A 264,171-nucleotide genomic window follows, 5' to 3' on the forward strand; every position below is an offset into this window, starting at 1 on the left:
GTCTGGCTGCAGTGAAGCTTCTAATCCTTTTCACTGCAGGAGTTTTCTCTGCTGTGTTCTCAAATAATCCCTGTTAACAATCAGAGTGACAGGAACGAGTACCACAGCTCTAAATGCTGAAATGTCTCCCTCTCCTCTGGCTCCACTTACCTCCCACCGTGTATCTCGGCTCAGCCAGCCTGCAACGGCTTTAATCAGGTATTGGCACTTGGTCCTTAGTGATTTGGCCTCAGAGGAACTTTCCGTGCGATGCTGGAGAGAGAATTTAACCATGAGCCCAGTTTATCATATCGTCTTGTTGGTAGCTTAGTTTATTCCTACGGAGAGTCGTCACCATCTAAAATGCCTGTGCGGTGACACTAGCCTCCTCTGCTGCACCTCACCAAGCTTCTGGACTCAAAAAACACTGTACGATCCGCCCTCATATTTGCTCATAGCGATATCTGCCAACAAAAGTAGGCTCTCTTCATGACATAGATTATTAATACCAATCATTTTGGTACACATGTCATTTCCATATGTAGATATATTTTTGTTGCCGGAAAAATATTCCTTTGTAAGATTCTTGCTTTCAAAAAAAAAAAAAAAAGGAAGAAAAGAAAAATATGTTTCAAACGCCTAGTCTAAGATAAAAAGTGATATTTCTGATTTAAAATGTTTAGTTTCTTTTGTCTTTATTTTTTTCAGAAAACTAGTTAAAGGAGCATGCTTAAGGCATGTATTAACAATTTAATCCTAATTCGTATACTTAGTTTGGAAACTCTTAGTTTCCATCAAAGAGTTAACAGTTATCCTGACTTTCAGTAAACTTTCTCAAGACTATAAAGTCCATTTGACAAGTTTGAAGGATGCTTAAAATACGATGGCTGGAGAAACCTCTTATAGTTCAAAATGAAATAAACTAGTACTGAAAGGTATATCAAAATGAGCTACAACTGATTGTAATGTATCCATGTCAGATAACTAATTTTAGAATAGGAATTAGGTTTCATTTTCATTTTACTTATTTTAGGACTTCACATGATTCTTTAAAAAGTTTATTTTAATAAAGCAATAAAACAATGAATAAATGATTCTGTCCAAAAAATAGAGAATGCTAAAAATGTTTAACAAATCAAACTAGAAATTATTACTGATAACTTAAAATGACTGATTATTTCAAAATGTTTTGCTCTCTTTTTAAGATTTTAAAAATTAAGTACATAAAACATTATCAGCTTAACTCACCAATAATTTTAGACAATCTTATGTTTTTACTTGATCCAAAAGCAGAATTCAGGACAAAGCCATTTCCATATGTAAGGAGTTTAGTCTGAAAAGAATTTTTAACTAGGACTCCTGGTGGCTTCGTTAGTTAAGCATCCAATTCTTGGTTTTGGCTCAGGTCATGATCTCATGGTCCTGGGATCAAGCCCTGCATCAGGCTCAGCTCTCAGTGTGGAGTCTACTTGTCCCTTTCTCTGCTCCTTCCCCAACCCTCTCTCTCTTATAAATAAATAAAATCTTTAAAAAAATTAAAAAAAAAATAAAAGAATTTTTAATCAACACTTAAGGAAAACGACAAAAAAATAATTAAAATATATTACAGCTTTTGCTACAATGACCCAAAAAGACAAATTCAGATCTCTAAAACTTACTTAAAAGAAAAATATCTTGCAGTACCTGGGTGGTTCAGTGGATGAACGTCTTGTCTTTGACTTAGGTCATGATCCCGGGGTCCTCGGATCAAGTCCTGCATCAGGCTTCCTGTAGGGAAACTGCTTCTCCCTCTGCCTATGTCTCTGTCTCTCTCTGTGTCTCTCATGAATAAATAAATAAAATCTCTTAAAAAAAAAAAGAAAGAAAGAAAAATTCTGAGTTACTTCCTTAATGCTTTGCAGTATATTATGAAAAAAGTAATTATTTTACAAAATTATAAAATAGCAAAAATACTCCTGATCGATTATATTTTCCTACTTTTGAAAGGCACATACACACTGTGTAGTGATTACTGTTCACGTAACCTGGAGAGCTCAAGTACATGATTAGTATGCTTTAAGAGCAGTATTTTTTTTTTTTTTTTTTTGAAAGCTAAAAAAGAATGAGAGTACATGAAAAGCAGAGGCAGGGGATCCCTGGGTGGCGCAGTGGTTTAGCTCCTGCCTTTGGCCCAGGGCGCGATCCTGGAGACCCGGGATCAAATCCCACGTCGGGCTCCCGGTGCAAGGAGCCTGCTTCTCCCTCTGCCTGTGTCTCTGCCTCTCTCTCTCTCTCTGTGTGACTATCATAAATAAAAGATAAAAATTAAAAAAAAAAAAAAAAAAAAAAGCAGAGGCAGAGGGGCACCTGGGTGGCTCAATTCGTTAAGCATCTGCCTTTGGCTCAGGTCCTGATCTCAGGATCCTGAGATGAAGCCCTGCATCAGGCTTCCTGTTCAGCGGGGAGTCTACTTCTTCCTCCTTCCCCCACCCCCCGCTCATGCTCTCCTCTCTCTCTTTCCCAAAGAAATAAATCTAAAAAAAAAAAAAAAAAAAAGAAAGAAAGAAAGAAAGAAAGAAAAGAAAAAAGAGAAGTAGAGGTTCTCTTTGAAAAAGTTCTTTTTGGGGATCCCTGGGTGGCGCAGTGGTTTAGCGCCTGACTTTGGCCCAGGGCGTGATCCTGGAGACCCGGGATCGAATCCCACGTCGGGCTCCCTGCATGGAGCCTGCTTCTCCCTCTGCCTGTGTCTCTGCGTCTCTCTCTCTCTCTCTCTCTCTCTCTCTCTCTGTGTGACTATCATAAATAAAAAAAATTAAAAATAGGGGGATCCCTGGGTGGCACAGCGGTTTGGCGCCTGCCTTTGGCCCGGGGCGTGATCCTGGAGACCTGGGATCGGGACCCACGTCGGGCTCCTGGTGCATAGAGCCTGCTTGTGTCTCTGCCTCTCTCTCTCTCTCTCTCTGTGACTATCATAAATAAATAAAAATTAAAAAAAAATACTTAAAAAAAATAAAAATAAAAGGTTCTCTTTGAAGAGGTTCTTTTAGTAAAGCTAATTCTCTAAAAGTAAAGAAAATAAAAGGGTGTATTTGTGGTTAACTTATACATTAAACATGAGGGTTCATGTTAAAGCTTTATTTTTTCTAGAAACTTAGAGACTATATTTATTTCCAAGAGAGTGTAATAGATTTTTGGAGTCCACCAGGCTTAGTTAGGAGCATTTCTCTACTGTTCCTAACCATAACTACTTGTGGGTAAACAATGTATCAGATAAGGGGAGTGAGGGATGTAGGGGGGGATAAATAATTAGCTCACAAGAAATCCTCAACCTGACAAAAAATGAGGGGAAGTATATGATGCCATCTGAATTATAGACATTTCCATAGCAAAAGAAGAGCCTCTCCAGCCCTCCTATTTCTTACCAGTATCAGGAAAAAAAGAGAATTTTACTTGGAAAATATTGCAGTTGTGGCAAGTAAGAGAGCATGGAAAGCCTAGGAGAAAAGTTGGGGAGAGTATCTTGAGGAAATTAAGTCTCTCAAAAGCATTTGAACATACCAGGGAACTAAGAAAGCTGCATGCATGCTGAAGGTCAGACACATTATCAGAAAAGACCAGAAAGATGCCAAGTTTTCACCAATGGCTGATCTCTGGACTCAGTGGAAGCAATAATTGAGAGCTGAGCCAGATTTGTAAATGGACTCGCTAAGTCTTAAAGGAGTGGCCAAGCACATAGTTTCTTTTTATCTATCTCTCTATCTAATCTACTTTATCTATATACTTAACGATCATCTATCATTTATATATCTGTATTTATCTTTTTTTTTTTTTTTTGGCTCCTGACATTGACAAAAATCTTTGTCAAAACCCTTGCTGAACACAAGTTAAGAAATAGGCAATTAAGAGACAACATGGGGATCCCTGGGTGGCCCGGCGGTTTGGCGCCTGCCTTTGGCCCAGGGCGCGATCCTGGAGACCCGGGATCGAATCCCACATCGGGCTCCCGGTGCATGGAGCCTGCTTCTCCCTCTGCCTGTGTCTCTGCCTCTCTCTCTCTCTCTGTGACTATCATAAATAAATTAAAAAAAAAAATTAAGAGACAACATGTGCCAAAGAATATAGAGTTTACAAAAGCAGTTTAGAAAAAAACAGCCATAGAAGAAAGCAAGATACAAAACAAACTTTAGGAGGTGAAGTATTGTGATTTCCAGAGTTGCTATAATATTCAAAAGGTCAAATTTTCAATCAAATATAGGAAATATGCAAAGAAACAAAAAATATGTCCTATCAAAGGAGAAAAATATCAAAAACAAATATGTCCCTGAGAAAATAAACATTAGACTTAAATTAACTATCTTAAAATTTCTCAAAGAACATCACAAAGAGGTAAAGGAAACCAGAAAAATGATATGTGAGCAGATAGGGAATTTCAATAAAGAGATAAAAAATATAAAAAGAAACTAAATACAACTTTGCCAAAAAGTGTAATAATTGAAACGAAAAAGGATTTTTTTTTTTTTTAAGATTTTATGTATTTGTTCATGAGAGACACAGAGAGAGGGAGAGACACAGGCAGAGGGAGAAGCAGGCTCCATGCAGGGACCCTGATATGGGACTCGATCCTGAGACACCAGAATCATGCCCTGAGCAGAAGGCAGGCACTTAACCTCTGAGCCACCCAGGCGTCCTGAAAAGGGGGTTTCAATAGATTTGCACAGGTAGGAAAAAAGAAGCTATGAATTTAAAGATAGGTCAGTTAAAATTATATACTCTAAGAAGCAGAAAGGAAAATGAAAGGAGAAAAATGAACAGAGCCAAGGAGACCTCTGAGACACCCACAAGTATACTAACACACATACAACAGTTATCTCAGGAGGAGAACTAGGTATTTTCCCAAGGTATATAAAAGTACTGATTAGAAGGGGCACCGCCCCCCCCCCCCAATGTTTAGGCAGCACTATCAATAATAGCTAAATTGTGGACAGAGCCCAAATGTCCATTGTCCATCAACAGATGAATGGGTAAATTAGAAATGTCTATATACAATGGAATGTTAGCCATCACAAGAACGAAATCTTGCCATTTACAATGATGTGGATAGAGCTAGAGTATTATGCTAAGTGAAACAAGTCAGGCAAATGATAGGCAAACACCATAAGATTTTTTCCTCTATTAAAAACCACCCTGTCAAAATGAGGCAACCATCAAAGTTAATTGGTTGTGCGGTTCTAGTAAATGCTGTTCACACATAATGGATCTAGTTGATTTATTTTCTATTACACTAAATAACCAAAAAAAAAAAAAATCTCATTTTGTATATGTATTTTTTGTTAGATTTCAATTTACCCATGAGAGTCATCCTTAAGGATATATTTCATTAAAGCAGTATGAAATAGCTTCTGTTTAACAGGCCTGCATTCATGGAAATTATTTGAAAGGCCAAGGCATGCATGGTACGATTTGGCTGATTAGCACTCATTTTACTTTCACCAGACAAAGCAATTATGTTCACATAGGAAAAACTAATACTGTGAATATTAGTTTTTCATTGATTTATTCTCTTAACAGTAGCAGACTCACTAACTTACCATAAATTACTGATCAAGAACTATTTTAACACAGAGACATAGGCAGAGGGGGAAGCAGGCTCCCCACGGGGGAGCCCAATGCAGGACTTGATCCCAGGACCCCAGGATCACATTCTGAGTTTAAAGGCAAATACTCAACTACTGAGCCACCCAGGTGGCCCTTAACCTTTATTATTTAAAAATAATAACAATGATATGAAAAACAAAGAAAGGCAGAGAATTAGTTCACTGTTGAGACTATAGACAGGATAAATGCAATCTATTTCCATGCATTGAATTTTAATTTTTTAAAAAGAGAATCATTGTACAAAACATTATTGAAACAATTGGAAAAATTTGAATCTGGGCTTTCTATTAGATAATAGTATTATTAGTCATTGTATAATTTCCTAATTTTGGTAATTTTACTTTGGTTACATAACGAGAGTTTTCCTGACATGCTGACAGAAAATATTTAACTCTGTACTATAATTAAAACATAAAGCTTAGAGGGGTGCCTGGGCGGCTCAGTCCATTATACTCAGTCCATGACTTAGTCCATTGGATCATGACTTAGGCTCAAGTCATGATCTCAGGATCCTGGGATGGAGCCTGGCATTGGGCTCCTCCCTCAACAGGGAGTCTGTTTCTCCCTCTCCCTTTGCCCTCGCTCATGTCCTGTCTCTCACAAATATATAAATAAAATCTTAACAAAAACTAAAGTTTAGAGAATGTATCATTCACCCACACTATTTGTCTTTATCTAGAAAACAGTAGTTTATTAGCTCAATCTTCAAAATGATATTTTTGTGCCATATTATAATAAATAAGAAAATAAAGAATAATATTGGCAGAGCATATGACATCTCAGTTAATCCTCAAATTTATATGGCAAAGAAAATGTTGCAACCATTTTCTCAATAAAAGTCCTGCATAAATAAATAAATACATGCATACATACATACATAAATACATAAATAAAAATTTAAATTCCTAAATGGAGCTCACAGAAGTTTACTAATTTGTGTAAGGCTCTACATCTAGCCATGGTGAGGTGGAGATTTAGTCACAGTGAGTATAATTCCAAAGTTTACAATATAATTACCAAAACTTCCTAGCTGAATGAGCCAGGCTACCAATTTGGGTGAAATTAAAGAGGGGGAAAAAAAAAGTCTTCCTCCCTCAGATGTCAGTAAATTAGATGATAAACAAGCAAGCATTTTATTGCATTCTCAGTAATGTGGCCATTGTCTTATAGACTCAAAACTTTAAGAGTTTATAGTCTAGCTAGAAAATAAAACAAATATATAAGAAGCAAAAGAAGTAATTTGGACAAATTGTAGAAAATAATTTAGAAATTTGTCCTGTTCTCCTTTACTTAATATTTAAGGATTCACCTTAAAGTTCTCCTAGTCTAGGATGCCAGGATTCTGATATACATGCTTTCTCTTTACATTTTGCAAACACCCCATGGTAATCCTAACAGGGCAGTTAGCACATAACTTTTATGATTTTCTTCCATGAATGAGGTGGCTTGAGAAGAGTTGATTAAGTGTCTTCAGCCAGCTTCCGAAAAACAAAACAAAACAAAGAAGCAGGGATCCCTGGGTGGTGCAGCGGTTTAGCGCCTGCCTTTGGCCCAGGGCGCGATCCTGGAGACCCGGGATCAAGTCCCACGCTGGGCTCCCTGCATGGAGCCTGCTTCTCCATCAGCCTATGTCTGTCTTTCTCTGTCTCTCTGTCTCTGTCTCTGTCTGTCTCTCTGTGACTATCATAAATAAATAAAAATTTAAAAAAAAAAGAAAAAGAAAAAACAATGAAGCAGTCTCGACTTTCTGGAACAAAGTACTGAGAATTGTAACAACAGTCCTTATCACTGCACTGTGATCAGGCTATTTCAATAGTATAAATGCAGTAAGTAATTCAGATGTTGCTTCCTCTAATGACCTCTTATGTGGCTTGAAGGGAGATCTTCATCATTAGAATGTGAAGTTAATGAGATCCATAGTAGATTAATATAAGAAAGCCCATTATATGTTCTTACCACCAACATATTGGTGATTGCCTTGATGAAGAACTAACAGATACTAATAACCAAACTAAAAGGCAATCTTCCAAACCAGAAATATAAAAATTCACAGACGTGCCTGTATTCAGAGGGTGGAGGGGAAAGACTATTTTCGTAAAACCCAACAAATACATCTCTTTGGATAACACCTATTTTCCTGCAAACCAAATGTACTATTATTTTCAAAGAGTTCTTGAATGATATTTCATTTTTTTTGGAAAATTATTTCAATGGACTTCTTTTAAAACAAAATAAGGGGGATCCCTGGGTGGCTCAGTGGTTTCGCGCCTGCCTTTGGCCCAGGGAGTGATCCTGGAGTCCTGGGATCGGGTCCTGCTTCGGGCTCCCGGCATGGAGCCTGCTTCTCCCTCTGCCTGTGTCTCTGCCTCTCTCTCTCTCCCTCTCTCTCTCTCTATCATAAATAAATAAAAATAAATCTTAAAAAAAAAAACAAAATAAGTTGTAATTAATTAGAATCTTAAAATTATGGGCAGCCCAGTTGGCGCCCCGGTTTAGTGCCGCCTTCATCCGGGCCTGATCCTGGAGACCTGGGATCGAGTCCCACGTCGGGCTCCCTATGTGGAGCCTGCTTCTCCCTCTGCCTGTGTCTCTGCCTCTCTCTCTCTCGATCTCTGTGTCTTTCGTGAATAAATAAATAAAATCTTTTTTTAAAAAAATCTTAAAATTAACTTTCAGCTTGTAGGAATTATTATTTCACATTAGTTTTGTCAATGGTGCACTTAATTTTACCTAGATAGTTCATGGTGGAGATTTGCTATTCTTCGTAAATACTGGGCATCTGAATTGATATTTTCTGTTTCAAGAAGTTCTCACTGTATAAAGGAGGGCCTGTCGGGGATCCCTGGGTGACTCAGCGGTTTAACGCCTGCCTTTGGCCCAGGGCGCGATCCTGGAGTCCCGGGATCGAGTCCCAGGTCGGGCTGCCGGTATGGAGCTGCTTCTCCCTCCTCCTGTTTCTCTGCCTCTCTCTATGTCTATCATAAATAAATATATATTTAACAAAAAATAAAGGAGGGCCTGTCTTCCACTGTAAACATTGAAAAAGCCAAATACTTTCCCAGCTTTCTGGCTGATCACACATCCATACCATGTGACTTAAACTTAGTCTATCATGTGTTCTTACTTTGAAATTTGATTTTCTACAATGCAACAGCTACTTTTTGATGTCCTGCATAGTGTCTGCAGCTACTTCAGATTCTTATGGGTAGAAGTGACAGAAATGCTGGCAGCACCACCCTTTGTTATGTGAGCTGTGCTTTCTGTAGCGTCTCTACTTAAAGATGATGTAAGTGGTATTTCCCCAGGATGAATCCTACAGAATAATAAATAGAGCTTATTCACTTATTCATTTTTGGATACGTGTCTAGGAAGTGCTGTTCTCAGTTTTCCTGGATATGATGGAGCAATCAATAAGAAACTAAGAACCTTGACTAAATATGAGAACTTCCAAGCATCTTGCCTCTAATAGAGTAATTATAAACGGACAGTCAAGCATTAGCTAGAGATGTCTCTGCTTACAAAAACTAAACTGCAGTAGAAACTAAAATAAATCACACAACTCCTCTTCTTCCCCTCATTGCTAAAGTAAAAACTTCTTTTCTAATCTAAAAGACATTAAATAATTATTCTGTTATCTTTTCTCTTTATTGCTGTTCATCATATTAATTTTCACTCTATTACTCATTAACAAAAATACTGAAAGAGATTTTCGCAGGAGATTCCACAACCTGAAACTCTAAGATTGATTAGTGTTTTCATATTATAAAGTGTTTTACATTACAGAAGGCATTGCTTTCTGAATTTTATATTGAATAGTATATAGGAGGACCTCTCGGAATATATATGTTACTAATCAATAGTATGTGTTTATATGGTTAAAGGGAGCATCACTGCAAATATTCGGTTATTTAATTAATATTAAGAAATTATGATATAAGATGAAAGAGCTAAGTGATTACCCAAATTGAGATAAAAATGTTAAGATATTCAAGAATATTGTGTGATATATTCTTTGAATTACCAATTACTTCTGCATCAGTAGAGCTGTGTGTAAAATCAGCATGTTGTTTATAAAATTAAAAGGGGAAAGTAAATGTTTTTTATCTCTGAGCAGCATGTTATGGAAGATGATTTTCAATGATTAAAAAAACGCAGCAATTTTCTTTTATCTAGATGGATTGCCCACTCACCATCTTCTAGAGGCTGCCATTTATAATGATCTTACAGACCTACTTTGCATCACAAATCACTTATCCTTCAGCAAAACAAATACTGATGAAGAGGAAGATTATTTATAATTAAGTAAACAGCAAATGTTTGATATTTTAAGCAACTGATAAATTTCTTGTACTATGGTGTATATTTATATTCTCAAGATCTAGGACCAAATGTTTACTATTTACTATTTTTAGGTATCAAAATATAATTTAAAATAGTATTTACCATTGATATAACAGATTTACATAATTGAAATTGTGTCAGTCATTAAATTATGTTTAAAATGAGAGTAATTTAATCATATTAGATTATTCTAGAAAGGACAATATGCTTTGAAAAAGAGATAAAGTTCTATTTCTGCAGTGGTAAAATCTCTTAGTTCAGAAACAGTTATAAACTGTTTGGGGGCAAATCTGAGGAAAAACCCCACCTTTTGATGACACCCAAGAGTAAGGGAAAAAAGGCAAGAATTGAACCCCTGAAAGAAGAGAAACACTCTAGGTAAAGCCTTAATTTCATGACTGGTTCACTGTACACATTCTCAGATTTGGGGCTATGGAGAGATGGTGCTCATGTAAACTCAGCCATCTTACTTCCCTGAGGAGGTAGTTTGTAGCTGCCTTGGAGATAGATACTAAAAGGGAAGATCCTGGAAAGGAGGAAGTCACAGTGTAGTAAACCAAAATCAGATTAAAAATTTCACCATGTTTTTAAATGACTTGAAAATGTGTATGAGCAAGCCCACACTCCAGAGCACTGAAGGCAAACGAAGACCTAGAGAAAGTTTAGAATACTCTGTTCTCTCTGCTATGTTTTCTAGTTCACCCACTGAAGCCTTCACCATCTGAGACAGCAGGTTTTTATACAGCAATCTCAGAACTGAACTCCCAACTACTCATCACCAGGTTTTGTCTTCTGTATCTTAAGCTAGTATTTGAATCATGGTTTCTATTCCACCTTAGCTGGTAACCTCCAGGTGTAATGGGCTCTATGATTATTTCTCTCTTTGAATTCACAGTTTTTCTTTCCTAGCTTCTACTCTCCTTCTCTTTCTCCTTTCCTCCCCCCTACTTTTTCTCCCTTCCATCTTTCCTTCCTTCCTTTTTCTTTCTTTTTCCTATAAGAATACCTTCTGATTTTCTCTGTCACATCAACCCTTTGGAAAGGTAAAACGCTTTTATCTAGAGTTATAGTTGATCATTTTGAGAATGGCTTCTTTGAATAGTTGACCTGCTGTATTTCTTGAAAGAGAAGCTCATGGCACAGTTTTAGCAAAATAGTAAACAATACATCTTTTTGCCTGGAGATCAAATTCATTCTGCTATGTAATTGAGTCAAAGGTTCCATGACTCAATAGCTGTTTTTTTTTTTTTCTATCTCAGTATAATACTCATAAAAGGAATTTCACTGTGAGGAAAAATTACTGAGGATGTACTTATTTTATAACTAAAGTTTAACTTTCATCATAAGTAAAGAAGCTCAAGCAATCAACTATCTTTATCTACCTATAGAACTCCAATTTTATTTCTGTGATGTTGTCAGGTGCAACTAGATGGTGAATTTGCAAGACTGTGATGAAAGGTATGCTAACTTTTATATTAGAGTAAATCATCACAGTTTGACATTCCTTAATAAAAAGATCCACAAAGATCAATGACTTAGTCACTGATTTTCACAAACTTTATCCCTTTTACAACAACATAGCTATTTTCTACATTGTGAGAACCTGAAGTAAATGCCTAGAGGTAAACTAGTGACACAAAAATATAGAGGTGATGTGTACATCTGGTCTGCAAATGCTGTTGAAATGTATTGTATAACTCATATTATTATCGATCTGCAGACATTCCACATATTATTATTTTTTAATATTTTTATTTGTTTACTCATGAGAGACACAGAGAAAGGAAGAGACATAGGCAGAGGGAGAAGCAGACTCCCTGCAGGGAGCCCAATGTGGGACTCGATCCCCACACCCATAATCACAACCTGAACCGAAGACAAACTCTCAACCACTGAGCCACCCAGGCTTCCCCACATATTATTTTAAAAGTGATTTAAAATTGATATCATTTGGGGGGCCCCTGGGTGACTCAGTTAGTTAAGCTATCCAATTCCTGATTTTGGTTCAAGTCATGATCTCAGTCAGTATCATGAGATCGAGTCCTGCCGGAGCTCCATGCTATGCGCAGAGTCTTTTTGAGATTCTCTCCTTCTCCCTCTGCCCCTTGCCGCCACCTCTCTCTCTCTCTCTCTCTCTCTCTCTCTCTCAAATAAATAAATAAAATATTTTAAAAAATTGATATCATTTGAAAATGTGTTCATTATTGATTTCACAATCAAGCACTTTATATAAAAAATATCTTTTTTAAAGAAGTACAAAAGGTTTTTATCACACAAAAGGTTCTTATCACAAAAGTTTCATAAACTTTAATATGAAAAATTTATTCTGTATTTAAGAAGCTATTTTTTAGATAGGAGTACATTAAAAAGTATTTGATAGCATTAAAAAGGATTTGGTAATCTATTTTTTATTTATATTTAATGTAACTATATTTATTTATTTAAGATTTTATTTACTAATTTGAAAGGGAGAGAAAGAGAGAAAGCTCATACTCAAGTATGGGGAGTAATAGAGGGGAAAGGAGAGGGACAAGCATACTCTATGCTGAGCAGGTTGCCTTATGCAATCCAGGACCCTGAGATCATGACCTGAGCTGAAGACAGATGCTCCATAGACTGAGCCATCCAGGCTCCCTTCGAAGTAACTATATTTACAAACCAAGGTTTGACCAGCTATTCTTTTGCTACATTCACATTATCGGTCAAGATGCTTTTATAGCTCATTTTGAAGGAAATAAAACATAGACACGTCTTTCTTTAATGCTTGTTGTATCATTGGTGAGTCTCTTTTTAGCTATAAAAATTTGGATGCAAAACCAAGTTGTCATGCTTCATGAAAAGAATTTAATGTTGAGTAACACTTTCAAGTGGCTAAAAAATGATTAAGCAGAATCGAGGGTATACAATTAAAAATAAAAATGTCTGGTCTATATTTTCCTAACTTATGTCCTCCTAAAAGAAACCACTTCTAAAAGTTGTTGTAATCTTCTTGATAAAATTTACATATAATGCATATATGTCTGTTCCTTAGCTTGAACTATTTGATAAACTGCTAACAAAAAATTTAACTTATGAAACTATATCTGCCTTTTCATTGACTACTCTTAAATTTTTAGTTTTGTGGTTATTTTTATTTATATGATATATTTAAGGAAGGAGGGGCAAGACGGCGGAAGAGTAGGGTCCCCAAGTCACCTGTCCCCACCAAATTACCTAGATAACCTTCAAATCACTCTGAAAATCTACGAATTCGGCCTGAGATTTAAAGAGAGAACACCTGGAACGCTACAGTGAGAAGAGTTCGCGCTTCTATCCAGGTAGGAAGACGGGGAAAAAGAAATAAAGGAACAAAGGCCTCCAAGGGGGAGGGGCCCGCGAGGAGCCGGGCTGAGGCCGGGGCGAGTGTCCCCAGGACAGGAGAGCCCCGTCCCGGAGGAGCAGGAGCTGCACCGACCTTCCCGGGGGAAAGGGGCTCGCGGGGAGGTGGAGCAGGACCCAGGAGGGCGGGGATGCCCTCGGGCTCCCGGGGACACTAGCAGACACCTGCGCCCGGGGAGAGTGCGCCGAGCTCCCTAAGGGCTGCAGCGCGCACGGGGGGACCCGGAGCAGCTCGGGGGGGCTCGGGGGCGGCTCCGCGGAGGGGGCTGCTGGGCGGGAGCGCGAATCCACCAGCGCAGGCCTCAGAGCACAGGGCGCCGGGACACAGCCCAGGATCCGGCCTCCCCCGGGACAGGCAGAGGCCGGGAGGGCCCAGGACAGCGAGGACGCTCCTGCCCGAGCTGAGCAGATCAGCGGCCCGACCTGGAGCCTCCAGGCCCTGCAGAGGGAGAGCTCCGGAGCTACTGCGGGAGCTGACTCCAGGGCTGCAGAGCTGGCCCCGCCACTGGGGTTGTTCCTCCTGGGGCCTCACGGGGTAAACAACCCCACTGAGCCCTGCACCAGGCAGGGGGCAGAGCAGCTCCCGCAAGTGCTAACACCTGAGAATCAGCACAACAGGCCCCTCCCCCAGAAGACCAGCTGGACGGACAATTTCCAGGGGAAGTCAAGGGACTTAAACTGTACAGAGTCAAAAGATACACCCCCAACCTCCGTTTTATTTTTTTCTTTTTTTGCTTTTTGATTTCTGTTTGCTTCCCCCACCCCTTTTTTCTTTCTCTTTTTCTTCTCTCTTTTTTATTTTTTCTTCCTTTTTTGTTTTCTTTTTCTCTTTTCTTTCCATCTTTCTCTCCTCTCTTTTTCTCCTTTTCCCAATACAACTTGTTTTTGGCCACTCTGCACTGAGCTAAATAACTAGAAGGAAAACCTCACCTCAAAAGAAAGAATCAGAAACAGTCCTCTCTCCCACAGAGTTACAAAATCTGGATTACAATTCAATGTCAGAAAGCCAATTCAGAAGCACTATCATACAGCTACTGGTGGCTCTAGAAAAAAGCATAAAGGACTCAAGAGACTTCGTGACTGAAGAATTTAGATCCAATCAAGCAGAAATTAAAAATCAATTGAATGAGATGGAATCCAAACTAGAAGTCATAATGATGAGGGTTAACAAGGTGGAAGAAGGAGTGAGTGACATAGAAGACAAGTTGATGGCAAAGAGGGAAACTGAGGAAAAAAGACACAGACAATTAAAAGACCATGAAGACAGATTAAGGGAAATAAACGACAGCCTGAGGAAGAAAAATCTACATTTAATTGGGGTTCCTGAGGGTGCCGAAAGGGACAGAGGGCCAGAATATGTATTTGAACAAATCCTAGCTGAAATCTTTCCTAATCTGGGAAGTGAAAAAGGCATTCAGATCCAGGAAATAGAGAGATCCCCCCCTAAAATCAATAAAAACCGTTCAACACCTCGACATTTAATAGTTATGCTTCCAAATTCCAAACATAAAGAGAAGATCCTTAAAGCAGCAAGAGACAAGAAATCCCTGACCTTTATGGGGAGGGGCATTAGGGTAACAGCAGACCTCTCCACAGAGACCTGGCAGGCCAGAAAGGGCTGGCAGGATATATTCAGGGTCCTAAATGAGAAGAACATGCAACCAAGAATACTTTATCCAGCAAGGCTCTCATTCAGAATGGAAGGAGAGATAAAGAGCTTCCAAGACAGGCAGGAACTGAAAGAATATGTGACTATCAAACCAGCTCTGCAAGAAATTTAAGGGGGACTCTTAAAATTCCCCTTTAAGAAGAACTTCAGAGGAACAATCCACAAAAACAGGGACCAAATAGGTATCAGGATGACACTAAACTCATACCTTTCAATAGTAACTCTGAACATGACGGGCTTAATGAGCCCATCAAAAGGCACAGGGTTTCAGACTGGATAAAAAAGCAGGAGCCATCTATTTGCTGTCTACAAGAGACTCATTTTAGACAGAAGGACACCAACAGCCTGAAAATAAAAGGTTGGAGAACCATTTACCATTCAAATGGTCCTCAAAAGAAAGCAGGGGTAGCCATCCTTATATCAGATAAACTAAAATTTACCCCGAAGACTGTAGTGAGAGATGAAGAGGGACACTATATCATACTTAAAGGATCTATCCAACAAGAGGACTTAACAATTCTCAATATATATGCCCCGAATGTGGGAGCTGCCAAATATTTAAACCAATTAATAACCAAAGTGAGGAAATACTTGGATAATAATACACTTATACTTGGTGACTTCAATCTAGCTCTTTCTATACTCGATAGGTCTTCTAAGCACAACATCTCCAAAGAAACAAGAGCTTTAAATGATACACTGGACCAGATGGATTTCACAGATATCTACAGAACTTTACATCCAATCTCAACTGAATACACATTCTTCTCAAGTGCACATGGAACTTTCTCCAGAATAGACCACATACTGGGTCACAAATCGGGTCTGAACCGATACCAAAAGATTGGGATCGTCCCCTGCATATTCTCAGACCATAATGCATTGAAATTAGAACTAAATCACCACAAGAAGTTTGGAAGGACCTCAAACACGTGGAGGTTAAGGACCACCCAGCTAAAAGATGAAAGGGTCAACCAGGAAATTAAGGAAGAATTCAAAATATTCATGGAAACTAATGAGAATGAAGATACAACAGTTCAAATTCTTTGGGATACAGCAAAAGCAGCCCTGAGAGGGAAATACATCACAATATAAGCATCCATTCAAAAACTGGAATTAACTCAAATACAAAAGCTAACTTTACACCTAAAGGAGCTAGATAAAAAACAGCAGATGGAGCCTACACCCAGCAGAAGAAGAGAGTTAATAAAGATACGAGCAGAACTCAACGAAATCGAGACCAAGAGAACTGTGGAGCAGATCAACAGAACCAGGAGTTGGTTCTTTGAAAGAATTAATAAGATAGATAAACCATTAGCCAGCCTTATTAAAAAGAAGAGAGAGAAGACTCAAGTTAATAAAATCATGAAAGAGAAAGGAGAGATCACTTCCAACACCAAGGAAATACAAACGATTTTAAAAACATATTATGAGCAGCTATACGCCAATAAATTAGGCAATCTGGAAGAAATGGACGCATTCCTGGAAAGCCACAAACTACCAAAAGTGGAACAGGAAGAAATACAAAACTAAAACAGGCCAATAACCAGGAGGAAGTTGAAGCAGTCATCAAAAACCTCCCAAGATACAAGAGTCCAGGGCCAGATGGCTTCCCAGGGGAATTCTATCAAACGTTTAAAGAAGAAACCATACCCATTCTACTAAAGCTGTTTGGAAACATAGAAAGAGATGGAGTACTTCCAAATTCGTTCTATGAGGCCAGCATCACGTTAATTCCATAACCAGACAAAGACCCCACCAAAAAGGAGAATTACAGACCAATATCCCTGATGAACATGGATGCAAAAATTCTCAACAAGATACTAGCCAATAGGATCCAACAGTACATTAAGAAAATTATTCACCATGACCAAGTAGTATTTTTCCCCAGGACACAGGCTGGTTCAACACCCGTAAAACAATCAGTGTGATTCATCATATCAGCAAGAGAAAAACCAAGAACCATATGATCCTCTCATTAGATGCAGAGAAAGCATTTGACAAAATACAGCATCCATTCCTGATCAAAACTCTTCAGAGTGTAGAGATGGAACATTCCTCATGTTCCATGAGGAACATCTTAAAAGCCATCTATGAAAAGCCCACAGCAAATATCATTCTCAATGGGGAAGCACTGGGAGCCTTTCCCCTAAGATCAGGAACATGACAGGGATGTCCCCTCTCACCACTGCTATTCAACATAGTACTGGAAGTCCTAGCCTCAGCAATCAGACAACAAAAAGACATTAAAGGCATTCAAATTGGCAAAGAAGAAGTCAAACTCTCCCTCTTCGCCGATGACAAGATACTATATGCAGAAAACCCAAAAGCCTCCACCCCAAGATTGCTGGAACTCATACAGCAATTTGGTAGCATGGCAGGATACAAAATCAATGCCCAGAAATCAATGGCATTTCTGTACACTAACAATGAGACTGAAGAAAGAGAAATTAAGGAGTCAATCCCATTTACAATTGCACCCAAAAGCATAAGATACCTAGGAATAAACCTAACCAAAGAGGTAAAGGATCTATACCCCAAAAACTATAGAACACTTCTGTAAGAAATTGAGGAAGACACAAAGAGATGGAAAAATATTCCTTGCTCATGGATTGGCAGAATTAATATTGTGAAAATGTCAATGTTACCCAGGGCAATTTACACGTTTAATGCAATCCCTATCAAAATACCATGGACTTTCTTCAGAGAGTGGAACAAATTATTTTAAGATTTGTGTGGAATCAGAAAAGACCCCGAATAGCCAGGCGAATTTTAAAAAAGAAAACCATATCTGTGGGCATCACAATGCCAGATTTCAGGTTGTACTACAAAGCTGTGGTCATCAGGACAGTGTGGTACTGGCACAAAAACAGACACATAGATCAATGGAACAGAATAGAGAACCCAGACGTGGACCCTCAACTTTATGGTCAACTAATATTCGATAAAGGAGGAAAGACTATCCATTGGAAGAAAGACAGTCTCTTCAATAAATGGTGCTGGGAAAATTGGACATCCACATGCAGAAGAATGAAACTAGACCAGTCTCTTGCACCAGACACAAAGATAAACTCAAAATGGATGAAAGATCTAAATGTGAGACAAGATTCCATCAAATCCTAGAGGAGAACACAGGCAACACCCTTTTTGAACTCAGCCACAGTAACTTCTTGCAAGATACAACCACGAAGGCAAAAGAAACAAAAGCAAAAATGAACTATTAGGACTTCATGAAGATAAGAAGCTTTTGCACAGCAAAGGATACAGTCAACAAAACTAAAGACAACCTACAGAATGGGAGAAGATATTTGCAAATGATGTATCAGATAAAAGGATAATTTCCAAGATCTATAAAGAACTTATTAAACTCAACAGCACAGAAACAAACAATCCAATCATGAAATGGGCAAATACATGAAGAGAAATCTCACAGAGGAAGACATAGACATGGCCAACACGCACATGAGAAAATGCTCTGCATCACTTGCCATCAGGGAAATACAAATCAAAACCACAATGAGATAGCACCTCACACCAGTGAGAATGGGGAAAATTAACAAGGCAGGAAACCACAAATGTTGGAGAGGATGCGGAGAAAAGGGAACCCTCTTGCACTGTTGGTGGGAATGTGAACTGGTGCAGCCACTCTGGAAAACTGTGTGGAGGTTCCTCAAAGAGTTAAAAATAGACCTGCCCTACGACCCAGCAATTGCCCTGCTGGGGATTTACCCCAAAGATACAGATGCAGTGAAACGCCGGGACACCTGCACCCCGATGTTTCTAGCAGCAATGGCCACAATAGCCAAACTGTGGAAGGAGCCTCGGTGTCCATCGAAAGATGAATGGATAAAGAAGCTGTGGTCTATGTATACAATGGAATATTCCTCAGCCATTAGAAACGACAAATACCCACCATTTGCTTCAACGTGGATGGAACTGGAGGGTATTATGCTGAGTGAAGTAAGTCAATCGGAGAAGGACAAACAGTGTATGTTCTCATTCATTTGGGGAATATAAATAATAGTGAAAGGGAATATAAAGGAAGGGAGAAAAAATGTGTGGGAAATATCAGAAAGGGAGACAGAACATGAAGACTCCTAACTGTTCGAAACGAACCAGGGGTGGTGGAAGGGGAGGAGGGCGGGGGGGTGGGGGGGAATGGGTGATGGGCACTGAGGGGGGCCCTTGACGGGATGAGCACTGGGTGTTATTCTGTATGTTGGTAAATTGAACACCAATAAAAAATAATTTAAAACAATAATAAAAACAAAACAAAAAAAATTATGTTTTATTCTGTCAGTATTAGAAAATATATTTTAGTGTTTTAGTAAGCCTACAATTTTGTCAATGTCTGTAATCTCCTTTTCACTTACCAGCTGCTATTACAATATTATTTCAGGAATTGACTAGGTTATTTATAACATTTATATTCTGGTCATTCGGTAACTATAATTCAATCTTTTGCATTTTTTCTGTAGGTTTATTCTAAAGGGAAAACTAGTGGACAGCATTTACACTATTAAGATTATTAAAAATATTAATGTATACATAAAATAGGATATTAAAGCAGCAGAAAAGGGAATTTAGCCTAAATCCACTAACTGTGCTTCTCTAGGTAAATGATTCAGGGGTAAAAAAAAATTTTAAGTTATTTTTATTAAAAAAAAAATTTTTTTAAGATTTTATTTATTTATTTATTTATTTATTTATTTATGAGAGACACCGAAAGATAGAGAGGCAGAGACACAGGCACGAGGGAGAAGCAGGCTCCATGCAGGAAGGCCAACGTAGTACTCGAGCCCGGGACTGCAGGATCATGTCCTGAGCCGAAGGCAGATGCCCAACTGCTTAGCCACCCAGGCGTCCCTTTTTAAATTCCAGTTAGCTATCACACAGTCTAATAGTATCAAGTGTCTCACTACAAGTAAAGCGCTATTACAAAACCACTGACTATATTCCCTAGGCTGTAGCTTTTGTCCCCATGACGTACTCATTACATAGCAGGAAGCTGATATCTCCCACTTTCTGTAACCCATGATTCCCATCCCCCCTTCCACTGTCCTCTCTGCCAACTACCAGGTCATTCTCTGTATTTATGAGCCCGTTTCTGATTTTTGTTTATTCATTTACTTTGTCTTTCAGATTCCACATATAAGTGAAATCATATGGTATTTGTCTTTTTCTGTCTGATTTAATTTACCTAGCATAATACCTTCTAGGTCTTCCCATGTTGTTACAAATGGTGAGATCTTATCCTTTTTATGGCTAATACTCCTCTGTATATATATCATCTTTTCTTGGGTGGCTTCTGTATCTTGGTTATTGTAAATAAGGCTGTAATAAACAGAGGGGTACATATATCTTTTCTAATTAGTTTTCATTTTCTTTGGGTAAGTACCTAGTAGTGGTAATTACCTAGAATGGTAATTTTATTTTTGATTAGGAACCTCCTTACTATTTTCCACAGTGCTTGCACCAATTTAGATTCCCACCAATAGTGCATGAGGGTTCCTTTTATTCCACATCCTTGCCAACATTTGTTATTTCTTGTGTTTTTATTCTAGCCATTGTGACACGTGTGAAATGATATCTCATTGTGGTTTAGATTTGTGTTTCCCTGATGATGAGTGATGTCCTGAGCCTTTTTTTAAAGGAACATTTATAAAGGTGGCTAACTTCTAAAAATCATTATATATGGTAATATCTCTCTTGCCTGTTTTGATTTGATTTGCAATCGTGTTTATAACCATAAGCTTTCAAAATTCTGGAGGTATTGATCTCTTTGCAGTCAATATTATTACTATAATGTCTGATTCTAATATGATTCTTGTTAGTGTCCTGTTCTTTACCTTTTAAAGCAATTAATATCCTCTTGTCCTTACCTTGCACATTTGTTTCAAGCTATAGTGATCCAGACAGTATGGTACTGGCACAAAAACAGGCACATAGATCAATGGAACAGAACAGAAAACCTAGAATTAGACCCACAACTATATGGGTCACAACTCTATGGTCAATTAATCTTCAACAAAACAAGAAAGAATACCCAATGGAGAAAAGACAGTATCTTCTGGGCAGCCCCGGTGGCTCAGCGGTTTAGCGTTGCCTGCAGCCCGGGGTGTGATCTTGGAGACCCGGGATCGAGTCCCACGTCGGGCTCCCTGCACGGGCTCCCTGCTTCTCCCTCTGCCTGTGGCTCTGCCCACCCCTCCTCTCTGAATAAATAAATAAATATTTAAAAGTTTAAACAAAAAAGAAAAAAGACAGTATATTCAACAAATGGTGTTGGGAACTGGACAACAACAGGTGAAAGAATGAAACTGGACAATTTTCTTACAAATTACATGAAAATAAATTTAAAATGGATGAAAGAACTAAATGTGAAACAGAAAACCATCAAAATTATAGAGAAGAACACAGGCAGTAGCCTCTTTGACATAGGTCATAGCAGCTTCTTACTAGATGCTTCCCTTGAGGCAGGGGAAGCAAAAGCAAAAATTAACTATTGGGACTTCATCAAGATTTAAAGCTTCTACACAGTGAAGGAAATTCAGTAATCTTTCACATGAATTCATAATATTCACCACTTTGTTTTGTAGTGGTTAAATGAAATTTCAGGCTCAAAATAGCATATGGTAAAATTACAATTTTGTAAGTCTTTAATGATACAATGAATAAAACAAGAAGTACTAAATAGATATGAAGAGTTGCATAAAGGTCATGTATTCAGGTGGTCACACTTCAGGGTTTTTAGTATGAAAGGAATCAGAGTTCATTTTTATTTCAATATGTATTTTTATAAGCATTTGAGTATGCTTTCTGCCAAATTTCTTGGTATCATTCATAATGTTTTCACATTTCCTGTCAAAATCCTTGAGGGTTACATCAAAAATGATTCCATATCTGTCATAGTCTTAATTATTTCATATCTTCTCTATATTCTAAATTTTTCACACATTTTTAGTGGCTGTAAACTTATGGCCAAATTTACGCTTTTAAGATGTTTGTGAAACAAAGTAAATGAAAAACTAAAAATATTGAATTATCAAAATGCAGACTGAATTTTGATGAATTTATTTATGCCCATGTGTGACAAAGTGTTTTGAGAGCCCCAAAATACAAATTTTCTCTACATATTTGAATGAAACTAATTTCCCAGAGAAAATATCCATACTCAATATACATTCTCTAGTTTTCATTACATGGATCTATTTCCAGGTACCCTTATTTTGAGAAGTAGGGAAGCAAATAAATCAGAGGGGTCCATGAAACAAAAGCAATTCAATTAACACGCATGCCTTTTTCTGATACTGAGATCAGAGAGATACTTCCCTAGGGATTTGCCATAGGAAGAGCAGTATGTAGTATAAAAGCAACAAATACCTCAGGGATGTTTCTTATACTATCTCTCATTGCATGATGATGGCATCTTGCCAAAAAGCAATTCTGTAAATGCTCTTGTAGTAGGAGGTGGTAAAATTATGTGGTCTGGACTGCTAGTACACTTACACTATGGGTTAATTTATGGATAGCTATTAGAGCATTTAGAGATATGAGTGCAGTGCTTACCACTCAGAAATTTTCCCATAAATATTATGTCTCTCAACTTGCTTTTCATAAATATTGAGTTGTAGCAGATTTGAGGTTATACATCCTGACAAGCAATTGGATTGTGACCATTCCATATTAATGATGAAGTGCAGACTGACAGTGGGTAGCAGTCAGCTGATCTGGGGAAAAGAATAAACGTGACTTGTGAAAGCTCAGGTAGCTAAGAAGGAAATATATCATGATAAGGAAACAACAACAACCAAAAAAACTTAACACTGCACAGAAATGGCCTAAGCACATACAAAAGGGCAGGTATACATTTCTCCTCCCAAAAGTTACAAAATAAAGAAATATATTCTCAAGATCTTTTAAAATTTTGTTTTATTTTATTTTTGCTGTTGTTGTCCAAGGTTTATTGAAGATATTACAGCACAGCAGAAAGATTCAAACAGCTCCGGTGTTGTTTTGAAATTCATCCCAACTGCAGGCTGACTGACCTGCAAGTTGGACTGGCTTCCAGAGTCCAAGAGTTTCAACATCTCCTTAGTGTCGGGATCTACCTCGATGATTTCCTGATCCAGGGCTGAAACCTCGGGCATGTAAGTCTCCCTCCTTTCTCTCTCCTCCTCTTGCAACTTGATGGAGATGCCTCTCATCGGGCCGTTGAATCCGCTTCATCAGATGTGTGACATAGCCTGGATCTCGTTGCGGAGCTTCTTGCTGGGGATGATGGCAGTCTCCTCGCACACGTGCTTATTGGTGTGGAGGTCCTTCCCCAGGCGCAGGTAGTACTTCTCGATGACTGGGACTGCCTTCTTCACGGCTTTGGTGTGAACGCGGCCCACGCTGGCGGGTATAGTACTAAAATTTTGTTTTAATTCCACTGGAGTTAACATACAGTGCTGCATTAGTTTCAGGTGTACAGTGTAGCTATCTAACAATCCCGACTTCACCTGGTGCTCATCAAGTTAAGTGTACTATTCATCTCCTTCCCCTACTACCCCCATCCCCTACCCATCCTCCCTCTGGTGACCATCTGTTTGTTTTCTACAGTTAAGAGGTTTGTCTCTTTTTCTTCCTTTGTTCACTTGTGTTCTTTAATTCCAACCATGAGTGAAATCACATGGTATTCGCTTTTTCTCTGATTGACTTATTTCACTTAGCATTATACCTTCTAGCTCCATCCATGTCATGACTAATGGCAAGATTTCATTTTTCTTGTGTGTGTATATATATACACACGCACAATATTCCACTGTGTGGTGTGTGTGTGTGTGTGTGTGTGTGTGTGTGTATACTACATCTTCATCCATTCATCAATGGATGGATGCTTGGGCTGCTTCCATAATTTTGCTCTTGTAGATTATGCTGCAATAAACATGGGATGCATACATCCTTTTAAATTAGTGTTTTTGTATTTTTTTGGTAAATAGCTGATCATAATGATCTCGATACCAAGATCTTAATGAGCACCAAACATTGGCCCCTGGACCTAACACATTCTACATTTTTTATGCTGGGATACTGTTTTAGGGAATAAAGAAGACATTTAAAATTAGAAAATTTCACAAAAACATCTAGCTTCCATAATGTATTAGAACATACAGTTTAGAAAAATATTTCTAGTTTCTTTAATATATTAGAAAATATGGCCACAGTCAATTCACAATATTTTATGATAGAATTTTGCTGCAGTTATGCATAGTTTGTCTCATTTAGATGGTACATGTTGTATCATGAGCCCTTGTAGAGATTTGCTTTCATGGCTCCTACCAAAAACATAGCTCAATAAATGCAAACTTGGAATATTTTTTAATATTTTATTTGATATATACTATCTATACAATAAATCGCACATAGAATGTGTTTGTCCATTTCACTGTTAATACATATTTTAATTGATTCAAGGTTGTGTCTCTAAATAATTAAGACACTTTAAACGTTAATCTACATGTCTGTTGATGGCATATGGACTCATTTCCATTAGGTAGATTCCTAGAAGTTACACTGGTGTCTTAGGATATGTTTAGTAGACATGGCCATTTTTCCTAAAAAAAAAAAAAAAAAAAAAAAAAAACCCAGATTGCTAGGAGTGTTTGAGAGTTTGTTTCTCATCTGTTATTGACAATTTGTTTACATATTAATTCTTAGTCTATTTCTGTAGGTATATAAGGGTATCTCACTTTGATTTTTCACTTAAAAATCACTGATAACAAAAAACACAAAGTCCTTTGTCATATCATTATGAGAATGAGGCATTATCTTCATTGAATTCCTGTTCAAAAACTATTACATATTTTTTAGTGAGACTGCCCTCTTTTTCTTACGGATTTGAAGGTGGTTTTTTTTTTTATTATTATTTATGATAGTCACAGAGAGAGAGAGAGAGGCAGAGACACAGGCAGAGGGAGAAGCAGGCTCCATGCACCGGGAGCCCAACGTGGGACTCGATCCCCGGTCTCCAGGATCGCGCCCTGGGCCAAAGGCAGGTGCTAAACCGCTGCGCCACCCAGGGATCCCCAAGGTCTTCTTTCTATATATCAGATGCAAGCCATTGTATGATATATGAAAATTATTTGGGGAACAAAAGTCATTAATTTTAATGATGTCAAATTTATTCAATAAAATGTTCATGTAAGTTTAATGTGATTTCATGGCTTTGATAAATTTGTGCTTATTTCAGGATTATGAAAATATTCTGTAATATTATCATCAATAAGTTTTATGGTTCTACTTTTCACATTCAGGACAGCAATCCATCTGGAATTGATATTTGTTTATGCTGTAAGGTATTTTTCAAGATCTTTTTTCTTCTATGTATCAGTTAAATCCAGCACCATTTATTAAAAGATGATTCTTTCTCCAAACACATCTCAGTGACAGCTTTTTAAACCCAGTGGCCATATTTGTATTGAAATGTGTCAGAAATCTATTTTTTCCCATTAGGTGGTTTGTCTATTCTGTCACCTTACCAATTTGTTTTACTTCTTGTGGCATTATAATGAGTCTTGATGTCTGATGGTATGTGCTCTCCAATTTTTATCTTCTTTAAGATTATATGGGTTTTTCTTGACACTTTTCATTTTCCTACAATTTGAAGAATCAGCTTTCAATTTTGACAAAGATGTCTATTAATACTACTGGTAAATTTGGCCAGTTATGAGATGTTTAGCAATATTGAGTCATTCAAATCCTGAACATATATTTCTATCTAATTAGATCATCTTTAATTTATCTAATAAATGTTAGATACCTTTGGACTAACAGAATTTTAGATGTATTCCTAGGTACTTGATATTTTCTATTATTTTTATAAGTGACTGCTTTTCAAATTTTATCCTTTAATTATTTGGCACACAACTTTGTTTTATTCAAGAAGTTTGTTGGCAAAATTCATTTGTTATGTTTAATATTTTATCTTCAGATTCTTTGGATTTTTCTACATAAAAAGAAAGTAAATAAAAAGATTTCCATTTTATTCTTCAGATAATTTCAATTGTGTTTCTTTTTCTTTTCTTACTAAAGTTCTAGAGCTTTGGATGAAGTGGTAATGAGGAATATTTTTATATCATCTCTCATTTCAAAGGTAAAGCCTTAACTATTTCACCATTAAGCATAAAATTCACTGGTGCTAGTTTTAAGAAATATTTATGAGTTATATTTTTATGAGTTTTTTTCCTGAATGTGTCTTGTATTTTACCAGATGACTTTGTGTTTCTATTTGAGATGGTCATGCAATTTTTCTTTTTCACCACATTAAATGAAGAAATAATTGAGTTTTGAAAGTAATCTCTTTTTTTAAGATTTTATTTATTCATGAGAGACACACACACACAGAGAGAGAGAGAGAGAGAGAGAGAGAGAGAGACATAGGCAGAGGGAGAAGCAGGCTCCCTGCAGGGAGCCCTATGTGGGACTCCACCCTGAGAACCTGAAGTCATGATCTGAGCTAAAGGCAGACCACTCAACCACTGAGCCACCCAGGCATCAGTTATAAGATTATAACACCAGTTTGAGTTTATACCAACTTAATTTTAATAACATGCAAAGACTGCTCCTTTAACTTTTCTATCCCTACTCCTTTCAGTTGTTGATGTCACAAAATCACATATTCATAACTTGTTTCTTAAAAGACTAATAATGTTAATGCATTCATCTCTAATTATGTAGAAAACTATGAGTTATAAACTAAATTTATAATAATACTACCTTTTAGACTAGTACTTATTTTATTTTTTTAATGTTTTGGTCTGTTAAATCATGTAGAAAACAAAAAGTTAAGTTACATACCCTCATTACAACATACTAGCTTTTGAAATTGCCCATTTATTTACTTTTACTGAAAACTTTATTTCTCTATATGGCTTAAATTTACTGGCTAGTGTCCTTTCAACCTGAAGGATCTCCTTCTAGCATTTTTGCAGGGCAGAGCTAATTTGTTTATGTGAGAATATCTTTATTTTTTCTCATTTTTTAAAATTTTTTCTCATTTTGGATGACCATTTTGCTGGATATAGGATTCTCAGTTAATATTTTTCTTTCAGCATTTTGTATCTATCAACTCACTGCCTTTTGGTCTCCCAAGTTTTTGATGAGAAATATGTTGACAATCTTACTGAGGATCCTTTGTATGAGATGATTCATTTCTTGGCTGTCCTTCTAAAATTTAAAATTCTCTCTGTCATAGTCTTTTAACGGTTTGATTACCATGTGTCTTATTGTGGGTCTCTTTGGCTCAATCTACTTGCAGTTCAATGAGCTTCTTGGATGTCAATATTCACATATCTTTCAAATTTGGGAGGCTTTCAGATATTTCAAATACTGTGTTTCTCATCTGTTTTCAAATATTGTGTTTCTTCCTCACATATCTTTGTGGGACTCCCATGATGCATATATTGGTCTACTTGATGGTATCCCACATGTTTCTTGGGCTCTATTCACTTTTCTTTAGTTTTTTTTCTTTCTATTCCTCAGACTTGATACTTTTCATTGTCCTATCTTCACATTCACTGTTTCTTCTCTTACATGCTCAAATAAATCTGCCTTTGAATCTCTTCAGCAAATTTTTCATATCAGTCACTACACTTCTTAGCTCTAGAATTTCTTCTTGGTTTATTTTATGTTTTCTATTACTTCAGTGTTATCTCCATCTTGTTCATACATTATTTCTTGACTTTCTCCATGGCTTCCTTTAGTTCTTTGAGTATCTTTAAGAAAATTGTTTTAAAGTTTTTGTCTAGTAGATTCACTAACAGGTCTTTTTGAGGGACAGTTTATGTTGGTTTGTTTTTTCCTTTGAGTGGATCATAATTTGCTAGTTCTTTGTATGCCTTGAGATTTTAGGTTTAAAACTAGACATTTGAATCTAATAATGTGGTAACTCTGGAAATCAGATCCTCTCATCCCTACCTTCCCTAGGGTTTGCTGTGGGTTTTGTTTGTTTCATTGTTGTAGACTCTCTCTGTGCTGAGGATCAGGATCAAGTGTAAAGGTAATGTCTTCTCATCTTTTCTGAGCCTGTGTTTTCCCATTGTCATGCACAAAGTCTTTCTAATTTCCCCTGCATATGCAGTGTCTTTTGAATGTGCTAGTCTTCAATGTCTGGCTCCCAAAGGAGAAAAAGAAAAATGAAGATGGAGGGAATATGCTGACCCTTTAAGTCCTATGAAAGTCACTTTAAATACTCTGGAAGGGAGAAGGGCTTGCAACAATGGGAGGAGGTTCAACAACAGTGGTTGCCCCCTGTGTCAGTCTGCATGTCTGATAACAATCAGTTATCGGATTTCCAATATTTGGAGGGCAGTGCCCTTTTTTCCCATCCTGGCTCCCACATGCTCTGTGCAGCTGACCCTGAAACATGTATGTAATTGCCTGTGGTAGGAGACAGGTAGCTACTATTGTGCTGAAAACTGAACAATCCATTTAACTGCAACTTGCCACCTACGCTTTCCACTGGAAGAAGTAAGCCAGAGTTCCAAAATAGTTACAGCAGACAGGTTCTACCAGTGCAATTGTTGTCTAGGTAGGGAGACAGATTTCTGCTGCTTTCCACTGCATGGCCCTAGAGTTACTTCAAACAATTTTCTTAAAGTTCTTTTTTGTTTTCTTCTTTCTCAGATACTGAAAATAATATGTTCCAATGTCCTATTTTGTTTTCACATCTATTGACTTTACTTTTTGTTTTTGTCAGTTTTTACTTTCTTAGGCATGTTCAGTGATTGATTTAACATGTACTGACTCAGCTGTGGGAAAGGTTGCATTTCTGTTAGGGCTCCGTTTACCTCTAAATAATTTCCACTACTAGAGCTTCATCACCTGAAACTGTTATGCATATTAGAGATTGAGACTATAACCAGGGCATTACCTGCTGCAGAAATCTTAACTCTAAGCTTTCAACTCTGCTTTTCAGAGACTTTTTGCTTTGTCCCTTAGCCTCAGGTCCCAAATAACTTCTGAAATTACCATTTTGAGGGAAAAACTGGCAGACTTAAACCTCAATTCACCATTCAGAATTCTGGCTCCTTAATGCTTAATGTGTCATTGTTACTGCTATTGTATTCTCTCCAGCCTTTGATGATTATTGAAAGCTATGCTGATTTAGTCACTTTTTATTTTAATGCCTTTGCCCAAATTGTGGGAATATTAGTCTCTTGCCTTGTGCATAGAAATAGCCAATGTTCTTAAGGAAAAGTGACAGCAGAGTTGTTTACTTTCTCCATGGAAATGCCTTCTGCAACATTTTGTGCTTTTAATTTTTGATGTCCCAGCATGGCTATAACAACATTTGAACTGAGAGAGAGAGAGAGAGAGAGAGAGAGAGAGACCAGCCTCAAGTAATCCTACTGCCATTTATGACCTGTCCTTAAAAGCTACGCTGTGTCATTTCTTTTGGAGTTTATTGATCGAGGCAGTTACACAGATTCATCCAGTTTACAGGGGAGAAAACATAGATTTACCTCTCAATGAAAAAGTGGGAGTTAGAATAAATATTGGTACAGCTATCTTTGAAAACTACATTCTGCAGTATCTAGATTATTATGATTATTTTTTTTAATTTTTATTTATTTATGATAGTCACAGAGAGAGAGAGAGGCAGAGACACAGGCAGAGGGAGAAGTAGGCTCCATGCACCGGGAGCCCAACGCGGGAATCGATCCAGGGTCTCCCGGATCGGGCCCTGGGCCAAAGGCAGGGGCCAAACCGCTGCGCCACCCAGGGATCCCGATTATTGTGATTATTAACTTTATATTTCTTCTTGACTGGGTAAAGATACCCAGATAGCTGGTAAACATTATTTCTGGGTGTTTCTTTGAGTGCACCTCTAAAAAAGATTAGTTTTTGAATCAGTAGACTTAGTAAAGAAAATTGCCTTTACTAATGTGGGTGAGCATCTTACAATCCCCTTAGTGCTTAAACAGAACAAAAAGGTGGAATAAGGGTAAATTTTCTTTGTCTGCTAGAGCTGAGACATCTGTATTCCCCTACTGTCATAAATGGGTGCTCCTGAATCTATCTTGTACCCTCTTCCATGGATATTTCTAGTTCTTGAGGTTTTAGACTCAGACCAGGACTTATGATCAGCTCCCCTGTTCTCAGGCTATCAGACTTGGACTGAACTTGACTGCCCTTCCTGTTTCTTCAGTTTGCAGGTGGCAGATCATAGGACTTCTCAGCCTTCACATGTGCAGGTCAATTCCTATAGTAAAAAAAATTACCTCCATACTAATTTACAAGACGTTACTTCTCTAGCGATCACTTTCAAACCCAAAGTTCAATCATATCCAATAATTAAAGAACTGATGTTGCCTTACATCTGGCAGTTTCCTTCAGCAGGATAAATATCTAGCTCTAACATTATGAAATCTGAACACAGTACAAAGATTAAGGCAAACAATGCAGCAAAACAAAACCAATGGTATTAAAATTAACTTGAGGTCAGTCTATGCCGCCAGTGTCTGTACCAGAAATGCTTTAGAGTAGCTGAATTCAGGGTGAGTCAAGAGGTTTACATGTACTCCAAATAGAAAGTTTAAGGTAGATGATTTCAATCTGTAAAATGTTTATGGGTAACAAAGCAATGTCAAGATTAGATTTCATGACTGTAAAATAGGCGCTATCATGAGGTAGAGAGAGGCAGTATAAAAATCTCTTGCTTGTCTGCATGCAAATAAACTCCACCTCTCTGTTCTTCTATAAAAAAAAAAAAGTCATGCACTTAGAAAGCAAACCTTCATATGCTATGCTAAAATGGCAACTTCTGGATGCTGGGTGCTAAGCACCAAGTGTTGTACTCATCCCCCTGGATTATATTTTTGGTTTAAGTTAAGCCTGAGGTTGGTGAACAGTAGCTACACACCTACATTGTGTGTTCTATGAATGCTAGCTCTCTTGAATTTGGATACTGGTTATTTTTTATAGAGTGTAAACCAAGTTTTATATTCTATAATGCAAACAGGTACCTATCTGTTTCTAAATAAAACTGTTTACATTAAAAAAAAGTTATCTTTTTTAGATATCTATATATCCATACCTACTGGTTACCCAGAATATGATCTTTCTACTTAGATCAAGTAAAAATTGACTTACCATTTGAAAATATATCACTTTAAAATAAATAAAAACCCAGGTTTCCAATCTTAAATTTTAAAGCTCATGTGAAGTTAAAGCAACAGGAAGGTATGTGACAACAAAATTCCCTTTGGCTTTACGGAAACTAATTTGACCTTCCTACCCCTCATCTAATCTTTTCTTCTTTCTTTTTTGGAATCCTGGTGGTATTTATCTTCTGTCAAAATCAGCCATCATGTGATTTAGGCTAATGTTAAATTAAAAACTCCCAACTGGTAAGTGTACTTGTAGCAGGATTTGAGGGCAAACTAGTTTCTTGTTATGTATTATTCCATTTAATTAAACTGTTTTAAAGCATAGATTCTGTTATCCAAATGGTAAAGATAAAAACTTCCAAATGATACTTTTTATGCTGTTGGTATAAAAATGGTTTTCCAAATAGTAAAGATTAAAAAGCTTAACTTTAGCCTGAAACCCAAGAGGTGACAATGCCTGGATCTAAATTAGGACCTGGAATAGTGCTTGCTCCCAGGAGCCAGACTGGAAAACCTCATGATCCACAAGACACTGGGCAGAGTTATATAGATGGGTGCCTCTACGATCAAGAATAATTTTTTCTAGATTGACACTGATTTAGTTTTGCCTAACAAATCATGAAACCAATATCTGAAAGAATCAAACTACTAAGTAACTTAAATGCATCCCAGAACAAAGCTCAATATTTTTAGGCATATAAAATATCTAAGACTCCAGCCAGGTAAAATTTATAATGTCTGGCATCCAGAAAAAGATTACCAGGCATATCAGGAAAATAAGATCAATAAGGAGCAGACAAATTAATCTCTTAAGCTCAGTGCAGATGTTGGAATTAACAGTGAAATACATTATATCAGTTATTAAAAATGTTTTCCATATTTAGTTTCAGGTCCAACATGTAAAGGCCTTGAAAGTTGCCTTTCATAGCTTTAGAACATGTATAAACTGAAAAAAACTGGTTATTAATGATTTGTATTGAAGTTTACAGGAAATTGAAGCAGCAGACTGCCCAAGTTCTGGAAAGTTGGGCAAATACAGAAAATCATAACCAATATCATCTTACCTTGAGCAGAAGCCGCTGGAGCAATGGAAGGTAGAAAGCCATAAATAATTTTGACAAATTCCTGATAAGCTCGCATAAGCCTGAGAAACTCTAAGGGCTTAGTCTTAGGAAGCCACCATACTTCCAGTGGTTTTCACCTCCAAGTGAAACAATTTCTCATTGGGAAGAGCCATAAAAAAATCCTCTACTTGATCCAGCAGGAAGAGGGAAAAGTAACCAACTTGAATTATGCCTGGAGTGTTGTCCCAAACAAAAGCCTACAACTAAGAAAAACTTTACCTGCTTCCAGCCCCACTGGCCTTCCTGACTCACACTTGTGGAGGATAGTGGGACATAGGACCTCTAAAGACTGGCACCTCTCCCACATCTTAGCACAGATTTTCAGACTTGCAGTACAATAACAGTGAATTATAGGCAGAAGAAAAATTATGCCAGATGGGAATATTCATCTATGCAAAGGAATAAAAAGTACCAGAAATGGTAACTACATATGACATTTTTTTCTTATTTTTTAAAATGACTTTTTAAAAATAACCATGGAATATGGAATGTAAAACATATGTAAAAAATAAACAATGCAATAATAGGATGGAAGTCTGCATGAGAGAAATAAAAGTATACTATCTTAAGACACTTACAATGTAAGCATGAAGTATGCTGTCACTTGAGAGTAGATTGGTAATTTAAATGTGTATTCTATAAAACATAAAACAAGAACCAAAGTCATAAAGAGCTAATTCACTAGTAAAGTAGATAAAATGGAAAAAAATAATATTCAATTAACCCAAAAGAAAGCAAAAACAGAAGGAAGGGAGACAAAAAAAGAGATGGAGCAAACAGAAAATAAATTACAGGTTGATCCATCTGAGCCTAACTGTAATGATAAACACATTAACTATAAGTTGCTAAATAAAAAATCAAGACAGTTGATTTGATTAAAGTGTAAAGCCAAACTGTACTGCGTATAATGAAAAAACAAAACAAAACAAAACAAGAACCACTTTAAAAAAAAGGTACAGCTAAAAAATAAGAAAAATATAGACCACAATAAAGCTAATCAAAAGAAAACTTGTCTATATTAATATCAGGTAAAGTAGTTATCAGAACAGAGAATATGCCCAAGGGCAAAGAAAGTCATTTTAGAACAGTAAGAATTTGATTATTGAAGACGATTTTTTTAATCTAAGTATTTACATACCTCATATTGAGCCTCAAAACATAAAGATGCAAAATAATAGAAATGCAAGAGAAATACACAAATCAGTATTTATAGCTGAAGATTTCAGTAACCCTCACTCAACAATAAAACAAATATTCAAAAAAAAAAAAAACAAATATTCAGAATGTCAATAAGGATATAGAATACTTCAATAGTACTGTAAAGCACTTTGACCTAATCGACATTTATGCATGTCAGAATACTCATTTGCTTCAAGTACACATGGAATATTTATCAAGATAACATATATTTTAGATTATTAATCAAATATCAATAAATTTAAAAAGATCCAAATCTTACAAAATATGTTCACCACCAATATGGGACTAAATTATAAACCAATGAGAAAACAACTAGAAAATCCTAAATATTAAAAAAAAATCCTAAATATTCAGAAGCTCAATAATAGACATTTAAATAACAAATAGATGAATGAAGAAATCCAAAGGAAAATTAAAAGGCACTTTGATGGAATGAAAATGAAACAAAGTATTTGCCGGATGCCACTTTAATATTATTTACAAAATATTTATAGCAATAAAGGCTCATATTAGGCAAAAAAAAAAGATCTCAAGTCTCAAATCAATGACTTCACTTTTCATCTTACAACACTGGGAAAGAGGTCACCTGGGTGGCTCAGCTCAGTTGGCTAAGTGTCTGCCTGCTTCTCCCTCTCTGCCTGCCATTTCCCCCTGGTTATGCATGCTCTATCTGTCAAATACATAAATAAAATCTTATAAAAAAACAAAACAAAATACTGGGAAAGAGAGCAAATTAAACCCAGAAAAAGTGGAGAAAAGGAAGTAATAGAGATTATAGTATAAATTAGTGATATCAAAAGCTAGAAAAAAAAAAGGTAAAAAAAAAAAAAAGAAAGAAAGAAACCAAACTGGCCCTTTGAGGAAACAAAATTGACAAACTTTTAGCCAAAATGATCAGGGAAAAGAGAATGACAGAAAGAGCCAACATCAGGAATGAGGGGGGTCACATCATGATATCTACTACAGATTTTTAACAAATAGTAAGAAAGTATTATGAATAATTTCATGCCATTAAATTTGAAACTATGACTGAAATGGCCAAATTTCTTAAAATACACAAACTACCAAAGTTCATTTAAAGAATAAACAGGTATTATGAGTAGCATTCTATTAAAGAAGTTGAATTTATAGGTAAAAAATCTTCCCACAAAAAAAACTTAAGGCCCAGTTGTCTTCATCTGCTAATTCTACCAAACATCTCAGGAAGAAATAGGAAAAGTCCTACACAAACTCATCTGGATCATTTTAAGAGAAAGAAAATAATTTCTAACTCATTATATGATACTACTATTACTTTGATACTAAGTCTAGACAAGAATATTAAAAGAAGGGAAACAACAGCTGATAACCTTCATGAACACAGATACTAATATTCCAAACAAGAGTTGGCCAAGTGAATTCCAATCATACACAAATACAAGAATGCATCATGATGAAATAGGGTTTATCCCAGAAACTCATGGTTCTTTGAAAATCCAAAAATTAATCACTGTGATATTGCAACACAACAACACTCATTCAATTAGGTATTATCTCTATCTGCTTTCACAATACATTGGTGGAAAAGAGCAGCCAGGAAGAAATATTATGGCCTACAACATCCAATATTTCTTACATGGTCCTATTGAGAAGATTGCTAATTCCTAGTCTATGTGGAAAAATCTGAAAATCCTCAAAAAAGCTACAAAAACTAACACATGAATTTAGCAAGGCAACAGGATACAAGATTAACATACAAAAATTTTCATATATCCACAACAAAAATTGGGAATCGCAATCTTAAATGCATAATAACATGAAAGTATGAAGGCCTTAGGAATAAATCTGAGAAAAAGATATGAAAAACCTGTAGACTGAAAGTAACAAAAAGCTCTTGTGCCATATGAGCAAGGCCTATATAAATGGAGAAATGTACTATATTTGTGGTTGGAAATAATGAGGGTTATTAACTAAGATAGCTACTCTCTCTAAATTGATTCTTAGCTTCAATGCAAATCTCATCAAAATTGTAAGAGGCATCTTTCAAAAAAAATTGGCAAATCATACATGAAATTTAAATGGATGTACAAAGGACTTTGAAATGCCAAACAACTCTGAAGGAGAATAAAGTTGGTTTTTTGGGAAAATTAAGATTTTAGCATCTATAGAGAGCTTCAGCTCATGCTTTGCTTATTGTTATCATTACTGGCCTCTGCACCACAGCCTTGGGTAATATAAATAAAACCAAAGCCAACATGACAAGAGCCTTGAAACTGCACCAGTCAGAAAGGACAAAGCAGTCAGGTATGTTTTAGGGTGTACTTAATCTAACTGGCCCAAGAGGAAAAGCAGGGCTAAAAACACGCATATGTGATATATTTATGTGTATATGGATTTTTCTTGTTTTAATGAAAAAGAAAATAAAATGTATGGGTCACCTAAGTTTTATGTGCACATTACCTTGGTGTCTTTATAACCAACATTTCTGACCAGGGGAGAGGCCAGAAGTACTCAACAAATGTGCATATAGCTAAATGTAAGAATAACAATCCTTCAGAAAAAAAGAATAACTAATATTATCTAAAGTCTGCCAGTTCAGGAAGAAGATGAAACCTTAAACAAATATTTAGAATTTTAAGCAAATCGAATATAAAAGAGGAGAAGATTGGATAAAATACAGAAAGAACACCCCAACGCTATAAACTCAGGTTGTTCACAGGATACAACCTTGACAGATATGTGTATAAAGAGGAGTGAGAAAAAGCATTTTTTTCTTTTTTTTTTTAATTTATTTATGATAGTCACACACAGACAGAGAGAGAGAGAGAGAGAGAGAGTTAGAGACACAGACAGAGGGAGAAGCAGGCTCCATGCACCGGGAGCCCGACGTGGGATTCGATCCCGGGTCTCCAGGATTGCGCCCTGGGCCAAAGGCAGGCGCCAAACCGCTGCGCCACCCAGGGATCCCAGCATTTTTTTTTCTGAGATGTTATTTACTGAGAGTGACTGCTAAATTTATCAAAAAGATTGGTGGCATGCTATTAATACTAATGCCAAAAGACTAACATAATTATTCTGCATTCCTCCTTACATAGAAAAATGAACTGATTTTTGTCCCCATTTTGGTGCATAAAACAGACTTCACAGACTAAAGAAGATGCAAAATACTCAAGTCCTTGTTTGGGGAATGTGTTACTGTTCTGGAACAATGTTTTTTTGTCGTTTGTTTATTTGTTTTAAAGATTTTATTTATTCATTCATGAGAGACAGAGAGAGAGAGAGAAAGAGAGAGAGAGAGAGGCAGAGACACAGGCAGAGGGAGAAGCAGGCTCCATGCAGGGAGCCTGATGTGGGACTCGATCCCGGGACTCCAGGATCAGGCCCTGGACCGAAGGCAGGTGCTAAACTGCTGAGCCACCCAGGGATCCCCTGGAACAATGTTTATTTAAGTTGTGAACTTTACCCTGGAAATGCTTGCTGCCAGAAAGTTCGCCTCTGGAGACCAAACCCTACATTTCCTTGCTTGTTGGCAATGACAGCAATAAAACTAACAATCACAAAAGTGGGTCATTTTTATGAGAGTTGTGTCTAGATAGTGAGTAGAGAAAACATGAAGGAGGTTATAGAATATTGATGTAAGGAACAGCCTCAACTCTATGTTTGAAAGGGCAACTCTGTAAAATTAGAGGTGTCAGAGTAAATGAATTGCCCAACAAACAAAAAATAGTTGCACATAAAATATGTACTAGCACGTAAATTCCACCAATCTCTTTGACATTTTTAATAGAGCCATTGATTTACATTTGTGACATAGTGCTATACAAAGTAAGTAAAACAGACATGACTGTGTATATGATGCATGAGAGAGAAAATTCTCCTGAAAATGTAATTCATTTTTCTGAATACAAGATTTATCTTGTCATATTTGTCTAATGGCATCATCAGAATATATAAGATATTTTATACATCTATGGCTTCATATCTGTTACCAATACATTTTTATTTGTGGGTAGATATTGATGGCTAGCATTCTTTTTTACCAAGTCTCATTCATCCTTGCTTTGCAAAATATGTGGTTCTCCTTTGAAAGTGTTCCCAAGCACATGTTCCCTCCTGGGGTGGCAGAATGATAAAACTGAATCAAAACTGATGTATTAGCAGTGTGACCTAAAACACTTAATTTACAAAATTAAATTAAAATTCCTAATTTGGTTTGTCCCAACCTTAAGAAAATTTTTATATGTGGGGATCCCTGGGTGGCTCAGCAGTTTAGCATCTGCCTTCAGCCCAAGGTGTGATCCTGGAGTCCCGGGATCAAGTCCCGCATCGGGCTCCCTGCATGGAGCCTGCTTCTCCCTCTGCCTGTGTCTCTGCCTCTCTCTCTCCCTCTCTCTCTGTGTGTGTCTCTCATGAATAAATAAATAAAATCTTAAAAAAAAAGAAAATTTTTATATGTAACCCCGGTTTTGCCTCTCATCATATATTTTGTTTCTCTCTAAGTGCTTCTTCTCTTTCTGAACAACTTAAACTATGAATAGCCACATCATCAAATCCTGCTCTTAAAAATTATCTAATATCAACTGATCACTAAATGCATATTTAATTATTATATTCTCCTACTGTTTATTGTAATTGTATATTGAAAAAGTTCTCTTTCTCTGTGATGTTTACAGTTTTGCTCTTATGAGAAATCTCAAAACCTATAATAAATCACCCTGGGGAGCTAATGAAGACACAGGGCAATGATAGTGGCTTTATTGTTTGTTTGTTTGTTTGTTTATTCTTTATAGGTTGGGGAAGGGCAGATGGAAAAAGAGAAAGAGAATCCCCAGCAGGCTCCATGCTCAGCATGAGCCCATCCAGTGCTGGATCTCAGGACACTGAGCTCATAACCTGAGCTGAAATCAAGAGTCAGATGCTTCACTGACTGAGCCACCTATCCCCCTCAGGGCATTATTATTCTGTAAAGACAGATTGGAATGTTAGAACTTTCTTGTTTCCTTACAATTTCTCTCCACTAGTTTTTGTCTCCATTGTTGGAGCTATGTGTAATCAAAACAATTTCAAGTTATTCTCTAAATGATATTAAAGGAAAAAAAATCCGTTATTAAAATAAATAAGCTGACTTTCATCGTACAGACTATTGGCTATAGACCCCAAATAATGAAGAAATACAGAAACAAAATTCAAGGTAAGGTAAAGGATAACTATCAGTGCTTTTAATTTAATATCAAGAGCCTAATCTATCACTTTCCTTCCATAGAGCTACATTTTCCCTTTGCCCATGACATAGGACAAACAATAGAAGGGAATCATTTGCTTTTCTGGCATTGGCACATTTGTAAACAGACCTTTTAATCCTGATGTTTTAAGTAATGCTGGTTAGCAATAAATTCCCAGATCCCATCCTTTACACACACACACACACACACACACACACACACACACAGAGTCATGCAAAGAAACTATGGAGTTGCCAGGTTGGGATATTGTTCTGTTTTGGCACCTCATTAATTGAGTCCTGCTGGGATTCGCTTAGGAAATGATGTATCTAATTTCGGCAAAAGAGAAAGAAAAGGGAACCGAAACAACGTAAGTTTTTAACCTGGAACCGTCTGTTGGTTTGAATCCTGGTAATACAGACTTTCAGTTCTTTCTAACGGTAAATGAATAAATAAATAAATAATCCAATAAAAGGAATTTGGGCTTTTTTACTCTTTATCTCCCTGACAGAATGTGAGCCATCCCACACAACCTAAATCAGAGTAGGAATAAATCAGTCACCAGAGCACAAACTTAATCTTTTGGCAGCTAAACAGGAGCTAAGGGAATGCAGTGCTTCCTTGCATAAAAATTTTTTCATATGTGCAACGGACCAAAGCAGTTCACACAGAATGAATATAAATTTTCTTTTCCATTAGCATGTGAAGCTGTTTTCCCACCACCTATACAAACCACAAATCTCAATTGATTTTTCATTTGCCCATATGACATATTGTCCAGTTTTCTTACCATTAGGCAATTTGTCTAAGGACTTTCATAATAGTCCACATAAATTTTAGAACTCACTGAGGATATAAATTTCAGTTTTGATATAATCTGCATAAAGTTAGAAGAGCAACCTTCCTCATTACTCTGAATACTGGATTTCTACTGATTAAATTTCATATGTTAACTTGGTGTCAAGCTAAGTCAGCTTTGTTTGACTCATCCATTTACTTGACTAAATCATAAGTGTCCTTTATATCTGGAAGGTGAATCCATTCCATGATTCAATAGTTCATTTGTTGAGCTTAAGTACAAATGTATTTGTGTGCTCCCCAGATCTTAGGGAGATCTTTAGTCTTTTTCTCTAGATTAATGGGATAATTTTTTTTAATAAAGTAAGCTAAGGGATCCCTGGGTGGCGCAGCGGTTTAACGCCTGCCTTTGGCCCAGGGCGCAATCCTGGAGACCCGGCATCGAATCCCACGTTGGGCTCCCGGTGCATGGAGCCTGCTTCTCCCTCTGCCTGTGTCTCTGCCTCTCTCTCCCTCTCTCTGTGTGACTACCATAAATAATAAATAAAAATTAAAAACATAAAGTAAGCTAAATAAATAGAAAGTAAAAACAATAAAACACCAAATATAAAAGAGATAGGGGAGGAGGCACAAGACGGCAGAAGAGTAGGGTCCCCGAGTCACCTTCCCCACCAAATTACCTAGATAACCTTCAAATCATCCTGAAAATCTACGAATTCGGGCTGAGATTTAAAGAGAGACCACCTGGAATGCTACAGTGAGAAGAGTTCGCGCTTCTGTCAAGGTAGGAAGACGGGGAAAAAGAAATAAAGAAACAAAAGGCCTCCAAGGGGGAGGGGCCCCACGAGGAGCCGGGCTGAGGCCGGGGCGAGTGTCCCCAGGACAGGAGAGCCCCGTCCCGGAGGAGCAGGAGCTGCACCGACCTTCCCGGGGGAAAGGGGCTCGCGGGGAGTTAGAGCAGGACCCAGGAGGGCGGGGATGCCCTCGGGCTCCCGGGGACACTAACAGGCACCTGCGCCCCGGGAGAGTGCGCCGAGCTCCCTAAGGGCTGCAGTGCGCACGGCGGACCCGGAGAAGCTCGGGGGGCTCGGGGGCGGCTCCGCGGAGGGGGCTACCGGGCGGGAGCGAATCCACCAGCGCAGGCTCCGGAGCACAGGGCGCCGGGACACAGCCCAGGATCCGGCCTCCCCCGGGACAGGCAGAGGCCGGGAGGGCCCAGGACAGCGAGGACGCTCCTGCCCCGAGCTGAGCAGATCAGCGGCCCCGCCCCGGAGCCTCCAGGCCCTGCAGAGGGAGAGCTCCGGAGCTACTGCGGGAGCTGACTCCAGGGCTGCAGAGCTGGCCCCGCCACTGGGGTTGTTCCTCCTGGGGCCTCACGGGGTAAACAACCCCCACTGAGCCCTGCACCAGGCAGGGGGCAGAGCAGCTCCCCCAAGTGCTAATACCGGAAAATCAGCACAACAGGCCCCTCCCCCAGAAGACCAGCTGGACGGACAATTTCCAGGGGAAGTCAAGGGACTTAAAGTATGCAGAAGCAGAAGATACTCCCCCATGTTTGTTTGTTTGTTTGTTTTTGCTTTTTGATTTCTGTTTGCTTCCCCCACCCCCTTTTTCCCCTTTCTTTTTCTTTCTCTTTTTCTTCTCTTTTTTTCTTCCTTTTTTCTTTTTTCTTTTTCTCTTTTCTTTCCTTCCCTCTCTCCTCTCTTTTTCTCCTTTTCCCAGTACAACTTGTTTTTGGCCACTCTGCACTGAGCAAAATGACTAGAAGGAAAACCTCACCTCAAAAGAAAGAATCAGAAACAGTCCTCTCTCCCACAGAGTTACAAAATCTGGATTACAATTCAATGTCAGAAAGCCAGTTCACAAGCACTATTATACAGCTACTAGTGGCTCTAAAAAAAAGCATAAAGGACTCAAAAGACTTCATGACTGCAGAATTTAGATCCAATCAGGCAGAAATTAAAAATCAATTGAATGAGATGCAAACCAAACTAGAAGTCCTAATGACGAGGGTTAACGAGGTAGAAGAACGAGTGAGTGACATAGAAGACAAGTTGATGGCAAAGAGGGAAAATGAGGAAAAAAGAGACAAACAATTAAAAGACCATGAAGATAGATTAAGGGAAATAAACAACAGCCTGAGAAAGAAAAACCTACATTTAATTGCAGTTCCCTAGGGCGCCGAAAGGGCCAGAGGGCGAGAATATGTATTTGAACAAATCATAGCTGAAAACTTTCCTAATCTGGGAGGGAAACAGACATTCAGATCCAGGAAATAGAGAGATCCCCCCCTAAAATCAATAAAAACCGTTCAACACCTCGACATTTAATAGTGAAGCTTGCAAATTCCAAAGATAAAGAGAAGATCCTTAAAGCAGCAAGAGACAAGAAATCCCTGACTTTTATGGGGAGGATTATTAGGGTAACAGCAGACCTCTCCACAGAGACCTGGCAGGCCAGAAAGGGCTGGCAGGATATATTCAGGGTCCTAAATGAGAAGAACATGCAACCAAGAATACTTTATCCAGCAAGGCTCTCATTCAAAATGGAAAGAGAGATAAAGAGATTCCAAGACAGGCAGGAACTGAAAGAATATGTGACTATCAAACCAGCTCTGAAAGATATTTTAAGGGGGACTCTTAAACTTCCCCTTTAAGAAGAACTTCAGAGGAACAATCCACAAAAACAGGGACTGAATGGATATCATGATGACACTAAACTCATATCTTTCAATAGTAACTCTGAACATGAACGTCTTAATGGCCCCATCAAAAGGCGCAGGGTTTCAGACTGGATAAAAAAGCAGGAGCCGTCTATTTGCTGTCTACAAGAGACTCATTTTAGACAGAAGGACACCTACAGCCTGAAAATAAAAGGTTGGAGAACCATTTACCATTCGAATGGTCCTCAAAAGAAAGCAGGGGTAGCCATCCTTATATCAGATAAACTAAAATTTACCCCGAAGACTGTAGTGAGAGATGAAGAAAGACACTACATCATACTTAGAGGATCTATCCAACAATAGGACTTAACAATCCTCTATATATATATGCCCCGAATGTGGGAGCTGCCAAATATTTAAATCAATTAATAACCAAAGTGAAGAAACACTTAGATAATAATACACTTATACTTGGTGACTTCAATCTAGCTCTTTCTATACTCAATAGGTCTTCTAAGCACAACATCTCCAAAGAAACAAGAGCTTTAAATGATACACTGGACCAGATGGATTTCACAGATATCTACAGAACTTTACATCCAATCTCAACTGAATACACATTCTTCTCAAGTGCACATGGAACTTTCTCCAGAATAGACCACATACTGGGTCACAAATCGGGTCTGAACCGATACCAAAAGATTGGGATCGTCCCCTGCATATTCTCAGACCATAATGCCTTGAAATTAGAACTAAATCACCACAAGAAGTTTGGAAGGACCTCAAACACGTGGAGGTTAAGGACCATCCTCTAAAAGATGAAACGGTCAACCAGGAAATTAAGGAAGAATTCAAAAGATTCATAGAAACTAATGAGAATGAAGATACAACCGTTCAAAATCCTTGGTATGCAGCAAAAGCAGTCCTGAGGGGGAAATACATCACAATACAAACAGCCATCCAAACACTGGAAAGAACTCAAATACAAAGCTAACCTTACACCTAAAGGAGCTAGAGAAAAAACAGCAACTAGATCCTACACCCAGCAGAAGAAGAGAGTTAATAAAGATTCGAGCAGAACTCAATGAAATCGAGACCAGAAGAACTGTGGAACAGATCAACAGAACAAGGAGTTGGTTCTTTGAAAGAATTAATAAGATAGATAAACCATTAGCCAGCCTTATTAAAAAGAAGAGAGAGAAGACTCAAGTTAATAAAATCATGAATGAGAAAGGAGAGATCACTACCAACACCAAGGAAATACAAACGATTTTAAAAACATATTATGAACAGCTATACGCCAATAAATTAGGCAATCTAGAAGAAATGGACGCATTCCTGAAAAGCCACAAACTACCAAAACTGGAACAGGAAGAAATACAAAACCTGAACAGGCCAATAACCAGGGAGGAAATTGAAACAGTCATCAAAAACCTCCCAGGACTCAAGAGTCCAGGGCCAGATGGCTTCCCAGGGGAATTCTATCAAACGTTTCAATAAGAAACCATACCTATTCTACTAAAGCTGTTTGGAAAGATAGAAAGAGATGGAGTACTTCCAAATTCGTTCTATGAGGCCGGCACCACCTTAATTCCAAAACCATACAAAGACCCCACCAAAAAGGAGAATTACAGACCAATATCCCTGATGAACATGGATGCAAAAATTCTCAACAAGATACTAGCCAATAGGATCCAACAGTACATTAAGAAAATTATTCACCATGACCAAGTAGGATTTATCCCCGGGACACAAGGCTGGTTCAACACTCGTAAAACAATCAATGTGATTCATCATATCAGCAAGAGAAAAACCAAGAACCATATGATCCTTTCATTAGATGCAGAGAAAGCATTTGACAAAATACAGCATCCATTCCTGATCAAAACTCTTCAGAGTGTAGGGATAGAGGGAACATTCCTCAACATCTGAAAAGCCATCTATGAAAAGCCCACAGCAAATATCATTCTCAATGGGGAAGCACTGGGAGCCTTTCCCCTAAGATCAGGAACAAGACAGGGATGTCCCCTCTCACCACTGCTATTCAACATAGTACTGGGAGTCCTAGCCTCAGCAATCAGACAACAAAAAGACATTAAAGGCATTCAAATTGGCAAAGAAGAAGTCAAACTCTCCCTCTTTGCCGATGACATGATACTCTACATAGAAAACCCAAAAGCCTCCACCCCAAGATTGCTAGAACTCATACAGCAATTTGGTAGCGTGGCAGGATACAAAATCAATGCCCAGAAATCAGTGGCATTTCTATACACTAACAATGAGACTGAAGAAGGAGAAATTAAGGAGTCAATCCCATTTACAATTGCACCCAAAAGCATAAGATACCTAGGAATAAACCTCACCAAAGAGGTAAAGGTGAGGTAAAAAAATAAATAAGGTAAAAAAATACCCTAAAAATTATAGAACACTTCCGAAAGAAATTGAGGAAAACACAGAGAGATGGAAAAATATTCCATTCTCATGGATTGGCAGAATTAATATTGTGAAAAAGTTAATGTTGCCCAGGGCAATATACACGTTTAATGCAATCCCTATCAAAATACCATGGACTTTCTTCAGAGAGTTAGAACAAATTATTTTGAGATTTGTGTGGAATCAGAAAAGACCCCAAATAGCCAGGGGAATTTTAAAAAAGAAAACCATATCTGGAGGCATCACAATGCCAGATTCCAGGTTGTACTACAAAGCTGTGGTCAGCAAGACAGTGTGGTACTGGCACAAAAACAGACACATAGATCAATGGAACAGAATAGAGAATCCAGACGTGGACCCTCAACTTTATGGTCAACTAATATTCGATAAAGGAGGAAAGACTATCCATTGGAAGAAAGACAGTCTCTTCAATAAATGGTGCTGGGAAAATTGGACATCCACATGCAGAAGACTGAAACTAGACCACTCTCTTGCACCATACACAAAGATAAACTCAAAATGGATGAAAGATCTAAATGTGAGACAAGATTCCATCAAAATCCTAGAGGAGAACACAGGCAACACGCTTTTTCAACTCAGCCACATTAACTTCTTGCAAGATACATCCACGAAGGCAAAAGAAACAAAAGCAAAATGAACTATTGGGACTTCATCAAGATAAGAAGCTTTTGCACAGCAAAGGATACAGTCGACAAAACTAAAAGACAACCTACAGAATGGCAGAAGATATTTGCAAATGACGTATCAGATAAAGGGCTAGTTTCCAAGATCTCTAAAGAACTTATTAAACTCATCACCAAAGAAACAAACAATCTAATCATGAAATGGGCAAAAGACATGAAGAGAAATCTCACAGAGGAAGACATAGACATGGCCAACATGCTATGCTATGGCCAACATGAGAAAATGCTCTGCATCACTTGCCATCAGGGAAATACAAATCCAAACCACAATGAGATACCACCTCACACCAGTGAAAATGTGGAAAATTAACAAGGCAGGAAACCACAAATGTTGGAGAGGATGCAGAGAAAAGGGAACCCTCTTGCACTGTTGGTGGGAATGTGAACTGGTGCAGCCACTCTGGAAAACTGTGTGGAGGTTCCTCAAAGAGTTAAAAATAGACCTGCCCTACGACCCAGCAATTGTACTGTTGGGGATTCACCCCAAAGATACAGATGCAATGAAACGCCGGGACACCTGTACCCTGATGTTTATATTAGGAATGTCCACAATAGCCAAACTGTGGAAGGAGCCTCAGTGTCCATCGAAAGATGAATGGTTAAAGAAGATGTGGTTTATGTATACAATGGAATATTCCTCATCCATTAGAAACGACAAATACCCACCATTTGCTTCGACGTGGATGGAACTGGAGGGTATTATGCTGTGAAGTAAGTCAATCAGAGAAGGACAAAAAGTGTATGTTCTCATTCATTTGGGGAATATAAATAATAGTGAAAGGGAATATAAGGGAAGGGAGAAGAAATGTGTGGGAAATATCAGAAAGGGAGACAGAACATAAAGACTCCTACCTCTGGGAAACCATCTAGGGGTGGTGGAAGGGGAGGAGGGAGGGGGGTGTGGGTGAATGGGTGACGGGCACTGAGGGGGGCCCTTGACGGGATGAGCACTGGGTGTTATTCTGTATGTTCGTAAATTGAACACCAATAAAAAATAAATTTATTAAAAAAATAAATTATAGAGGTAGAAACTCAAAACATAACAGAGCCATCGATACAGGTAGTAACAGAGATATTTTTTAGCAATAAGAGAAAGATATATTTCCATTAAATGAATGAAATAGTTGAGTATTCATTAGGAAAAAAATAAAGCAATAGTCCTAGCTCAAAATACACAATGTGCATTTCAGATAGATTAAATATATAAACACTAAGAAAATTTAAAAGCATTCTTTTATGATATTATAATAAAGAATGCCTTGTATGCATAAAAGGCCTTCTACCAAGAGCTGCAGCTATGAAGTGACAGATATGGCATTGTAATAATTCATTATAAAGATAAAATTAACACCAAATGATAAACTGGACTATTTGCAACATAGATGCATTCACGAGATAAAGTCATTTATAATACAAAAGAGCTTAAAATTCAATTCAATTCAGAAAAGACAATGCAATGGACAATTCAAAAAAGGACAGGGTCAATATATGTAATCAGTATATGAGATATGTTACAATATTATTATATGATACACTACAGTTTACAATCACAAATAAGACATTTCATTTATAATAGAGATATAATAAATATTTTAGCCTATTGGATTGACAAAATGTTATTCAATTGATAATTCTTAAATGACTATTGATAATACTTCACATTCTTAAGGGCTTATGGAAACAGATACTCTCATACATAATGTGGCAGCATGAAAATTGGTACAAATTGTCTAGTTTTTAACAATGAACATCATCAAAAATATCAGCAAATGACTATTGATCAAGTAAATAAACAAATCATTAATCAAATAAATTATCAAGTAAATTCATAGAGGTTGATATTAAGCAGCAATTGAATTATGATACACATACATTCTTTTTTTTAAGATTTTATTTATTTCTTCATGAGAGACACAGAAAGAGAGAGAGTGTCAGAGACACAGGCAGAGGGAGAAGCAGGTTCCATGCAGGGAGCCCAGTGCGAGACTCCATCCTGGGACTCCAGGACAATACCCTGGGCCAAAGGCAGGCGCCCAACCGCTGAGCCACCCAGGGATCTCCCACATTCATTCTTAATATAGGCTTGGACTTGTGCTCTATCTACACCAATGTGTTCAATTAGTTGGACTTTTTTTTTTTTTTTTTTTTTGAGGATTCTTCAATGGCCTATGACTATCTTTCCATTGAACTTCTTGAGGCCAATTACATTTCTTACAGAGGGTACTTATGATTTGATGCTCAGCTGGTGGTTTTCTGGGGTTCATCCCATGCACAAGCACACACACACAGACACACACATGCATATATGCATATACTCACACACACTCTTTTGGGATCATGATCTACCATCAAATAACTTTGTTTGGGACTTTTCAGGATATTCCAAATATGACATCCCTCTGAGATGTTCACAGGAAACACAGATAAATTTCCTCCCTTATGTCAAAAAGCAACTCGCCTAGCATCTAATTAGAACAAAGATTGAGAGGAGTGATGAAGACAGATCCAACAAAGCATGTTATGTATACTTACCTCAAAAGCAGATTACCCTTAAAGTCAAACAGAGATATATATTCCCCGTTTAGAAGCAAGTCGTGTCCCAGGGCACCCTATCCTAACAGGGGGTCACACTAGGAGGACCTGAGCTGGACTTTGTGTTCTGCTGGGCCACTTACTTTGGGACTTTTGTAGGACATCAGGAGTTCTGACACAGGAACTCTTAAGAAGATGTGCAAGAAATCCCTTCACCTTTTGAATTGTCATGGAGGCTGTCAAAGAATAAAACACCCTCAGCTCTCTCAAATGACAGTTACCTATAAAACTAGCTCACCTGACAAGCCCCCAGTTGCAGTGCTTCACAGTATCAGTTTACCCAGGCAGACCATTAGGGGGAGGCTCGCCTGCCCCTCGGACCGAGAGCTGGCTCCACACCCCTACCTGGCATGTGGGAAGCTGTGGGAAGCAGCCAATGTTTGACCCAAGTGCCCTTTGACAATGGGTTTTCATTCCTTTCCACTGGTGTTTAATATTCCCTTCTTGATATGAATAAACAAGAAATCATATTCTGTGCACAGAGGAGTAAGTGGGAGTAAAATCATTAACTATCTAAACCTTTGTGATTACTCCCTTATGGATTCAAATGAGACGTTATAGAAACAAAAGTCACACATCAAATAGAAAGCGTGTTTCCTCATCTTTAAAGAGTATTACAAATCAAGCAGGACCATTTTGAATTAAACTTTCATTAACTGAAGACTTACTTCTTCAAGAGCAGTCATAGGGGTGCCTGAGTGGCTTGGTTGGTTAAGCTTCTGCCTTTGGCTCAGGTCTGGTCTCAGGGTCCTGAGATCAAGCCCCAAGTCAGGCTCTCTGCTCAGTGGGGAGTCTGCTTTTCCCTCTTTGCTCACTCTCTCTCTCTCTCAAATAAATAAAATCTTAAAAAAAAAGCAGTCATGGATATAGCTGGCTATAGAATAAAGAATTATGTTCCATTTGGGTTCACTGTTCAGTCCCTGTTGTCTTTGCTTGTCTAAATGAATCTTCTCCCTTATCTGGGGTGGTCAGTTAGTGCCTCTCTATTCTGTTCTTTCTTTCTATCTCTCAATCTTAGTGCTCAGGGTTGGATTAATTCTAATTATTGACTCATGACTGTTACTACCCTCATTAGTCAGGGTTCTCTGGGGAAACAATAGATAGATAGATAGATAGATAGATAGATAGATAGATAGATAATAGAAGAAAGAAGAAAGAAAGAAAAAGAAAGAAAAAGAAAGGAAGAAAGGAAGAAAGAAGGAAAGAAAGAAAGAAAAAGAAAGAAAGAAAAAGAAAGAAAAGAAAAGAAAAGAAAAGAAAGAAAAAGAAGAAAGAAAGAAAGAAAGAAAGAAAGAAAGAAAGAAAGAAAGAAGAAAGAAAGAAAGAAAGAAAGAAAGAAAGAAAGAAAGAAAGAAAGAAAGAAAGAAAGAAAGAAAGAGAAAGAAAGAAAGAAAATACAATGAGGCCTCATCTGACCTGGCAAACATAGAATGATTTACTCTAGAATAGACAGAGAGAGTTCTGTATGCACATTGTCTATTTCTGAGCTATTACATTGATCAATCTGCTTCTCCAGATGCCAATAGTACAGATTTAATCACTATAACTTTGTATCAGGTATGGCATGCTATTCTTTTTATTTTGTCTTCTCCAGCAATGTCCTTGCTATTTTTGATATTGTGCTATTCTATATAGAGCTTAGAGTCAACTTTCAAAAAATACAGCAATAATTAACAGGACATATATTAAATTTCACTGAATCAAAAGATCAATGTGTTAGGGCAACTGATCTTTACAAAGGGAATAATTATCTATTTATAAAAATCTTTAAAACCACAAGTAAAAAGTCTTCTTTTTATTGCACAATTAGTATATATATGAGTGAAAACTGAGTTTTCCAAGGTAACTTAGTTTTCATAGTGATTGTACACAAAATGTATATATAAAAATATATAGCAATGTGTACAAAAATTATGTTTTCTGTTTCTATTCTGTTTGTATAGAAATTCAAAGTGTTGTGCATATTGCTCTTTTACTTAGCTATCTGCTAAATTCATTTATTATAGTATCAATTGATATATAGATTATTTATGACTTTATATGCAGGCAATTGTATTATCTATAAATATGAAAAAAATGAATTGTCCTTTCTATGCATTTAATTTCTTTTATTTATGTATAAGCTATAAACTAATAATATATGAATGGAAGTAGTGAAAATAAGTCTTTTTTTCTTGTTTCTAATTTTAAAGGAAATGTTTCAAATATTTCTGGATGCATACTACTATAGTAGTTTCACGTTTAGACACACTTTGTCATGTGTGTAGACTAGTAACTGAAAGAAGCTTATAAAGCAATGAAACAGTTTCTTGAAAGTTTGGTAAAAATCTTCTCTAAAACCATCTAAACACAATGATGTTTTTTGAAGTACAGTCTTAATAACCCTTTCAGTTTATAATGGTTTCAATTTATAACAGTTAAAGAATTCAATAAGGCATAATATACGTCAATGTAAATTATTTCAGTACATCATAGTCATAGGATTATGAAGGATTTAAGAATTTTCTATTTCATCTAAGTCAACATTTTCAAATGTTTTGCTATAAAGTTATTATATGGGATGCCTGGGTGGCTGAAGGGAGCCTTCTTCTCCCTCTGCCTATGTCTGTTCTGTGTCTCTCATAATTAAATAAATAAAAATCTTAAAAAATAATAAAATAAAGTCATTAATATAATGCTTTCTTATTATTTGGATCTCTGTTGTATATATAGGTATGTTTTTTCATATAAACCTGTATTAACTCATTTGATAATCGCTAAAACCCACTTATATGCGTTATTTTCTTCGTTTTACAGTTTAGAAAATTTAGTCACAAAGTAGCTAAGTAGACATCTAATGGTTGGCAAAGTTAGGATTTGAACTTTACCAGTCTAACTCAGGTGCTCATCTGTCACCTTATACTGCTTTATACAGGGTTTTTATCTGTGTGCATAAGAATTTAATCATTTTTTACAGATTCATTTGTGGATAGAATTGAAGCAGGTTAAAATTACTGACTGTGGGAAGTCCAGGTGGCTCAGCCTTCAGCCCAGAGAGTGATCCTAGAGACCTGGGATCGAGTCCCATGTCAGTCTCCCTGCACGGAGCCTGCTTCTCCCTCTGCCTGTGCCTCTGCCTCTCTCTCTGTGTTTCTCATGAATAAATAAATAAAATCTTTTAAAAAAATCACTGACTGTAATGTTAATCTATAAAAGAGCCATGAGATACATGGACACTTGGAGATATTTCAGCTATTCATTTTTGAAGGAATATTTAATTTTTTATTGCTTAACTACAATTTTAATAATTATTATTATTTCCATCAATTTGACAGTATTCATTTACTAATTATATTATAATAGTTACTATAATTATTTAAAATCACTGTATTATTTCTTCACACCCTTCTGTACCAACTCAATCCCTCCTTATACACAAGTTTCTAGGGATGCCTGGGTGGCTCAGCTGTTGAGCGTCTACCTTTGGTTCAGGGCATGATCCCTGGGTCCTGTGATTGAGGCTCACATAGGTCAACCCACAGAGAGCCTGCTTCCCCCTCTGCTTAGGTCTCTGCCTCTCTCTGTGTCTCTCATAAATAAATAAAAAAATCTTTTTAAAAAAGTTTCTGAAAGTTTTATTTTTTAAAAATTCTCAAATTACTCCAATAAGAATAATCTCTGAATTCCATTTGTGGTTGTTATGATGTAGTTGAGCATTAAATCTTTCTCAAAGGCATTTGTGTTTGTGTTGGGTTGTATCTATCTACCTAGGGAGCAATTTTGTGTGGGCTGATATCTAAGGCTGCAATTTTCTTTAAAGCAGGGAAACATGGTTGGTTTCCAAATTTTTTGTGGCTTCATTTCCAATAGGTACTTGTTACAATATTGATAAATCATAATTCAATACATGGCTTTTCACTATAAATGTGAAAAATGTATGATGATAAAATTGAGTTTCTTGTAAGATGGGGTGCTTTTCTTTTGATAGGGGAATGTTTTTTTTAATTCAGACTCATTGATTCCATAATCCTGTCAATTTTATTTATTTTTATTTTTATTTTTTTTAAGATTTTATTTATTTATTCATGATAGACATAGAGAGAGAAAGAGAGGCAGAGACACAGGCAGAAGGAGAAGCAGGCCCCATGCAGGGAGCCTGACATGGGACTCGATCCCAGGACCCCAGGATTGCACCCTGGACCAAAGGCAGGTGCCAAACCGCTGAGCCACCCAGGGATCCCCCCTGTCAATTTTAAATAAGAATGACAGTAAGTAAAAGAAAAATCTTCAAAGCTAATATCACTTCAAACGTATGCATACATGTCAGAAGTTAACAAAAGAACAAAAGTATGGTTCTCTTAAAATTTTTCCCAAACATTGTGTATTTATGCCCTATCACATCAATGCCCACAGATCTTTGGTGGTTACTTTTTTGGAATTAACATTTGCTATGCATATATTTCTATCCCTGTCCCCACTGGCATGAATCTAAAGAAAGCTACTATTTTACATTTTATGACACCATAATGTAAAGTAAAGCTTAATTTTGCATTTCAAAATATCACAACATAGAGTTGAGTGGGAAAAAAGGGGACATAAATGTTAGAATTAATAGCATGACATGTGAATTTATGCTATTACTGGCATCTATGACTGAAAAACTTTGAACACAATCTGGAAACTTCACTTAAATAGTACATATTTGAAATACTGGACTCTAGCATATATTAATTCATTAGCTCTCTGATGGTTTATATAAGATTTCTCCTCTTCAACTTTATTACTGTCCATCATTGTACAATCCAGTCCTTCTGTTATCATCCATTTTTTCTTCTTCTGCCAAAATTTAACACTCCACACTCAAAAAAACTATTCACATTTAAATTATTAATCCCCTCTCAATAAACATGGGAATCAAAATCTATGCCAGATTGGACACTTAATTTTTAACAACATTGTCTGTTTTATTTTATATTTGCATAATTTAAATAGAATATATCTTACTTAAGGGATAGACTTGCTACTTTTAGCTGCTTACAGCCCGAGGATAGTTCAGAGTATGTTTTCAATAGATAGCTGTTGGTTTTTTAATTGTCTCTCATCAAAAGCTGCAGATATTCTCATTAATTCTGATAGGATTTTGGACTGATACTAACGGAAAACCATGTATCAGATTATTTAATTATTTTGTCCTACAAGAAAGATTAATCAATTTGGGAAGTTGGAGGTTCAATGGCTTAAATGTGAAATTCTGAAATATTTTAGAGAAGCACTTGGAATTCGAACTCTTTCCAGGCTCATGATGAAAAGAAACATTGTTCATTTATTACTGGGTTCAAATTGTGGAGAAGGTTTGTGCTATTTGTGCTATTGCTTACAAATTCGACATAAAAAATACAATTTTATTTTGGTGCTTAATTGATTGTTTGAATAAAAATCTACTTTTGATTACTATCTTACACAACATACTGCTTGAATGATAGCAGTAAAGTAATAATACAAATGCAATTACTGGCTAGCTAGCTGCACTTTTGTGACTGGAGGTGGGGGTTGAGGGGATGTAATGAGTCATTAACAAGGTTTGGGATGAAAAAGGACTGATGACCACATGGCATCTATTTCAGTAATTATTTTTAAATTACTATTCTGCTTTCCACTAAATTTTCTTCTCCAACTCTCCAAATATTATTCCTTTTACTGTCATAGATATCAGCCACAGCAGAGGAAATGAATTATAAGTGCATAATTCCCTTTGAAATAGAGTAATGTTGTAACTAAATCACCTTGAGCTCTATTTCTGAGTAATGGAAGATACTTTATTCCTGAAGAGAGAAATACCACTCACATATACTAGAAAAAAAGCTATCTGAAAATAAAAAAAGATTTACAAGGATATGAAGACCTTGGATAATATTGTTTCTTTGTGGTACTATATTTATCAATTCTGGCACATTTTAAATTTATAAAATGAGTCAAATATGATTTTGATATAATCTAGAAACATGTGATTCTTTCCATTCTTCTTTATAAATCAGCTAATATAACATTGAGAACCATGAAGGTCATTACTAGGTCCAGTGTTCCTTCTGCCTTTCCAATCACAGATTCTGAGCCCCTCCAGGGAGAAATAGTAACATAATAACATTTCTAGATAGAAGTCTGAAGTTGGTTGAATTCTGTTCTTTCAGAAAGATAAATTTTGTTCTTATGTTAGGTGCTAAGATAAAGTAAATATACTGCAGTTGTAAGTTGTTTTTCAATTCTGTCAGCTTGCTTATGGAATTAATGTATCCAGTTCTATCAAATGGTTTGTCTCAATAACTGTATTAAAATCTCCACAAAAGGATGAGTTGCCAAATCTTTTAGGCACATTAAGTTTGAGCTGCTTACTCTATATCCAAGTGAACATGCCCATGGTATGTCGCAATCTCCCTGAGCTATCCAAACATTCAGATTTATCACATTCAAATCATTCACCTGATATCATTTAACTGACTGGTTACTATAATGACTTGTTTTAGGTCTTGGCATGTTTTTGCTGTTTACACATAAATTTAAAGATGTTATTTTGAGTAAATTTGTACATTTTTAATAATACAGGAATATGTACATCCATATATAAGTGCCTACAAACATGAATGTGTGTATACTCACATACACGAGTGTTCTACATAGCACATTATACACAAATGATTAAGGGGACAGTGTATCAACATTAGGAAACTTTAAAAAAAAACATTAGGAAATTTGTATTTAGCTTCATGGTTACCTAATTTTTCAGAGATCTTTGTATGGCAGATATTGATCTGAGTGGCTTGTCTAGCCAGGAAATTCTTTGAAACTAAAGAACAATCAGACATAAGGAACCCTTGTTTTGTATAGGGAAACCATCTGTTGGCTTCTTCCTGTTGACTGCTACAGCCACGACTACATATTCGGATCACCTGGTGTTGGGGTCCTAGTCCCACTGCAACAAATTATGACAGGCACACTTATCTTATGGTTATATTGGCTAGAAGTCTGATATGTGGTCTCCCAGGGATAAAATCAGAGTATCCACAGGTCTGAGTTCTTTTCTGAAGACTGTAAGATAAAAGAATCCATTTCCTTGCCTCTTCTCCGCATCCACAGGCCACCTTCATTCCTTTGCTGATGGCCCCATTCATGAATTCTCAAAGCCAGCAAAGTGGGGATGAATAGTGTCTTTCTCATGGGCATTGCTCTCCCTTCTGTGATCATGTCTCTCCGACATGAGAAGCATTCTCTATTTTTAAGAACTCACGTATTTACATCAGGCCCACATTGATAACCTGGGATAAGCTCCCCATTTCAAGACACTTTGAACATTAATCACATCTGCAATGTCAATTTCTCCTTCTGAGATAATGACAGGTACTAAGCATTAGGATGCAAACATCTTCGAGGGGCTGTTATTTTGCTTGCCACCTATGGGAACTTTTCAAAATACACAGCTATTTGGGATATACCTTACAAATTCTAATTTATTTGTTCCAGATTAAGACCAAGGGATCAGATTTTATTGAAGCTTTCTGGTTATAAAGCAGAACCAGACTTATGAATCACAGCAGATTATGGCTATCAGTCTCAAATTTTAGTGTGCTTAAGAAGCACCCACATACCTTGTTAAAAAAATGCAGATTTAGATTCCAAAGTTCTGGTGTAGAGGTGCTTTACTATTCAAAGTTCAGTCTGTGGACCAGCATTAGCCAGGACCTTGTTAGAAATGCTGAAACTCCAATCTACTAAACCAGAATCTGAATTTTAGCAAGTTCCTTAAGCAACTTGTAGGAACAAAAAAGTCTGAGAATCACTGCCCCATGTGTCAGTTTCAGATAACCGCCATGATGCCACATCGAAGCATGATCAGCTTTACAAGACCATTCACCTTAAAGGCAACTTAGTTTTACATTTTTCCGATGTAGTAATTTATGAATAGTAGCTTCTCAGGGTACATTAGAAGTTTGGTTATCCAATATCTCCTTTCCAATTGGAAATACTCCCCACCTTGATGATAAAGTTATAAATCACCTTGCTGTTAATAATTCAGAGCAACAATACCTACCTCACCCACAGACACCTGTAACAAAAAGCTAGATGAGGTAGAGAATTTAATGGCCAAGCCCAAGATATTCCTCTTCTCAGACCTCTAGAGTTTCTATCCTTGACCTTGAACCCATCTGCAGTGGCCACCTCCATTCCCACAACGTAGTGATAGGCCCATAAGTGAAAATGCACATAATGAGTTTGGGAGAATTTAGGATTATGAATATAATTTCCTTAACCTCTCCTTTCCATGATGACCTGTGTGTAATTTTGTTGAAAAGAAACTCTCCTTAGATGGAAATTTCTGGTGAAACAATCATTAAATTATCTAGCCATTTCTAAAAGGTTGGTATACTCCCTCCAGGAGAAACTATTCAAAACTACTTTGAGAGCAGAAATTCTCAAATGCTAGTAGGTATCCTGAAAACCTGGAAGGCTTGTTAATATACAGAATTTGTTTTACAGGAGGCAGAACTTTATACTTTAAGGATAAATTTCCCACTCACATTTCTGTATATAAATTATTATCCAATCTTTATCTAAAAGCATTGGCCTTTATTATTCCTTATTATAATAATGTCACTGGTATAAAAAATGAAAAAAACTTTTAGATTTTAGCTAGATATTAGCACAATATATAGCACTGGACATTTTTCATTGACCAGTAGTAATGCAATCAGTTGTACATTTTGCAGTGAGGTCGATTAAGGTAGACATTGGTCAAATGGGATGTAAAATAAATTATTGATCATATCACTCCCTCACTACAACACATCTGTACGTCAAAAATATTAACAAGTAACCAATATAATGTTATTCATAAAATATTTTACATACTTCTATCCTACTAAATTTTTGGATTCTGACATACATTTTATTCTTAGAGAACATTCAGACTAGCCATTCCAGGTGTTCAGTTGCAACAGGACCTAATGGTTTATATTGGGTGGTACAGGTTTACAGGATCCTTCAAATATCAGTTGTCATTAATGTTCTTCGTAGGCCTTGCAGGAATACTAAATATGAATGTGGAGAAAGTTTCAGCAATTCATTCTGAAATAAATATTGATGGGAGAATATGTCAACTTTTCTTCCTATTTTTTAGTACTATTTCAAATCTATGGTTTTTTGTGCTTCTGGTACTTTCATTAATCATTCTCCACATCCTTGAGTGGCACCCAGAGTTGTAGATCTGACATAGCCATGGTCCTTGTCCCCACACACCAGTCTAAGTAGAAATCCTAGTAATATATATTATGAATGATAAATTAGAATCCCATTAATTAATTCTTTTTACTGGCCAATGGAGTCTTTCCTAATGAAACTTAGCTTGTAAGTCTGCATATAGAAAGTATTGGTTGCTCCCCATTGAAACCAGATATTTCTGCAATAAAGGCATGTGGGTACCTAGGTAGGTAGGTGGTATACCCTCAGTTACATCCATGGACTTTCTCTAAAAGTGGCTCTTCTTCAGGCCTATTCATGGGTCTGTGACTCTACCTTTTCTCATACACTTTCTCCTTGTTGGTCCATTGCTTACTAACTGCCTTACCAATCAGATATTGACTATTTATTTGGTCCTGAAGTATATGCCAAGGATTAAAAGGCAGCATAAATTGAGATGTAAGTGGACAATCTCATAACCACTGAGTTTAACTGATATACAGATTAATTGATATCTCTGTGGCCCAGACTCTTCCTGCTGAACACCAGTCTTTGTAATCAATTCATATATATCTAATAATGTTGATCTTTGTACATCCTCTTCTCTAATATTTCCTTTTAATATCTCATTTTATTCCAAACATTTTTGAAGACTACAAAAGTACAAAATGTTGTTTAATTAAAATTAATATACACATGCTATTGTTTGCTCTGTCCCATTTCTGGTATGAAATGCCCAAATACAAGGAGTATTTTTCTTTCATGGAGAGAATCTAGTAAGCATTTTTTTTTCTAATTCATTGGTTACTGGATTCCAGGGAGGTATATCTCTCTATGTGGGTTTCCAGAGGTCTTCAATATCCCTGATAGCAGCCTTATTTTATCTTTAAAAACTATCAATCCATTCAAGAATATATTTGCCACCTTTTGAGAGGGATAGTTCATTATATGTCATACAAATAACCTACTAGTATATCAAAATTAGTAAACTAACATGTTATTTATACTTTGAACTATAGTTATAGAAATGAAGTATTCTACTGAACTCCCCGTGTCTCAGTAATACACTACTAGACCAGCACTGTTTAATAACACTTTCTGAGATAAATGAGACATTCCCTATTGTTCTGACTCAGTATGGTAACCATTAGCCATATGTGGCTTTTGAGCACTTAAGATATAGCTACTTGGAATGAAGACTGGGATTTTTAATTTCATTAATTTTAATTAATACAAATTTTAATTTAAATTGCCATGTGTGACAAGTGGCCATCACAGTACTAGACCATGAACTCAGATCTGTAGCATATTAGTTAATCCAAAGTCTACAAACAATGGGAGCATGTAGAGCCCTCAGCAGAACTAAAGGAGCCTGGAAAATAGTCACCAACATCCTCCTATATTTGGAGAGACATTTGGTACCTATCAGTTCACAATACTAATCAACTAACATCTCTAAATACATGTAGCTTAATTCAAGAAACTTCATTTATAGAAATGATGTTTTTATGTTTAGATAACTTCTAAAGCTAAAAAGTTTAGAATTTTGAATGTCAATTCCACATGAATTATTTCTATTCTATACTGCACACATGTTAATGAGAACATTTTTTTCTTCACCTTATTCAGAACAGTCTCCTTGCTATGAAACTTAGTGCCTTCCTACAAGTATTTCCAACCTTACTGAGGCTTATCTATTTCCTCGAAACTGTCATCCCATTCTGACTTCAGTTTTATTAACTTAGAGCCCATGATTTATCTTTTCAAATTACCAATAATGTTAATACCCTCAAGCTTTTTGGTCCTCTATTATATAAATTTGAAAAAAAAAAAAAAGTAAGTAGGAAAAAGCCTGGATCAACCTGCTTCTGTGCAGGTTACCACACTGAGTACTGCTAAAGAAATAGCATTCATCTATGATTCACTCATTCCTTCATTCATGAATTCACTTTTTTTTTCTTTTGAGAGAGAGTATGCGTGCACCCACGTGAGTGAGGGAGAGAAAAGGGAGAGAGAATCCTAAGCAGGTTCCATGCCCAGTGTGGAGCCCAATATGGGGTTTGACTTCACTACCCTGAGATCATAACCTGAGCAGAAATCAAGAGTCGGAAGCTTAAGTGACTGATCTACCCAGGCATCCATGCATTCACTTCTTCATTAAGTTTTTGTTGAGTATCCACTTGACCTATGCATGTTACCAATGTTGAGAAAAGGAAATAGCACTGAAGTAAACAAAGTCTCTGTTTTGAAGGACTCTATATTCTGGTAGGATGAATGGCAATTCAAAGAAAATAGCCAAATAATGAAATCTATCAGTCCAAAGCAATTGACAGAAAGAAAAAGAAAATAGAATGAATGAATGGTGAAGAATCTCAATGGTTTGTGTACCATATTTTATATTGTGATAAAAGCTAAGTGGTATTTGACAGCTGAATGGATCCATAAGGGTACAGAAAAGAGGGCATTTCTGGCTTTGTGGTGGGAATGCACTTGACCTGTTGGAAATAAAAAGCAAAGGGAATGAAGTGGATTTTGAATGATAAAAGCTACAATAAGAAGGAGAGTTTGTGGAGAAATGTGTAGGCCATGAATAGGAAATGTTTTATTTTATTCTGAGAGATGTGAGCCTTTGGAGGCCATGATATGACTTCTGTTTACAGGGATTGTGACAGGAGGACAGGAGAGAAGGCCTGTTACAATAACATATAGTGGAGATTAGCTGGTGGATGTGGACATTATAAGACATGATCAATTGTAGATGTATTTAAATTAACAACCAACAGAACTTGCCAATAGATAAAAAGTGAAGTGTGAAATGCACTCCTGTCTAGGAGTCAAGGAGACCTCCAAGGTTTTGGCCTACATGACCAGGAGAATTATATAACCATGAAGATCATTTTATATATATCAGGGTGTATTCATGGTCTTCACTGTTAACTGGGCACAAATACTTCTTCATATCTTGAGTCCATTATCTTTCCTATTCTCTACCATGACTCTTTCAAAATTCTGTGACTCTGCTAAAACTTCCTCATATTCGGGAAGCCTGGGTGCTTCAGGGGTTGAGCACCTGCCTTTGGCCCAGGACGTGATCCTGGAGTACCGGGATCGAGTCCCATGTCAGGCTCCCTGCATGGAGCCTGCTTCTCCTTCTGCCTGTGTCTCTGCCATTCTCTCTCTCTCTCTGTGTTTGCATGAATAAATAAATAAAAATCTTAAAAAAAAAACCTTCTTCATATTTAAAAGACAAGCTCTGTTCCTTCAAAGTGTGTCTAAACCTCAGTATGTCTGGGAAATGAATTTAATAGCAACAACAGGGACGCCGGGGTGGCTCAGCAGTTAAGCGTCTGACTTTGGCTCAGTGCATGATCCTGGAGTCCCAGGATCGAGTCCCATATCAGGCTCCCTGCACAGAGCCTGCTTCTCCCTCTGCCTGTGTCTCTGCCTCTCTCTTTCTCTTTCTCTCCCTCTCTCTGTCTCTCTGTCTCTCATGAATAAATAAATAAATATTCTTTTAAAAAATAGCAACAATAATGAGAGAACTGAATGTCACACTCATTGGCTGCAATTACATGATTAGGAATTGGTTTCCACTCGCTTAACAATGCACTTAAAGTGCTTAGCATAGTACCTTGCACATATTAGGTGCTCAATTGTTTTATGGTGTTTTGATGAGATGAGTCTTTTATCTTGTAACAACTAACTACATGTTCATTCATTTAGCCTTTGTTACAAATGTATGAGGCCGGCTAAAGATTTATAGAAGAGGAAATTAAGATAGAGATAAAGCAATAGGCCAAAGTCACATATTTAGTAGTAGTAAAGCTGGGATTGGACCCAGAATTTAGGTGTTTTTTATTTTAATTCCATAACAGTTGGCACATGGTTATTATATTAGTTTTAGGTTCACATTTCTTTTTACAAACATCCTCTCTCTACCTCAGTTTCCAGGGGAATGAGGCAGATAAGTAAGGCTTATGGATTGACAGGACTGTCAGGGCTAATGGAGAAAGCCACGTAGCTGAAAGGCTGTTAGGTTACGGAATGAAGCTCCTGGACAGAGTTAATGTCAGGTTTGAGATGTGAATCCTGAATGGGGAGGGAATGCAAATTATAAAGATTATTTGACAGCAATAAAGCTGAAACATTTAGTGTGTGTGTGTATGTGCAAGTGTGCACATGTCCTACAATCTCTGCAGCCTCAAAACGATTATGTTTTACCCTGAAAGGAATATCTTCACAATTTAAATTAATAATGAAAATTCATTCTATATATGAAAAGAGCTCTTTTATTGGTGGTAATAGCAATAGTGGTGGCCACATGAGAAAACCCTAAATTTTAACTCTAAAAAATGGCTCCTCATACCAAACATGCATTGTGCTCAATTTCAACAGTAAGAATACTTATTTTAGCATTAACGGATGGTAACTCGACTTATTGTAGTGATCATTCCACGGTATACACAAATACCGAAGCATTGTTGCACACCTGAAACTAATATGAAGTTATATGCCAAGTATGCCACAATATAAAAAACAATGAAAAATTATATTTTAATCAATTATTTTATAAACATATTGCTATAAGGTTAATATGTCATCTTAAAACAGAAACTATTATTAAAAGTTATCATTTGCCTAAATATTTTCCCACTTGAGTTTTGTCTTACAATACCTATGATAATTTTATCTTGATTCAAATATAGAAATGGAATATGTTTAATTCTTAATTCAAAACAGTCTCAGATGATCATATTCTTTCCCATTATATGGTAATAGAAAAGTGACTTGCAATTTAACAAAACATCATCGGTATGCAAATATGCATCAACAACAGCTTTGTGTATTAAAAGTCAATCAATATTGGGTCATTTCATTATCAGGATGTCAGAAGATTGCTGTTTTATTAGAGTAACCCTTCATCTGGTCTTAGGCAGATATATATGTAAATATTGCATTAGAATGTAATTAGATTCCCCCCCCCCAGTAGGAGACAAACAACAAATATGTCTGATTAAAATTAATGATGACATATTAAGTAAAAGTTGCATAATTACAACTCCAGTTTAAACAATGACAAGCTACCTAATCAAATATTTTCTAGGTCTTTCTTAAAAGATGGTTGCTAGTGAATTGCTGCTTTACCTGCTCCGTTGTCACGGTGATAGTCATTTTTAAAGTTCAGGGAATTGAGAGAGTGCTTTTGTTCTGACAAATAAAATTTAAAAGAAGTTAAACAGTCCTGACCATTTGAATCATAAAATTTCTTACATAATAACACTTGAGCTTCCATTATCCTGTCACTCCAAGCTTGGACAATTAATTTCTAGGTTTATAAAATGAACTCTTAAAATTCCTCACACAACTTTACCTAAGGTAGAGGAATATAAGCTGGGAGTGGGAGATGAAGAGTAGAGAATATGAGAAAAAAATTGCACACTTCTCATATTCCCATCCTAAGCCCTGAAATATTTGTATTTGTAGAAGGAAGCTAATTGTTTTTGGAAGAGTATCAATGGAGGTTTGCAAATTGGGGATGTTATCATAAGTCAAAGATGAGTATGCTTCTATTTGTGTACCCAGAATGACAAAATACTGGAGGATTGTTTAATATTGAATGATGAACCAATATTTTATTTTTACTTATTTATATTAAGAGTTATAACTACCAAGGAGTTTACTACATTAATCAGCATGCTTACCATCTAATAAAAAAATCTAATTGGAGTACGAATTGATGTGAGGAAACCTTTAGTTAATAAAGAATACAAATAACAGAACTGGAGTGCTTTGAAGGAATGGTGTTAAAAATTATAATGGTTTGATCAATATCAGCCATAAATACTTAATTAAGAACCTAACATGCCTAACTTGTGCTCTTAGCAATCATGATTTCAACTCCCTTCAGTTCTTAAAAAGACAAATTAGCTGACATTAAATCTAAGAATTTATTTTATATAAAAATATCAATGGCCATCTTTAACTTATTAGTAATCAAACTTATTGTGCTCACAAGTTACTTCACATTGCACATATTAAAATTAAAGCGATTCCAACATTTAAAATTACTATTATTAGGCATTTATTTTCCTAAATACTATTATTTTTAAATTCATTATCTCTGGCTACATTTATGACTCACCATTTTATTCTATCTCATTAGAAAAAATCTGCTATGACCTTTTATTCATTTTGTATTTACTCTGTTGAACTTCAGAGTATGGCATTTCTGGCCTGCCTCTAAGTTCCATGGCTTCACCTTTATGGGGCAATATAATTTCCAAAGTACTGCTTGCCCTTAATGACAATATAACAAGAGTTTTGAAGAGAATTTAACCTAAAGATAGGAAACAGTTAAAATAGCTTCTAGAGGTGCTTGAGTGGCTCAGTCAATTAAGCATCCTACTGTTAATTTCAGCTCAGGCTATGATCTTAGGGTTGTGAGATAGAGACCTGTGTCAGGCTCTGTGCTGGACATCGAGCCTGCTTGAGATTCTCTCTTTCCCTCCCCCTCTCACCCCTCTTCTCTCCTCCTTCTGTCTCAAAAAAATAAATAAAATGTTTACTGAATTTGTCTGTTGGATATTCATCACAATGAATACTTAAATATTCTTCAAAAATATTCAGTTGAGTTAGCTTATGAGTTTAGTTTTTCACTGAGTAATCATAGTTAAATCTAATAAATTACAGATAAGAAATCAAAATTTTTGGGCAGGAAGTTCCTTAAGAAACCTAAATGCCAGGGAGATTTCATAAGTTGGACAAGGTCATGGAGTTAGTAGGGTAGGTGAGACTTTATGTATCCTGATTCCAAGACAATTGCTTTTGCAATGTGGATATTTTCTGACTACTCTTTGGTTATATTTATTTTACATCCCCTAACATAGCTCAAAGTATGAGTAATTATAGTGGTAAAATAGAACTCCAAAAATTTGAGAGATTGCTCTGTATGCTATTGGTGAACTTCAGTCATGACCTGTTGGCAATACAGCAGTGACTCACTGACAACGGAGGTAGCACTTTGTAGAGGAAGGCAGGTAATGGGGGATCATTCAAATGCAGGCCCAAAAGCCTATATCTCTACTTACTAGCTGCACATCCTGTGCTAAGTATTTACTTTCTTTGAATCTCAGTTTCCTGATCTTGTGGTTCTCACGTTTAACTATTTCTACATCTTGTTCAATGTTTGGCACACAGTAGATCATCAAATACCAGGATTTTCTTCTCCAGAATATGTTTCATGAAGACCATATGTCCTCATAGTTTCACAATGAATGATTGCAGAGATTTATCAGTACTGGGAAGTCTATAAAACATTTTATCTCTGTGAATTGAGAGGTAAAAATAGTACACTGAAGAAAACCAAATTTTTTTTTCAAAGTTGATTAATGATGCTAGGAAGTAATTAAATTCAAGATGTGTTGATATTAAATGTTTCACACTTTATTAACAATATCACCCCTTTGTACCGTAAGGACAGAATAGAAAATAAGAAATTGTAAGTTTTTCTTTATTCTTTTGGTGGTGAAAAATCAAAGAGAGAAATATTAAGACATTTGGTGGCATTTCTTAATTACTATTACTGAGTCACAGGAGTAGTTAAGCCTAATATTTAGATGCCTGTGAGGGACTAAATATGCCTTCAACTATGTGTTTCCAAACTATGTAGAAGTAAAACCAGTTTGAAATGTTCTATGAATGCATCATTGACACATTCTCCTTAAATATGTCAAATAAAGAAATGTACTAGTAAATGGGATATCATTTGCATACCTCTTTATAGGTTCCTAATCACGTTTGATTTGTCCATCTATTATATTTATTACCTTCAATTTTATCATCTCTATGCTTTCTCTTCTCTCTCATTCCTCTTTAGAACAGAACAATCATTGTGGAGCACACCAAATGTGAAAACTGTCCTTATTTTATTGCCATAAATACGCTCCCAGCTGAGTAGTTTGGGTCTGTTGAACGTCCAACCTGCTTTTACAAACTAGGACAAATTAGTTAAGTTGCCTGAACACAGATTTTAAAAAAGCATACAGAAATCAGGACCCATAATACGAGACCCATCCTCACAGAGACCTACGTAAGGCAGGGACCATTTTTCCTGTCTTCCCATGGAATAACCCAGTGTTGCCAGTGATCAAACCTAATAAAAATGAATGGTATCCAGCAGTGGATTATCATATTTTTAATGCCATGGTTTCTTCAATTAAAGCTCCCCATATCCACTGTTCTTGAAATCACTGGTTCCATACAATCAACTGGAAAATATTTAGCTTCTATAAATCTAGTGAGTATGTTTCATTCAGTGCTTACTTCTGTAGCTTCTCAGCCAGTTTGCCTTCAAAGGGCAATACACCTTTATCTGACTACCTATATGACATCTCAACAACACCTCCAACTCACACCATCTTTGCATCTAATCACACTCAACTTTCTCCAGGTTCATAGGAGTGACATTACATTGATGACATCCTTTTCTGAGGAGATTCATTTGACACACTGGAAACACAAATGTAATTGACAAAGCAGCTCCCAAAAAGGGATGGGTCATAACCCTACCCATCATACAATTTCAGCAAAATTCCTGGACATTACTTGGTCAAACAGTGTGCTCCATCCCTGACACTGTCAAGAAATAACTATTGATCCTCCAGAACCCACAACGATAAAAAAAGACCAACATCATCTAGGCCTTTTCAGCTGCTAGAAGCAATATGTTCCTCATTTACAAACTATTTCAGGGCATCAGTACTGCTATTCTCAAATTGGTCTACTTTAAACAGGGTCTCCAATAACAAAAGGTCTAGGATCTTTTCAAAATTAGATAAAAAAGAACTCCCCTTAGCACTCTTCAGACACTCCTTCACTGTAGAGGATTTAGCAACTTTCTCTTCATGCATCCTGGAGTCTCTGGGCTACTCACAATGGCTATAAGTTATCCATGGGCTTCTTGTGCAAAACACCACCTTCTTTGGCCCCAGATACACTTTGATAGCACAGCCATTGCAGATTCCATATTGGACCTTTGGGAGACTAAAGCTAACTGTTCCTGACTAGTGATCATTGGGATCCACTTGCCTATTATACTTTGGGACATGGAGACAGCATCCATGGGTTGTCTTCCATATAGTCACAGAAGCCTTCTTACTGAAATGAAGATGATACTCATAGGAAAAAATATCTGGCATATTTCACAGGCAGAAGTGGCTTCCTTTGTCACCTCTCTCTTCAGTGGCCATCTGGAGGGCCCCCGGGATCAATGAGTACACAGAAAAGATAGTTTGTATACTTTACTAAACAGTGTCACCATGGAAAGTGATGGAGTCACAGGTGGTTTACTGCTGTCTATCCTTAATAAGAATCTCCCCTAATCAAGGACAATCCCCAAAGATCAGCACCGTTGGCCAAATGTCCAGCAGTTAACTTAATACTAAAAAATGCCCTGGCCAACATTTGGCCCCACCTACACATTTTCTGAGACCAGAAAGTCTCAATCTGTGAGGAATCTTTAATCTCTTGGTGTGGGGGAGGGATCATTATTTTCAACATGGACCGATTCTGGGTTAGAGGTTAATTTTTTTTTAAGATTTTATTTATTTACTCATGAGAGACACAGAGAGAGAGGCAGAGACACAGAGGGAGGAGTAGGCCCCATGCAAGGAGCCCAATGTGGGACCCAAACCCGGAAATCTGTGACCACCCTGGGCCAAAGGCTCTGAGCCTCAACCGCTGAGCCACCCAGGCATCCCTGGGTTAGAGGTTATTAATCCTGTTTTCTGTGGGGCAACTGTAAGACAATTTTTTGTTTGGAATGTAATCAGTATATAAGCTCTGACAGAATAGAGTTTTTGCCCATTTTGTGCAATTTTGTATCTATGGAACGTAGAACAGTACTGAGATACTCAAGAACATTTGTTGAATGAATGACTTATTCTGCATCAAAAACCTCCTGACATCATCCTTAGTCATCCTTCCTTTCCAGATCCCCAAACTACAATGAATAAGTGATAAATTGTTAGAGAAAATTAGTTGAGAGCCTCAGAAAACTAAGGTAGTGGTGATTTTTTTCATTCATCTGAAGTAAATTAAAAAGTATATTTACGCCCATTCCTATCAGTTGTTGTAAAGGGAATATATTGAACCTGGGAAAGAAGGGGCAGGAAAAAGCAGTTATAATTTATTTTGATAGTTTAAAATATTTTCAGAGGTTTTGTGATGGCTTTCTGTATTCACATTTATTCCCTAATAAATCATGTGAGGAATCTTACACAAAGCTACCTGATCTCATAAACCGTATGTCAATTAATTGACTGAATTGTAAATACAGCCTGGTTATTGCTGATTTAGTCTGACAATATTATCTACAACATGCAGTTATATAAGATGAAAATTCACAATGGAAGGTTGTTTTAAGATGATTATTTCTTGAAATCTATCATTTCATGAGCATATATGGTTTACCATATCTATGCAAAATCAATTTTCACACTCAAATAACAAACTAAATTTGAATCATGAAATGAAAATCAGTAAGCATACATGATGTGGTTCCACAAAATAAAATAATTTAAGTGAGAATAAAAGGGATTTAAAATCATTTATTCATTTAGACATAAAAGGCTCTCAGCTGAGGTGATGCAGTGAGAGATACACAGGATTTGTGCTCCATGGATTCTTAAATTAATATCCCTTACAACTCATTACCTGATCCTTAAACATCTCTGAGCTTAGCTGTGTATGACTCAGACTTTTTGTCATACTGCTACTATACTATACTTTCTCTTTCCTAATGTATGTGCCTTAAATCTCTTTCCATTATGATTCAGGAAAGAAAATGAGCTGTATAATCAGACTATCCAACCGGAGTGATTGATGTGAAAGATTAAAGTTAGGAAAGTGTGGGTCTATGTAAGTTACCTCTTGAGGTTCAACAAACCACTCCAAAATTTACTGACTTTAAATGAACACTCATTTACTGGCCCATGATTCTGAGAATCAGCAATTAGGATGGACTTAGGCAGTTCTTTTTCTCATCTAGAATCATACTCATGACTGCAGCTGGCTTTTGTTTCTGGCTATTGAATGGAGCACCTCAATTCTCCTTGTGAATCCCTCATCTTCCAGTAGGTGAGATGGATCTTCTTTAAATAATCATCTTATGAAAAAAAAGAAAAAAAAATAATCATCTTATGGAAGTATTTTTGAGACATCACAGCCAACGCATAAACTCTATTAAGTTTCCATTTGTGTCAAATTCACTCAATGACCATTGTCTACAGGAAGTCCTCTGGCCATGCCTAAAGTCAATGAGGGAATAAGCTATACATGGGCATGGAAATTAATACATTTGACTATAGCATGACTCTTAAAATATTATAAAATTCTGATGAATCCAATCATATGTTTTGCTTTAAGAAATATATCCTAAGTTGAAATATACAGATAATGCTTTTTTGCATGTTTTTGAAGTAAGACTTATAAAAGTTATACTACCACTATATATGTGGACTCTGTAGGTATGCTACGTATAACTCAGGGATTATAACCAAAGATGTTAAACATTCTTTAAATACTTGTAAGAATTGAACAAACTGGATGCTTTTCAGAGACATGTTCTAGCATTCTGACCAATACAAAGGTAATTTTTTTTTAAGTTTTTATTTATTTATGATAGTCACACAGAGAGAAAGAGAGGCAGAGACACAGGCAGAGGGAGAAGCAGGCTCCATGCACCAGGAGCCCGATGTGGGATTCGATCCTGGGTCTCCAGGATCGCGCCCTGGGCCAAAGGCAGGCGCCAAACCGCTGCGCCACCCAGGGATCCCTACAAAGGTAATTTTTTATCTGTACATATTTCTTAGTGAAGTTCTAACATCACTAAAAAGTAATTCAGTTCACTACATTCTCATCCTAGAGGCTTTTGTGTATAAATGGCAATATTTATTGTTGCATTCTAATGCAAATTAAGACACCTTAACATCCCCAAATTCTCATTTCCCTCAGCCTATTAAATGTTTAATTTATTTAATTGGCTACTTAAATTATATTGGAATTAACCTCAGTAATATTAATTAACCTTGAAAATGGTCATATTTAATTATGAATTACTATCACTTGCTCCTTTTTAAGTAGTTTCCACTGTGAATTTTTGTCCAATGAGAAGGCAATCAAAGATCTTAACAATTATTAAAGATCATACAAAGTTAAATTCATTTTTCTTTATTTTTACATGCCCTTCTAAACTATTAAATAGGTTTCTACATATCTTATAGAATGACATGATTGCCTCAAGATAGGGAATGCTAAGGGTTAATTCCAGATCTTTTCATAATTTACTGGACTCAGAGCCAATCATTCATTTTCTTCTACCTCAATAGACATCAAATTTAGACTGAGAAAAATGCTTATTCTTTACCAATGAAATTTTATGGGAATAAAAATCTTTGTTCCTTGTGTGAAGGGCACCATGTCAATTCCCATTATCAGTAAGGGTTAGAATAAGACTGAATTTCCTCCAACATCACAGCATATGTGTGATGGAATTCACATATACATTTTGAGCCAGTAAGAGTTTATGAAAGAAAACAAAAATTGAAAGAGAAAACTCCCGACTAAACCTCAACACATGATATAATTATAGTACACAGGCTTAAATTGAACAAAATAAGTGATGATGATGTTACAAACATGCTAGTTCTATATTCCTAAAAGGAAGCTCTTAATGACATGGTATGAGGGCGATGTCCTCTGCTAACATGCACCTGCACATGCATACACCTCCCACATTGAATATGTGAAGACAATTGGCATTTCAATCATTGTTCCACAAGCATCATAGTTTTGTTGTTGTTGTTCTCTGCTGATTTACTCTTCATTTAAATGATCGCTGAATATTTGAATCAAAAATAATCCTCCCAACTCTTCATCTGGGCATCATAGAGAAGGTCTGTTACTTCTAGAACTCAGGAAGATGAGGAGGAAATAAGACAGCTGATCTGAAAATGTGAATATTAGCAACAGGAAACCTCACTAGGATGGAGTATGGAGGTTTCAGCAGAAGGAGCTCTCAAACCCTCACTAGTAGTCAATTGCAGACCCAATAGGAAGAGATGGACTGGACCTTACAGGGATTTGACCTTGCACCAGATACTACTCTACTCTTCAGCCTGAGACACTTTTCTTATCTCCAGGGGCAACAGCTCAGCTAATGAGAACCACCATACTTCAAACTCCCAGTTTACTCCAAAGACTTCTTGTTATAATAGCCTTTCCAACTCACCCCCTTTTCAAAAAAAAAAAAAAAAGTGCCTCCCCTTTGTTTCATTGGTCGTGCCTATGGTTTTGTCTAGTTTGTTTGTCTCAGATTGTAATTCTCTCTTATTCCCCAATAGTCCAGGTTTTGCTAGTGAAATAACTAACATTTTTATTTTTGAGGTTAAAAAAATCAAAAGACCACACATCTACCAGTTTATATTATGAGTCTTCTACTAATTCTTCTCACATGTGTAGCTAAACATTTTAACACTACGATATTTTATTCTTACAGAAATAAAATGCTTTTTTAGAAAGTTCATTGTATTTTCAATCCAGCTAAATTTCTTTAAGTACTTTGCTCACAAAATTATGCAGACTTCAAATTAATAATTCCCTATATGGAACACTTATTCCAATATTATTTTAGACAAGAATTTACAAAGAAACTAAGTTATTTTTTAGTTTATCATACATTTTGTTTGCTTTTCATAATAGATGGTTGTGTTATCTTCTCCAAAAACTCTTAGATACATTTTAAAATTAATATACTCTGTACAATATGGTGAATCCTGGAGGTTCCTGAATTATATACAATTAAAAAAAATAAAACAGGTACTTTTTAAAAATGTTTATTTATTTTTTTTAATTTCTATTTATTTATGATAGTCACAGAGAGAGAGAGAGAGAGAGAGAGGCAGAGACATAGGCAGAGGGAGAAGCAGGCTCCATGCACCGGGAGCCCGATGTGGGATTCGATCCCAGGTCTCCAGGATTGCGCCCTGGGCCAAAGGCAGGCGCTAAACCGCTGCGCCACCCAGGGATCCCCCTTTTTAAAAATTTTTAAAAGATTTTACTTATTTATCCATGAGAGACACCCAGATAGAGAGACATAAACAGAGGGAGAAGCAGGCTCCCTGCTGGGGAGCCCATTCAGGACTCAATCCCAGCACCCAGGGATCATGACCTGAGCCAAAGGCAGAGGCTCAACCACTGAGCCACCAAGGTAGCCTATATTGTTTAAAATTAAATTTGGGGGGCTCTTGGGTGACTCAGCAGTTGAGCGTCTGCCTTCAGTTCAGGGCACGATCCTGGAGCCCCTGGATCGAGTCACACATCGGGCTTCCTACATGGAGCTTGCTTCTCCCTCTGCCTCTGTCTCTGCCTCTCTGTGTGCTTCTCATGATTAAATAAATAAATAAATAAATAAATAAATAAATAAATAAACTTTAAAAATTTAAATTAAATTAAAATTTTATTATCCTTCCTATCCTGTATTGTACTTTTAATTTCAGATGGAAAATATTAAAATGTTTAAATAGACTTTTTAAAGAATGTGGACAGTTTTAAATAAATATTGACAATTTTTAAATAAATATTTAAACAAATGTGTCAATGATATTTTACAATAGTACATTTTATGTGACAATCAATAAAATTAAAGTCAATTAAATAAGTACCAATCGTTGTAGATTGTAAGATTATCCTTAAGTTCGGTATTGAATTCCAATGTGGAGAAACATATTTGAAAGGCACTTAAATCTAACTGATTTATAAGATTTCTCAGTAAATTCCCGGCTTTTAGACATTTAACCTTCTAGTTATCTATTGATTTATTAATACTCACTTCTTTTCTATCTCCTTTGTTTCCAAAGAGACTGCTTAGACTATAAGAAGTATATCACTAAGTGCAGAATGAGATGAATAGATAGATTTTAGAAAAAAGATAAGTAGGTAGTTAGGTAAACAGATGACAAGCAGGCAAGGACTATTCCATATCATTCTCTATCACTCTCTTTACCTTATGCTCAATAGCTGAGAATCACTAAAAGCCTATCTGAGGAGACCAACACTGAAGCCAAAGCACTAAATAGATTGACCAGACTCTGATTTTTAAAAAAATTCTCTGTAAATAAGATCATGCAACATTTATCTTCCTGCGTCTGGCTTGTTTCACTTAGCATAATGTTGTCTAGGTTAATCCATGTTGTTACAAGTAGGAGAATCTCCTTAATTTTAAGACTGAATATGAACACACACACACACACACACACACACACACACATAAACACAGAGACTATTGTGAATAATGCTGAAATATACATGGGAATGCCAACATCTCTTCCAGATACTAATTTTGTTTCCTTTAAACATTTGTCCAGAAGAAGGGTTGCTGAAATACATGGTACCTCTATTTTTAGGGTTTTATTTAAGGGACCTCCATATAGTTTTCTACAATGGTGATAAGGGTTTATATTTCCACCAACAATGTACAGGGGGACACTTTTTTAAAAAGATTTATTTATTTACAAGAGAGTGAGAGTGCACGCAAGCAGGGGGAGGGGCAGAGAAAGGAGGAGAAGCAGACTCCCCCCACTAAGCTCTGAGTCTGATGCAGGGCTCCATCTCACCACCCCGAGATCACAACCCCAGCTGAAATTAAGAGTCAGATGTTTAACTAACTGAACCACCAAGACCCCCCTTGGGTACACTTTTACAAAAGAAAGAAAAAAAAGAATATTTCCCTTTTCTCCCCACTTTGCCAACATTTGTTATTTTTTGACATTTGACATAAAAACAGCTATCGTAACACGTTTGAGGTGATATCTCTTTGTGACTTTGATTTGCGTTTCCTTGATGATGAGTGATGTTAAGCACTTTTTAAAGTACCTATAAGCCTTTCTAAAGAAAGATTTTTGTTATTGTTGTTATTTGTTTATTGAGAGAGAGAGCATGCAAGCAGGGAAGGAGCAGAGGGAGAGGGAAAGCAGACTCTGGAACCAATATGGGGCTGATTCCAGGACTTTGAATCATGATCTGAGCCAAAATCAAGAGTTAGCCCCTCTTGCTAGGCCTCATCATGCTATGTACTAGTCGGTAAACTATTAAGAAATAAAGAATGGCATGAGATAACTAGGAAGGTGGCTGATTAATCTCTGTCCATGGAAAGTCACAAAGCCCATTGTCTTCAAGAGATAGTTTCTAGCATGGAGGGCAAATTTTTGAAAATGTTAAACCCTCTGAAGGCATGTGCAGAACCTGTGCAAACAGCAACATATCAGATTTCTATAATATGAATAAATGATACTTTCATACTTTGGTATGGTAATCTCAAGCAAGCTGTTTTTCCCCACTTTCCACTAATCCATAAACGTCCATCAAGGGATGTTTACCCACTTTTTGAGGCATTGCACTTCTCATACCAGTTCATAAAATCTGGCATAACCAGTGGAGCACCTGAAAATCTGAAGTCTCCAACAAGACTGCACCAGTACACTTCCTGTCTATAGCTTTGCAACAGTAGTTTATCTGTTGCATTAAAAATAATCTAGTGCTGTAAGTCTGTACTATACTCTATACCACTTGTTCCACTGTTGATGTGTGACTTTTACCTACAATGAATTTCAATACAATTAGATAGTGTGCAGAAAGTGAATGTATTCTGACTATATGTCATTAAAAAACTGCAAATAGTGACAGTTGTGCTTTTTTCTTATTGGCAGAGATGACATGTAAGTGATCAGAACTGAGTCATAGTGCAAGAGACAAATTATTTCAAAGACACTCAAATCGGTCAGTTTGCTCTGTGTCAGTTGGTAGAAATGCACGCTTCAGCTGTAAACTCTGATTCTTGCATCAAACTCATGTCGGATATTTCAATTCTGAGACTTTACTAGAAATTTTTCCTCAGTTCTGACCATCAGGTGAAAATAAGTTCCAGTTTTTAAATATTATTTTTCTGAAATATTCCTCTGGTATTTAGAGAAAAACATTGCCTTACTACATTGTTCATTTGTGATCCTCCAACATCTATCATAATGCTATGTTTATAGTAGAAACTCAGTATTTGCTAAATGAATGAAGCTGGAAGAAATTCAGTCATGGACTGCTAATGCAAGAACATTTTTAGCCAAACACATATATTTTTAATTTTCTGGAATCAACAGTAACATTTTGCAGGAACTTAAAAATTGAAACATGAAAGACAAAGTCTTATTGCTATTGCAATCACAGTGATTAATGAATCATAATATTAGACCTTATGAGAAAACTTTCATTCCTGTTAGGATAGACAATGTTGGGAAATAACTACTTGCATGGTAAAAACAAGAAAATACCTGGAAAAAAACCTCATACTCTTTTTATATGAGGCTATCAAAGTGTAGTAGATATAGGGAGACTTTGGGAAATGAACTTTGGACATCAAGGGGCCTGTCATATAAAAGCATAAAGACAGAGTGGCATGCCCAGGCAAAGTAGATAAAAGAGGAAGCAGACAAAAGAGGAAGGTGACTGTACATAGAGATATATTATAGGGAGAAAGAGAAATCAGCTGATGCTTAAAAATTCTGTGGACTAAAAGGGAGAATTGAAATTGAAGGAACACTAGATACAAGAATATACTCAGTAGGCGAATCATTCTCCCTGAGTTTTAGTAAGTGAGAGGAAGTGATGAAGGGGCTGAAGAGCACAAAGAAGAAACAGAGGTCTTCACAGTCTCAGAGTTCATGGATGCCAGAACTGGTTGAATCCAAAACGGGAACCAAAATACCTACAAAAACAATCCACACTCTTGGAGCTCACATGCCAACAAGATCAAGAATGTGGTGAAGACCCAGAATGTTGAGAGTTTGGATAATCACAGAAGAAATAAACCTAAATAAATTAACTGAAAATGGATTAAAAACTTGAATGTAAAATCTGAAACCATCAAATTATTGGAGGAAGAAACCAAAAACATAGAATAAGTTCCTTGATATAGGTCTTGACAATGATTCTTTTTAAATTTAACACCAAAAGCAAGACAACAAAAGGAAAAGTAAACAAGTGGGACCACATCAAGGTAATAATCTTCTACAAAGCAAACAAAGTCATTAATAAGATGAAAAGGCAGCCTACTGAACAAGAGAAAATACTTGCAAACCACATACCTGGCAAGGAGTTAATTTCCAAAATATATAAATAACTCATACAAGTCAATAGTAAACTAACACACAATCTGATTAAAAAGTGTGAAGATATAACTAGATATTCTTCCAAAGAAAACATACAAATGGTCAACAGACACATGAAAATGTGTGCAAGGTCACTAATCCTGAGGGAAATGCAAATTGAAAATATGAGATATTACTTCATATCTATTAGAATGGCTATCATCAGGAATATAAGAGACAACATGTGTTAGTGAGCATATGGAGGAAAGAAAACTTTGTGCACTGTTGGTGGAAATGTAAATTTGTGCAGCCAATTAAAATAAGCATGGAGTTTCCTCAAAATATTTTTAGTTAATTTATTTTGGAGAGAGAAAGTATGAGCAGGAGGGACAGAGGAAAAGGAAAAGAGAGAAACTCAAACAGATTCTATGCTGAGCATAAAGTTCCATGAGGAGCTTAATCTCATGACCCTGAGATCATGACCTGAGTCAAAATCAGGAATGGGACTCTCAACTGACTGTGCCACCCATGCACTGGATCTTCAAAATATTAAAAACAGAAATACCATATGATCCAGCAATTCTACTTCTGGTTATATATCTGAAAGAAACAAAATCACTATCTCAAAGAGACGCTGTGCCCTCCATGTAGATTGCAGCATTATTTACAAAGGCCAAGGCATAGAAACAATGATAGACAGATAAAAGGTTAAAGAAAATATGATTTAGGGGATCCCTGGGTGGCTCAGTGGTTTAGCACCTGCCTTCAGCCCAGATCCTAGAGTCCCAGGATCGAGTCCCACATCGGGCTCCTTGCATGGAGCCTGCTATCCTTCTGTGTCTCTGCCTCTCTCTCTCTCTCTCTCTCTCTCTGTCTGTCTCTCATGAAAAATCAAATAGAATCTTAAAAAAAAAAAAAAGAAAAGATGATTTATATATGCATCTGGGTATTTTTCAGCCTTAAAAGAGGGAAATTCTGCCATTGTGACAACATGAATGGACCTTGAAGATATTATACTGAGTAAGATAAATCATACAGAAAGGCAAATACTCTATGTTCTCACTTATATGTGGAATCTAAAACACTGAACTCATACAAACAGAAAATATATTGGTGGTTGCCAGAGGCAGTGGATGAGGGAAAGGGATGAAAGGTATAAACTTTCAGTTATAAAATAAATAGGTTTTGGGAATGTAATATACAGCATGATGACTATAGTTAATAATGCCATATTATGTATTTGAATGTTGCTAAGAGAGTAGGTTTTATAAATTAGATAAACAAATATATATATATATCTACATATATAGATCTTCAAAATATTAAAAACAGATGTATATATGTTTTAATAAAATATTAAAAACAGATGTGTATATATATACATATATACAGAGAGAGAGAAAAAGAGAGAGAGAGGATAAGAGAGAGAGAGGTGTGTGTTTCCACTGTTTTACATACAATGTCAGGAACAAAATAAAAATATGAGATGATCATAAATAGGGGAAAAGTTGGCTTGTAATAAAGAGAATATATAATCAACAAAAATGGCCCCCTATATGGCTCAGTTATTAAAATCAGAAAGCAAGATATTTAAAACAATTATTGTAAATATATAAAAGAATTTGTAAGAAATATGGCTGTGATGTGTTAATAGATACAACACTTCAAAAAATGATAATATACACAATAAAGAAAATTCAAAACAAAAATTCAACAGTTAGAATTAAATTTTCACTGATTAGACTAAACAGAAAATTGGACTGTGTAGTAGGGAAGAAGAGGGACCTCAAAGATATGCCAATAAGATGTATTCAGGTTGAAGCAAAGAGATTAATAGTGTTTTTTAAAATGAGTTGAATATCAGTGACATGAAAGATAATATTAAATGTTCTAACACTTGTAAATTCTCATTTCAGAAAGGAGAAAGATGCAGGAAAAAATTTTTGAAGAAATAATTGTTTAAAGTTTTTCTTTTCTTTCTTTCTTTTTCTTTTTCATCATCAACTCAAGTTTACTCTATAATCTAAACCAGGGTATAAAAGTAGTCAATTCCAAGCAAATTATGGTTGAATTATGTAAACATATGAAAAGAAAAAGTGTTCTTTGAAAAAGAAGCAAAATTTTAAAATTAGCCAAACTGAGGGGAAAAGTTCAAATTTTCCTTATTGTGAATGAGAGAGGACATAAGACATCAATAGAGACATTATAATAACTAAAAAAATAAAATAAAATAAATAAGGGAACATTATGAACAATTTCAGGTACACAAATTTGACAATATTGAAAAGAAAATACTTTCAAAGATACAACCTATTGATTAAGCTAACAGAAGGAAATTATAGACAATCTCAATAGATGATTATCTCTTAAACAAATTGAACTTGTAATTACAAACTTTGAATAAAAGTGCCTCTAGGATGGGCACCTGAGTGGCTCAGTCAGTTGAGCTTCTGTCTTTGGCTCAGGCCATGTTCCAGTGATTCTGGGATTGAGCCCTCCTTAGGGCTCCCTGCTCTGTGGGGAGCCTGCTTCTCCCTTTCCTCCCCACTGGTGCTATCTCTATCTCTGTCTCTTTCTCTCTGTTAACTAAATAAATACAAATCTTGAAAAAAATGACTCTAGGACACAGTGTGCTTTCACTGTGAATTCTATAATTATTTAAAGAAAAAGAATACCAATTGCATACAAATGTTTCACACCATAGTGGAAGAAGGAACATTTCCAAATGTGTTTTATGTTGTCAGCATAACCCAAGTGTATTCATTTTTTACTGCTACTATAACAAATTGCACAGATGCAGGGTCTGGAAACAATGAAAATTTATTATTTTCCATGTATGTAAATTAGAAATTCAACATGAACCTCACCAGGCTAACATCAAGGTGTTTGCAGAGCTTTGATACTTTCTACAGTCTCTAAAGGAGAATCTGTTTGCTCACTTTTAATCTTAAAAAGGTTGCCTCTCTTTCTTGGATGATGGAGTACTCCCTCTATTTTCAGAGCCAGGACTAGAGGGTGGAGTCCTCCTGAGTACTTCCACCCCTCCATAGCCACATCTCCTTCAAAGCTCAGCTCAGAAAGATTCTCCACTTATAAGAACCATGGGATGAATTGGGGCCAGAAGGATAATCCAGAATACACTCCCCATCTCAAGGTCCTTATTTAAATCACATTTGCATCACTTTTCGACATGCAGTAACATACAAGATCTGGAGGTGAGGATGTGGATTCCTATGGGGGGCCATGACTCAGTCTATGGCAATAAGTCAACATTGTGGCCTAGAAAGACACTACAAAAAACAAATGACCAGTATCCTCATAAACACAGACACAAAATCCTGAACAAAGTATTAGTAAGTAATACCAGTTATGTCCTGTCTTTGCTATCTCACCAGAAAGACTGGAAAATTGGATGACTTCTGTGAATATCTTCTTTTCATGTTATATAACTGATGAGGTAGAATAGTTATTTCCAAGAGAAAGAAAATAAACAAAGAAAGCCCTGCAGCTGCCTTGGATTTATCCTTTGAGACTTTTTAAAATATATATTTATTTATTCATTTGAAGGGGCAAGGGGGGGATAAGGGCAGAGGGAGATAAGGAGGGAAAATCTCAAGCAGACTCCATGCTCAGCACAGAGCCTGCCATGGAGCTTGAACTTAAGACCCTGAGATCACAACCTGGAGCCAAAAGCAAGAGTTGGGAGTTCAACCGACTACACCACCTTGGTGCCCCCCACCCCTTGAGACATTTTGCAGACCATGAGGCAAACAGTAAAATCTACGTAGACTATAATATCCTTCCTAAGTTGAGGAGGTAGACATGAGAAGTCAGGGAGCATGAAGCACCTAGAATATATGAGTCAGAGGAACAGAGAGGAAGGAACAGAGAAAAATTGCAGAACAGTGGTCTACCAATGTTATTGTCTAAATACTAACCTTAACAAGTCCCAAGTTGTGGCTAGGTGAAAATGTCTTAGAGCATTCACATGCATCAGGGACACTGGAGTTCCAAGCGGACCAAGTGAAACACTTCATTGAACACACCAGGCATTCCATAGAAATCCCAGAAGGGCCAAAGCTTAGTAAAAGAGCTAGAATTGGCCTACAATAAATACTGGACAGCTCTCATGAGAGAGCTAAAATATGAGTCTCAAAAAGTTTAAGTTGATCTGCAAGTAGTTACCCATCTGCCAAAACAAAACTCAAGCAGCAGCATCTGATAGAACGTTATGATCTGATGGAAATATTCTTTTTCATGTGCTGATACAGTAGCCATAACATGAAGACATCACACGTTTAAAATGTCACTAGTGACTAAGAAGTGGAATTTTAAATTTTATTTAACTTGAATTAATATAAATTCTAATTTAAATGGCCAATTGCCAAATGTAGCTAGCGGTTACTGAATTAAACATTGCACCTTTAAACAAAGAGAATAAAATTCAGATGTTCACCCATGTATCATTTGCAAGTGCAGGATCCAATAATAAACTAACAGACGTGTAAAAATACAAAATATGAAACATACTGAGAAGAGAAATTAGTCACTAGAAAACCACAGAAAGGACAAACATCATAAAATAAAGGTAGGCATAAAATAATGAGGAAAGAAGCCAAAGCTATAAAAATAAATAAATATATTGGCTTATTTGCTGTGTTTTCCATGTCAGTCAATGAATCAGAGATCATGAGTCAGTGTGCATTATTGCAGTTAAGGAAGATGTGGATCGTTTGCTTTTTTTAGTTCCTGGAAAATCACATTTCTGAACCTCTGTAACATTATTCCCCCATGTTATCCAAAGAAAAAGTACTAAATATTAGTTATTACTTTTACACAATAGCTCTTGCTGCCTTTAATCTTCTAAACAGGGTATTCTTGGTTTCTTGCTTTGCTGTTAGAAATCGCAGCTTGCCTCTAAATGTTCTTCGTAGGACATTTGAAGTCAATCAATATACCTCAATGTATCCATCTATCTAAGGAACTCTTCTTGATAAATGGTTTTTGCATTTTAACAAACTGATTCAGTAAAAGAGCTTTATATTTTCTTATGATGATTTTAAGTCTCAAGCAAATGGCACACAATATATTTAAACAATTATATGTAGAATTCTGCATAATTGGATCATTTAAGCATAAATATTAATTACTAACCTGAATTAAGAAAAATACATTTGAAAACTTAAAGAAGCTGTTAAAATTTAAAATATCTCAAGATTTTTCTTCCACCTTTGTGAAATTATGTTTTGATTGTCATGCTTGTGATCATTTTTATTTAAAGTGTCACTTCTTAAAAAAGATTTGTTTATTTGAGAGAGAGAAAGAGAGCATGTTCACAAGCGGACAAAGAGGCAGAGGGAGAGAATTTTCAAGCAGACTCTTGGCTAAGTGTGGAGTCTCACAGGTGGCATGGTCCCATGACCCATTAAATCATGACCTGAGCCAAAATGAAGACTTGAACGCTTGACCAACTGATCCACCCAGGTGTATCAATTCCAGTGTATTTTTATACTATTGGGTTTTCTTAAATTGAATTTTGTTGAATTTTGCTAGTAAAATTTTGTTGTTTATTGACCTAAAACCACTAATTATCCAGTATTATATTTGGGAGAAAATTCATAGTGAATGTGAAAATATAGCCAAAGATATATAGCAAAGAAAATATTTTCAGGGTTATAGGATTAATGACCATTTAAGTCCATCTCTCTATGTATGCATATTTAAATCTCAAACATACATAGTAACAGAAAAATATGAGAACTGCCATTTGAGATATCGTAGTACTTTCTTTGTGAAGGGCAAACTGGTCATGTTTGGAATGATACCCTTTATTATCTGTAAAGATAAGGTTCCAGGGCACCTGAGTGGCTCAGTCAGTTAAGTATCTGCCCTTGGCTCAGGTCATGATCCCATGGTCCTGAAATTGAGCCCCATGTTGGGCTCCCTGCCCAGCGGGGAGCCTGCTTCTCCCTCTCCCTCTGCACATCTTTGTTTTTACAAAAATGTTAAAATATAGATACTTATACAATTATTACAGTAAAATAGGTTAAGAAAATTTTCCCAATGAAGGCTGACCTATACAATCAACTCACTTTTCAAGGAAAAATGCCCAATGTTCTAATTTCCTATAGACCCAAAAGTATTGTGAGGGCAGAAGAATCAAGTCTTTATAGAAGTGGGACCCTGAGTTAAATTAGATGGATGTCATTTATTACTAAATTATAACAGGTAGGAATTTGATTGAAATGAACATATTTTCATTGATCTTTCAAGTTCATGAAACTTTAACATCCAGATTCCTTTTTTTAAAAAGACTTTATTTATTCATGGAAGACACAGAGAGAGGGGCAGAGACCCAGGTAGAGAGAGAAGCAGGTTCCACAGAGGGAGACTGATGTGGGACTTGATCCCGGGACTCCAGGACCATGTCCCGGGCCGAAGGCAGGTGCTAAACCACTGAGCCACTCAGGGATTCCCTAATATCCAGATTCCATCTGTAAGTTCATGGTTTCTTAAAATTTATTCTTCAGAAAATCATCTGGGAAATTTGTAAAAATTCCAATTCTGAACTTGGGACCTGGAAATTCTAATGTTGTAGTACGGGATACCTAAGCTAGGCCCAAGAATCTGTACACATAACAACCAATCTGGGGAGATTATTCTGACTTGTGCTGTTCTTTAAGAAACAATGATCTAGAAACTCAACAAGGAGAAAGAAACAAAGCCAGAAAATTCAAGCAATGTATAAACTACAAGTTGAAATATTTGTTAATGGAAAATTTCTGAGTTTCTCCAAAATATTGGTAAAATAAAACCATACTGTTACTAACATAAGACAATGGCCATTACTTATTGATTCCATATAAGAAATTTAGAATTGAAAGCATATAGTGACCAAAAGAGCTATTTATAAATAGAATTCTTATTTTGATTGCACATTCTTATTTCATGTGCTCTCTCTTTAAAAATACTAGTTATCAAAATTAAAAGCAATTGTCCTCCTTACAGATCTATTTTAAATACCTTTTAATATTAAGTAAAAAATTAATCACTTCCCAGCTTATGTTCTAGTTCTCACTTCAAATCTCAACCAAAGAACATAACTTTCTGAAAATAACATTACTCTGAAGTCATATTTTACTTCACTTGAAAAGTTGTTGAAAGGCGTCTGGGTGGCTCAGCTGGTTAAGCAGCCAACTCTTGGTTTCAGCTCAGGTCATGATTTCAGGGTCCTGGGACGGAGCCCCTCCGTGGGGCTCTGTGCTTAGTGGGGTAGTGGGGGTCTCCTTGAGATTCTCTCTCTCCCTATCTGTTCCTCTCTCACTCACTCATACTCTGTCTCTCAAATAAATTTTTTAAAAAGAAAATATTTCTGTTGATTTAGATAATTCTGGTATTGCTTCAGAGAAAATTGGATTTGTGCATTAGATGGAAATCATGATGACATTTATGACAGAGGGAATTTACTGAAAAAAATAGCTATGTACTGGGAACAGACATTATCAATAGAAATTGAAAACCAATCATTTTGAACATGGTTAAAAAAGCAACTTCATCTTGGTAATACTTCAAACTTTGTTAAGAGTCAGAAAGAAAAAAAATAATGAGGACATTATTAAAAGAAGTTTCCTGACATTTAAGCACCTGTTCATTTGTTTTATAAATTCGGAATGAAATAGGTCATTTTTAATTGAAGGATTACCTTGATTCTAGAATCAACACTCCTCGAGAAACCATCGTGGACATGTGTTAGTGCTCATACATAGCTGCAGGAGCACATCTATTGCCTTTCTATGAAATGTAATTAAGTTTAAGCTTATTAATTGAATTGGAATATAAATATAAATATAAATATAAATAATATAAATATAAATATAAATATAAATATAAATATAAATATATATAGCCGCTGTCAGGTTCAATCAAGTAAAATGTGAAAATTGGCCACAGAAGAGTTTTTGAGATCCTCCTTACTTTAATGTTCGATTATGTTATGAAACATCACAGATCCAGGTCACTCTGTTTTTTTTCCTTCACAAATGAGCCTGATGTGCTCATGCTTACTTTTTCTTTCAAATAAAAGGGGGATTTCCCATTGGATGGCAGAGTACCAGTATGAATATCCAAATATCCATCACATCAGGCATCTATGTTATTGTCTTAGGACCCCTGTGTCCTTTTCTACAGACTGTGTGCCATCACACACACTTCCTAATGTTTCAGTGGAAGTAGCCACACCTATATCATGAACCCACTTGCTTGGGCTCAGGTGATGGGTCTAGGGAGACGTCTGAATCAAACAACTCCCAAAATTTGGGGTTAAACATTGAACTATTAGGCTCAGTCCATCTGCTCTCTTCAACAGAGTTGTGAATATGAGAACTGTGTGAGAAGCTATTTTTACCATATGAACTGAAAAACATAGAAAGTAAGTTTGCTTATAACAACCTTAAACTTCTTATGCCAACAACTTTTTTGTCATTTGCTTAGTATTGCTTAGCAATGTCCAGTTGGAAGCAACCAAGTGACCATTTAGTTGCCATCAAGTAACATCCATTTAGAAGCTTACAATGCACAGCTAATACTGTAAAATTCAAGTGTAGCTCAGTCAGTGTTCAGTGAGCCATTCTGCATTGCCCTAGTTGGTTTTATAGAATAAACTGAAGAAATGCATTCTAATACTAATCACCTTGGCACCACTCAGGCAATCAGGGTTTGCTAACTATAAACATCCAGTGCCCTCCCACTCATAGGACCAAGCTCCACATCAATCCCCATGAGCTGCATTTTTTTGCCACCCTTACTGAAAAATAGACAAAAGAGTTCTTGGTGCTGGTCGGGCTCCATAACAAACTCTGCTTAGAGAATTTACAAATTATTCAGTGTGAGGTGTTGGGTTTTGTTTCTTCCTTTTTAGTTACATTCCCACTTTAGAAAAAAAAGTTGGTTCACTTCATTGAGCTTATGGCATTTATTGAATAAAGCAGAGTCAAGGTATAGAAGGAACAGCAACAAAAAATGAGGGTGACATTTTCTTATCCTCAGAAAGTTTACACCATCGTGAGGGAGATCGAGAACTAACTCACCATAAATCAAAGTGGAATGAACAGTAAGACCATACAAAGAAAACCTCCCCCATTTGGTAATGCTGATTTGGTTCTATGAAATAATTTAAATTAATCACGACATTTTCTGATGTACTTCTAAAATTAGCCAATCATGTATGGTATGTTGAACTGTGCAAAAGGTGAGATGCAGAATAAGTACATAATAAGACAAAATGTAGCTTTCTGATTTCTGCCTTTGTGAAACATGCATACTTTATAAAGATAAACTTTCTAGAACATCAAAGCTGGGAGAGGGAGGGGCAAGATGGTAGAAGAATAGGCATCCTCAACTCACCTGGCCCCACAAACTTACCAAGATAATTTTCAAAACATTCTGAACATCTATGAATTCAACCTGAGATGTAAAGAGAGAACAGCCAGAACGCTACAGAGAGAAAAGTTTTCACTTCTAACAGGGTAGGAAGGTGAAGAAAAAATAAAAAGAATAAAGTGGGGGAGGGGCCCCACGAGTAGCAGGGCTAAAGTGTAGCCGCAAGGACCTCTGGGGCAGGAAAGCCCAGCCCTGGAGAAGCAGCAACCTTAAAAATCCACGCTGGAATTTCCCTGACAGAAAAGTGCTTAGCAGGGAAGTCAGACAGAATTGCAGGAGGCGCAGTGAAACCTCCAGTTTCCAGTAGTCCTCACCAGTAGAGGAGGAGGGCCAGGGAGAAGCTCACAGCAAACCATGGTCTGATCTCTGTAAAGGGCTGGGGCACATAGCCCTCTGGCATTTGGGAGAAGCCAGTGGGATAGGCAGGCCGGCTCCAGAGTGTCCTTTACCATAGAGGTTGGCAACAAATGGAGGTAGCCCATTCCCTTGGGAGAGGCGGCCCCCAGGAGCATGGGTCCAGTGGCACAGGGCCCCAGATCCCAGGGTGCCCAGGTGGACAAAGCAGGACAGGAAGAAGCTGGGGGTGGGGGCATGGGACCCGAGAACTCTCCTGCTACTGCCCCCCCCCCCCCCCAGGCTGTGCAGATCAGTGAACCCGGGCTGGCCTGGGAGCATGCAGGCTAATGCAGACTAGAAGCTATGGTTAGTTACTCACAGGGAGCTAGATTCCTGAGCTGGAGACCTGGCCTCTACCAGTGTTCTTTTTCATCCTTGTTTCACCCCATGCTGGGGAGAGGCGGGCCTCCAGGGAAGAAAGGCCTCATGGGGTAAACAACTCACACTGGGCCCATCACCCTGCAGGGGGTGGGACATCTCTCTCAGGTACACACACTTGAGAATCAGCACAGCAAGACCCTCTCCCAAAAGACCAGCTGAAAGAAAAAGGAAACAGCAAATTTACTGAACAAAAGCACTGGAAAGCTCCAGGACTGAGGGAAAATAGTATATAGAATTAGAGGCTCCTCTTTTTTCCTTTTCTATTACAACTTGTTTTTACATCAGACTAAAAATTTCCAATATTTTTTTCTTTTTTTTCCCACCGTTTTTTTTTCTTTTTTCCCACCTTAACTACAATATTTTACCAAGTCTTCATTTTTAAGTTTTTTTTTCCTTTTTGACTTACATATTTCTACAATTGCACATCTGAGATATATTTTTTGCTTCTGGATTTCCTTCAATATATTCAATTTAATTTTGGTAGATATATGAAATATGGGTATTTGTTTTTGTTTTTGTTTTTTTTTTCTGCCACATTTTGTTTTACAATGGTAGAAGTTAGTACCTTCTAAAACACGACCAACATACACCCAGAACTAAGTGGAACACTGTGTTGGTTCATTCTATGAGATTATATTCTCTCTTCTTTCCCATTCTGCCCCCCTCATTTCTCTTTTTTATGTTTTGGTGGTCAATGTTGGGGCTTTCTATAAGTATTGCTGGTTTATATGATTTTGGGATTGAGCATCTTCTAACATACAGAACTTAATACACTCAGAACCAAGAGGATCACCCTCTAGGACCTCTCAGGTAGACTACATTCTCTCTCCACTACAACTTCCTCACTACCACCACCCTACCCACTTTTTCTCTTTACTTATATTTCTTTTTCCTTTTTCTTCTTCTTTATTTTTGGTTTTTGGCTTTTTATTTTTACCACTTTATTTTAAAATTTGTTTTTCACTTTAGTGGTCATTTTGTTTTATTTTGTTCTGTTCTTCTTTTTGTTTTATTTTCCAGTCTCTGACCTCATCAGAATCATCTAGGGTGTATTTTACGTAGGTCATGGTAGATATATATATATACATATATACATATATACATATATATATATATATATATATATATATTCATAAAGACAGAGAGAGAGAGAGGCAGAGACACAGGCAGAGGGAGAGAAGCAGGCTCCACACAGGGAGCCTGACACAGGACTTGATCCCAGGTCTCCAGGATCACACCCCAGGCTGCTGGCGGCGCTAAACCACTGCCACCGGGGCTGCCCCATGGTAGATATTTTTGACTCAGCCCGCTCATACCACCTACACCCTACATTGGACAAAATGACTAGAAGGAAGAATTTACCGAGAAAGAAAAAACTGGAAACAATACTCTCTGTCACAGAGTTACAGAATTTGGATTTAAATATGATATCGGAAAGTCAATTCATGAGCAGTTATAAAACTACTGGTGGCTCTGGAAAAAAGCATAAAGGATTCTAGAGACTTCATTACTGCAGAATTGAGATCTAGTCAGGCCAAAATAAAAAGTAGACTAAATGAGATGCAATCAATACTGGGTGTTCTAACTGCTAGGGTTAATGAGGTAGAAGAGAGAGTGAGTGACATAGAAGACAAATTGATGGCAAGGAACGAAGCTGACAAAAAAAGAGAAAACCAAGTAAAAGCCCATGAGAAAAGGCTTAGGGAAATAAATGATAGATTGAGAAGGAAGAATATATGTCTAATTGGGATTCCAGAAGAGACTGAGAGACAGAGAGGACCACAAAGTATATTTGACAAATCATAGCTGAGAACTTCCCAAATATGGGGAAGGAAACAGGCATGCAGATCCAGGAGATAGAGAGCCCCCACCAAAAAAAATCAATAAAAACTGTTCAACACCTCAACATTTAATAGTGAAACTTGCAAATTCCAAAGATAAAGAGAAAATTCTTAATGCAGTTTGAGACAAAAGATTCTTAACTTATATGAAGATAAATATCAGATTAACAGCAGGCCTCTCCACAGAGACCTGGCAGGCCAGAAAGGGCAGGAAGGATATAGTCAGGATCCTAAATGAGAAGAACACCCAGCAAGAATACTTTACCCAGCAAGGCTGTCATTCAGAATAGAAGGAGAGATAAAGAGCTTCCAAGATAGGCAGAAACTGAAAGCATATGTGACCACCAAAACAGCTCTGCAAGAAATATTAAGGGGGACCCTGTAAAAGAAGAGGGAGCCCAGAGAAACAATTCAAAGAAACAGTGACTGAATAGGTAATATGATGACACTAAACTCATATCTTTCAATAGTTACTCTGAACAGGAATGGGCTAAATTATCCTGTCAAAAGATGCAGGGTAATGGACTGGATAAAAAAGAAAGATCTATCTATATGCTGTCTACAAGAGACTCATTTTAGACCTAAAGACAAGTCCGGCCTGAAAATGAAAAGGTGGAGAACCACTTACCATCCAAATGGTCCTCAAAAGAAAGCTGAGATAGCAATCCTCATATCAGATAAATTACAGTTTGTACCAGAGACTATAGTAAGAGATGAAGAGGGACACTATAGCATACGTAAAGGGTCTATCCAACAAGAAGACCTATAATCATGAATAGTTATGCCCCAAATGTGGGAGCTGCCAAGTATATCAATTAATAACCAAAGTAAAGAGATACTTTGATAATAATACACTAATAGTAGAAGTCTTCAACACGGGACTTTCTTATAAGCAGAACATCACCAAAGGAATGAGGGCCTTAAATGATGCACTGGACAACATGGATTTCACAGATATATACAGAACTTTCTATCCAAATGCAACTGAATACATATTCTTCTCAAGTACACGTGGAACTTTCTAGGGTATAGGCCACATAGGAGTCACAAATCAGGTCTCAGTCGATACCAAAAGATTGGGATTATCCCCTGCATATTTTCAGACCACAATAATTTGAAACTGGAACTCAGTCACAAGAAGAAATTTGGGAGAAACTCAAACATATTGAGGTTAAAGAGCATCCTACTAAGAGATGAATGGGTCAACCAAGAAATTAGAGAAGAATTAAAAAGATTCATGCAAACTACTGAAAATGAAGATACAACCATTCAAAATCTTTGGGATAAAGCAAAAGCAATTCTAAGAGGGAAATACATCACAATACAAGCCTCCTTCAAAAAATCGGAAAAAAACTCAAATACACAAGCTAACCTCACACCTAAAGGAATTGGAGAAAGAACAAGTAAAACCTACACCAAACAGAAGAAGGAAATAATAAAGATTTGAGCAGAACTCAATGAAATAGAGACCAGAAGAATTGTAGTACAGATCAACAAAGCCAGGAGTTAGTTCTTTGAAAGAATTAATAAGATAGATAAACCACTAGCCAGCCTTATTAAAAAGAAAAGAGACAAGACACAAATTAATAAAATCATGAATGAAGAGGAGAGATCACAACCAATACCAAGGAAATATAAACAATTTTAAAAACATATTAGAGCAGCTATATGACAAAAAATTAGGCAATCTAGAAGAAATGGATGCATTTCTGAAACCCACAAATTATCAAAACTGGAACAGGAAGAAATAGAAAACCTGAACAGGCTAATAACCAGGGAAGAAATTGAAGCAGTCATCAAATACTTCCCAAGACACAAAAGTCCAGGGCCAGGTGGCTTCCCAGGAGAATTCTATCAAACATTTAAAAAAGAAGTAATACCTAGTCTGTTAAAGCTGTTTAGTAGCTGTTTCAAAGGATAGAAACGGAGGAAATACTTCCAAATTCATTTTACGAGGCCAGCTTCACCTTGTTTACAAAACCAAAGACCCCACCAAAAAGGAGAATTATAGACCAATAGGTTCCAACAGTACATTAAGAGGATTATTCACCACCATGACCAAGGGGATTTATCTCCCAGATGCAAAGGTGGTTCAACACTCCTAAAACAATCAACATGATAGATCATATCAACAAGAGGAAAAACAAGAACCATATGATCCCCTCAATAGATGCAGAGGAAAATTTGACAAAATACAGCATCCATTCCTGATCAAAACTCTTCAGAGTGCAGGGATAGAGGGAACATTCCTCAACATCTTAAAAGCCATCTATGAAAAGCCCACGGTAAATATCATTCTCAATGGGGAAACACTGGGAGTCTTTCCCCTAAGATCAGGAACATGACAGGGAGGTCCACTCACCACTGCTATTCAGCATAGTACTAGAAGTCCTAGCTTCAGCAATTAGACAATGGAAAGAAAAAAAGGCATTCAAATTGGCAAAAAAGAAGTCCAACTCTCCCTCTTCACAGATGACATGATACTGTATATAGAAAACCTAAAAGAAGGCAGCCCTGGTGGCGCCGCGGTTTGGCGCCACCTGCAGCCCGAAGTGTGATCCTGGGGACCTAGGATGGAGTCCCACCTCGGGCTCCCTGCGTGGAGCCTGCTTCTCCCTCTGCCTGTGTCTCTGCCTCTCTCTGTGTGTCTCTCCTGAATAAATAAATAAAATTAAAAAAAAGAAAACCCAAAAGACTCCACCCCAAGATTGCTAGAACTCATACAGCAATTCGGCAATGTGGCAGGATACAAAATCAATGCCCAGAAATCAGTGGCATTTCTATACACTCACAATGAGACTGAAGAAAGAGAAATTAAGGAATCCATCCCATTTACAATTGAACCCAAAAGCATAAGGTACCTAGGAATAAACCTAACCAAAGAGGTAAAGGATCTATACCCTAAAAACTACAGAACCAAAGAGGTAAAGGATCTATACCGTAAAAACTACAGAACACTTCTGAGAGAAATTGAGGAAGACACAAAGGGATACAAAAACATTTCATGTTCATGGATTGAAATAAATAATGTGAAAATGTCTATGCTACCAATTTACACATTCATCTGAATCCCTATCAAAATCCAATGGACTCTCTTCAGAGAGTTGGAACAAATAATCTGTGGATTTGTGTGGAATCAGGAAAGATCTCAAATAGCCAGAGGAATATTGAAAAAGAAAACCAATGCTGGGAGCATCACAATGCCGGGTTTCAAGCTGTGTATTACAAAGCTGTGATCATCAAGACAGTGTGGTCCTGGCACAAACACGACACATAGATCAATGGAACAGAATACAGAACCCAGAAATGGCCCCTCAACTCTATGGTGAACTAATATTCAATAAAACAAGAGAGAATGTCCCCTGGAAAAAGGACAGTTTCCTTAATAAATGATGCAGGGGAAATTGGACATCCATATGCAGAAGAATGAAACTAGACCACTCTCTTACACCATACACAAAGACAAACTCAAAATGGATGAAATATCTAAATGTGAGACAAGAATCCATCAAAAGTCTTAGAGGAGAACACAGGCAACACCTTTTGGAACTTGACCACAGCAACTTCTTTCAAGATACGTCTATGAAGGCAAAGGAAACAAAAGCAAAAATGAACTATTGGGACTTCATCAAGATAAGAAGCTTCTGCACAGCAAAATAAACGGTCACAAAACTAAAAGACAACCTACAGAATGGAAGAAGATATTTGCAAATGACATATCAGATAAAGGGCTAGTATCCAAGATCTATAAAGAACTTATTAAACTCAACACCAAAAAAAACAAACAATCCAATCATGAAATGGACAGAAGACATCAACAGACATTTCTCCAAAGAAGACATACACATGGCCAACAAGTACATGAGAAAATGCTCTGCATCACTTGCCATCAGGGAAATACAAATCAAAACCACAATGAGATACCACCTCACACCAGCGAGAATGGTGAAAATAAACAAAACAGGAAATAACAAATGTTGGAAAAGATGTGGAGAAAGGGGAACCCTCTTGCACTGTTCTTGGGAATGTCAACTGGTGCAGCCACTCTGGAAAACTGTGTGGAGGTTCCTCAAAAGGTTAAAAATAGAGCTACCCTATGACCCAGCAATTGTACTACTGGGTATTTACCAAAGATACAGATGTAGTGAAATGCCAGGACACCTGCACCCCAATGTTTATGGCAGCAATGTCCACAATAGCCAAACTGTGGAAGGAGCTTTGATGTCCACTTAAAGATGAATGGATAAAGAAGATGTGGTCTATGTATACAATGGAATATTACTCAGGCATCAGAAAGGTTGAATACAGACCATTTGCTTCGATGTGGATGGAACTGGAGGGTGTTATGCTGAGTGAAGTAAGTCAATTGGAAAAGGACAATCATCATATGGTTTCACTCATTTGTGGAATATAAGAAATAGTGAAAGGGATTATATGGGAAAGGAGGGAAATTGAGTGGGAAAAACTAGAGAGGGAGACAATCCATGAGAAATTCCTTACTCTGGGAAAGGAACAAAGGGTTGCAGAAGGGGAGGAGGGTGAGGAGATGAGGTGACCAGGTGACAGGCACTGAGGAGGGCACTTGATGGGATGAGCATGGGTGCTATACTATATATTGCGAATCAAACTTAAATAAAAACAAATGTAAAAAAAAAACATCAAAGCTGTGGTTAAGAGATTTAAATGGAGTATATTAGACTACTCAGAATTTAGTCTGTTTGTTAGGAAACTCTGAATAGGCATTTGCTGCAAAAAAAACAGCCACCTAGGAAGCCTGCTGCAGTGAAATTTCGGTATGTGTGCAGGAAGCCTAATTAGAGTTAATGAGGCTTGATTATTATTCCACGCTAACATTCTTCAAGAATCTACATTTTTAAACTTTCTAATTCTGAAAGTTTTGCACATTTTGTCTCTACTTTGTTTTGTTTTTTAACACATAATCCATGTTAGAGGTTGAAAGTAATAGACAAGCTCATTTCATAATTAATGTCATCATGTCTAAGTTATGAAGAAAACCTAATCTATCTGCAAATGAATTTTTGTTTTTATAAGCCGTGTATTATTTTTAATCAATGGAAGATGTGCCATTCCATTTTGTTCCCAAATTAATAGCAGCTGCTATTTACTGATAACTATATAGACCAAACTTACCATTTTTTCCTTTCCACTGGGAATCTGGAGAATGAGAAGTTCTTGAAAAATGTTCACAAATAAAATTAAGCCTCTACAATATATTCCAAAACCTGTGTTTCTGAACTAACTAGAAATATTGTCTTTCCTTCCTCTTTCAAAGGCATATCCAATTTTTTTCCTGGTTCTGGATATTATTTAGAAATAGGCTTGGCTAGAAGTGACTAAAAATTTATAATCATGGTGGCTTATATAAAATATATACATATTTATCACTCCCACAAAAGCCTGGATAGGAAAATCAGGGCTGGTTTGGATCTTAATGATTTCAGAGGCACGGGTCCTGATAGACTAGTGTTGTGCCCTGCAGGCCTGAATGTCATGATCTGAGATGATGGGATATAAGACCAGACGATTGTACAAAGAAAGAGAAAAAGCAGATATTTTGCTTTCTGGCAGGAGTGCAGACTATGGTAACTTGTCAATCTTCACTCTGCTGTGTGTTTTTGTAATTTATTAGAGTAACTATAACTTTACAGTGAAAATAGTAGAATTTACTCATTACTATTACTTTCTTAACTCGGTCATTCACCAAATATTTATTAAATTACTACTGAATTATAGGAAGGAAAACAATGCTGCAAAGATGAAGAAAACAATCCCCACAGGCAGGCAGGTAAGACGAGTGGAAAGGATTGTAGAATCTATTAGGATGTAACGCTAGTATGTCACGGTTTATTTCATTATATGAGTAACAATGACCTTTTAGATTTCAGAACAGGAAGACATTTATTCTAGATGGTATAATTCAGGAAAACATTATGTGACAAGTGTTTTTAGTCTAAGTCTCAACAATAGAAAGTGTTTCATAAAAAACAGATTGAGTTCCACTTGCAAAAGGATACAGTAGTTTTACTCCCACCAAAACAAGAAATCACAGGAAAAAACAAATATAAGATAGTTCCCTTTAAAGCCATTGAAAGTTTATGGGCACAGAGAAATCTACAAAGACTAAATTCCAGAGCACTGAGCTCTTCCCAAACGATCAAATGGCAGTTTGCTTCCATTCCTGGGCTAGTTGTTGAAGTTGGAGATAAGCCTGTCCAAAAAGCTTGACTGAGAGCTTTTATTTCTCTAAAAGAGAGAAATGAAACAGAGTTCTGAAAAATGTGAAGGCCAGCATATCAAGTGTAACTCTGGAAGAGTCTCAACTACCAAGATAGTAATTTTATTACATGGGACTTGAGCTGAGCAAGCAGAGGCTGGCTAAAGGACTAGGAAAGAAAGCTATTCTATGATCTCACAGCCCTGCTGTCTCATGGTCTTCGAAGCTCAGGATTTCAAATTTGTGGATTCCCCAAACATTCACCTTTTTACAGTCTCAGTGTCTAACAAAAGCTCTGAAATCAAGTAGACACAAGGTCTCGATTTGCAGTGACAAGCACCAGCAACCTATTGTAACAAGAGAACAGAACATATCTTAAAAGTATTTTGAATATAGAATAAAGACTGAAAGCAAAGCTGCAACCAAAATCCAGGCTATTTATTTTATTTTATTTATTCATTCATGAGAAACAGGGAGAGGGAGGCAGAGACATAGGCAGAGAGAGAAGCAAGCTCCCTGTAGGGAGCTTGATGCAGTATTCATTCCTATGACCCCAAGATCATGACTTGAGCCAAAGGCAGACACTCAACCACTGACTCAGGTCCCTCAACTCTAGGCTATTTTAACTCCAATCAAGTTCAGTGATGTTAACACCATGGCCATGTAGAAACTTGAGGGCTGGTCTAAGGGTAATTTTAATTTTTCCTTAGTTCTCACTCTCAAATGCCAAGACTCTGGGAGAGGTTATTTTTTTTTAAGGATTTTTAAAATATTATTTATTCATGAGAGACACACACACACAGAGAGAGAGAGGGGGGGGGGCAAAGATACAGGCAGAGGGAGAAGCTGGTTTCATGCAGGGAGCCTGATGTGGGACTTGATTGTGGGTCTCCAGGATCAGGCCCTGGGCTGAAGGTAGCACTAAACTGCTGAGCCACCTGGGCTGCCCTGGAAGAGGTTAAAACTGAAATCTGGTGCCCAACAAGCTCAAACTTGATTTGCTCAAACACATCAATTGCACATTTACTTTATCTGCCTAAGAAAAAAGGGTGGTAGGCCTGGGGACAAGGGAAAGAGGATATAGATCTATATCTATCTAAAATATTCACTTGAGATCCATTCTCATTGTTTTTGGAGACACAATACAGTATTAAATAAAAAATTATGAGATATATAAATAAAAATGTATGAATTTATCAAGAGAAAAATTATTGAACAAAATTAGATAACCTAGTTGTAGGAAATATAAATTGCTCTGATGAATATGTTAAAAGAACTCACGGTAAAGATTAATATAATGAATTAGAAATTAGAAATTACACTGGGGAGCCTGGATGGCCCAGTGGTTGAGCATCTGCCTTCAGCTCAGGTCATGATCCTGGGGTCCTGGGATCAAGTCCTGCACTGGACTCCCCACAGGGAGCCTGCTTCTCCCTCAGCTTGTGTCTCTGCCTCTCTCTTTGTGTCTCTCATGAGAAAATAAATTAAAACTTTTTTAAAAAATGAGAAATTGGAGGCGGGGCAAGATGGCGGAAGAGTAGGGTCCCCAAATCAACTGTCCCCACCAAATTACCTAGATAACCTTCAAATCATCCTGAAAACCTACTAATTTGGCTTGAGATTTAAAGAGAGGAAAGCTGGAATGCTACAGTGAGAAGAGTTCAGGCTTCTATCAAGGTAGGAAGATGGGGGAAAAGAGAAATAAAGAAACAAAAAGCATCCAAAGGGAAGGGGCCCCGCGAGGAGCCAGGCTAAGGCCGGGGCGAGTGTCCCCAGGACAGGAAAGCTCCGTCCCAGAGAAGCAGGAGCTGCACCAATCTTCCCAGGCGGAAAGGCATTTGCAGGGAGTTGGAGCAGGACTCAGGAGGGCGGGGATGCCCTCAGGCTCCCAGGGGCACTAACAGACACCTGCACGCCCGGGAGAGCGTGCCACACCCTGCGGCAGCGCCCCCTAAAGGGCTGCAGCGCACTGATGGCGGACCCAGGAGCAGCTCGGAGGGACTCGGGGGGCAGCTCCACGCAGAGGGGGCTGCGTGGCTCCCGGAGCAGCTTGGAGGGGCTCAGGCGGCTCCGCGTGGAGGGGGCTGCGTGGCCCCGGGAGCAGCTCGGGCGTTGGCTGCAGAGGCAGAGGCTCTGCGGAGACGGAGCTGCACAGCCGGGAGCGTGATTCCAACAGCGCAGGCCTGGGAGCACAGGGCGCCGGGGACACAGACCAAGATCCGGTGCTCCCCGGGGACAGGCAGAAGCCAGGAGGGCCCAAGACAGCAAAGACACTTCTGCCCTAGCAGCCCGAGCTGAGCAGATCAGGGGCCCCCACCCCTGGAGCATCCAGGCCCCTGCAGATAGAGAGCTCCAGTAGTTACTGCAGGAGCTGACTCCAGGGAGGGAGAGCTGGCCTCTGCTACTGTTGTTGTTCCTCCTGGGGCCTCACAGGATAAACAGCCCACACTGAGCTTCACAGTGGCCAAACAGGATAAACAGGTTAAACAACTTTCTCTGAGCCCTGCACCAGGCAGGGGCTGAGCAACTGCCCCAAGTGCTAACACCTGAAAATCAGCACAACAGGCCCCTTCCCCAGAAGACCAGCTAGACAAGGGAAAAACAAATTATTGACCAAGCAGCACTGGAAAGTTTCAGGGGAAGTTGAGGGATTTACAGTATATAGAATCAGAGGATTCTCCCCTTGTTTTTTGTTTTTTGATTTCTGTTTGCTCCCCCACACCTTTTTTCTTTTCTTCTCTATTTTTTTCCTTCTTTTTCTTTTTCTTTTCTTCTTTCTCTTCTCACTTTTTCTCCTTTTTCCAATACAACTTGTTTTTGGCCACTCTGTACTGAGCAAAATGACTAGAAGGAAAACCTCACCTCAAAAGAAAGAATCAGAAACAGTCCTCTCTCCCACAAAGTTACAAAATCTGGATTACAATTCAATGTCATAAAGCCAAATCAGAAGCCAAATCAGAAGCCAAATCAATTATAAAAGCATAAAGGACTCAAGAGACTTCATGACTGCAGAATTTAGATCTAATAGGCAGAAATAAAAATCAATTAAATGGGAAGCAATCCAAACTAGAGGTCCTAACTATGAGGGTTAATGAGGTAGAAGAACGAGTGAGTGACATAGAAGACAAGTTGATGGCAAAGAGGGAAACTGAGGAAAAAATAGACCATTAAAAGATCATGAGGATAGATTAAGGGAATTGAATGACAGCTTCAGAAAGAAAAACCTACGTTTAATTGGGGTTCCCGAGGGCACCAAAAGGGACAGAGGGCCAGAATATGTATTTGAACAAATCATAGCTGAAAACTTTCCTAATCTGGGAAGGGAAACAGGCATTCAGATCCAGGAAATAGAGAGATCCCCCCCTAAAATCAATAAAAACCATTCAACACCTCAACATTTAATAGTGAAGCTTGCAAATTCCAAATATAAAGAGAAGATCCTTAAAGCAGCAAAAGACAAAAGATCCCTAACTTATATACGGAGAAATATCAGATTAACAGCAGACCTCTCCACAGAGACCTGGCAGGCCAGAAAGGGCTGGCAGGATATATTCAGGGTCCTAAATGAGAAGAACATGCAACCAAGAATACTTTATCCAGCAAGGCTCTCATTCAGAATAGAGAGATAAACAACTTCCAAGATAGGCAGGAACTGAAAGAATATGTGACTATCAAACCAGCTCTGCAAGAAATTTTAACGGGGACTCTTAAAATTCCTCTTTAAGAGGAAGTTCAATGGAACAATACACAAAAACAAGGACTGAATAGATATCATGATGACACTAAACTCATATCTTTCAATAGTAACTCTGAACGTGAATGGGCTTAATGACTCCATCAAAAGGCGAGGGTTTCAGACTGGATAAAAAACAGGACCGATCTATTTGCTGTCTACAAGAGACTCATTTTAGACAGAAGGACACCTACAGCCTGAAAATAAAAGGTTGGAGAACCATTTACATTCAAATGGTCCTCAAAAGAAAGCAGGGGTGGCCATCCTTATATCAGATAAAGTTTATCCCGAAGTCTGTAGTGAGAGATGAAGAGGGACACTATATCATACGTAAAGGATCTATCCAAGAAGAGGACTTAACAATCATCAATATATATGCCCCGAATGTGGGAGCTGCCAAATATATCAATCAATTAATAACCAAAGTTAAGACATACTTAGATAATAATACACTTATACTTCAATCTAGCGCTTTCTATACTCAATAGGTCTTCTAGCACAACATCTCCAAAGAAACGAGAGCTTTAAATGATACACTGGACCAGATGGATTTCACAGATATCTACAGAACTTTACATCCAACCTCAACTGAATACATATTCTTCTCAAGTGCAACATGGAACTTTCTCCAGAATAGACCACATACTGGGTCACAAATCAGGTCTAACTGGTACCAAAAGATTGGGATCGTTCCCCGCATATTCTTAGACCATAATGCTTTGAAATTAAAATTAAATCAGAGGAAAAAGTTTGGAAGGATTTCAAACACGTGAAGGTTAAGGACCATCCTGCTAAAAGATGAAAGGGTCGACCAGGAAATTAAGGAAGAATTAAAAAGATTCATGGAAACTAATGAGAATGAAGATACAATCATTAAAAATCTTTGGGATACAGCAAAAGCAGTCCTAAGGGGGAAATACATCGCAATACAAGCATCCATTCAAAAACTGGAAAGAACTCAAATACAAAAGCTAACCTTACACATAAAGGAGCTAGAGAAAAAACAGCAAATAGATCCTACACCCAGCAGAAGAAGAGAGTTAATAAAGATTTGAGCAGAACTCAATGAAATAGAGACCAGAAGAACTGTGGAACAGATCAACAAAACCAGGAGTTGATTCTCTGAAAGAATTAAGATAGATAAACCATTAGCCAGCATTATTAAAAAGAAGAGAGAGAAGACTCAAATTAATAAAATCATGAATGAGAAAGGAGAGATCACTACCAACACCAAGGAAATACAAACTACCTTAAAAACATATTATGAACAGCTATACGCCAATAAATAGGCAATTTAGAAGAAACGGATGCATTCCTGGAAAGCCACAAAGTACCAAAACTGGAACAGGAAGAAATAGAAAACCTGAACAGGCCAATAACCAGGGAGGAAATTGAAGCAGTCATCAAAAACCTCCCAAGACACAAAGTCCAGGGCAAGATGTCTTCCCTGGGGAATTCTATCAAACGTTTAAAGAAGAAACCATACCTATTCTACTAAAGCTGTTTGGAAAGATAGAAAGAGATGGAGTACTTCCAAACTCGTTCTATGAGGCCAGCATCACTTTAATTGCAAAACCAGATGAAGACCCCACCAAAAAGGAGAATTATAGGCCAATATCCCCGATGAACATGGATGCAAAAATTCTCAACAAGATACTAGCCAATAGGATCCAACAATACATTAAGAAGATTATTCACCATGACCAGGTAGGATTTATCCCCGGGATGCAAGGCTGGTTCAACACCCTTAAAACAATCAATGTTATTCATCATATCAGCAAGAGAAAAACCAAGAACCAAATGATCCTCTCAATAGATGAAGAGAAAGCATTTGACAGAATACAGCATCCATTCCTGATCAAAACTCTTCAGAGTGTAGGGATAGAGGGAACATTCCTCAACATCTTAAAAGCCATCTATGAAAAGTCCACAGTGAATATCATTCTCAGTGGGGAAACACTGGGAGCCTTTCCCCTAAGATCAGGAACAAGACAGGGATGTCCACTCTCACCACTGTTATTCAACATAGTACTGGAAGTCCTAGCCTCAGCAACCAGACAACAAAAAGAAATAAAAGGCATTCAAATTGGCAAAGAAGAAGTCAAACTCTCCCTCTTCGCTGACGACATGATACTCTACGTAGAAAACCCAAAAGCCTCCACCCCAAGATTGCTAGAACTTATACAGCAATTTGGTAGCGTGGCAGGATACAAAATCAATGCCCAGAAGTCAGTTGCATTTCTATACACTAACAATGAGACTGAAGAAAGAGAAATTAAGGAGTCAATCCCATTTACAACTGCACCCAAAAGCATAAGATACCTAGGAATAAACCTAATCAAAGAGGTAAAGGATCTATACCCTAAAAACCTCAGAACATTTCTGAAAGAAATTGAGAAAGACACAAAGAGGTGGAAAAATATTCCATGATCATGGATTGGAAGAATTAATATTGTGAAAATGTCAATGTTACCCAGGGCAATTTACACGTTTAATGCAATCCCTATCAAAATACCATGGACTTTCTTCAGAGAGTTGGAACAAATTATTTTGAGATTTGTGTGTAATCAGAAAAGACCCCAAATAGCCAAGGGAATATTAAAAAAGAAAACCAGAGCTGGGGGCATGACGATGCCAGATTTCAGGTTGTACTACAAAGCTGTGATCATCAAGACAGTGTGGTACTGGCACAAAAACAGACACGTAGATCAGTGGAACAGAATAGAGAATCCAGAAGTAGACCCTCAACTTTATGGTCAAGTAATATTTGACAAAGGAGAAAAGACTATCCACTGGAAAAAAACGCAGTCTCTTCAATAAATGGTGCTGAGAAAATTGGACATCCACATGCAGAAGAATGAAACTAAACCAGTCTCTTGCACCATACACAAAGATAAACTCAAAATGGATGAAAAATCTAAATGTGAGACAAGATTCCATCAAAATCATAGAGGAGAACACAGGCAACACCATTTTTGAACTCTGCCATGGTAACTTATTGCAAGATACATCCACGAAGGCAAAAGAAACAAAAGCAAAAATGAACTATTGGGACTTCATCAAGATAAGAAGCTTTTGCACAGCAAAGGATACAGTCAACAAAACTCAAAGACAACCTACAGAATGGGAGAAGATATTTGCAAATGACGTTTCAGATAAAGGGCTAGTATCCAAGATCTATAACGAACTTATTAAACTCAACAGCAAAGAAACAAACAATCCAAACGTGAAATGGGCAAAAGACATGAACAGAAATCTCACAGAGGAAGACATAGACATGGCCAACCAGCACATGAGAAAATGCTCTGCATCACTGGCCATCAGGGAAATACAAATCCAAACCACAATGAGATACCACCTCACAGCAGTGAGAATGGGGAAAATTAACAAGGCAGGAAACCACAAATGTTGGAGAGGACGCGGAGAAAAGGGAACACTGTTACACTGTTGGTGGGAATGTGAACTGGTGCAGCCACTCTGGAAAACTGTGTGGAGGTTCCTCAAAGAGTTAAAAGTAGATCTGCCCTATGACCCATCAATTGCACTCCTGGGGATTTTTCCCAAAGATACAGATGCAGTGAAACGCCAGGACACCTGCACCCCGATGTTTCTAGCAGCAATGTCCACAATAGCCAAACTGTGGAAGGAGCCTCTGTGTCCATCGAAAGGTGAATGGATAAAGAAAATGTGGATTATGTATACAATGGAATATTACTCAGCCATTAGTAACGACAAATACCTACCATTTACTTCGAAGTGGATGGAACTGGAGGGTATTATGCTGAGTGAAACAAGTCAATTGGAGAAGAACAAACATTATATGGTCTCATTCATTTGGGGAATATAAAAAAAATTGGTAAATGGAATAAAGGATAATGGAGAAAAAATGAGTGGGAAATATCAGAAAGGGAGACAGAACATGAGAGACTCCTAACTCTGGAAAATGAACTGGGGGCGGGGGCAAGGGGAGGTGGGTGGGGGGTGGGGATGACTGGGTGAAGGGCACTGAGGGGGGCACTTGATGGGATGAGCATTGGGTGTTATTCTATATGTTGGCAAATTGAGCACCAATAAAAAATAAATTTATAAAGAAATAAAAAATAAAAAAAGATGGAATTCCATCAAAACTCTTAGAAAGTGAGAGAGAAATTACAGAAAAAAATTGAAAGATGCAAAAAAAAATGTTGAACAAACTTTCTGTTTGTTTCTGGAGAATCACAGTATAAGAAATGTTAAGGATGCCTGGGTAGCTCAGTTGATTAAGTATCTGATTGGCTCAGGTGAAGATGTTGGGGTCCTAGTATTGAGCTCCCATGGCCCTCTGCACTTAGCAGGTAGTTGGCTTGTCTCTCTGACCGTCACCCTGCTTGTGCTCTGTCTCATTCTTTCTCTCTCAAATAAATGAATAAAATCATAAATAAATGAATAAAATCTTTAAAAAAAAAGGAAATGTTAACTTTTTAGGTGAGAGAAAATTATGCTGAAGAAGTACCAGATAGGGTTAAGTGTGTAAGTTTATATACATTCTTTATATCACTTCTTTAAATACCTATTATTTTTAAAGCAAAAAATAATAAAAATGTATATTGTAGAATTATATGGATAAATATGTTAGATGACAACAAAAGCCTAATGAGCAATAAAAGAAGTAAGTAGAATCGTATTAGTTAGGAAAATAGTAAAATATTACCTGAAGGTAGATAGTGATAAATTAAAATCCTTAACAGCAAAAAAAACCCAACATGACCTATCGTTAAATATCAATAGTAGCAAGAAAATGTAATACTGAAGTATATATGAGTAGTACAAAAAGGGCAGAAATAAAGAAAGGAACAGCAAAAAACATAAGGAACCAAAAAAAAAAAAAAGAACTAGAAAGAAGGTAGATTTAGTTCAATTATATAAATAAGTAAACAGTAATGAAATAACTCCCCACATAGGAGGCAGAGATTGTCAGATTGGACAAAAAAGCATTCTCTATTTGCCACTTTGTTTGTGGGAGACACAGCCTATGTTTTTATAAAAATTGAAAGTAAAAGAGTGTAAGAAGGTACACAATGCAAAAACAAGGAACAATAAAGTTGGAGTGGCTATATTAATTTCAGTGTAGACTATAACAAAATAAATATTACCAGAGATAAAAATAGGTCCTTTATTCAGATAAAAAGATTAATTCATCAATCAGCCACAATAATACTAAAGGTTCATTTTCAGTAACAAAGATTCAAAATACAGATAATTAAAACAAGCATCCCTAAATAAAGAGATATACAATCTACACTCAAAGTTGAATGTATTAACAATACTGTCTTGATAATAAAGAGCCATGATGTTAAATTAGGCTACAGAAGATTTATAAAATGCTCTCCCACAAGTTGACCAAAGTTACATTTATAAAATACCTTCCTCAATAACACAAAAACAAAGAACATTTACATCTTTGCATAACGCTTTACTAAAATGAAAAATGCCTGGCCCACAAAATATCAAAATGAAATTTTGAAAAATCACAATGATACACAGCACTTTTGCTGATCACAAAGGTATCGATAATAATTAAATGTGTAGAAAAAAGTTTTAATATTTGAAAATTGAGCAAGACACAAATAAATCATGGATTAGAAAAAAAGCACAAGGGAAATCAGAAAATATTTTGAACTAAAAAATAGAGAAAACTGTAAGTTGCAGAAGTAATTGAGGACAGCTCTAAATATGTTTGAGGGACATTTTTACTTTTGAGTGTATTGGAGCAAAATAAAGTTTAGAAAATGTGTGGTATAAATATTGCACCCTTAGAAACTTAATTTAAAAAGACTATAGTATATACAAAATTTCTGGGAGAAAGGAAGTAATACAGATAAATATAGAAATCAATGAAATGGAAGAGAGATCAAGGAGAAAAACAGATAGTCAAATATTGGTTCTTTTAAAATGTTAATCAAATTGGTAAATACTTAGCTGGACTGTGATGGAAAACAAATAAAGGGGAACTCAAATCAGCAATGAGAATGTAAAGGAGAATGCTGTTACTCATCCTAGAAACACTAAAAATTGATAATGCAGAGATATTATGAACAACATATGCCAACGAAGTTTACATTTTAAATGAAATCTACAGATTCCTTGAGAAATACAAACACTGAACAATGACTCAATAAAAAATACAAAATCTGAATTTACCTGTTGTCCTTTAAAGATCTAGAACTTACCATCAACATCTTTCCTGGTTTCTTCAAGCCATAAAGGAGTAATAAGAACTGAACTTATCCTCCTATTTGTAAACAACTGAAAAACTGGGTTTAAATATATAAAACTGTTTTTAGACATTGTCAGCAGATGTATAGGACTCTGATCAATGAAATAAGGAAAACAGATATGATGGTGGTTTAGATTGCCTTAGCTTTCTCCCTGGGGGCAGTTTCCAGACCAAGAGTGTCACACACACAGTCTTGTGTTGAGAGGAGTCATATGCCAAAGCTTGGGGAATACAAAGTGATTTGAAGAAAGTAGTGAAGCAAATGAGAGAATTATTCAGAAAAAAAAAGCTTTCAGAAATCTGTTAGGTCCCCCAAATTTTTTAAAGATTTTATTTATATATTTTAATTTTTTTATTTGAGAGAGAGAGAGGGAGAGAAAGAGGGAATCAGACTCCCTGCTGAGCAGAGAGCCTGAAGTGGGGCTCCATCCCAGGACCCCAGTCAAAGGCAGACACTTAACCAACTGAGCCACCCAGGTGCCCCTTTAAGTCCTGATAAGTAGTAGGCTGTGTACATATCGTGTAGAGCTTTTCATGGCTAGGAAGAAAGACTGGACAGGCATGACCCGAACAATTACCAGTTCTCACGAAGTGCAGGAAGATGTTCACAGCGTATCCAGGCACATGGATGGCCCTGTATGGTAATCTGAAGTGTTCAGTGGAGACCTCAAAAAGATCACATTTCACCAGCAGAGAGAAGCAATCCCAGAGTGAAGGCTGCTCTTATCCCACACAAGCAAAGCTTAAAAACAAACCTTAAAAGCCAATAGATATGAAATGTACCTGTGTGCCAGAAGGAAGCTCCTCATATTATATGCTATACAATATTATCCAAATACCCAACATAATATCAAAAGCACACAATCCAATAAAAGTTCAATTATAGTTCTTTGCCAAGAACTCTAATATTATATATAACCATAAAAAAATCAGTCAGTAGACCCCAAAATTACAAAGACTATAGAACTAACAGATAAATATTAAAATAGTTATTATAACTATGTTCAAGCTTATAAAAAGCATTAGCATAATTAAAAGAGAACTAGAAGATACAAAAACAAAAGGAATTTTATACATAAAAATAACAGTGTAAGGTTAAAAGCATTAAATTTACAATAGAAAAGATCAGTAAAATTGAAGCCAATAGTGAGATCAATTATTTGAATTGAAATACAATAAGAAAAAAGACTGAAAAAATTAATGAATTCACAATCATGGACCCATTGGAAAGCATTAAGGAGTATCATATGCATGAAATTAGAGTTCAAGGAACAGAAGTAGAGCCCAAGGAGTGGAAGGAGAAAAAACACACATGCAAGAGGAATGTTAGAAATGGTAAATATGGGGAAAAATAATAAACATACATTTATTTTACTAATTACTTTAAAAACTGATTTTTAGGGGCACCTGGGTGGCTCAGCCAGTTAAACATCCCACTTTTAGTTTTGGCTTAGATCCTGATCTCAGGGTGGTGAGACCAACCCCACATTGGGCTCTGTGCTCAGAGCAGAGTCTGCCTGAGATTCTCTCTCTCCCTCTCCTTCTGCCTTTCCCCCCCATGCTCTCTCTAAATGAATAAATATTTTTTTAGAACTTGATTTTTAAAGGAAAAAAAACTAATATACTGCATGCTTTATAATTTAAGTAAATTGTGCATGTACTGTGGCACAAAGTCTTGGAAGGGGAAATTGAAATATTCTAGTCTAAGCTTCCTAGAATATAGCTGAAATGGCATTAAATGTTATTTCAATGTGGCTGGTGGGAAGTTAAAGGAACACACTGTAAGTCCCAGAACCACCATTTCAAAAATAAAACAAAGAAATAAAAAGAAAAAAAAAAACAACTTATAAGTTGAAAGAGATAAATTGGAATACCAATATATAGTCAATTAATCCACAAAAATACAGAAAAATAAGAAAAAAAACAATAGGTGGATAAATACCAAGATGGCTTATTTAAACCAAATACATTGTTAGTTGCAGTAAATATAAGTTTATAAAAGTTTTAGGTAAGATACTGGAGGATAGATAGAAGTTCAAGACTTAGCTATGAATTGCAAGGGAGAATAATTTTAATGTAATGGACACAGATAGGTTAAAAGCAAAAAGATAGAAAAAATATCCCAGAAATATTAATTATAAGATTCCTGGAGTAGAAAAATTCACATCAGACAAAAGTAAAGAATGTAAAATAAAATTGCCAGTAGTAAAAGTGGAAATTTTGTAATGATAAAGGAACATATTATTCTAGAACACACATAATAGAGTTGAACATATAGGAAGCCAGAAAGGACAAAACAGAAAGGGGAAATAAAGATATTCACAATTAACCATTGGTGGTTTCACAATGGTGGTTAACGGTTTATGTCTGGAAGCAACAGACATAAAATGAATAAGAATATAAAAGACTAGAAACAATGATCAACCAACTTGACATAATTGACATATAGAACAGTCTACTGATGAAGGCAAAATATATATTCTCCTAAGGTGAATACAAAACAATTAAAAGATATTACATATGCTGGGACATAAAGTCTCAATATACTTCAAGTAATTAAAATCATGAAGAATTTTCTCTCTGACAATAATGGAATAGAGTTAGAAATGAAAACAGAGGTAGGCAGAAAATCCTAAAATATGCATATATTCAATGATACACTTATAAATTACCAGTAGGTAAAAGGAGAAATCACAGGAAAGTTGGAAGTATTTTAAATTGAATTAAAATTCAAACAAAAGTTATACAAATGCTTTGCAAATAATACTGTTTGGAGAGACATTTGCAGTCATAAGTGCTTATGGTAGAAAGAATAAAATTCTAAATTTAATGATGTAAATATTCTATATCAAAACGTTAGAAAAGAAGTGCAAATTATATTCAACAGAGATAGAAGGAAAAATGATTAGACCAGAAATCAGTGAAATAGAAAAAGTACAATAGAGAAAAATTAAATCATAAGCACATCTTTAAAGAAAAAAGTCGATAAAATTTGAAAACAGCTAGATTGTATTACAAAGTAAGAATGAAAACAAGACACACACTATGAGGTGACACACAGAGTGAACATCACTGCAGAACTTACAGACCATTAATAAGATATTAAACAACTGTTATGAACAACTTCATGGAAATACATTTGAGAATCTTGGCATAAGGGAGAAATTTCTCAGAAGGCAAAAACTACCAAAATTGATTTAAGGCCGTAATTATTAGATAATTTAGCCTAAACTTTCTTTTTTTTTTTTAGCCTAAACTTTCTAATGAAGAAAATCACCAGGATAGTTTGCTTCTCTAATGCATTCAGTCTAAAATTTAAAGAATAAATAATAACAATACTATCAAATTTTTCAAAATACAGAGAAATAAAAAACTTCTGAACTAATTTTTACTGAAACAATGAAGACTCAGATACAACTGTAAGAAAAAAAGAGAGAGCCCTTGTATATTTTGCACAATTTCCCCCAATGGCAATATTTTGCAAACCCAGTAAATGAAACAATCAGGATAATACCGTTGATACAATTCAGTGATCTTAGATTTCCCCACTTATTCTTGTGCTCATTTGTGTGTGTGCGCGCGCGCAAAGGTGTGTGTGATAATTTCTATACAATTTAATCATCAGTTTGGGTTGGTGTATCCACCACCATAATCAAGATATTAAAGACTAGGAGCACCACAATGATCTCTATGTTGCCCTATTATAACCACACCCAGTCTCCTCACACCCCTAAACCTGTCCCTAATCTCCCGCAACATCTAGTTTTTCCATCTCTGAATTTTTTTCCTTTCAAAAGATATAATTTAACTTGAATCATATAAGATGCAACCTTGGGATCTGCTTAATTTCATAAATGAGTAAGAGTCGTAATTCCCCAGAGATTCATCGTGTTGTTGTACATATCAACATTGCATTATTTTTATTGTTGAGTAGTATCCTATGATATGTACGTACCACAATTACGTTTATCCAGGGGACATCTGGCCTGGTTCCATGTTTAGTTACCATAAATAAAGCTTTGATGAACAAACACATACATGTTTCTGTGTGAAAGTAAGTTTTCATCTCTCTGAGACAAGTACCCAGGAATACAATCACTGGGGTTTATATTTATGTGTAATTTTATAGGAAACTACTAAAACTTCCAGAGTAGCTATAACCTTTTATATTTTTACTAGCAATGTGTGAGTGATGGTTTCACCACATCCCTGAGAGCATATGATTCTGATACTTTTTATTTTAGCAGTTCTGATATACTGGTATACAAAGTGACATCACATTGTACTTTTAATTTGTATTTAACTGATGGCTAATGATGTTGTATATATTTTTATATGTTTATGTTCCATCTGTATGAAACCTCTTTAGCAGTATGTGTCTTCATATATCTTGCTTATTTTCCCATTTCTTAGTTGGATTGTTTGTTTTTAACCGTTGAATTTTGAGAGTTCCCTGTATCTTCCAGACATTAGTCTTTTGCTGGGTATGTGATTTGAAAATATTTTCCAGTTTGTGTCTTGTATTTTTCCTCCCTTCATATAGGCTTTCACGGGCCAAATGTTTTTAATTTTGATATTGTCTAATTTATCATTTTTAAAATGTACTGTGCTTTTTTGTGTCAAGTAAAAAAACTCTGCTTAACTCCAGATTTTAACTATTTTCCTTTCTTTTAGCTTTTAGCAAACATATTATAATTTTATATTTTATACCAAAATCTGTTTTCCATTTGAGTAAATTTTTGTATAAGGTAAAAAGCTTATGTTGAGTTCATTTTTTCCCTAATAGGTGTCCAACTGCTTCTCGCATTGTTTAAAAGGCTACACTCCCTCCATTGAATTGCTTCTTCTGTATCTTCATCAAAAATCAGTTGACCACGCTTGTGTGGATCTGTCTCTCTGTTCTCTCTTTTGTTTTATTAATTTGTGATCTATATCTCTACCAATATTACACTCTTGATTACTCAGCTATAAGGTAAGCCTTAAGGTCAGGTACAGTATTCTTCCCAATTTGTTTTTCCTTGTCAAGACTGATAAAACTATTTTAAGGAAAGTGCCATTCCATATAAATCCTTCACATCACCCTGCCAACAAAATTTCTTACTGGAATTTATGTAGAAATTGCATTAAACCCATAGATCACTTTGGGGATAATCAAGTTCTTTACTTTGTTGTGTCTTCCACTTTATGAACACATTTGGTGTTGTATTTTTCTCCATTTTAATTAGGTCTTCTTTGATTTTTTTTCATCAGAATTTGGTAATTTTCAGCACACAGATCTTGTAGATGTTTTATTAAATGTGTACTAAATACTGAGCTTCTTTGCAGCTATTATAAACATTATATTTTAATCATTTTTTCAAGTTCCTTTATAATATATACAAATGAAATATTTATTTATTTTTAACCTTTCAGTCTTGACACTGTTAAATTCACTGTACCAAATTTTTGGAGGTTCCTTAGGATTTTCTATGCAATCATATGCAATAAAGAAAATTGCATTTCTTTCTTTCAGTCTGTATTATTTTATTACTATGCCTTACTGTAGTGGCTAGAACTTCCAATACTATTTTGAGGAAAAAGGAGAACAGATTCCCTTGCCTTGGTTCTAAATTCAGAGAGGGAGCCTTATCACTTCATCATTAAAGATGTTAGCTGTCGCATTCTTTTAAAGATATTATTAAGTTGAGAAAAGTCCTCTTAATCCCTAAGTTTATGTTGTATTTATATTTGCATTCAATTTTATGTAATTTTATTGCCTTTTTTAAAAAATTTAATTTATTTTTTATTGGTGTTCAATTTACCAACATACACAATAACCCTCAGTGCCCGTCACCCATTCATTCCCACCCCCCACCTTCCTCCCCTTCTACCACGCCTAGTTCGTTTCCCAGAGTTAGCAGTCTTTATGTTCTGTCTCCCTTTCTGATATTTCCCACACATTTCTTCTCCCTTCCCTTATATTCCCTTTCACTAATATTTATATTCCCCAAATGAATGAGAACACATAATGTTTGTCCTTCTCCGATTGACTTACTTCACTCAGCATAATACCCTCCAGTTCCATCCATGTTGAAGCAAACGGTGGGTATTTGTCATTTCTAATGGCTGAGGAATATTCCATTGTATACATAAACCACATCTTTATCCAGTCATCTTTCGATGGACACCGAGGCTCCTTCCACAGTTTGGCTATTGTGGCCATTGCTGCTATAAACATAGGGGTGCAGGTGTCCCGGCGTTTCATTGCATCTGTATCTTTGGCGTAAATCCCCAAAGTGCAATTGCTGGGTCGTAGGGCAGGTCTATTTTTCACTCTTTGAGGAACCTCCACACAGTTTTCCAGAGTGGCTGCACCAGTTCACATTCCCACCAACAGTGTAAGAGGGTTCCCTTTTCTCCGCAGCCTCTCCAACATTTGTGGTTTCCTGTATTGTTAATTTTCCCCATTCTCACTGGTATGCGGCGGTATCTCATTGTGGTTTTGATTTGTATTTCCCTGATGGCCAGTGATGCAGAGCATTTTCTCATGTGCATGTTGGCCATGTCTATGTCTTCCTCTGTGAGATTTCTCTTCATGTCTTTTGCCCATTTCATGATTGGATTGTTTGTTTCTTTGGTGTTGAGTTTAATAAGTTCTTTATAGATCTTGGAAACTAGCCCTTTATCTGATACGCCATTTGCAAATATCTTCTCCCATTCTGTAGGTTGTCTTTGAGTTTTGTTGACTGTATCCTTTGCTGTGCAAAAGCTTCTTATCTTGATGAAGTCCCAATAGTTCATTTTTGCTTTTCTTTCTTTTGCCTTCGTGGATGTATCTTGCAAGAAGTTACTGTGGCTGAGTTCAAAAAGGGTGTTGCCTGTGTTCTGCTCTAGGATTTTGATGGAATCTTGTCTCACATTTAGATTTTTCATCCATTTTGAGTTTATCTTTGTGTCTGGTGCAAGAGACTGGTCTAGTTTCATTCTTCTGCATGTGGATGTCCAATTTTCCCAGCACCATTTATTGAAGAGACCGTCTTTCTTCCAATGGATAGTCTTTCCTCCTTTATCGAATATTAGTTGACCATAAAGTTGAGGGTCCACTTCTGGGTTCTCTATTCTGTTCCATTGATCTACGTGTCTGTTTTTGTGCCAGTACCACACTGTCTTGATGACCACAGTTTTGTAGTACAACCTGAAATCTGGCATTGTGATGCCCCCAGATATGGTTTTCTTTTTAAAAATTCCCCTGGCTATTCGGGGTCTTTTCTGATTCCACACAAATCTTAACATAATTTGTTGGAACTCTCTGAAGAAAGTCCATGGTATTTTGATAGGGATTGCATTAAACGTGTAAATTGCCCTGGGTAACATTGACGTTTTCACAATATTAATTCTGCCAATCCATGAGCATGGAATATTTTTCCATCTCTTTGTGTCGTCCTCAATTTCTTTCAGAAGTGTTCTATAGTTTTTAGGGTATAGATCCTTTACCTCTTTGGTTAGGTTTATTCCTAGGTATCTTATGCTTTTGGGTGCAATTGTAAATGGGATTGACTCCTTAATTTCTCTTTCTTCAGTCTCATTGTTAGTGTATAGAAATGCCACTGATTTCTGGGCATTGATTTTGTATCCTGCCACGCTACCAAATTGCTATATGAGTTCTAGCAATCTTGGGGTGGAGGCTTTTGGGTTTTCTATGTAGAGTATCATGTCATCGGCAAAGAGGGAGAGTTTGACTTCTTCTTTGCCAATTTGAATGCCTTTAATGTCTTTTTGTTGTCTGATTGCTGAGGTTAGGACTTCCAGTACTATGTTGAATAACAGTGGTGAGAGGGGACATCCCTGTCTTGTTCCTGATCTTAGGGGAAAGGCTCCCAGTGCTTCCCCATTGAGAATGATATTTGCTGTGGGCTTTTCATAGATGGCTTTTCAGATGTTGAGGAATGTTCCCTCTATCCCTACACTCTGAAGAGTTTTGATCAGGAATGGATGCTTTATTTTGTCAAATGCTTTCTCTGCATCTAATGAGAGGATCATATGGTTCTTGGTTTTTCTCTTGCTGATATGATGAATCACATTGATTGTTTTACGGGTGTTGAACCAGCCTTGTGTCCCGGGGATAAATCCTACTTGGTCATGGTGAATAATTTTCTTAATGTACTGTTGGATCCTATTGGCTAGTATCTTGTTGAGAATTTTTGCATCCATGTTCATCAGGGATATTGGTCTGTAATTCTCCTTTTTGGTGGGGTCTTTGTCTGGTTTTGGAATTAAGGTGATGCTGGCCTCATAGAACGAATTTGGAAGTACTCCATCTCTTTCTATCTTTCCAAACAGCTTTAGGAGAATAGGTATGGTTTCTTCTTTAAACGTTTGATAAAATTCCCCTGGGAAGCCATCTGGCCCTGGACTCTTGTGTCTTGGGAGGTTTTTGATGACTGCTTCAATTTCCTCCCTGGTTATTGGCCTGTTCAGGTTTTCTATTTCTTCCTGTTCCAGTTTTGGTAGTTTGTGGCTTTCCAGGAATGCGTCCATTTCTTCTAGATTGCCTAATTTATTGGCATATAGCTGCTCATAATATGTTTTTAAGATCGTTTGTATTTCCTTGGTGTTGGTAGTGATCTCTCCTTTCTCATTCATGATTTTATTAATTTGAGTCTTCTCTCTCTTCTTTTTAATAAGGCTGGCTAATGGTTTATCTATTTTATTAATTCTTTCAAAGAACCAACTCCTGGTTCTGTTGATCTGTTCCAGTTCTTCTGGTCTCGATTTCGTTGAGTTCTGCTCGAATCTTAATTAACTCTCTTCTTCTGCTGGTTGTAGGATCTATCTGCTGTTTCTTCTCTAGCTCCTTTAGGTGTAAGGTTAGCTTTTGTATTTGAGTTCTTTCCAGTTTTTGAATGGATGCTTGTATTGCGATGTATTTCCCCCTTAGGACTGCTTTTGCTGCATCCCAAAGATTTTTAATGGTTGTATCTTCATTCTCATTAGTTTCCATGAATCTTTTTAATTCTTCCTTAATTTCCTGGTTGACCCTTTCATCTTTTAGCAGGATGGTCCTTCAGCTCCACGTGTTTGAGGTCCTTCCAAACTTCTTGTGATTTAGTTCTAATTTCAAGGCATTATGGTCTGAGAATATGCAGGGGACGATCCCAATCTTTTGGTATCGGTTCAGACCCGATTTGTGACCCAGTATGTGGTCTATTCTGGAGAAAGTTCCATGTGCGCTTGAGAAGAATGTGTATTCAGTTGAGTTTGGATGTAAAGTTCTGTAGATATCTGTGAAATCCATCTGGTCCAGTGTATCATTTAAAGCTCTTGTTTCTTTGGAGATGTTGTGCTTAGAAGACCTATTGAGTATAGAAAGAGCTAGATTGAAGTCACCAAGTATAAGTGTATTATTATCTAAGTATGTCTTAACTTTGGTTATTAATTTATTTAAATATTTGGCACCTCCCACATTCGGGGCATATATATTGAGGATTGTTAAGTCCTCTTGTTGGATAGATCCTTTACGTATGATACAGTGTCCCTCTTCTTGCTCACTACAGTCTTCGGGGTAAATTTTAGTTTATCTGATATGAGGATGGCTACCCCTGCTTCTTTTGAGGACCATTTGAATGGTAAATGGTTCTCCAACCTTTTATTTTCAGGCTGTTGGTGTCCTTCTGTCTAAAATGAGTCTCTTGTAGACAGCAAATAGTTGGGTCCTGCTTTTTTATCCAGTCTGAAACCCTGCGCCTTTTGATGGGCTCATTAAGCCCGTTCACTTTCAGAGTTACTATTGACAGATATGAGTTTAGTGTCATCATGATATCTATTCAGTCCTTGTTTTTGTGGATTGTTCCACTGAACTTCTTCTTAAAGGGGAATTTTAAGAGTCCCCGTTAAAATTTCTTGCAGAGCTGGTTTGGAGGTCACATATTCTTTCAGTTCCTGCCTGTCTTGGAAGCTCTTTATCTCTCTTTCCATTTTGAATGAGAGCCTTGCTAGATAAAGTATTCTTGGTTGCATGTTCTTCTCATTTAGGACCCTGAATATATCCTGCCAGCCTTTTCTGGCCTGCCAGGTCTCTGTGGAGAGGTCTGCTGTTACCCTAATATTCCTCCCCATAAAATTCAGGGCTTTCTTGTCTCTTGCTGCTTTAAGGATCTTCTCTTTGTCTTTGGAATTTGCAAGCTTCACTATTAAATGTCGAGGTGTTGAACGGTTTTTATTGATTTTAGGGGGGGGATCTCTCTATTTCCTGGATCTGAATGACTGTTTCCCTTCCCAGATTAGGAAAGTTTTCAGCTATAATTTGTTCAAATACATATTCTGGCCCTCTGGCCCTTTCGGTGCCCTCAGGAACCCCAATTAAGCATAGGTTTTTCTTCCTCAGGCTGTCGTTTATTTTCCTTAATCTATCTTCATGGTCTTTTAATTGTGTGTCTCTTTTTTCTTCATTTTCCCTCTTTGCCATCAACTTGTCTTCTATGTCACTCACTCGTTCTTCTACCTCGTTAACCCTCGTCGTTAGGACTTCTAGTTTGGATTGCATCTCATTCAATCGATTTTTAATTTCTGCCTGATTGGCTCTAAATTCTGCAGTCATGAAGTCTCTTGAGTCCTCATGCTTTTTTCTAGAGCCACCAGTAGCTGTATAATAATGCTTCTGAATTGGCTGACACTGAATTGTAATCCAGATTTTGTAACTCTGTGGGAGAGAGGACTGTTTCTGATTCTTTCTTTTGAGGTGAGGTTTTCCTTCTAGTCATTTTGCTCAGTGCAGAGTGGCCAAAAGCAAGTTGTATTGGGAAAAGGAGAAAAAGAGAGGAGAGAAGGAAAGAAAAGAGAAAGAGAAAAAAAAAAAAAGAAAGAAAGAGAAAAAAAGGGTGGGGAAAGCAAACAAATAAAAAAGCAAAACAAAACAAAACAAACAAAAAACAAAAAACAATAAACAAAAAACCCACGGGGGAGTATCTTCTGATTCTGTGTACTTTAAGTCCCTTGGCTTCCCCTGGAACTGTCCGTCTAGCTGGTCTTCTGGGGGAGGGGCCTGTTGTGCTGATTTTCAGGTGTTAGCACTTGGGGGAGCTGCTGTGCCCCTGCCTGGTGCAGGGCTCAGTGGGGGTTGTTTACCCCGTGAGGCCCCAGGAGGAACAACCGCAGTGGCGAGGCCAGCTCTGCAGCCCTGGAGTCAGCTCCCGCAGTCACCACGGAGCTCTCCGTCTACAGGGCCTGGAGGCTCCGGGGCGGGGCCACTGATCTGCTCAGCTGGGGCAGGAGCGGCCTCGCTGTCCTGGGCCCTCCCGGGCTCTGCCTGTCCCGGGGGGAGGCCGGATCCTGGGCTGTGTCCCGGCGCCCTGTGCTCCGGGGCCTGCGCTGTTGGATTCGCTCCGGCCCTGCAGCCCCCTCTGGGAGCTTCTTCCTCTGCCTGAGCCCCCCCCCCAGCTGCTCCCCCCCCCCGCAGCCCCCTCCGCGGAGCCGCCCCCTAGCCCCCCGAGCTGCTCCCGCCCCATAGCCCCCTCCGCGGAGCCGCCCCTGAGCCCCCCGAGCTGCTCCGGGTCCCGCATGCGAGCTGCAGCCCTTAGGGAGCTCGGCGCACTCTCCTGGGGTGCAGGTGTCTGTTAGTGTCCCCGGGAGCCCGAGGGCATCCCCGCCCTCCTGGGTCCTGCTCCAACTCCCTGCGAGCCCCTTTCCCCCGGGAAGGTTGGTGCAGCTCCTGCTCCTCCGGGACGGGGCTCTCCTGTCCTGGGGACACTCGCCCCGGCCTCAGCCCGGCTCCTCGCGGGCCCCTCCCCCTTGGAGGCCTTTGTTCCTTTATTTCTTTTTCCCCGTCTTCCTACCTGGATAGAAGCGCGAACTCTTCTCACTGTAGCGTTCCAGGTGTTCTCTCTTTAAATCTCAGCCCGAATTCGTAGATTTTCAGGATGATTTGAAGGTTATCTAGGTAATTTGGTGGGGACAGGTGACTTGGGGACCCTACTCTTCCGCCGTCTTGCTTCTAATTTTATTGGCTTTGAGACATGGTCTTTTACTCATAAAGTCATTCAGAAATGTGTTAATTTCCACATGTTAGAGATTTTCCTATTCATTGATTACTAATTTGATTCCATTAATGACTCTGTTGTTCTTCAATGATTTCTCCGTGGCACCTGGGTGGCTCAATGGATTAAGCGTCTGACTCTTGGTTTTGACTCAAGTCATGATCCCTAGGTCCTGGGGTGGAGCCTGGTGTTGGGCTCTGCACTCACTGTGGAGTCAGCTTGGGATTCTTTCTAGCTCTCCCTTTGCCCCTCCCTCCCTCTCTCTTTCTCTCTCTCAAATCAATTTTAAAACCTTAAAAAAAATATTAAAAATATTCTAAGTCCCACTCTCTTCCCTCCTCCTAGAATTCCAATGATAGCTCTGTCAGACATTTTGTTATTGTCCAAAAGGTGCCTGAAGCTCTCCTCGTTTTAAGGAGACCTCTTTTATCTCTCTCTCTCTCTTAAAATCTTGACAACTGTTTTTGCTTCTATTAAATAATCTGAGGGATTTGAAGGCCCTAACTTTTGAATTCCAACTAATTTCTGAAAAAGGCCATTAGTAAATTAGATCTTGTCAGTCTTTCTGAAATCAAATTCCTACCTTTTTTTTTTGAAATTCCTACCTTTCATATGCTAAAGTGAAAAGAGTTTATCTTATAATAGTAAGATATAAAGACATGACTTTTTATAAGCATATAAAGCTTTTGTGTTCAGATGTTAATTGTGTTATGAACTTATCTCCCCAAGAAACAAGTTTGGCTGTTGTTTTCCTTTGACATGACCCCACTCTTTTGTTAATTAAAATCTTCTTTACTATCTGTCATTATACGATGCTCTTGACTCAAGCTGTATTTTCCTTGCCCCAGCCCTAAAATCAACCATTTCTGCAAAGAGCCATGATTTCTTCTATTGGCCGATGGTATTTAGAAACCAAAACCTGGATGTTAACTGCTTTTTCTTATTGAGGTGTAGCTGCTTCTAGGCACTCAGTGGAAAAGTCTTGACACTATTTCTTCAAATATTTCTTCTGCCCTAGTTTCTCTTTACTCTTATTCTGGGATTGCAGTTATGTCCACTCTGGACATAATTGTCCATCTCAGAGTGTTTAATATCATCCTTCAGGTTTTGGATACTCTGGTCTTTTTCACCCTTTTCCCCCACTTTTTTTTTCTGTTTGTGATTTGTGTTGGGTACCTTCCAGTTAATTAGTTTTTTTTTCCTTGGAAGTGTCTAATAAGATTGTCAGAGACATACTACATTTTTGATACTGTGTTTTTCCTTCTAATATTTGTTTTTTTCTAATAATCTCCAACTTTCTGCTGAATTAACCTAATATTGTACACTACTTATTTTTTCCATTAAAAGCTTTAACATATTGATGGTAGCTATTTTATTTTATTGAAGATTTTATTTATTTATTCATGAGAGTCACACACAGAGATAGAAGAAGTGCAGAGACACAGGCAGAGGGAGAAGCAGGCTCCATGCAGGGAACCGGTGGTGGGACTCCATCCTGGGTCTCCAGGATCACACCCTGGGCTGCAGATGGCGCTAAACCGCTGATCCACCGGGGCTGCTCAATGGTAGCTATTTTAAATTCTTTATCTGAAAATGTCAAGTCAGTATCTGCGTATGATTCTGACAATTGTCTCTTTTAATTAAGCTTTGTCTTGCCCTTTCCTATACTTTTTTTCTATGCTATGTTTGAATTTTTTGTTGTTGTTGAAGCCCGTAGATATTGTTTATGACAGTGGATGCTGCAGTAGGTGTATTCTAGGTATAGAGATGAACATGCCTTCCTTCTGCTAGACCTTTAGTATGAAGTTTGTGTTAATCTGGTCAAGAGCTTGGGTGGGTTTGACATTTTCGGTTGCTATGGTTACCAGAGATGGAGTTTGCCGCTAAAGCACCAGAGACTTCAAGTTCCTCTAGTGATACTTCATGTTTGTGTCCTTGCTTGATTCTGGTATTCCCTTTGTGCTACTCCCCGGAATTTTTCTTTGATTCTCTAATTATATTCCTCTTTCATTTTGAGAGAGGCTGTTAGCATGATGGTGAGGAAAGAATACACCTTGCCTGACGTTCTCATTAACTTCTGTACTAGACACAAACTGTGACCTGTATCCCAGGGACATGGCCTTCACAAGTGTTTCTGTCCCTCCTCCCAGGCTGGAGCTGAAGCTTCTCTATTTTTCCCTTTGCTCCTTTCTTCTCACTGCAGGGGCGATTCACAAGTATCCTTGGACTACAATTTTGAGGACTTTCTCCTTGCAAATTAAGCTTTTTCTCATTTTTTTGTGTGCTTATTTATTTTTTATTGTTTCTACAATGGTAGTTCTGGATGGAATCTTGGTTAATGGACTCAGTTCCCCTCCCCCACATGCAATGGGATTATTCCAGTGCCTGACCCTGAAGCTTGAGTCTATTTTTCTGTAGTGTAGACAAGGTGAAGGGGAAAGAGGGGGGACAGTTTGTTTGTATTTTGACAATTACTCTTCCCCTCCAACATGTAAGAAACTTCCTCTAGGTTACTTCCAAACATCCCAATGAGAGCCTAATGAGTTTCATGGAAGAAAGCCCCCACATGAGTGAGAAACCATCTATGTCTGCATTTCCTGGGGGTTTCACACTCTCAAACTAATCCACACTCCAGTGTTAACTCTGTTAGCAGTTCCCTAAACCTTTCCAGGTTAATCCTTCAACTGATTTACATGGAATTCAGGGAGTCTTTCATGTCCGTTTCTTTTTCCAATGACAGTCTCTCTTGGGTTGCCCGATTGGCTGTTTGCCCTGTGACCTCAGATGACCAATGAGTATATGAAAGTCCTTTACTTGAAGCTTGTGCACCTTTTCTCTTATAGTTTTAGAACAAAGCTCTTTTCAGCCCTCTGCCCCTCAGTGCTGAAACCAGAAGTCCCCAAAACATCCCAACCAAGGAAGATGTAAGCCACAAAAATTATGACTGAGCTGAGCTATAGATGCAGTCCTCAATAAACGTTTAGTATCATTCTTCTAATATATGGTGTGCATATATTAGTTACAAAAATAACTTCTTTTGTAACTAATAACTTCAAAAATATATATAGTTACAAAAATATTGATATAAAAATAATTTTGTAGCACATAAATGTCCTAAGAGTTCTGAGGAAATCAAGACTACTTCCAGTTGTGCCAAGTTAAGACATAGTTTCATGTGAAATTTAAATATTTGATAAAGACTGAAATAATGTTTGGTATTAACCAATGCTTATGATTATTTTACTTAATTATTATAATTATTTATGACCTCTTTTCCTAGATACTCTTACCTTATTATCTATTTTTTTACTCTCCCAAAATCTTGATTTAATAAACTAATATGAACAATGAGGGGAGGAATAAAATACAGAGTATACTTTATAGCTGTAATGCAATCAATAAAAGAATCACTCTTAAAATGTATTTACATCTAAATCAATAGTTGATGGAAATTTCAATGAAAGAGTTGAGAAGTCAAATGAAATTTTGGATTAAGTAAAATAAAAAGCCTCCCACCAACCCTCTCTCTGATGTGTAGAATAAAAATAATTGCATAAAAGTTGCTTTTATTTAAAATAAAACATTTTATTTAAGTTACAATTTGTTCTAGAGTAATGTCAAGAGAATGATGAGCCTGCACACACATTCTATTGGATTAGCCATTCCTTTTCATTGCTAAACACCCAATTTTGGTTTCAACACATAATTTTTTCCAGAGAAAATAATTCATGCAAGATTTTATTTAAAAATTTATATTGTAAATACATACTTTCCTTTTGAAAACTCCTCAGGAAATATAGAATAAATGATAAAAAGTACATGCAATCCTATAATTCAGTGACACACATGTGAAGAATAGTCAAATTTCTTGCTCTAAATAACAGTGATCTTTTGCCTTCTGGTATGAAGGACTAACCTTCACCAGAACTCCCTCTAAATTCCTTTCTTCAGTCAACAATTCTGAAAACAAAACATGGCGGACAGATGGGTTAGAGCACTGAAAAAAGAACTTTACAATATCTGTCTGAGTAAAGTCAACCAAAGTTGCTGGTGGTAATCTACACTTTTATTTCTTTCTACTATAAAGTTCTTTCAATAAAGTTCTTTCTACTATAAAGTTCTTTTAATTTCCCATGCTTAGACATTCTCCTTATTCAACTATTCAAATAAAGTATCTAATTTTTTCTAGTTAGGTCTTGGAAAATTACTAAAAGTTCAGTACAACAACAATATGCAAAGATATAACATTTTCTAACCTTTATTATATTGTATATATATTGAGAGATATATAACTATACTCTATGTGTATATGTTCACATATGCACGTATTATATGGCTATAATATATTTTTAAACAATAGTGCAATATAAGTAAAATTTTGTAAATTCTTTTAACAGACTGAACACCTATACATATGCGAGCAGGTGTGTGTGTGTATATATATATATATATATACACACATATATATAAATAAATATGATGTATATGTATATATACATATATTTTTATATGCACACATACTTTTTAAAGCAAAACGTAGCAATACATTGTATATATTGTAAATTTAAAGTTTATTTTTATTTATCAGCTTTGAGACTGCTTCCTTCATGACAGAGGATGAAAAAGTCGAAGGAGCTAATATAAATCACTTGTTAATGCTGGAATTTGCTTGATTATCTTCTTAGGATAAATGTTTACTCATATTATTAAGGTAATACATATGCTTTATATTGAAGTATTTTTATGTATTACCAATATATCCTCAAAAAGTATTTACCTATTAAGAATCTCAATTATAAAGAAGAGGAAGGAGTGCCTGGGAGGCTTAGTCAGTTAAGCCTCTGACTTTTGACTTTAGATCTGATCATGACCTCAGGGTCCTGGGATGGAGCCCCATGTGGGCTCTGCACTTAGCAGGGAATCTGCTGGAGATTCTCTCTCTCCCTCTCCTTCCACCCCTCCCCCTGCTTACATGCACTCTCCCTTTCTCTTTCTCAAATAAATACATTTTTAAAAAGAAATAAAGAAGAGGAGGAAAAGAAGAGAAATGGAAAAATAATAAACATTTCCTAATATAAATTAATTTCTGGTAATTTACTGATGGGTAATTGGAGGCATAGGGACTAAGAGTGAACATGCGGAAAAAAGGAAAAGGAGGGGCAATTTTCTATGAAGCATTTCTTAAAGTAAAACACAAAATACAAGGAGGATGATAACAGTGTTTGCTAAACCATTTTGTCTCCAGCTTTTCCATCACAATTTTCCACCACAATCCTTTTTTGAAAAGCATTTTTTACTTTAGTGATTTCATTTTTGTGAACAGCAATTTGCTGAACTATAACTCAGGGAACACTCCCTGTGAAGCCAGAAGCATAAGTAGTAAGTAGAAGTGGTAAGCTAAGAGACAAGATATTTCAATCTACAGGAGGACAATATTTTTAGTGAAAATCAACAAGAACCTGTTTCATTGTAGCAAAAGGCAATACTGATTCCAGACAAATCCTAACAGCACAAATGTTATGATTGCTAACACAGAATCTGAAGGTGGGGATCTAATATTATAAAAGCAAGTAAGTTGTTATACAAAAATATATGTCTGTGAAAATATGAATATGTTATTTTGATATGGAATTATTTATAGGCATAACATATTTCTCTATAAATCCCAAAACCCATGCTGGTTGTTTTCTGCAACAGCAAATACTAGGCTTCTTGTATCATCTGGGACTATTCAGTTCATTCTCTTGGATTAATGCTATTAATAATTTTGTTTTCCTTATCTAAATAACTAAAATGAAGTTTCCATGAGTCTGAGCATGACATGATGAAACTATAAATCTTGGGCTGTTCACCAGTGTTCATGGAAGTATCGTGGCGCCGACTTTGAATTACCAAGATCTGCTTTCCAAGGTTAGAGTGAGAAATAATTTTATTTTACTTGCAGCATAGGATGTACTGAATAGAATCTACATGGCTGCCCTGCACACACAGAGATGCTCTTCCTGTGTGCAGAAATAATTGCAAATGCCATGGAAAAGCAACCTTCTCCTAAGTAGAGTTGATGTTGTTGCAATAAGACTGACTGTTGGAAAATTGCAGAAGGAACATTGCGGCTCATTTACATTTACTCACTCAATGATTCTGAACAGGACTGTTGTAGGTTCCGTGGTACAGACAAGGTCCTTAGGTATGCAAGATGATAAAGCAAGAAAAAGAGTGCAATCATGAACATAAATATTTTCTTTGGTCACTCCATTATAGAAAGCCAAAAAGAATATTTATTTGGTTTTACTAATTTTACTATTTACAGGGTTATTATTTTCTAACTATGATAACCATATAAATTATATAGCATTATCATCAAAGAGTGTATTTTTTTACAGTTTATATTTTATTTTCGAACCCCAACCACAAATATCCCATATTATAATTTTATAAATAAAATATGGACACTGGTTCATAAGATCATTACAGTATACATTCTGATATTAAGAATTTTAAGAGAATTTTAAGAGAAGCATTCTTTAAGGAACAATAACCAAAAAAACAGACATTCTTTTCAGGACATACTACACATCAGAAGACCATTTTGGGGTGAGAAAAAATAACAGGTACGAGGATAGTCTCAAAAAAAAGACTGGCAGCATGATAGCTCATGTGACTGAACAAGTAGTGGCTGATTCAGGATAGGACTAAAAGTATCTATTCCCTTGGTTGGAAGGAAATTAATCTCTGTGCATGGTTAGGATCCTATGCAGGTACAGAGTAGAATGGTGGCTTCGCAGTGGTCTGTTTTGTATACACCACAGCATTTGTTAACTCATTGCTGTGTATCTGTAGCTCGCTAGGGAAACTGTGAGCCTAGACTCTATGTGACCTCTCTTTGAACTGACATTTGTCTTCATTGGCACCTAAATGTCTAGCAATGAAATTATACAGCAGAATGACCATGTAGACCTTTGGAAAAACAAACATATAAGCAGCACCATTTTAAACCATGTACCCTTCAATGAACAGATGTCTAAAAAGTCCCAGGAATGCTACAAAAATTAATGCTTCGTGACTCATTTAACTTAATATTGGTTGATTTAATGTTGGGATATGAATAAAAATAATTTATTTTATTTACATTTTATCTTTTAAGGTTTTATTTACTTATTTATTTGAGAGAGGGAGAGAGAGTATGCACAAGAGAGAGAGCCTGAGGAGAGAGGCAGAGAGAGAGGGAGAAGCAGACTCTCCACTAAGCAGAGAACCAAATCCAGGGTTCTGTCCCAGGACCCCAGGATCATAACCCGAGCCAAAGGCAGACGCTTAACCCACTGAACCACCCAGGTGCCCCTATTTACACGTTAATAAAGAAAAAACAAAATTATACCAATAGCTGTAGAGAAAGTACAGTTCAACATCCATTAATGATAGTAACTCTGAGCAAAATGTTGATACATTAGAACTTTAATCTGATAAGTATCTTCATAAACCTACACATATCTTCATAAATCTATCTATCTATCTATCTATCTATGAAAATTGAAAGCATTCCATTTACTATCAAAAACAGGAAAAAGATGTGCTCTACTATCACTTCTTTTCAGTATTTTAATATAAGTCTCAGGAAGTGCTGAAATCAAGAAAAAATATGCAATAATTAGAAAGAAAGAAAGAATAGATATTATTACTGGTAATAATATTGGGCACATAGAAAATCTCAAGTTGAATTTTAATATATATAACAACTGTTAAAAATGCAATTATATGAAAAGTTATAATTTGCAAACCCCCAAATCAAGGAGAAAATGACCTGGGAATAATGCTATTAAAATCTGTGTAGCAATTTATCAAAAAGGTTAAAGCTTTAAATATATACTAAGAATATATTGTTAGATTCCAATTATCATCAAATATTTCTATAAATTCACACATTTCAAAAACAACACCAATTTTGGTGTTTTACATTACTTAAGCAATTAATTCTAAAATATGTGAAAGAGTCAAGGGTAGCTAGGATCATCTTAAAAAAAAGAGAAACCATGAAAAAATGTTCGTTAGTAGATATCAAGGCTAATAGACCTAACATAATTGAGTATGTCTATTGGAACAACGGTAGGTGAATTGATATATGAGACAAATTGCAGATTTCTGAAACATGGCACTCGTGTTTACGGGTCCCTCATTGGGCCACATCTGACACCCTAGATAAAGGAAAATGAAAATCCATTCATAAATGGTGCTGGGAAAGGAAAGAGGATGAATGATAATATAAGCTACATCACATTTTAACACAAAAGCAATTCCTAATGAATTACAGATACAGATGAGAGAGACAAACTATAAAACATTGTCAGAACATATAAAATGATGATTGGCTTTTTCTTGCTGTTTTCCCTCCCACCTACCTGAAAACTCCTTAAAATCTAAACTTAGTTGGACTGCTTCAAGGGTTAATACTTATACCTTTTCTCTATCTATGTCCATTGCATTGGTTATTTCTCTGCAGACAGCTCCCAAACGCATATTTCCAGGCTGGAAGTCTCTCCTTGAATTTCAGACAATTTATTGCTCTCTTTACTCATGGTTAATGGCCATTGCAAAATAATATGCCTACAATCAAACTCCTCATCTCTATCTTCCCCCCAAAATTGTGTACTCCCAAAGGTTCTCCAACCTTGATAGTGGAAAGTTGATCCTTTTAGTTACTTGGGTCAAAACTGTTTAGTTACCTTGAGTCCTCTCCCTCAGGCACCACTTGTAATCTCAAGAAACTTACCTCCAAACAGATTTTACAAACTCTCATCCATACTGATTGTATTTAATGAACTATTATTTAAGATCTGGAAAAAAGTGGACTACAGCTCATGCAATTTGCTGACATATTTTTACATATTTCTAGAATTTTGTTGCTTACTGAGTTACCATAAATTCAATTTTAATTGTGTCAGGAGCCCAGGTGGGAAGCACAGTGGACAGAGGGAAATAAAAATAAAATAAATTTAGTGTAAAATAAACACTAATAAATTCTTAATAGAGGAAATACTTGTTAAGTATGAATAGGTTAATTACACAAATTCATAAAACATAAACCAATCAAAACCTTTAACCAAGGGGATTGGTAATTCATTCACTTATGGACTTTTTATAAAGCAAAACATGTAAAACATATAATGTTAATTGTTTTATTCCACTTTCACAGATGCAACATAAAGTGCTACCTTCCATTTTTGGACTTAGTCCAAGTAAAAGTACATTTTACTATTTTTTGGCGGGGGGAGGGAAGGCTTTGTATTTTTTTTTTATTTATTTATTTTTTATTTCTCTTTCTGTTTGGGCTCCAATTAAAGTCCCTGTATGCTTAATATCAAAATCATAATGATTAAATTTATTAGTTAGCCTGGCAGAGCTAAGGAAGAAATCCTAAGTCTGCCCATTCACCACATCTCCAAGGTACAGTTTTTAAACCTGAGCTTCATACAGATAATGTATATTCATCTTCAGACTAGTCTGGCCAGGCTCAGCTTCTGTGTCTGGCGCCTTGGTCCCAGGACTGAGCTGCCTGGGGTTCATCGTCCCTCCCACAGCTGTGCTGCAGACATTTGTAATTCTGCCTGCCTTCTACTTTTCCCTCTCAACTCCAGATTTACCCTTTGAAACACCTGCAGCTACTTCTACTAGAGAAATATGTTTTTTACCTAATTTGATGATTGTTCATAGAGGTCTATGTGACTTAAAAGTCATGAATTGGAAAGTTTATGAGTTCCATAAAAGGGCCTTTATTAGTTGTTATTAGTTAATATAGAAATGGACTTTGTAGAATTAAGAAAATTGCAAGATATTTTATTATTTATGTATACACAAGTATGCCTACTTTTTCTCCAGAAAAGATTTAAGATATCTTATATATAAGCTGAAGGAAGAAATAATCCTCTCATAAAGTGGCACCTTTAATCTAGCCCCAGTCTTTGACTTTAGGAAATTCCCCACGTAGGTCCAAGTCAGTATAGACATCAAACATAGCTCCTTTCATTTTGTACTCTGATGTTCTCAGGGGTTCTGGGTTGCCTAATACAGATTCTGTAAGTTAATAGCTTCTCGTGGCAATGACTTAATGAACTGATTTTTAAATATTTTCATTTGAAATAAACACTACACTGACCAGCCTCTCAAATTGTTATAACAAGACAAGGAAACCAGCAAAGTCACAGACTTAAAAAAAAAAAAAAAAGAATATGCCTATGATCTTACCAGAAAAATAGGATCAGCACAACCAGAAATACATAAGATACATAATACATTATATATATAATTCATACATACGTGTTTTATGCACACACATGCATAGTCAGTTGGCTAATGTAAAATGGCAAAAGATTTCATATATGCTTTTCTGTGCTTCTTTCATAAATGTAGGACCTCCAAAATCAGTGGACCTTTTAGCATGGTCATCCAAGAACCATTGTATGAAGGACTATCCCCTGGTATGATCTATTGTCTATCTCCCTCTGATTCAATACATAATATTAGAAAGGTATTCCCCAAATCCAGAGGCTTCATGTGCTGGATTTCATGGACATAATAATATCTAATTCTTTATATATGGTTTGAGAACAGGATCTGAATAGTGAGAGTTGCCTGGGGTTGGGGGTGATATTGTTATTTGTGTGGTTTTTAAAGATGTTATTTATTTATTTGAGAGAGAGAGTGAGCGCAGTGGAGAGGAGTAGAGGCAGAGGGAGAAGACTCCCCATTGAGCAGGGAGCCTGACTTGGGGATGGATCCCAGGTTGGGGGAAGGGTAGGTGGTATTACCATTACACTAGAAACATTTTGGTTTTGTTCTTTAATTGGAGAGAATTTCTGACCAGACATGGGAGAGCCACAGTGGGAAGTCTCCAAGTCATTCTGAGGGGAGAGATGGACAATCTGAGCTTTTTATGTTCTCTGCTCTGTCTCTGCCTCACGCACCTATTTAAAATAATGACAAGGGATGCCTGAGGGGCTTAGTCAGCTAAGCATCCAACTCTTGATCTCAGCTCAGATCTTGTTCTCAGGGTCGTGAGATCAAGCCCATGCTGGGCATGCAGCCTATATACATACATACATACATACATACATACATACATACATATATACAAGAGCAGCAAAAGAAAATAAAAGGAAATTGCAATCACAGGCTAACCCTGACCCTAAATTAAAATTGAATTACCGTCACAAAAATGTAAACAATTTTTAAAAGAAGTCGAAGGCAAAGAATTTTCAAAGAGAATCTAAGAGTGAGATGCCAGAAAATGTAAGCATAAGTCTAGAATACATTTTGTAAATAAAAAGCTGAAAAAAATTGCTGTAAAATATCAGGAAAGGAAGATGAAATGGGCAATGGTTAATCACAAGAACTAGTATCATACAATTTAAATGACTATGAAGAGGAAAAAAATATGTATTTTAAAGGCAACAACAGAAGAGCTGTGAAAAGAAGAGAGCAAGATTATTTGCAAAAGTTTGCCTGGGGAATCCGGGTATGCAGTGAGCTGCTTTCCTGGCAGAGATGCTATGGGATAAAAGTTGAGGTTCTTCAGGGTGGAGAACTCTTCCCTTCTGGCCGTTTATTCAAAGTCCCAGGTGTAAGGACTCCTCGTTCCCTCACATGGCAGGAGAATTTCTCTTTAACAAATATAAACAAAGGTGTTCATTTCTAGGAGAATAATCTGAGCCTCTGCCAGGTGCCACCAGTTACTTTGGAAAGGTAGGCTTTGTGTTTGTTGAATCTAGTGAAACTTGACCTGTGATTTCAAACAAGGAGATGGCAAGGGCAAGAAAAAGTATGAAAACTTTTTCAGAAGGTTTATGTGACCCTGCAGAGCATGGCATCTGCCCAACACTAGCCATGCTTCTTGCTCTGCTGATGTATTTCAGTTCTTTGAAACATCTTTCTTGCCTGGAATCCCCTACGGATATTCTATATTGTTCCCTCTGCTTAAAACATTTCCCTCCTATCCCTCCTAAATGGAACTTTCCATTTTCATATTTTAAAATAGCATAAAACTAGGAGTCACCTTTGGCCAACTCTCCTAGTTATAATACACACACACACACACACACACACACACACACCTGCTAACTTCACCTACAGTTTCAAGCATGTTCATCTCTGCAGCTTTGGGTGTGATATATGATTGTCAAGCTCAACTAGGCATTTAGATCCTGGGAACTTCCACCTACTCAGGAACAGAGGTAAGAAAGAAACTAAAATATTGGTTCTTGCAATTCCACCCCTTTCTGGGACCTACAAAACTCTACACACACCTGAGAGGGTTGACTGCCAGAGGTGCAAAACCATGATGTCAAGATCACTATTAGACAAGACAGCTCTCAGGGACTGGTCCCAACTTGTGGGAGGGCAAGAGGAGCAGAGACCTGCCTGATTCAGCCCTATGGCCCTATGACCTCTCCACTGGGGTGCTGTTTACCATAACAGAACAAAGATACTGTGTTTTCTCTGTGTTTCCCCTCATGCAAACTCTGTAGTCTGTCACAGAGTCCTCTCTTGACCACAACTAATGCAAGCAAAGGGAGTATTTTTCTCTCTCAATGTCCAGGGTCCGTTCCAAATCAGTTGTATACATTCTGTGATCTGCATGGTAGAGGTTTTAATTTCAGAAATATGACAAACTAGGGTGCCTGGGTGGCTCAGTGGTTGAGATCTGCCTTTGGCTCAGGTCATGATACCAAGGTCCTGAGATCAAGTCCCACATCAGACTCCCTGCACAGAGCCTGCCTCTCCCTCTCTCTCTCTCTCTTTCTCTCTCTCTCTCTCTCTCTCTCTCTCTCTGTGTGTGTGTCTCTCATGAATAAATAAATAAAAATCTTTAAGAAAAAAAGGAATATGACAAACTAGATACTCTACGGGGTCTGGCAACTATGATACAACTAGATTCTGGAGAATTAAAATGAATACATCACTTTCAGCATTGCTAGGCTAATAAATAAAGCAAAGAAAAAAATCTTGGAATCTCTTTTCTCCTACACACATACACCCTAGTGAACTGAGAAAAGAACATAACAGTGAAAGGAATATTTGCTTGCCCCTCTTTCCACCCACTCTTTCTCTCCTTTTCTCTCCAAGATCAAATTTGCCACGCATTTGACCGTGTTTAATATTATTTTTTAAAACCGAACTTTTGGCTTTGTTGACTCAGTTGTATCTTGCCATTCTATATCATAAATGTGTATACTTTATCCTCCCCTTTGTTCTACTTTATTAAAGTTAACTGTAGTATTTGTTTTGCTATCATCTAATTAGGTACATGGCTCATTAATCATCAGCCTCTCTTGTATGGTGGTAAATTAGATATTTGTTTCAGAATATTCATGTCTACCCCTACCACATCATGGGAGACAAAAGCTCTCCTTACTGCTTGACTTTGGCTTGGCTCTGTGACATACTTTAGTCAAAGGGACGGTAGCATATTGATACAAGCAGAACCTAGAAATGTGTTGGCTTGTGTGGGTTTGCTCCCACATACTTTCAGCTTCTTCATGAGACATGTTTCTCTTGAGCAGCCATGATCCCAGCAGGCCTCAAAATAAGTACTCACAAAAGTGTGCTCCTGAGTGACTTCTAGGCTAGATGCATGAAGCAGAGCCTCCCGGGCTAACTCAAAGACACATGAGCCCGAGATAAAGTATAGATCATTTTATGCTACATGATAATCAATGGGGTTTTAGTATGGATACATTCTGACATACTCATTTTCCAAAATAATCATTAAAGTCAATAAATTTCTTTGAATCTTTCTGGTTACAACTGAGATGCACATAGTGTCATCAGTACATAGGTTATTTTTAAAGCCATATGTGATAAGAGCATCCAAGTGTATAGAACAAAAAGAGAAAAAGGTAGGGCACCTGGGTAACTCAGTCAGTTGAGTGTCCAACTCTTGATTTTTGGCTCAGGTCATGATCTTGGGTTCATAGGATCGAGCCCCACATTGGACTCCACACTGAGTGTAGAGCCTGCCTGTGATTCTCTCTCTCCCTCTCCCTCTGACCCTTCCTATTTGCATGCTTGCTCTCCCTCCCTCTCTCTCTCTGTCAAAAAAAAAAAAAAAGAAAAGAAAAGAAAAGAAAGAAAGAAAAGAAAAGAAAAAGAAAGAGAGAGACAAAGAAAGAACAAAAAAAATGAGAAACAACAATTCTTAAGGTTTAGATCAAGTCAGAAGGACTTACTACTATGTGAGTATGTAATAGGCATTCACTGATTAAACAGTTAATGAATGCTGTGTTTGAAATGGTGTTTTTCTAAATTTGAAATTTCTTTAAAGATATGATCTACTTAGGGGCGTCTGGGTGGTCCAGCTGTTTAACTGCCTGCCTTCAGCTCAGGTCATGATGTCAGAGTCCTGGGACGGAGCCCCGCTTCAAGCTTTTTGCTCCGGGGAGAGTCTGCTTCTCCTTCTTCCTCTGCCTACCACTCCCCCTGCTTGTGCTCTCTTTCTTTCTCTCTGTCAAATAAATAAATAAAACCTTTTAAAAAAAGATATGATCTACCTCAAGAGAATACCATAACAAAATGAAATTTGTATAAACACACACAATGTAATCATAGGATTCATTATCATGAAAATAAAAGTTAAAGTCATAGCTGCTTGGTTAGCAGGTAACAGTACTATAGTTAATTAACCAGTTTGAATGGTTCCCACTATTGTTAGCTAATTTTATTTGTACAGTTATAACAAGTAAATCCCCTTGATCTGTACTCTCCAACTTCCCGTTGATACTTTTGTTTCTGGTGAAGGGAGACACTAACCTATCTTTCCAGATCTAGAAACCAAAGGAATAAATAAACAAAAAGCTGAATCAGCGCTGTAAATATAGAGAACAAGCTGAAGATTGCTACAGGGAAGTGAGAGATACAGGCTTCCACTTATGAAATGAGTAAGTCACAGGAATGCAAAAGATACAGCATAGGAAACACAGTCAATGCTACTCTAACAACCCTGTATGGTGACAGATGGTAGCTACACTTGGGAGTGTAGCATAATGTATAAACTTATCAAATCACTATGCTGTACACCTGAAACTGTGATGTTGTGTGTCCTCTCTGATGTGGGAAACAAAGGCAACAGAAAAATTAAATTTCCTCACTGCCTACAGCCCATTGCCAAGTCCTTGAAACAGGCAGAGTAACCTTCCTTTAGGAGCTCAGCTGCCTCAATATTGATACTTTGCTAAGAGCAAAAAGCAATCTTAGCCCAACCCCCAGGATCCTGTAAGTCTACTTTAATATATATAAAAATTCCTGGGGGATCCCTGGGTGGCTCAGCGGTTTAGCGCCTGCCTTCGGCCCAGGGCGCGATCCTGGAGTCTGGGGATCAAGTCCCACCTCGAGCTCCCTGCATGGAGCCTGCTTCTCCCTCTGCCTGTGTCTCTGCCTCTCTCTGTGTGTCGCTCATGAATGAATAAATAAAAATCTTTTTAAAAAATTCCCCTGCAAACTTCCTTTTATCTCTATGCTCCCATGTTGGCTACCATCCCCCAAGCAAGCATACAACCCACCGTTTTACATCTGAAAGTTCTCAGGACTAGGATTTTATTAGGCAGAAATAAATGACCTTTTCCCGACAATAGCTAGCCCCCTCAAGGGCCTGGAAACCTTGCTTCCAAATCCCTTAGATACTTACCTACCCCCCTCCCAACTTCAAAGTCCTCCAGGTGAGGACACATGAACCTGACACATGAGCCAATCAACCAGGTCAGACTTTGTTCTGGTTAGTACAGCAGTTCCTCACTGACTCAGTATTACAGACTGCTGGTTCTACCAAGAGACCAGAGCCATTCACAAAGCCCAGCCACTAAGGTAGGACAGCCACATCTGCAGTTAAGCACTTGAATTCAATATATGCTATTTTTGCCTGCGGATGTGATGTAGTTCATGGGTACTTCCTCAAGATGACATACCTGACCATAGCACTAACATCTGCATGAGGTAGTATTCGGCATGAAAACATGTGCTTCGATTATTCGACCAACTTTAAAGTTCAAAGAAATTTCTTATAGCACACCAGATACTTTGAATAAAATATTCTTCTATTGATTCCCCATAAATATTATGAAGCACCTAATGTGTTATGAAACTTCATGATATTTGCATAACCTCAGTTACTCTTATTATCATGTAATGGGTAGCTAATTTACAGGAAGGAAACACTTTGAGATCATACACTGTCAAATTTTATTAAATCTCTTGGCATGAAAAATATTGTAAAATATGTTAATCAGTATGTTTATATGGCAAATGCACAATAATAATGTCACACAAAAGCAAAAAATATAAATGTTAACTCCCCACTGCTGTCTGGTAAACGTCACTAATTTGGTTTTGTCTAACAGAATCAGATAATGATTAAAAGTCAATGCCAAACCTGGGGAGCACATGTCCCTTTTAAAGAGAGCAGGGTTTCTCAGTTCTGGTTGACTGTAGCCATATATGAAAGTGAGTCCAAAATATTCTACTTTGGGTATTTGCTGACCCTTCCAGAGGACCCCAAAATTAATATTTCTATTTGAAATATCTAGATTAAAAATAAAAATGCCAGGACACCTGGGTGGCTCAGTGGTTGAGTGTCTGCTTTTGGCTCAGGTCATGATCCTGGGGTCCTGGGATCAAGTCTCATATCAGGCTTGTCTCAGGGAGCCTGCTTCTCCCTCTGCCTATGTCTCTGCCTCTCTTTCTGTGTCTCTTATGAGTAAACAAGAGCTTTTTAAAAAAATAAATAAAAATAAAAATGCCATATGGGTCAAATGTCTGCAGGCTACCTTGTCTTCAAAAAAAGAAAACTAAGTGGCAAAAGCATGAAGTGATGGACACCTTACTTCTATGCATCTTTTTCAAGGAAAATTGTCTGAAATTATTCTATTAAAGCACACAGCTGCTTTCTGTTTTAGTATGTAATAACGTGACCCATCTGCAAAAGCTGGCATTAGTCCCAATCTTTTTTGAGAACAGTAAAGTTTCTTGAAACTCAAAAATGCCAATTCTTCACCCAGGGTAATCAGCATGCTCACACCATTTTTACCCTGAAACCACACTAGTGAGATTCAGCAAAAGGTAGTCCTCACTTCATGTTTTTATAAACTGCCAAGTGTTTACTCATTGCCTAAACGTAACTGAGATCTGATGATGCAAAAAATAAACAAACAAAACCTTGTAAGCATCAGAAATAATTTTGTAAGATTTCATAAACTATCAGTTATTCACGTAGCTAATTCAGGGGTTACAGTTTCTTGTACCTGGAAGACCAGCCAGGGATTAGGCCAGTGGGGAACTAAGGACACACTTGCTAGAGGCAGTGTTGCTCATTTAGTGGCAAAGCAAGGCTTCTTGTCCACCCTGGTGCTTGTTGTGCAACACCCCCACTTCATTTCTTTGGAATCCAACAATGCATGTGAATGTCCCTCAATATCTCTCTAAGCACTTAACCAACAGCCCAGGTTTGCTAAAGAATTAACTATACTTTGGTTTGGATCATAAGGAATATGCTTCTTGGCTGTGTTTGGACAAGGTTTATCGGATGTTGCAACAACTTGGGACCGTGTTTCCACTATGCACTCTTTTGGGTGAATAGTGAGAATAAAATAGTATGTCATGGATATTTTCTCTTTGTTTGCATGCTTATTTGTTTTTCAAATTGAATAATTTATGCAATGCTCAGAGCCTAGAAGAATATCTGGCACAGAGAGAACACTCAATACTTTTCCTCCTTCTCTTCTATCTTCTCCTCCCCTCTTCCTTTCTCTCTAGCTCCAGCTCTTTCTCCCTCTCCTCCTCTTCCTTTTTCTTCTTCTCCTCCTCCTTCTTCTAGCTATGCTGATCTTCTGAACCATTCTTACAATGATCGTGTCTAAGATTATTGATTACAAATTAGTTTTGATGACTTTTTCCTGGTCCAGCATTCCAACAGTCTACTGCCTACCTCTAAATCATCTACCCCCTTCCAATTTCATCTTCTCTAATCCTAACTAAATCTGCCCAATTCCTGGGGTAGAATGAAAGTTCACCCTGCTTGTAGCCATATGCCAGGCAATCACTTCTTATTAGACAATTTGGGATGAGTTAGCTCTGTAGCAGAACTGCAAACAGTAGATAGATGCAGAGGGTCTGGAGAGCCCAACAGAGGTTCTGGGAACCAGCTTCAGTCTGAGGAGGAAATGGAAACCAGAGGAAGAGTAGTCAGCTGGCAGGAGAATGGACGTTTAGTCATAAGGTAGCACCGCTGGGGCTTTGGGGGACTGTCTGAACATAGACAGCTTCCCACTTTCTGCATCTTATCCAGTGCAACATGGAATTAGCGAAATTAGCGACACTCACAATCACTTTAAATTTAAGAATGGATGTGAGGAGTCGCCGGAGTTGAGAAATCCACGTTGAAGACTATTGCCCAGAAGAAAAGATGTTTGGTTTTCACAAGCCAAAGATGTACCAAAGTATATAGGGCTGCTGTATTTGCAGAGCTAAGTCCTCCAATTCTCAATTCACTGACAGTAAACACAATGAAAAGGACTTCCAGAACTGTTTTTGGTTGCATGAGACTCATTCAGGAGACATCTGTAATGCCTGTGTCCTGCTTGTGGAAAGATGGAAGAAATTGACAGCAGGATTAAAAACAAAACAAAACAAAACAAAACAAAAAAACAAACCTGGAATCATGTGGTAGATGCAAGGGCAGGACCCAGTCTGAAGACTACTTTGAAACCAAAGAAAATGAAAACTCTATCTGGAAACAGGATAAAAAGCAACCAGGTCAGTAGTAAACTAGAGAAGGAATTTAAATGTCACAATTCTGACGCTTATACTACCACCACAAGTGCATCCCCAGCTCAATCTCCCTGTTATAGTAACCAGTCAGATGATGGCTCAGACACAGAGATGGCCTCTGGCTCTAACAGAACTCCAGTTTTTTCCTATTTAGATCTCACATACTGGAAGAGACCGAAAATATGTTGTGGGATTATCTATAAAGGCCGTTTTGGGGAAGTCCTCATTGACATACATCTATTCAAGCCTCGATGCAGCAATAAGAAAGCAGCTGCTGAGATGCCGGAGGAGCAGGGGCCAGAGCCTCGGCCCATCTCCACTCAGGAGTGGTAACTGAGGTTTAGGCAGAAGGGGAACAAAAATGATTTAAATTTTGGAAAGAAAATAAAGAAACAAAAACCCTCCTATTTTTAACTTGAATATCTGCTGCTATTCTGCCAAAAGACAATTTCTAGAATACTTTTGAATGGGTTATTTCTTCTCCAGTTCCACAAACTCTGAAGCCAGTGTCTAGCTTACTAAAAGAAAAAAAGAAGTGTACATAATATTTAAGATGCTGAGTATTTTATAGGAAAGCTGAATGCTGCTGTAAAGTGCTCTTTAAGTCTTTTTTTTTTTTTTTTGAATCCCCTTCTAATGAATGAAACTAGGGGAATTTCAGGGGACAGAGATGGGATTTGTTGTATGATAAATGTATGTAGTTTTAGTCTTTCTATATTGAGAAGCAGTGGTTGGGGCATTTTTTAAGACAGCTATCCTTGTTTTCCTTCATGGTAATAAATCTGTCATAGCTCAGGAGCATGGACTTGCCCTTAGAGGTAGTTGTTAATAATTCTGAAAAAAATAAGGTCTTGCCAAGGTTCTGATGATTCAAACCTGTACTACTGAATATGAAGCAGGATAGACTAAGCTCTGGCACAAATACTTTGAAGGAGTAATCTTTAAATATACAGAGAGGTAACCTGACTGTATATGTTATATCCTGTGTCACCTCCCTCCATGTTGATATTTGATAAAAGATTTTAATCTATATCGAAACTTCTAAAACAGAGTCAAAACTTCTCTGGGGAAATGTCAAGTTTTAGGATGAGCAGTCCTAAATGAATAGTACCAAAGCATTACCTCCTGGTAGAGATCACATTCTGTTAAAAGGGTTAAATTATCTAACAAATGTGCAAGTCTTCAGGTTGGCACACACAGAAAAACATAGGTTAATGCTTCTTGGGGCACATTTCTTAGAGGGCTTGCCTACTGTGTAAATAATTGACTTTTGTTTGTGTTACATGACTGGTTACTTCATCAAAAATCTGTACAATTCAGTTTTAGCTCTGGATTACTTCACTTGACCTCTGTGAAGGTTTTATCTGTGTAGAGTGGTTGTTTGACTTATTTTAAACTGTTAGGGTTTATTGTTTTTTTTTTTTTCACTCTGTATTAAAGTAAAATTCTACTAAAAGAAAAAAATTAAGATTGGTAGCCATTGTAATAGTACTTTTTGCTTAATATTTTTAAAGTATTTGTTAAAAATACTTTAAAATATTTGTTAAAGCATTTGTTAAAAACCACATATTTAGGCAATACTTCATTGCTTGGGTCTTAAAAATATTATCAAAGTTTAAAATTATCTAAATTTTAAAAAGAATTCATCAAAATTGGGACATATATATATAATATAAAGCATGGATTAGAAAAAGATTTCCATAAAATAGGGAGTTAAATTTATCCTCGAATTAACTTCTATTCTACTGGTCTCCATTAGACAAGACAATCTTCCATTTTGGACAACAACATTATTTAGTCTAGATAAAGGAAAAATAAAGGAGTGACAAAATATTTAATTCGTCTAATTACCAACTTTCAATCTTTCTTTCCTTTTTCTTTTGAAGTAGACTCCAAGCCCAACATGACATGAGGTTCAAACTCATGACCCTGAGATCAAAAGTCTCATGCTCTACTGACTGAACTGCCAGGTGCCCCTTTACTGACTTAAAATTTCAAATAACCCGCATTCATTTATATGACCACTTCTATTTTAGTTACATAAAATTTCCTATTTACTACAAAATAAAAACCAAACAACATGAATTATATAGAATATCCTGCTTTTATCAGGACAAATAAATATAAAGGAAAAATAAATTAATATTTCTGTTCTTTTCAGAGTTTACTCCTGTGACAATCTTTGTCCAGGTCCTGGCTCAAAGCCTAAGTAAAGCTTCTCAAACTCGGGAACTCCTGATGAGATAGGGACGCCATAGTGACTCCATTCTGGAATGGCTCCATTTTGGCTGTTTTCCTGCTAGGCCTTATTTATTCATGTTCCATATTACACCTTGTGTCTGAGTAAAAACTATAGAAGCTCTATTCTGACCCCAAAGGGGAAAGTAAGAAAGTTAATCATTCTCTGAGTTTCTCCAAGGCCTCCAAACACCAGATAGTATCAGGGAGAGCCGGATCCCAAACATGCTCTAGGACATTAGCTTCTAGCAAACCTTGGCTGATGCTGGCATCAACACCCCCTACCTTCAATGATTCATAAAATAATACATATTATTCTGTCATCTGTCACCTGTCTTTGATCAGAACTTACCCTGGATTTCCAAAGGAACACATACCCTGGACCCCTATCCAGTATAAACCCCTAACTCCAAGGGACAATAAGACTCACTCTCTTTTTCTTTTGAGTTTCCTAGACACTCCATCTACTATACTCTGTCATTCACACTATTTGATAAACTCACCTTTTTCCTGCTCACCTTTGATTTCTTTCTTAAGATTTTATTTATTTATTCATGAGAGATACAGAGAGAGGCAGAGACATAGGCAGAGTTGGAGAAGCAGGCTCCCTATAGGGAGCCTGACACAGGACTCAGTCCTAGGACTCCAGGATCACAACCTGAGCCAAAGGTAGACGCTCAACCTCTGAGCCACCCAGGTGTCCCCTCATGTTTGATTTCTAATCTGCATGAAGCCAAGGACCCTCTTGGCTGCTCTGACAGGACCCTTCTCTAGGTCCTCAGACTCAGCCTGCCTGCATCATCAATTCCCAGTAGTACCTGAAAGTAATATAATAAGATTGATTATATAAAATCATTCCCTAATTAATTTTTTTTGTGTTATTTCAGGCTGGCTTGATTTAATTTTGCTCAAGAGAGCCACAAAAATTAGTACATCACTATTGTAATTACACATTTACCTCATAATAAAGGCATAAAATATAAAAGAAACATTTTAAATAGCACTATGTTGCTTACATGTTTTGAATGTGAAATGAATTAGTTATTGAACTACTAGAATGCAAGATAGTTTTTTTTCAGTAAGTAGTTCTCACTCGGTTTTTATCTTAATTTGAATTTAGAATAGGTCCATTTAGAGAATATAATTACTATTATTTCCATAAAAACTTGCTATTATCAGCTAATTGAAAAATTTAAATAAATTGGATCAGTCTCTAGGAGCTATTGTCACAAAAACAGATGCACACATACAAACAATTAATATGCATGAAATAATAAATTTTCAGAAAGAGTAATGTGATAGATATTGTGACTTTTAATAAGAGATATATATTCAGTCTTCATTCCCTTCTGGCAGAGCTCTAAAAACCCTCGGAATTTCCTAGGCAATAAGAGCCATAAAAGTCTTTTGTTATTCATAATAAGCCCCTTTCAACTACATTGCATTTGTGTTAATGAGGTGACTTTGGAAAGCCCTGAAGGATGGGGCTGGATGCCTGGGCAACCATTGGATTAGGGGTTGGAACTTTCAGTCCCAGTCCAGACCCCTAGGGAGGAAAGAAGGGATGAAAGTTTAATCAGTCACTAAAGGCCAGTGCTTGATCAGTGATGCCTACATAATAAACCTCCATAAAAACACACAAAGATGGGGTTCACAGAACATCCAGGTTGGTCAACGTGTGTGGGTACTGGTAAAGGAGGGTACCCAGAAAGAGTATGAAAGCTCCACACTCCTTCCCCCGTGCACTGCCCTATGCATCTCTTCAATAGGCAGTTCTGTGAGCGGCTTTGGCAAAGGATTGGCCGCAGGAGGGAGTCATAGGAACTTCCAAATTATAGTCAGTTGGTCAGAAGCACGGTGACAATCTGGACTTCCGGACTGGGACCCAAGATGGGAGACTGTGACAGTCTACGGGACAAATCTCTCCCTATGACGTTATTTCCAGGTAGAGTGTGTCACACCTGAATTGCATTGTTGGACACCCACCTGGTGTGGGATTTCTTGGTGTAGGAAGAAACTACCAGATTTGGTGATCAAAAGTGAATAAAGTAGTGAGAGGAGAGGAAACCTAAAAGAATTTTTCCTTTGCAGATGTTAGAAGATAGACTGAGGCACATTACATTTTTGAAGAGTTTGTTTGAACAAATGTCAATTTGATTGAGACAAAGCCTATCCAAAAGTGTTTAGGTGTACTCCACCCCCAGGAGCTCAGTGAACAGCTTTTATAAAGCAGACATGAAAGTAAAGCAAGGAAATTATGTGATTGGCTCTAGCATAGGCAGCTGTCTTATCTGGGAAAGTCAGTTGGCTGTTTATGATTGTTCTTCTGAAGTTTTCATTTCTTAACCTTGAAGCATTTATAGAAATTGACTCTGGCTTATGTTTTGATTAGCTTAAGTAGGCTGCCAAGATACTAGAGCTATACCAGTCTCATGGACTCCTTGATTGATTACTTCAATACAGATAAATAGGGCAGCCTGGGTGGCTCAGCAGTTTAGTGCCACCTTCAGCCCAGGGCATGATCCTGGAGACCCAGAATCGAGTCCCGAGTCAGGCTGCCTGCATGAAGTCTGCTTCTCCCTCTGCCTATGTCTCTGCCTCTCTCTCTCTGTGCCTTTCATGAATAAATAAATAAAATCTCAAAAAAAAAATACAGATAAATAAATGTATATAACATTGCTGAAAATTTACCCATGTTCCAGAAATATGTAAAACCCAATATCTTTTTTCAACATCATATACCATTATGAAGAAGATAGAGAAAGGTACACATATAGAGATACATGGATTTATGCTATGATTTGTGTACTACTGTTTAATAACCTGTTTTTTGAAATTACAAAAAAATTGAAATTGAAATTACAAAAAAATTGCCTTTGGCACTCTTTTCTTCTGGAACCTGACCAATTTTTGTACTTTTTTGGAACATATGCAAATATAAATACATAAACAATATGTTTGGACATTAGGAAAGAACTTTCATACAGTTAAATATAGTGGCATTTGTCAGAGACAAATTACATGGGCCATTTGGGTGATTTTCCCCAAGCAATAGGTATTAGGTGATTTAATTTAAAAATCATATTGTCTGCTCTGGTTGGCACACTAGAGATGATTTCTTGTTGGGAAGGTGCTCAATTATGCTACAGCAGAATTATCTCAAGCTCTGTTTCTGAGCGTACTTTCCAGGTTGGCATCAGGTATTCAAAAGCCTCTGTTTGCTGATGCTGAAGAGGGCATCCATGAAGGTCCCTTACACCTATGTACTTTCCCAGAACATGGACATGGATAGTGTATAGGAAGATGTGCCTGAGTTACTGACAAATAAGACTTTATCCACATTTGATCTGATCTGAGCACTGGTGGGTGGGAGATCTTACATTGTCCTGACCTATAAATCTGAATTGGAATAAGGGATCAGTGTTGGGTTTACCTCACTGCTTACTGCACAGGCAAGCTGTACACACACACACACAGATAAAAAGTACAATTTTTCCAACCATGATTGTTCTTTCGTTCTCATGGAAGTTTTTAAAATTGCTTTTCAGAAACAAGGATTCAGTTTAGATTCTTAGCAGGAAATCCAGTGCCAAAGACGGCTTAAATACAATCTCTGATTTATGAATCTGCAGCTCCATGATCCCACTCAGGCCCCATGGAAAGAAGTTCTGATGCAAAGGTGGTAGATAATCAGTTTATCCCTGTACCTGAAGGAGTGGGCATTTGTCAGCCAAATCAAGAAACTGTTCAGCTACTTCTACACAAATCAATGTGTGCTGTGAAGCTGGGCTAGTGCTTCCATCCTCTACTTTGCTTAATTATGGTTACCATAATTTATAAATTCTCCTGTATACTGTTTCTGCATCTAGCTGGAAAAGCTTCCCTTGCTGAGCAAAACTGGGCCAGGGAGGGGGGAAGAGATGGAAGGAGAGAATGGATCTCTTCCTAGTCCAATCACTTGACTCCCTAAAGAGATGAGCACATGTTGCTCTACATTACAGAGTACATTTATCTCACTCACCAAGAGAATATTTAACAAAATTTAAAATTCTATACTGTAATGAGCAAACCATGCAATTTTCTGTCTCTTTAGAGGATTCTCTGTTGAAATAAAATAAAACTATCTCTTCATTTCAGCCATCTTCATGACTCACATCCTACTAATCATCAAATTCTGTTATCCTGCCTTTTAAATATTTATGACCCAATATCCTACCCACCATCTCCATTGCTTCTGCCTTAGTTCAAGGCAGTCATTTCTAATCTGGATTGCTACAGTGTTCCAGGCATTGTACAAAGCCCTGGAGATTAAAAAAAAAACAAAAAAAGTTCAAGTATTGTTCTTGGCCTAAATCCCTTTTCTTTTAAAACTAATCCTTTGTGACAAAAGTGATGAGTGTATAGTCTGTTTGTACTTTATATAACCTTGCTATTCTGGCAAGGAGGAAGGGCTCAGAGCTGGATTCCTAACCTCACCTGGAAGCAAATCCTCAATCTCAGGAATTTGGATTCAGGACAGTGATTTTATTTGATGCCTGCTGGAATATGAACCAAGGCAACTATTTTCTACTGTGTAGAAAATACCACTACATTTTGTAGTGGTAAAACACAAAAGAAGCAAGCCTGTATACCCAGAGGTGGAGCTGTCTTGGTTTACTGAGTTCCAGGCCTAGTCCCAGGGCCTCAAAAAACCCAGAGATACTTTTAGCTTTTATTTTCCATTTTGAAAAACAAGTCATTCTAGGAAATTTTCCCTTTACTTACATGAGTTTGAAAGTGTTTTTCTTTGCTTTTCTTTTTTCTTTTTTTTTACTTAGAACTTACAGGACCTGAACCAAGGAAGTAACCATCTTTTGCAGAAGAAAAGATCAAAGTTGAAGGGAAGACAAATATATAAACTAATAAGTGGTTGTTGATATGGAAACTGCCATAATAGAAATATAAATAAGGTGTGAACAAGATTACCTTACACAAAAGAGTAAGATATAGAAGATATATGAAAGCATAATTCCCAAGCAAGTAATAACATTACTCCAGCTAGCAAATAAACAATATTGTAAGTTTAAGAGTCTTAACCGAAGGGACCATTTCACTTGGATGCAGTTGATCGTGGGGCCCTAGAAATCTTAGTGAAAGGGGTTATTCTTGTAGGTAAGACCTCACACATATAAGTTAATGTTTTGTGGTTGAATTGGCCAAATGGATTCTTACAGTGTGAACCGAGTTTCTAAGCCTAGTGGAACTGTAGAAAAGGTGGACTTACCTATGAATCTGGCACATGGTTTACAAATATTTTCTTCCTTCCTTTTATCTTTTGACCAGTTGTGGTTAAAAGCTCTCTCTTCTCTTGACATCCCATGGAAGCATATATCCTATGCTCCTCTTTATCTATTATGTCACTTTTCCTCTGTATTTCATACCAAACTATAATCAATTTAAAGCTTGGAATATTTCACATATTTTCATCTGTCTATTTTGGAATGTTATAGATGCTCATTAGATATTTGTTGAATGACTGACTGCATGCAAAATTGAGTAAATACCCTGTGTCACGGGTCAGCAAAACATAGCTCACTGGTCTGATTCAGCTCACTGTCTGTGTGGATAAAGTTTTATTGTTACACAGTCATAGTCATTGATTTGTGAATTGCCTGTGGGGCTTTAATGCTATAGCAGCAGGGCTGAAGCTGAGCAATTATGACAGAGACTATGTAGCCTGTGAAGCCTGAAATATTTACTATCAGGCCTTTTCCAGAAAAAGTGCACAGACCTCTACACTAAGTTATTGTCTTTGTACCAACATTCCAATTATGTTTTGTAGCTGAATAGTTTTCTAGGTTCATATGCAGTCTGTAAGTTAAGATGATAGCCTTGTCACATTCATTGGGTATTGTTAACTGAAATTCCTTTTTTTTTTTTTAACTGAAATTCTTTTGTAGTGAAAGGGAACATTAGTAAGTTGCAAGAGCAGATATAGTAAAAGTAATTTTAAAAGGCAATTGTAATATTTCTCTTCTTTAATGGCTATATACTTTATATAATATTTAAAGTTTATAATAATAACATATTTACAATGCTGGCAGATATAGTATCTTTTCAAATACATTTTGCCTAAAAAATATTTAACTTTTTCTGAAGCAATTTATTGGTGTTTTGACGAATGCCAATTTTCAGCTTCTTGAGAAGCAAAAATTCTTGTCTCTCAAAGGTCTTTCTAGCTGGAATAAAAATTAAATTGACATGAGACAGATTAATAAGAGAAAATCAAATTTTATAGGTGTATGTACAGAGAGTCCACATAGACATGGAAATTTCCGGACGGTCAGGCAAATATATGGCATTGTTTTCCAAGGAGAAGGAGTTAGGGGCCTGGGATTTCAGAGGAAAGGAATGCACTTCAAAGGGTGATAAGAAAAGCAAATATTTGGTAATTAGATGTTTGCCCTACCATACAGATGGGTCACGCAGATAAAATTTATCTCTGTGAATAACCCTTATTCTGGGAAAGACCTCCAATTTAGATTCTCTTGTGTGTTTAATGGAGGGGCAAAAGTTTCTTTTGAGTACACAGAATCTCAGCTTCCCCAACTCAAAATAAACCAGATGGCCAGAGTGACACACTTTGGGAGGAGCTTCTGTCCTGAACCCCTTCACTCTTCAAAGATAGTATTCAAATTTCAAACTCATGACTTTAAGATATCAACTTAGTTTAGTGTAAATGAATATCCTTTATCTCTAGATCTTTACTAGTCTTTATCAGGAACACTAAATGCCTAGGAAACTTCTTCCCATTTTTGGCTACTCAAAAAATATTCATACTTTATGGTAAGAATACAAGACTACTATTTTTAGCTAGCACTCAATATGTTACCAGTTCTGTCTCTTGGGGACTTGTTAGTAAAGATAAGAACACCTATAAAAAAATTCAAAAGAGAAAGAAGAAAAAAAAAATAAACACTCATTCTCTATGAAAGTCTGGACTTGGGCATCCCTGGGTGGCTCAGTGGTTTAGCGCCTGCCTTTGGCCTACCGCATGATCCTGGAGTCCCGGGATCTAATCCCACATTGGCCTCCTGCATGGAGACTGCTTCTCCCTCTGTCTGTGTCTCTGCCTCTTTCTCTCTCTCTCTCTGTGTCTCTCATGAATAAATAAATAAAATATTTTTTAAAAAAGTTTAAGAAAAAAAAGTCTGGACTTCACAAAAAATAAAGACAAAACAAATGCAAAGTGTTATTGCAATATTCAGGAGAAGAATTCTGGAAAGAAAATACGTCTGGTTTATTTTTTAATGTTTGTGTATTTAAGCCAATATATCATCACTGTAATCTTGGAAGGTATAAGGGAAACGATGTCAAACTGCCCTCTGGAGCCTAGGGATTACTGAGAAGAGATTCGGGGTGTGATGCCTGGTACAAATGAGAAGACCTCCTGCCAGAATTCCCCACCTCTTTCTTTGGTCTCAATCCTAGTGTTCTGCATTTGCATCTAGATGTTGAGACTCTATATGAGATTTTCTTTGTAAAAATGGTTTTATGTTCAAAAATATTGTAATTTAATGTTATGGGATTTGTTACCCATTTATTCCCTCAGGGCTGTGCAAGATTTATGCTCATGATAAGTCAGTTAGCCAGACAGCTACAAACTCAGGCAAATGTCAACCTGATCCTCTTTACAGTCACATATATAAAGGTATTCTTGATATAACAGGTTTAAATTGTTGTCTCTGTGTGAATATGTAAATAATGTCTTTTTTTTAATTGAAAGTAGATTTTCCATGTTTACCTACAGTCTGTAAACTAAGTTGATAGACTAAGTTTATGTTATTGGCTCCTATTACAACCCAATATAATAATAAACTACACACACACATACACACACACACACACACACACACACACACACACTCCAAGCTGTAAAATAAAAAGAGAAGAATCAGGAACCAGAAATTTTAAGGTATACTTGGAAAATTGAGATCAGAAGAAATTAACTGAAGGAATGGAACCCGAAACTATTTCCCATAAGAAAGTACTGGTGGAAAACATGGAATGGCAGCACAAGTGCTTTCATATGTATTTACCCAGAAGTGAAAGACCAGCAAGGAGAGGCAGGATGGTGACTTGAAGCCAAGACTAGATGATTAGCCAAGGTGCAATAAAAAAAGCAAATAAGTGGTCACACTATCTATGTAGCTTACACTCTATGCTTGGTGTCAGTTTGCATTGGTAGGACATCCTCTCTGCAGTCAGATACAAGAGCCATGAGTGCATGAGCTTGAGTCAGAAAGATGGGGCAGTTGTCCTTACACCTGGAAAAGAATTTGGAGGTCTAGCAATCAAGGTACCCAGTCAGCTGTTAGCATAGTCAGGTACTATTTGTTCCTCCTCCTTTAAACAGAATGGAATATAAGCATCAGAGATGTATATGGTGTCTTCCTTAAATGAATGCATAATTTCCCAAATTACTTTCTAAGAAGAATAATCACAAAATCAATAAACAAGTATATGATCCCACATCCAAGGAAACAAGATGAGTAGGATGAGACTTTAGAATAAGTTTTAGATTCATGAGAAATAATCACTAAGATTTCATAAAAATTAAAACTATAATCAGTGGACTGATATGCCAAAGAGACAAAATGAAATACAAATTTGCTAGGAAGACTGCATGGAGAATGTTAGCTCTATGAAAAACAATGAAATATAAATATGAATAGCAACAAAAAGTAAAATATGGAGGTTAGAATCCAAAACTGAAACAGATTTCCATTAGGTATTCTAGAAGAAATGAGTGAATAGAGGAGAGACACATTCAAGAAAACCCAATAAATTCATAAATTCTTTGATTAATTATCAAGCATCTAGCAAGATTTGTTTAAATAAAAAAGATCTCTAGATGCATTGTAATGAATTTAAGGACATTAAGGATAAAGAGGTATTTCTAAGAGCTTCTAGGAACAAAAGGACAGATTCAAGAAAACAATGGGAAAATATCTTAAAATTAACTGATGGCAAATACATATGGTTAGCATTATATACTTAGTAAAATTTTCATAACAAGCATGAATATTGGGACACCCAGGTGGCTCAGCGTTGAGCATCTGCCTTCAGCTGTGGTTGTGATCCCACGGTCCCGAGATCGAGTCCTTCATCAGGCTTCTCGCATGGAGCCTGCTTCTCCCTCTGCCTATGTCTCTGCCTCTCTCTATCTCTCATGAATAAATAAATAAAATCTTTTTTAAAAACCAAACATGAATATTTGACTATTAGAGGCATTTAACCTATAATATAAAAAGTTGATAAATAGCTCCTCATCAAAATTCAGTTATTTTGCTCTGTGATAGTCCATGCGAAAGGATTAAAAATAATCTCTAAACTGGGAGGAATATTTGTAGAGCACATATCTGACAAAGGACTTGCATCTAGAATATTTTTTTAAAACTCTCAAAACTCAACATAAAAACATACCAAATAGAAAATTAGCAAAAAACCATGAATGACATTTCTCCAAAGAGGATATCCAGATGGCAAATAAGTACATGAAAATATTGTTTCCCATTATTAGTCATTGAGAAAATAAAAATTTAAAAACTCAATGATACCATTGAGTGATACCACCTACCAAAAAAGCTAAAATACAAAACAGTCATAACACTAACTTCTGATGAGGATGTAGAAAGCTGCATCCCACATTGTTTGTTGGTGGGAATGTAAAATGGTGCAGCCACTCTGGGGTCCTATTTGACAGTTTCTTTTTTTTAAATATTTTTTTATTTATTCATGAGAGACACAGAGAAAGAGGCAGAGACACAGGCAGAGGGAGAAGCAGACTCCATGCAGGACTCAATCCCAGGACTGCAGGATCACGCCCCGAGCAAAAGGCAGACATCCAACCACTGAGCCACCTGGGCATTCCTGGCAGCCTCTTATAAAGCAAAACATGTAGCTACCATATAACCTAGGAATCACACTCATTAAGTGTCTATCCCAGATCAATGAAAACTATGTCCACATGAAAACCTGTATACAAATCTTCACAGAGGCATTTTGCTCCTTGAGCCTTGTCTTGTTGACAAAGATACTCATATCTTCAGTAGAATTGAACACCAAAATATAGACACCGATTAAAGTGGCTAAGAGAAACACATTTGCAAACTACAATAAAAAAAATCTGATAAATGCCTGCAATATAGACAGCAAGTCAGTAATAACTATAGAAATTGATTCCAAATGGAGAGACTCATTGTATTCAAACAGAGAAAAATGAGAGTCTGGCAAAAGATTGGAATTTGTGGGTGACTGTGTGAATTGGTAAAATATTTTAGAAGTCAATTTACAATTACTTACCAGAATAAAGAAACCAGTATGTCTTTGGATATAGTAATTCTGTATGTAGGAAACCACCCTCCATAAACGTTAATTTGTGCACAAAGAGGTTTGTATAAGGACGCTTACTGCATCATAGTTGGTAAGAGACCTTCCAAACAAAAATAGAAAAAAAGTCCATAAGCAAGTGAATGATTGAATACATTATAGAAAATCTATACCATGCAACAGACACATGAAAAGATGCTCAACATTGCTGATCTTCAGGGAAATACAAAACAAAACTACAAGAAGATACCAACTCATACATGTCGAAATGGCTAAAATCAATAACACAAGAAACAACAGGTGTTGGCAAGAATGTGGAGAAAAAGGAATCCACTTGGAAGGAATGCAAACTTGGTGTAGCCACTCTGGAAAACAGTATGGAGGTTTCTCAAAAATAATTTTTTTTAAGTTAAGAATAGAACTACTCTACCATTCAGCAATTGCACTATTAGGTATTTACCCAAAGAATGCAAAACTACTAATTCAAAGGGTTACATGCACCCTGATGTTTATAGTGGCATTATCTATAATAGGCAACTTATGTAAACAGCCTAAGTGTCCATTGATTGATGAGTTGATAAAGATATGGTATATATATCTGTATATCTATATATATAATGGAATATTACTCAGCTGTAAAAAAGAATGAAATCTTCCATTTGCCACGATGTGGGTGGAGCTAGAGTATAATGTGAAGCAAAATAAATCAATCAGAGAAAGACAAATACCATTTAATTTTACTCATATGTGGACTGTAAGAAACAGACAAAAAACAAGCAAAGGAGAAAAACAGAGAGAGAGGCAAACCAAGAAACAGACTCTTAACTGTAGGAAACAAACTGATGGTTATCAGAGGGGAGATGGGTAGGGATGGGTGAAATAGGTGCTGGGGATTAAGGATTGCACATGCTTTGAGGAGCATGTGGTGATGTAGGGAAGCGCTGAATCACTATATTATACAGCTGTATCTAATATTATGCTGTATGTGAAGTAACCGGAATTCAAATAAAAGCTTAAAGAAAATCTATACTCTGAAAAACCATGCAGCTGCTCAGGAAAATGCAAAAAAATCTATACATTTTAAAATTGAAGTCTTTTCAAGATATATTTTCAAATGATAAAAGCATATTGCATAGCAACATATATCACACATCCACACTGAAAGACATACATATACGTGTATATATATATAGACATACATATTATAAGTAAAAAAAAACTACATTAGATAAATACAAACTTTCTCCCCATAGTTTTCTATGTGCAATTAGCAATTTTGCTACATTAGTCAGAATCTTTTCTTTTTAACATTTCTTTTTTATGTTACTGCAGTAAAATTCTTGTTATAAATGTAGAGACAAGGAGCACCTAGGTAGCTCAATGGTTGAGTGTCTGCCTTTGGCTCAGGTCACGATCCTGGGGTCCTGGGATTGAGTCCGGCATCAGGCTCCTCACAGGCACCTGGTTCTCCCTCTGCCTGTGTCTCTGCCTCTCTCTGTCTATCATGAATAAATTTTTTAAAATCTTTAAAAATAATAAATGTAGAGACAATTTATCCATACAATGAGATGGAACCCCAAAGCAGATACATGCAAATATGGAGAGCTGATTGCCAGAGCAAATATTAAGTATCATCAGTAGGATAACAAGGGTCTATTTGTTTGCCTGAGATATCTGAATATTCATATGGAAAGAAACCAAATTGAATTCCTACTTCTTACGACACACACAAGTCTATTCCATGTTGCATTAAGTCTCAAATGTAAAAAGCATGACCATAAAATTATAAAAGATAAAGTAAAAAATCTGAAATGAAGATTGGTAGATTTCTTTGCATTCAGTTTAAGAATTTCTACTCATCAAAAGGACAGTGGAAACATGATGAAACAAAATTCTAAGATATTTGCATCTTATGTGGCTCCCAAATGTTTAGTATCCAAAAAACTCAAGGAAATCCAATAGGAATGAAAAGCTAAACAGTTCACTGGGTATATAAATTAAAACTTCTGTAAGACACCAGTTAGCATTCAACATGTAAAAAAAAATGTAGAAGTCCTATATACCATGTACTAGCAATGATGTGGTGTTAGAGATATTCTTGTCCACTGAGGTCATAGAAGTTAATTGTGTTGCTTCAGAAAATAGATGAGCAGATCCCAGTAAACTTGGACTTTGACATGCCAAATGAGCCAGCAGTTCCACCCCTCAGAATAGATAATTGATAAATTAACATTTGTTTAATAAAATTAATATATATTTGATTTTTTTAAAAAGTGTTCCAGCACTGTATTTATTAGCAAAATTATAGCATAATTTATAATGACAAAAACCTGGGAACAAAGTAACTGTTCCTCATAGTAGGAGGGATAAAAGTTGTGTATTAATATGCAAAAGAATTTTTAAATTTTATTTTTAAAGAGAGGAGAGGGGCAGAGAGAGAGGCAGTAAATCTCAAGCATAGTCACACTCAACAAGGAGCTCAGTCCAGGGCTTGAACTCACCATCCTGTGATCATGAGCTAAAACCAAGAGTCAGATGCTGACTGAGCCACCCAGGCACCCCAGTACAAAGGAATTTTATATTGCAGTGATAATGAATACAATAAATGCATTAGTGTGGATAAATATTATAAAGAAAAATCCAATATAATTTCATTCCAATAAAGTATAAGAGCATACAAAGCCTAACAATATATTATTTAAGGATACAAGATAAGTGACGTAGCCATAAAGAGATTCATGGGAATAATTAATAAGACATTTAGGAAACTGGTTTTCCAGAAAGAGTGAGTATGGGAAAGGAGGAGCAAATGGGTAAGAGTTTTAAGGCATATGGAAAAGATAGTCATTTTATTGGAATGTGTTAAACAGTATATATTTATTTTATACATTTCTTTTTCTATTTTTCTTTCCTCCTTTTGCAATTTGTTTATGCAGGAAAATTGTTTGTCAAATGCAAGGATTAGTTGTGTTGGCATAAAATTTACTAGACCCAAAGATACTTTTGAAACATAAAATGATTATCAGAAAACATGTAAAATTTAAAATCATACTCTTCATGGAAGTATCATACCTTAAGATTTTAAATGTGTAGAATAATAAAGCTTACATTACATCCATTTGTTCATTTGCAAAATATTAGTTGATTACCTACTATGGGCAGGCTCTGTGCTGGGCAGTGGGAAGAAATCAATGAAGAAAATCTAAAAAGGTCTGCCATCTTTCAGTCTGTAGGGGAATAACTGGCCTAATAATATTGTGGGAGTGAGTGTTAATGACATATGTTGATAATAATGGTATACATCATATTTAATAGATTTGTATACAATTAATGCTTCTGTTTTAGAAACAGATCTATCCAGCTTAATATTCTTTTTTGTTTTTATTTTAATTTATGTTTCTTTGAGGGAATATAAGAATTTCTAATATCATGGTGTTCAACTAAAAGCTTTTCTCATTATCCATGATAATGATATGTTTAAGTTTCTGGTTAAATTCATGCTGTTTGGAGGTATTGGACAGCTTTTGGACTCCATCAAGGTAGAATTCTATACTAAAAAAAGAAGAGCTATTTTTAATTATTGGTTTAATCATTTTGTCTTATTTCCAAAATCTCATTTAATGAAGAAAATATCTAAAGTAAAAAGGAAAAAAATGTGTATTTTCCTCCACAAAATGTTTTTAAAAATAATCTTAGATTGGTTATAAGGGAGGATATTAATAGACTTGTCAAGCTACCATGTAGTACACCAGAAACCAATGGAATTTTGTAGGTCAGCTCCACTTCTTTCTTTGTTAAAGATGATGACTGGAAAGCAGTACAAAAATTTCAGACAGAAATGCCAGCTATTTCTTTGAAATTCAGATAAGTGTATATGTATTTTAGGCATAATTTGCAAACAATAAAATATCCATTTTTCAATGTATACATGAATAATCACCATCACAGAAAGATATAAAGCACTTCCAATACTTTAACAAAGCTATTTTTTGGGCTTCATTGAAGTCAGTTAATTCCCCTAACTTCCCCAGGCACAGGGAACCAAAGATTTGATTTCTGCCATTATAAATTATTTCTCCTCTAAATTTCATATGAATGGTTCTACTTTGTATCTAGAATATTTTAGCAAGATTTTTTTAAAGATTCATGTTGTAGTGGCTATAAGTATTGTTAATTTTTGTTGCTGAATAGTATTCCAACACAATTATTTATCCATTCATCTGCTGATGGAAATTTTAATTGCTTCCAATTTTTGTCACTATGAATAAAACTGCTGTGAACAATTGTGTGAATCTTTGTGCAGACATGCGGTATCTCTGAGTAAATACTTACAAGTGGAATTACCAGGACAGATAGTACGTGTATGTATAACTTTAAAGTAATTAATTTTTCCCAAAGGAGTTATATTATTTTCCATTCTCATCTTCAAATTAAAAGGTATTCATAATTTGTTCCTTATAATTTTCATTTTAGATGGCATTTGGAATTGTTACATTTTTAAATTTTAGTCATTCTGATGGGTGTGTAGTGCTATCTCCTTTTTGGTTCAATTTTGATTTCCTAAATCACTTATGTGATTATCTTCCTTTGAGTTCCAGGCTGATCGTAATTTTTTTTTCCAGTTGGAACAAATGAAACAACAGAAAATGAGATCAACAAGGGTCATAGTCAACAAGGGGTGAGTGTCTCTTCTACCCTAGTCCTGTTTATATTGGCAGAGATTCTCCAAGGAGAATGGTCTGCATTTTGATGGGGGTTAAAAATGGAAACAAAAATAATTAGCGCCATTTCTAGAATATCCTTAAATATCAGAAGCACCTAATAAATTGATTTTTTGTTGCTGTTGTTAAAGATACCAACTTAGTTAGAGATACCAATCTAGTAAAACAAATCAAGAGGCTTAGAAAGGCATTGGATAAAGTACTCTTAACTATCTTAGGATATCCAATAGTCATCCCAAAAAAGTAAAGTCTTTAATGTATCCATATGCTTTTCCAACGTTTAGCAAATGAACGGGAACCTAAGTATTCAAGAGTAATTAATGGATACCTGTGACATACAAGATTGAGAGGAGTCCATCAAACCTTGGTTCAATATGTATTTTTTTTATTAATTTTTTTAAATTTTTAATTTATTTATGATAGTCACAGAGAGAGAGAGAAAGAGAGGCAGAGACAGAGGCAGAGGAAGAAGCAGGCTCCATACACCGGGAGCCCGACGTGTCTCCATACCAGGTCTCCAGGATCACGCCCTGGGCCAAAGGCAGGCGCTAAACCGCTGCGCCACCCAGGGATCCCTCAATATGTATTTATACTGTATGTGCAGTATATAGACTTGGAAAGGATAATTATCCTAAAAATTTTGAGATACTAACATTATATTCTGGAAGGTGTTTTGTGAATAGAATAAGAGTCAGAGTGCAACCTGAGAAAAACCTTACACATTTTTAATTTAATTCTGACATTTTAAAAAAGGAGATTAATTTTGTTTTGTTTTGTTTTGTTTTTTTTTTGTTTTGTTTTTTGTTTTTTGTTTTTTTTAATTTATTTTTTATTGGTGTTCAATTCACTAACATACAGAATAACCCCCAGTGCCTGTCACCCATTCACTCCCACCCCCCGCCCTCCTCCCCTTCTACCACCCCTAGTTCGTTTCCCAGAGTTAGCAGTCTTTACGTTCTGTCTCCCTTTCTGATATTTCCCACACATTTCTTCCCCCTTCCCTTATATTCCTTTTCACTATTATTTATATTCCCCAAATGAATGAGAAGATATAATGTTTGTCCTTCTCCGACTGGCTTACTTCACTCAGCATAATACCCTCCAGTTCCATCCACGTTGAAGCAAATGGTGGGTATTTGTCATTTCTAATAGCTGAGTAATATTCCATTGTATACATAAACCACATCTTCTTTATCCACTCATCTTTCGTTGGACACCGAGGCTCCTTCCACAGTTTGGCTATCGTGGCCATTGCTGCTAGAAACATCGGGGTGCAGGTGTCCCGGCGTTTCATTGCATTTGTATCTTTGGGGTAGATCCCCAACAGTGCAATTGCTGGGTCGTAGGGCAGGTATATTTTTAACAATTTGAGGAACCTCCACACAGTTTTCCAGAGTGGCTGCACCAGTTCACATTCCCACCAACAGTGTAAGAGGGTTCCCTTTTCTCCGCATCCTCTCCAACATTTGTTGTTTCCTGCCTTGTTAATTTTCCCCATTCTCACTGGTGTGAGGTGGTATCTCATTGTGGTTTTGATTTGTATTTCCCTGATGGCAAGTGATGCAGAGCATTTTCTCATGTGCTGGTTGGCCATGTCTATGTCTTCCTCTGTGAGATTTCTCTTCATGTCTTTTGCCCATTTCATGATTGGATTGTTTGTTTCTTTGGTGTTGAGTTTGATAAGTTCTTTATAGATCTTGGAAACTAGCCCTTTATCTGATAGGTCATTTGCAAATATCTTCTCCCATTCTGTAGGTTGTCTTTGAGTTTTGTTGACTGTATCCTTTGCTGTGCAAAAGCTTCTTATCTTGATGAAGTCCCAATAGTTCATTTTTGCTTTTGTTTCTTTTGCCTTCGTGGATGTATCTTGCAAGAAGTTACTGTGGCCGAGTTCAAAAAGGGTGTTGCCTGTGTTCTTCTCTAGGATTTTGATGGAATCTTGTCTCACATTTAGATCTTTCATCCATTTTGAGTTTATCTTTGTGTATGGTGCAAGAGAGTGGTCTAGTTTCATTCTTCTGCATGTGGATGTCCAATTTTCCCAGCACCATTTATTGAAGAGACTGTCTTTCTTCCAATGGATAGTCTTTCCTCCTTTATCGAATATTAGTTGCCCATAAAGTTCAAGGAGATTAATTTTGTATGAAATACTTGAAGTTTTTATTTGGGGGGATAACTAATTGTTAAACAGTGTGGGTGTTACTTTTAGTAGAAATTATCTAAGAGAGCCCAGAATGGAATGTTAAGAAACAATGGGGATCTGACTGGCACCCTCATTCTGTACTTGAAGAAATATAGATATTGTGGCAGAACATAGTTAGTGTGTGCTTACAGGAAAGAATCTATGAATGTTGTTGAACATACCTTGATGATTAATTGTGGTATAAAACTCATATAAGAGGTTTTAGAGAGATAAGGAATATATAACACTCTCTCAATCAAAAGTCCTTATTTTGACGTTTCCTCATCTTTAGTATGTGATAGTTTCACGTTTTGTACCTTATCAGTCCATGCTTCATCATTCCCTGGCTCCTATGCGTGAGAACTACTTATGGTATATAACATGATAATCCATTATTCTGGGACCTTCGACCTCTGTTGGGTTACCAACTACTTGGGATGAGAGTGACGTGGGTAGAGAAGAGCAATGGGTCAAGAATGGTTCACTTTCGGAGGTGGGGCAAGACGGCGGAAGAGTAGGGTCTCCAAGTCACCTGTCTCCACCAAATTACCTAGATAACCTTCAAATCACCCTGAAAATCTACGAATTCGGCCTGAGATTTAAAGAGAGACCACCTGGAATGCTACAGTGAGAAGAGTTCGCGCTTCTATCAAGGTAGGAAGACGGGGAAAAAGAAATAAAGAAACAAAAGGCCTCCAAGGGGGAGGGGCCCCACGAGGAGCCGGGCTGAGGCCGGGGCGAGTGTCCCCAGGACAGGAGAGCCCCGTCCCGGAGGAGCAGGAGCTGCACCGACCTTCCCGGGGGAAAGGGGCTCGCAGGGAGTTGGAGCAGGACCCAGGAGGGCGGGGATGCCCTCGGGCTCCCGGGGACACTAACAGACACCTGCGCCCCGGGAGAGTGTGCCGAGTTCCCTAAGGGCTGCAGCGCACACGGCGGGACCCGGAGCAGCTCGGGGGGCTCGGGGGCGGCTCCGCGGAGGGGGCTGCGGGGCGGGAGCAGCTCGGGGGGCTCGGGGGCGGCTCCGCGGAGGGGGCTGCGGGGCTGGAGCGCGACTCCACCAGCTCAGGCCCCGGAGCACAGGGCGCCGGGACACAGCCCAGGATCCGGCCTCCCCCGGGACAGGCAGAGGCCGGGAGGGCCCAGGACAGCGAGGACGCTCCTGCCCCGAGCTGAGCAGATCAGTGGCCCCGCCCCGGAGCCTCCAGGCCCTGCAGACAGAGAGCTCTGGAGCTACTGCGGGAGCTGACTCCAGGGCTGCAGAGCTGGCCCCGCCACTGTGGTTGTTCCTCCTGGGGCCTCACGGGGTAAACAACCCCACTGAGCCCTGCACCAGGCAGGGGGCAGAGCAGCTCCCCCAAGTGCTAACACCTGAGAATCAGCACAACAGGCCCCTCCCCGAGAAGACCAGCTAGAGGGACAAGTTACAGGGGAAGTCAAGGGACTTAAACTGTACAGAGTCACAAGATACACCCCCAATCCCCGTTTTATTTTTTTCTTTTTTTGCTTTTTGATTTCTGTTTGCTTCCGCCACCCCTTTTTTCTTTCTCTTTTTCTTCTCTCTTTTTTATTTTTTCTTCCTTTTTTGTTTTCTTTTTCTCTTTTCTTTCCATCTTTCTCTCCTCTCTTTTTCTCCTTTTCCCAATACAACTTGTTTTTGGCCACTCTGCACTGAGCTAAATAACTAGAAGGAAAACCTCACCTCAAAAGAAAGAATCAGAAACAGTCCTCTCTCCCACAGAGTTACAAAATCTGGATTACAATTCAATGTCAGAAAGCCAATTCAGAAGCACTAATATACAGCTACTGGTGGCTCTAGAAAAAAGCATAAAGGACTCAAGAGACTTCATGACTGCAGAATTTAGATCCAATCAGGCAGAAATTAAAAATCAATTGAATGAGATGCAATCCAAACTAGAAGTCCTAACGACGAGGGTTAACGAGGTGGAAGAACGAGTGAGTGACATAGAAGACAAGTTGATGGCAAAGAGGGAAACTGAGGAAAAAAGACACAGAAAATTAAAAGACCATGAAGACAGATTAAGGGAAATAAACGACAGCCTGAGGAAGAAAAATCTACGTTTAATTCGGGTTCCCGAGGGCGCCGAAAGGGACAGAGGGCCAGAATATATATTTGAACAAATCCTAGCTGAAAACTTTCCGAATCTGGGAAGTGAAAAAGGCATTCAGATACAGGAAATAGAGAGATTCCCCCCTAAAATCAATAAAAACCGTTCAACACCTTGACATTTAATAGTTATGCTTGCAAATTCCAAAGATAAAGAGAAGATCCTTAAAGCAGCAAGAGACAAGAAATCCCTGACCTTTATGGGGAGGAGCATTAGGGTAACAGCAGACCTCTCCACAGAGACCTGGCAGGCCAGAAAGGATATATTCAGGATATATTCAGGGTCCTAAATGAGAAGAACATGCAACCAAGAATACTTTATCCAGCAAGGCTCTCATTCAAAATGGAAGGAGAGATAAAGAGCTTCCAAGACAGGCAGGAACTGAAAGAATATGTGACCTCCAAACCAGCTCTGCAAGAAATTTTAAGGGGGACTCTTAAAATTCCCCTTTAAGAAGAACTTCAGAGGAACAATCCACAAAAACAAGACTAAATAGGTATCAGGATGACACTAAACTCATACCTTTCAATAGTAACTCTGAACGTGAACGGGCTTAATGAGCCCATCAAAAGGCACAGGGTTTCAGACTGGTTAAAAAGCAGGACCCATATCTTTGCTGTCTACAAGAGACTCAGTTTAGACAGAAGGACACCAACAGCCTGAAAATAAAAGGTTGGAGAACCATTTACCATTCAAATGGTCCTCAAAAGAAAGCAGGGGTAGCCATCCTTATATCAGATAAACTAAAATTTACCCCGAAGACTATAGTGAAAGATGAAGAGGGACACTATATCATACTTAAAGGATCTATCCAACAAGAGGACTTAACAATTCTCAATATATATGCCCCGAATGTGGGAGCTGCCAAATATTTAAATCAATTAATAACCAAAGTGAGGAAATACTTGGATAATAATACACTTATACTTGGTGACTTCAATCTAGCTCTTTCTATACTCGATAGGTCTTCTAAGCACAACATCTCCAAAGAAACAAGAGCTTTAAATGATACACTGGACCAGATGGATTTCACAGATATCTACAGAACTTTACATCCAAACTCAACTGAATACACATTCTTCTCAAGTGCACATGGAACTTTCTCCAGAATAGACCACATACTGGGTCACAAATCGGGTCTGAACCGATACCAAAAGATTGGGATCGTCCCCTGCATATTCTCAGACCATAATGCCTTGAAATTAGAACTAAATCACAAGAAGTTTGGAAGGACCTCAAACACGTGGAGCTGAAGGACCATCCTGCTAAAAGATGAAAGGGTCAACCAGGAAATTAAGGAAGAATTAAAAAGATTCATGGAAACTAATGAGAATGAAGATACAACCATTAAAAATCTTTGGGATGCAGCAAAAGCAGTCCTAAGGGGGAAATACATTGCAATACAAGCATCCATCCAAAAACTGGAAAGAACTCAAATACAAAAGCTAACCTTACACCTAAAGGAGCTAGAGAAGAAACAGCAGATAGATCCTACAACCAGCAGAAGAAGAGAGTTAATTAAGATTCGAGCAGAACTCAACGAAATCGAGACCAGAAGAACTGTGGAACAGATCAACAGAACCAGGAGTTGGTTCTTTGAAAGAATTAATAAAATAGATAAACCATTAGCCAGACTTATTAAAAAGAAGAGAGAGAAGACTCAAATTAATAAAATCATGAATGAGAAAGGAGAGATCACTACCAACACCAAGGAAATACAAACGATCTTAAAAACATATTATGAGCAGCTATATGCCAATAAATTAGGCAATCTAGAAGAAATGGACGCATTCCTGGAAAGCCACAAACTACCAAAACTGGAACAGGAAGAAATAGAAAACCTGAACAGGCCAATAACCAGGGAGGAAATTGAAGCAGTCATCAAAAACCTCCCAAGACACAAGAGTCCAGGGCCAGATGGCTTCCCAGGGGAATTTTATCAAACGTTTAAAGAAGAAACCATACCTATTCTCCTAAAGCTGTTTGGAAAGATAGAAAGAGATGGAGTACTTCCAAATTCGTTCTATGAGGCCAGCATCACCTTAATTCCAAAACCAGACAAAGACCCAACCAAAAAGGAGAATTACAGACCAATATCCCTGATGAACATGGATGCAAAAATTCTCAACAAGATACTAGCCAATAGGATCCAACAACACATTAAGAAAATTATTCACCATGACCAAGTAGGATTTATCCCCGGGACACAAGGCTGGTTCAACACCCGTAAAACAATCAATGTGATTCATCATATCAGCAAGAGAAAAACCAAGAACCATATGATCCTCTCATTAGATGCAGAGAAAGCATTTGACAAAATAAAGCATCCATTCCTGATCAAAACTCTTCAGAGTGTAGGGATAGAGGGAACTTTCCTCGACATCTTAAAAGCCATCTACAAAAAGCCCACAGCAAATATCATTCTCAATGGGGAAGCACTGGGAGCCTTTCCCCTAAGATCAGGAACAAGACAGGGATGTCCCCTCTCACCACTGTTATTCAACATAGTACTGGAAGTCCTAACCTCAGCAATCAGACAACAAAAAGACATTAAAGGCATTCAAATTGGCAAAGAAGAAGTCAAACTCTCCCTCTTTGCCGATGACATGATACTCTACATAGAAAACCCAAAAGCCTCCACCCCAAGATTGCTGGAACTCATACAGCAATTTGGTAGCATGGCAGGATACAAAATCAATGCCCAGAAATCAGTGGCATTTCTATACACTAACAATGAGACTGAAGAAAGAGAAATTAAGGAGTCAATCCCATTTACAATTGCACCCAAAAGCATAAGATACCTAGGAATAAACCTAACCAAAGAGGTAAAGGATCTATACCCTAAAAACTATAGAACACTTCTGAAAGAAATTGAGGACGACACAAAGAGATGGAAAAATATTCCATGCTCATGGATTGGCAGAATTAATATTGTGAAAACGTCAATGTTACCCAGGGCAATTTACACGTTTAATGCAATCCCTATCAAAATACCATGGACTTTCTTCAGAGAGTTCCAACAAATTATGTTAAGATTTGTGTGGAATCAGAAAAGACCCCGAATAGCCAGGGGAATTTTTAAAAAGAAAACCATATCTGGGGGCATCACAATGCCAGATTTCAGGTTGTACTACAAAGATGTGGTCATCAAGACAGTGTGGTACTGGCACAAAAACAGACACATAGATCAATGGAACAGAATAGAGAACCCAGAAGTGGACCCTCAACTTTATGGTCAACTAATATTGGATAAAGGAGGAAAGACTATCCATTGGAAGAAAGACAGTCTCTTCAATAAATGGTGCTGGGAAAATTGGACATCCACATGCAGAAGAATGAAACTAGACCACTCTCTTGCACCAGACACAAAGATAAACTCAAAATGGATGAAAGATCTAAATGTGAGACAAGATTCCATCAAAATCCTAGAGCAGAACACAGGCAACACCCTTTTTGAACTCAGCCACAGTAACTTCTTGCAAGATACATCCACGAAGGCAAAAGAAACAAAAGCAAAAATGAACTATTGGGATTTCATCAAGATAAGAAGCTTTTGCACAGCAAAGGATACAGTCAACAAAACTCAAAGACAACCTACAGATGGGAGAAGATATTTGCAAATGGCGTATCAGATAAAGGGCTAGTTTCCAAGATCTATAGAGAACTTATTAAACTCAACAGCACAGAAACAAACAATCCAATCATGAAATGGGTAAAAGACATGAACAGAAATCTCACAGAGGAAGACATAGACATGGCCAACATGCACATGAGAAAATGCTCAGCATCACTTGCCATCAGGGAAATACAAATCCAAACCACAATGAGATACCACCTCACACCAGTGAGAATGGGGAAAATTAACAAGGCAGGAAACCACAAATGTTGGAGAGGATGCAGAGAAAAGGGAACCCTCTTACACTGTTGGTGGGAATGTGAACTGGTGCAGCCACTCTGGAAAACTGTGTGGAGGTTCCTCAAATTGTTAAAAATAGACCTGCCCTATGACCCAGCAATTGCACTGTTGGTGATTTACCCCAAAGATTCAGATGCAATGAAACGCCGGGACACCTGCACCCCGATGTTTATAGCAGCAATGTCCACAATAGCCAAACTGTGGAAGGAGCCTCGGTGTCCATCAAAAGATGAATGGATAAAGAAGATGTGGTTTATGTATACAATGGAATATTCCTCAGCCATTAGAAACGACAAATACCGACCATTTGCTTCAATGTGGATGGAACTGGAGGGTATTAAGCTGAGTGAAGTAAGTCAATCGGAGAAGGACAAACAGTGTATGTTCTCATTCATTTGGGGAATATAAATAATAGCGAAAGGGAATAGAAGGGAAGGGAGAAGAAATGGGTAGGAAATATCAGAAAGGGAGACAGAACATAAAGACTCCTAACTCTGGGAAAGGATCTAGGGGTGGTGGAAAGGGAGTAGGGCGGGGGTTGTGGGTGAGTGCGTGATGGGCACTGAGGGGGACACTTGATGGGATGAGCACTGGGTGTTATTCTGTATGTTGGTAAATTGAACACCAATAAAAAATTAATTTATTAAAAAAATAAAGAAAAAAGAAGAAATGGTTCACTTTCTTTTATCTCTCTGACCCAAAGATAAATACTAACTTTGGTAGAAACTATATCTGGCTATAATATTTAATGTCCTAAAGATTAAAGAAAACATAACAGAATTATATTAGATCCCAGATAAATTTAGAATCCCATAAAGATTTGATCTTATATCCCTCAGTGTTCAGCCATAAGCTATTTGTTTTTAAAGGTCTTAATATCCTTACTCCATACAGAGGCCGCTTCTCCATCCTGCTCTCAAATATATGCATAACTCAGGAAGACCCTCATTCTGCTTTTCAAGGTGGGCCAAGAATATAATCCTGCCTCACACACTCTCATAATTATCTTCACTGTCATGTTCTATGTAGGGTTTCACTGTCATCTCTTATGTGCTCTGACAATGCAACCCTGCTAGACAATCCCATCAGAACAGTAAAATAATATTGTTTATTTTTCCAATTTCAAGCCTATTTGAATGTGTGTGTGTATGTACACACATACACACATATATATATTTCTAACCTGATCCAATTGATTCTCATACATTAGTAGGTCAAGAATATCTGTATATTCTTCCTAGGGTTTCCAAGGTCTTGGTTTCTGAACTTGAGAGCAACTGCTCAAAAGAGAACACAGTATAGTGTGTCTCTGCCCCAAAGTCATAATCAATAGCAACTTTTGCAGTTCCAAAATAACAGATTTTGCTGCCTCTACCATGGTCATTATGCTTTAACATTTTTGAAGTGAAGCTTCTATCACTTTTCCTAATTTCTTCAATGATTTAGCAGGAATAACTTTTATACTAAAAGAGTCCAGAAATAAAATCTCATACCTGAATGATGTCAATGGAAAATTAACTTTCCTTGTCTTCATTTCACATCTGGGAGAAAAGTTGATTCAGAGAGTTTAAATGATTTGCCAGAAAGGTCGCAGTAGTGATGGAGCTGATGGATTCAAAACAGGTGACTCTTATTCTAGGGCTACACTGTCTTATCAAATGTCACCAAATGTGACTTCTTAGCCACTGATGCTGTACGCAGCCAACAGTCCTACAGTCTATGTTTTGGTGGATCTCTAACTTTTTCATTTCTCCAGATATGTCAACTCAGCCCAGTCTCCTTCAATTCAATCTCATTAATGGGGTTCCCATTGGTTTCAGATCCTAAGTACTGGATGTGTAAAGAAGAGCTAGAGAAAAAGAAGAGTATTAGAGTGAAAGCAGATCAGCTTATTTCCTTGTCTTTTCCCTGGTTCAGAGAGCATCTCTCTTGCACATGACAGTTTTCCTATAACCTAGTGTAGCATTTTGAAATTTCAGTAAAGCAGAAGTGACAGTCCTGTAACTCACAAACTCCACTGAGATCACTCTTATGGCAAACTTGTCTTAGCTGTCTGTATATAAATTAGGAATTCCTAAAGCTTTCAATATGAAAGTTGCCATGAACTGCTTTGTTTCAAACGGAAACCTTTGAAATGCTAATTAAAAAGTATTCTTTCCAAAGAGACTTTAAATGATTTTGGGGAAAGTAAACCTACTTTATTAAATTTTTACTGGGAAGTCTTGTGAGTGATTGGGCAGTTTTGTGAACTACTGCAGGACATGACGTATATATTTTAAAAGTCACTCTAAATCTTAGGGTGTGGCAGATAAAATGTTTATACTGATTATATTCTATTGGAAACCATAAATACAGATAGATTCAACACAGAATTTAATGATTTGAGATGCTAGGAGACAGAAAAAAAAAAACCTTTAAAAGTATTTGAATTATCATCTTCCTTCTGAGATGCTCAGCTTCCTCAAGATAGAACATACCCTTTGGGGAAGATAAATTTAATCTTTCTAAGGGCACAGTTATAATTGTTACTGTTTATACTTTTTGGTTTCTTTCTCTGTCTTTCCTTCCTTTTCCTTTATTTTCTTTCTTCCTTTACTTTTTCCATGTAATGTTTCCTTTTTATTACCTTGGAATTGGAATGTGATTGAGTGAATGAATAAGTATGCAAATGCACATAACAGGAAGCAGGTTCTAGAGAACCTTAGGTAGAATTCTTTTTTTTAAATTAGTGAGTACTCCAAGAGAGCCAAACAATTACCCAATTTTGAGCATAGTGGAAGCATAGCTGCCTTCTCTCTGACCCACATCTCCTGATCTGTTAAATGGCTTGAGTAGCTAACAACTGCATAGCCTGAAGACTTAGGAACCATTCTAAACTCCTTTTTTCCTACCATAAATTTTCCAACCTCCTTCTCAGTCTATTGGCCAGCAGGGATCAGATTCTTTGTATCTAAGAATTGAATATTTTCATTCCTATTGAGATTTTGTGATACCCAATTTGTCCATCATTTGTATCATTTTTATCATATTGCATATATTATACACCACGATAAGAGATTTTCCTTTTGCTGTCTGGATATATTTGCTTTATTAGTATATGAAATGGAAAGGAAAGAAGGAAAAATAAGTTGTATAATAAATATCTTATAATCAAACATGTTCATTATTTTAAACCTCTGTGTCAATGCAATGTCATTTTTTCCTGTACACATTAATAAACAAAAACTATCATATCCTAGAAAATAGTGATCAAGGTTGTTTCATGGAGAAAGAAATTGAGAGAAAAATAGCATTAAGGAAAAATCAATTATATATATAATATCTATATATTATTTATATAGATATTTATGTAGATATTATAATTATATATAAACAGTTCCTTATGAAATATACTGAACCAAATGCTTTATTTCTTTTAATTTGAAAATATAGTACAAAAATAATCCAATTATAACAGTAGAAGCAATGAGATATTTTGGGGCAAGTTTAAGAAGTTTTGATTTAGATACTAATTTATAAAAGTAAACCCTTCTTTGAGATGACTTGGAATCTCATAAGACTACCATATATTCATTAGAAGTTTTTTTTTTTAATTTTTATTTATTTATGATAGTCACACACAGAGAGAGGCAGAGACACAGGCAGAGGGAGAAGCAGGCTCCATGCACCGGGAGCCCGACGTGGGATTCGATGCCGGGTCTCCAGGATCGCGCCCTGGGCCAAAGGCAGGCGCTAAACTGCTGCGCCACCCAGGGATCCCCCCATATATTCATTAGTTTTCCTTTTTCATCACTGCCATCCTTTTCTTGATTTGTTATAAACAATATGCTAGCTTTAAAGAATAATTTTTAGGATGTGGTTAAAAGTTTTTCTGTCCTAAGCTCTGGCAATCTATTTATTTTACTTTTTTCCCCTTGATTTCTTTTCTTTTGTCTGGAGCACAATCTATTATAGTTTTTAATTTTATTTTATTTTTCTTGTAGTTTAAACAGACTTTCTGTGGGTGGGAAGTTTTATACCTGCCTGAAAATATCTTTATTTTAATTTTTAAGTTAAGTTTTTTATTCTGAGATAATTATGGACTCACATTCAATTACAAGAAATGATACAGAGAGATTCCATGTAGTCTTTGCTCAATTTCCCCCAATAATGACATCTAACAGAACTATAGTACAATGTCAAAACTGGGAAAACGACGCTGTGATGATATTCATCGACACAAAAATGTTGCATATTTAAGTTTCTTTTTCATTATTGCTTCTCAGTATTCAAAGGCATGGATATGCCAGAGTTTGTTTAACCTTCATCAACTGAAGGACAGCTGAGTTATTTTCATCTTTTAGCTCTTGCAGTGGGGAAGGGAGTGCCAAAAAATGCCATGTGTGATGGGTTCAAGTCAAGAGAAACAATATTTTACCTTGTCTGAGTGATCTCACAAGCCCTCTCTGAGGAAGTAGATGTTATAGCTTATTACTTGATACCTGAATATAAAAAAAAAAAGTTAAAAACAGAGCTAAAAATGTTGGCAGGCAGGGAAACAATACTCCAAAGTTTTTAGATAAGATAGAGCTTATCTTATTTTGGAGAATTAAAGAACTTCACAAGGAAAGCTATAGAGTACAAAGGAGGAGAGGTGAGAATTTGAGCAGATAATCAGAGGTGAAAATAGAGTTAGTAAAGATCAGGTGAAGGATATTTCCTTTCCAAGGAAAATGTGAAGCCATCAGAGTGTTATAAGTAGGTGCTAAGGTTATCAGATGTAATTTTGTTAAAGATTTCTCTGGCAGTGGACTAAAGAGCAGAATAGTGGGAGGCCATATTAAATCCAACCAGATCAACTTGGCAGTTATTATAATAGCATAGTCTGTGATACTAGCAACTGAGAGAAGCAGATATATTTTAGAGCTAGTTAGGCTAATGAACATGATTTGATATGGGAAATGTGAGAGAGGAAAGGATTCATGAAACTCCTATTTTGTCGATGGAGAAATCCATATAATTAATTGAAATTGAGAACAAGGGACAAGGTATACGTTTTTGAAAGAAAAGAAAGTTTTGAAGAGAACAGTAGTGTCAAATGCTGTCAAGCAATCCAGGAAAGTTAAAGGCAAAAAGGTGCCATTAGATTCATCCACAAAGACATTTCTAGTGGCAGTGATGAGAGCAATTTGAGTGGAGAATTCTTTTGCCTCCAGGATTGTTATCTTTCCCTGGATTTTATCATAAAATTACTCAAGATTTTCATAAACTTGTTGATATAGGTCTGATTTCCAGAAATTTTAGATTGTCTCAATCTGAAAGACGTGTGATGACTATAGTGATGATTTGTCTTAGTACTCTTTGATACTCAAAGCTACATTGTTCTACCCCCAAAACATGCTTTGTTTTGAAATGGTCAAGGATAGTTATGTAGTTAGAAAAATTTGTGTTTCTTTTCAGAAGAAGGAATACCTGCTTTCACCAACTGGTTAGTAGTAGTTATAAAAGCCACAGAACCAAGCTTTTCAGGATAAAATGGCCCAAAGACTCCCCTAGGAATGATTCTCCTAGGCTCTCAGTTACCAGAGAACACTATTAACAATGGGTGTCCTGCAAGTTGAGCATGGAGCTCTGGTCACATAGCTTCTGGTGGAGTGGGAAGCAATGGCCATTCTTGGGCCAAGGGATTGTTAATAGGTATATGAATTTTAAATATGTCAAATTATATTATACATCATTTGAACAAAATATGAACATGTCAAATGTGAACAAAAATAGAAATCTGGTTTCACCTATTGAAGAATTTCTAAATAAGAGATTTTAATTTCTCCTCTCTGTAGGAAAGAATTCAAGGTGTGATTGATTGTCATTATGAGTATTTTATATATCACTCACTCATGGTGTCAGACTCGAGGACAGTAAACCAACAGCCCTGGGGTTGTAATGACATCTGGATTACTGAAGTCAAGTTCTGAGACATATTGCAGACCTAATCATGGGTATACTGTAGATGGTATTTTCACATACTTTTAAATTGCCCAAATTAGAGGTCCTTCACATACTTTTCACATACTTTTAAATTGCCCAAATTAGAGGTCCTTTTCCCCCAAATTACACAAAGCTCCTTCTTCATGTTGAGTTGGCCTACTTCATTTTTTTCTTTTTACTTTGTCAGAGACTAATCTTGAGAAATGGTAGAAAATTTTCCACAAAAATGCCAGATATGTCCTTGCATTTTACATAATTACATAGATTACAATATTTCAGAAAAGTTCTGTATTTTAGCGAAGTTATTAGGATATTCACTAGTTTGAATAATTAACTGAATGGCTATCTTGCAAACCAAAGTCCTCCTCCCCATATTAGAATATCTAGAATGCTGTTTTTGCTCAGTCACCCTTTTCTCAGCTTAACATCCTTCAATGTGTTCTTCAAATATCTTCAAATATCTGAGGGTGGGGATTGGGGTGGAGAAGAAACATAGTTTACATAACTAGTTTAACATAGTTTATTATATATTAAATCATGGGAGCTCTTGGTTGACTCATCAACCAATAAAACTTCAGCCACTTCATTGGTAGGTATGTCCAAAAACTATTCTTTGTATCTAAGCACAAAGCCACATATTCTTCTGAGGATAGATGGCCTCAGTAATATCACAGGAAATGTTAGTATGCACGTGAATATCTGGGTCTCACTACGGTTATTGGATTCATGGTCCCAAAACTAACCTTCACCTTCTTCTTGTGTGTAGAAGTCTTGCCTTGCCTGTTTCTTTTTTTTTTTCTCTCATTATAGGAATCTGTCATGAGTATAGTTTTCATCACACATTGTAGCAAAGCACTGAAAATGACAATTGCACAATCACAGGTGATATATTTTTATCTCTCAAAACAGTGAATGCTTGTCTCTGCTTTTATTCAACTTTCTAGAGATGCCGATACCACCAATCGCTTCTTTCTCTTGACTTCCATAATGCCATTCTTTCCCGTTATTTTTTTCTTCTTACTGGTTACTTTCTTGTTTCATTTGCTAGTGCCCTCATGTTTTTCTCCCTCACAGAGTGAAGTTTCTCTTGGAGCAATTCTGAGCTCTTTTTTTTCCTTCTATGTTCAGTCTCTAAATGATGTGAAACATCTACAACTTGTAATGATTCTCATAATTTTATCACAATCATATCAACTCATCTGAGGCCTACACTCATATATTCAGCCACTTACTTTGCACCTGCAATTGACTATCTCCTAGATACCTTAATTTAAAATATCCAAATGGAACTCACGATGCTCTTTCCCGAACTCACAACTCAATCCTCATTATCTGTGCAGTTGGAGCCACCACCCACCAAGTATGTCAACCCAGAAATGTGGGAGGTGCCCCTGCTTTCTTCCTTTCCCTTACGTAACAAACTTCTGCAAATCCCATTGTTTATCTTCAATATATATGCGTTCAATATTCTTTCTTTACACCTCCATGGTTAGAGAGTTTGTAGAGATGGCCATCATTTTGTGTCTAGATAGAGCAACAGTTACCTCCTTCACCCTCAAAGCTGTCCTCCCCACAGCAGCAGAGGTGAAGCTTTGTCTCAGGCTTGCCTCTGTGAAACCGAGCAACCAGGGAAGCCACATTACTTATTTCTATTCTTAAAATTACATATAACCCTTGCATTCCACTGTGAAACAAAAGGCAAACAACCTTCAATTGCTCCTGTGCCTTCATTCTCACCAACCTTAAAATGTGGACCAATCTTTGAGATGTTAACGTTTATGTTGCTTCCAAAATTAGGTTGCAAAATCTATAGTTTCTAGGAAGAAACATGTCTTCTTACCATCTAATCTTTTGTGCCTCAGATATAAAGGTACTAAAATATCTGTGAAAAGCAAAAGAGAGAGAGAGAAAAAAAAAAGAGGGAAGGAGGGAAAAGGAAGAAAAGACAGAGGGAGGGAAGTTGGTTAGAAAAGAAATGTATATACTTGGTCTCAGAGGTACCAATAGAACAATTATTGAGAATAATCATTTGTGATTAATGATGGACATGGGGTATTATTTATGATGTTCTTCTTATAAGTTAGAGAGAAAATAAACCCAAAATAAATGTAAATCACCACCAAATGGATATTAATTAAATAATTCATTTTACTCCCACAGAGCAGATTCCTTTTTTTTTTATTCCTTTTTTTTTTTCAAGACTTTATTTGTTTATTCATTCACCCTGTCCTGAAGGCGGCACTAAACCTGTAAGCCCCCCCCACCCCACCCCCCTCCCGGGCTGCCCCAGAGTGGATTTCTAAGCATGCATTAAAATCATGAATGCAAATTATATTAAAAGAAAAAATTTCTCCTATCATAAGTTTAAGTGAAAAAGTCAAATTCAAAGCATTAGAAATACTATATAAAATATTAAATATGGGGACACCTGGGTGGCTTAGGAGTTGGGCATCCACCTTTGGCTCAAGGCATGATCCTGGAGCCCCTGGATCCCTGCATGGAGCCTGCTTCTCCCTCTGCTTGTGTCTCTGCCTCTCTTCCTCTGTGTCTCTCATGAATAAATAAATAAAATATTTTTTTAAAATGTTAAATATGCTTTGAGCCCCATTATACATGTTGTTGAAAATGGCATAGAAAATTTATCTTTAAATATTTACACATGAATGAAAATTACAGAAACACTAATAGTTAAAATTTCCCCATTTATACTTCATGGATTTTCTAAACTATTACTTCATACTTTCTTATAAGTCAATGTTTAGCATTTTTATAAAATCCACAATAACATCTTTAAGATAATCTGGATGTTCATTGGCATCAACATATCATTGAGTCTCCAGGGATGGCAAAGCCCCAAAGTGGAGAGAGCCTATGTCCCAGAATCATATTTGGAGAAGGGTCACCTACTTATTCACAAAAATTTGGGCTTTCTGTGACAAGCAATAAGTTTCTATTCCTTTGAACTACTGAAATTTTTGGGTTTCAGCTCTTGGTGTTATTTTCCCATGAATATTCTCAGGAAATATTATTATTTTCCAGAATGAAGTAAATGCGAGTATACGGACATTAAAATAACTTACGCTATTCTATTGTAGAATGATGATATCGAGTCTTGGATGAAATTTTTTACAAGTTCAAACAAGACAATTGGGAATAAACACTTTCCCACACCATTATGATGACATTTTCTTTCAAAATCAGATAACCTATGGTTACGAGAAAATAATTTTGACTTTGAACATGTAAGAACTATTTGGTGGACATGTATTTCAAAGTTTTTGCTTTTTCAAAGAAGTTGTTCAATTTCATTAGCAAAATCCAACATATGCTCAAAAGATCAGTGTTTTATATTCGTTATTATTAGTAATTCTATTTGCTTAGTAAAATATGATGTAAAATTAATAATTCATAACTTTTCTCAAATGTTATGTGTAAAATTCATCAACAACTCATTTCTGGTCCCTGATGAGTCAATTTCAGTCAAACTGACATGATTCCATAAGTTTTAATGGACTGTGGCACTTAACTTTACAGTCTTGAAACTAATTGCAATCTCAGTTTTGCATAAATTCATGAAAAGTAGGAGTTTTTCAATCATGTTCAGTATTTTAATTATACTCCATAGAATAGATTACTCATTTTACACAGGGAAAATGCACATTTAAAAGTATTAAATTGAAGAGCCACTCACATATAAATACTATCCAGTTCTCTCTCAAAGATAGTTTTCAAGAGGTGAAAATGTAATTTGGAAGACTGGACTAGAAAAAATGAATTCTTATGGATACTTTTTGTAATCTAACAGACATTTTTTTAGCTTCCAGATGAATGTATATACATTCAAGTATGCATTCCTATATATGTGTACAAAACCTAATTATGTTACCTTGTAATTGAACATAGCTTTAGAGAATGGCACTTAATAGGCTCCCAAATGCTTTTGAACCAAAAAGTCATTCTTGAAAAGGGCAAGAATTGATGAAATTTTATATAAACATTTATCATCTGAATTTTCCGTGTAGCAGGTTTGACACACTATAGGGATTTTGGTCATTCTTATGCTGTTATTTTGAATTTTGAGTCTTTTTTATTCTATTGTCACTGACAGGGGTTATAGGGGAAAACAAGGATTTAGATGGGGAAATCAGGATGTAGATAAATTACACAGATGTGAAATAAGGCTTTCTGCATAAAATTTAGAATAGATAGTTCTTCAAATTATAAAGGATAAGTTGTACCTAAGCACCTGGTTTCAGGGTCTTCTCAGAGAACCAGAGGGACTGAGTCCATGGTTTATTTGGTCAATGATCCCAAGAAGGAAAGGGAAGAACAAGAAAAAGTCTTAACAAGCCACTCTGAGCAATGGGAGCTCACTAACACTGGGAGTTCTGGAGAACAGAGTGCTAATGGCTTGGAGTGATCGTTAATGAGTGCTGAAAAAGGGCAGCATGGGTGGCTCAGCGGTTTGGTGCTGTCTTCAGCTCAGGTTGTGATCCTGGGGTCCCGGGATCGAGTCCCATGTCAGGCTCCCTGCATGGAGCCTGCTTCTCCCTCTGTCGGTGTCTCTGTCTCTCTCTCTCTGTATCTCATGAATAAATAAAGTCTTAAAAAAAAATGAGTGCTGAAAAAACTGGGGTTTTATCTACCCAGTCACCATCTTTTTATAGTTGAGGGCCATTTCCATGTTTAAATCTCTGGCGTTTGCCATTTACCCTCAAGATGCGTGCTGAAGAGCCAGGGACTGAGCACCTATAGCATCTGTTCCAGTCCACATCTTATACAGCTCAGGTCCATTCATTCATGTGCACTCCCTTCTCTCCAAAAGTAGTTCTATTAACAGCTGGTCTCAGTTCCTTTAAAATATGGCCTATAATAAAAAGGATATAGGTTCCAAGAATGTCATTGATAGTCATCACCTCCATGTTCTTCCAGCCATTTAAGGATTTCCCCTACTGCTAGTGTTTATGCTCATGTAGCCTGCTTACCATTCCATTCATAGCTTCCACCTCTGCCCCTGAGCTTACACCATTCAGAGATCACAAATATTTAAATAAACCCAAACATCAAGCTGGCTGAGGACAGAGGTTGGATGACTTCTGCTCAGTTCTTTCTATCTACAAGGTTGTTCAGTTGCTATTCTATGGAAGATGCCTTCTGGTGGATGTTGGTGTGAAGTATGAAGATACATACACTGTGCCTACTCCATGGATCCATCTACATGACTCTCCTCCAAGCTTCCTTGTCTGTAGTCCTCAATCTTGCCTTTTCAGGCCCTGATCAATCAGCTAGAGCAATTTTCCTCTGCCCCCATGGGTATTTCCTTTCTTCAAGCTATCTCTCCATTTACACTATGTGTCCATTTCAAATCTCTGCCCACTATAGGATTTCCCCTTTACTTCCTTCTGTAAGGGGCATCTCTGACTTGGGCTATTTTATAGTAACAGTCATTTTCTGATCACACGAACCTACAGAACTTCTCTTCCTTTGAACCAGGCTTCCTTCTTCATCATGATCAGATTGTTGTAATTTTGCAAAAGGACTTACATGGAAACTAGGGAAGAGATGTCTGTGCAATGGAGTAAGTGACATAGGGGCAAGGACTGTCTGTCTGTGTCCTCATTAGTGCCATTAGAATCTACTGAACCAATTACAATGGTACTATTTTCATCACATGATGGATTGTTGCTGTGCCTGTCCAATGCCATAATTTATAGATCTGACCATACCATTTGTGAGATGGGAAGCTCTAATTGCATAGTCATCTGCAAGTCCATAATCAGAAACTGTTGCATGCCACCAAAGCCCGGAGCTACTTTCTGAATGATGAACAGTCTGATGCTCTAGATGACATGGCCTTGCTCCAGATTCCTATGTCTACACTGTGGCTTTCTTACTGGGGCTTACTAGAGAGTTCTTACAGCACCCTTACCTATCCCATATAGCTCTAGCACCATGGGATGTGCCTGTTCACATGGTCCTAGCAGCAGGGCTCCTTATCTCTAGCTTGAACCTACTGAAGAGCTCACTTTGAATAAAGCTTACTCAAAGCAGTATGCCCAAGCATTGAATATATACTGTTTCCAAAATCCTAAAAGATATAACAAGCTATACCTTAGGAGCTCTTGGTTTCCATTCTGGTCTTATTTCCTAGTACAGCAAAAGTACCCACTCTTTTCCTGACAGTTACTTGCTGCTATTCTGGAATGGTATCATTCCTGTTGACATTTGGAAGACCAGTTTCATTGAAAAATCTCCCATCAGAAATCCTGACCTACAGAATATAGTTATCTCTGAGATTCTTAACAGTAATATTCTCTCCATGCTAGAGAATTCCTTAATGCTTTATTGAGTAAGCTTATTCTGAGCCTCTGGGAAAAATAATTATCTAGAAAGTTCTCTGATATGACTTAATAAATCTATTCTAACACACCTCAATTTTTGAGCATTTTCACCCCTCTCTCAGTACTCTGCTACAGGACTCCTAGTACCTGCATCTCATTTTTGTAGACTTTCTTCACAAGCTTTAAGAAACCATTTTGGCAGTGCATTACTGCTATCTCCACATTTCCTTCTTGGGAAGTTAAAATCTTTAAAAAGACCCCCCATGTCCATAAAACCCCAGATATTTCATCACTGCACCTCAATCAGCACACACTCTAGATACTTCCCAGGATCTCAGCTAGAATTTGCAGTTATTTTGGTGAATATATTTTTTTCTCTTGTAGCAGTGCAGAGAGCAAGATGGAATCTCTCCTGGCAAGCAGTAATGTAAGCAGATAAGGGCATTGGACCTAAGACCAGATATTGACAATAGCAGCACAGGCTGATGACACCCAGTATCAATGAGTAGCAGAAGCAGAAGCTTTTGCCCAAAACTGATTAAACTCCTTTAAAAGGGGAGGACTTTTCCAGCACACCATTAGAATCTCCGGATGCTGACCCTTCCATGTCTGAGTGCATCAGAAAGGCAACTGCCACCAAAGGCTCTGCCCAATCCATCTCTGAACAGAACAGAGATCCTCTGCTGCTTGAAGATAATAAGCAGGACACTCTGAGAGCTAGCCCAATGGGACTAAATCCTCATCTCAACTTCACACCCATAGACTGACTTTGTATTTGGTTTGTTAACTTACCCCTTGTTGTACCTTGTTTGTCGTGTGAGTTTGTATTGTGCTTTGCTTTGTGTGATGTGGATGAAGTCAAGTTAAATACTTAGCAAAATAACGAGTTTGAAATCCTGAACATGCTTTACAATTGTGTTAATGTTATAACTGAATAAAGCTGACATTGTGGAAAGACACAGCTCATGATATGTGCCTTCATAGCATGGTTGAGACAAGCAGGAATAGTACTTCTGCTGTTGCACCATGCTGAGACCTGACCTTCGTCATTGGTCTAGATTAAAGGAGTCAGTTAGGGATCCCTGGGTGGCGCAGCGGTTTGGCACCTGCCTTTGGCCCAGGAGACCAGGGATCGAATCCCACGTCGGGCTCCCGGTGCATGGAGCCTGCTTCTCCCTCTGCCTGTGTCTCTGCCTCTCTCCCTCACTGTGTGCCTATCATAAAAAAAAAATAATAATAATAAAGGAGTCAGTGGCATTTCTTGAGGGCCTGTACCTTAGTTCAAATTTTTACCTGGTCTACAAGCCAGTGAGGTTACTTACTGCTATAAAGAGAAGGGAAACACCCAGAAATAACCAAATAATCTGGGTATTAAATGTTAACATGCACTTCCACCTGATGTCTCCAACTCAAGTATGAAGGTATCAACCTCCTCTATGCAAAGCTTTTTGCTAAATACTTTAAGGCATCTTTGTCATACACAAAAAAGAGGGTAGAGGGGTGCCTAGGTGTTTTAGTTGGTTAAGCATCTGACTCCTGATTTTGGCTCAGGTCAGATCTCAGGGTTGTGAGATTGAGCCCCATGTTAGGCTCTGTACTGAGTATGGAGCCTGCTCTGGATTCTCTTTCCCCCTCCCTGTGTCTTCCCCATCACCCTTACTTGCAGACACATTTTCTCTCTCTCAGAAAAAAAAAGAAAAAAGTACAGCAAACTTTTGCAATCTCCAAGGTTAAGTCAGCTAACAATTGAAGTATTAGGATAATAATAATTCTAGTTTGCCAATAATTGAATAGAGTAATCAAATAATCAAACAAGGGGTAATAGCAAATGAAGAGACAAATAGGTCACTGGAGTAGAATAAAGAAATACACTCCCATAAATATAAACTACTAATCTCTGACAAAGAAGTAAAAACAATACAACGGAGCAAAGATAATCTCTTCAACAAATGGTGTAGGAACAACTGCAGATCTGCATGCAAAAAAATAAGTATACAGATCTCATACCCTTAACAAAAATTAACATAAATGGATCACAGTCCGAAGTATAAAAAACAAATTATAAAACTCCTAGAAGATATCATAAGGAAAACAGAGATGACTATAGGGATGAAGATGCCTTTTCAGATACAACAAAGATAATGATCCATCTATGAAAGACATAATTGACAAGCTGGAGTTCATTAAAATTAAAAGTTGCTGTGCAAAAGATATTATCAAGAGAAAGAAAAGACAAGCCACAGAATGAAGGAAAATATTTGCAAAAGACATATCTGGTAATGGGACCATTATCAAAAATATACAAAGAATTCTTAAACCTCAACAATCAGAAAACAAACAATTCAATTAAAAAATGGGCCAAAGATCTTAGCAGGTACTTCAGCAAGAAGATATACAGATGGCAAATAAGCATATGTAAAGATGTTCCCCATCATATGTCATAAGGGAAATGAAAATTTAAAAATGAGATTCTACTACATACCCATTTGAATGCCCAAAATCTAGAACAATGATAACACCAAATACCAGAAAGTATATGGAACAGCAGGAGCTCTCATATGTTGCTGGTGGGGAATGCAAAATGTTACGGCCACTTTGGAAGACAGTTTGGTGGTTTCTTACAAAACTAAACATATTCTTACCATACAATACAGAAGTCACATTTCTTGGCATTTGCCCCAAGAAGTTGAAAACTTATGTTCACCCAAAACCTGCAGAGTGAGAGATCATGAGGGACATAGATGACACAGGTCATGTGCGACCTAAGTCATCATGCTTTGTCCAAACTCACAGAATGTATAACACCACGTGTGAACCTAAAGATAAACTACAGGCAATGAATGATTAAGAGCATTAAAGTAGGTTCATCCTTGTTACAAAAAATATACTATTCAGGGAGGTTATGCATGTGTGGGAGCAGGAATATGTGAGTAATTTCTGTACCTTTCTCTCAATTTTTTGTAAACCTAAAACCTCTCAAAAATACAATCCATTAGAAAAAGACACATGTAAAACAATAACATTAACATTTCGAGAATTTCTGGTTTTCAAGTCGACTTTATCAAATACGATTTAATTAAGGAGTCCCTAAATAAAACTGGAGAATATTTATTTTTCTCTTATGTAAATTGCTGTGATCAGAGGTTTCTGTCAACATTTTAAGACTTTCCTCAGAAAGGAAGAGAGAGGGGCAGCCTGGGTGGCTCAGTGGTTTAGCGCCGCCTTCGGCAAAGGGTGTGATCCTGGAGACCCAGGATCAAGTCCCACCTCGAGCTCCCTGCATGGAGCCTGCTTCTGTCTCTGCCTATGTCTCTGCCTCTCTCTTTCTCTCTGTGTGTCTCTCATGAATAAATAAATAAAATCTTTAAAAAGAAAAAAGAAGATAGACCCAATAAACTATAAATTCAAGGATATACAATATAATACATTTTTACTGTGAACAAATACCAGTTTAAGAAGCTGAGCTTCTGACTTATTAAAATTGTGCCAATAGGGAAGCCTGGGTGGCTCAGTGGTTAAGCGACTGCCTTTGGCTCAGGGTGTGATCCTAGAGTTCTGGGATGGAGGCCCACATGGGGCTCCCTGCATGGAGCCTACTTCTCCCTCTGCCTAAGTCTCTGCCTCTCTCCTCCTATGTCTCTCATGAATGAATAAATAAAATTTTAAAAAAATAAAATAAAAAATAAAATTGTGCCAATAAAACATCTCTAGGGCATTATTAAATACTTTCACAAAAACATCTCTCACTTATTCATGGCCAAAACTATTTCCTTTTCAGCATCTACTTGATTAATCTATATGTTCTTACTGGTTGGAATGGATCGTCAGACCTGCTCACAGGTCTCCCTTGTAATAGCCCTGCTACAGGTGACAAGGTGACAGATTGGAGATCTATGCATTTATCATCTGTATGCTTCCCTTGACATCTGAAATGACTCCTGACAGTACCAGTGCTAGAAAACAATTATGGTAAGAAACCAGGTAGGGAAAATGACTTCAGTGCAATTCCTAGGAGACAGAGCAACCTGAGGTGATGCATTGGAAGAAGAGCAGAGTAGAGCCATTGGGGGAGAGACCTTGTAAGTGATCTCAGTTACAGACACAAAAGGTCTCTTTACTAACACAGTTTGAGCAAGGTACACAAGACTCATTCAATATTTAGAAGGCTAAATTATCTTATAATTTCCTGACAATTTGGGATGAAAATTGACAAATATCCCAGAAGGAGAAAGCACCCCTCTGATTAAATAGACTATCAACAGCTTCACTGCTACAACCGATGCAGTTCTCTTGTATAGACGAGCTGGTTTGCTATGCAATGACAGGTTTGATCATCCATGTCATTGTGCATAGATAAACACTAAACCTCCATGAGCTTTGATTTTATCATCAACAACGTGGGTATAATTATTTTAATAGCTTAAGGACTATCAGAGTAAAAGGGTTTGCAAATTATACAACTCCCAAGCAAAAGAGTTTTCTCTTATGTTCTTAACATCTATGCTATAAATTAATTTAAATGTTAAATTTGGATTTTTATTTTGGAAGCAGGTCTGAAATCCTGTTCCACTATAAACACATGTATGTATACACATATACACATACGTCAGTTATTCATAGGTTTTGCATTTGTAAAAACCTTAATATTTTTAGTTATAGGTAACCATCAACATCTTATAATAAAAATTCACGACTCTAAAAGCCTGCAAAATATGTCCTAGCTTTCTGGCTCTGAAGATTTATGAAAATAATTGATTCAAGGAGCCAGACACTCTAAGCAAGAACAGCAGAAACAACAGAAGACACCAAACACTTCACTTGCTGGAATTCTGAGATAGAGTTTATTCAATTTGTTTAAGATGCAAATGAAAATTATAACTCCACCAAATGAATGTGTATATAAGCAGATGAGAAGGAGATGACAGAGATACTAGAGAAAAGAAAATATTTCACCAACGATGACTGAGGATTTTGCACTTCATTAAAAAGCAGACAAAGAAAATCCAAAGCAGGGCAGATATGAAGAAATCCACATGTAGAAACGTCCTGGTGAAATAAGACAATATAAAAGACAAAAAAAAATTTTAAGATTTATATATTTATTTTACAAAAAGAGAGAGCCTGGGAGGGGGGAGGGAGAGGGAAGAAATCTCAAGCAGACTCTGTGCTGAGCTTGGAGACTGACATGGGGTTCAATCTCACGACCTTGAGATCACAACCTAAGCTGAAATCAAGAGTTGGACACTCAACTGACTGTGCCACTCTGGCACCCCAAAAGACAAAACATTTTGAGAGAGGTCTTAGAAACCATCAAAGATCCTTCATAAGCTATATAATTTAAAGATAGACTTTATAATATAAACATAAGCAAAGATATATAGTGAACCTAGTATAACTTTTTGAAATACGCTGGCAGAGGTTCTCTCTTTGAACAAACTCTAACCAAACTTCTCTGAATCATCTTCTCAACTAGGGTCCAACATGGGCTTATAAAAATGAAAAATGATTTGTGAAAAAAAAAATTCTTTTATGCATTCACTTCCTTCCACATAAAAAGACTGAAAAGTAAGACATAGTTTCCAATAGCTTAAGGTTGCACATGATCCTGCCCCTCTTAACCTTTCACCCAAAGTGAGAAAGCTCAAGGTTGCCCAAAGAATTTATTGTTTGTTCTAGCCGACACCCAAGGATAGGCCCCTCTGACCACTGCTTGTTAGAGCACTTTCTATAAAGGACCTGCAATTGTGAATTCTTTGTCTCTCTGGGCTGTATTTCCCACCACTCACCAGTTTCTCTCAAGAACCTAAAAACCATTCCTTTGGAAGATAACCCATCAGCAAAGGAGCCTCTGATCCCCAGTTTCTGGGGGGAGGATGGCATAGCTAGCAGACCCAACTGGCCCAACCAACATCTACACTGTCTAACCTCCTTTTTCTTCTTCTTTTTTTTTTTTTTAAGATTTTATTTATTTATTCATAAGAGACACAGAGAGAGGCAGAGATACAGGCAGAGGGAGAAGCAGGCTCCATGCAGGGAGCCCCACATGGGACTCGATTCTGGAACTCCAGGATCATGCCCTGAACCAAAGGCAGATGCTCAACCACTGAGCCACCCAGGTGTCCCTATTTGTATTCTTCCAATGAGGATTTACATTTGTTTCTGATAGTTACCTAAGGCCATGCAAAACCCAGGTGATATGAATTCAAATAGGAGTTCACTGGGTAGATCTTTTCCTTGTGTCCTGTCCAGTACCAGGGCAATTTTTCTCTTAGTTGCCTGGAGGACGTTAATGAGATAGATTTAGTTTGGTTCTCTTTTACCTTTAAAGGCATAGTTCTTGGATTACTAGGTGGAGAGACAAGGGTCTCCTAATACCATCTTCATCATGGACAAGTTCCACTGAGTAGCTCTGCCTCTAGGGAGACCTCAAAAGCCGCCAGCTGTCAGGTTGGCAAATTCAGCTCAACGACTTTCCCCTTCTGGGGGTTCCTCAAGCTCAATCATGATGACTTACTAGCCAAACAAGTTTACTTGCTAATGCTTTTATCAGCATTTAACAATGAGTTGTTTTCAGGATGCCGGGGTGGCTCAGTGGTTGAGTGTCTGCCTTTGGCTCAGGTCGTGATCCCGGAGTCTTGGGATTGAGTCCCATATCGGGCTCTCTGCATGGAGCCTACTTCTCCCTCTGCCTGTGTTTCTACATCTCTCATAAATAAAATCTTAGAAAAAAAGAAAAACAATGAGTTGTTTTCAACTGGTAAATAACTTGATTTACTATATTACTACTGGAAATGAATTTCCTGAAAACCCACTAAACCTGTTAAGTATTAAAGAAATTGTACAGGTGCCCAAACCCTACAAACCTGTGATATTTCTACCCCTAAAGTTATCCTCTGAGCCCCTTCAACAAGGCGGGCTAGAGTTCTAGCCTTTGAGGAGGAGGCTTATTATCAGAGGTTTGTATCTGGAAATTCAAAGAAAAAATTAAATAAGTGACATATGAAGTCATAGTCAATGAGGCTGTATAAAAATTTCAAAAGTCAGGAAAGGTTTTGCCCCAATGTTCACATGTAACAAGAGCTATGTTCTGAAGACCTCGTGATTCATCCCCTCTCTGAGAAAGCCACAGTTCAATTTAAAAGATGTATCTTAGGACGACTGAGTGGCTAAGTAGTTGAATGCCTGCCTTTGGCTCAGGGCATGATCCTGGCGTCCTGGGATCGAGTCCTGCCTGTGTCTCTGCCTCTCTTCGAGTCTCTCATGAACATATAAATAAAATTTAAAAAAAGATTTCTCTCAATGGCATTTTAAATCAGACTATTTTTATTTTTAATCAGAAAATATAATCCCCTCAGCATATAGAGCAGAATACTCCTATTATTGTGACTGGCTAATCTTCATGTACATGTTAGTAAATAATATGTATACAATACCAAAAGATCAACATCCTGAATTTATGGAGTAGATAAAGGGAAAATAAAATTCCCCACAGTATTTTTCCAAACACCTGGGAACTGAGTGGCAGGCATGCCGAGCACAAGAATCCAGGGTAAAATAAATATGTATCTCCCAACCAAGAGTCTGAGTGATTTTTCACACAGCTAGACATTTGTAAGTATGTACCTCTCAATCAGAAATACACCACATAGAAATGTAATAATTAGGTATATAATATCTTGAGCTAGATTAAGAAAAAAACCTGCCTTGCCAAATAGCATCTGATTAGCTATTTGAAAGTTATACAAACTTACAAGGTCATGAGTACTCTTGAAAACTGTTTCTGAGAATTCATTGCAAAGACTGGTATTTTGGAAATTAATAGAACACTTGGGACTATTTTAAGTAGAGAAAATTTAATTTTAAAAAAGTGGTCATAAAATACAAACTCCTAGTTACAAGATGAATAAAATTCTGGTGATAGAACATTCAGTACCATGTAACTATACCTAATGATATTGTATCATATATTTGAAAGTTGCTGAAAGAGTAGATCATAAAAGTTCTCACCAAAAACAAAATAAAACAAAAATGTGTGAGAGTATGGTGATGGATGTTAACTGGACTTACTGTGGTGATCATTTGCCAATAGATGCCTATACCAAATCATTAGTTTGTACAACAGAAATAGAATATTGTATGTATGCCATTTATATCACAATTTTTTTTTTAATTTTTATTTATTTATGATAATCAGAGAGAGAGAGAGAGAGAGAGAGAGAGAGAGAGGCAGAGACACAGGCAGAGGGAGAAGCAGGCTCCATGCACCGGGAGCCTGACGTGGGATTCGATCCCGGGTCTCCAGGATCGCGCCCTGGGCTAAAGGCAGGCGCCAAACCGCTGCGCCACCCAGGGATCCCCTATATCACAATTTTAAAAAATGAGTGAAATAAAGGCAATTTAAGGTTTTGTTGTTATTGTTAAGCAATACAGTCATCAACAGTAAAATTTTTATTGTATTAATCAACTTCAGGATTTCAAACACTAGTTTCCTCCTTACATATCAGTCATTTTATATCGGAGCATGCTGAAATTCTGATCTAACAGCTCCCTTAACAATAGAAGTTAATAAATTTGAATCGCTGACTTATTCATTTGTTTCATCTCTGCCATAATTTATGCTATATTAAAATTGTAGGCAAGAGTGACACAATGCCTAACAAATAACAAAAAGCATGATGGTTAAACCATATGTTCAGATGTAGACATTTTCCTTTTCTTTCTTTTTTTTTAAAGATGTGTTTATTTTAGAAAGAGAGAGTGTGTGTATGTGTGTGTGTGTAGAGGCAGAGGGAGAGAGAGAATCCTCAAGCAGATCTCACACTGTGTTCGATCTCCCTGAGATCATGACCTGAGCTGAGATCATGACCTGAGCCAAAAGCAAGAGTAGGACACTCAACTGACTGAGCCTTCCAGGAGCCCCAGTAGTAGACAGATATTCTAATCAGATATTTACAAGGCTAGCAATAATTAATATTTATTTTGTGTATGAATACAACTAAGGAAGATATTACTAGGGCATGGCATGGGTAAAAGATTTCAAAATAGCACACAGCATGTATGATCAAAATATTGATATTAATAGTCATTGTGTGATATATAGACAGTGCATTTTACACAATGATATTTATATTTTGGCTTCTTTTATATGTCTAAATTCACAAATGTTAAATGTATACTCAATCCTAAATATTCTGGAAGATGATAAGACATTAGAAAATATTAAGACTACATTTTGAGAAAGAAAATAACATGCATCCACATTAAGGAGTTGCTTGCAACACAAGAAGCTCTAATCTTTAACTGCTGGAATAATTTATCCTGATCTAAGTGTTCATAGTTTATCTTGCATTATGTCATCAAAATAATAAATTTTATTTAGAAAATATATGTTTGTATTCTCATTACTTAGCATTAAGTCTTTCCTCTAAAATGAAATTTAAGCCACAATCTGATTTTTAATAACATTGTCCTATTCTGTCTTTGGGTAACTTTTTGTAACTCTTGCCTGAATTTGACCATTTGAGATTGCTCTTATTTATGAGTTACACATCATCTTTTGACATTTTTTGTGCATGAATCTTTTTCAACATTGCTGATTAAAACCTCAGAGTAGATTCCTTCAAACAAAGAATTTCTAAGCCTCTTCACATGAAGCAAACTATAACTTCCTATTATCTCTCTATGACACTGTCATGTTCATCATACTCCTGAGAAATTACATTAAAAACTTAAAAAATCAAATAGGTTAAAGTAGTCTCAAATGTTTTCAGTGATTAATATCCAATTAAACTCACATAATGTAATTTCTATAATTATATTCCTGAAAGGAAACAATTCACATGTTAACAAATTCTTTTTTCTACAAAGGTTTATCTATACAGATCTTTGGAAGCTTTTGAGATCTTGACTTTAAGTCCTTTACTTCCTGTTCACCACTTCTTGTTTTGACACATCCCAGGTGCTCCTCCATCTAAGTTTTCACTGAGACATCCATGGCATTAACCCTAGAGGCATGTCTGTATCTGCCCTACCCTCCATACTCACATTTTCTTACTTGCCTCACATGGATCCACGGGCAAACATTCTAAGTCCACGTCTCCACTGTACTTGCACAGGAGACAACTCAACTCTGACCAGCACCTCTACCTAAGCACAGCAGCTGAAAAGAAAAAAAGGATTAGTATGCTGCCAAGTGTCCCTCAAAATTCATGACCACAATTCTCAAATGCATACTCAACAATAAACCACAGTGCGGTATATTGACTAAGGTAACAGATCTGCATTTATTTAAGAGTTACCCATGCAACCTTAATACTATATTTTCATCTTGAAGTAAGGATGATAAAAATAAAATTGGCCACAAATTATGTTGTGAGGTTTATTGAGTAAACCAGTGTAAAGCATGCATAAGTGCTCTGGATGTTTTTAGTGCTCTACAGATTGTAGTTATTATTTATGCATTCTCTGAACTTTGCAACAAATATTTATAATTTCTTTTCTTCTTAGATCTCCAAACCTACCTCCCACCCTCACTATCAACTGATAGCTGTGCCATAACTCTTTGAAAAGATAGAAGCACCAGGAGTTACTCTTTAAAGCTCCACCTCCCCCAATTTATCAACCCAACTTCCGCTTTTCCTACTCAAAACAACCTGATCCAGTCATAAGAAAATGCATGGTATGTGAATGGGTCAACAAGCATGTGTAGGCCTCCCACAACAAAAGGGTCTACTGGTATACCTCGTACTTCTGCTCTTCCTATGTCCATGAAGAAGAGGCAAATGGAAAACACCCTTCAAGAGAAAAAAATAACCTAAAGGAATTTTCAGTCTTTTAATGGGGAGGAGGGGAATGGATAAAATCATTTGTGTTTTTTTCACAATTATTCTTCCTTTTTATAAGCCCATTTGGACCCTAGTTGAGAAGATGATTCAGAGGAGTTTGTTCAAAGAGAGAATCTCTGCCAGTGTATTTCAACAAAGTTATACTAGGTTCACTATATATCTTTGTTTATGCTTATATTATAAATAGTCTATCTTTAAATTGCATAACTTTTGAATGGCTTAAAGTTTTCATGGTTTCTACAATCTCTCTTAAATTTTTTTGTCTTATATATTCTCTTATTTCTCCGGGATATTTCTACATGTGGATTTATTTATGTCTGCCCTGCTTTGGATTTTGTTTATTTGTCTGCTTGCTTTTTAAATTAAGTGGAAAATCCTCAGTCATCCTTAATGAAATATTTTCTTTTCTCTATTACTTACTTCTGTCATCCCCTTCTTGTCTGCTTATATACACATCCATTTGGTTGAGTTTATAACTTTCATTTGTATCTTTAAAATAAGTAAGCAAATTGAATAAACTCTATCTCAGAATTCCAACAAGTGAAGTGTTTGGTGTCTTCTATTGTTTCTGCTTGTTCTTGCTTAGAAAGTCTGGCTCCTTGAATCAATGATTTTCATAAATCTTAACAGTCAGTAAGCTAGTATACTAGATATATATAGTGTAGACTAGATAGATAATTTATAACATATACTAGCTTCCTTCTTCTTTTCCCAGTTAACAGAGCTGACAGATCTGCCTCTGTTCTGCTCTACCTACCCTCAACTGGAAAAGAAGTTGTCATATTCACTTTCCTTTCTGTCTAATCTTCATTCCCTGCTGTAACAGGCTCTCCTGCCAGGTGGAGGGTTAGCTCCATTTAAGTTACATCTTTTGAAATAGCTCTGCCAGTCAGGACAAACTTGACCTTCAGGCACATGAATAGCACAGAATCGTAGGGAGAGCCATCTGCGTGCCCAAGCCTGCCAAGGGTAAACATCCCCAGGCAACACTGCAAATATATTAAATCAGAACCTCTGGGTGATGAGAGCAAATAATATGTCTTTTTCCTAGGATCTCAAAATAATTGTGAGGTACATGAAGTCTGAAAATTGGTCTTTCAAACCTATTTTCTCAACCATTATAACAAATACTTCTCATGTGAGGAAAGTGACTTGCCCAAGGGAACACTGCTTGAATTTAGAATTATACAGTGAACCCAACCTGAACCATTCTGCTTAAAACTCCTATCTTGGGGTGCTTGGGTGGCTTGGTAAGTTAAGCATCTGACTTTGGCTAGGTCAAGATCTCAGGGTCGTAGGATGGAGCCCTATGTCTGGCTCCCTGCTCAGCAGGAATCTGTTTCTCCCTCTCCCTCTCTTTCACTCTTTCTCTAATGAACACATAAATAAAATCTTTAAAAAAATAAATGAAGTGGGACACCTGGGTGACTCAGCGGTTGAGTGCCAGCCTTCGGCATAGGGCATGATGCTGGAGTCCCAGGATCAAGTCCTGCATCAGGCTCCCTGGATGGAACCTGCTTCTCTTTCTGCCTATGTCTCTGCCTCTCTCTCTGTGTCTTTCATGAATAAATAAAATCTTTTAAAAAAAATGAATCTCCTGTCTCCTTCACCTCTTTACCTCTTGGATAAATTAAACCCTTAAGATCTCCTTTCCCACCACTGTAGGCATTGGTTTTGGAGAAACTTGATATTGTTTAAAATGCAAAAAAAAAGAAAAGAAAAAGAAAAAGAAATGCTCCCGTGTGAGAAAAAGGAACTACTAGTTTGGTAGGAAAACACAAAACCAAAACCACAAGAATATTATGCATCAGGAATCAATGGAAAACATAATTTCAAGGAGGAAGGCATTATAAACTCTGTTGCATGCTGCTGATTGATCATTAAAATAAGACCTGTATGTTCACTGATGTTAAAAACCTGCAAGTCCTTGATTATACATATTTTTACTTGCTTATTTGTATTTATGTTTAAGTCTTGATTCCTTCCTTTAATTAATTTTATTTATTAATTAGAAATACTAATTCTTTGTTATAACAATTTACTATTTTATCTCTGCATTATTTTACTGACATTCATAAAACTTTTAATTCTAGCCATACAAATTATTTGCCATTTTGATTTCATTTTTGTTTTTGACAAAATGAAACTGGTTTCATCTTCTGACTATAATGGTTAACACTCATTAAAAATTTAAAATTTGAAAAAAAAATTTGAAATGTGTAAGAAAAAGTAAAAATATTATCTAAAATTTTCCTTTTATACCTTAAAGTTCATAAATGTAAATACATTTGTAAATTTTCTTACAGAAATCTTTCTGTATATATGTATAATCCATACATATTTAAATAAGACCATACTTAAAATGCTAATTTTCAGTTTTTACATAGTAATATATTGTGGAAATACATATATTTTTCCCATTTTTTTCATGATCTCCATGTGAAAATTTTTGCAAGTGGAATGGTGGGTCAAAAGAAAGTAAATTTCATTTTTTCATACATATGCCAAATTATCTTTCTTAAAGTTCATACCATTTTTTAAATCCTTCTCTAATGCTTTCAAATATGTCCACAAATTATTTGATTCTTATTCCTTCAAAGTAGTAGAGCTGTAGAAGTTTACAGATTTCTCTTGGGCTCCCTCTCTCTCTCTCTCAATCTTTCTGCTTTCTCTCAGATTACTTTCTTTGGTGAAAGCTAGATGCTATGCTGTGGGGGCACTCAAGCAGCCCCATGGAAAGATGCATTTGGTGAGGATCTGAAGCCCCTGGCCTCCAGACATATGTGTGAACTTAGAAAACAATCCTCCATCCCAATCAAACTCTCAGATGACTGCAGCCCTGAGAAACTCTGATCCAGAACCTCCAGCTGAGTAATTCCTCATCTCCTGACTCACAGAATCTGTGAGACCACTAACATTTATTGTACTAATCTGCTAACCATGGTGGATAATTTGTTACGCAGCAATGGATAACAATACAGAGCTTAGAACCCAGAATTGCATGCTGATAAAACAAATTCATGAAATGTTAGCATTATTATGAAACTAGGCAACAGTGAAAGTCTAATAAACTTTGAAGAGGGTGATGAAGACAGAATGAGCACCAAACAGACCATGAAAAGAGTCCTGGTAGCAACATCATGACCTTTGGGGAGGCTGCAGGTGTGGAATTAAAGAGAAGTGAGGGAAAGAACTTGCCCACTAGTGTGCATGGTACAGACAGAATTCCAACCTGTGCTTTTAATTCTCATGCAATATGTAACTAGAGCACTCAGAACTGGAGAAACGATATAGAGCTTTTGGACATTATGGGAATCAACCATCTAATAAAAAGTAAGTAGGACTATTTTTTAAATTATTCTTATTTCTAAAAATTGACATGTGGAGGGATTTCAAGAACATTTGTTTAAAAATTAAGAAATCACTATTTCCCATTGAGAAAATATCCCTAGATTAAGTGATATTGTGTTAAAGTACAAAAAAAATACCTATTTAATTTCATGCATTTGTTATTTAGCCTTAAATTTTGAAAAAGAATTTATGTTTTTAAAATATTTTATTTATTTGATAAAAAGAGAAAAAAGTGCATGAGTGGGTGAGGGGCAGAAGGAGAAGCAGGCTCTCGACTGAGCAGGGAGCCTGATGCAGGGCTTGATCCCGGGATTCTGGGGTCATGACCCAAGCCAAAGGCAGACACTTAACTGACTGAGCCACCCATGCACCCCTAAAAATGAATTTAAAGAGAAATTTTTTCCCCTTACTTATTAATTATACCCAAATTCCAGGGGGTAGGCAAAGGGAAGAAGAGTTTAAGTAACAAACTATATATTTAAATAAACATATACATAAATGTATAAGACAATAGAGATGATGGAGAAAACCATATTGCATTTGCTTTACTAATCTTTATTTTGTATTTTAAGTAAAAAAAAAAAAGCATACTATATTTCACTGGTGATCACACCTAAAAACTAATTTTATGTAAACTTTTTAAAAATATGTTTCCAAGGAGAAGAATAAATTAAATACCATTGATCAAATGTCAGTGAATAAAAGTCTCAGTGGCCAAAGCAGTAAGTAAGTTTTTAAAAGTGGGATGAATTCTTTAAATGGGGATTACTGGGTGGCTCAGCAGCTGAGCATCTGCCTTTGACTCAGGGCATGTTCCTGGAGTTCTGGGATCGAGTCCCGCATCGGGTTCCCTGCACGGAGCCTGCTTCTCCCTCTGCCTGTGTCTCTGCCTCTTCTCTGTGTTTCTCATGAATAAATGAAGCAAATCTTAAAAAAAAAAAAAAAAAAAAAAAAAGAATTCTTTAAAGGGTTTACTTCTATCCAGTAAAACTTTTCATATGTTGCAAATTAGGGTAGGAGAGCTTATAAAGTAAACTTTCTCTCTTCCTAAGGCAGACAATAACAAGGAATTGTGTTAATTAAAATTGCAGTGAGAAACAGAAAGAGCCCAGGCCACTTAGGGATTGCTTAGCCTTTCATTTCATATTTAGAAGGTGTCATATTTGCAGATACTTTAGGGTTTTGCATTTGGCATAACTAATCTTATTATTAATTTAGTAGATGATTTTCCTTTTATCTGAGCATCGTTTTACTCTGACTGAAAGGGGATTTTATTTACTTTTCCAAATTCATATGATTTAATAATTACTGAATTGAAGCTTCTACACAGAGAGATGCTCAGCTTATTTTCTGTGAAATTAGTCAAGGTAATAATTAGGATTGCAATGACTTCTATGTATTGCAATTCATAATGTGGCATCTCCTTTCTTACAGCATTACTTTCCTCCCTTAGGATATAATGTTGCATTGAGAACATCATTCAGGGTCTGCTTGCCAACTTAGCAGACAAGAAGAGTAGAATGAGCTTCTGATTTTTCGAAGCAGTGCCCAATCCATTGAATTAAATACTCCAAGGGACAATATTATGAATATCTTTATGACCAAAGCTATTGAGCTATTCCAGCTCAAGATAAAATAAAAATTATTATTCATCTACATATTTGCATTCATCTTTACAAATGGATGTATTGTGAAAAAAGACATCCTACATGATATAGCTTGATATAAGAATAGAAAAAAATCAGATGTTTGCCCTAGAATATCTCCAGTCTTTCTTCAGATCTCTGACTTGCATGCAGCTAAATTTCTTCCAATTGTTCTGTGCTTCTACACATAGTCTATTACCAAAAGAAAACATGTTGCTTAACTTTCAGCAAACAGCCTTGACCACAATGCTTTGGATTTTTGAAAATTATTCTTTCATTATGGAGCATATTTTGGTTTAGTTCACAAAGCAGATCTGTATCACCACTGAGCATCATCTTTTTAATTGATCTCATGCTTCTGTGTACCAGCTAAGAATCATTCCTCTCTTCAACTTTTTTTTTTTATCTTGACTACTGTCTAAATACCATCTCCAAAGAATCATTGCTTACAAGATGATGAAGGGAAATAGTGACCACCCAAACACAAAAATGTGAATGACCACCTGGATCCCTCTTGAGTCACTCTCAATGTCTCAGTCCCATGACGAACCATGTGATTCAGGAAAATTATAATTTACTGTGGTTATTGACCTTCTGCATTATTTGCAAATAATGAAAACCACAAGTTTTCAATCTACGTAAGTTTATATAGCACATCTTTACCAGAGGAAAAAAAATACACATAAAGCCACAGCTGAGCTAGATAAAATAGGATTATGTCATCACCTACATGTATTTCCTGGATCTTTTCATCATGACCATATCCCCTTTCTCACTGATACCTGAGATCAAATGTGTCTGGTTGCCCAGAGCCTTGTAGGTCTTGCTCAGTTTGTTTGAGGAGGCAAATCCAAGCCAGAATTTTGATGATAAACTACAACCGCCCATCGAAAGCTTTTTTCTCCACTGTTCTTTGTGGTCCTGGAATTTATAATGAATGGACTTAATTTACAACATTCATAATCATATCAACTGGAGATAATTATTTGTATATTACCTTTAAGAAAACATCTGCATGTATGAATTTGTTCTGCAAGTCTTCAGATCCATTTAATGATATAAAAAATGATAGTTTTTGCAGCAGTGGAAAGCTCTCAATATTAAGATTAGAAGGTTTCTGAGGATTTTGTGCTCTCCAGTCACATCAGGGTAGCCTGTCTTGGTCACTTCCTCTAACAAAAGTTAACTGTTCCTCTGAATCTGATGAAAGTGATTCAAGCTCCAGAGATGTTTGAAATAAAACTGCATAATTGGTTCTTACTTGTAAAACTATATGTGGTGACTAGAATTCTATTGTTGGTATTCATTTCAGTCATAAGTAGATTCAGGTTTAAATATACTCTGATATATAAGCCATTCAAACGGACCTGGAGTAACTTGGTCAACCCAGACTGTTATCTTAAGGTTAAATTAACTCAGAAATATCTTCGAGTCCTGAGGAATATTTTTCCTCATTTGTTTCTTCAATGAGTATTAATTAACTTTCTTCTTTGGGAAAAATTGTGTAGCGTTTGCCAAATTGCAGTTGTTCAAAAATATACACTCTTCTGAATCATCAGTGTTGTTGACGGGTGCACGTGTGTGTGTGTGTGTGTGTGTGTGTGTGTGTGTGTATCTGTGAAACATGATATGTTTGGACTAGCTGATTCCAAAGACCCTGCTACCTGGAAACCATTTCCATTTGTTTTCTCTATTTACCTATCACTTCAAGGGGATGAACTGTTACATAAACTCAAATTATTGCAACTATTTTTTTTAGCATTATGCAACAATAAAGTCTTCTTATATTTGATTACTTGTTAAGAAGGAAATATGAAGAACCATATGATGTGACATAGAGGCAGATTATTTGGGCTTGCATTCTAATTCTAACCTTTTATTAACTATATGACATTAAGTCATTTATACAGTTTGGCTCACCATCTTGTCAGTGCAGACTGAAATAACATTATCTATCTAGAAACTTCACAAGCTTCAGTGAAATGAGAGAGAAATGTATGTTGAAATGCTTGCAGCAGGGGCAGTTGGGTGGTTCAGTCAGTTAAGTGACTGCCTTTTAGCCCAGATCATGGTCCCAGAGTCCTGAGATAGAGCCCCGAGTTGGGCTCCACACTCAGCACTGAGTATGCTTCTCCCTCTTCCTCAGTCCTTTTCCACCACTCGTGCTCTCTCTCTTTCTCAAATAAATAAATAAATAAATAAATAAATAAATAATAAATAAATAAAATCTTTTAAAAATGTTTGCAGCATTATAGAGCTATGCAAATGCCTATTAGCTATTCCTGCAAACATAATGCTTTGTTTAAATTTCTCTCTTTGAAATGCAGGAGTGATTGAGTTGGATGATAAAGAAATAAAGGTTGATAAAGATCACAAAAATGGGCCAACAGGGAAAGAAAGAATTTTTATAAGAAATATGGCCAATGTGGTTGTTATTGTGTAAAAGAATGCCAAGTTGTCAATGATCCTGTGGGTACAAAGTTGGTAAATCAGTCTAGCGCCAAGATGTCTATACTACATCACTCTATCCATATTAAAATGATTATGAGTTACTAGTACAGGTTACCAATATGACAATACCAGAAAAGGGCACAATAAGTAAGTATGCTGCTATAGAGAAAAAAGAAATTAGTATCAATTCTTATATAAACATTTAAATGGGAAATATTTTCCTATCCACATTTACAACTCGAGCCTTATATACCTGTAACCTAAACGCCTTTCTCTTACACAAAAAAATGAAATAAGGGACACAGATGAAATTTGGAGAATGAAAAAGATAAATAAAATGATAAATTTCCATGGGGAAGCTTCCACATAAAGTGAGTCAAAATAAAAATCAAAATTCTTCACCAGGAAAATTTTAAAAATGGTGGAGGATATGATTCAAGAGAATGGATAATGTGAATATACATTTTTTAAAGCCAATCTAAGATGTGATAATACAAGGATGCTAGTGCAGGAGGCTGCAGGCCCCTGGGGCTTCCTAATTGGGTATCCTTAGTCAGGTTTTCTCATCTCTTTGTGTTTCCTTTCCCCATTTACAGCATAAAGGTTACACTTACATATCCTTTGGATCCTTTATGACCATTAAATACATTAGTATGTAGTAAGCATTTAGAATAGGACTCAGTGTAAGAAACGTATCCATGGAGAGAAAACTTCTTAAAGCTCAAAATAGGTAGATCTACAGAGAAAAAATAAAAACATGCACTATTTTGCACCCTGGATATTAACATCTACCATATATACCTTACCTATTAGACCACTGGGGTTTTAACATTATATATATTATGGTTATTTTGATGGGGAAGTTGAAATAAAGATTCAAGAACATGTACAGATACTAAAGCCAGAGTAAGTTTCAGTAATTATTTGACACGTATCTAGTTTTTGAGAATGCCATCTAAAGGTCAACAATAAAGGCATCTATGTCAAACAAAAAGAAGATAATAGTGTTGCTGGAATACAGGACAGACTTCATAGAACATTCCTGGGGTAATTACATCAATTCAGTGAATACAGATGGTCTTGTCTTTTTCACAACCATAATGTTTCATGTGCCTCCACAGAGATCAGTTTTATAACAACTACAACATTTGTTATAATTCTACCTAGACAATTCAGCCTTAGTCTTTTCAATTGACAGGAATGTTTAGATACAAAATCAGACCTCTGGGCACCGGGGTGACTCAGCGGTTTAGCGCTGCCTTCAGCCCAGGGCATGATCCTGGAGACCCAGGATCGAGTCCCACATTGGGCTTCCTGCATGGAGCCTGCTTCTCCCTCTGCCTGTGTCTCTGCTTCTCTCTCTCTCTCTCTCTGTGTCTCTCGTGAATAAATAAAAAATAAAATAAAATAAAATAAAATCTCAAAATCAGACCTCTGAATATGAAGCATCTGTCAGTAATAAGCAAGACACAGATTCTAGTCCCAGCATTTGCAATAGGAATGTTAAGGCAACTGGTATGGACAAAAACAAAGAAATAAAAAATTTAAAAAAATGTGAGTAAGGCTGCCCTTAGTAAGATATGGTTTAAGAATAGAAATAGAGGCAGTTAAAACATCTAAAATAAAGAGTTAACAAGTTGTTGAGGGAAGAAAAAATCAAACCCTACCAGTCAGTATTAGTTCTTACTTGACTTCTACATTAGAAATTCCTATTTTCTGACTCCTTAATTTTCTCTAAGAGCCACCCATTAAATATTTACTACAAAGTTACATGATGATGTTGTTATGGTCCTCCTCACAATTAATTTCTTCATACAAACAATTCATAAAATCATTGAGTTCCTCCCACTGATCTGGTTTTCTTAGGCATTATGCTAATTCCTAGAGATGCAAGTGAATTCCAGGCAAAAATGGAAAATTTAACTAACAAATGAAGAATATTGTTTGAGCAAACTGTCACTGTGCTACATTAAGGGGAAATGATAAAGACACAAACAAATGATCCCTAGAGCAAAGTGATGAAAGTTGCCAGCAGCCAAGAAGTGTGGGATGACTTAGAAGAAGTAACTGCAGAGTTGGTATACAAATTTACAGGACAAGAAGAACTCTGTAAGGAGAAATCAATTGGCAGCACCCAAACCAATTGATAAATTATGGCTAAGGATTTCCAGAGCCTTCTCTTTTAAAGAGTCACTGGAGGGGCAGCCCCGGTGGGGCAGTGGTTTAGCGCCGCCTGCAGCCCAGGGCGTGATCCTGGAGACCCTGGACGAGTCCCACATCAGACTCTCTGTATGATGCCTGCTTCTCCCTCTGCCTGTGTTTCTCCCTCTCTCTCTCTCTCTGTTTCTATGAATAAATAAATAAAATCTTTAAAAAAAAGAGTCCCTGGAAATAGCAAAACTGATTAAAATGGAAGCTACCTTCTTCTTCAGTGAAACAAGGCTGAAAACATGACTTCAAACTGTCACCTTCTAAAGCACGTCCTCAAATGCTGTTATCTCCCAACATAGGTCTTCTCAGACTTTAGGCAAAAACAGATTTGTCTGAGAGGAAATGACATAATTCTTAAAGCCTATAAACATACCTTTATTAGGTCATAAAAAGAGGATCACCGGACAGGTTCTGGAAGTAGTGAGGTGATGCCTGTATAGATAGTTCCACATTAGAGTCTAGGGGAGTTAGAACTCATACTGCAACTTTTTTTTTCCCCTTACAATCTAACAAGCCTTCATAAAGAATGCAGAACACAACAGAAATCGTCACACTTAGGGAATTTCTGCTAGGAACCACCCTGGAAGCTCAAACCTTAGATAGTATTGTCCAAAGTTAAAGACCGTAACACATTTTATGAGCATGATTTTGGGCAGGGGTGGTGGGGGTGAAGGACTTGAATCAGAGCCGCAGCCTGCCTCGGGTTACCCCCAGCCCACTCCTTAGCACAGAATTTAATGAAGATCTTTTCCATTCAAAGATCAACTTTAGTAACAAAGGAGACCATGGAGAAAGTATACACAAATTCAGTGCTTTAAAATAAAGACAAATGACCAGAATTTTGAAGATTATAATCCAGAAAACACAATACAGGTACACACAAACTCAAAGAGGGAAACATTTCTAAATAATGAAATGCTGTCCAAAAAGCAATGACCAAATAAAACACTCAAGAGTGGAGAAGGCTTACTAACATAGAATCAATTTAAACATAAACTTTTACAATACTGAGATTTTATTACAAAACAGAGTGCAAGTTATAAGTGCTATTTTAAAGTAATTATACACTTAGTAAATTATACTATATACCCAGCACTTAGTAAAATATATACCTATACAGAGGCACGAGAATGGGAAAACAGGAACAAATAGATGTTGTTTCAAGTTGTAGTTAAAACACCTATGCACCCATGTTCTCGCAACTTTCATAATTCACTCATTAACACTAGCAAAAAACAGTTGTTAGGAAATTATCTCTGTTGAACAGAAAAAAAAAATCCTTTTTTTTCCTGAAATTAGCAACTCTTTGATTTTTGCTACAGATCATGGGGGTTTTTTTGTTGTTGTTAAAATTGAGTAAAAGTCTACTAACATAGTGTTATAATAGTGTAGCCCTATTTTGGAAAATCTTGATAGGTTGATAGATATGGAAGATAGATGATAGATAGATGCCTCTCTCTATATATATAAATTATATTTTATAATAATTATAAAGTCATTTTACCTTTAAAAGAGGGCCAATTGGAATATGTTATATATGTAATATGTCCTTTACTGGAAGTGGGTTGGAAAGAAAGTGTAGATGGTATGCTCTGGACATATTTTATATATAGAACTTAACAGTATTTCATGAACATTTGGGCTTTGAGGGTTGGGAAGAAGAGTTGAAGGGACTGAGGAAGAAGTGTCTCATCGGGAAGAGTGAACAGTAATAGCATTATTTGAATATAGAAAATTATTTGTGGGATTATTGGGGTTTAGATGATCATGCAGCAGTTGGATATATTTTTTAATGTAGGTCAGAAGAACTCTAAGAGTTTGGCAGTCAATAGGGAATTATTTCCTGAATAGTTTAACTATAATATATTCAATGGTGGTGGTATAATTTATTTCATTTCAAAAGCACATGTAAGTTATTGTGTGGGTTTTAAACTAGTTTTTAATAGTTTTTGTTATGAACTACTTCTCGTAAAAAGAAAATCCATAGAATAGGCAATGTTCATCATTGATTTAACGCCTAGAAGTAAAATATAATGGTAACATTTTGTCTTATTTGTTTCAGACTTTACTTAAGACAAAAGATATTGTAAATTGAATTAAAGTCATACCCATACCTGTCCAACCCTCATTGTCTCTCCTTAATGGTAATCAATATCTTGACATTAGTATGGATTCTTTCTGACCATGCCTTTTTACAAAGTCTTTATACAAATAGCTCCATGAAATCTTAGGATGGGTGTGCCTTTTATCCTTAACATCAAAATTAATTGCTCAGCAATTTTTTGTCATTTCAGAAAAAAAATTGTTTCTGAAATTTATTCTTGTTGACATATGTACAGCCAGTACATTCATATTAGTTATCACCTAGCCTCTTGTGCCAACAAATCACTTTATCCATCTCTTATTAATGGATCTTTAGCTTGTTTTCAAATACTGTTATTATAAAGAGTTATTCTTTGAACATTCCTAAGCAGAGCTACTAAAGTGTGTAGACATAGGATTCCTGAGTTAAAAGAAGGTATTATAGAATTGTGTCTGAGGAGTATTACAATCTTCTACCAGCAAGTAGAAGAGTAACACTTTCCAATATCCTGACCAAGGCTTGCTACTCTGTCAGACTACTGAATATTGGCTAATTTGATTAAGAAATAAATTACTTTCAGCATTTCTTTTATCTTTCAACCATTTCTTTCATTTAATCTATTAATATAGTGGATGATACTGATACCATGTCTGATGTAACTTTTGAAACTTTGGAATTCATCTTGAATCATTAGAACATATTTCATATACATATGGCTTCAGTAAGCCAGTATGTCATTAGGATTTTTACATTTATGTTCAGAGTGAAATTGGTCTAATGATTTCTTATGCATTCATTTTCCAAGTTTTTATACATATACCATTATAGACTTGCAAAATAGGTTAGACAGGTTTCCTTAATTTTCTTGTTTCTTAAAACAGTTTTACCAAATTACAACTAACTAGTCCCTGAAGATCTGGTAAACCCAGTTATAAAATACTATAGCCTTGATATATTTTATTTCTCCAATTTTCTCTGGATTCTTGTTATGGACATTATTCATATGGATAGCTCCACTTCATTCAGCTATCATCCAGCTGGGAGCCAGGCCATAAAAGGAGAGGTCCCATGCTATTTATCGTTAAATAAATTTAATTTAATTTAATTTAAAAAGGATATAATGATTTAGAAAAGTTTTGCAGTATCAGAGGGAAGGGTACTCAAGAATTGGAAAAGAAAGAATTAATGATCAATTAATCAGTAAAAAGAAATAGCTAATTTAACTACTTTCTTAACCTTTCTGTATAAACCCAAAGTTTATATTTTTGCTCAAAATACTTGCTGTGTCTCAAAATAGTTTGCCAATGAGTTGTCATCTTATTTCAAAGCTTATCTTCAAAATTAAAACTGTTAGAACATTAGTCTTTAGTCAACAAAACTTATTTGAAGACATTTAAGTGAACACTGTCCTTAGTCACTGGACTTGAAGCCTTACTTTGAATGATCTCTATTCTTCATTTTTTTTTTTTAAGATTTTATTTATTCATTCATGAGAGACACAGAGAGAGTGAGAGAGAGAGAGAGAGATGTCCCGGCATTTCATTGCATCTGTATCTTTGGGGTAAATCCCCAACAGTGCAATTGCTGGGTTGTAGGGCAGGTCTATTTTTCACTCTTTGAGGAACCTCCACACAGTTTTCCAGAGTGGCTGCACCAGTTCACATTCCCACCAACAGTGCAAGAGGGTTCCCTTTTCTCCGCATCCTCTCCAACATTTGGGTTTCCTGCCTTGTTAATTTTCCCCATTCTCACTGGTGTGAGGTGGGATCTCATTGTGGTTTTGATTTGTATTTCCCTGATGGCAAGTGATGCAGAGCATTTTCTCATGTGCTGGTTGGCAATGTCTATGTCTTCCTCTGTGAGATTTCTCTTCATGTCTTTTGCCCATTTCATGATTGGATTGTTTGTTTCTTTGGTGTTGAGTTTAATAAGCTCTTTATAGATCTTGGAAACTAGCCCTTTATCTGATACGTCATTTGCAAATATCTTCTGCCATTCTGTAGGTTGTCTTTGAGTTTTGTTGACTGTATCCTTTGCTGTGCAAAAGCTTCTTATCTTGATGAAGTCCCAATAGTTCATTTTTGCTTTTGTTTCTTTTGCCTTCGTGGATGTATGTTGCAAGAAGTTACTGTGGCTGAGTTCAAAAAGGGTGTTGCCTGTGTTCTCCTCTAGGATTTTGATGGAATCTTGTCTCACATTTAGATCTTTCATCCATTTTGAGTTTATCTTTGTGTATGGTGCAAGAGAGTGGTCTAGTTTCATCCTCCTTTATAGAATATTAGTTGACCATAAAGTTGAGGGTCCACTTCTGGGTTCTCTATTCTGTTCCATTGATCTATGTGTCACCTGCACCCCGATGTTTCTAGCAGCAATGTCCACAATAGCCAAACTGTGGAAGGAGCCTCAGTGTCCATTGAAAGATGAGTGGATAAAGAAGATGTGGTCTATGTATACAATGGAATATTCCTCAGCCATTAGAAACGACAAATACCCACCATTTGCTTCAACGTGGATGGAACTGGAGGGTATTATGCTGAGTGAAGTAAGTCAATCAGAGAAGGACAAACATTATATGCTCTCATTCATTTGGGGAATATAAATAATAGTGAAAGGGAATATAAGGGAAGGGAGAAGAAATGTGTGGGAAATATCAGAAAGGGAGACAGAACATAAAGACTCCTAACTCTGGGAAACGAACTAGGGGCGGTGGAAGGGGAGGAGGGCGGGGAGCTGGGGTGAGTGGGTGACAGGCACTGAGGGGGGCACTTGACGGGATGAGCACTGGGTGTTATTCTGTATGTTGGTAAATTGAACACCAATAAAAAATAAATTTATTATAAAAAATAAAGGAATTTGTGAACACTAGAGAGAGAGAGAGAGAGAGGTGGGGAGAGAGGCACAAACACAGGCAGAGGGAGGAGCAGGCTCCACACAGGGAGCCTGATGTAGGACTCGACCCCGGGGCTCCAGGATCACGCTCTGGACTGAAGGAGGCGCTAAACTGTTGAGCCACCGGGCTGCCCTCTATTCTTCATTCTTATGATAAATTATCCTTTTCTTGGTGTGTAGATCTTGCATGAGCTGGATCATAAGCAAGAGTTTGATGAATGGCACATCTTTGGATATGGAAATACATGGCAACTTGTTGACATCAATATTTATCATTTCACATTGAGGAAGAGTAAAATTAAGAGGAGGTAGAAAGGTAATAGAAATGTCAAAAGAAGATTTGTCTTTCATTCATTTCCATCGCTCTCTGGAAGTGCTGGTTTTCCATTGACTGCTCATATATTTAATACCATATTTCAGCATCATGCTACTCCTGGGGTAAATGCGAGACACAGGTTGCTGCTGTGATTTTTTTCTGGCACCTTCTTTACCCTCATGCCACAGCAAGCAAAGAAATGTGATCTATCTATCTATCTATTGCCAAATTTATCAAGAGCAAATGGATAAGCCAGGAAAAAGATTTTATCAATGCTTTTGTTAGAATATTTGCTATCTAGTATCAATTTGCCTTCTTTGGATAGTAACACACACAGTTTTCTTTGATAAAATCTTCCTTCTAAAAACTTTATTTCATAGTATATGGGTATATCAATTCTACCCAGGGATCCAGAACAGGATGTTCATTGAATTTTCTAATCCCTTGACCAAATTACATGATATAGAGAGGTACATTATCCAAATTGCTCCAAATGGCTATCAAGAAAAAACATTACCTTTTGGTTGAACTAGAAACCCCACTGAATTTGACAATACAATTTCTCAACTTTAAAATTTCCCTAAACTTGTTATACCAGAGTGCCCTCAATCAGTGCAAAGTTAACTTTGTGGTTGGACAAAACTAGTATCTTTGTGTTCCACATAGATTTGTGAAAGTTCAAAATTTGTAGTTTATTAAGTATACTGAATTTGTTCATAAATGAAGAGTAATAAATGTTAGCTATATTTCCAGAAACAGGAAAAAAAAAAAAAGGGAAAAGCCAGACTTCAAGATTTGCTTTACTTTTAAAAATTGTTGATTTTACTCTAAAATATAAGATTTTTAAGTAAAATTTTCCTATTTCATAAACCAGGCTTTAGTCCTTTTATATTTCAATATATTTTATTTTTTCTGAGCTGAAGAAAGGTTAAGTCATGAAGGCATAAGCATCTATTTAAAAAGTGAAGATAATTTCCAGGGAGAAAATTTCAGACTTTCAAGGTCAGTCTTGCATATTTCCTCTTTTCCTATGCAAGGGGATATAGGAAAAAGTGACAAATTGTTCTTTTTCTCCTTTCCAAATCCTATTTGCTCATGTGCACACACGCAGAGCAAATGTGCACATATACATGGCTTGCCCACAATATTTGCAGAAGTAATTCTTTTGGCAACAAGTTAATGGACTGGCTGTTGGCTGAAAATCAGAAATGATCCTGGGTGAATAACGATATAAAATTCAAAACTAGGTTTTATTTTCAATCTAAGTTAATTTGCTTTTTAAAAAAGACATTTTTATTTCCAATATTTAAGATATTTCATCACAAGCTTTTCTGGTGAACTTGAAATCACCATATATAAACACAGAGTTCTGAGATTACCTCAACATCTTAGCATCTGAACAATCTTCAGCAGACCTCTTTGACAGCTAGGAAAAGGATCTGTAGGGTTCTTCTCATCCTGCTCTAGGCTTCATCTCAAGAAAATCCTGTGTATGGGGTACCTGAGTTGCTCAGTGGTTAAGGCTCTGCCTTCAGCTCAGGTGCTCTGCCTTCAGCTCATGATCCCCAGCTCCATGCTCAGTGGGGAGTCTGCTTCTCCCTCTACCTCTCCCCCTCTGCCTGCTTCTTCTCTCTCTCTTTCATAAATAAATAAATAAATAAATAAATAAATAAATAAATAAATAAATAAATTTTTTAAAAAGAAAATTCTAAGTGATGGACAATTTGCTATTTTTAAAAAAGAAAATTCTAAGTGATGGACAATTTGCTAAGGACCGTGAATGAATATGACTAATAACCAATTCTTTTCTGTTTATTTCACAAACAACTCCAATTCTAATTGCACCCCAGCAGCCCCCATCTCTTTCTTCACTGGTCATTTTATGTCTTTGTCTCTCTTCTGTGTCCTCTTTCTTTCCTCCTTTCTCCCCCTCTCTCTTCAATGCTCTGGTTCTCATTTCCGCCTGAGCTAGACACTACAGTAACCTTAACTGTGTTTCTGCCAGTGATGGTAGTAGATCCAGAGTTTTGGAGGCTGGCATAGAAGCCAACACATGGGGAAAGTAGTTCTATTTGCCACTGCTGCTTGCTCACAAATCTCTTTCAAAACATCAAAGAGATGATAGCCATGGTTTGCATTAGGTCTTTACATTCCTAGATCTCCTAGGCATTAAACTCTACAAAACTCCACAAAGATTACTAACTGAGAATATGTGAAATTTGACAGATTATACCTGAAGAAAGAGTAGATTTATAAGAAGAAAGTTCATTTGCTTCTCAATCTTGTGTAAAACTAGCCCGACAAAAAATTCTAATTGCAGAACAGATGTCTCAGAAAAACCAGCTTATACTGTCAGAAATGCAAACCTTCTATGACCTATAGGAATAAAGTACTCCGGAACTATTTCTAATACACTGTGAGAGAGGCACTTCTTAATAGGTCCATCAGCTAGAGAATCCCAAATAAGATACTTGGTGGAACCTTCAGGCAATGGGGGAATCACAGATTTTACAAATGATATTTTAGCAAACACAGGGTATGCATCAAAGTGTGATATGTATTTCAAGGTTCAGGGTTATGTTTTGAAAGACATTTAAAGTTATATTCTTCATAGCCTCTCCTGAATCTATCTTTATCAGTATGAATGTTTGAGAGTATTTCCACAGGTCAAATTAATTCCCCAAAGGAATTAAAGGAGAAATAAATCATGCAAAGTCTACCTCACAGGAATTCAAACTTTGGAAGGTGTTTGCAAAGTAGGAAAGTTATGAAATGTTTGATTTGAAATTGGTTTTAAACAACTCAGCATGAAATTGTCTTATAAGGTCTTTTGGTCTTGGCAACTGTGAATTTGTTCATAAAATCATCTTCCTAATGTGCCAAACCATTGCACTCCCTATACACTCTGTCTTCAGGTAAAGAGAAATGAACTCTAAACAGCCAGCCACACAGCTTAACAATATTTTATCCAAGCGATTTTGTTTATCCAGTTATAATTGACCATTTCACACTTCAATATGTTTCATCTGGAGCTGAAAGTATTCAATAATAAAATGCAGTGAACAGCCCTGTAGGAAATGTTCTTAGAACTAAATCTAAGGACAGAGAGCACACTGCATGGGAATTAATGCATTTTCTCACTCATGCACACTGGTCTAGTCAGTTACATTTCTACTGCAGACACTTGGATTAGTAAGGATTACACATTTTACCCACAACCACATTGCCAGGCTACAGAAATCAGCCCTGACAGTATCTGGTCTGCATTACTCTTCCAATGCCTGTGACAGTTTGCTGAGGGAAGGAGAGAAACCAAGGTAGCTACTTGGAGGAGAGTGAAGGAAGAGCTTTTGGAAAACGTGAGGGTAATCAAGGAGCAGCAATTGTAATCTATCCCTGATTACCATTCCCCTCCTCCCAGAAAAGTATTGGACATAAAGGAATTGCCAACTGACTCTTTTAATTAGAAAATTGTATTTATTTATTATGAAAAAATTAAGATACAAAAAATGCATAAGAAGTTGTTTCAGACAAGGAAACCTGAAAGGGAGTTTTATCTTTATTAACTGATAGAGAAGGAAGCCTCTAAAGGAAGTACTTTGAAATAAGCAGGGAAGGATTTTTAGAGGATTAGAAGTGGTGGTGGGGAGGTGGTGGGGAGGGGAGGGGGTGGGGATGGAGACACTGAGGACAAGTAGCAGAGGTTCTGGGAATGGAAACTACTTTTCAAGCACTGTGACATTCAGCTTTCCAGCAAATCAGATGGTTGGTTGGCAGGAAAGTAGACAAAATGACACTTGTGCTGTTCCCTTGAGAAAATCACAGGAAGTCAATCCTCAACGACTTAACTTTGATGAGGGCCAAGTGGAGATTTCCAGCTGGCATGAATTCAGCCTAGGGGGAATGTTATGAGAACAGAGAAGATTCCAGATAGTCAGGAAAACTAATTCTCTAACAAGACATAGAACTTAAGAATAAATCTATGTCACTACAGTAACATATTCATTGTATATTCACGTTCCCACCACCTCCTGTTGCCTCCCTGGCAGATCAACACTGTTGGTTACATGTTGAGTTGAAATAAAGAACATTTGCTAAAAAATGAGATGAGTATGAAACAAGACTCTTACATTTAACGTGATTTTTTTCTATTTTAATTCTTGTTTCAAGAGGATAATACCGCATGCAATCTCAATTTCATTGTTATCTTTCAAAAGCATGTGTGTAAGAGTTTTGCACGTTAAAACAGTCTTTCTAAGGTATTCATTTTTCCTTTGCAAAGTTTTCCTTGAGAAGGTACAACTTGTTTATTCAGTTGCAAATTGGTGGGGTCTCGATTTTTAAAATAATTTTTTACAATTACTAACAATGCTGTTATGGATGCTGCTGTATATCTTAGTGTATACATGTGATTTTTTTGATAGATTATGGTTATAGATTTATGGTTATACCTCCGAGGTGGAGACACCATCATAATGATTCCCCACAGGCTACACTGTCCACCAACCCTTAGCACTATCACACATTTTAATTTTTTAAAACCAGTATGTGAAAACTACTATTTAATTTTGTTAGTAATTTCAGGGTTCCTAGTCATAACCAAGCTTGAACATGTTTTTATGTTTATTGAATCTTCTTGTTGACTTTCTTGTGGATTTTATGTTTATATTTTTACCCATTTTATTAATGTATCAATTTGTAGTAGCTCTAAAGTATATTGTAGAAACAATATTGTGTCTATTATATGTGTAAAAAATACCTTTACTTTCTGAAGCATTTGAATCAACAGGAGTGGTTTTCAGTTTTGACATAGAAAAATTAATTTGTCTTTTAGGATTACCCTTTTTGTACTTTTAAAATAAATCATTCCTAACTTAAAATTTAAAATGCATTGTCCTTAACTTTTGTCTAAAATTCCTGAAATGTGTATGATTCTTCAGCAAAGGGATGTTGATCTCTACTTGAAAAAGGTTATTTCTCTCTTCTGGGATCCAGTACCCTTGATGATATAATGATATGAAGAAAGGCATACTTAACCACATCATCCAGAGTTAGCTGCTTTCTGGTTAATGGTTGGCTCTCTTCCCCTTCACACATGCATACACCACAGGGCACTAGCAACCTGGTGATCTCTTGAAGGGCTCTTTCATATTCATTCCTCCTCCCACAGAAAAAGAGGGAACAGTTTGATCTAGAATGCAGATCTTTATCAAACAATGAATCTGAACTCCTCCCTTTGCCTGAGTTTACAATTGAGAGTTTGGAAAAGCATCTTTAGCTTGCTTTAGGAAAACCAATTATGACTTCAAATTTCATACTCTCTCAATTTTTATCCAGTTCATCCTCTGGCAGAAAACTAGATGAAATCTGAACCCAATCAGGGTTTTTACTGTTTCCATTTTGCAATTTTTCACCTCCAATTCAGAAATTTAATAGAAGTTCAAACAAAATCTTAATGGTGAGAAAGAAAAGAAACATGACCAAGTAATTCTAAATTTCCTCAACAGAGTTATAAATAGCTTACAAAATTTGGAAAAGCAATGACAAGTTTTAATACCAGATATTGAATATTTAATAAGCAGCAATTATCCATGCTATGGAGCTTCTGCACACATAGATAGTGAAACAGAACAGAAAAATTACAGGAAAAAACACAACTATATAAAAAGGGTTATTTTATAACAATGATAGCCAGCCTGTTATAAGCAGTGCTGTAATAACAATTTCGTTAAATATATTGTAATAATACTGGGAAAATATTCTCCAACATCATTTCCAAAGAATTATCAACATTATGAAGAATAAATCAATGCTATAACTCAAAGAAAATCATAACATTTATAAGTTAATTTAACTGGAATGATTTTAAGGAAGAAATTCACAGAAAAAACTATAAAATTATTGTTGTGCCCAAGATTGCGAATCCAAGAAACCATCAAGGAGCCGACACCGATGCAAACACACTAGGATTTATTTACAAGCTCGAGCTTGGGTCCAAGTATACCCGACACAGGGGAGCAGGGACTTGGACCCCGAGGTGGGTTTCAGCTTAGTTTTAAGGACTGGTCTAGGGGGCCCTCCAGAAGGGCTGGAGCAATTCTTCAAGTTCTGTTTACAATTTGATTTGGGGCCTTCAAAGGCATTGAGCTCTGTTCTTATTCTAATAGGGGCTTCCTGCTCTTGGCTTGGGCTCTGTTCCTATTCTAATAGGGGCTTCCTGCCCTTGGCTTGGGCTCTGTTCTTATTCTAATATGGGGCTTTCTAGGACATTAAGCTGTAAACAGTTTTCTTCCTGTAACTGAAGTAATGTAAATTTTAGCTCTTATTCACAGGGGCCTGGGATGGCTGTACTTGTGCTAACACTGAACTTAAAGTGAAATGGCCTTAGTTTTCTCAGCCTCCACAATTATATATTTAAATATATGCAAATTTGAAAATGTGTGTATACACAAAAACACCATGAATCAATTTACACAGCAACTAAGTTGACAAATACTTGAAATATTTTTTCAAACCAATATTTTTTTAAAAGATTTTATTTATTTGAGAGAGCGAGAACATGAACACAAGCAGGGGTATGGGCTCAGAGATCTGGGGAGGGGCAGAGGGAGAGGGAGAAGCAAATGGCCTGCTAAGCAGGGAGCCCAATGTGGGGCTTGATCCCAGGACCCTGGGATCATGATCTGAGCCAAAGGCAGACTCTTAACTGACTGAGCTACTCAGGTACCCCTCAAAGCAATATATTTTATATAGTATATATTATATAAAATTAATATTTATAAACTATTAAATATATAATATTCATTCATACATTCAAATTATGTAAACAGCAATATTTACATAATTTATATTTAATATTCTTATAAAACATCACATATAAAATACATAATACAATGTATAATATATCCAAAACTATTAGATAAATATAATTTATGATATATAAATACACTATATATAATTACATACAATTAATTATGTATAAACATGCAATTTTATTACAAAATGTACTGTTTTAAAGACATTTGATATTATAAAACATTGCTTATTATAATTTTTCTATTTATTCTTAAGAATGAGGTATTTCTTCATATTGGTATGAAATTGGTGGAGTATCTTTAAGGAACATTTAGGGAAAGCCATGAATAAAATAATAATCCACACTTTTCAAATATAAGAATAAAAATATATATTTAAAATAATTTACTATATCACTAACCAAATAAATGGAATATTGTATAACATAAACATTCTAGTTGTTTAGATATTTAAAAAATAATATGCAGTTATAAAACAGTTATAGTGCAATGGCACCACCGTAGTGTTGTGGTGGTATAGATTTATATGAACCTTCCACAATATGTAATTAAAACTCATTTACTGTGCATATGTCATATAGGAATTTGTCAAATAAGATAACCAGAGGTACCCAGAGATAAATGGTTAAAAATCCTCAATAAAATGTTATATTAGCATAAACAAGTTATATTGGAAACCAACTCAATTTTGGCAGAGAAAATGATGAGAGATAAAAGGTTTATACATTGGAACACTATGCAATGAAATTTGATGTCATAGAAAACGCTTACAACTTAATGATAAGTAGAAAGCAAATTTACATATACACAAGCTTTAGAGGATATATTACCAGTTATCCCTAGATGTAGATGTGTGGATTTCCTCACTTTTTTTTTTCTCAGTGTTTTTTGTGATTTTCAAAATTGTTATGTCTCTATAGTTATTTTACAACAAAACATTTGATTAGTTCGAACTTTTGAGAAGAAAGAGATATTTTATGGTTGGAAAGAAAAGTGTTAGTGGAAGGTCTGCAGTCTATTTCTTCTTTACAGGGAATTCCTGGAAAAGAAAAAAAGAGGAGATAATGGGGTCAAATCCCCTTACAAAGAGGTGAATGACAGAGCACTGTTGATATTTCTACCATTAGACAAGGGGGAGTCCATGGGAGAATCCTTATCTATGGAACGCTTTCAGCAGAATATACCTATATATTCATTTTCTTTTAAAGAGAGAGAGAGTGTGTGTGCGAGAGTAGGGTGGGATGTGTAGGGAAGCCTGGAGCCTGACATGGGGCTCGATATCACAACCGAGAGATCATGACCTAAGCAGAAATCAAGAGTTGGGTTTTTAACCAACTGAGCCACCCAGGCACCCTAAGGTTAATGCAATATTAAAAGGAGATGGTCCATACCAAAGGGTTCACTTTGTGCAAGTGATGCCCTCATGCATCCCTTAGACCTTCACATGTTAGTTTTTAAATAGAGCAAGTAGTAATGGACGAAGAGAAGGAACCTGCATTGTTGGTCTCAGGCTTCTTCACATTTCTCTCAGTTTCTTAAAATTATACTTCCTTTGCATTAATGATAAAATAGTGGTTAGATCTATGGTTCTTATAATGCTGATTTGATTTGACACCCTATGTTGCCTAATAAAAAAGTTTCTAAAGAAGGCAGATGTACACCATTAACTAGAATTACTATGCACAATGATTAATTGGAAACACTGGATAATGCTTTGCACGTTAGTAGAATCAAAATATATTTGCAGGGCAGCCCCGGTGGCGCAGTGGTTTAGCACCTCCTGCAGCCCGGGGTGTGATCCTGGAGACCCGGGATTGAATCCCACATTGGGCTTCCTGCATGGAGCCTGCTTCTCCCTCGGCCTGTGACTCTGCCTCTCTCTCTCTGAATAAATAAAAAATATAATCTTAAAAATATATATGTATTTGCATTAATTTTCTACTGCTCTTAGGGCTCTCCACAGTACCCACCTCAATTTGGTCTTGTGTTGCAGAGTCTTTATAAAAATTTCTCCCTTTCTACAATGCTGAACTCTAATTTACAGAAAATTAAAGAGAACAGAAGTGAATCATCAGCCCTGAAAACATGGTGGGAAGGGAGGTTGGGTTTTGCTACTATGAAAGGAATGGAAGAAGACACCTTTTGTTCTCTGTCTGGGGTCCATTTTTATCTCAGTAAAGAAAAACAAAGAAGATAAGCACTTAAGAGAATGTGCAACATGTTAACTTGACTCTTGAAACACACAGGATTTAAGAGGTTTAAAGCATTATTTATTCCTGACTCAATATAAGATGTTTATTAAGAGAGATTTAGCACAGCTAGCATTTCTTTTCTTTCTTTTTCTTTTTTCTTTTTTTTTTTTTTTGGATTTTTTAAATTGGAGTTCTATTTGCCAACATATAGCATAACACCCAGTGCTGATCCGGTCAAGTGCCCCCCTCAGTGCCTGTCACCCAGTCACACCATCGCCCCATCCACTTCCCCTTCCACTACCCCTGTTCCTTTCCCAGAGTTAGGTGTCTCTCATGTTCTGTCGGCCTCACTAAGATTTCCCACTCATTTTCTCTCCTTTCCCCCATATCTCTTTCACTACTTTTTATATTCCCAAATGAATGAGATCATATGATGTTTGTCCTTCTCTGACTTACTTCACTCAGCATAATACTCTCTAGTTCCATCCACGTCGAAGTAAATGGTGGGTATTTGTCATTTCTAATGGCTGAGGAATATTCCATTGTATATATAGACCACATCTTCTTTATCCATTCATCTTTCGATGGACACCAAGGCTCCTTCCACAGTTTGGCTATTGTGGCCATTGCTGCTAGAAACATCGGGGTGCAGGTGTCCCGGCGTTTCACTGCATCTGTATCTGTGGGGTAAACCCCCAGTAGTGCAATTGCTAGGTCCTGGGGCAGATCTATTTTTAACTCTTTGAGGAACCTCCACACAGTTTTCCAGAGGGGCTTCACCAGTTCACATTCCCACCAACAGTGTAAGAGGGTTCCCTTTTCTCCACATCCTCTCCAACATTTGTGGTTTCCTGCCTTGTTACTTTTCCCCATTCTCACTGGTGTGAGGTGGTATCTCACTGTGGTTTTGATTTGTATTTCCCTGATGGCAAGTGATGCGGAGCATTTTCTCATGTGCTTGTGGGCCATGTCCATGTCTTCTTTGGAGAAATGTCTGTTGATGTCTTCTGTCCATTTCATGATGGGATTGTTTGTTTCTTTGCTGTTGAGTTTAATAAGTTCTTGGCTACCTGCCCTTTATCTGATATGTCATTTGCAAATATCTTCTCCCATTCTGTAGGTTGCCTTTTAGTTTTGTTTACTGTTTTTTTTTTTGCTGTGCAGAAGCTTTTTCTCTTGATGAAGTCCCAATAGTTAATTTTTGCTTTTGTTTCCCTTTCCTTCATATATGTATCTTGCAAGAAGTTGCTGTGGCCAAGTTCCAAAAGGGTGTTGCCTGTGTTCTCCTCTAGGATTTTGATGGAATCTTGTCTCACATTTAGATCTTTCATCCATTTTGAGTTTATCTTTGTGTATGGTGCAAGAGAGTGGTCTTTTTTCAGTGGATAGTCTTTCCTGCTTTGTCGAATATTAGTTGACCATAGAGTTGAGGGCCCATTTCTGGGTTCTCTATTCTGTTCCATTGATCTATGTGTCTGTTTTTGTGCCTGTACCACACTGTCTTGATGATCACAGCTTTGTAGTACAACCTGAAATCTGTCATTGTGATGCCCCCAGCTCAGGTTTTATTTTTCAATATTCCCCTGGCTATTTGGGGTCTTTTCTGATTCCACACAAATCATAAGACGATTTGTTCCAACTCTCTGAAGAAAGTCCATGGTATTTTGATAGGGATTGCATTAAACGTGTAAATTGCCCTGGGTAACATCGACATTTTCACAATATTAATTCTGCCAATCCATGAGCATGGAATATTTTTCCATCTCTTTGTGTCTTTCTCAATTTCTTTCAGAAGTGTTCTGTAGTTTTGAGGTATAGAAACTTTACCTGTTTGATTATGTTTATTCCTAGGTATCTTATGTTTTTGGGTGCAATTTTAAATGGGATGGATTCCTTAATTTCTCTTTCTTCAGTCTCATTGTGAGTGTATAGAAATATCACTGATTTCAGGGCACTGATTTTGTATCCTGCCATAATGCTGAATTGCTGTATGATTTCTAGTAATCTTTGGGTGGAGTTGTTTGGGTTTTCTATATAGTGTCATGTCATCTGTGAAGAAGGAGAGTTTGACTTCTTCTTTGCCAATTGAATGCCCTTTTATTTCTTTTTGTTGCCTGATTGCTGAGGCTAGGACTTCTAGTACCATGTTATTCAACATGGCAGTGGTGAGAGTGGACATCCCTGTCATGTTTCTGATCTCAGGGGAAAGGCACCCAGTGTTTCCCCATTGAGAAGATATTTGCTGTGGGCTTTTCATAGATGGCTTTTAAGATGCTGAGGAATGTTTCCTCAATCCCTGCACTCTGAAGAGTTTTGATCAGGAATGGATGCTGTATTTTGTCAAATGCTTTCTCTGCATCTATTGAGAGGATCATATGGTTCTTGCTTTTCCTCTTGTTGATATGATTTATCAGGTTGATTGCTTTACAAGTGTTGAAACAGCCTTGCATCCTGGAGATAAATCCCACTTGGTCATGGTGAATAATCTTCTTAATGTGCTGTTGGATCCTATTGGCTAGTATCTTGTTGAGAATTTTTGCATCTGTGTTCAGCAGGGATATTGATCTATAATTCTCCTCTTTGGTGGGGTTTTAGTCTGGTTTTGGAATTAAGGTGATGTTGGCCTCCCTAAATGAGGTAGGAAGTATTCCATCCCTTTCTATCTTTCAAAACAGTTTTAGTAGAATAGGTTTTGTTTCTTCTTTAAACATTTGATAGAATTCCCCTGGGAAGCCATCTGGCCCTGGACTTTTGTGCCCTGGGAGGTTTTTGATGACTGCTTCAATTTCCTTCCCGGTTATTGGCCTGTTCAGGTTTTGTATTTCTTTCTGTTCCAGTCTTGGTAGTTTGTGGTTTTCCAGAAATGTGTCCATTTCTTCTAGATTGCCTAATTTATTGGTGTATAGCTGCTCATAATATGTTTTTAAAATCGTTTGTATTCCCTTGGTATTGGTTGTGAGCTCTCCTTTTTCATTCATGATTTTTTTAATTTGAGCCTTTTTTCTTTTAATGTGGCTGCCTAATGGTTTATCTATTTTATTAATTCCTTTAAAGAACCAATTCCTGGTTTTGTTGATCTGTTCTACAGCCCTTCTGGTCTCTATTTCATTGAGTTCTGCTCGAATCTTTATTAAGGCTCTTCTTCTGCTTGGTGTAGGTTTTATTTGCTGTTTCTCCTCCAGTTCTTTTAGGTGTGAGGTTAGCTTGCGTATTTGAGTTTTTTTTCCAATTTTTTGAGGAATTCTTGTATTGCGATGTATTTCTCTCCTAGGACTGCTTTTGTGTATCCCAAAGATTTTGAATGGTTGTATCTTCATTTTCATTATTTTCCATGAATCTTTGAATCTTTTTAATTCTTCTCTAGTTTCCTGGTTGACCCTTTCATTTCGCAGGATGCTCCTTAACGTCCACATGTTTGAGTTTCTTCCAAATTTCTTCTTGTGATTGAGTTCAAGTTTCAAAGCATTATGGTCTGAAAATAGGCAGGGGACAATCCCAATCTTTTGGTATAGGTTGAGACCTAATTTGTGACCCAATATGTGGTCTATTCTGGAAAAAGCTCATGTGCACTTGAGAGGAATATGTATTTAGTTGCGTTCAGATATAAAGTTCTGTAAATATATGTGAAATCCATCTGGTCCCATATATCATTTAAAGCTGTTGTTTCCTTGGAAATGTTGTTCTTGGAATATCTGTCATTTGCAGAAAGCGCCATGTTGAAGTCTCCCAGTATTAGTGTATATTATCTAAATATGTCTTTACTTTGGTTATTAACTGATTGATATACTTGGAAGCTCCCACATTATGGGCATAAATATTCATGATTGTTAGGTCTTCTTGTTGAATAGATCCTTTAAATATGATACTGTGTCCCTCTTCATCTCTTACTACAGTCTTTAGGATAGCCTTTAATTTATCTGATATTAGGCTTGCTACCCCTGCTCTCTTTTGAGGGCCATTTGAATGGTAAATGGTTCTCCAACCTTTTATTTTCAGGCTATAGGTGTCCTTAGGTCTAAAATGAGTCTCTTGCAGGCAGCAAATAGATGGGCCTTGCTTTTTTATCCAGTCTGAAACCCTGCATCTAAAAGGGGTGGGGTCATTAAGGCTATTCACGTCCAGTGTTACTATTGAAAGATATGCATTTACTGTCATTGTAGTATCTATTCAACCCTGCTTTTGTGGATTATTTCTTTGGGCTTCCTCTTTTTTTTACAGAGTCCCCCTTACTATTTCTTGCAGATCTGGTTTGATGGTCACATATTCTTTCAGTTTCTGTCTATTTTGGAAGTTCTTTATCTCTCCTTCTATTCTGAATTAGAGCCTTGCTGGATAAAGTATTCTTGACTGCATGTTCTTTTCCATTAGGACCCTGAATATATCCTGCCAACCCTTTCTGGCCTGCCAGGTCTCTGTGGAGAGGTCTGCTGTTAATCTAATATTTCTTCCCATATAAGTTAGGGATATCTTGTCTCTTGCTGCTTTAAGGATTTTCTCTTTATCTTTGGGATTTGCAAGTTTCACTATTAAATGTCAAGGTGCTGAATTGTTTTTACTGATTTTAGGGGGGACTTCTCTATCCCCTGGATCTGAATGCCTGTTTCCTCTCCAAATTAGGGAAGTTCCCAGCTATGATTTGTTCAAATATGGTTTCTGGCCCTCTGGCCCTCTGAGCACCCTCTGGAACCCCAATTATACATAGAATTTTCCTTCTGATGCAGTTTATTTTCCTTAACCCTTCCTCACATTCTTTTAAATGTTTTTCTCTTTTCTCCTCAGCTTCCTTCCTTGCCATCAACTTGTCTTCTGTGTCACTCACTCATTCTTCTACCTCATTAACCCTCATCATTAGGATCTCCTGCTTGGATTGCATCTCATTTAATTGATTTTTTAATTTCGGCCTGATTAGATCTAAATTCTGTAGTCATGAAGTCTCTTGATTTGTTTATGTTTTTTTCCAGAGCCACCAGTAGCTTTATCATTGTGCTTCTGAATTAGCTTTTTGACATTGAATTGTAATCCAAATTCTGTATCTCTGTGGCAGATTACTGTTTCTGATTCTTTCTTTAGTGATGAGTTCTTCTTTCTAGTCATTTTGCTCAGTGCAGAGGCTGTATGAGCAGGCTGCATCAAGAATATCAACCACAACCTAAGTAAATTTCACCCTAGATGATTCTGCTGGTCAGAGACCAGAAATTGAAAACAAAGATCAGAACGAAATAAAACAAAAAGGACCTCTAAAGTGAAAAACAAATTTTAAAACAAAGTAGTAAGAAAGTAAAAGGCCAGGAATCCTAAAGAAGAAGAGAAAGGAAAAAAAAAAGAAAGAAAAGAAAGGTGGGGGGCCTCGGAGATGGTGGTTGTGACGAACTGTAGTGGAGGGAGAATGTAGTCTACCTGAGGGGTTCTAGAGGGTGATCCTTTTGTTTCTGAGCATATTAAGTTTTGTATGTTAGAAGATGTTCAGTCTCAAATTTATATAAACCAGAAATATTTGTGGAGGGCCCCAACATTGACCACTAAAACATAAATGAGATAAAAGAGAGGGGCAGAATGGGAATGAGGAGTCTCACAGAATGAACCAGCATGGTATACCATTTGGTTCTGGGTGCATGCTGGTAATGTTTTAAAAGGTATTAATTTCCACCATTGTAGAACAAAACGGGCAGATAAAAACAAAAATACAAAACAAAAAGAAACATATCTTGTATACCTCCCAAAATTAAGTTGAGTATGTTGAAGGGAATCTAGAAGTGGAAAATATATCTAGGACCTGTAATTGTAGATATGAAAGTCAAAAGGAAGAACCTTAAAAATGAAGAGTTGTTAAAATATTAAAGTTAATGTGGGAAAAGAGGAAAAAAATGAAATTAACAGTCTGATATAAAAACAAGTTGTCCTGGAAAAAGGAATAAAAAAGAAAAAGAGGGATATTCTCTGGTTCTATATACTATAAATCCCTTAACTTCCCCTAGAGCTTTCCAGTGCTGCTTGATCAAGAACTTTGCCTTCCATCTGGTCTTCTGGGGGAGGGGCCTGCTGTGCTGATTCACAGGTGTGTGCACCTGGGGGAGCTGCCCCGCCCCACCCCCCCACCAGTTGCCGTTTGCCGGGCTCAGTGGGAGCTGTTTATTCTGTGAGTCCTCTGTTCCTGGGGCCCTGCTCAGTCCCAGGCACAGGTGACACCAGGAGGAACAACAACACTGGCGGTGGCCAGGTCTCCAGCCCTGGAGTCAGCTCCCGCAGTAACAACTGCAGTCTCCCAGTACGCATTGGCCTAGATGCTCCCGGGGGCAGGGAGTGCTGATCTGCACAGCTTGGGGGCACCCAGCAGTGGAGGGTCCTCACTGTCCTGTGTCCTCCCTGCTTCCGTCTGTCTGGGGGGAGTGCAGGATCCTGGGTTGTGTCCCCTGGCACACTGGGATCCGGGGCCTGCGCTGTGGAATCACACTCCCAGGGCTGCAGCTCCCGGAGGCAGCAAGGCGCAGCCCTCTCCCCCAGATCCGCTGCCAGACCAACCAGCTTCTCCCCAGGCCCCGCCGGGTGTGTGCTCCAGCCCTTTATAGAGGTTGGCCCGCAGTCTGCAGAGCGTGGTCCCAAAGGCATATTTAACCCTGGGAGACTGGAGGCTCCACTGCTGGATTTCCCTGCTAAGTGCCTTTCCATCTGGGAAGAATCCAGTGCGGATTTTTAAAGTTCCTGCTTCTCTGGGACTGGGCTTTCCTGTCCCAGGGCTCCCCGCCCTGCATTAGCCCAGCTCCTCGCGGGGCTCCTCCCCCCACTTGATTCTTTTTTATTTTTATTTTTTCTGCCTTCCTATCTTGCTAGAAGCGAAAACCTTTCTCTCTGTAGCGTTCTAGCTGTTCTCTCTTTAAATCTCAGGTTGAATTTGAAGGTTTTCAAGATGATTTGAAAGTAATCTAGGTAAGTTGGTGGGGACAGGTGACTTGGGGACCCTACTCCTCCACCATCTTGCCCTCCCTTACAGCTAGCATTTCTGATAAGTCCTGGAGAAAGAAGCAATCCTAAGGTCACAGCTAAAGAATAATCTTCCCAGCCTCCTCTGAGAAGTTGAGTAGTATATACATAAGACAGGAAATGGGAATTTACAATATGAATTTGTTAAAGAAATGGGTAGTAAATAAAAGTCCTCGGGAAGCTAGCGCTATAATTTCATAACATGTGCATATAATTTTTAAATCATTTTTATCAGGGAACTGTGTGCCCAAAGACTCTTTTACACACCTGTGCACACACACACTCACACACAACACTGAAAGTGCTGTTTGTTGCTGCAGTATGACTTTATGGTCTGAGACCTGAGTTTTACTCTTTCCTTTTATGAGACTTAAGACTCACATCCTTGCTCCCCAACTATTATCTCTTTTGGCTTTAGGTAGCTGTCTGCTTTCCCAATTGGCACATTAATCAATATGCACACAAATTCATATATCTCTGTGACTACCTTTTTCCTAATTGCCCACACTTCTCCATCTATGTCTCATCCTAGGTAATAATTCCACATTAATGGACATCTATTTTGAGCACAAATCATGAACAGGTACCTATCACATCACAGCAGGTACTGTGATGAGCATTTGGAATGAGCATGTTTATTCTGAGATTGCATTTATTCCTGTTGCATTTGGACTAAGGTTAAATTGTAAGGTTTTTAAATGAAACTGGCATTTTCTCCATTTCTGGCTTAAGATCATAAATGCAACTAAATGAAAACATTGTAGGGCTCCACTTTCTGCACATAATTTAAAATAGGGTACTCAGGGATCCCTGGGTGGCGCAGAGGTTTAGTGCCTGCCTTTGGCCCAGGGCACAATCCTGGAGACCCGGGATCGAATCCCATGTCGGGCTCCCGGTGCATGGAGCCTGCTTCTCCCTCTGCCTGTGTCTCTGCCTCTCTCTCTCTCTGTGTGACTATCATAAATAAATAAAAAAAATTTTTTTTTAAAAATAGGGTACTCAAAAAGTGTAGGGTCAACGTATTTATTTATTACTAGGCCCATACTTCATTTGTGTTGAAATGCCAAGAGATGATCATCTAGTCATGAACTAAGTACTTCAAGTATATTTTATTTCTGGTATTATTTTTAAGAAAAAGAAAGAAAGAAAGAAGAAAGAAAAAGAAAGAAAGAAAAAAGAAAGAAAGAAAGAAAGAAAGAAAGAAAGAAAGAAAGAAAGAAAGAAAACAAAAGATCTAAGAGATTTTCCTCACACAAAAAGAAATTGTTCAGATACTATTAAATGCTAAAACTCAACAATTGTTTCAATTTAAGACTGAAAGATCTTTGGTGTGGATGCTGATATTACAATTCTGCTCATTTTTATACATTATTGAACATATATAAATAGGGGAGACATTTCACAAAAGGTGAGGGAGAGAATGATGAAGAACTTTTATTTGAACAAAAGTATTTTGAACATTTACTTTGAGAACAACGATACAAAAATATTTTGTATATATTCCAATACTAACAAATTTTCATTTCATAATTAGGCATTTAGAGCATTTAGCACATTAAATTTACATCTGATTTCTTTATTGATTCTATGCCTGTCTGTTCAGTAGATTCTGAACTTTGGTCTCTATCTCTATGGACCTGAAGTTAATCTCATTCCTTTTTCTGGGCACTCAGTATCGTGATGGAGTGGTTTAATCTCTATCCCCAGGAGCACAACCAAATTCATCTCCACCGAAATCTTGACTCCTCTGTGACTTGGCTTTGCATCTGTGTTCCCATCTGTCAGACATTTCACTGGGTTGCCTTTGTTCTTTTCTGGGAGACTGAAGACAATAAGAAAAAAAGCATAGTGGACCCTGTAATGTTCAGCTGCTATAATCAAAGCATAGCACCTGAAGATTGTGGTAATTCCCACTAATAGATAAATTAAAAATGGAGCAATGTTTTAAGTTTGATGCTTCCTTAATTCTCATATGTGTCTGAAATTGTCTAAATATTTAATAAGAAGTGTCTTTCTTACTTCTCTCAAAACTTTGATACTAAAGTGCCACAAACCTCTAAGTTTAACAAAACTAATGCAAAGAACTTTGATCTCATTCAAGAGAGAACTATGGTGATATATTCCTAATATTATGTTTTTTTATTATTAATTTTTAATAATATTAATAGTAAGAAGGATAATAAGAACATAGCAGGGATTGGAATAATGTTGATGCTGTTTATAATTTGAAGCCCAACAGGGAGATACTGAAATCAGTGTTATTTTCACAGCAAGGCCCAAAAGTTGTATTTGATTTAATATTCAGTATACATGATGCTAAATAAACTATTAATTATGCAAAAATAAATCAATTTTTTGTTTGTATCATAAATTAAAAAAACAACTATGTAGGTCACATATATTTTTCCTCTGAGTAATAACTTCAGTTGAAATTTTAATTTATTTATTAATTGCAAAACTGAATGTATATTTTGTCTACCTAGTTTGGCTCTTATATATCAGCATTTTTATATTTGTTAGTTTTAGCATATTGGGGATAGTATTTTTGTGTTAATTTGTACATGTGTCACAAAATACACAGGGGAGATTCAAGGAAGATTAATAAAGATGAAAGAAATAGGAAGAATTCGTACCTGGCAGGCTGTTTGGTTAGGGGAGTGTCAGTATCCTCCCACAATTTTATAGCAGCTTTTCCTGCTTTCTGTCTGTATGTCTGTCTGTCTCTGCCTCTCATTTCTCTTCCTCTCTCTGCCTGTGTGTCCATTTATACTATATATCCTTACTTTATAGGATTTCCAGAGAGGAGACCGTGAAATATAAGGTGAGATGTGGTACAACAACCAATTCATTAAAAGAGGGTTCACTTAAGGAAGGAGTTGAAAGAGAGCTTTGAGACCAGAGGATTTTATAAATCAGCTTAAAAATAAATAAACAAACATCATCTTAAGACATTTGCTGCTTGGTTCAGTAGGCATAGGGATTTGGTGAAGATTCATGTACAAGGAAGTGATATGTTAGAGAGAACCTTAATCCTGATTTCTCTGGCATTACAAGGTGAAGACTCTCTCCTGATGATTGGTGGGCATGAGATATGACAGCCTTGGATCTACTCTACAGCTAAGTCAACTCATACCCTAGAGATCCCCAAAAACACTGTAGATAGGACTCTATAGGTGCCTGACCCAAGAAGTAGGTAACTTTGGAAGACAGCATTTTGGAATAGACTTTTCCTTTAAAACACACGAGATTATCTCCTGGGACAAGAAAAGCACTTGGCATCATGAAGAACCCTCCCTTGAGAGAGACTATTGATATTGATCTCAACATTCCCTAATTGTGTGACCAAAGGGGATAGTGTCCTAGAATCTAACAATTTCATTTCTCTATTTGAGAAATATGGCACAGAATTATCTCTAAGAATCTTCCTGCTATCACTTTGTGACATAACATGATCAGAATTGTCCTCTTGGCTTCTGAGTCTAAGTATATAAAAAATGCAAGACTATGTCACTCTGTTTTGTGCCATGATAAGGCCAGCTTTGTGAACTTATAATGAGCACTTCTGAAGATGCTTGCTCCTTCACATCAGACCTTGTAACAGCCAGAGACACATGTGAAGTTTTCTTCTGTAGAGCAGACATATTCTCTACAAATGACCAATTTTCTGAACCCTTTCATTAAACTTGTGATTTCAGGAGCACACAGTGAAACTCCTTTTAAGTGGGACTATGAGCTCTTTGTGTCCTTAGAAAATTGTCAGGAACTCAGCAATGGAGGAGGTCAAGGCACGTAAGATTTCCTTTAAGTCTTCTGGAAAGTCAATACTCTACCATTCGTTTTCCCACCTGTGGTAGAAAGAACCAGACTTATAGATATTTAATTTCCTATTGATAACTTCTAAAAAATATAAAGAAGCAACTCATCAGAATAATTCTGCCAAATGTCAAGCCTTTTAAAATGGTGTAATTATAAGGATGCCTTGCAGTTGCTCAGATCTGGGTTCTCTGTTTGGTTAACAGAGGGAGAAGGGAAAAAATGAGAAAGAATTTTCTTCAGGCAGGAAAATTCACTGACTTTTGAAATACTGTGGATTCCCTGGATTAGTAAATAGGTCGACTTCACGCTTTTTTGTCTAAAGATTTCATTTCTGTGAATGTACTAGTAAGGTGGCAAGTGGAGAATTGCCTGGGCTCCAAGCAGAACCAGAACCCTCATATCAGTCCCAGCTGGGGCTCTTTCTATGGCTTGTCTGGGAGGAGGAGACATTTCCACCAACTGGTGGTTATCTGGCAGTACCCTGTGCACACTAGAAAGGAATGCCATTGGAAGTTCTAAAAAAAAAAAAAAAAAAATCTCCTGACTAAATAAGTTTCTCTGTGTAATTCATATTAGTGTGGGGTTTGAGTTCTGACCACATGCCTACAAGAGAACTCTATTCAGTATTAATCTTTTATACTTTGTAACTTAGAAGTCTGCTTTATGAGATCAGCTCAGTAGTTTTGCTTCCAACTTTCCCATTAACAGTTAATTGTAGGGAATGCTTTGAACCAAATCTTTATCTTCTGATGTGCAGTGTCTTTTCTGGGTATTTCCTTGCAAAATCAGATCCTCTTTTTTCAATTAGCTACAAAGTGTTAGAACGTTAAGTGGCCGTGTGTGCCAGTACCACACTGTACTCTAGAAATGGTGTTAGGAGTTACAGAAAACATGCTATTAAGTTTCTAGTGACTTCAAAAGCATACAAATGTTGGCACAGCAAGGATTCTGGTTTCTTTTTAAAGTAACACAGAGCAAGTTTTTTCATTTAATGATAAATTGGCAATTTGAAATGAATAAGCTATGGAATGTTGATCTGCTTTAAGCCTGCAGGAAAAATTACAGGAAAATACCCTATTCTGATGAATCAGTAGAACCCAGCAAACAAAAGCAAGTGCATGTATGCTTCCTAAAGTTTGCTTGCTGGCACCATTGCTCTGTATTGAAAAACTAATCTCATTAACGAACTGAACACAAAGCAGTGCATTCCACAGTTAATCATGCTGTTCTGGGCACATCAAATTAGCTCTTTTCAAAGAAGCATGAAATTTACTAAGTCCGTGGCCTCAGAAAATAGTACCTGGGAATAGGAGTATCCCATGGATTGGAAATCGATTAGAAAGAAAATGCAAGTGGAACTTAGAAAATAAAAGTCACTTCATTTCCTAGTTAGAATACATAAAACTCCTGACAGTTTGATTTCTTGTTGGGCTTGGTACGTCTTGCAGTCAGATAATATGTGATATGACCATTACACAATGTGCACTACACTAAGTAAGGAGAAGGCTGAATGTAACATCCTAAATTACAAAGCTTTGCCACATATTCAGAAATATAGAAACAAGTAGAAGATAATAAAATATTTCCAGGCCTGCGGTCCATGGAGATATCTCTTTAACCAGGTAGAAAGACATAAGAATGGAGAGAGAATAGTTAGAGAAATCTGATATTGAAGTATATTTTGAAGGAAGGAAATGAAAACAATTGGTATACAGAAGAGTATTACATTCAACATACTTCACTTATCAGGTACACAGTATGCACCAGGCATTCGGCTAGATACTAGGGATGCCAACATGAACTGTGCTTTGTACAGGAAAGAGAGGAAATCTGTCCTACTTAGAAGATTGCAAGTATTTTTGCTCAGATGATGAATCAGCATTGGGTGCTAAGAAGAAATAAAATAAGGCAGATAAGATGGGAGGCTCCAACTAGAACATATACTTGACATTTTAAACAGCCATGTGATTATACATGGGCAGAAAAAAATCGATTGGCCTGGAAATACATTTGAAAGTAGTGCCATTGGAATGTCATTAGAATGACATCAAATTGTCAGTGGCACGGTAGATTTTGTAGTCAAGGCCCCGTCAATATTCAATGATTACTCAATCTGTCACATTGACCGTATGGCAATTCAAGTCAAACGTTAAGGAAGCCAGGGTGACACATATTCTCAATGATATGTTGTTTTAGTGCACAGAGTAATGCACTTCCTGAAACTGGGCTGCCAGCTCTGATTCTATTGAGCAGAAACCAATGTCAAGAGGGCAAAATTACAAACAAAACATTTATTCTCCATATTACTACTACAAAGCACTTGAATTGCTGGTGTATAATCAAGATAAGTGATTCAGTATTGGGGAAGCGGATAATAAATGCATACTTCACAACGCAGTAAAAGAATGTTTTTCACAGATGGCTGAGCATTTCAAGAATTATCATAAAACTAAGCTAACTCCTTCCCCTTAATGTAGGAGGGATTTGCTTGAAGTTCATACCTCTGTCTTTCTCCAGCAATGCTGGATAACAGAACAAGGACTTAGGCCATTTACAAATCAGATGCTGCTGTATTAACAATGAAACCATGGCTACACTCCTAAGACAAGTTCTAGCCCTGAGGAAGCAACTTTGAGAGAGACAAGGCAAGTGCATAGTCTGAGGGAACCACAGAATAGCCCTGGAATCTGGGCTATGCTGATGTGTTTAGGGAGCAACATTTAGATTCTGAAATATTTAACACAGGTATGTACTTTTAAAAATGGTAAAAATTAGGCAAGCATCATCTTGCTAATGCATCATTATACTATAGTAAGAGGTTAATCTATTTGGTGAATAGCCTCCAAATGACATTTCATGCTAAGTGGACAAAAAATATGATAGCATACTTCTCAAAAAAACATTATTTGTTTGTGCCTGTCAATATTTTATTTAGCTCATTAATGAGTGGGCCCGCAGGAGATTAAGGAGCTACTTTAAAAAAATATTTGAAAAGTGGAGATTTTCCACTTGTGGAAAGAAATGGAGATATAGTCCATTTTGAAAGGGATACCTAAATAAGATTGTTAAATTAGTTAGAAGATTGGCTAACTTCTTATGGTCATGAAATCACAGCATCTTTCAATTTTTGCAAATTAAATTCTAGCCTTGGAGGATATATTGGCTGAGGATTGTTGGCCAAATTAACTATCACAATAAATTTCTGATAAGATCCAAGCAGACTTCCTAGGACATGAATGAACTTGACGGAACACACATCTTATCTCTCCCCAAGTGTGGGATACATTTTTGTTCCACAAAGAAAATCTCCTTTATTGTATTCATTGTCTTCTTTCCACCATATATAATTGTTCCTGATAATGCACACACAACCTCTAGGCTCAGACAAATTTACATACTGGACTTTAGAAATCACCACAACCTTTGAAGAAATCTCATTACCTCTGTCATTTTTCTCAGGTGTAAGTTTATGGCAAGACAGCATTAACATGTTACCTGGATCACACAGGCTTACAGAAGCAGGAATGGAACAGGACCCTCAGGGTTCCTGACTTCTCTTTGGGACTTTTCCAACATACTATGCTGCTCATCTGTAGAAAAAGTATAAAACTTATGCATTCTATAAGCTTTATGCACTTCATGTAGGGTGAAGGAGGAAAAAAACTTTACAATGGTGTTCTTACTGTATAGTTCTCATTGGGCTTTATTTCTGTACTTCTTAAGTGGCATCATAACTCAGTTTTTAAAGCTGAAATGGAGTTGAGCAAGTAAAGCAATCATTCTAGTTGCTACCATGCATGGGTAGTAAGTAAACCATAGACAACAAATATCCCAAGTACCCTGGGATGATTTACTACTCAAAATTCATATTCAGGATCACAGTAACTCAATATTCCAAGCATGGTACAGCTAAAAACAAAGATTAAGACATGGGAATCATAAAACTCTTAATACAATTCAAGGAGTGTAATCCTGGGGAGGAAAACTGAGAACCAATGGCTAAGGCAGTGAGTCATCTGTTAACATCAAAGCTCTAAACCATTGCCTTTAGGAAGAAAAACAAACATCCTCATTTACCAATTTTAAATTTCAAACCTAAAATGTTTCTGGCTCTGCATTTTCATATCCATTTTCTCAGTTAAAAAATATTAAATGGATTATTTTCCCCAAGTTTTATCATGTACATAGAATGTTAAAGCCTTATATTAAGCCAGCTCTAAAGTAAATAAGTGATTTTTCTTACATGGAATAAAAGTTCATACATATTGAACAAGTGGTAATGAGGTTTCCAGGCAATAAATATCAAAGCATCTTCCAAACTTAATTACAAAAATTAACATTATGGAATCTGTAGACTGTCTTCATGGTTTCTTCTGTTTTGTTTTGTTGGGGAGTAGACTTTGATAATACTTAAAGTCAACTTATCATTATTGAATAAGCCATGTGAATATAAATGGTTACTAAAACCTCTTTCCCTTCATTTAATGCAATTGAAGGAGAATAAGCTATTCTAGAATTCTGAAATTGGGGAAAATAAGAGAGAAGAATAAACTGTAAATGAGAGTCTAAATCTTATGTCTCTCATCTACATAGTTACTAATCATTCATGCATTTAAGAAATCAGTTTTCCTTTCTCCATTTCCTTTTTTAAAAGATTTTATTTATTTACTTGAGAGAGAGAGAGAGAGAGAGAGAGAGAGAGTGTGTGTGTGTGTGTGTGTGTGTGTGTGCAGGAGCAGGGGGAGGGGCAGCGGGAGAAGGGGAAGCGGACTCCTTGCCGAGCACCGAGCTCCACAAAACCCGGGTCTTGATCCCAGGACCCTGAGATCATGACCTGAGCAGAAGGCAGTTGCTTCACCAACTAAGCCACCTAGGAGCCCCTCTCCATTTTCTTTTTACCAGCCAATAAAAAATACGTGAAATGAATGGATATAATTAACTATAGTTGATATAATATAGGATTCCATCTAACTATGTGGCTTTAGATTATTTGCACCATTTTACATAACCACCTTGACTGTTGAGTGCCATGAACACAAAGCTCTGTATTATAGAACTAATAACACATAAAGTTGTGCATAGACATCACTATCATCGTTATCACAAGAAAATAAAATATTTTTAAATAGCTCCCTATGACTCCAGCAGTTTTGTACTTTTTAGAATTTCCGCCATATACAGAGAGATCCATAGAGGTCACTGTTCATGAGTGGACCAGTCAGATACTGCTCGAAGTGATGGATCATAGTTATGACTTTGGTCCTGGTTTTAAGATGCCAGTGAGAAATATAACATCCCGTAGCTGTCAGTTATAACAACTGCTCATGTCCTAGTATGTTATTTAAAACAACACTTTTTACCAGCCCTGAGTCCACATATACAGCTTCATTTTATTTTATTATTTTTTATTTTATTTTTTTTTAAGATTTATTTACTTATTCATGATAGACAGAGAGAGAGAGAGAGAGAGAGAGGCAGAGACACAGGAGGAGGGAGAAGCAGGCTCCATGCCCGGAGCCCGACATGGGACTCGATCCCGGGACTCCAGGATCACGCCCTGGGCCAAAGGCAGGCGCCAAACCTCTGAGCCACCCAGGGATCCCCTATACAGCTTCATTTTAGAAGAAACACAAAGCTGTGTTAAAACAGGATAGGAACTGGATTGTGCCTCTTCATAGCATGAATCAGAATAATGCTTCTTTTCATTTCTTATCCTTGGTTTAGCTAAGTCCCAAAGATACAACTCTCCTTGGACTGCCTTATTCATGTCCTGAAATCCTTGACAATGCCATCATTCACTTACTAATTCACAGATATTTATTGAGCACACACTATGTGTTAACACTGCGAATGGGAAAGAGAAAGGTACAGCCCTCACTGACTCAACATTCTAGTTGGAGAGATAGATAGCAAGTAAAGAAATATAACTTAAGGCAGTGGGGAGTTCTAAGAACAAAAATAAATTGATAAGAAGTGACCCACCAGCATGGAAGAAATGTTACTTTTTATAGTGGCTTCATGGAAGATCACTCTGAAGAAACAATATTTAAAACAGAGACCCGGGGATCCCTGGGTGGCTCAATGGTTTGGCGCCTGCCTTTGGCCCAGGCCGTGATCCTGGAGCTCCGGGCATGGAGCCTGCTTCTCCGTCCTCCTGTGTCTCTGCCTCTCCCTCTCTCTCTGTCTCTCTCTGTCTATCATAAATAAATAAATAAATAAATAAATAAATAAATCTATAAATAAATAAATAAATAAATAAATAAATAAATAAATAAATAAAACAGAGACCCAACTGAAGTAAACCCATAAATGAAATGGTTGTTTTGGGGAAGAGAGTTCATATCGTGAAAACATCCAATAGAAAGGCCCTGAGGAGGGAAAGTGTTAGAGAAACCAAAAAACCCAGTGGGGCTGAGCAGAAGGGGCTGTGGTGGCTAGAGGGGGCAGGATGGTGTATGCAGTGTAAGATGTCTTGAGATTTAGGAAAGGATAATTTCATGCAGGACTTATAAGCAATGCAGAAAGCTTGGATTGTATCCCAAATGTGCTGGCAAGCCATCAGAGGGTTTGAAAAGAAAGTGATGTAGTCTGATTTACATTTTTAAAAGATCACTCTGTTGCTAGGTGTACATTGAGTGTAAAAGGGAAGTGCAGAGGGATGAACACAAATTAGAATTTCAGTTGGTGAGAATGATGGTAGATTAGTCTAGAATTTTGGCAAAGAGGCAGTGAGATGCAGTTGAATGCTGGGCACATTTTTCAGGTAGAGCTCTCAGTATAGGCTGATAAGTTTAATACCAGGTGGTAAGCAAAATACCAGGTATTTTGAGGCAAAAATAACACAAACATCTTAGCATTTTTGGCTTGAGTAACTGGGTTTCTGCTGGTATCATTTAACGAGATTGATTCTATGAGAATTAGGTTGAAAGAGAAAATAGAATTCTGATCTTGATGTATTGGGTATAGGATACTTAATAGACATAAGTGAAAATTTGAGTCTCTGATAATCTGGGCTGTTCAGTAGAACTTTGTGTGATGATAGAAATGACTAGCAGAGTAGTCATTAGCCACGTGTGACTCACATGTGACTGAGGAAACTAAAATTTTAATCATTTTCATTAATTTAAATCTAATTAGACACATGTAGTTAGTGGCTACCATATTGGACACTTCCAATTTGGAAGGATGGAAGGGGAAGAAGAGCCAGCAAAGGAGTCTTGGAAGAATCAGGAAGGCAGGAGGAAAATCAAAAGTACATGAATAGAGGCACCTGGGTACACAGTTGGTGAAGCTTTCAACTCGGTTTCAGCTCAGGTCATGATCTCAGGGTCCTAGGATTGAGCCCCATGTGAGACTCCATGAGCCCCGCAGGCTCTGTGCTCAGTGTGGAGTCTGCTTAAGATTTTCTCTCCCTCTGTCCCTGCCCATCCCACTCACATACATGTGCACTCTCTGTCTCTCAAATAAAAAAATAAATCTTTTTTTAAAGTACGTGACACATGTAAAGACATTTTTCCAAAAGGAAGTAGAATACCAAATAATTGGTAGAAATTACAGTATCTGTTGGACTAATGGAAATGATCCACTGGCAAAGAACAAAGGATTTTGATTATACCAGTGATGGAGAAAAAAAACTTGTTCTCTTCTTTTCTTATTGATTCTCATTTCCTCAGTAGTCTCCTTAGTTTGGGAGGACAGGGTCTTGAATTCCCACAGTGTCTTTCTCACTCAGAGCTTCATCTCAGCTCCTACTTCCCAGAGAACTCCATCCTGCACAGTTAGTACCAGTTGTGGTCCAAGGAAGCAAGTGGTAGTGTGGGCTTTGGGTGTCAGATCACATATTGCAGGGCCAGTAGAGGGGACCCCATCCTACTGATAGCAGGTGATACTGATCTCCTCCATATCCCCTATTCTTCTTTTTGTTTTAAGATTTTAATTGATTTATTTACTTGAGAGAGAGGGAGAAGCAGACTCCTCACCCCCACCCACTGAGCAGGGATCTGGACAAGGACTTGATCCCACAACCCTGAGATCATGAACTGAGTGGAAACCAAGAGTCAGATGCTCAACTGACTGAGCCACCCAGGCACCCCTCCCCTACCTCTTCTAAAACTTTTTAATGTAATCAATGCTTTATATGATCTAATTTTTTTATCTTCAAAGTATGTGTGTGACCTCAGCATAATCTCAGAGAGATGGCCACTCTCTTCTTGAAATAGTCTTAAATTTTTGGTCATTCATACCACTTCCTCTTCCTGCTCTTTCTAAATCTTCTTTGTTCTCTTTTCCAACCCCCTGATAAGTGATGTCACTCCTTGGGCATTGCTTCCAGGCCTCCTTGTCACTCAGTCTCATAACTTCTGTGACAGGGTCACACTCTTTTTCACCCAGCGGCAGGATTGGTGTCCTTAAAAATCTAAAGACCATGAGATTTTCCTAAAGTTTTCCAGCGAACTGAAATGCTTTTCCAGTTGAGGACGCCCCACTCAAATGGACACCTGGCTGTCTAACTGGCTTCTCATGGGGTCCCTCTGTCCCTCTGAGACCCAGAGTTCCCTTTTGTCCCTTGAATTGGCTCCTCTTTTGTTCCATGTTGGGTCTTCATACATGGGATCAACATTGCCTCTAATGTCCTTTCTCCCAAGTTACACATCAACTCATCCTTTCCTGATCAATTTATTTCTTTAAATGTGACCATTCCAGGGGCATCTGAGTGGCTCAGTGGATTAGGTGTCTACTTTTGGTTCAGTTCATGATCCTGGGGTCCTGGGATGGAACCCTGAGCCAGGCTCTCTGCTCAGCAGGGGGTCTGCTTCTCCCTCTGCCCCATCCCCCACTCATGCTTTCTCTTTCTCTTCTCAAATAAATAAAATCTTTAAAATAAATATGACTATTCTATGGAAAGAAGTTGCTCCCATTGTTCTTTATTGAATCATTTTGTTGCTTCTGTAACTTTTAATATAACTTACAATTTTTTTGACTATGAATTATCCCTGTCTTTTAACAAAAAATATATATAAACCTCATGAGGGCAAGCCTTTGTTTTCTATTGTATTTCTCGTTACTAAAGATACAGTTTTAATTAGTATTGGTAAAATGTATGAATAATAATAAATTGATAGTCACTTAACAGCCTGGATGTTTAAAATGGGGATGTGAATATCTAACCTAAAATTTTTGTTAAAAATATTAGAGGAAATGTATGCAAAGCACCTATACAGTGTCTAGGGCACACTGTGCAGAATGCAGTAGATACATTTTTGAAATTACAAGTTTCATCTGTTTTAGGGATAAATTCTGTTTATAGCAAATACAATAACAAATTAAGAAATTTTTAAAAATATAAAATAATTGAATGGAAGAAACTCCAGCACTTATTTCTTTATTAGATAAATTCAGGCTAGAGCCAATGGAGGGACATTTATTGTCCACAAATGACCAGGAATAAAACTTCCCTGATGGAAATCCAAAGTCAATCCAAGTCAAACCAAGCTGAACTCTTCTCTGAATTTTTAGAAATCCTGTTTGCAAAACTGAAGACAATAGTTCTTCAGGCCCTCCCACCTCCTTCTGGCTTTCCTCGTTGAGCTCTGCAAAATTCTCACGGACTCAGCTGTTCTCTTTCTGGAAGTTGGAACTGTATCCCAGCCCTGTCCTGGTCAGACAACTGGGACTGAATGTGTTTGGCATCCATAGCAGGTAATCTGAAGTGACACCTCAGAGAACCATCTTGGACACAACTCTGAATTGAGACCAACACATATTTGCATTGTAAAACAAAAGAAGCCTAAAGAAAATGGGCTTTGGTTTTTTTCTTCCCTCCTTGTTATTTTCTCTCAGAAAAAGCAGGGATAATAGTAATGACTCTTGTAGATGTATATAGCCTACCTATCTAGGTAACAGATCTATTTATAGGTACAGATAGATAGAACTTTCTGCCACACAAATCGCCTCTCAGTCATTGGTACTCTCAGACATCTTCTAGTATATGAATCAATTCACTTGAGGAAACAAATGATCTCTGATCAACTTATTTGAAACTAATGCTAGGTGTTCAACTAACCATAGAGTAGCTAAGCAATATAATGCTTTTTTTCTACAATAGGAAGACTAATCACCTGCTTGAATGCAATATTAGATAAGTTGCTTCCTTTGACCAGTAAATATCTCAGTGGCTGCTTTGTAGCATGGAAATGCTCTTCATCGACCAGCATTGTGATGAGGATTTGTTTCCAGGACAATCTTCTCTGTCACTGAGGAAGGACCCCATGCCGCCTGATTAGTGCTGAGCTGAACCAACTCCAACTGAATTTATTTCCTTTGGGGATCCCTGGGTGGCGCAGCGGTTTGGCGTCTGCCTTTGGCCCAGGGCGCGATCCTGGAGACCCGGGATCGAATCCCACATCGGGCTCCCGGTGCATGGAGCCTGCTTCTCCCTCTGCCTGTGTCTCTGTGCCTCTCTCTCTCTCTCTCTGTGACTATCATAAATAAATACAAAATTAAAAATTGAATTTATTTCCTTTGTACCACTTACAATACTATCAAATAATCTCTTTCCTCCATACTTCTTCCCCCATAGGATTCTGTAGAACAAAATGAAGGCAGTATGGGCAAGTATGAAAATGCTCAGCTGTTTGGAAGTATTTTCTTAAATAAAACATCTCTGTAGCAATGCATGCTAAGAAATGCTGCTAATAAGAACAGTTCAGCAACCTTAGTATCTATTAACTTATTTTCCAACAAATAACCATATTTCTTCACCTAATGGGAAATCATCATTTTTAATTTAAATAGATCATTGGAGGTGGCATTAGAGACTATTTCCTTGATAGAATATAAAAAATGATTCCTTCAAGTAATACGTTTGTTCTATATTCACCATCTGATTTCTTTCATGTTAATAATGTGAATTCCACCATACATGGTATTAAAACATAGTTGACGGATACATAATAGCTAATAAAAAGCAGAGAAACGATACTCAAAATATTAAATTATTTTAGTGCATTTATTATGAAGGTTTACATTAACTTTTTTTTGTCAACTTAAGAACTCAGTATAAGTCAAATATATTTTGGTCAATATTATTCGACTTCCAGTATTTTCAAAGTACCATGCTCAAACTCTTACTTTCCTAATTTTGAATTTGAGCTGAAATCACATTTATTTTTTACTTTTGGCCAAATAGATTAAAATGCTAATGCATATAGAAATATATAAAGCTAGTGAATATTTTTCATGTGGCAGAGTCAGGTTAAGATGAAAGGTAGAATGATGTAAGGCCTGTTGAGAGGAGGAATGCATCTTTCAATAAGACAAGAAAGAAAACTAAGTATTACATATATCCACAAATAAACAGTAAATGAATTGATTATCGTCATTCCCTGTGAGCTCTGAATTTTGTGTGGAGGACAAAAATCTCATCTCTTGAGAGTATACTGGGGTTAACTTAGATTTTGTGTGTTCTCAGAGCAACCATATTTTATTTTAAGAAGTGTTGATTTTCCTCTTAAGAACTTCTAAAAATAAATTCCAAGTTTTGTATTACTTCTTTAACTTGGCTCATGCTTTATTACTGTAAGATATGCCATGTATTTTTTCAAGAGTTTAGTTACTCATGAGAGACACAGAGAGAGAGAGAGGCAGAGACATAGGCAGAGGGAGAAGCAGGCTTCCTGCAGGGAGCCCAATGTGGAACTTGATCCCAGGACCCTGGGATCTTGCCCTGAGCCGAAGGCAGATGCTCAACCACTGAGCCACCCAAATGTCCAGTGTCTTGTATTTTTTTTGATATTTCTCATTCATTGATTCTAGGTTTTATCTAATTTTCTTGAGACAATAATACATTTGTTCTCTTAATTTTCTTTCTTTGTCTGGAAAGGATCTTGGCTCAAAAAAAGAGATCTGTGTAGATAAGATCTAGTATATTTTCCCTTAATATTCAAATGGCAAGGGAGTGCGATGAGAGGCACCAGCACATCTTTTTAAAGTCATCTCTATTATTCATGGACTTTTTAAAGTCCTTTTCTGTATCTACTTTATGAAAAGAAATGGGCTTTCCTGGACTTTATTATATAATATCTACATATTTTTGGATAATTAGAATACCTTGAACTAAGCTTACTACCTATGTTGATGATTAACAATTTATTCCTTTAGTTTAAAATTAACACATCAAATTATGAATTTAATGAGTATTTGCTTTGACTTATACTATAGTAATGCAAGTTTCTCCAAAGTACTTGGCAATAATGTATTCTATCATGGAACACACTCCTTTTGCCTACAGTTTATATGTATTGTATTTAGATAGTATATAAGGAGCTCTATTAGTCTTGCTTTAGGGATTATGGGTTCTTAAATAGTAAATTCCAAATTTATGCAATTTACAATTTTGATGTGTGTGCTTAGCTCCCCTACCTGAGCTTGGTGTGCCTCTTAACTGATATATCAGCACAGAAAATTGTGCATTTTAAATTTGAGATTAACATACATGAATCAGTGATTTTCCTTCTCTTGGTTACTATTGTGGATAAATCAAAGCTCAAAATTTGGAAAGGAGCTGCTTTCTTTCTGCACATTAAGCTTCTTAAGAAAACATACACTTGGCTACAGAGCATGCCTTCCATTTGAGGAAATGTAAAAAACAGGGCTTAGAATTACATTTTTTAATGCAACCTATTACAGCTCTTAATCCTTAGTAATTGTAAAAGAATAGTTGAGATGCTGGGTAGTTGGTTTGTGAATATACTTTCTATTTGTGCAAAATTTAAGTGTGACCATCTGTTTAAAAATTATTTTTCTATTTGTCATTCCTTGTGATTTTTATACATATTTTAGCCTGGTTTTATCTTGAGACAATCTTTATTTTCTTTATTTTAGTTTTCTAGAAAACAAAAATTATATCATATTTTAAAACATTCTCAAACCTTTTCAAATAGAATCTTCTTGTTAAGAAGTAACTTTATCCAATACTTTGCTTTTACACAGACATTAGGGGCACATCTCTCAGAGGCAGGTTGTTAATTTTTGCTTGTCTGAGTTGCCACTATCAAAATCAAGATCAAGGAAGTTTTAAACTACTTAAACTTACTTCTTTCTACTATTTATATGTCTGTTTCCCAAAATCTTGAGCCAAATATCACCTTGCATTATTTGCAATTCAATAAATATTTATTGAATTTCTACATTGCATATATAGGATTCCCCAGCTTTATATAATACTATCATTTTAAGACCAGCATAATTTTTAAAATTTTATGATCTCTTATAATTTTCAAACCAATCAAAAATATAAATAAATGCAAAAAAGGATAAGGGTGAGTGGTAAACTAAGTGAAGGAAAGCAAACACCAAGTCCAAGGTAGTAAATATTTTGAATTATTTTAATATTTGCTCAAATAATGGTGTTTGAAAACTGCTTGCAAATCTGCCTTAAAAGCAGTTGACTACAATAAATAGCTTGTTTGAATAAATAGCAAATATGCAATGAGGCCAATATGTAATAGAAAGTATGTTCTTTTCTAATGTTAAATTTCCTTTTTGCTACCCATTAACAAAATCAGTATCTCTTGATACCAGCACAACGATAATTGCATTATTCTCCCTCCCACATATCAGTTTTTCTGTTTGATATCAGAGAGAAAAAGGAAGCAAAGGGACATCTGGGTGGCTCAGTAGCTTAAGCAGCGGAGTCTTGATTTTGACCATGGTCATTATCTCTGGATTCCTGGGATCCAGCTCTGCACGCTGGGCTCTCTGCTCAGTGAAGAGTCTGCTTGTCTCCTTTTCCTTCTGCCCGCAGTCTCTTTCCTCTCTCTCAAATAAATAATAAATCAAAAGAAAGAAAAAGAGGAAGAAAGAGAAAGAAAGAGAGAAAGAAAAAGGAGAGAAGAGAGAGAGAAAAGAAAGAAGAAAGAAGAAAGAAAAGAAAGAAAGAAAGAAAGAAAGAAGAAAGAAAGAAAGAAAGAAAAAGAAAGAAAGAGAGAGAGAGAGAGAAAGAAAGAAAGAAAGAAAGAAAGAAAGAAAGAAAGAAAGAAAGAAAGAAAGAAAGAAAGAAAAGCTTGGAGGACTAATACATTCCCTGGAAGCAGTGATGTGGTGCCAGAGTCCTGATCACAACTTTTGGATAAATTATTAGTTGCTTCCATCAGGTTAAAGTTTTATGATAGTCACAGAGAGAGAGAGAGAGAGAGAGGCAGAGACACAGGCAGAGGGAGAAGTAGGCTCCATGCACCGGGAGCCCGATGTGGGATTCGATCCCGGGTCTATAGGATCGCGCCCTGGGCCAAAGGCAGGCGCCAAACCGCTGCGCCACCCAGGGATCCCTTTCCATCAGGTTATTTCCCAATGAGCATTTTGTTTCAATGTCTGTGAACTTGATCCAGATCACTGAGTCACTCAGTTCTGCTTTTTAAGATACATATCTCCATATTTAAATATTCATCATCTAGCAAATATTAGTTTTGTAGAAGAGATGTACTGGAAGAAATTTATTCATTTGATAATAGGATTCTTCACAAGACAGAAGGCTTACACTTTTTAGTAGCAGGTTGCCTGGAACATCATGAGGTTTTCTGTAATTGATTTATTATGCAATTTTATAAATCCACTTCTTAAGAATTTCAAAATATACCAATACTGTATTTGACCTTTAATATATCGTTATGTAGTCCATTTTCCCACAGCTCATATTTTGCATGGCTAATAGCTGCACCGGATATGGTTGGAGCATCAGCATTGGCATCATTACAGCAATTTGGAAATGTACTGACTGGGGGAGTATTTTCTGCTTATTTTGAAAATATTTAACCAAATTATGAAATAGATGTAAAATTCAATAGAGCCTAACCCTGGTATCCTTGAAGAGTTTTTGTGGTATCATTTCAATTTAAAAGAATTTTCATCTTTACAGTTAGTGAAAACAGCCCTAAACTGAATTAAGACTTTAAAGCGTGGGTACTAAAAATGCGTGGCTACTTAGCTCCTGAAAGATAACTGCATAAAAGGTCACTCATGCATTCAAATAGCCAAATATTCTTTCCCAAATGTTCTGCTTCTGAGGATCTTCTCAAATGAATAAATATTCACTTTGTAAAAGCTATTACAGAGTCAGTATTAGACACTGGGTGATGGTTGCAATCCGGTCGAGCATTTCTGTGTCATGCTTGTCATTGAATGACTAATATTTACACTGAGAATTCATGTTATCGGTAACTTGGAATAAAAGATTCTCTTGGAACATGGTTCTTTTTCCCTGGCATTTATAAGCAATTGAAATTGGGCTAGAAATTGCATTACATATTAAAATACAGATAGGTTGTTTAATCATGTATCTTAATGCATTATATATTTCTTAGCAGTAGTGAATTTCTTACATGAATAAAGATGGATATCAAGACTAACAAAGATAGATTGGAAGGAACAATAATGTATATTTCATTGGGTTGCAGAGTGATGAGTATTTCCTTCTGAATATTTTTAGTTATTTTTTTGTTCGCTTAAACATGAATGAGATACATACTATTTGGATGTAAAACATTTTTCACTCCATTCTATATTTAAGTCTATAAAACATTTTTTAAAAATCTAATTAACTGAGATATGCTGTTTTTGATGCTAGTGGAATATTACATGAAAGTCACAATATATTTTGGCTTCTGTAGCTGCAACATTGCCTTCAAGCTCTAGGAACTTCTTAAAATGCAACCATAAATTCTATTTTATTGATCCAATTTAAATATAAATTTTTATGTGAAAATTGTCTTCATTTTATTTTGAATTTAGTTTCATTTTATTTTGCCAAGATTACTAACAATCAGGGTGAATTCTTACAAAATGTAAATTTTTACTCATACTTTCAAAATAAAAATGATGAGTTTCACAGAAGTACATAGCTTCGCATTTGTTTTAGTACTAAATACATTAGATCCATTCATTCAACAAACACAGAGACTCAACTATGTGCCAGCCACAGGCTTACCCATGGAGAAAAACTAATGTTACATATTACTGACAAAGGAATCTACTCAAATGTGTGCTGATATAGTTACTGTGTAACATAATAGGTCCTCGATGCATGTTTGCAGAACAAAGGAATGGAAGCTATTAATGTAGCTTGATAGTGTTCATATCCATCTCAGAAACAAAGATCCAACTGAAATGTAGCATAAACTGTCTTCTCTAATGGTCATATTTCTTTCTAATAGTTCCTTGATACTCTCTACTACTGCTATTTTCAATTTGAAACATTGGTGTTTCCAAGTCCAAACATTTTTATCATTTTAAAAGGAAGATTTTTCAAAATTGCAGGGAGGATAATGTTGAACCAAGAAATGATACAAAACCATAATAGCAAGTCAATATTACACAGACACACAGACACAGACACACAGACACACACGCACACACACACACACAAACACAGAGGGATATTTTACCAGTATTATTAACCATGTTGCATGGCTGTAAATATGGTTGAAATGCAGAGATTATGTTTGTGGCGTAATCATTTTGCTTAAGATGTCAAAGTATCTCCATTGCTCACTGGATTAGCCCCGAATAAAAATAACCAACTATTATATATTTTCATCATAAATATACCGAGAGGTCTAATCACCATCCTAATCCAAGAACACAAAGGCCAAAGCCAGAAATGATTCCACTACACCCTGGTTGGTTTGTATATTCAGCTTCACTCAACACCTCTGCTCATCATCACAGTAATTACATCAATTTAAAAATGCAGAAAGTGAACTTTTTTAAAAATAGAATTTAAAAGAGACAGGATTCTAATTTCACAAGAGACGTTGATTTTAGTCTTATATATAATACTTCAGGTCCCTGTTCAAAGATTTCAAAAGACATATGTATTTAATTAAATGCAACCCTTAGTACCATTTCTCTAGTTTTCTAAAGAATTTATTTCCTCAGTAGTCAATTAATCCCTATTATACGCTAAATCTATTGATATGATTATATACTTTTCACCTTGTTATAACTCAAAAGCACTTTTTTTTTTTTTTTTTTTTTTTGTATTCGGGAGGCCCCAGTGCCCTTGGTAGCTCACTCCAATCTCTCACACACACAAAATCAGAGTTAGCACAGCAAAGTAAAATTAATAATGTAACCAGTTTTTTCCGCATAACAAATCCACATTTCACAGTTTGATCATTAGTGTCAGTCCCTTTCCAATGGAGATAAAGAAGTAGAATGACCTTCTTATGAAACATATGTTTCTTGCATTGTTAGGGGACGTGATGACAGATTATGAAAATTCCTCAATACCTCCCATGTGAAAATCTGAATCCACAATAAAAAAATGTCATATGAAACTCTAAAAAAACTCTAACTCCACATAGCTGAGTTTTGGTTAATTGCCAATTAAAGATTCTTTAATTTGGGGTGGGAAAACTTTGTCCTACATAATGAAATTTCCAACCTTCTAGTGGCACTTACCATGTTTTCCCTGCAGTCTTTTTGCTGTAGACTGTAGAAACTATTGGCACGGTCCCAGAGACATTCAATGCACTAAATGCATGCTTAATTAACTATTAGGTTAAGCTTTAGGGGCCCCTGACAGATGCATTGCAGTATCTCAGGTAAACTCAGGCAAGGAACTACTGCTTGATTTCTTTTCACCAGGCAAAGCTGTTTTACTATTATGCTAAGTGAATATTATATTTTTCTAAGTCTACGGTAATAACCAGAAGACTGACCTATGGCAAGGTGAAGACTCCCCTTCTCCTGCACTTTTACAAATGCACACCCCTTTCTTGCTTACTCAGAACCATTCACCTTAGAAATTCTCGTCAGAGCTGTGGCTTCCAACCCAGGTCTTATCTCCTATATACCCGTGGAATTGTTCAAAATGTTGATGCACAACATACTAGAGAATCAGAAAATTTAGATCCTTCCCCCCATTTTTTTGAGAAAAATCCAGTGGAACGTTTTCTGCTATGTTTAGTGTAAAGTCTTCCTCAAACTTGTTTCTGCAAATAATTTTGAGATAATTCCTCAGCTTTCTTCTTGAAATAAACTCAACTCCACAAAGTCTTCATTCACAAATGATATTGATACATGGATTATCAATTCTGAGGATTGTCAATGGTACACTTCCCTATAACAAATGAACCCTAATTATAAATGAAGTCACTTTTCATTTCATTAATTCATGTGGTGAAGAAGAAAAAAATTATTTATTACTGCAAAAATGAATAATTCATGTGATTTTCTAGCATATTTTTACATTTATTATTGTGAGTCATGGTTGATACAACCAACCCCTTAGGAATTGGTGACAGTTGAAGTATTAATGTCACTAGACATTACATGGATTTCATGTTTTTTTAGTTTGGATTCATATTTTACAACTTGCATTTTGTACTTTCACTAGCATAGTGGGAAAATAACTTATGGCCCATTTTAACTAATAAAATATCCCTTGCCTACACCTCAAAGACAAAAGAACAAAGAAATTATGAGAGTAGAAGAAATTGGCTATACTCTCCACCACTCCTATGTTATAGTGGTAATGTTCATAAATTTAGGGACTATATAAGATTCTCTCATTTCAGATCATTAAGTGAATTTAAAGAATTTAGAAATCAGTCCAATAAGGCAAATTTTATGGATTATGCAACCAAAATTAATAATTTTAATAAACAAGGGCACCTGGGTAGCTCAGTGGTTGAGCATCTGCCTTCAGCTCAGAGCGTGATCTCAGGGTCCTGGAATCAAATTCCACATTGCGTTTCCCACAGGGAGCCTGCTTCTCCCTCTGCATATGTCTCTGCATCTCTCTCTGTGTCTCTCATGAATTAATAAAAAAAAATCTTTAGAAAAATAATTTTAATAAACAATTTTAAATGATTTATTAAAATTTATCAATACTGGCTAAATTAGAGTTCTACTTTCCATCAACTTCTTGGGAATATGTAAATGTCCTAACTAGAACTGAGAGATGGAGACAGGATCACTGATACAAGTTCATTAATTTTCTTCATGCACATTAGCAATTTACCCGTCAATAACAGCCAGAGCCATCCCCTTGTCATACAAGATGACTTACTTAAAATTAACTTTTTCTTCCCCTAAATAGTTTCTAGTAGACATAAGAAACAAAAACATAATGACAAAATCTGAATAGCAACCATATCAGAATTCCTTTTAGGTCATGAGATCTCAACTCACTATGATTTAAACCTTGTCAAGCCACTACTCAAGAAGTACAGACTTTGACTTTTATTTACTGTATCTACCTGCTGTGTTCATCTAGTATAATTAGGTTAGTCCCTTCCTTTTTAACTGCTAGGCCAAAGGGGTAAAATGTATTCTAAAGTATTATGCAAAATCGAGCTTAGCTCATCCACTATTGAAGAGTAGATAAGGATTTGGTACTAAATATGTGAAACTCAAGCCAAGGGCTTGAGAATTATAAATGTGATCTAAATTATAAAAGTGGATCTAAAGCATTCTAATCAGCTCTAGAAGAATAAGAAGAGGAGACCAAGTTTGTCAGCGTGTAGTATTAGATCCCCTCTTTACTAAAGCGGGAATATTTCTGAGTTCATCGTGTGTAGGAAGTCCAGTAGAGAAAGAAAAAGACATTATGCGAGCCTTCAGGGAGCCAGGCCATGCTTAAAACTGTAGCCCAAATAAAGAAGAGAATCTCTATATAACTCACTATTTATGCATTAACAATATTTTGAAATACTTTTGAAAGGGTTGCTTGTTAGGAGTGTGGCTAATAAATTGTCTTGGTATTTAATCACTGTGTGTTAATATTTTTCTTCCTCTTTACAAACATAAAATAAAATTTATATTTTTATTACAAGGAGTTTCTCTGACTTCCACAGACACTTAATCAATTTCGTTCTTTATAATTGTTGAACAGATCTACCACTTTTACCACAATCCAAAATATTTATTCAATACTGAGCATCTTCAGTGCTTTGTTCTTGGCATGGTGAGACAGATAAGGCATAATAGAATCTAACCTCCTCTCAAGGAACTTATAATACATCAGAGAAAATAAGATTCTAGATACAATAAGAGATATATATTCTGATAATCATTATTTTAAATTAATGGCACAACTAGTATTTAGTATAAACAGATGATGCTATCATTTCTCTTTGTGGTTGTCAAAAAGACTCAATGTAGTATTTTAAATTTTGAATGAATCTTGAAACTTGGTTAGTATTTGATTAGGCATAGAGAAAGGAAACTTTCATTTCAGGTGGGCAGTCTTGATAAAGAAAGGCATGGGAACAGGAAAGAACAAGGTATATTTATTTTTTGCAATAAATCTATAACAAATACCCAATTTGTGTAAGGCACTATGTTCCAGAGGGCAATATGCTTCCTGATTTACAAAACTAGAGTTGAGGATGAAGGGTTTACCCAGGAGTAGAATAAATACAGTCAGTCTGTATAAGGGGACATGTGCATTCCCAATAGTTGCTGTACTGTGTAAAACCATGGGGTTCAAAGAAAAATAGGGATAGGGCACAACAGTCAAAATACCACCAGTATGTGAAAAAAAAGGGAAATCTAAAACAGTGGCACAGTTTTATACATATTTAAGAAATACATAGATAATATATCGAATAGACACTTTAAGTTGAAAAGGACTTGAAATTTGCTTGTGGACTTGGCTGTTGGAAGGTTTGCTGTTCTGAGTTGTGAGATGGAGAGAAGGTTATTAGAGAGCAAATGGGAAGTTGTAACATCAGGAGAGGATGGTGTGGCACATAACATACCTGTGGTAAATGGAGGGAGCTGGTAGCTGTTCACCATGTGCTCACGGGTACATTTTCTGAATTGCCACACTGCTAGGTTCAGCTGACTATGTAGGTTGCCATTAGTGCCCTCTAACCTCCTGTCCACCCCTAGGAAAACAGTGATATATGATAAAAATACAGGTAAGCCAGAGGAATAGTGGTTAGGACCTTCAGCTAGATGATTACAGGAATAACAAATGCAATGGTCTAGACAAAAATTCTCTTCTTTTGAAATTCTGTTTTGGCAATTACACTTTTCCCTTTCTTCCATATAGCTTATTTAGTAAGATTTAAGTGTGTTGGCCAAGTTCCTCTACTTCCAAAGTCATGCTGGGTTCACAGTCTGAGGGGTGAAAAGGAATTAGGTTAGTGCCTTCCTTTTTAACTGCTAGGCCAAAGGGGTAAAATGTATTCTAAAGTATTATGCAAAATCGAGCTTAGCTCATCCACTATTGAAGAGTAGATAAGGATTTGGTACTAAAGCTTAGGTCATAGTAGAATTTATTTACCTGGCATGTCTTTGAGCAAATACTATTTAAGGGTCTAATGGTCTAGAAGGAGTAAGATAGGCAATGAAAATATTGAGGTGTTCACTGATATTGACATGACTAACACTGTTCATCGTCAGAAACATTATCCATGTCTACTCATGGTAATGAAAATGTACTTACTAGCAATAGAAGAATATCAAAACTCTAGTGAACAAGAAATGGTATGAATTAATAAAAAATAATTTATTCATCGAAGGTCAATTCCCTATATATTTGTCCATAAATGTTATGCGATTCTAATGAAAATACCAAAGATAGCATTTGGGAGAAGATAGTGTAGACAAAATGATAAAGTTAAGTTTGTTTGAGAAAATATGCATGCTAAAATGAGCAGGATATATGTGGGGAGAAAAAGAGGGAAAGAACTACGTCTGATTGTTTTACATATAAAACTGGCAAACATTTTAAGCATGATAAAACACAGGCCTGGAGAGCATGGGGTTAGACATATACTCTTGAATATAAATATAAATAGGTGGAACATATTTGGAGGAAATATGTCAGTATCAATAAAAGAAAGATGGCATATGGCTTTTATGCTGAAATTTCACTGTGATGAGTTTATCCTATAGACCTCCTTGCAAAAGTATACAAGGGTGTTCTTTGAGCATCATAGATATTCAAAAGTTCTTAAACAGCCTGCTTTAAAAATAACAAAATTACTAATACTTAAAGATTGGTTATACATTTTATGTTTTTCAAATTCTTTAAGTCAATATCTCCCAGTCTCTAGATGTTTCTATTGCTACAATAAGGTTTCTCATAAAATGGGTTCCCGGGATCCCTGGGTGGCGCAGCGGTTTGGCGCCTGCCTTTGGCCCAGGGCGCGATCCTGGAGACCCGGGATCGAATCCCACGTCGGGCTCCCGGTGCATGGAGCCTGCTTCTCCCTCTGCCTGTGTCTCTGCCTCTCTCTCTCTCTCTGTGACTATCATAAATAAATAAAAAAATTTAAAAAAAAATAAAAAATAAAATGGGTTCCCAATATTTCTACAAATCTGTTAATCAATAGATTGTAATTAATATTTAAATTGCTGCAAAGTTATAAATCATTGGTTATTTTGTATTTCAAGATCATCTGGGAACTGTAGGGTTTTTTAAAATGTTTTCTTTTTGTATTTTTTATTTGTAGGTTTTCATTGAAACGGGGTCAGAATAGCTGTTCAACCAAGCAGTATACTTATTCCATTCAAATAATATTAAATATTAACTCCTTACCACATTTATTCCATTGGTATGATATTAAATTTGCATTTAAATATTGTATCTTAATCTGACTTATTTCAACTAGTATACCACCCTCTAGGTCCAAGCATGATGTTGCAAATAGCAAGATTTTATCTTTTTTCATGGTTATGTAATATTCATCTATCTGTCTATCCATGTATCTATGTTTCTATGTATCCATCTATCTATCTACTTATCTATCTATGTATACACACACGCACACATACATGCATACTCTTTCTTTTTTACCCATTCATCTATGGATGGATAATTAGGTTACTTCCATATCTTGGCTGTTGTAAATAATGCTGCAATAAATGCAGAGGTGTATTATCTTTTCAAATTAATGTTTTCATTTTCTTTGGGTAAGTGCACAGTTGTAAAATTATTAAATTGTATGATATTTCTTTTTTATGATTTTATTCACATGTGGAATCCAAATAAAACAAAACGAATAAAAAACACAAAGCAGAATCAGACCTATATATATATAGAAAACAAGCAGGTCATGGCTAGAGGGAAGAGGGTTGAGACAATGGGCAAAATGAATGAAGGGGAGTGAGAGATACAGGCTCTCAGTTATGGAATGAGTAGGTCATGGGAATAGAAGGTATGGCATAAGGAATATAGTCACTTTTATTGTAATAGCATTGTAATGGTGACAGACACTAGCTACAGTTGTGGTGAGCATAGTATAATGTATAAAGATACTGAATTACTAGGCTGTACACCTGACACTAATTTAACATTATGTGTCAACTATGCTCAAGTTTAAAATAAATAGATAAGTAATGCATCTTGCTTGTACAGAATTGGCATTCTCTATTTTGTGGGACTTTACTATTCATGGAGCACTCAACTCCTTAATATATTCTGTCACAGACTTCTTAACTGGTGTCACCTGAGGAGAAAAGAATCAGAGAAAAGCACATTAGCCCAAATTAAACTATGTTATTATAATATAAGCAACATTGAACTATTTAAATTTCTTTTACAATATTAGGCTTTGGCTTCAAGTTTCTATGAAAAGAAAAATAAACTGTCAACCAGTCTTCTAAGTATGATTAAGATCCATATTCTAAACTAATGTTTTCATATGCTCAGGGAACTGATCAGAATTCTAGAGCCCCCTGAATTATTCCACTACCATCCCATCAGACAAGACATTAGTACAGCAGCAGGATAATTCAGAAATACATTTCTTAGTTATTTCATTGAGTTAATACTAGGTACAAACACTGGCATTACAGTGTATGAAAGAAAGGTAGTATGGTCCCTGTTTTCTCTACAAAAAAGAACAGGTCACAGCAGGAAGGACATAGAAATAACTACATGTGAGGGGCATTTATGTGAGTTCAAAGGACCTCTGCCTCCTTTGTGAGGTCAATGTACCCTCTGCTGTACATTGCCATCCCAGCAAAGGTCCATTAGGTTCTGAAATCAGGAATTATTACATGAAAGCCGTAATAATGGAGGATTATGGTTAGTGCCACGAGACATATACCAATGAAGCAGAGTTAGTCTTCAAATAATAGTGAGGTAACCTTTGACTTGAGAGGGAAGGCAACAAATTAGTGAAGGGAATTCCAGTGAGTGCTGAAACAGTATAGGAGGGAGGCCTAGGAAGATTGACACATTGTCCAGATAGACATCTCAAGAGTGGCTTTAACAGAATTAGAGGAATGTCAAAAATATCTAAACCAGGCTTGTAAATTTAGAATTCATTGATGGGCAATCAGGAATTTCACACAATGAAGCAGAGATGTGCATAAACATCAGTGCTCAAAGGGAATTAGCCAAAAAACAGTGTACCAGGGGGCACCTGGGTGGCTCAGTGGTTGAGTGTCTGCCTTTGGCACAGGTCATGGGGTCCTGGGATCAAGCCCTGCATCAGGGTCCCTGCAGGAAGCCTGCTTCTCTCTCTGCCTGTGTCTGTCTGTCTGTCTGTCTCTCTCATCATTCTTTGTCTCATTAATTAAAAGAAAAAAAAAAGTCTTTAAGAAACAGTGTCTCAGGTGCCATGCACATGATTAAAGACAGTAATTCACATGAGTATACTCAACACATACATACACCTCACTTAGAAAGTGTGAACTGTTAGAGAATTGTATTGTCTACAAATGTTACTGTTTCTTTATAATCTTCTTTGTTTCTTCTTCCTTCTCTCTCTCTCTCTCTCTCTCTCTCTCTCGGCATTTGACAGTTCTTTAACTGAGGGATTCTTATAAAGTTATTTTTTCTACATAGTTCTAATGCTATTTTTTCACATATTAAGAGACCAAAGGCTTCAGGACTGTCTGCACTAAACTTATATCTGTAATGAAATGTCTCCATTTCTCATACATTGTATCTTGGCTTCTGAGATCAGATGAGATGGAGCGTGTTCAGAGTGATATGGTGTGTAGACTAACATATCGGATCTTGGAATAAGGGCTAGAGAGTATGTGAAGGACTAGGAGCCCAGAAATGTTATTTTTATATTCTACTACTTTAATATACCCCAGAGTAGGCTTTCAGTGGTTTTTCCACCACTTATATCTTTTATATCTTTTTTATCATATGAGAATCACACTGAGTATCCCAGTAATTGCATTTGATACATTTTTAAAGATTTTGTTTACTTTTCTCCTCAATGACAATGTTATTATTAAATCAGTAAAAAAGACAGTCAAATTAATTAATTTGTCACTGTCTAGTTGAAAAAAAAAAGATTTTGTTGTAACATTTCTCTTGGTATACATTAAAATAGTCTTGGATAAGTATCATACAGAAATTCACAGCCTGAAATATTTTGGTGGCACTATTACTGGGAAATTTGGAATCTCAGAACTTTTCATATATGTGTACTTGTAAGAATTACAAACAAGAAAAAAACAACACTTTCTTTAGCCAGAAATATTGATTAATTGAAGGGATATTTGGGGCACACAGAATCAGCAGATCTGGAGGAGTGGATTCAGAAGATATGCAGATACCAAGGTAATTCTGGAAGGTCAAAAAACAGCAACAATTAGTGATTTAAAAAGATCTGACCAATCAGGATGCTACTGCTGTTGGGAAGTAAGAAAGGTCATACTACAATACTTCACTAATTGGAATATAATAATAGATTAGATTAGTAGAACTATCAAGGGAAGCAAATACTGAAGAATAAAAAACAAATAACGAATGCCCATTTTAGCATAATGGAAGATCAATAGTTTTAACTCTCATTTTTAAGTTATTCATTTTATTGTTTTACTATAAATTTAATGTATGATTGATAATTACTTGAAAATAGAAGAATGATAGCAAAATGGGTCATTTTAGGTCACTAAATAGTCCCATTAAAAAGTAAAATTGCTAGAATTGAAGTATTAGGTTCCTGGTGCTGGTGTTAACAAAGTAGCACAAACTGGATGACATAAAACAATAAAAACGGTTTATCTCACAGTTCTGCTGACTAAAGTCTGAAACGACGGTGTCTGCAAGGCCATGGTTCCTCTCGGACTCTGGGTGGAATCTGTCTTTGTCTCTTCCTAGCAGTGGATGGAGGCAGGTTGCCTGGATGTTTCTTAGACGGTGGTTACATCCTCCCAATCTCTGCTCTGCAATCACGTGAGTCTCTGTCTTCACATGGCATTTTCCCCTTCTTATAAGGATATCAGTTGCATTGGATTAGGGGGCAGCCTAATGACTTCATCTGCATTACTTTTATAAACACTCTACTTCCAAATAAGGTCACCCCCAGAGGAATCGAGGGTCAGGACTTCAACACACCTTTATGGAGGAAGCAATTCAACCTATGAAAAGTGGTGTTTATTTTCATTGTTATCTGCATACATCAATTTTACAAGGTTGTCTATGGGGACATGAGAAGCGATATCTTATTCATCCATGATGCCCAAATGCTCATGTGTTTTACAACTTAGACAAAACATGAGTACATCATGCTCAGTGGTGTAAGCCAGAATCAAAAAGACAAATATTGTATGATTTCACTTAACATCAATTATAAGAATCAGCAAATTTATAGAGAAAAGAAATCTAATAGTGGTTACCAGAAGACTAGAGAGAGAAAGAAATGAATGATATTTACCACAATAAAAATTTAATCTTTTAGAAATGGACAAAGCACTTGAATAGATACTTCATCTATTAGCTATTTCCTACCACAATCAAGGTTTTAGTCTGGGATGTGATTTCATCAGAGGTTTGACTAGGGAAAGATCCACTTCTAAATCCAAATTGCTGGTGGCCAAATTCATTTCCATGTGGCATATGACAAAAAGCCACATTTTCTTGCCAGCTCTTGACTAGCAGCCATTTGTAGCTCCTTGTCACATAAGGAATTGCAAATAAAACCACAGTGAAATAACACTATCATCAGAATAAATCAAATAAAAAACCCTGAGGATATCAAGTATAGGGAGGAAGTGGAGTTACAAACCATTCATATACTACTGATGGGAATGTAAAATTATTAACCAATTTCTTAAAAAGTTAAGTTATAACCACTACATGGCCTATTCATTCTAATGCTAGTTATTCACCCAAGAAAATGAAAGCACATCCATCCAAGGCTAGCAGATGAATGCTTGTAGAAGCTTTATTTATAATGGCCAAAATCTGGTAACAACTTACATATGTTATCGACAGATGAATGGATAAACAAAAGATAATATAGCCATACTATGAAATACTATTCAGCAATAAAATAGAATGAAATATTTTCCATTAATAAGAAAGCATGAGCTACTGATAAATGTAACAACATGGATAAACCTTAAGATTTTGCTAACTTAAACAAATCAGACATAAAAAGGAGGACATACTACCTGATTTCATTTCTACTGCTTTCTAGTAAGAGTAAACTACTCTATATTGACAAAAAGTAGATCAAGGTTGCTGGGGCTTGGAGTAATAGGAAGGACAGACCGCAAGGAAGCATGATAAAACTTTTGTGAATCATGGAAAAGCTCTGAATTTTATTGTGTATTTATTGTGCATTTTATTGTGGAAAAGGTGAATACATCTTTCAAAGCTCTTCAAAATATATTCTTCATATGAATACAAGTATTGTACTTCAAATATCCCTCCAATTTATAAAAATAAAAAATAATAAAATAGCTCAATATAGAAACAAAGTGTTATACAAAAATACTGAGGAAGAATCTCCCCTTCTTTGGTCCCTCATCCAATTGTTTCCCTGATACTTACTTATATTGTGAGCTTAGAAGCAATATGAAATTTGTTCGGCAATTTCGCAACAAAGAACAATAGTTTGCTCAGAGTGATAAAAAGATTATCAACTGATACAATTTCCCTCTTCTGTCAGCAAGAAATCAGTATGTTAAGTCTTGTCACTCAAGAAAAAGATTACGGGGACAAGGTGATGGGATAAAGGCAGTAAGTGTCACAGACACTCGGTTTCATAAAATAAAAATCCTCCAAATTGCTAAATAAGATGGTATCTTCTCCACTGTATCCCGATGGGTAGATCAAGGCTGATAACCACTCTATTTATGGCATAATCTAAATGGGAAATGCATTTGCATCTAAGAAGTTTTGAAAGAAGTCTAAATTCAATATCTCATCTTGAAAGTACATCTGAAAAAAACTTGATTTGTATAGGTTCTTTATGGAACCTGGACAAAATTTAGTCACAGAACTCAAGCTTGGAAGTGGAAAAATTGGGTCATATGAAGGAGTCAAACTTGTGTGTAAGAAGAAGAAATAGATTTAAAGTATTGGAAATAAGACTCTCAGGTATCAAGGAAAGTGTATTAGACAAAAGTAAAAGGGTAAGTTAAATTGTACCTTCAGAATAGATTCTGAACTTTTCTTATTATATCTCTCATCAGTAAAATAGTTTGAGCATAGGAACTTTATTAATTCATTTTTGTATTTGTTACATATTTGGTTACTATGAACTATAATCACAAACAAAGCAATATTATGTATACTACAAAACAGAATAAAGGTGAGATAAACAAGATTTTAATGTATTTACATTTTTATTTTCTTTATTGACAGTACAAAAATGGCTAAGTACCACTTTGTAATATAGTTACAGAAATGTGTGACTCTTATTAAATATATATATATTAATTTATGTGTTTAAATTTATTTCTTTAAATTTTTGACTTTCATCATTCCTCAAACTGAAAAACACCACCTTTCAAAGGTATTTAATATAGACATGGGGAGTGCCTCACTGGCTTCTTTTTCAATCTCACCTCCACTTCTAGGGTCGAGTTGCCCTTTGAGTAGGTTTTATGTAAGAGAGAGGTAAAAGTGTATACATACATACATATTCACTTACATTTTGCAAGGAAAACAACAAAACACTAATCTAGATATTAATAAGTAGATACTTCAGGAGGTGGGTGGAGGGATAGGGTAACTAGGTGATGGCGTTAAGGAGGGCACATATGAAATGAGCACTGAATGTTATATGCTGGCAAATTGAATTTAAATATTTCTTTTTTTTTTAAATATTTCTTTTTTTAAAAAGGAGTAGATACCTCTTGGGAGAAAGAGAAAGAAACCCTTAATCAGATCATATCACTCCATTTCTTAGATGATTCCCCAACTCACTTAAGGAAGAAAGCCAAAGCCCTCACTTACTTACTAATAGGGTTGCCAGTTAAAATGCCCAGTTTCATTTGAATTTCACATAAACAACAAAAATTTTTAGTATAAGCATATCCCACATACTATAACATGTTGTCATTCTTGGCTAAATATTAGACATAAACTACTTTTAGGAATACCATGTCATTGCTCTACATTTATAGTTACTTGTCATTGCTACATGCTATGGATTGTTTGATATCGTAAATCTTTGACTCAGTCTTATGATTGCATGTGAATTTTTTTTTGTATGCAAGTCTTATTTTATGTTTTTTTTTTTTTTTTTTTTTTTTAAATCGAAAAGTGTTGATATTCAGTCATGGATATCCTAGTTGTCCAAAGTTGATTTTAAAGATGGAATTGAATCATAACACTAGTTTATTATTTTATTTATTTATTCATTAGAGACACAGAGAGAGAGAGAGAGTCAGAGATAGGCAGAGGGAGAAGTAGGCTCCCTGTGCACAGCCTGATGTGGGACAATCCCAGGACCCAGGAATCACACCTTGAGCTGGAGGCAGATGCTCAATCACTGAGCCACCCAGGCATCCCCATAGCAGTAGTTTAAAAAGAAAAAACTAACAACTTGGATTTTGGATTCACACTAGAAGCCCAGGTTCCACAATTTCTTTCAGCATTTTCAAGTAAAATGAGTTAGTGATTGTTTTCTATACCTTGGATTAAGCCTTGAGCTGGTCTCCTTGTTTTTCGGTCATTAGAAATGCTTATTTCCAAGCATTGGAGAGGCCAGTCTGTCATGCATAGGCAGCTGAGAAGCCCTGGCTCATCTAGCCCTGACCTCAGCTTTACCCTGGGTCTTGGGATGCAGAATTCACTAGGGCTGCAGGAACCTCAGGAGTGGGCTCAGGGACCCTGGCCCATGCAAGTGATGGGAGGCACAGTTCACCTGGCCAGATGGGACACCTGTGTGGCTGTGATGATGGGGCTTGGGGGAATCTATCTCAATGCTAGACTTGCTTGCATTTATAGGGTGGGCACCCAGGAGGGTGTAGAGGACCTAAGGGCACTTTGTATGGCCCTGGCTGCCAACCCAGGGGGCAGAGGATCAAGAGACCAGGTGGAGAAGGGCCATGCAAGAACATGGCTAGCCTGGAGAGGTGGGGAACAAAGAGACCCACCTAGGTCAAAACATTCACCTCAGAGACTTTGGAGTTTAGGAGCATGTAGAGGTTTGGGTGGGTAAGGAGGAGCAGCAAGATGTGCAGGGACAAATATTCAACAGAAACAAGTCACCTGGCTCTGAGAGGGGCTGTAGCTCCTGAGGGAATGGTAAATTATATAGAAGATCCTGTTCAACAGATCTTTTATGCCAAAATCACTTTAAGGCCAATCTTAGGGAGAAAAGAAAGTGACCATTCATCCAGTACTAAAACTCCAACCATCATCCAAGTTAGATCCAAAGCACTTTCAACACCACCACAACCTTGGCTCTTGAATTTAACCAAATGGTGGTGTCTGGGTGGAGGATGGCTAGCCCTGAACCCGCTAATGGCTGTGAGAGTCTTTCCTGGAGCTCAGTTTTTAATTTTTTAATATCAAAGTCACAACCATTCAGTAACAAGAGCTCCATTCTCCAAGGGCATGATGCAATGCATCATTTCTCTTTCCCCTTAATTGGTCGTGCCTAGGATGAGCGGGATCCTCTACAGAGGAGGAATGTGAAGAGGGTTGAAGGAAGTGACCCATGAGCCAAGAAAAGGAGTAAAAGCACATTTTACTCTGCCCCATTTAATCACAATTACCCTTGAGATAGAATGATGGGAGAGGAAAGGTGGATATTTGAATGCAGAGAGAATCAGTTTGTTCTTAAGCAAAGAACATGATTTTAGGGAAAGAAATTATTGAAAGATACCAAATAGCTGGCCACACAACCTTGGGAAACACAGAAAATTCTTGGGAAAAATCCCACTACACACATGCTCCAACATAGTAATTACATATGAATATATTGTACAGCATATACGTGGCTTAGATTCATACTCACAAGCACACTTGAATAGAAAATGTAGTGAAAAGAAATAGGTTACAGCATTTACAGGGGATTTCTCTCAGCACCAGCATTATTAATGGATTTTATTATTCTCAATTTTGTCTCTTTTTCAATTATACTAGAAAAAACATATTTTATATTTTAATCAGAAAAAAAGGAATTCACCTCATTAAAAAAAATCATCCCTGTATTATAAAGAATCTTTTGATACCACTCCTAAAAAATATGGGTAAATTTACATCAAATTAATTTTCCAAGCCTTTTTTGGGGGGGGGGGATTTCTTTTTCCTACCCTTTATTTTGAATATTGTGATTTTTTCTTACTATTGACCCTGTATAATCTACGATTCTCTATATCCAATAAATTACATATTTTCTTTTTCAAGGTAAATCCTTTTCACATTTTCAAAATTGGAATGGTTCTTTCAATTGATTGGTATATTCATTTTATTATTGTTTTCTATCCTTTGGAAAGTTTTTCATATATATATACATATATATGTATATATGTATAAATGATGTCTTTTACTTAAGAAAAATTCTTAGAATAAACAAAATATATTATTTATTGAATTCCAGCTATATACCAGGTACTGAGTGCTAAATATTGGAAATATAGCTGTAGACAAAATAAACTCTGTCCATTGAAGTTAAATTCCTATAACACAGTTGTTACCTATGTCATTGCACAAATACAATTCTTAAATTTGTTATGTTTGTCTTTTTTTTTTTAAAGATTTTATTTATTCATGAGAGACAGAGAGAGAGGCAGAGACACAGGCAGAGGGAGAAGCAGGCTTCATGCAGGGAGGCTGAGGTGGGACTCTATCCTGGGTCCCCAGGATCACACCCCCGGCCAAAGGTGGGGCCACCAGGGTTGCCCTGTTTGGGGCACCAGGGCTGGGGCCCCAGGGCTGCCCTGTTTGTCTTTTAATGTGACATTTGCAAATAGCCAGTTTCATCCAATATATGTTTATTTAACTATTCAACTCTAACAAAATGTTTTTTTCTATTCCCCAAGTACATGGAGGGTGGGGCTGATATGAGTTTATAGTCACTCCAACAGACTGTGTATTCTTCTTGCAGAGGAAATCTGCTTCATTCTTTGTTGGTATTATTGCCTTGGAAACTTCAGGGCAGATATAGGTGCTACATAAATATTCATCACAAGGAGAAAGGAAGGAAGAGGAAAGGAGAGAGGGAAAGAAGCAAGAAGGGAAAGATGGAGAGGGAAGGATATAACATATAAAACAATAACCTTGTTTGCAAAGGTTATTTCTCTAGCTATTGTGTAAAAGTGGCTACCACGTGTTGGAAATTATACCAGGCATGGTGAATTGCATATGTATTTTCTTATTTATAGCATTTAAAGACACTGCTAGATGGATATTATTATTCCCACTTAAAAGTGTAAAAAAAAACCTAAGATTTAAGTGAGTAAATTATTGAAATTAATATGGCATGAAATATTGAAAGGACAAAATAATGTCCATTGATAATTTGGGAGTTGGAATCTATGTATCTTGACTTTAGGAATATCAAAGGTTTAGTATAAAAAGAATTTCATATTTTGATGCTTTATTTATTTGTTATTTTTACTTAATATAATTATAAATAACTATTTCGTTTTAGTTATCCGAATTGTTATTGGGATTGTAAATAATTAAAAATTATTTTATGGCATTTTATATTCATTTAGTTCTTCCTATTTATGCTTTGATTTTAGGATGCAATATTTTTCTTTCAAAATTACTTCAATTTTAAAATCTGTTCCATTTAAATTGCAACTGATACTCTCCTAGAGCAAAATGGGTATATATTTTCTTTCAGAATTCCTCAGAGTGCAATTCCAAAGTTGCCACTTTGAATACATTTTCCCTCCCTACATTGCACAATATGGATAAAATGTAAATAATTACTGGAAAACTATAAATTAATAAAAGAGGAGGCATTGAATTGGGGGCAGGGGAAGCACCATTAGGATAAAAAATAATAAACTAGTGATTGTAAGTGCTTCTAAGACTTATTTCAATTAATAAAAACAAAAAACATTGAGTAGGAAATAAAAAAACATAAACTCTTAATTCTGTACAAATCTTCTGTCTCCTGAGCAATAGAAATGTTTTCAGTGGAATAGGATTATTTTGCATAAGTCTGATGTATTTTTCTTTTATAATTTTACTTCTTACTGAATTAAAACAGGTTAACATGCTCAGGGAAATTACATAATTTTTGAAATGTCAAATCTGTTATGTTAGGGTGATTTAATTCACTTAGAGCAATGTCATCTTTAATAATGTGTAACACTACATACATGTTATTTATGAGTGAATACTTTTTCTCTAACTTGATGTATTCTATCTAGGAAGAGCTATCTCCTATAAACAGATAAAATCATGTACATATGTGTGTCTGGATATATGTATTATGTATTTAACATCTATACCTATATCACTATCTATATATATCTGTCTATCTACATCCAGAGAGAGATAGTATCAAACATTTCCAGAGGAAAAGAGACACTGAATTAATTTCATTCAAAATATGTCAGAACCATTCTGAAATCCATAAGGCAGCTCTACAGAACTTTTGCATTAGGTCTCAGAAAGATAAATTTGATGCAACATTCTTTCATCCAGTGCTGAACTATGGAGTAAAAATATTTTGACAGAAAGTTTAGAGAGAAAGAGATTTGGAACTTCTTGTAGAATGAAACAAAATGCATTTTTTAAAAGATTCTATTTATTTGAAAGAGAGAGTGCGTGCACATGAGTGGGGGCCGACAGGGAGAGGGAGGAGACTCCCCACTGAGTAGGGAGCCTGATACCAGGCTGGATCCCAAGATCCTGAGATCATGACCTGAGCCAAAGGCAGATGCTTAGCCAACTGAGCCACCCAGATGCCTCGAAACAAAACTTGTTTTTAAGCCAATTTGGAACATAAATATGAACTCCTCAGGAATATGGTGGCAATGCTTCATGCCTTTTATTATTCCTTATAATGCTACATGCAGATTATGAGTGTGTGAAATAAGCACATGCATGGATGAATTTATTCATCAATCTAAAATTCAATTAAGTAAAGAAATATGTTTGTTTCCCATAAAAATAAGTTGTCTTTATAAAAACCAATGTAAAGTTTTATAGGGCTTTACCAGGACTCTTAGCCATGCTAGGACTTCAGGGAGACCCTGTGACTAGCAGAAAACAGAATGTATACATTCATACATAATTGTGGCAGATCAAGAAAATAATTTAATGCTGGTGTGCCTACCCTATTTTTTACCAGTGTAGGAGAATACATAAATGCAGATCTCTCATAATGTGGCTGAGTACTCACTCAGAGAAGGCTGCCGAGGTTTATACAGTATAAAATTGCCCCCAGGGCAGCCCCGGTGGCCCAGCGGTTTAATGCCGCCTTCAGCCTAGGGTGTGACCCTGGAGACCTGGGATGAGTCCCACCTCGGGCTCCCTGCATGGAGCCTGCTTCTCTGCCTGTGTCTCTGCCTCTCTCTCTCTGTGCCTCTCATGAATAAATAAGTAAAATCTTAAAAAAAATTTTAAAAAATAAAAAAAATATAATTGCCCCTTTGAGGGACAGTAAAAGTTATCCAGTTGCTACATCTGAAGAATCATTTCTCTTCAGGTGAATTTTTACATGCTTATCTTTATGGAAAGTAGTATACCAAGGGAATAAATCATCTTGTAGCTAGAAGGGATGCTAAATTTGCAAAGTTTAATTAAGTTCAGAGGCCATGATAAGAAACAGGCACAGAGGAGCCAACCCATAGCATTCATGAAACAGAGAATGGAAAGGAGGAAGGAAGGAAAGAGAAAGAGAGTCGTGGAGAAATGAAGAATAGTAATTAGTACAGACAAAACAAAATCTAATTTTTTCTTGACTTTCATAAATACCATGACTCTTAATCATACAGTAAAAGTTGCCAATTTTTGGGATCCCTGGGTGGCGCAGCAGTTTAGCGCCTGCCTTTGGCCCAGGGCGCGATCCTGGAGACCCGGGATCAATCCCATGTCGGGCTCCCAGTGCGTGGAGCCTGCTTCTCCCTCTGCCTGTGTCTCTGCCTCTCTCTCTCTCTGTGTGACTACCATAAAAAAAAAAAAAAAAAATCAGAGAAACATTTAAAAAAAAGTTACCAATTTTTGATAGTTTATTATATGCTGTGCATTTTTTACTTGCTGCTTTCAACAGCACTGCAAATTCAAAATTAATTATATCTTTGAGATGGGATTGCACTAGTGGAAACCAGTTGTTGCTGATAATGGTAGAGTGTTGTGTACCTACTCATAAGCTCTGGTAGTACCATACCCAAAATTCAGAAGCTTCTCTAAACCTTATCCAGAAAATCGATTTTATTGACCATGTATTTCCTCACATCGCTTTTCCAAATTATCAATAGAGTTTAAGTCTTATGCCTATGCAAAAGCTCTTAAAATAAGAAATAAGCTGTGATTTCAAGTTATTGAATTGAAAGTTGAATTTATAATGTGGAAAATGTTTCCAATACTGGAAAGAGGTTCAAAGGAGATATTCAGGGTAATTTCCAGTTCAGAACATTAAGGGTGTTACAAGGTACACAATTACTGTCCTACTAGAAAAGGCAAGAAAACTGTAAAGAACATATAAAAATTACTTTTCAAATGTTGGATATTATATATCATGAGACTATGATTGTTAAGAGAATGAAAGCAAATGAAAAATATCCTGCCATGCTAATACAGTTGACCCTTGAGTAATGTGGGTTTAAACTGCATAGGTCCACTTACACAATCAATCAATTAATCAATAAATACGATACAGTACTATAAATGTATTTTCCTTATGATTTTTTAAAAGATTTTATTTATTTATTTGAGAGAGAGAGAGAGAGAATAAGTGAGGGGAGGGCCAGAGGGAGAGTCAGACTCCCCACTGAGCAGAGAGGTGGATGTGGGACTCAATCCCAGAACCCTGTGATCACGACCTGAGCCTAAGGCAGATGCTTAACCAGCTAGGCCACCCAGGTGCCCCTCTTATGATTTCCTTAATGATATTGTCTTTTCTCTAGTTTACTTTATCATAAAAATACAGTACATAATACATATAGCACACAAAATATGTGATAATCAACTGTTGTTATCAGTAAGGTTTATAGTCAATAATAGACTATTAGTAGTTATGATTTTAGGGAGTCACAAGTTATATGTGGATTGTTGGCTGTGCAGGGAATTGGGACTTGTGACCCCTACAGCATTCAAAGGTCAACTGTACTTTCAAAATAGAGATAATTTCTGTATTATAGTGAAAAAAAATCTCAGCACCCCTGTTGAGATAAGGAGGTAAAAACTAAAATTTAGAGAAAATAAGATATCTAGGATTTGTGAGACAAAAATCATCAGGTGTCCTAGTCATTCCTGAGTACTAATGTGCATATGTATAGAATCAAAACCTATACCCATGAAAGAAAAATTTCTGAGAGATGAGAAATTTTTATCAGAGGTATAGGACTAATAATTCTTATACCACAGAGAGGGCCAAGAGTCACTTAAATTTCCTACAACCAGCAAGGGAAATATATTGAATACATGAGACCCAGAGTAGAGGCACCAAAATGGCTATGCCTTAGAAATAAGGCTAATTTAGCCTTAGGTTTAAGATTATTCTAGTCCCCACCCCCCAAAAAAAAGATTATTCTAGCCCCCACAATAAAACAGCTTAAAAATGAGCCCTAAAGGCATAGAAACAATCTGCAACTAACTTAACTCTTGGCAAGCAAAAAGGTAAGTAAGGGAATATAAAAAAAAATCACATTTCAACAAGATGGCATTTGCAGTGACTATTATTGAATCAAAAAGTACTAGACATACAAACAAGAAAATGAGACCCATAAAAAAGAAGAAATAATAGTCAATAGAAGCACAGAAATGACTATAGAAGGAAATTAGAAGGGCTAATATGAATATGTCCTACCTGCTAAAAATTATAAAATATAACATTGACATAATGAGAAGAGGAAGATAGAAAAAGAAACCACATGGAATATCTAAATATAAAAATTTCCAATTACTAAAACGAAATTTTCATTGGATTGAATTAGATTAGAAAATGCAGAAAGAAAAATGAGTGATCTAAGATTGGGAACCAGGCAATATTTAATTCACCACTTTTCTTTGTTGATGACTCTTCAAGTTCTTTGCCAAAGCATTCAGGGAAACATACACAAATAAATGGAATAGAATAGACCAAAAATCGGCTCACATAAATATTCTCAACTAATCTTTTACAAATGAGAATGATAATTTATTGGGTAATGGGCAGTCTTTTCCACAAACGGTGCAGGAACAATTGGACACTCATATGCAAAATAAAAAATATCTAGACATAGACTTTACATTTTTCACTAAAATTAATTAGTCTGTGATTTACATCACAGACTATGAAATTTATAAATGAAAACCCAGGAGAAAATCTATGTGAGCATGGATTTGGCAATGAGTTTTTAGATACAACACCAAAAGCTTAATCCATGAAAGAAAAAATAGATAACTTAGACTTTATTAAAATTAAATACACTTGTTCCATAAAAGATATGATTAAAAGAATCAAGGAACAAGTCACAAATGGGGGTAAATATTTGCAAAATACATGTCTGATAAAGAATTCTGTATTCAGAATATACAAAGAACATTTAAAAGACAATAATAAGAAAATAAACCATTCAAATTTAAAATGGCCCAATAGACACCTAGCTAAGGAAGAAGAAAGATAGCAAATAAGCATATGAAATGATATCCCACATCACTCATCATCAGGGTCATTCAATTTAAAACTATAATGGGGATGCCTGGGTGACTCAATAGTTGAGCATCTGCCTTTGGCTCAGAGAACAGTCCCAGGGTCCTGGGATTGAGTCCTGCATTAGGCTCCACCTAGGGAGCCTGCATCTCCCTCTACCTGTGTCTTTGCCTCTCTGTCTCTCCTGAATAAATAAAAAAAAAATTTTTTTAAAATAAAAACAAATAAAACTCTAATGGGATACCATTACCCACGTTGAGAATTTCTAAAACCCAAAAACACAGACATTACCAAATGCTGGTGAGAATGCAAAACAATAGGAATTCTTACTCACTGTTAGCGGGAGCGCAGACTGATACAACCATTTTGTTTTTTTTTTTTTTTTTTTTTTTTTTTTTTTTGATACAACCATTTTGAAAGACAGTTTAAAGGTTTCTTACAGTGTTAAACCAGATCTTGCCATAAAATCCATCAACTGTCTTCCTAGGTATATACTCAACTGATTTTGAAATGCAAAAGCCTGCATGCAAATGTTTACAGCAGCGTTATTCATAATTGCTAAAATCTCAAAGCAACCAAGATATCTTTCATAAGTAGATGGATAAACAAACTGCTGTATACATTCATTTGATGTAATATGTTTGTTAAAGATTTATTTATTTATTTTAGATTTAGAGAGAGAGAGAGAACATGAGTGTGAGGGGCAGAGAGAGAGGAAGAGAGAATCCCAAGCAGACTCTGTTGCTGAGCGCAAAGCTTGATCCCATGACCCCAACATGAGCTGAAGCTAGCCGTCAAATGTTCAATTGATTGTGCCACCCAGACACCCATTTTCAATATAATATTTTTAAATGATGAGAAAGCAATTATCAAGCTATAAAAAAAAAAACACTAAGGAACTTTAAATGCACACTGCCAATAAAAGAAGTCAACTTGAAAATACTATGTCTGGTATGATTACAATTATGTGAAATTTTTGAAAGACGAAACCATAGAGATAATAATAATTGGTAGAGCTAGAGATTTGAGGAAGAGAGAAATGAAATGGTGAAGCATGGGGAATTGTTAGGGCAGTAAAACTATTCTGTATGACACTGTAATGGTAGATACATGACATCAGACATTTGTCCAAACCCATAAAACTTTATAGCACAAAGAGTAAGTGAACACACTATTGTGTAAAAATGTTTTAAAAAATCTAGAGGTTGGAGAATCTCAGGAAGCAATGCAGACTATTGACAAGAGAACCTAACAGCATTACAAATGTATAAGGCAACTTCAGTGAAGGAGGTAGAAGCACTCAGCTCAGTAACTTTCCGATAATTTAATCCTGGCAAAATCACTAGGAAGCTTGGAAGTGGTTCCTTCCCCAGTGGAGCCTTCATTTAAGAGTATGATTATGGACACTGCTCTACAACACCTAGATTGTAGACATGCTGTAGGCAGGAGAATAAAGGACCCATTTAACTAGTGTTTGGATTCCTGAGTCACAGAAACTGTGAGATAATAAATGTATGTTATTTTAGGTCACTAGGTTTTGGGGGGTAATGTTATTCAGCAAGAGATAATAAATATAATCAATTATTTATCTTTCATCTCGTTAAAATGCTTTCTAGTTAGACACATCATGGTCTACCATTCTTCCATATTATGCATTCCCTATTTCTACTACTACTTTCATACGCAGACCAGAAACCAAAGTTGTCCTCAGGAGTTCTTACTTTCCTTACCTCTAAAAATCTCCGACAAAATTATGTTACACTAATTTGCTTTCTGTGCTTTGTCTCTAGTAATACTATCTTAAGTTAGGCACCTGTCATCTCCCACCTACTATTAATAATGACCCTGTACTGGATAGACTTGATTATCCGACTTAGTTTCAATTTTTGTCTTTAGTCTGACTGAAGAATTTAGAAGACTAAAAACATTTACAGACTCCCTTGAATCCCAGAATCTGGAATCTCAACAGCTAGATGAACTCACATAATCTTAGGAAGGCAGAAATTAGGCAGAGGTCATGTTCTTTTTTTATTATTATTTATTTATTTATTTATTTATTTATTTATTTATTTATTTTTTAAGATTTTATTTATTTATTCCTGAGAGACACAGAGAGAGGCAGAGACACAGGCAGAGGGAGAAGCAGGCTCCCTGCAGGGAGCCTGATGTAGGACTTCATCCCAGGAGCCTGGAATCATACCCTGAGCTGAAGGCAGATGTTCAACTACTGAGCCCATCCAGGTATCCCATGGTCCTTATTTTTGGCACAATATGGGATAGTAGCTACCCTAAAGTTTTGTTCTTTCACAAGGCAACCCCACTAGTGTTGTCTAGAACAGAGGTCCTTTATAACCATTCCAGCTGTATTGCAAGCCCTCATTCCCTTCTATTAATTTCTTTCTGATTACCTAGAAGAGTGGGGCACCTGGGTGGCTCAGTTGATTAAGCATCGACTCTGGTCTCAGCTCAGGTCTTGATCTCAGGATTGTCAGTTCAAGTCCCACATTGGGCTCCATGCTGGGTGTGGAACCCACTTAAAAATAGATTAATTAGATGATAGATAGATAGATAGATAGATAGATATAGATATAGATAGATAGATAGATGATAGATAGATACCTAGAATAGTTTTCATTTTCTACATCTCTTATTGACCTTGTTTCCACTTTCCAGCTTGCTGCATATGTCTGCAGCCCCCTTTCAATCTGTCCTCAGCTTGCTTCTTATAAAAGAAAGTAATTATTTCAAACATCTCTACTAAAAGTTTATAATGCTAACACCTATCTAACAAGGTAAGGTTCAAATTCCTTGGCTTATGAAACAGAGTTCAAGACTGAAATGTTTAAAGGTAAGAAGCAAATCATAATCATATTTTTTTATTTCCAGAATTTTGCAAGTTACTTGTCATAGGATACGTGCTCAATAAACATTTATTGCATAATTATATATTGATAAGTTCATGATTGTTTTGATTAATGAGTGGATGAGAAGGATAGATGCCTAGATGAGAGGATAAATTTGAACAGTTATAGTGACATATATATATTTATCTGCCTGCATAACATTTTATTGTATAATATAGTAGGATTCCACTATACAATTTTTGTAAAGGAAAATGAGTAAACTTTCCTTTAGTGTGGTAGCACTGAGGTTAAATAATCTAATCATTAAACAAAATGGCCTCAATAAAATGATAACTGTAATCCAGTTAAAGGAATGTTCTAAAACAGAGGAATTACTTTGATATATTTAATTGAAAAGTGAAACACACACACACACACGCTGCTATGTCTTGGATTACAGATAAATATTACCAAAAGAAGGATGCCCAAGTGGCTCAATCATTTAAGTGTCTGACTCTTTATTTTGGCTCAGGTCATGAGATCAGGGTTGTGAGATCCAGCCCTGCATCAGGCTCACCCTGGGCATGGAGCCTGCTTAACAACCTCCTCCACTGCTCTCTCTCTCTGTCCTTAAAAAACAAAACAAAACAAAACCTCTTTAAAAATATTACCAAAGGATACTGTAAGAGGTAGAACAAATTAACTCAGAAGAAACAATGATAAGTATAAAATAGAAGATAAAATGTCAATTAGTCACAGGCTCTTAATGAGTTGATTACGAGGAAGCCTACAGAAAGATCTAGGATCCAATATACTGTTCAAAGGAAGCCATGATAGATTCCTTTTTTTTTTTTTTTTTTTGCCATGGTAGATTCTTAAGAAGAAAGGCAAAAGTCAGTCTCAAGATCAAGAAAGGAGTGCTTTAAGAGAACCAAAGGATTATTTGGGGATCTGGTGAAAATATATTCTGACCTTTGATCAGGTTTTCTGTACTTTTAAAAGTCAGAACAAACCAGTCATGGAATAAAGCAAAACAAGAAGGATAAAACACTGAAGGAGCATTATCTATCTTCCAGTGCAAGTTGATAATCAAGAATGATCACTTAAAATTTCATTTCAATTACTTGATTGGAATGAGATTAACGATGTATATGATATAGTTTGCCAATATGATGATGACGATATTTACAAAGAACTACTAAAGTCGAGTAACTATATTTTGAGGTTTAAGATTAGAATTGCAGATAGCATATGGAATTTCAACTGTCTTAGAGTCAGTGAACTGATTTTAGCTTGAAATTATTATAATAGGCTACTTCATAAAAAGTCTATGGAGAATTTGACATCCTCAGCTTTTTTTTAAAATAACTAGTCCATAATTAAATATGGGACTTTAATGATGAAGAACAAAGATTCAGATTGATACACAGAACAAAGTTATTTATGTGCTAACCAGGTGTGTCAGAGTAATGAATTGAAAGCAATTAGAAGTGCCCCACTATTATGGGAATGAGTCTGAGATACTGGCATGCAGGGGCACTCAGATCATGTAGTAATCGCAATTCTTGATTGGATCGGGCAATATGTCCCACTGTGGTTGCTAATCCCTCTATGGTATCAAAAATTATTTTTTTGAAGGCTAGTTGTGCACAAATCCATCCTGTTTCATTAAAAGCCCTCAAAGGGCTTTATTTAAAACAAAATTTAATCACTGAATGTGCAAATGAGAAAAATTAATTTTTTTTCACTGAAAAAAGATAACAAGAAAGAATTTCTGGGATATGCAAGGAAATAATTTGTTACTTAAGCTGAGGAAAGACAAGTGTGAAGTAGAATTATATCCTATACTTCATTGGCTCCCATTAAATATTTACATATCTAAGAAGGACCTGAAACACATGGGGAAGTACATGGGAATATAAGGTAGCACACTTCTGTAAGTATATGGAATTTGACAGAGTAAATGAAAATAGAAAAAAGTTTGAAAGTAGGCATAAATCATATGGAACACAAGATAAGTTGTATATAAAACATTATATACATTTGGAGAAGAGAAGAAAGTGAAAAATTAGTACAGTATCCTCAAAGAAGCAAAGTAAAACCAAACTGAATTCAATGTATTTGTTAGATACTAACCAGAGGGGCCTCAGAGAATAAATCCACCTGCGGTTAACTATTGTGTTTATGCAGCTCATATTCACTGAAGTAGAATTTCTGTATTTTACATCTTGTGGCTTCTCCTTCCCAGAAGTTAACTTTATAGTTTTATAAACTTTCAAACCCTCTTCTCAATGGCTTTTTATTTTCCAATCATTCTCAGTGCCATTAAATGATTTGCTATTTAAAATTTGCCATTCATACTCTTTAGAATTATTCAATTGTCTCAGTATTACTTGCCAATGGTTGAGTGTGTTATTCTCATAATTGGGTTACTTTTATCATCTCATTTTATGTTTATTAAATTATCTGAAATTTATTGTGTTTTGAATTCTGGTAGACAAGAAAATCATGCAACACTTGTTTTCTGTTTTAATTGCTCCAAATCAGTTTTGATGGCAAGGTATTAGAAACAAATTCATTCAAAGTAAATTCCAAAAACCCACAGACTTTAATTTACTTTTTGGTCTATATCATTTCAATTTAGAAAGACAATTTCTTCTTTTCCTCTTGAGGAACACACGTCAGCTCCATTCTCTCCATTCTCTCACTGATTAACCACCCTCTCCTGCACACCGTGTGCATATGTGCACACACATGCACACACAAACACACACATGCAACCACAGTAGTAGGTAATTATAATTTTGGATTACAATCCATATATTAATATTAAACTGTTATGTTATAGGTCAGTTATATCTTAATAAAGCTGAAAAAAAATAAAATTAAACTTTCCTTCCTTTTGTAGTTACTGAAAAAACAAATTATGTTTGCATGTATATACCATGTATGATAATGACCTCTTCGAACATGATCTGGTCAATCTTGTATTTGAATAATGAACACAATCTGGAAGTACAGAGGTAATTTTACCGAGACTGTCTTGTTTTATTATACTTTATTTAAAATAAATATGTTATAAGATGCAATATTAGTTTTGTTGATTGTTTCCTCCACAGTGAAGGAAACAATCAACAAAACTAAAAGGCAACCTACAAAATCGGAGAAAAAGTTCACAAATGTATATCTGATAAAGGTTTAATATCCAAAATCGATAAAGAGCTTATCAAACTCAACACCTAAAAAATAAATAATCCAGTTAAGAAATGGACAGACGACATGAGCAGACATTTCTCTAAAGAAGACATACAGAGAGCCAACAAATGCATGAAAAGATGCTCAACATCACTCATCATCAGGGAAATACAAATCAAAACCAGGATGAGAATACCACCTCACACCTGTCAGATTGGCTAAAATTAACAACTCAGGAAATAAGAGATGTTGGTGAGGATGTGGAGAAAGGGAACCTATTTTACAGTGATGGTAGGAAGATAAACTGGTGTGACCACTGTTGAAGACAGCATGGAGTTTCCTCAAAATGATAAAAATAGAACTACCCTACAACCCAAAAATTGCACCCCTAAGTATTTACCCAAAGGATACTAAAATACTGATTCAAAAATGCACATGCACGCCAATGTTTATGGTTGCAATGTCCACAATAGCCAAACTACAGAAAGATGCCAAATTTCCATCAACTGATGAATGGAGACAGAAGATGTGGCATTTATATGTGCTCACGTGCACGCGTGTGTGCGCACACACACACACACACGCTGAAATATTACTCAGCCATCAAAAAGAATGAAATCTTTCCATTTGCAGCAATGTGGATGGAGCTAGAGTTATTATGATAAGTGAAATAAGTCAGAGAAAGACAAATAGCATATGATTTCACTCATATATGAAATTTATGAAACAAAACAGATGAACATAGGGAAAGGGAAAAAAAAAGAGAGGAAAGCAAACCATAAGAGACTCTTAACCACAGAGAACAAATCAAGAGTTGATGGCGGGAGGTTGGCAGGGGAAGGGCTAATTGGGTGATAGGGAATTAATGAGGGCACTTGCTGTGACGAGCACTGGGTGTTATACATAAACAATAAAGCACTTGATTCTGCTCCTGAAACCAATGTCACACTATATTACACTACATGTCAACTAACAAGACCTTAAAAAAATGAAACAAACAAACAAAAAAGAAATGCAATTTTAGTTTGCATTAAAGGGAAAATATAAAGCAAAACTTTTTCCCTATGGTAGGGGGAGAAAATTATATTATGTCCCAAGTAGAATGTTGTGTTGTATTTATAACAACATAAATATATTTATTTATAATTATAGACATTTCCTAACTGCAGAGAAGTGAAGATGTCAAGTAGATATACCAATGTGAAGTACAGTTGGAAGAACTGAAAATACAAACACAAAGAAATGGAAATGAATCTGTAATTAACTGCTTAAGTTAAATGAAAACTAAAACAAAAAGAAAGAAGTAAATGGCAACCAAAAACTGACCTTCTTCAAAAAGAGACAGGCACCAAATTTATAACTATATCTATTATGCATATAAAGCCAGCTGGTATATCCTATCGTAAAAGTACTCATATATTTATAAGATTGTTTCATAGAGTTCCATGTACCTGGTAATATTTTCCCTCACATTCCCATTGAAAAGTTTGCCAATAAGGTTGTTGATTGCTGCACTCTTTCTTCTTGGTCAATACATAAGTTCTAAGTATGGTCATGGTTATCTTTAGATTTTTAAATATTTTTACATATAAAACAAATATATTCCTCTTTCATGAATTGCATATGACAGTAACTATTGGTCAGAAAAGAACACTTCTAGGGATATTATATGCAAGCAAAAGAGAACATCATTTACTAATTATGTTATTAAATTAGGCCTAATTTAAACAGATAACTATAGATCTTCCTCCACTGTTACCCTAGCTTTCCACCTCTCAATAGTGCTCTAGGGATCATGGCCCATCCTTGCATGAGGCAGATCAAGATCAAAACAGGCATGGTGAAGTGATTGGTCAAAGAAAAAAATGACGTATGAAAAAGAAGCCAAATAACAAGAAGAAAAAATCGAAAAAATGAAAGCTGAATGTGGTGAAAATTATGCCATTAAAAAGCAGGCAGAAATCCTGCAAGAGTCCGGATGATGATCCCAGATTGCCAGCACAGGTTGGAAGCTGCATATACCAATCTTCTGCAGCTACTAGAGAGTGAAAAAGACTTGGAAGAAGCTGAGGAAATAAAGAAGCAATTTTAGTATTGGGTTCAGTGAAGTCTGATTAAAGTTTTCATGGGATTGAGCATAGTGAATGAGAATCATGACATTGAATTACCCCAAAGGAGAATGTTTCCAGGGGTTCTTGTTTGCTTGTTTGTTTTGTTTCTTTTCAGCACTCAGAGTAGCTTCACAGAACCCCAAATAGTCCTAAGCAAAGACCAGCGTCTCCCAGAGGGCAACCAGCATTGACCACACCACCTGCAGCTCAGCTACTTG

At 36.8% G+C, this 264,171-nt stretch overlaps 2 long non-coding RNA genes and 3 pseudogenes across 27 annotated transcripts in view; 2 read left to right on the forward strand and 3 right to left on the reverse strand.

Moving 5' to 3' along the window:
- Window positions 1-22,938: 22,938 nt before the first annotated feature.
- On the reverse strand, window positions 22,939-23,460 carry LOC140631691 (small ribosomal subunit protein eS17-like; annotated as a pseudogene).
- A 44,305-nt stretch (window positions 23,461-67,765) lies between these two features.
- Window positions 67,766-193,070, reverse strand: LOC140631729 (uncharacterized). 22 transcript variants are annotated; one of them, XR_012029239.1, is made up of 11 exons: window positions 192,943-193,070; window positions 191,137-191,258; window positions 188,854-188,992; window positions 182,275-182,389; window positions 173,341-173,444; window positions 166,633-167,771; window positions 164,340-164,403; window positions 161,416-161,527; window positions 146,951-147,080; window positions 144,802-144,912; window positions 119,126-121,743 (listed from the first exon to the last, which is right to left on the reverse strand). It is a non-coding gene; the product is annotated as an uncharacterized lncRNA (long non-coding RNA). The 22 variants fall into 22 exon arrangements; XR_012029240.1 differs by lacking the exon at window positions 191,137-191,258 and having other exon boundaries at window positions 166,633-166,744; window positions 167,730-167,771; window positions 192,943-193,064; XR_012029235.1 differs by lacking the exon at window positions 191,137-191,258 and having other exon boundaries at window positions 166,633-166,744; window positions 167,631-167,771; window positions 192,943-193,064.
- On the forward strand, window positions 134,004-134,701 carry LOC140631728 (SIN3-HDAC complex-associated factor pseudogene; annotated as a pseudogene).
- A 22,355-nt stretch (window positions 193,071-215,425) lies between the features above and the next one.
- LOC140631732 (uncharacterized) overlaps window positions 215,426-264,171 on the reverse strand; it is a 138,900-nt gene continuing 90,154 nt past the window's right edge. For 4 of the 5 annotated variants that reach the window (XR_012029261.1, XR_012029260.1, XR_012029257.1 and 1 more), the window contains 4 exons: window positions 241,244-241,284; window positions 238,585-238,713; window positions 221,318-221,412; window positions 215,426-215,828 (listed from right to left, as the gene is read on the reverse strand). This is a non-coding gene — a long non-coding RNA (uncharacterized lncRNA). The remainder of the gene's footprint in view (window positions 215,829-221,317; window positions 221,413-238,584; window positions 238,714-241,243; window positions 241,285-264,171) is intronic. The other variant, XR_012029259.1, reaches the window with a different exon arrangement.
- Window positions 263,638-263,960, forward strand: LOC140631448 (tubulin-specific chaperone A pseudogene; annotated as a pseudogene).

This window comes from Canis lupus, chromosome 4 (genome assembly GCF_048164855.1).
Source record: "Canis lupus baileyi chromosome 4, mCanLup2.hap1, whole genome shotgun sequence".
Classification (NCBI taxonomy): domain Eukaryota; kingdom Metazoa; phylum Chordata; class Mammalia; order Carnivora; family Canidae; genus Canis; species Canis lupus.